Here is a 288,358-nt window from a genome sequence, read left to right on the forward strand (position 1 = left end):
AGAGAAGAATGTGTATTCTGTTGCTTTGGGATGAAATGTTCTGAATATATCTGTGATGTCCATCTGGTCCAGTGTGTCGTTTAAGGCCTTTATTTCCTTGCTGATCTTTTGCTTGGATGATCTGTCCATTTCAGTGAGGGGAGTGTTAAAGTCCCCTACTATTATTGTATTATTGTTGATGTGTTTCTTTGATTTTGTTATTAATTGGTTTATATAGTTGGCTGCTCCCACGTTGGGGCATAGATATTTAAAATTGTTAGATCTTCTTGTTGGACAGACCCTTTGAGTATGATATAGTGTCCTTCCTCATCTCTTATTATAGTCTTTGGCTTAAAATCTAATTGATCTGATATAAGGATTGCCACTCCTGCTTTCTTCTGTTGTCCATTAGCATGGTAAATTCTTTTCCACCCCCTCACTTTAAATCTGGAGGTGTCTTCGGGCTTAAAATGAGTTTCTTGGAGGCAACATATAGATGGGTTTTGTTTTTTTATATCCATTCTGATACCCTGTGTCTTTTGACAGGGGCATTTAGCCCATTAACATTCAGGGTAACTATTGAGAGATATGAATTTAGTGCCATTGTATTGCCTGTAAGGTGACTGTTACTGTATATGGTCTCTGTTCCTTTCTGATCTACCACTTGTAGGATCTCTCTTTGCTTAGAGGACCCCTTTCAATATTTCCTGTAGAGCTGGTTTGGTGTTTGCAAATTCTTTCAGTTTTTGTTTGTCCTGGAAGCTTTTAATCTCTCCTTCTATTTTCAATGATAGCTTAGCTGGATATAGTATTCTTGGCTGCATGTTTTTCTCGTTTAGTGCTCTGAAAATATCATGCCAGCTCTTTCTGGCCTGCCAGGTCTCTGTGGATAAGTCAGCTGCCAATCTAATATTTTTACCATTGTATGTTACAGACTTCTTTTCCCGGGCTGCTTTCAGGATTTTCTCTTTGTCACTGAGACTTGTAAATTTTACTATTAGGTGACGGGGTGTGGGCCTATTCTTATTGATTTTGAGGGGCATTCTCTGAACCCCCTGAATTTTGATGCTCGTTCCCTTTGCCATATTGGGGAAATTCTCCCCAATAATTCTCTCCAGTATACCTTCTGCTTCCCTCTCTCTTTCTTCTTCTTCTGGAATCCCAATTATTCTAATGTTGTTTCGTCTTATGGTGTCACTTATCTCTCGAATTCTCCCCTCGTGGTCCAGTAGCTGTTTGTCCCTCTTTTGCTCAGCTTCTTTATTCTCTGTCATTTGGTCTTCTATATCACTGATTCTTTCTTCTGCCTCATTTATCCTAGCAGTGAGAGCCTCCATTTTTGATTGAACCTCATTAATAGCTTTTTTGATTTCAACTTGGTTAGATTTTAGTTCTTTGTTTCTCCAGAAAGGGCTTTTATATCTCCTGAGAGGGTTTCTCTAATATCTTCCATGCCTTTTTCGTGCCCGGCTAGAACCTTGAGAATTGTCATTCTGAACTCTAGATCTGACATATTACCAATGTCTTTATTGATTAGGTCCCTAGTCTTCGGTACTGCCTCTTGTTCTTTTTTTTGTGGTGAATTTTTCCGTCTTGTCATTTTGTCCAGATAAGAGTATATGAAGGAGCAAGTAAAATACTAAAAGGGTGGCAACAACCCCAGGAAAATATGCTTTAACCAAATCAGAAGGGATCCCAAATCGTGAGGGGGGAGAAAGGGGATAAAAAGAGGTTCAAAAAGGAAGAAAGAAAAAAAAAGAAAAGAAAAAAGAAAAAGAAAAAGGAATTAAAAAAAAAGAAAATGAATAAAGAAAAATATAAAAAAGAAAAAATATATATATTAGATAAACTAGTTTAAAAAACGTTAAAAAAGAAAAGGGTAAAAGTTAAAAAAATTTTTTACCAGAAGGCGAGATTAAAAAAAACAAAAAATGAAAAAGAAAAAAATTAAATTAACTGCAAGACTAAAAAAACTCACAGGGAGAAAGCCGTGAGTTCCGTGCTTTGCTTTCTCCTCCTCTGGAATTCTGCTGCTCTCCTTGGTATTGAAACCGCACTCCTTGGTAGGTGAACTTGGTCTCAGCTGGATTTCTTGTTGATCTTCTGGGGGAGGGGCCTGGTGTAGTGATTCTCAAGTGTCTTTGCCCCAGGCGGAGTTGCACTGCCCTTACCAGGGGCCGGGCTGAGTAATCCGCTCAGGTTTGCTTTCAGGAGCTTTTATTCCCTGAGCGCTTTCCGTAGAGTTCCGGAGGACAGGAATACAAATGGTGGCCTCCTTGTCTCTGGCCCGGAGGAGCCGAGAGCCCAGGACCCCACTCCTCAGTGCACCCTCAGAGAACAGCGCCCAGTTACTCCCGTCTGCCTGACCTCCGGCCGCGCTCCGAGCTCACCGAGCCTGCGGCTGGTTCAAGGTAACCCCGAGCTGTGATCTTACTGTCGGCTCTGTCTCTGTAGCCGGCTTTCTCGTTCTAATACCCGCAAGCTCTGCGACACTCAGACACCCCCGATCCTTCTGTGACCCTGCAGGACCTGAGGCCACGCTGACCCTGCGTGGGCTTCGCCCCAGTTTAGCCTCTGGCGTGATGTCCCTCAGTGGAACAGACTTTTAAAAGTCCTGATTTTGTGCTCCGTTGCTCCGCCGCTTGCCGGGAGCCGGCCCCTCCCCCCGGGGTCTATCTTCCCGTCGCTTTGGATTCACGTCTCCACCAGTCCTACCTTTCAGAAAGTGGTTGTTTTTCTGTTTCCAGAATTGCTGTTCTTCTCTTCGATCTGCCGATGGATTTGCAGGTGTTTGCAATCTTTAGATGAGCTATCTAGCCGATCTCCTGCTAGCTGAAGTAGTCTCAGCCTGCTACTTCTCTGCCATCTTGACTCCTCCCCCAAAATTCTATAAGATTTTAAGCTGATTTTAAGATTAAGGGAAAGGAATCAAAGCATAGGAATATGGAAAACCATCAATTCACAAAGAAGGATAGTAAAATAAAAAAAAAGAACAAAGGAGCTTCAAAACAGCCAGCAAACAATAGTATAGTAATGCTATATAATACTATACTATATAGTAATATAGCCAATTGCAAGTCTTTACCTATCAATAATTACTTTAATATAAATGGATTAAATTTTCCAATCAAAAGTCATAGAGTTACTGAATGAATAAAAAAATAAACAAGCAAGACCAAACTCTATATTTGCCTACAAGAGACTCACTTCATCTATAAGAACAAATGTAGACTCATAGTGAAGGGATGGAAAAAGATATTCCACACGAATGAAAACCAAAAGAGAGTAGAGATAGCTATACTTAGACAAAACAGATTTTAAATCAAAAATTGTAACAAGAGAAAAAAAAAGGTCATAATAGTTAAATAGTAATAAAGATAGATTAGGATAAGGAGGTCAATTCATCAAGAGTATATAACTAAGGTAAATATATATGCACCCAATATTGGAAGACCTAACTATATTAAGCAAGTACTAACAGATCTGAAGGGAATAATAAACAAAAATATAATAACAGTAGGGACTTCAATACTCCAATTTCAATTGTGAATAGATCAACCAGAGAGAAAAACAATAAAAAAATTGGACTTAAACTATATTTTAGACCAAATAACAGACACACAAACAAACTCTTCTTTTCAACAACAATATAACATAAGTTCTTTCCAATCATGCATGGAACATTCTCCAAGATAGATCATATGTTAGGTAACAAAACAAATCTTAGAAAATTTAAAAAGATTGAAATCATACTAAGTATCTTTCCCAACCACAATGATACAAAAATATAAACCCATAAAAAGAGAAAAGGAAATTTCATAAATATGTGGAAATTAAAACACACATTCCTAAACAATCAATGGGTCAAAGATGAAATGAAGAGGTAAATTTTAAAAAATCTTGAAACGACTAACAATAGGAACATAATATATCAAAACTTATGGGATGCAGCAAAAGCAGTGTTAAGAGGAAAGTTTTTAGTGATAAATGCCTACATTGAAAAAAAAAGAAAGATCTCAAATAAAGAACCTCAAGGAACTAGAAAAACAGAAACAAACTAAATCCAAAGTTAGCAGAAGTAAGGAGATGACAAAGACTGGAGCAAAAATGAGTGAAATTAAGAACAGAAAAACAATAGAAAAGATAAACAAAACCAAGAATTATTTTTTAAATATAACTAATTAATTTATTAAAAAATATTTTACTTATTGATTTGACGGACAGAGATCACAAGTAGGCAGAGAGGCAGGTAGAGAGAGAGGAAGGGAAGCAGGCTCCCTGCCAAGCAGAGAGCCCAAAGTGGGGCTTGATCCCAGGACCCTGGGATCATGACCTCAGCTGAAGGCAGAGGCTTTAACCCACTGAGCCACCCAGGTGCCCATTTAATTTAATTTAATTTTTTTCAGTGTTCCAAAACTTAGTGTTCCTTGTAAGTTGCCTTTTAGTTTTGTTGACTGTTTCCTTTGCTGTGCAGAAGCTTCTTGTCTTGATGAGGTCCCAATAGTTCATTTTTCCTTTTGTTTCCCTTGCTTTTAGAGATGTGTCTCACATGAAGCTGCTGCAGCCAAGGTGAAAGAAGTTGCTGCCTGCATTCTCTAGGATTTTGATGGCTTCTTGTCTCATATTGATGTCTTTCATTCATTTTGAGTTTGTCTTTGTGCATAGTGTAAGAGAATGGTCCAGTTTCATTCTTCCACTTGTGGATGTCCAATTTTCCCAATGCAGTTTGTTGAAGATACTGTCTTTTTTCCTTTGGATATTCTTCCATGCTTTATCAAAGATTAGTTGACCATAGACAGAGTTGAGGGTCAATTTCTGGGATCTCTATTCTGTTCCATTGATCTATGTTTCTGTTTTTATGCCAGTACAATGCTGTCTTGATGATCACAACTTTGTAATAGAGTTTGAAAAGCATTGTGATGATCCCAGCTTTGGTTTTCTTCTTCTTTTTCTTTTTTAAAAAGATTTTATTTATTTATTTGACAGACAGAAATAACAAGTATGGTTAAGAAGGCAGGCAGAGAGAGAGGAAGGGAAACAGGCTCCCTGCTGAGCAGAAAGCCAGATGCGGGGCTCAATCCCAGGACCCTGGGGTCATGACCTGAAGCTGAAGGCAGAGGCTTTAACCCACTGAGTCACCCAGGAACCCCTGGTTTTCTTTTTCAACACTCCTCTGGCAATTCAGGGTCTTTTCTGGTTCCATACAAACTTTAGGATTGTTTGGTCCAGCTCTGTGAAAAATGTCAGTGTTAGATGACTGGGACTGTATATTGTCTCTATTCATTTCTGGTCTATGTTAATTTTAGGCTCTCTCTTTGCTTAGGGGACCTACTTTCAATATTTCCTGTAGGGCTGGTTTGGTGTTTGCAAATTCTTTTACTTTTTGTTTGTCCTGGTGCCTTTTTATTTCTCCTTCTGTTTTCAATGACAGTCTGGTTGGATATAGTAGTCTTGGTTGCATATTTTTCTCATTTAGAGCTCTGACTAAACCATGCCAGTCCTTTCTGGCCTGTCAGATCTCTGTTGATAGGTCTGTTGTCAATATAATACTCGTACCATTGTAAGTTACACACCTCTTGTCCTGAGCTGCTTTCAGGATTTTCTCTTTGTCTCTGAGACCTGTAAGTTTTACTATTAGATGACAGTTTGTGGACCTATTTTTTATTGCTTTTGAGGGGAGGGGTTCTCTGTGCCTCCTGGATTTTGATGCCTGTATCATTCCCCAAATTAGGGAAGTTCTCTGTTGCAATTTGCTCTGATATACCTTCCGTCCCCCTCTCCTCTTTTGGGATCCCAATTATTCTAATATTGTTGCAGTTTATGGTATCATTTATCTCTCAGATTCTCCCCTCATATTCCAGTAGTTGTTTATCTGTCTTTTTCTTAGCTTCTTTATTCTCCATCATTTGGTCTTCTATATCACTAATTCTCTCTTCTGCCTCATTTATGCTAACAGTAAAAGCTTCCATTTTTAATTGCACCTCACTAATAGCTTTTTTAAATTTCAACTTGGTTAGATTTTAGTTCTTTTACTTCTCTAGATTTTCTAGTATCTTCTATGGTTTTTTCAAGTGCAGCAAGATCTTTATAATCATCATTCTGAACTCTAGTTCTGACATCTTACTAAGGTCCATATTGATTAGGTCCCTAGCAGGTAGTACCACCTCTTGTGCCTGTTTTTTTTTTTTTTTTGAGGTGAGCTTTTCTCCTTTGTGATTTTGTCTAGAGAAGAATAGATGAATAAGAGAACAAAATTCTAAAAGGGTAACAATAACCCTAGAAAAATGTACACTAAACAAATCATAAGATACTGAAACTAGGGGGAAAAGAAAGGAAAAAAAATATGAGCAGGCTGGTGAATAGAACAGAGCCACACACTAGATTTTGAATGTATTTGCGTCTGTTAAAAGAAACTGCCTCCGGGTGCCTGGGTGGCTCAGTGGGTTAAGCCGCTGCCTTCGGCTCAGGTCATGATCTCAGGGTCCTGGGATCGAGTCCCGCATCGGGCTCTCTGCTCAGCAGGGAGCCTGCTTCCTCCTCTCTCTCTCTCTCTCTGCCTTCCTCTCTGCCTACTTGTGATCTCTCTCTGTCAAATAAGTAGATAAAATCTTTAAAAAAAAAAAAAAGAAACTGCCTCCCAAAATTTTAAAGAAAGAAAAAATACACACACACACACACACAAATAAGGGTAAATATGATGGGATGAAATATGACCGTAAAGATGAAAATTAAAAAAATATTTCAAAAAAGGAATTGATGAGATGTTGGTTGAAAAAAGAAAGAAAAAAAATTACAAAAATGAGGAGAGAATGTGATCAGGTGGGCGACTAGAACAAATCCATACACTAAATTTAGGGTATATTTTGGTCTGTTAGAAGAAATAATATGCCAAAATTTTAAAGAAAGAAATCATATATACAAAAAATAAGGTTAAATACAATGAAAGGATAGAATATGACTGTAAAAATGAAAATTAAAACTGGGGCGCCTGGGTGGCTCAGTGGGTTAAGCCTCTGCCTTCGGCTCAGGTCATGATCCAGGGTCCTGCGATCGAGCCCCGCATCGGGCTCTCTGCTCGGCGGGGAGCCTGCTTACCTTCCTCTCTCTCTGCCTTCCCCTCGGCCTACTTGTGATCTCTGTCTGTCAAATAGATAAAAATCTTTAAAAAAAAATGAAAATTAAAACAGATTTTTAAAAAGGTTATTAATAAGATGTTGGTTAAAATAGGAAAGAGGAAAAATTCAAAAAATTGAAAAAGAGAAAAGTAAAGAAAATTTAAAAAATAAAACTTTGGAAGACTAAAGAATCATGGGAAAAAAGCCGTGAAGTCTATGTGCTGTATTCCCTTAGCACTGGAGTTTTTGCAGTTCTCACTGATGGGTAAACTTGGTCTTGGGTGGCTGTTCTTGCTGATCTTCTGGGGGAGGGGCCTGTTGCAGTGATTCTCAAATGTCTTTGCCTGAGGCGGAATTGCACTGCCTTGCCAGGGGTCAGGCTGTGTAATCTGTTTGGGTTTTCTCTTTTTAGCTTTTGTTCCCTGAAATCTTTCCATACATCTTTGGAAGATGAGAATGAAAATGGCAGCCTCCCAATCTCCAGCCCCAGAGGAGCCAAGAGCTTGGTGGCCCCCCACTTCGGTGAAAAGCAGCCCTCAGAGAAAAGCAGTCAATCACTCCTGTCTCCCTGGTCTCCAGCCATACTCCATGCTCACCCAGCCTATGACTGAGCATTTTTATCTCTGGCACATGGCTCCGCTTAGGGTCTCCGAACCCAGCAGATTCCTGCACTGTGCTCCTGTACTGCTCTTCCTGGTGGAGGAAGGGTTGGTCTCCCTGGGTCTGCCACTTGTGGGGACCCTGTTTGAAGAGTAGTGGCCTGACTGTGCCTGGGATCATGAACAGAGAGTCCACTCCTTGGCTCCGTCTTTGCAGCCGGCTTCCCTGCTCTGCTACCTGGGAGCTCTGCCACACTCAGGCACCCCTGGTCTTTCTGTGACCCCGAGGGCCTGGAGACCACACTGTCCCAGCAAGGATTCTACCCTTCACTTTAGCCACTGGAGTGATGTCCCTCAATGGAGAAGACTTCTAAAAGTTCTGATTTTGTGTTCTGCTGCTCTATCACTTGCCAATAGATGGTTGATGGAGGCTCCCTTCCCTCTCGGTCTTTCTTCCTGTATATTGCCTTGGATTCACTTCTTCACACATCCTACCTTCCAGAAAGTGGTTGCTTTTCTGTTCATAGAATTGTTGCTATTCTTTTCTTCTGTTTCCTGTTGAGTATGTAGGTGGTCAGATGGTTTGGTAACTATCGAGCTGAATTCCTGGGACCAGATGAAATTTAGGTCTCCCACTCCTCTGCCATCTTGCTCCTCTCCTGCTTTACATTTATCAAAAATGTGGACAAATCAGGATACAAATTGTTATTTTTTTCCAGAACTTTAACTTATTCACATTTAACCTAATTCACATTTAACCTAACACTTTCAAGTGGAAAGATTTTTCACTCATGGCCTTTTCCCAAATTATTTCAATGGCACAAAATACAACCAATTCAGCACCTGAGAAAATGAGTTCCATTAATTACTCTTTTTTGATAGAAAATCAGTAGCTGGGAATAAAATGGGAATTCAAAACAATGAGTTTTACTCAGTTAACAACAGTGAGCAAATCCTGGGTGAAGGGTCATATTTAAGAAACTTAAACAGTTGACAAATAGAGCATGATCTGTTAGGGTATAAACTGCCCAATTAGAAGCTTTTGCCAGAGCTCTTTAGCCTGTGGTATGTTTGAACCAAAATGGGTAATATTTCTATGTTATATGAGTTGTTGTCATTATCAAGATGGAATTCAACCTTTATGTTTAAACTATCTTTAAATCCAACTTCCTTCAGTGACAGGGTTTTGCCGTCTTTTTGCTAATTAAAAAAATCCCATTACAAATTCCATTTAGTGAGAAAATAAGAATATGTCTGCTGGAAATTAATGTAAAAATATTTTAGTTATTGTGGTACCAAAAGTTACCCTATTGCTAATAGCTGTGGAATCAAGGGAAAATCTGTTTTGCCTTGATGCACTAGAGTATACAATGATTATATATGTGTGTATATTTTTATATATAAAATATTATGTATTTGTGTAAGTCTCTTTTATTAGAAGAGAAACTCCGTAAAGGTGGGCACTTTGCCTATTTTGTTTACTTCTGAATCTTTTGAGCATAAAACCGTACCTGAAATACTGGTAGAATAAATGAATGGATGGCATTATGCACTTATATCCCTTTTGTTTAGCTGACAAACAAAACTGTTGCTACATCAAGCCACAGAGGTATCGTAAAAATTAAATGAGAATTTTTTTTTAAAGATTTTATTTATTTATTTGACAGACAGAGATCACAAGTAGGCAGAGAGGCAGGCAGAGAGAGAGGGGGAAGCAGGCTCCCTGCTGAGCAGAGAGCCCGATGTGGGACTCGATCCCAGGACCCCGAGATCATGACCTGAGCCGAAGGCAGCGGCTTAACCCACTGAGCCACCCAGGCGCCCTAAATGAGAATTTTTGCTAAAAAATTGTATATTCAGACTTCGAAAAGAGTAAAAGTGAAGATATGTGAAAGGTAAGCAACTCAATAATACTTTAGTTGACTCCAAATCTAAAGAGGGGTTTGAGAAGAGGATTTCCTTAAACCATTCTCAAATTCAAGCCCAAGTATTTTACAGGTGAAATTGTTCTTTCCCTACTCTTATGAATGGGGTATTTTCTTAGGAATGTAGGTGGTCATCTTGCCAGCAGATAATAGATGATGCTGTTCCCATCAGATGGTAGTGTTGAGATTGCCAAAACTGTCTTCTAATCTGAAACATTTCCCCTGCAAGTCCAAAAAATCTTGACTTGGGGCACAGAAAGAATGGCTGAGGAAGGGAATCACCATTTATTGAGGACCAACAACACGTTCAGCTTTACTAAGGGTCTCATTTGTTTCCTATCTTAGCTTTATAATAATAGTTAATATTCATTGAGTACTTATTCTGTGTTAGGTACTTTACTTGGATTAACTCAATAATTCCTCACACCAGATCAAGGAGGTAAGTATTTTGTCACCTCCAATTGACAGTAGAGGACATTCAGGCACAGAGAAGTTATATATGCTTAGTCACACAATTTGTAAGTGGTGGAGCCAGTATTCAAACCCAAGTGGTGTGGATTCCAGTGTCCATTTTTAAAAACTGCCTCCCTAGAGGAAAATTATTACCTTTATTATTACAGAGGAGCTACAGCTTTATAAATGAAGTGACTTCCCAAGGTCATATTAACAGAGCTGTCTGACTCCAAACCTGAGGGCACTTTACTTTTCCTTGTATTGTTTTTGCTTTAATCTCACCTCAGTAAAAATAATAAATCTAGCATCTCACCTTTATTGAATATTTATTGTATGGCAGGCACTATCTTCAGTGTTTCACATGGACCATCTCATTGAATCTTCATAATAACACTTTAGATGGTACTTTTACTAGCCCCCTTTTACAGCAAAAGTTGAGAGGGTCAAGTAATTTATAAGGTGACATGGTAAGTTGATGGAATCAGGATTTAAAACCTTTTTATTTGCCTAAAGAGATGAAGTTTTTAACCTCTCTACCTGCCTAGAAAGATTGTTTCTCTTTTCCAATAGGGCCTATCCATCTTATTCTTGCTAAAGTCATGAGACAGAGCTAAGACTACTCTTACTCTTTGTCTTGCTTGGTCTGCCAGGCCTGAAAGGGAAGAATATGATGAAAAATTCCCTCCCAAATTCAAATGGTGTGAATATTGTACCCTTTGGGCTCAGGTATGAACTACATGCTTACCATCAATTCAGACTTTGTCAAGAAGAATGAGACTGAAAAATAAGCAAAAGTTATTTTTAACACCTTTATTGAGAAATCATATATCATACAGCTCACCCATTTAAAGTATACAGTTCAGTGGTTTATGGTACAATTACAGAGTTGGGCAATGATGATTACAATCTAGAATATGTCTATCACTCCAAAAAGAAACCCCATGCCCATTAGCAGCCACTGCTCATCCTCCCCAGCTCTCAAGCCCTTGGCAAGCATTAATCTGCTTTCTGTTTTTATAGATTTGCTTATTCTAGGCTTTACCTATCAATGGAATCAACAATATGTGGTCTTTTGTGATTTATTTCACTCAGCATAATGTTTTCAGGATTCAACCATGTTGCAGTATGTATCAGTACTTCATCCCTTTTTATGGCTGAATAATAATCTGTTGTATGGCTAGACCAAAGTTTATCCATTCTTCATTGATGGACATTTAGATTGTTTTCACTTTTCAGTTATTATAAGTAATGACTCTTTGAACATTTGTGTACGTGTGTTTTTTTTTCATGCTATGTTTTATCTTTTTTAAGTTTTTATTATAATTCCAGTTAGTTAACATACAGTGTTATATTAGTCTCCGGTGTACAATACAGTGATTCAACACTTCAGTACAATACCCAGTGATCATCCCAGCAAGTGCATTCTTTAATTCCCATCACCTATTTTACCCAACACCCCATCCACTTCCCCTCTGGTAACCATCTGTTTGTTCTCTATAGTTAAGAGTGTTTTTTGGTTTCCCCTCCCTCTCTCTTGTCCCACCCTTTTCTCATTTTTTTGTTTCTTAAATTCCACATATGAGTGAAATCACATGGCATTTGTCTTTCTCTGACTTTTTCACTTAGCATTATACTCTCTGGTTCTAGCAATGTCATTGCAAATGGCAAAATTTCATTCTTTTTATGGCAGAGTAATATTCCATTGTATATAGTAAGCACCACTTTACCCATTCATCAATCAAGGGACACCTGGGACATTTCCATATCTTGGCTATTATAAATTATGCTGCTATAAACATCAGGGGGCATGTATACCTTTGAACTAATGTTTTTGTATTCTTTGGATAAATACCTACTAGTTCAATTGCCAGATGGTAGGGTAGTTCTATTTTTAACTTTTTGAGGAGCCTCCATATGATTTTCCACAGTGGCTGCACCAGTTTTCCTTCCCACCAACAGTGCAAGAGGGTTCCCCTTTCTCCACATCCTTGCCAGCATCTGTTGTTTCTTGTGTTGTTGATTTTAGCCATTCTGACAGGGATGAGGTGATGTCTCACTGTAGATTTGATTTGTATTTCCCTGATGATCAGTGACATAGAACATCTTTTCATGTGTCTGTTGGCCATCTGTATGTCTTCTTTGGAGAAATGTCTATTCATGTCATTTTTTAATTGGATTATTTGTTTTTTGGGGTGTTGAGTTCTATCAAGTCCTTATAAATTTTGGATATTAACCCTTTATCAGATATGTCATGTGCAAATATCTTCTCTCATTCTGTAGGTTGCCTTTTAGTTTTTTGATTGTTTCCTTTGCTGAGCAGAAGTTTTTCATTTTGATGTAGTCCCAATAGTTTATTTTTGCTTTTGTTTCCCTTGTTTGAGGAGATATATCTAAAAAAAAAAAAGTTGCTATGGCTGGTATCAAAGAGGTTACTGCCTGTGTTGAATGCCTGTTTTTCAATGTGACCACACCATTTTACATTTCACCAGCAATGTATGAGTATTTCAATTTCTCTGTATTCTCACCAACTCTTGTTATTATCTTTTTGATCATTACCCATCATAGTGTGTGAAGTGGTATCTCACTGTTGTTTCATATTTCTTTAATGTTGAGTATCTTTGCCTGTGCTTATTATCCATTGCATATATTCTTTGGAGAAATGTCTATTCTGATTCTTTGCCTATTTTTTACTTCTTTTTATTATTGAGTTGTATCAGTTATTTATATATTATGGATAAAAGACTAATATTATATATATGATATGTGAATAGTTTTCTGATTATGCAGATTATTTTTTCACTTTCTTGGTGATATTGTTTGCAGCACAGAAGATTTTAACTTTGATAGACTCTAATTTATTCATATTTTCTTTTGCCACTTGTGCTTTTGGAGTTCTGAGTAATCTTGCCTAACACAATTTCAAGATGATTTACTCCTATGCTCTCTTTTAAGCATTTTGTAAGTTTTTTTATAAATGTAATTCTTACATTTAGGTTTATAGTCCCTTTTTAGTTAATTTTTGTGTGTGGTGAAGGGAAGGAGTCCAACTTCATTTTTTTCTGTGTGGATACCCATTTGTCCCCACATCATTAGTTGAAAAACTATTCTTTCTCTATTTTTATTGTCTTGGCACCTTTACCAAAAATTATCAGATCCTAAATATGAGGGCCTCTTTTTTTTCCCCAAATATTTTATTTATTTATTTGACAGTGAGAGAAAGAGCACAAGCAGGGGGAACAGCAGGTAGAGTGTGATGCAGGCTCCCTGCCAAGCAAGGAGCCTGATGTGGGACTCAGTCCTGGGACCCTGGTATCACGACCTAAGCTAAAGACAGACGCTTAAACACCTGAGCCACCCAGGTGCCCCTGAGGTCTTTTTTCTGTACTTTAAATAGTAATCTGTTTATTTACATGTCTGTCTTTGTATGTGTACCACACTGTCTTGATTACTGTAGCTTTGTAATAAGTTTTGAAATTGAGAAGTGTGAACTGTCCATCTTTTTTCTTTTTAAAGACTGTTATGACTATTTTGTGTTCCTTGCAATTTCATACGAATTTTAAGTTCGACTTTTCAATTTCTGCAGAAAAGACAGCCAGTATTCTTATAAAGATTAGGTTGAATGTGTAGATCAATTTGGGGAATACTGTCATCTAACTACTAGATTTAGATTTTAGTCTAAATAATCTTTTAGATTTTATTTAATTTCTTTCAACGTTTTATAGTTTCAGTATAAAATTCTTATATTTCTTTTGTTAAATGTATTCCTGAGTGTTATGTTCTTATTGATGCTATTGTAAATGGAATTGTTTTCTTAATTTTGTTTCCAGATAGTTGATTAATAGTGTGTAGAGATACAAATGATTTTATGTATCAACCTTATATCAGGCAGTCTTGTTGAACTCATTTGGGCAGGTAGTTGTGAGCAATATGAGAAGATCAGTAATATGCTTGGGATTACAAAATAAAGAATTAGATAAATCAGGACTAGACTAATAGGTTACTATGTACTGAGCATTTTTATGATAGGTTAATGCTTCTCAAACTTTAATATGCATATAAATTTTCTGGAAATCTAGTTAAAATGCAGACTGTTGTTAGTGGGTTTGGGGTAGAGGCAGGATCCTGCCTTTCTAACAGCTTCTCAGTAGACAGCTGGTAGCTTTCATTTATTAAGCCACAACTATGCAAGATATACATTATTATTCCCATTTTATACATAAGAAAATAAACTCTAAAATTGAGCATATAATATAGGTTCACAGAGTAAGTGGCAAAACCAGGACTTGCAAACTCTTCATGTTAATGCCAAAGCTGGACACTTCCCATTCTATCACACTGGCAATCTGGAATAGGAAGAGATCACTTGGGATAAAAATGATGTATATACTGAGGGAAATAGTTCAGGGTCAGAGGTGCTGCCTGAAGTGCATTTGGGTCTAAACCTTGAGGTTATCTTGGAGAGTGGATCAGTGAGAACTGTGCTCTTCAGGTTGCTGAGAGGCAAAGTGTGAGACTGGACTATAAGGTAGAAGATGATGCTAGTAAACAGAACACATAGCTGGAGGTGGTCTAGAAAGTGCCCCACCTCTCTGTTCAGGCTAGACTCCAGAACTGGACTCTGTACTGCTAAGGTCTACCTTAAGATTACACCTATTGTTGACTCTTCCTGAATTCTAAATTATTTTACTGGGGTTAACAAATAGTATATCATCAGTGCTATCCCTCAGGGACCAGGGTAAGAGTAGGGATGTGGGTAAGGCTCTGGTCAGATGGTTACATATGAAGGATTATAGATAGGTAACCAAATTCCTTTCCAATATTTTTCAGTAGAATATTAGAGAATTTCCATCACCTCAGTCAAAACACTTGAGATAATCTTATTTTTTTTTTTTTGTCCTTAGCACCCTTTATTGAAGTATAACCCTTGATGACAATCTGGCAGGCATATCAATGTCAGCCAAGACAGGAGTGGTGGAGGACACAATCGCAGAAACAATTAGATTCAGAAAAATAATAGCTTTACATGGCATAGGTGACACCCAACAGCTGTACAACAAACACTGGTTCTTAATCGATAGAAATTGCCCCTGCCCCACCCCCCTCTAAAGATCTACTAATCTTCAAACACTATAATACACTGTTACAGAACTGTTACTGGCATAGACAACTCCTTTGCCAAAGACAGTGGGAGTCACCAAGCTCCAAACAGAAGGAAGTAGCCAGAAATGTGCTCAGCTTCCTCCATCTGGGACTTGCTATGGGCAGAGCAGCACTTTCAGGGAGACTGGGGTTCAGGCTGTGGTTGTGGTTCCCCCAGGGAAGCTTTCTGACACAGGGGGCTAAATGGAAAACAGAGCCTGATCCTGGATTTGAAAAAGTCTTTTTCATCTTTTATCCTCTTAGTTCCTCTGCATTGTCTCTTCCTTTCTGGGGTCTTGTTTTTAGTGTGTCTGTCTCTCTTGGGTTCCCCTTGAGCATTTATCACTAAGCCCTGGCTGAGTCTGTAGCTGGTGGGACTCAAGGAGACTTAACTACCCAGAGCCCGGGGTTGGGGTAGGGGAGTAAGAAGGGACAAGCGATAGTAACCCTTGCATGGATTCCTCTCTATCAACCTATTACCCACTGGGGCCTGTGTGAGTATTTGAAGAGAGAGGATAGAAGTCAGGACCAATAACTCTCTTTGGGGAAATCCTCTGGCCCACCTTCCACACTGCTACACACCTCAGACCTTGCCAGAGGGCTGAGCCCAGGAAATGAGAACAGGGGAGCGGCACTGCATCTCAAATAATACTGGCAGCTTTGAAGTACCATAATTCACATCTGTAGCTTGGGGCATTAGTTCCTGTTTAGTAGCAGACTTTTGTCTGCCAAGCTTCACTGCTCAGTATAGGGGTTATTTTATTAAGTGCTTTAGAAACCATCCTTCTGGTGAAAATGAGCATCCTTTTGTTCTGATTCCAACTCTAATCTCAGGTGGGATGAGGGACAAAAATAACATAGTCAATAGTACTTCTAGAGTGATAAATTTAATATACAACCAATCTAATGCTGATTAGGAAAACCCAGAATGTGGTCTTTGTGTCCAGGTACTCTTCCCTGTGCCTGTGTTCCCAAAAAGCTGCTTTAGCACCACCCCAAATCTTAGAATGATGGATTATGTTGGCCTCAAGCCCCCCCCCCCATACAGGACATCTCAATTTACTCCTTATTTATCCTAGAGCCTGTTTAAGAAAAAAAAAAAAAGATGACAACAGCAGCCTCTATTCATAGCACTCCCCCACCTTCCTCAACCTTGGCTTGGGTAAGCCTAGCCCTTTACAAGCCATCAGCCTTCCTGAATAGCATAGATTCCTCCACTTGAGGGGAGAATGGCAGGTTGACATTTTAACAGTGGTTCTGATAGCAGCAGTTCACTAAGAGCATACCAAGGGACCCCCTCAGGACACACAGCTGGCCAATATTCTTCCATTGTTTCCAAATACAATGAAGAGGAAATGGAAGCTAGAGAGCAGTATTTGTAGCAGTAGCAAAGTTCTCTGGCAAATTCTTTGGCTGAATGAGGCATCCCTGCTGCTACAGTTCACCTCCAAGGACCCTGGGAAACTCAGCAGTAACTAGAAGAGATGTCAGGGCTTAACTGGGCAGGGCTGTGCAACATGAACCAGGGGCTCCAGTGAGCGAGGAAGAGGGAATGGAGCTGGATAATAGGCTAGAGTTTGGTCACAGCTCCTTTCCTGCTGTCGCCCACCTGAGGGATTTTCCAATTTTCTAGGACAGGACCTTGGCAACAATAGCAGCGTTCATTGTTTGTGTGCCTAAGATCCTGGCTGGGTTGTAAGTTGCTCTGGGCAGAGGTGGAGGGGTGGGTTGTGGGTTGGGGGGGTGGCTGATGAAGGGGTGGCCCTGACTGGAGCTTCTAGCTACCATGAATTTCAGTTCCCTGGGTCAGGCCAGAGGCTGGAAAAAGCAAATGTGAGATGGAAGATCTCCTGAACTCTCTGCTACCCAATTTCTTAGATGGGAGGTGGTAGAGAGATGGGTAAACCCTTAAAACTTAAACCTGTTGGGGAATGCTAAGCTCATGGTTATCCTGATGTCAAGGAAAGTATAGGGCCAGGTCAAAGTAAGCTGAGTTCAAGGTGAAAACTCCTTTCGTAGACCCTTGTAAACTTCAGGGAAAGAATTCAAGACTTTGGCTCTCGCGGGGTTGGCAGGGGCGAAGAATTTGAGGCTTTGGCTTTTGCTCATCTAACCTCAGTGAAATTCAGGCTGATCTACAAAAAACACCTTCCTTCTGGGATTACTTTTCCCTCTCCGATTCCCCTTTTCTCACCTTCTTAGTTAATAAAAATGAAAAAAAAAATCAAAACATAAAAATAAATAAAATCAAAAGGTCATTTAAAATACAACAAAGAACCCCTTCCTCAATAATGAAATGTTTATCCAGAAGTCAGCTTTAGTGGAGCTCTTAATGGCCCAGAGCGTGAAGACCTTAGGGTAGGCACCTATAACCCCCAGCAAGGAAAGGTAGGAAGGGACAGAATGTGGTAGGCCAAAAGTCTCAGGACAGGAGGAAGGCCACACTAGCCAGGGCAGAGAGTAGGCCTCCTTCCCCCTCAATCAGCTGCTGGGGAAGGTGGAAATGGAGCTGATTCGTGTAAGCCTAGCTTCTGCAGGGGCACCTAGGGGTTCCCAGTCTTTGCTTACATTCTGTTTCGTGTTATTTCTTCTTCTGTGCTTCCCACTGCAAAGCTTACATGAGGCCCTTAAATTGCTAGTGAGTGATACCTTCAAGACATTCAGATCTCTGTGGGAAATGGCTGGGCAACGAACCTTGGGCAGGATGGAGCTACACAGGCAGATTCTCTCTGAGCCTCGAGAGGCTGATTGTGGTGTGGATGGGTGGTGAGTGCATGATGTCTTTGGAGTCCTGGTACCAAGGAGAATGAAGACATTTTTTTGGTTCTGTGTGCAGTGAGTGCTTGCCTATGCAAACTGTGGGAAGGAGAGTGTGGTTGTATAATCACACCTTGCTGCAGGCACTTCTGCTTCTTGCTTCTCCCTAGGGTAGAAGTTTGGGGCCTCCTCAGGGACTCCTAGCTGGGTGGGGGCATTGCTAGGTGAGGGGCAGTGACAGATGTCCAAGGTAGAGGCTATGGAACAAACTGCTAACTAACTGCTATCTACTTGCTAACAAACTGCTAACAAAGGTTGAAAGCACTTCCCGTTGTGTCTGGGCAGGGATGGCATGTCAGTCTACTGGTGGATTAGAAATTGCTGGGCCCCAGGAGTAGGCTCTCCCTGAGACATTTGAGCTGCTCTTCCCCAAGCTTGATCTTCTCCTCCAGCTCTCGCTGTTCGATGATGAGAGCAGATTTCATCTTCACAAAGTGCTGGTAGTCTTGGAGCTGGTCCTGAGGCAGGTAGCGGGAGACCATGCCAAACACCAGCTTCTCCCGGCTGTCCACATGCTCCTTCAGCTCCTTGGCATCTGCCAACTGCCCTGTCAGCTGCTGCTTCTTCTCTATCAGCACCAACTGAGGAATCAGATAGACCAGTTAAGAGCCATGCCAGTTCCCAGTCAGCTGCCTAACCCATGGCTCCACCAGGAAAGCGGCTGCCAACAACTCCCCACTCTGCGCTAACTCACCATCCCTAGACTTCCTACATGAAGTCCACCTTCATGCAAAAGCCCTTCTTTCCTAGAGCAGCAGGGAGGATGAACACAACAGTGATTCTGGATGGGGTGATGTGCATTCACCCCTTTCCATCCCTAAACGGTCTTTCATCCATGGACCACCACCAGGGTTGGGTAGGGGAAGGCTCTGACAAAGCCATCTCATGCCCCTTCCATCCGGAAAACAAAGATCACTGTAACGGTGCTTTCAAAATGGTATGTGTCTCTGTGTTGGTGTACAGGTGTGAGTGTACATATCTGTGTGTGTACGCATGTGTATATGTGCCTTTTATTGTGGATTCCAATTTGTATCCCAAACCACTTCTGTGTGGAAAGGTAATATACTTTTGGGTCGGGGATATATGCAGAGTGGCCCAACCTGTGAAACTGATAGACTCCCAATCTCAGCTACTTGGTGAGACCTTGTCCTCTAACTCAGAGAGAAAACGAGGTGAACTTGCTGCTGCTGCTGCTACTACTACTACTATTACCAGCAGCACCACCAATACCACCACAACTATTCCTACTACTACTCTTACTACCACCATCAGTACCAATACTACTATTACTACTGTTATTACCACTAACGCCAATAATACCACCACTACCACCACTACCACTACTACTATTACTACCACTATCACTATCAATACCACTACCACTACTTCTACTACTACTACTACTATCACTGGCAGGTAGCCCTCATTCAGCTTTTACCCTGTTCCAGGCCCTGTTTTAAGTAATTCATATGTATTATGTTATATATTTATTTAAGATTTTATTTATTTGAGAGAGGGAGAGCACTGGGGGAGAGTGAGAGGAAAAAGCAGACTCCCCACAGATCAGGGAGCCCAATGCAGGACTCGATCCCAGGACCCTAGGATCATGACCTGGGCCAAAGGCAGATGCTTAAATGATTGAGCCGCCCACATACTCTGGATTATGTAATTTAATTTTTAGAACCCCATGAGATATAGGTAGTGTGTTTTTGAAGAGACTGAGATAGAATACAGTTAAGTTGCCCACAGTCACACAGTTAATTGTTGGTAGAGCCAGAATTTCCAGGCACTTAAAAGCCAGTGCCCATACTATGCTTTATTGTGTCCCAGATAAGCCAAACTTGAAAAAGGGAGCTCGAGAAGGAACAGACAGCATTTCCCCCATCTAACCCCCCAGAGACCCCAACTCTACCTTCTCCTGGTTGGCCTCTGAATCGATGCTGTTGAGAGCATTCTCCACCCGGGCCAGTCGTCCAGAGAGGGACAGCAACAGGTTGACCACTTTGTCTAGGTCCCCGATAAACAAACGGTATTTTTCAAACTCATTGGATTTACAGACTGCTTTTAGGTTGGCTTCCACCTCCTCTCCAAGGGCAGAATTGGCACTGATGTCCTCTAGCAGTCCTCGCTGGGCCTCCCGCAGGACAGAAAGTTTTCTACTGATGCTCTCAATAAGCTGTATCTAGGAGAAATCAATAGGAGAAGGCAAAGGATGAGAATGGGGACCACAGAAACTGATCTGTGCCTGTAACCTCTGTTTTGGGATCCCTGAAAGAGATGGTAGACTCTACGCGTCCTCAGAAACAAAGGAAACCCGAGCAAGTCATGAGAAATTCCAGTTTTCTGGACAGGAGTCCTCTATCTCACCTATTTCTTCAGATCTCGTAGGAATCTGCCACCACCAAATTTCTTGGCATCAGGTAAGTGGTACCCATGGGCTAATTCTCATTTGCCAGATGTAACTTAATAAATACTTACTGAGACCACTTAATAAATAGGAATTGGAATGCTTGTGAGAGCATGGGTTGGAAAAGCATTGTCATCAAGTGTTTGCCTTTGGTTTCATTGATTGTCCTTCAATCCACTCAAGTACCTCTTCTGTGCATGGCACTGTGCTGGCTCTTCACCCCCTCTCTGTTTGGCTTTTGAGGCCTTTTGGATAAGACTGTGGGTTCTGAAGTCCCCATAACTAGGTCTGACTTCTAGTTCTGCCCCCTTCCTGGCTGTGTGACCTTGGGCAAATTTCTTCATGGACTTTTACACTCTTGATCGGCAGAATGGGCATAACTGCAGTACCCACCTCATTGAATGTGCAACGAGCTTAGCAGGGACTAAGTGTTTAATAAAGGCTGGCTGCTATTGCTGTCATTCAGCCTGGCCCCACCCTACCGTTCCAATCTCAAGATTCAAGCTTTCAGGATTTGCCCCTCATTCCATCTGCATTTACAACAATCATCCATGCGTTCCTGATTTGCTTTATGCAGTTCTACCTACTCTCCATCTCTTCCTTCACTTTGACTAATCCCCTTCTTTCTTGAGAGCCCAGCTTTGCTCCCACCCTCCCTGCAGGAAGCTTCTGCCTCCATAGCCCTTCCTTTCAATGATCTCTTTTTCTGAACTCTCCTGTCTTTCAGAAATAGAACACTAGAGTGTAATTTGAAGTTGTTCATTCCCTGTTTCACATGGGTGCATCTGATCCCTCTTCTACTGATGATAAGTTTCTTTTTTTAAAAGATTTTATTTATTCATTTGAGAGAGAGGAAGAGCATGCATGCGTGCATGACAGCACAAGCACGGGTAGCAGAAGGCAGAGGCAGAGGGAGAGAGAGAAGCAGGCTCCCCGCTGAGCAGGGAACCTGATTCTGGGCTCGATCCCAGGACCCTGGGATCATGACCTGAGCCGAAGGCAGACCCTTAAACCGACTGAGCCACCCAGGCGCCCTGATAAGTTTCTTAAGAGAAGCACCTCCTGTGTCTTCTGATCTGTCTTGCCTCTGGGTGTAACCAGTTCTGGAACTCCACTCACAGGAAGGTAGTGTAGTAGAGCAGCCATTTGGAGTCGGAGATGCCTGGATTCCAATTCCACCCCCTCCAAAGTGTGTGACCTTGGGCAAGATACCCAATCTCATGAAGTCCTTTGTTTCCTCATCTGTAAACTGGAGAAGCTTCTCCTCTCCTCCCACTCCCCACTACCATTGTGAGGGTTAAGTTAGATCATAGAAGTAAAATGCTTCGTATTTTGCCTGGCACTTTAAGTGCTCAATATCTGTTTAGTATTGCTGCCGCCGCCGCTGCTGCTGCTGCTACTGTTGTTATTATTATTATTATTATTAATCACGCACTCTGAGCTAGTAGATGCTTGCCTGGTGCACAGTCCTAACAAGAACCGAGCTGCCTCAGGTTGCTCACAGTTTCTGCTCAGCATCGCACTATGGTTAAGGGCATGGACGCTAGTGCCAAACTACTTGGGTTTGAACCCCAGTTCTGCCACAAAGCACCAGTGTAGCCTTGAGCAAATCACTCAACCTTTCTGTGCTTCAATTTCCCCATCTAAAAAATGGGATAACAATAGCACTTACCTCATAGTACTGTTCTGAGAATAAAATGAGTTAATACAGGTTACACACTTAGAATAATATCTTGTATCTTGTGTATATATATTGAAGTACTCTTCAGTGTTTTTTCTTTATATATATATATATATGTATATATTATATATATATATGTATATATTATATATATACATATATATATATATAATTTTTTTTTAGGTAGAGAGAGGGAGAGACAGTGCACACGAGCGAGTGGGGAGGGGCAGAGAGAGAATCTTAAGCAGACTTCACACCCAGCATGTAGCCCAACACAGGGCTCTACCTTATTATGGCTCTGAGCTCATGACCTGAGCTGAAAGCAACAGCTGAATGCTTGACTGACTGAGCCACCCACACACCCTGCTTCAGGGTTTGTTTTATTATTACTCACACCCAGGCACTGTGGGACCACAGGCTTGTTGTTTTCTAGCATGGGTTCCTTTCTAGTAGTTTATTTAGAAATGTCCAAGGAGAAATGTCCAGGAAATGTCCCAAGAGAGTCTTCTCTGGGTCTAGGGCCTGGTATCTATTTCAGAACCAGTCAGAAGTCAGGAGATCACCATGATCTTAAGACTGAAGCATCATAGTTTTATATATAGGGAAAATTCTAAAACCCACTGGGAATTAGGAATCAATGCTACAAATGACACGACATAATTAATTAGATGCCAAGAGGGTCCCAGTTATACCTCTTCCTTTTTCTTTCCCAAACAAAACTCAATGCCAGGGACAAGGGAGGGCTGGGGGCCAAACGATTAACTTGGAAAATCACCTACCCACCATAGCTCTTGGGTTCCATCGTTCCATAGATCTGGAAGGATGCAAACGAAGACAGCCCTTTGTTCTTGGCACCTACTTTTGCAACCTGAACTTCAGTCCTGGGGAAAGTGTGCTGGATAGAGCTGAGGAATCATCACAGACCCAGCTAGAGCAGGAGTTGCTTTTCTAGGATATTGCAAATTGGTGACCTTCTTCACCTGTCTTCCTCAGACAAAAGCTGTCCTAGCTTCCCCACAATCACTTCAAATCACTACCTGCTATTCCGTGCCTTGCCATTTCTGGTAATTTTTCTCCTTTCCTGGTCAGACTCTTATTAGCTTTGCTCCTAATAAAGAGGTCCCAAGTAAGCCAGAAGCAGCCTTGCCATGCTCAGGGAACACAGAAGCCAAGGAGGCAGGCATCTGGATCAATACAACTCTGATACCACCATGCTTCCAATTCTTTCCCTGACATTTTGCTTCAGATTTGAAAGTGGTGGGGGGTCTCCTGCAAATGGCCTTGAGCTTTCCTACAGGTCATGTCTTGAATGAGAAGCATGGGCAGAGGAGCAATTTATATTGAGTTCAGATGTTCACAAACTGGTAAATTAGACCTTTGGGGTTACCATGGAAACCTTATTTGCCTACGAAATAAAATGGGTAAGTGCAGGGAGGGCAAAGTGATTCCAGGAATTTGATTAGAAAACTAGCCTAGTGATGCTTACAGGAAGAACAGGGAGGCTTTGCAGCAAAAACATCATTTCTATCACTTGTTCTACTATTTTTGAGAGATTATGGATTATTCTTGCAAATAAATACTAACGTTTACCAGCCTCCATTTTCTCCCTTTTTTTTTTTTTGGCTTAGTCAGTCTATTCCCTCACCCAGAAAGTGATACAGAGAATACAATCAATGCCTGCTATTGGTTTGAGCTTGCTGGCAAAACCTGATGTACCATGGGCAGCAAGTTACTTACAAGGCTGGCTAATTTCAGAGGGACTGCGTGGTCAAGTAGAAAGTGTAACAGTCTTGACTTCAAGTCCTGGATCTACCAGTAGGTCTATAACCCTGGGCAACCTAATCTTCTTAACTGGAAAAAAGGGGATCACTGTCTAGTTGTTTTAGGGATTCGAGAGACACAGTGATGATGATGATGATGATGATGATGATGATGATGATGATTTCTATTACTATCAGTACTCTTATTGGCTGGATCAAAAAGAGACCAAAGTTGCATTTGTGAGGAACCCAAAGAGACTAATTTGATGTCCATACTGAACGGGGACAACTTGGTACAGGGATGTACCAAGTTGTTCTGGACAACTTGGTACAGGGATGTATCAAGTTGTTCTGGAGAGTGTAGAGGGCAGGTCAACCTCCAATCACACAAATTAAATGCTAAAAACCTAAGTCATATTAGAAAACTTCACCTTTTTTTGAGCCAGTTCATGGTCAACTTCTTCCTCTTCCAGGCCAATCTCTGCCATTTCGGGTTGGTCTTTCAACTTGTTCAACAGTTCTGCCTTGGCCACAGAAATATTGTAATAGGCTGAGTAAGAGGTAGGCATCCCTGGGGCCCCCAGAGGAGGTGAGAAGTGCTGAAATTCTTGTCTGTGGAAACAAAGAATGACCATTTGAACACCTCTGTTGAGAGGCTCCTAAACTTTCTGCTTCTTAATTTCCCCATTTGTGAAAACAGGACCCTGCTTCACCAAGGAGCTATGGAATAAGGAAATGATGGACCAGGAATCACTGCTGAAATGTCAACTGGCCACATGAAGATTACCCAAAAGCCAAGGCAAGGCCAACTTTGAGAACTTAGAAGGCTATTTCTATGCCCCTGACTTCAACAGGTGGGGAAATTCTTTAGGGAGGATTTGGTTTGGTCAGCGCCCCACTAAGATCCAGAAAGACTAGAAGGCTACAAAGTTCTGAGCTTCTGATTTTCCATGATTCCCTTCAGTTCATGGCCCTGGCATATAAATCCCCAGGGAGGGAGGAGGTAGCAGGGATATATCTGAGACCTTAGCTATTCATCCTCCAAGACTGTTGGCTTCCCTCCTGCCCAGCCTGCATTGCTGCTCTCTCCAGCTCTATCTAGTCTACTTGCTTACAGAGGCATCCCACAGCTTTCCTGGACACTCTCATAATTTATTCTTTCCCGGTGGTGCCACTCCTGATTGATGTGGCCCCTCCGCTGCAGATCACCCACAGCAAAGAGGACACCTGTGACTTCAGCAGTGGTCACCATGCTGGAGGCTGGGGTTAGCACCCCTGCCAGGGACTGGTTACAGCCTACCACATGTCTCATGAGCTCTTCTGAGACTGCCTGTGAGGCAGGCCTTCAGCCTGGGAAGGGATAGCATCTCTCCACTTCGGGCATATCCCCAAAGGCCCCAGCCTCCTCCATGGTTGCAGAATGAAATGGGGAGAAATTGTAACCCGTGGCCCCCAGGGGCTTGACAAGTGTAGCGGCAGACCCTGTTGTCTTGGGTTCACTGAAGCCCGTGGGGCTGAGGTGCTGCTTCTCAGAGCCCCAGCCCACGAAAGAGAACTGCTCCTCAGGGAAGAAGTAGCTCTGGCTCCACCCTGGCTTGGGTTTGGACTCTTCTGCCATCGAGGCTTCTGGTCTGGTGTGAGGAAGGAAATAAAGAGAAATGCTTTAATATCAGGTTTCAGTGACAGAAGGGCAAATAATTCTACCCATGGCTTATGCAACAGGGAGGTCCACCCCCACTATATTCTTGGAGCCTACCAGCCACCCCAACCCTCCACCTGTCTGTGTCACTGACCCTTTGCTAACCTCTAGCTATTTGAAAGGAAAAATAGGAGAAACTCATTAGTCATTTTTGCAGCTACTTGCAGCTCTTAGATAAAGGTCAAAAATAATGGTTAAAAGGCTCCACAGCTATTTACTGATTCATGCTATGCTGCCTCCTAATTCACCACGCAAAAGAAACTTGGGCATGCCAATATTCCTCATCCAAGGTATTCATTTTACCTGTGGGTTTTTAAGATAATAACACTAATAAACGAACAACACTAGCTAATATTCAGACGTGGCTTACTATGTCTTAGAAGCTGTCCTATGATGTGTTTTTCTGTATGTGAGGGGTAGGGGTGTTTGTGTGTGTGTGTGTGTGTGTGTGTATACATAGAGATTAAAAATGTAATGCTCACAACAACCATTTTACAGATAAGGAATATGAGGCATTGAGAAAGTGGAAGAGGAAAAGTGACTTCCTCAAGGTCACCAAATAGTAAATGACAGACCCAAGATTTAGACCGAGGCAACCTAACTCCACTATGTCACTATGCTATCCTGCCAAAGTGACAACTTGACATCATATAAAACCTTGCATGTAAGGAATTTTCTGGCTGGACTAGATCTTTGTTAGCAGACAAGAGAGAACATTCTGGAAGGAATATGAATATATGAACTTAGGGAATTCTTACCTATAAGAAAAAATATATAGGACATGTGTGAGAGAGTTCAGAGTCAGAAAATGCTGAGAGAAAGTACAGAATTAAGGGGGAAAAAGGGATGTGGCTGCATGTCACTTATATTTCAGTAAAACTGGAAATATTTTTTAAGGGATATACTAATTATAGACTCAGATCGCAGCAGACACAGCCCTATACCATGTCACAGTGTATCATATTAGGCATTATGTCTTAGTGCCTCTGTCCTCGTAATCTCCACAGATAAGGCAGAAGTTATAGGAAATCTAAGAAACATAATCTGCATTTTATAAGGAACACTGAAGCAAAAATCAGATTCCTTCTGCAGAGCACTGAGAGGAAATGCATAGAGCTCAGAAACTAAACTATACCTGTACTCAAACCAGAGTTAGGAGACTTAACACTTGAAAATTCCACTAACCTGCTTTCATATGTATCCCAGCATTTTGTAACTGAATAGTATGTGGGTTATGGAGATGATCTGGTTTGACTTGGCCGAAATTAGCATGTCTTTTTTTTTTTTTTTTTTGCATTTTAGATTCAAAATACAATACACCTACCTATCCCTAAGACTTATTCCTTAAAAAATCTTAAAGCAACTTCCTTCTGGTTAGAACCCTATGCTCTCCCAGGGTCTGGAATATGATCTGGAGGAGTACAGAGATCTTGGGAGGATGTAATGGGCACAGTGAACCACATGACCTGGGTTCCGACACCCTGTGATCTTTAGTTCCCCTGTGCCACACTTTTCTCACCTACAAGATGTAGGACACTAATGGTATCTATTTCATAGGCTGGTTGTGAAGATTAAATCCATCAACACACAAAAGTGCTTAGAACAATGCTTGGCACATAGGAAGTAGGCAAAAAAATATAACAAGACAGGAAACAACATGTGTTGGAGAGGATGTGGAGAAAGGGGAACCCTCTTACACTGTTGGTAGGAATGCAAGTTGGTGCAGCCACTTTGGAAAACAGTGTGGAGATTCCTTAAAAAATTAAAAATAGACCTTCCCTATGACCCTGCCATTGCACTACTGGGTATTTGCCCCAAAGATACATATGTAGTGAAAAGAAGGGCCATCTGTACCCCAATGTTCATAGCAGCAATGGCCACAGTCGCCAAAGTGTGGAAAGAACCAAGATGCCCTTCAATGGATGAATGGATAAGGAAGATGTGGTCCATATACACTATGGAGTATTATGCCTCCATCAGAAAGGCTGAATACCCAACTTTTGTATCAACATGGACGGGACTGGAAGAGATTATGCTGAGTGAAATAAGTCAAGCAGAGAGAGTCAAATATCATGTGGTTTTGCTTACTTATGGAGCACAAGAAATAACACGGAGGACATGGGGAGATGGAGAGGAGAAGGGAGTTGAGGGAAATTGGAGGGGGAGATGAACCATGAGAGACTATGGACTCTGAAAAACAATCTGAGGGGTTTGAAGGGGCAGGGAGTGGGAGGTTGGGCCAGCCTGGTGGTGGGTATTATGGAGGGCACGGATTGCATGGATCACTGGGTGTGGTGCATAAACAATAAAATAAAAATAAAAAATAAAAAATTTTAAAAAATATTAGCTTTGTTGGGAATAATGCTGTTCCTTAAATCCACACCATTCAAAGAGGCATCTATAACTGGTTCTCTGCAACCACAGCTAGCTAGGGCTGTGTGCAAACAGATGTTTCCCCTTGCATCCTATAGTCATTAAACAAAATAAATCTCTGGAACGGATTACAAGATCTCTAGTAATAGCAGTTTCCTTCTCTCTGGCCAAGGCACCAAGGTGAATGGAGGTAAATAAAAGGAGGAAGGAGTAGGAGGCTGAAAGGGGCAAGTCTGGGGCCTGTAACTATGACCGCTGGGACCCTCTGCCCTACAGGGACCCAAAGGCCTCCTAAAGGCCTGGCTCGTTGCAAGAGAGCCAGAGAGAGGCTGCCTAGGATGGCAAATGAAGCATAGGTTTTAGAGCACGCAGGTCTAGCTTTGGGATCAGAGTCCGTTAGTCCCTTATTTTCCTCAGCTGTAATTTCTTCATCTGTCAAATGGGAATCATCTGTCAAACGGCCCACAAGGCTATTGGGGGTTAAAGGAAATCAGCGGGATAAAACGACTAGCTGTGTGTGGCCCACAGCAAATGCTTAATACCCGTTCAGCTATTTGTTTATCTGTTCTGTCTTCTTAAATGTTAAGTGCCTACTCTCTGCTAGGTCACCTTCCCTTCTCCCTGCCAGGACAGGATGCGACCACGGTCACTTTCCACAAAGCATGTTCTCATCACAGTAAGAACACTCTCCAGCTAGATGGACAGCTTGAGAAGCAGCCATGAGGACTCCAATGAGAGATTCTCATGGTGTCAGGAGCTAGTTGGGCCCTGTTGTGCTGTGCTTGTTGACCTGGTGCTGGAAAACTCAACTAGGTCCAGATTGCTGGGTAAAGGAGCTGTGGGTGGGTAAGAGCCAGGAAAACAAGGTACTTCTAATAGCAACAGTGTCTCAGGCCTGTTCCATCTCTAAGGGGATTTAAAGAAAGCACTTAAAGTATAGACACTTGCCCCCCAGCCGTTCCCCCAGCAGAGTGTGGGCTGAGCTCTCTGCAGGACGCCCGGCAGAGCTGAAGCCAGAGCTCTGCTGCTTTGGAGCTAAGACGACAACCACCAGGCACTGTATGCCATGCTGATGAGCACAGGCACAGGGAGGCAAACAGACACCAGCAGCCCCGTGGCCAGACTACCCTCCTGATTTGGTCTCCCTGTCCACTCCATCAACTGCTGCCTATGGCCCACCGAAGCTAATGCAAAGAGGCAGGGTAACAGGGCTGGGGGTGTTGGAGAAAGTGGAAGAGGCGGCTAAGAGTGACCCTAACTGTTGTAAGGAATGGGCAGGGCATAAAGCGCCCAGCCCCAGGAACAACTGGGGGAGGAGTTTCAAAGCCCAGACAGGTCCTGGAGCAGAGGCTGGTCAGGCTGTGAGCAGGCCTCTCCTTCTAGAGAGTGAGCAAAAGAAAAGGCAGGAAAGAGCCTGAGCCAGGCTTTGGGGAAATGCCAGGAGGCAACAACGGGTTTAATGTGTTCTGGCTCAGGGGCCTGACACTGATGCATATCTTAAAGGCAAACTGAGAAATAAGATAGTATTTGCACAGTGATATTTAAGAACCTCAACAACTACCATTTACCAATCAACTACTATGAGCTACACACAGGGCTCTCTACTTCATAGAGCTTGTCTTCGTCTTAATGACAATAATGTGGAATGGGTATCATCATGCCCGTTTTCCTGGTGAGAAAAATGTGAGGCTGGGAACAGTTTAATTACTCAGTTAAGCCAATGTCACACAGGTGGTAAATGGTGGAGGTGAAGTTCAAACTCAATCTGCAGCCATGTTGGGGACCTGTCTTTCATAAGCACTTACTTGGGGGAGTTGGCAATTTCCTTCTCTGATGTCCTCCAAAGCCCACCTGTACTGTAACAGCAAGGGGGCTGAGTCTTCTCAGGTTGAGATCCCAAGTGGCCCCTCACCGGAGGCAGGAAATCGCTGGGGTGGAGACCAGAGGGCTCTTGTTCTGTTGGGTGGTTCTGTGAGCTCTGCTTTGAAGCCTCTGAGTGGCCAAAGCCCAAGGGTTGTGGCTGCTCCAGGACCTCTTCAGGATGGAGGGCAGTGCTACCAGTGGTTTCTGAACTGAAATACTGGGGGGGCAGCTCCTCCTCTTCCCCTTCCTCCTCTCCCCCTTCTTCCTCTTCCTCCTCTTCTCCCTCTTCTTCCTCCTCTTCCTCCTCCTCTTGTTGCTGCTTCTGTTGCTGCTGCTGCTGGGTTGCCCGGAATAGCCTGTACTTCTCCCAGTTGGGAGGAGGAGGGCGAGGAGGAGGAAAGGCCTTCTTTCGGGCTCCCAGAGGATCCCGCTGGGTCTCATCAACTTTGGTAAAGAGCTCTCTCCTATGCTGCCCCCAGGCCCCAGAGCTCTGTGGCTCCAAGCTGATGTGACTCTCTGAGAAGGCACGACTCCGCAGCGGGCGGGGCATGGAGGCCATGGAGCTCCCCTCCTCATAAGCGGAAGTTTCCTCTGTTTCTTTCGAGGAGTGCTTGAAGTCTCCGAGAAGGTCAAGGGAAGAGATCGCTCGGTAGCTTGACAAGTCCAGTGCTGGGTTCTCAAGGCAAGGATGGAACGGTGTTGCCCAAGACAAGCTAGCCTTGGAATGAGCCATTTCCCTGCAAAACAGTAAGATGGAGAGTGTGTAAAACAAGCAAGATTCAGATGGCCCCATGTTTTGGATAACATCATTTCTGCAAACTTCAAGATGGCCATAGAACAATGCAAATATACATAGTAAATGCAATCATAAGAGTAGTAATACTAGCACTCAGTATTGATAGCTAACACTTAATCAAGTATGTACTAAATGCCAGGCACTATTTTAAGTGCTTTCTGTGTCCTAGTTAATATTCACAAATGACCCCAGAAGCTAGCTTTTATTAGCATCTCAATTTTATAGCCAGGAAAACTGAGGCATGGACAGGTTAAGTAACTTGCTCCGGGTCATAAAGCTGGTAAGTGGTAGAGCTAGGATTTGAAACTGGACAGTCTAGCTCTAAAGACTGGAAACACACAGTACCCCATGCTGTAGCACTCCAATTGAATGTGCTGTGTACTGGGGCTTACAAGTCTGGTTATTCTGTTATATTGTTTTTGTTTGCTTTGGTTTTAATCATGAAAAATGTTAAATATTTAGAAACATACAGAGATTGCTATAATAAATATTCATGTTCCCACCTACTGCCCAGGATTAGCACATTTTAATACTCTGCCATCTATACTTGATGATTTTTTAAAAAACAAATACATAATACCCTTTGTTTTCACTCCCCACTTCTATTCACCTGCTGTTTCTCCAGATGCACGCTGTACCGTGAATTTGAAATGCTTTCTGTCCATGTTTTTATATTTGTACCAAAAAATATCAAATAGGCAACTCACAAATATCTACAATTTTGGGTTTAAAATAGCTCTTCTAATGCAATTCTAGTCAGAATTCTCAACAGGAATTTTTAACTACAACCTTTTTTAATTAATTTGAAACTTAAAGTAAGATATAATATTGAAAAGTATTTTGCTACAGAAGAAATGGGGGTGAGGGATTAGGCATATTATAAAGCAATTATAATTAAAACAGTGTGTTACTGATTAATAGAACAGAATGAAAATCCCAGAAACACATCGATCTATAAAAACATCATATTTAATTCACCTTCTATAAGAAGGAGATAAAGGATGATTTTTTAAGAGAATTTTTTTGGAGGGGTGCTTGTGTGGCTCAGTCAGCTGAGATCTACCTACCTTTGAGTCAGGTCATGATCTCAGAGTCCGAGGATAGAGCCCTGCATCAAACTCCCTGCTCAGTGGAGAGCCTGCTTCTCCCTCTGCCTGCTGTTCCCCCTGCTTGTGCTCTCTCTCTCTCACTCTTGCTCTATCTTAAATAAATAAATAAAATCTTTAAAAGAAATACTGTCTTAAAAATCTTTTTTTTTTGAGATAACTGCAGAACAGCAATATTTGGAGACGCACCCTCTATTATGTACCAAAATAAATTCCAGATTCAAGACTTAAGGATGTGTGTGTGTGTGTGTGTATTTTAATGTATGTGTTATATGTGTATATATGTATATATATTCTATGTTTATAAGCAAAAAAGTATAAACAGATTAAAAAGACTGTCACTTGTGAGGCAAAATGAGATTCTCATCTTATAAGCAACTGAAAAAATATCCAAAGAAAGAAGTCCAGGCTGATTTAAATAGGTATAAAATATGCATAAAAAGTCAAGCTTCTGTATAATAAAGAGTGACCAAAGTCAAAGGACAGCTCTTTAGTCTCAGAGTATAAAGAGTTAAGCCTCTAAACCAGAAGCTCTGGTTTCCTGCTGTAGCCTGTGAGCAATCAGCATCATGCTAAGTACTGCCTAGTGACAGGAAATTCCAGAAGTTCAGTTAATTCATCAGAGAGAATACCCATTCAATAGTCATACTGAAGACTGAGAATATTTCTTTAAAAAATAATCATACACATAATGGTAGACAAGCTCAAAGAGAATGAAGAACCAAATCTCCTTCAGTGAACTCATCTCCAGTCCCCATTGTGGCTAGCTCGTCACTCACATGGATCAGAAATTCACCTTCACACGTCCATCCACTATCCCTTCTTATTTGAGTCTTTGCCCACCTATAGTTCTTTAAGAATTTAAGTTCCTCCTTGTGTGCAAAGTGTTCTACCTGGCATTTTCTCCAGCAGGAAACAAACAAGGTGATGAGTAGAGAGTAAAAGGTTGACAAATGCTATCAGGCAGAGGACTTTCCTGACATCCTTATCTAAAATAGAGATGGCTTATCCTTCTTTCTTTTGTGCTCTATCCTTTTTCTATCCTTTTTCTTTTGTGTTCTTTCTCAGAACACACATCCCCACTTAACATGATATCACATACCTACTTTTACCTGTTTATTTCATGCTCCACTCTCTAACTAAAATGTAAGCCCCATGAAGGCAAGGATCTTATGTGTCTCATTTATTTAGTACCTAGTGCCTGGCAACACAGTAGGCATTTAATAAATTTTGTTTAATAAATGAATTAATGAATAGAAATATCATATGATCCATAAATTCCACTGGGTACTTACCCAAAGAAAACAAAGACACTAATTTGAAAAGATATCTGCACCTCCATGTTCACTGCAGCTTTATTTAAAATAGCCAAGATATGGAAGCAACCGAAGTGTTGTCAACAGATGAATGGATAAAGAAGATGAATGGATAAAAGATGGTATACACACACACACACACACACACACACACACATACACACACACAGGGATATTACTCATCCATAAAAGAGGGTGAGATCTCGCCATTTGCAACAATACAGATGGACCTAGAGGGTATAATGCTAAGTGAAATAAGTCAGGTAGAGAAAGATAAATACCATATAATCTCACTCATATGTGGAATCTAAAAAACAAAATGAACAAATAAAAAGCGGGTACGGACCCATAAGTGCAGAAAACAGTCTGATGGTAGCCATACAGGTACACGTTGGGGGAGAGGGGATGGGCGAAATGGGCAAAGGGGAGTGGGAGATACAGGGCTCCAGTTACACTTGTGAGCACAGCATAATGTATAGACTTCTCAAATCACTATGTTGTATACCTGAAGCTAATGTAACTTTGTGTATCAAGTGTACTTCCATAAAATAAATGGATTCGTGCCAAAAATGAAAAAAACCCAGCAACCATGACTTTCATATCATAACAGAGTAGAATTATATTTTAAAGATTTTATTTGTCAGAGAGAGAGAACAAGTAGGGTGGAGGGAGAGGATCCCCACTGAGCAAGAAGCTGGATGTGGGATTTGATCCCAGGACCCCAAGATCATGACCTGAGCTGAAGGCAGACACTTAACCAACTGAGCCACCTACGAAGCAGAATTAAAGGCAAAAATCAAATAATAAGACAAAGAGGGGCACTATAAGTTAGTGGTTAGAACACATGATTAACATCTAACTACCCTAAATCTTTATGTGTCAACATAGCATCAAAATTCATAAAGCAAAGCCATAGGAAATGCAAAGGTAGAAAAAGGGAGCAATGGACTATGAGGCTGTTTCAGCTGATGACAGATATGACAGTCAAAACTAAGATAATGGGAACACTTAAATTTCTCTATTCTCAAGGGTCCATTGAACCATTCGTTCTTAAATTGACTCCATATTAAGCCAAAAATGAAAGAAGTACAAATAATGGTACCTAATAACAACATAACAACACAAGAAATTAGTAACAAAAATGAAAGACAAAAGCTTCTAGTACATAGAAAATAAAAGGGAAGAAAATATCCCCCAATATAGTCAAAGAAGGGATCTGATCTGAAATTGAAGAATACCTAAAAAATAATAATAAAGGGGCGCCTGGGTGGCTCAGTGGGTTAAGCCGCTGCCATCGGCTCAGGTCATGATCTCAGGGTCCTGGGATCGAGTCCCGCATCGGGCTCTCTGCTCGGCAGGGAGCCCGCTTCCCTCTCTCTCTCTCTGCCTGCCTCTCCATCTACTTGTGATTTCTCTCTGTCAAATAAATAAATAAAATCTTTAAAAAATAATAACAATGAAATATCAGAAGCTAGAAAATTTGAATGAATAAAGCAGTGGTCACAAGAAAATCTGTAGCCTTCAATGCTTACATTAATACATAAGAACAAATTAAGATCAATGAATTAAGCACTGAACAAAAGATGTCAAGAAAAGAGCCACAAAAATAGACGTAAGCAAAGCAGAAAGAAAACTAATGGCAGAAATTAATACACTGGAAAACAAATGATAGAATTAATAATTAAAGCCAAAAGCTACTACTTCAAAAGAAAATATAAAACAATAAAAAAGACAAACCACTTGCTAATCTAGTTAAAAACCCCAAATGCACAAAATTAGAAATGGAGAAATAACCACAGTTGCAGAGTAAATGAAAAGAGTAAGAGAATACTTTGTTCTACTCTATGAAAACAAGTTAGAAAGCTTAGGATGTTTTTCTAGGAAAATAAAAGTTACCAAAACCAATTGCAGAAGAATGGAAATATTTAAATGCACCTGTTATCATAGGAAACAATGTTGATAAATTTGGCAAAATAAAGATAGCACACTCACATGATCTTGTGTTAATTCTACCAACCTTCAAGGAACAGACAACCTCAATGCTATTTACACTTCCTAGACTCTGGAATCTATTGAGGGAAAAGAAAAGAATCCTGCATAATGTCAATACCAAAACCCAACAACTAGAATATACATAAAGACAAATGAGAAACCAGTCTCATCTAAGAACACTATTGCAAAAATGTCACCATTTTTTGCATTTAAAAATACAAATATTGGGAAATTAGTACATATAAGGGATTTATTAATAAACTACCAACATATACTGAAAGTGCATGCTCCAAATTCTTTCTGAAGAGGGTGCATGATCCAAAAAAGTTGGAAAACACTGGTCTGGGACAGTTGTTTCTAATCAAAATGGCTCTTGAGTGAAATTACCCAGAGTGGTTGTTGAAAATGCAAATTGGTGAGCCCCCCCCCCCCAGAAATTGGGATTTAGTACCTCTGTGGTGATGCCTGGGAATCTGAATTTTTAACAACTGCCCCCAAGGGATTCTAATACAAGTGGTTCTGGGACCATACTATGGAAACAAGCATCCAGGGTGAAAATGATGGGAGGGCTATGGTTTGGGTTGGAGATTGGGGGACAGAGTTCTTTGTTCCAGTTAGGTTTGCTTCCCATCTATTCAGCCTGTCTTCCACCCATCACCACACAGCTTCCCACCTTCTTTCCCTGCCTCTCTCCCTTCTCTGCCTTCATCTCCAGTCTAGCCGCATTATGAAATGCAGGTGGTGACAGCAAGGTCTCCAAAGACCCTCACTGGGCTGATGTCCTGCAACTGTGGTGACAAGAGTACTCAAATTTACCACCCTTTCCTCTTCCCTCACCAGAGCACAGGAAAGGCAAGGCAAGAGAGTAGAGTGGAAAGAACCCAGTGTCAGAAAGACTTGGGTCTGCATTCGAGTAAAAATGTAAAATTGGGCTCCATAACCCAAAAGCTGCATGACCTTGCAGGCAGCATTTAATTTATCTCAGTTTCAGGAAAATATTTATCTTACAACACCGTTGTGAGGATTACCTGTATAAAAAGGACTTAGCAGCAATGCTGGGTACATGGAAAGGTGATTAATAATGACAGATGACAGAACTATGTTTATTGTTAGAATAGAGTCTCTTACTCAGAGCCACTGCATATGGTTGTGTCAGTTGTGCAGTGTACAACCTTCACTGCTGTATTCTTCGGCCTTGCTCCTTGTTCTTACCAAAGGAGTTGGACTATACTGTCCCCTAGTTAATATTCAGCTCTGCTCAACACCCAAGAAACCGGGAAATCTCGGATCTCAACTCAGCCACATGGGTACCTAGCTAGGAGGCCCAAGCTAACCAAGGATTTTAACTCTGGGCTCATTTACTCACTCTGCTCATCTCCTTAAAAGGGACAGAAAATTAAAAAAAAAAAAAAAAAAAACCAAAGAAACCAAGTTGAGGTTTCAGAGCAGTGTAAAAATCAAAAGGATTCGATATTCTAAGTTGTCTTGTTCAGGTACTAACCACTTATGCCAGCCTTACAGGATTTGCCTATAGGTGGACAACTCTAGAATCAGTTGGAAGAAACAAACATGCCCTTCTAGATATTTGATGTCCTAATTCATGGCACTGTAACCTTACCTGGGGGCATTGGGCTCTGACAAGGCAACCTGGAAATTGCTGTTCTCTGCAACACTCTTAATTTTATTTTAGTTTTTATGATTTTTTTAAAGAAACCTTCTTTATTTTATTTTATTTTATTTATTTGACAGAGAGAAAGGGCATGAGCAGGGGGAAGGGCAGGCAGAGGGAGAAGGAGCTGGCTCCCTGCTGAGCAAGGAGTTTGATGTGGGGTTCGATCCCAGGACCCCAGGATCATGACCTGAGCCTAAGGCAGATGCTTAGCTGACTGAGCCACTCAGGCCCCCCCATCAATCCCAATTTTAAGTACTGCCCCTCCCCACTTACATGGCCTGTGTAGGGCCAGCCTGAGCCTTGCAGAATCACTTGTATCAGGGGAGAAGGAGTGGGCATGATCCCGCAAAGAGAAAGGAGAACCTTCAATGAGATCAGCTGGGTCAGTGTGTGTACAAGTCCTTCTACGCGGCAATTGAATATTCTACTGTGCAAGGTGGCCAGATCAAAGGGGGAGCAAAACTGACATAGTCCCTTCCTTGAGGCACTACAGCTGAAGCAACCTGAGGAATGGAAGGCTTTCACTGAAGTGTGTCAGGCTCAAATGAAGGTTACTGGCTTCCTAACAGTCCTGTTTTCCAAGGGTTCAAGCTGTCTATATGCACAGAAATTTACAACTCTACTTTGGGACAAGGATAAGGAGTTTCATTAAGGGAAATAAACTATGGTTTCTTACTTCCTAGTGTGTATTAGGCACTGCTTTATGCACTTTCATGTGTGTATTTCTATTAATCTTCACATCAACCCATCAAAGTTGGTGCCATCATTGCCAGTGGACATGTAAGAATCCTGAAACTTAAAAGGGGTAATTCAGGGGCGCCTGGGTGGCTCAGTCGGTAAAGTGTCTGCCTTCAGTTCAGGTCATGATTCTGGAGTCTTGGGAATCCAGCCCCATGTCTTTGGGCTCCCTGCTGAGCGGGAAGTCTGCTTCTCTCTCCCTCTGCTCCTCCCCACCGCTTGCACACACTCTCTCTCTCAAATAAATAAATAACATCTTTTAGAAAGGTGGGGGTGGTAAATCATTTTCCCCGCTAGTAAGAAGTCTTTGTATGTAGGCTGGAACTTGCCATATCTGACCCCAATGGGCAATCTCACTAGAGCAAGGGCTCCTAGGGTGAGGCAAAAGGTATTCACACTGCAGTCGTCCCCAGGTGTCCATGGAAACATTAGCTCTTTGCATGGAAGCATGAAAGCTAAGTGTAAGAAAGGGCTTTGTTGACACCAGTAAGAAGACTACATCTCAAAAACAAAAGCGAATTGCCTGCCAAGTCCTGGGCTGTTCTTCTCTTTTCCTCTTGGCACAGGTTACATTTTCTTCTGATGAATAGATTTTCCCCTTTTGTTAAAATATATATATTTTTGGCCTAATAGTGATTGAAAATGAAAACTAATATTTGCAGAGAATGGGAAAAAAAAATCTTCTCCTGCCTCTTCCTCCACTCTTCTGAAGTTTTCTTCTTTGGAAATTTTACTTTTAAACTCACCACAATAGCTTAGTATTCCAGGATCTCAGCAGCAAGGGTGCACATTTCCAGCCCCTCTCCCCTTTCCCTTTTCTCGGCAGCCAAAAGATAAGACTGTTCCAAGAGAAACAGCCACTCCCAGGTTATTGCTGAAGGAAATATTTGCAAGATCCAGGAAGTGAGACACAAGGAGGCTTACACTGGGAGGGGACAAGGGCCGAGAAGGATTGTTGTTGCCACCCTTCCCTGCCTCTGGGTCTACAGAACTTCAAGTAAGGAACAATTAGTCTGGCAATGAAAAATGCAAGTGGCAAGACTTGCCCCAGCAGGCTGGTGCCAAGTGTCCTTTGAAGAGATCAGAGAAATCCTTGCTTTATTGGGGCTGTCCTGGGTAAAGCCTTGCTTCCCCTCTCCAATGGCCCCAACTTGGAATTTCCAAGAAGCTCTTCCCATTACTCCCCTCGATTTTACATAGTGTCATGGACATGGCAGTAAGGGATGGTAACAGTCGGTGCTATGTTTACTGAGAGTCCATCAGGTACAGGGCTGGACAGTTGACAGGGCTTTGATTTAACTCTTGAGAGAATGTTCTGGAGTGGGTATTCTCTCAGCTGTATTAGAAATGAGGCTCAGGGAGGTTAAACAACTGGAGAACACAAAGGGAATAGTGACCAGAATTTCCATCTGACTCCAATGCCCACTTTTGCCCATGCAACATGCTGCCTCTTCAGTGTTTGAACACCCTTCTCAAGAGACTTAATAGAAGACATTTTAGGAGTAAATAATACACTGTTGGGGGACCTGGAGGGTCTGACACAAGAATAATTCAGCTGAGGATCGGGCTGGTCAAGGTTATTAAGGCTCTACTTGTTGCTATCCAGAGGTAATGAAACCTGGGCATGCATCAGAACCATATGGAGGGCTTATTAAAGCACAGGTTGCTGGGTCCTGTCGTCAGAATTTCTGATTTAGTAGGTCTGGAACAGAGTGGAGAATTTTTATTTCTAACAATTTCCCAGATGATAATGGTACTGCTCACCCAGGATCACGCTTTGGGCTCTACTGCTCTAATCAGTTGTTACCTACCAGGTTCCCAACTCATCGGGGTATCTTAAGAGGTATAAAGCCATTAAAAAATTCTCAAAACAAAATTCATTTAATTAAATATATACATACCATCCATGTGACAACTGGGATGAAGATTTACAAAATAAAATTATGGGAATACTGGAGTTCCAAAAAGTTCTGGGAATCCTAATGTTATTCAAGGAAATTTGGTGCCCCACCATGGTTAAGCAATGGATGGGTCAGGGAAAGAGAGGACGTGTTGTCTATTTGAGTCCTTATGTATACCAGATATTAATGTACTGACTTTCAAAGATCTAGCATACAATGGAAAGACTTAATACCAAAGTTATAAAGAACATGATTCTGTCTCAGATGATTTAAAAGGCATTCTTGTTGCTCAATTATCATTGTAGAGTAGTTCTCCTGGCCGAATGTATTTAACATTTAAGCTTTTAAACCTTTGAGAGTAACCCTAAAGATCCAAGAAGTGTAGTAACTGGTCTTTTTGCAAGGGGTATGTATTTCACTTCCAAAGCATCACAATACTGGTTGATAGGACAAGGCACCCAGCAAAGGAGGAAGCCTTGTCAAATGCTTGGTACTGCCTGCCATCTCTCAACATGGTTTGGCGGGTCTCTAGTTGCTGACAAGGTACACAGTCACCATGGCAGAGAGAAAATATGCTTCTTTATGAATAATGGCACCGAAGCACCAACTATCTACAAGCTAGTGTTGGTGATCGAAGTGATGGAACCGTCTTAAGAAAGTGATGATTCTGAGCTAGATAATACAGTGTTTATTGGTGGGGGTGGGGAGGTGCTATGTTGCAGTGGTAGCGAAAGATTTGGAAATTTGAAAAGGTCTAGTGATGTATACCCCTAGGAATGTCAAAATTCTCACAGACTTAAATACATAGATGTGCTGGTTGATTGAGAGTTCTAGCAAATAAATTCTAGTTAACAGTGAGATCAAACATGCCTGGTAAGTAACACTGTCTTACCAGTATGTAGATTTTTCCAAAGCCCTTGATCTCTAACTTCCTGGACCTAAATCAAACCAATCAATCCTCTTCCCTAGATTGTCTTTTTTTTTATTATTATCAATTCCAGCAACTTGACATGTGCCCCCAAAACACCTTGTGTATTCAACTCCAGCTATTTACAGCTTACTAGCTGCCTTTCTGAGTTTTCTTTGTATATGGCTACTATCAGATTCAACATTCAACATGTGATTTAGGATTTAGCCTTTCTGGGGTTAATATTATTACAAATACTTGTTTCTGTGCAAGACCCAATATTTTAATACCTGTCATTGTTAATAGCTGTATTCTGTTTCCATTATGATGATCTATCTATTTGATGGGTAAATCTTTTCCATGATCATAAATAGCACTACTAAGAACATCTTTAAACAAATCGGTTTTTTTCCTTTTGTAGGTTATTTCCTTCAGGGTCTTCTGGGTCAAAGGGTATGAACAGTTTTATAACTCTTGTCACATATTTCTAGGTTGTCCTCCAAGAAAACTGAGCCAATTTTATGTTGCTCCCAGGAACGGTTTCCTCACAACCTTGTCAAGATAGGGTTTTATAATTTGTTGATCATTTCCATTAATTGTTGATAGTTTAAAAAGCAGGTCATGATACGTGGGAGTTGTTTCTGCTTACATTTCTTTAATTGCTAGTGAGACTGTACTTTTCCATGCAGTGATTTTACCACCTTGAGTTTCTCACCTGTAAATTGCCTGCTCAGTTTCCTTGTCTTTTTTGAAGCCAAATCTGAAAGCTGACCTTCTATATCTATATCCATTCTTTATATCTTTTGGACAGTCAACTGTTATCAGTGATGCTGACCCCAGACATTTGCCTCATTCTGTTGTTCAGCTTTTTATTATATTTTGTTGTATAAAGGTTTTCCTCCCAACTTTTATATATTTAAAACCATCTATCTTGTCTCTGATGATATCTTCCATTTAACAGACACAAATTTATCTTCTATTCGTAGTTGGAACAAATCTGCTATTCCACTGTCTGCTTTCTGGAATTTACTACAGAGTATTCAATGTGCTATGGATCTAAGTTAATTATTCTCTATATTGATACCTAAGATTCCAACATTTATTAAAGAAAGAATGATTGCTTTCCCCAGTTCAGAGATGTTTCCAGTGTACTCTATATTCTTAGAATAGCTTAAATCTATTCCTAGAATCTCTCTCTTTTTTTTTTAAATTCACTGTTTGCCTTTTTTCAACCCCCTATCATACGGTTTTGATAATTGTCACCTTATGACAATCTGATAGGGTAAGTCTACCACCATTGCCTTTTTAAACAAATGTATTATGTGGTATTCTTACCCACTTATTCTTCCAGATAGATTTCACTAGAATTTTTACAAGTTCTATAAAGCATCCCACCGTGACTCTAATCAGTAGTACATCATGTCTATACATTAACTTAGGGAGTACTGTAATCATTGCTATATTTAGTCTCTCCAAATTGAATCAGAGTAGAGCTATGCATATATTCAGGCCTTTATTTCTCCCATTACAGTTTCATAATTTTCCTTATATAAGTTTTGTGAGCCCAGGAGTACATTAATACCTAAGTATTTAAATTCACTTTGTCACACTTTTGAAAAATCCTTCCATGCCTCAGAAGACTGCATTCTTCTTGGGTGCAAAGCCTTCCTGAAAAGTGTACTCTTCCTAATACAATGAAATTCAATTCTGAATTATCCATTTTCTTTCACTCAATCAGCAAATAAGAAATGTGTACTGGATATTCCACACTCTGCTCATGGTGTGGTTTGATAAAAGGAAACAAGAAAGCCCGAGGCAGAGAACTAAAAAACCTGGGTAGTAGTCTAGTTTTGTCACATACTTGCTTTATAATCCCAGAAGCAAAGGGCTCTGGAATCCAGTGCCTCTCGGACCTTGGGCAAATGACTTTCATCTATCTGTAAGTTCCCTCATCTGTAAAATTGGGTCAATAAATGGTAACTGTTTTGTGGGGTCATGATAAGTCATAAATAATTTATCTGAAATGCTTATAGCAGTGCCTGACACATAATAAACACTTCATAAATGTTAGGTATTATACCTTTTGTTGTTGTTATTAATAATAGTACAGCACTGCCTCTCCTGAGTCTCATCTTCCTTATCAGTGAAATGGGAAAAATAAAGCTCAACTGCATAGGGTTGTTGTGAGGATTAACTGTAGCCATGTATATAAAAGTGCTCTACACATTCTAAAGCTCTGTGCCAAGTAGAGAAATGGAAAGGATCACAGGAAGCAATCACAGGTACAGAAAACCAAAAGAGATAATCTAGAAAATACTTTCTTTCGGCTTTTAAATACATCACTTATGCATATAGATTTTCCTCCTGGCAGATCTACTCACCACTTTTTTTCCCTCCTGCTAATATTATAATGCATTTTGCATTCTCTGCACACAAACCAAATAACAGTGGAGGAGACAACCAAGGGTGTAACTACCTGGAATTACAATTCATTGCAGGCTTCCAGGCAAAAAGAGTGGCTCAAGAATGTACATTTGATTCTCCCACCTACACCCATCATTCCCGCTGTGACAGAAATGACATAAGAAATGTTTAAAGTGTGGGGGAGGATTGGAGGGGAAGGTGAGCAGAAACTCGTCAAGATTTCTCCTCTTAGGGACACCTGGGTGGCTCAGTGGGTTAAGTCTCAGCCTTCGGCTCAGGTCATGATCCCAGGGCACTGGGCTCGAGCCCCGCATCAGGCTCTCTGCTCAGCAGGGGGCCTGCTTCCCCCTTCTCTCTCTGCCTGCCTCTCTGTTCACTTCTGATCTCTCTCTCTCTCTCTCCATCAAATAAATAAAACCTTAAAAGAAAAAAAAGATTTCTCCTCTTAAATGTAATCTCTGCCCTTGACCTTTTCATCTTCCCTGAGGTCATAAAACTGTCATCCATCTTAAGCATCAATACTCTTTTTCTTTCCATTGACCTCTCTTTTCTGTTTCGTTTTTTTTTTAAGATTTTTGTTTATTTATTGGACAAAAAGATCACAAGTAGGCAGAGAGGCAGGCAGAGAGAGAGGAGGAAGCAGGCTCCCCGCTGAGCAGAGAGCCTGATGCGGGGCTCGAGCCCAGTGCCCTGGGATCATGACCTGAGCCGAAGGCAGAGGCCTAACCCACTGAGCCATCCAGGCGCCCCTCTTTTCTGTTTTTAAATTTAAACTGGTTTACTGAATCCTGACCAAACCTGCACTTAAACCCATGGTTCTCAAAATTAGCTTGCATCAGAATCACTTGGAGGGCTTGTTAAAAACACAGATTGTGAGCCCCATCCTGGGTTTCTGATTCAGTAGGTCTGAGTGGGGCCTGAGGATTTGCATCCCCAACAAGTTCAGAGGTGATACTGAGGTTGCAGGTCCTAGGACTACATTTGGAGAACCATCAACTTAAACATTACTGCTCCCTCTAATTACCACTCCATTTCTCTCCCTCTTGCCAGCCAATTTCTTCTTTTAAGATATTTTTAAATGTTCAATTATGTTTTTAAAGTTCTTCTTTTAAAATATTTTTCTAATGACACAGTAACACTAACACATAATCATTGTATTAAAATTAATGAAAGGAGGAATGCCTGGGTGGCTCAGTTGGTTAAGTGTCTGCCTTGGCTGAGGTCATGACCCAGGGATCCTGAATCCAAGCCCCACATTGGGTTCCCCGCTTGGTGGGGAGCCCACTTCTCCCTCTCCCTCAGCTTGCTCCCCCTGCTTGTGCTCTCTCCCTCTCCCAACTCTCTCTCTCTCACACACACAAATAAATAAATAAATCTTAAAAAATAAAATTAAACCAATGAAAGGAAACTGAAACCTCCCTATGTTGCTTGTGGAAATGTGAAATGGTACAGCCACTTTGAGAAACAGGCTGTTCCTCAGAAAGTTAATAGAATTTCCATATGTCCCCCAAATTCCACCTTTTAAGTATATACCCGAGAGAACTGAAAACATGTCCACACAGAAACTGTACACAAATGATCAAAACAGCATTATTCACAATAGTTAAAAAGTGAAAACAACCCAAATGTCCGCCAATAGATGGATGGATAAATAGAAAGTGGTATATCCATACAGTAGAATATTATTTGGCAAAGAAAAGACATGAAGTACTGATACATGTTATAACACAATGGATCACTAAAGCATGAGAAATGAAAGAGGCCAGACACAGAAGCCTTCATATTGTCTCATTCCACTTGTAGGAAATGTACCGAATAGGCAAATCCACAGGAACCAAAATATGGTTGGGCTGCTTGAGGTTGTGGGTGGGAATGGGGAGTGACTGCAAATGGGCACAAGGGATCTTTGTAGGGAGATGGATAGCTCTTAAAATTGGATTATGGTGATGATTTGTACAGCGCTGTAAATTTACCAAAACTCATTGAATTCCACACTTTAAAACAGGTGAATTAATGATGTGTAAAGCTCTGTATATTTTTTTTCTAGGAATCCCCCTTATGGAACATCATGCTATCTACTTTCCAGGCCCACCACTTTACTACACTTGCTTTCCTGAGGGTCACTTGCAATTCTAAATTTTCAAAGCCAAAAGCAGTCTTCTCCTTATCCTCTGTCATGTTGTACTGGTCACAGTGGCTACTTGCCCCTTCATTTTCCTTTGCTAGGTTTTCTTCCTCATCCTACCCCCTGACTGGCTGATCGACAAACCTCCTCCAAAGAATCTACTTGTCTTCCTCACTAACTTCAAATTCAGCATGTCCCAACTCAAATTTATCATCTTCACCAAGCTAGCTCCCCTTTCTCACCTGCCCCAGCTCTGTCAATGACTTCCTTTGGGTCATCTGGAGCTCAGAATTATGTTTGAATTATTTTCTTTCTGTCCCAAATTCCAGTCATCAGTTCTCTGTACTTTTCCCTCAGAAGGTGTCACTTACTTGTAAGCAAATCATTTGAACAGACAATTCACGTGAGAAGCAATGCAAATATTAAATAAACACATGAAGACATTTCAAACTAGAATAATCAAAGGAAGCCAGTGAAAATTATCCTAGGTGCCATTTATACCTATTGCATTAGAAATATTTTCCACAGATGGAAAGATTTTGGGGAAACTAGTACCCTTATATATTGTTAATGTCAGTGTAAAACGGCTCCGGAAAACAGTTCGGTGAAATTTATCATGAACACAAAGAATGCTCATATTGTTTCAACTAGTAATCCCAACTCTGGATAATTGTTTTTAATGAGATAATTCAAAATGAGAAAAAGATTATAACTACTCAAAATTTTTCTACAGCATTACTTTATAATAGCAAGAAATTGGAAACAACCTAATTATCCAACAATTTGAGAATGATTAAGTAAATTACAGCACATTAAGCTGGTGAAATATGCAGCCATTAAAATTTATAACTATTGAACAAGACTGTATATCAACATGAAAAATTGTTTACCAAGTGATGCTTAGTGGTGTAAAAAAAAGAAACAGGACACATAATCACATCTACATAGTTATTATAACTCTGACAGGAAAAGTCTCTATACCTATAGATAAAAGCTGGTAGGGAAATGAAAACAATCAGGGTGTTAGGGTGGTAGGACTAAGGCTACTTTTTCTTCTGTCTTTAATTTCCTGTAATATAGTTCTCATAATAAACATTTTCTCCCCAAAATATCACACATATTTATCTAGCTCTTCTGCTTTGTTCCTGTTGCACCTCCACCTTTCCCAGTCCTGAGCCATACTCATTCATGCCTGGATCACTGACCCTAGCTGTTCTTCTTCAACCTATCTAGGCTACAAAGGCAGCCCAGTTGCCTCAAGTGCCACATTTATCACATCACTTACCTGATTGATAACCTTCAATAGCTTCTGTATTTGTGATACTGTATAGTTTTTGAGGCCTACCTAGCCTGGTCCAAACCTCACTATTCACTCCTTTTCTCTGCTGTTGCTCCTGCTGCTGCTCCCCCTTCTTCATCTATATTGTCACAGCTACCATTTACTGATGTTTTGCTGCACTGGGTTTTATTCCAAATGCTTTATGCATATTTGTCATTTAATTCTAGCAACAATCAGAGGAGGTAGGTACTCTAACCCCATTTTACAAATAAGGAAACTGGGGTGCTTGGGTTGCTCAGTCAGTTAAGCATCTGTCTTCAGCTCAGGTCATGATCCTGGGGTCCTGGGATTGAGCCTGGCATCAGGCCCCTTACTTGGTGGAGAGCCTTCTTCTCCCTCTCCCTCTGCCTGCCATTCCCCTGCTTGTGCTCTCTCTTGTTATCTCTCTATGTCAAATAAATAAATAAAAATTTTAAAAAAATAAGGAAGCTGATGGGGCAGAGCCAGAGCATATATGTGTGAGAGACAGGGAGAAGAAAGGAGGACCAGCCACTTGCCAAGTTTTGTACAGCTAGAGAAAATAAGAATCTGGATTTGAACCCAGGCAGACTAATTCCAAGGCAAGAACTCTTAAGTGTATTTCTTCAACATACCCTGCTTAGCCCCTCTTGGCCTTTCCTCCTGTAGGTCCCAGTCTTCAGTTTTCTTACCCTCCAAAAAACTTAGAAAACAATTTATCATGTATTGGACCCATACCACGTGCCGGATGCTTCTTGTTTGAACCATGTATTTGACATTTTTCATCTTATGGCAACTCATCTGAGTTAAGCAAGAGCTGGGTTTCAATCCTGGTTTGTCCCTTTAGTAGCTGTGAGACCTTCACTAAATGACTATAACTTCTCTGAACCTCATGTCCTTTATCCGAGTCAGTGGTTCTGACCCCAGGACCAGCAGCGTCAGCATCACCTGGTGGAGCTTGTTAGAAATATAATTTTTTGTTGGCTCCTTTCAGAGTTTGGCCATGTGGACATTGCTGCTATGAACACTGGGGTGCATGTGCCCCCCCCTTTTTTTACTACATCTCTATCATTGGGGTGGGGAGCTGAGATGCCCTTCAACAGATGAATGGATAAAGATGTGGTCCCTATATACAAAGCAGTATTACTGAGCCATCAGAAAGGATGACTACCCACCATTTACATCAACATGGATGGAACTGGAGGGATTATGCTATGTGAAATAAGTCAAGCAGAGAAAGTGAATTATCATATGGTTTCACTCATATGTGGAACGTAAGGAATAGCATGGAGGACATTAGGAGATGGAAGCGAAAAATGAAAGGGATGATATCAGAGGGGGAGATGAACCATGAGAGACTATGGACTCCGGGAATCAAACTGAGGGTTTTAGAGGGGAGGGAGTTGGGGGGATGAGTGAGCCTGGTGGTGGGTATTAAGGAGGACACGTACTGCATGGAGCACTGGGTGTTATATGCAAACAATGAATCATGGAACAGTACCTCCAAAACTCATGATGTACTGTATGGTGACTAACATAACATAGTAAAATTTAAAAATGAAAATGAAAAATGAAAAAAAAAGCAAATTTTGAGCTTTACTCCATACCTACTGGCAGGGGTTGGGAGGGTAGGGGTGGAATCTACCTGTCTGTGTTTTAACAAGCCCTCCAGGTGTTTCCAAAGCACATTCAAGTTTGAAAACCACTGTAGTTAGAATAATACCACCCTGACAGATATAAAACACAACATAATATGTATAACTTAGCTGGCAGCACATAGGTCGTTTTGTAAATGGTAATTTATTATTACTGCTACTTAACTTTGTGTGGGTTAGTCTTCCTTTGCTCAAGCTGTGGGTGGACAGGCATTGTGCTTCCTGACGCTCTTTCTCTAACATTCCCCCTACTTGCCTAGAAAAAGGCAGTACATACACTAGATTTTGAATAAAGTCCTCTTCCTTCACTGGCTGATTGGTAAGAGAACCAGTCTGGAGAGGCACTGTAGGTTAGTCTAGTGTCTCTATAAATAGACTAACTGGGTCTAGTCAATTTATCAGACCTGTGGAACTTCAGGCAAATGAATTTACCTGTGTATGCTTCAGTCTCTTCTCTCTGTCAAACAGAGAGTCTAATAATAACTATCCCTTAGGGTTATGATGATAAATACAGTTGACTTTTGAACAATGGGGGGCAGGGTAGGGACACTACCCTTCCTCTCCCATGCAGTTGAAAATCCATGGGTAAATTCTGACTTGGCAAAAACTTAACTGTTAATGGCTTACTGTGGACTGGAAGCCTTACTGATAACATGGTTAATTAGCCCATATTTTGTATTCTCTAGGTATTATATGCTATATTCTTATGATAATGTAAGCTAGGGAAAAGAAGATGTTATTAAGAAACTCATAACAAAAATATATTCATAGTACCATATTGTATTCACTGAAAAAAACCCCGTGATAATGGCCTCATGCGATTCAAACCTGTGTCATTCAAGTGTCAACTGTAAATATTTGTGACGTGTTTTGAATGGTGCCTACAATACAGCACTGTGCTCAAGAAATGCTAGTTAGCATTATTATTTTTGTGTCATTTCACCCATTCAATGGTGGAGGAGGCTGTTTCTTCAGTTGGTAAGCCAATGACAAATACCTCTTGACCAAATTCTCTGGGTCAGGCACTATGTTAGGCACAGAGGAGAAGTCTGAGGAGAAGTCTACATGGGACGCCTGGGTGGCTCAGTTGGTTAAGCAGCTGCTTTCGGCTCAGGTCATGATCCCAGTGTCCTGGGATCGAGTCCCACATCGGGCTTCTTGCTCCGCAGGGAGCCTGCTTCTCCCTCTGACTCTGCCTGCCTCTCTGCCTGCCTGTGCTCACTCTCTCTCTCTCTGACAAATAAATAAATAAAATCTTTAAAAAAAAAAAAAGAAGAAGTCTACAGCCAAGACCAGGTCTCCTCTCTTGAAGGTTTCAGTCTAATATGGGAAACTCAGCAGACCTACCAGACTGAAATGATCTCTCCAAGGACATGTTACAAGTCAGATCAGATCAGGGGATCTGATCAGCCACAGAGTCTCCTAATATCCCCACACAGGCCTCAGACTTCTGAGACATGATGCTGAGGGATCCCTTTGAAAAGTTTCCTTAGGGATCCTACTTGATGTAGTTTTAAGGGGAAAAGCATAAACTTTGAGGCCAGACAAACCTGGGTCCCAATCCTGGCTCCATTGCTAACTAGATGTGGGACCTCAGGTAAGTTACATAAGCTCTCTGGACCTCATCTGTGAAATAGGTAATAAAATGAACTATTGTGGAGAATAAATGAGACTGTGAGTTAAAAAGGGTCCAGCCCAGTGACTGACACATTATTCATAAATGTTGGGTTCTTCCCTTTTTTTTTATCACCAACCAGAAAACTGACAGGTTTCTCAGTCTTTGGAGTCAACAGAGAGACCAAATTATTCCTGAATATCCCACCAAATCACAGGGGATAATGCAGACCCCCTCAGAAAGAACCCTGGGCTCTTCAGGGGTCAAGAGACCCATATTCTAGTCCTCTCCCTTAGTGTCCCCACATAGGCACGGCTAAGGGCCTTCTTCCCTATTCCCCCTTCATTTCTAGAGTTTCACTTAAAGAATCAATATTATTTAGGAATGTCTTGAATAATTTGGCCTGTAGAAGAACTGGCTAACTGAATATATTAAGGAGTTTCACAAAAAAGAGGGTCCTGCCAGGCTGATGGGGAGCAGCCCAGAGAAAGTAACTGTCTACTCCTTATAGCCACCTATGGCGGGCAGGCTCATCTCTGGGGAACATGAGTTTCAGGTGCCAGGTTTCCCACATTACAGGAGCAGACTCTACTCTGGGCATTTTTTTTTCTCTTAAAGGCTTTGCCCAAGAAACTCTTTTCCTTCTAGTATAAGCCATATGTGCCATTTGCAAAAATGTCCCTACCTTCTTCCAGGAATGTTAATCTATCATTAGCACTACCTGCCCCTGGACTTTCAGGAGCAAATCTTAATTAAGTTCCCAGCGAGTACTAGAAAAAGATGATAGCTGAGCCCAAGAAACAAGTGCCTCCCAACTGAGGCAAAGGCACAGTGGTAGCCGGACAGTCTTACCTTCTCTCTGTTCTCTCCAATTTGCCCAATGGCTGCTGGGAAGGTGGGGCATCATTTATGCCTTCTTATCTATATTTCAGCATAATATGCTCCCACACATCCATGTGCCTGGGCAGGCATGCTGCAGGCCTCTGAGCTGGTGGGCCCAATGTCCTACAATAATGCCTGACTACTCCATGTTCCAAAGTGTCCTAGTGGTCTGTAGCCCAGCTGCCTGGGGGGCAGGCAAGATTACATCTATGGTACCAAGTTCTTGGTATGGACACCAGGCCAGGTTCCTCAAAGGAAACTAAGCAAACACAGGATCTTAGCAATTTCTACAGAAGCCTCAGAGACACCAACTCGCCCCAACTCCCTGAGTGATCACTTACCTCCCTAACTGGCTGGTCTTCCTGTTTCCTGTTATTGGTTTCCATTTGTCCCCAGGAAATTCCTGCAAGGCAAAATTCCGGTAAGTGAGGGAGCTCCGAGCAGACAGGTATCCAGATGGCCTCAAAAATGTGAAGAGGGCAGGAGCCCGCCCCTGGCCATGCCCCACCCCCACTGGTTCCTTCTACTCTGGCACAGGGGCTAGAGAAACATGTACCTGGGGGGCTGCCTTTCTTGTAAGGAAGCCCGGTGAAGTGCTGGGGGCATGCAGAGACTAAAGAGAGCACTCGGGGACCTGGACAGTGTGCTCTAGAAACTGTGTTTCCCTCTCTTTCTCCACTCCCCTCCCAAACCACCTTATAAACCAGTTTAGCACGTTTGCTGTTTGTTCTGGCCCTTGTGAAGGAGGTCTTTTTGTTTGTTCTGCCGGGTGAACCTGCTCAAGCCTCTTGCCTCTTCTAACATAGAAAGCATCTTCTTGGAAGCCCTGGCCCTTGAGGGAGCTTTGAGGCCCAAGGCTCCTGCTGCAACCTTCTCCCAGGGTGAGGCAGATGGAGAGGACACGCGTACCCCCTGTATTGCACGGGCCCTTCCTCCCACCCCCCACCCCCGCTCCTCCCAGCACTGCTTGAAGGGCCCTAGGCGGGTTCATCTCTGGGAAGCATAATCGCCACGTACCACATTCTCCACATTATGGGAGTACACACTCTACCCTGGGCATTCTATCCTTAAGGGCTTTGCCAAAGCAATCCTTTACCCTGTAGCCAAGCTATAGGTGCCATTTGTAAAAAATGTCCTTTCCTTCCTACTCTAGCTCCAAACCTGATGCAAATTTGCCTCTGACATTCTCCCCAATTTTGCATTCAGCATCCCTCTATCTAGCAACTCAGAGCTTAGCTCATCAGGAATGCACAATTCTTCCTAAACCTCACTGATCTTCCAAATTCCCTCTTTTTCCAATGCTATTACTGGTCCTGTTCAAAGTTGTATTATCTTTGCCTTAGTAAAACAATAACAAAAATGAAAATTTACTCCATTTTGGGGGTAAGATATTTGGTGTCAGTCATACTGGCCGAGACACTTACTAGCTGTGTTATATGAGGGAAGTTATGTCACCTCTCTGAATCTCAGCTTCCTATCTGGCAAAGACTGTGCTATCAAGCTTTGCCAGCTTCCCAGGAGTGAGAACAAAGTGGGATGTGCACAGAGGATGCCTAACAGCACTCAGCATGTAGGAGGCTGTAGATGTTAGAAGCCATGGAAAAGATGAGGTTTACAGCTTTCCCAAGACCAGAGTGGTCCCTGCCTGTACCTGTCATGTTAGAGCAGCTCTGACAACTTGTTAGACTTCAGGCTCTGCCTCGATGCCCTTCTGAGATGTCCCTGCCCCCAAAGACACTATTACTCATTCAGTCACAGTGGGAGCCAGGATTTCCTGTCCATGCCCTGTGGAAAATGCTCAGTAAATAGCAGTGGCCAAACCAAAGTCTTGTCCCAATTGACAGCCTCCTTCTCAGCTCCTCAGCATATCACCTTCCTTTTTTTCCCTTGAGCTACTTAGGTTGCCATAAATTGCCTGCCCTCTTTGAACCAACAAGGGAGTTATCCCCATGGCTTGTTGCAGATGGGGATGGCCTGCCGCCCCCTTTGGAAGCCATATGGCCTGAAGACATCCCGCCATGCTGGAGAAGGCCTGGGTCTTTTCTTTCAGCTTATGGAGAGGCAGTATAGCCCAATGAGGAGCTTGGTTTCTGAAGCTAGAGGACATGGATTCAAATCCCACACCTGCCCTACACTAGCTGGGTGATGCCAAGTACCCAGCTGCTCTTTAGCCAACTTCCCCCAGCTATTTCACAGACAGATCATCATAATAACAGGACTTATTTCCTGACTGCTTTGAGGACTAACTTAGTACCTGGTGCACTGTGGCTACTCAAATGTTAGTTACTATGATGCTATCCAAGTTTGGGCTTTGCCACTTGCTAAATGGGTGACCTCTCTGAGCCTCAGCTTCCCTGGCTATAAAGTGGGGATCCTATTACAGCTTATCTCTTTCAACTGGTCATTTGAACTGGGGTGTCCTATCCCATACTGTCAGTTTTCCCTCTGTCTGGGGTTTGTATGTATTTGTGGTCAGGTGGCAGGGGTAGAAATGGGCAGGAAGTGGCTCCATGCATCTGAAAGCCTAGTGTCTAAGCAGACCTGCTGAGCTGGTCTAACAGGCACTGGGAGCCCAACGTGTCCCCCCTCCTTCAGAGTACAAAATGAGAGGCATGGTGTGGGCATACCTGCTGCTGCCAACCGCTGTAACCTGCAGCTTTCACCTCCTTCCCTTATGGAGTTACTAGCTCTGGGCTGCCACTTCCGCAAGCCATCATCTCCTCTCTCCCAGCTTCAGCGCCCTTTCTCCACTGTCTACCTGCAGGACCTTCTTTCAGCAAGCATTTCAAGCTAAGCGAAAATCTCCCTTGATTTTAGGAAAAAATAACTCACACTTCAAAGATGATTACTATCCAGTAGTCACTGTTCTAAGCGTTTTATACATTTCATCATTTAATCCTCATAACCAACTTATGAAGTAGGTATTGTTACCTGTGGGTTTCTTTTTTTTCAGGTGGAAAGCTGGGGGATTTGAACACAGGCAGTCTGATTCCCACATCAGTGCCCTTTAACGATTATTTTATATTTCCTCTCCTCTTTGCTTCAACATTTCATTATAAATATTTTCAGGCATACAAAAAAGTTGAACAAGTTTATACAATTACCCATAAATCTACCACTTAGATTTAATAATTAATACTTCACTTAAACTACCTCATCCCATCCCTATTCACTCCTCTATGCATCCACCAATCCATCTTACCTTCTTGATGTATTTTAAAGAAAGTGACAACTTTATCCCTGAAAATTTGAAAACATGAAGGAAATAGAAAGATTTCTTGACAAATTAGCAATGCTCACTCAAGAAGAAACAGGTGACCGAAATGACCTCTATCTAGTAAAGAAATGGAATTTGTAGTTTAAAATCTTTCCACAAAGAAAACTCCAGGTCCTGATGGCTTTGATGATACCTTCTATTAAATGCTTAAGGGAGAAATAATACCAATTATACGCAAACTCTTCTTGAAGATGGAAGAGGTGGGGCCACCTCCCAGTGTATTTGGTAAGGCTGGCATGTCATGAAAACCAGACAAGGGCAATATAAGAAAACTCCAGACTAAAATCTCTGATTAACATAAACACAAAAATCCTTAACAAAATATTTGCAAATCAGATCTAGTAACATATAAAAAGGGTACTATGTCATGACCAAGTAGGATTTAATCTGGCAATGCTATCTGGTTCTTAGTTCAAAAATCAATCAATTATCATTCACCGTATCAGTTAAGTAAAACAGAAAACTATAGGACCATTTCAGTAGATATAGAAAAAGTTTTTTTTAAAAAGATTTTATTTATTTATTTGACAGAGAGAGAGAGATCACAAGTAAGCAGAGAGGCAGGCAGAGAGAGAGAGAGGGAAGTAGGCTCCCTGCTGAGCAGAGAGCCCGATGTGGGTCTCAATCCCAGGACCCTGGGATCATGACCTGAGCCGAAGGGAGAGGCTTTAAACCACTGAGCCACCCAGGTGCCCTAGACGAAGTGTTTAAAAAAAAATGCAGGATCCACTCCTGATAAAGGTTCTCAGAAAACTAGATATGAAAAGGAACTTCCTCAACCTGCCAAAGGGCATCTAGGAAAAATGTATAGCTCACATCAAACTTAATAGAGCAAGATTAGGAACAAAGCAACACTAGCCACACTTACCACTTCTACGAAACAGTGTAATGGAGGTCCTAGATGGTGCAGTAAGGCCCCCCTCCCCTAGAAAAGGCATACACAATGGAAATGAAGGTAAAAACCAGCTTCATTTGCAGATGACATGATTGTCTATGTAGAAAATCTTTTAAAACCTACCACAAAGCTACCAGAACTAATAAGTGAGTTTTGCAAGGTTGCGGGGTACAAGGCCAACATACAGAATTAAATTGTATTTCCATATAGTATTAACAGTGAATTTGAACTTGCTGTTAAGAAAACAATACTATTTACAATAGCATCAAAAACATGAAGTCCTAAGGAGAAATAACAAAATACGTGCAACATTTGTATGCTGAACACTGTAAGTTGTATACATCAATATAGCTCAAAAATGTCAGCATACGTGTCATTAAATAAAGTTTGCTATTTGTTTATAATGTTTTTAGGCAAAATTTACCTCCAGTGAAATGCACAAGAATGCATACACCTATGTAACTCAAATGCTTACCAAAATACAGAACGTAATCACCATGTGAAAAAGTTCCTTCAGGCCTTTTCCCACTCAGTCTCTGTGGCACCTTCCATAGGCAGCCACTGTTTTGAACCTGTTTCCCACCGAAGAGTTGTTCTAGAATGTTACATAAAAGGAATAGTATATGCTCTTTTGGTAAGGTTTCTTTCATCCCTAAGGTTCCCTTTTTCAAAGAACATGTCTATAGAAATTTCATACACTGAGTCATTCATAAGTGTCTGCCTATGCAATAGCATTTCAACACAGGGAAGCCACAGGGCAGGAATGTGGTAGGGAGTCAGCAAGGACATAGAGGATCCTCTCAGAAATACCCTGGGGGATGGTGGTGGCCTGTGTTGGGGTGGTAGGCTGTAACCAGGGTATAGCAACAACTAGTCTAGCCCTGGGTCCCTGACAAAGATAGGCTGGAGAAGGGCAGAAGATTATTCTTTAGGAAACCAGAGTGATCAAATCTCTAAAAGCAGAACCCGGGGGACATGTGCAAAGTTTGCAGCTCCAGGGAGTTTGTGAGCAGGAAATGGAAGGGAGTAAGTGCTACTTTCTGTCAGGCACTGGGCCTGTTTTGATCCTTACAACTGATCTATGAGGCAGTCATTATATCTCCCCTCTTTAGAGATAATAGAGGTAATAAGGCTTTTCTCAGGATTGGCCATTTTGTGAAGCAAAAATTCCCCTTTATGCCCTTTCAAAATCATGCAATTGCAAGTTTGGGTGGTTGCACAACTTGCTCGAGGTCATTCAGATACCCATTTTGACAGTCCGGATATAAATCCCGGTTCTGTCCATTTTGTAAAGAAAAAATGTTTATTTTCACCTAACTCTCAAGATGGGTTCACTGCAGTTGTGGTGGCTGAGTGGCTTGCCCAGGGTTATGAAGCCACCCTCTGGCAAAGACAGGGTCTGTATGGTTTCCAGGGATGGTAAGGTGGTAAGTGTAAGGTCTCCCTCACTTTCTCCTCACCAAGAGAGTAAGGAAGCAAACCCATCCAAGAACCAAGGCCTCACCTGCACTGTGGGCTTCCTGGGTTTCCAGGTGGTGCCAGGCGCCAGGCTGCTATCCTCAGGGCCACCGTGCTGGGGGTTATGATAGCACGCTGCACACCGGATGCACTGGTGGTGGTGGCATCGACAGCTGTAGCAGTTGGGCATCATGTTTCTCTTCCGCAGAGCCGGGCAGAGCTCTCCAGGACAATAAATGCAAGGGTCATGGACTACAGCTCCCTGGATGCCGCAGGAGTAAGAGCAAGTTCTGCGGTACTCAAAATCACTGCAGTGCAGTGGCTTGCAGCACATGGATTGTTCTAGACCTTTGCTTGCAAAACATTCGGAGTAGGTGGGAGTTTCTGACTGAAGGGGTGACAGGGAATGATATGATTGCTCTGGAGCATGATATGGCTGGTCTGCGGAATGGTAGGACTGGTCCATTGGATGGCGCCTCAGTTCCCTGTAGCTGGAGCTCATTGGCTGGAAGTTTTGGTCTATAGGTTTTGGTCTCTGGGTAAAAGTCTTACTGCTGTGAGTAGTTAAACCTGGCAAATGAGATGCAGAGAAGGATTTGCTGCTCTCTTCAAAGAACTTTCTTCTGTCTGCAAAGGGCAAGAGGATGGCTTCCTCCCCAGCTTGGGTAGCAGAAGCCTTCAATTCCTTGCTGTCACCTGGGTTAGGAGGGCCTTCCATGGCTAGTGCCACATGTGGCTGCAGGTTGTGCTCTGGAGACCACCGCCAGTGACCTCCACGGACTCTGCGGTGAACACTTGTTTTCTCAGAGTCTGACAAGGAGGGCTCAGATGCTTTCCACCAGGTGTTCAGGCCCACAGAGGGCTGGCCAGGCCTCTGGGCAGGGCTTATTTTTCCCTCCAAGCCTGTTGATTCATGGCTCTCTGGGGCTTGGCTGAGGCACTCTGAAGACTGAGCCCTGAGGATCATGCTCTTGTTGAAGAGCTTATCTCTGGGGCTAGGTGGTTTTTTACATGAGGACAGAAGAGATGAGTTAGAGGCAGGAAGTGGAGTACTTTCTAGGGGCTCCTCAGTCTCCTCTACAGACTCCTTAGTGTCACACAACTGTGACAAGGTGTTCTTGCTTTTCTGGAGCTGGGCCTTCCTCCTCTGGATTTCATTACGCAGATTGGTAGCAAAACGCTCACTCTTCCTCCGGTTTTGGATTGAGCGGCCCCGGGGCCCTCCATTCCGTCTACCACCCACCCGGCCACACTCCCCTTCTTCAGTGGCCTCTGTGCTGCCAGCTCCTTTAGTGGTTGAAGAACAGTCCCTGGCTTGTTGAACAAGGGAGCCAGAGGCAGAGGGCTGCTGGCTGGTTAGGTCAATGCCTGCTCGGCATGCTCTGTTCGGGTCCTGGAAACCTTTCTCTGGAGGGTGTCCATCAGCCTCTTTGTGTGGTGAACTGCTTGGGCTCTGATGCCCTGAACCCAAGGGCCTATCATCCAGTTGCCTGGCCTTTCTTTCTTTGCTGAGCTGGTCCTGGGCTCCTCCTGGAGGGGGACATGGACTTATCTTCCCTGTGTGGCTGCTATGCAAAGGTGACAGAGTCCACTCATGGCCATCTTGCCCAGCTGGGAGCTCTGTGCCCTTGCTGCCCCTGGCATCAAGGTGCACGTGCTGTAAGTGGGATGCCAGCAGCTGTTCTGGGGCACTGTGGCGATGCCCGGTGAGTCCTGTGAGGTGTGGAGGGCTGCCAAAAGAAGAAGTCTTAGCTTGCTCTGCCGAAGCTTTGTTGAGCTGGCTGGAATCTATGCTGGAAGCTTTATCATACACTTTTGGGAATCCGACAGCTTTGGCTGAGGCCTCCATCAGTAGATGTTCAGAGTCCTGCTGGCTGGATTCAGAAACTTGGCTGAGCTCACAGTTCTGCTGGCCCTCATTTGCCACTTGGTCTTGCCCACTGAGGCAGCAGAACCTGCTAGGGTTCCTTGGGGATAGCATGGTGTCTAAGCTCACTTTCTCCTTCTGCTGCGAGGAGTCCCCAGGCTCAGATGCCCTGCGCTGCTCTCCATTGAGGAGCTGGGCTCTGGAGGCCTGCAGACTATCTCGCCTCACTGGAGGCTGTGGTGGGCCTCTGGCAGCCTTGGCAGGCCCTGAGTGGTGGGCCTCCTGCAGGCGGGATGACAGCTGGGAGCTGGGAGTCAGGGGGCCCCCGGTGGTTCGCCGGCTACCTCCTGAGGTCTCGGCCACACTGGGCCGGCCATTAGGGGCTTTTGTTGGCCCGGGGCCTTGCGTGAGGCAATCTGCAGAGCCCGGCTCCTCTGGCCTGAGGGAAAGGGCACAGTCAGAGGCATTCGAGCTGGCCGAGAAGGAGCTATAAGCTGAGTCGCGCTGGTTGGGGTACATGTTCTGATCTATGGGCAAGAGGTGGCCCTCGTAGGTAGCTTGGCCTGGTTGCTCCAGGCTCTCCATGCTGCCGATGGAGCTACTTTTCTCAGTGCTGCAGTGGCGGGAGAGTGGGCACCACTGCACACACACGTCACTGCAAGACACAGGGCACACTAGTTAGTCAGGCAAATGACCAGATCCCTTTCCCACCTTGGCCAGCCCTGCCAGGGGAAAAGGCAGAACAACCCAGAGGCACCAGGCCACAAATAAGAAGGGGATCAGGCCAGAAAGGAAGGAAGGGAAACAGGGAAAGATATGAACACAGGAGCACCACAGAGATGTGGTAAAAATGGGAGAAAAGACAGCATAAGGGAGCAAGAGAGGGCAAGACAAGATCCTGAAGACTAAAAGTGTAAGAACTCCACTGAGGCTTATGTTCCGTTTCCCTGCTGCCAGTGAGTCTAGAATGGCTTTTGGCCTCTCACTATCCTTAGGGAGTCAGCATGTGGCTCTCTGCCACGACAGAGAATCATAGAATATTAGTATCAGAGAGTGGGCTCTAAAGGGTTGATTCAATTTCAGCCAGCCCATTTTGTAAATCAGTGGCTGCTGAGTTTGGGTGCATGTCAGGGAGTACAGGGAGGGCTTGTCCAAACACAGGTTCCTAGGCCCCATCCCCACCTCCCCCCGCCAGTGCTACAACTGGGTGCATCCTGAGAATTTGTCCTTCTAACAAGTTCCCAGGTGAGGCTGGTACTCTTTGCTGGTCCATAGACCATACTACTGAGAATGGCTGGAGTGAAGCAAGCCCTTGCAAAAGGAAGTGATTCCGAGGAGGTGATTTTTCTCATGATCACCCAGTTGTGGCTCATGATCCAGACAGGGCCAGAATTTCGGCAACCCCCTGTTCTCTGCTCGATACTAATATGTCTGACCATTTACCAAGGGCCTACATTGTACCAGGCACTTTATAATGTCTCATATCAAAATGAAGGGGAGACATTATTATCCCCACCTTACAGTCAAGAAAATAAGCTTAGTGAGGTAAACTGACTGGCTCATGAAAGTGGTAAAGAGGCAGAGCTGGAATTTGAACCCAAGCCTCTGTGAGTCCAATGTCTTAGCTCTTCTGCTATACTATTTGTTAAATGGGACAAATAAGGGGCACCTGGGTGGCTCAGTCAGTTAAGCATCAGTCTTTGGCCCAGGTCATGATCACAGAGTCCTGGGATCAAGCCCTGTGTTGGGTTCCCTGCTCAGTGGGGAGTTTGCTTCTCCCTCTGCCCTTCTCCCTGCTCGTATTCTCTCTTTCTCTCTCTCTTTCTCTCTCTCTTTCTCAAATAAATAAAGTCTTTAAAAATGGGACTAATAATAATGTCTGTATCAGAAGATTGCTTTGTGGGTGAAATCAGTTAATAAATATAAAGCTCTTCCTATCCATTCGTCTATTGAAGGGCATCTTGGTTCTTTCCACAGTTTGGCGACCGTGGCCATTGCTGCTATAAACATGGGGGTACAGATGGCCCTTCTTTTCACTACATCTGTATCTTTGGGGTAAATACCCAGGAGTTCAATGGCAGGGTCATAGGGAAGCTCTATTTTTAATTTCTTGAGGAATCTCCACACTGTTCTCCAAAGTGGCTGCAACAACCTGCATTCCCACCAACAGTGTAAAAGATTTCCCCTTTCTCCACATCCCCTCCAACACATGTTGTTTCCTGTCTTGCTAATTTTGACCATTCTAACTGGTGTAAGGTGATATCTCAATGTGGTTTTAATTTGAATCTCCCTGATGGCTAGTGATAATGAACATTTTTTCATGTGTCTGATAGCCATTTGTATGTCTTCATTGGAGAAGTGTCTGTTCATATCTTCTGCCCATTTTTTGATATGATTATCTGTTTTGTGCGTGTTGAGTTTGAGAAGTTCTTTATAGATCCTGGAGATCAACCTTTTGTCTGTACTGTCATTTGCAAGTAAAGCTCTTGTCACAGCCCAGGCACCTAGAAAAGGTTCAGTACATGGTAGCTGCTGTTCTTTTGCTTTTTGTTTTAACTCCTATTGTTATCAGTGCCCTCTGTACCACTAGTGTTGAGATTTGCCACCTACCCATCCCTTCCTCATCCCCACAGCAAAGCCAAAGCAGGGAGACCTAGGAAGGGACTGGGGGCAGAGACAATCTTGAATTTTAAGTACCATTTCCCATAAACAAAGCCAAAGTGAGACAAGTCATGCCAGTAACTCCCTATGACTAGAACCCCAGAGGTCACAGACTGTTCTCAGAAAGGCCACAGTTCAGAAAGCAAGAACTGAGCAGTGGCAGGGGCCCACAAGACCCTCAGATCAGCCTTTCTTAATCCTTGCTCCCTTCTCACCCCTTAGCCACTCTGTTCACTTGACCTCTGGGCTAAGAATCCATCGATTCCTTGTTGGCAAGGGAATCTTCCACCCACCCGACCGCCTTTCCTGCTGCAAATAACCACACCCCTACTCAAACAGGAGTCAAGCTCAGAATATGCTTCAGTGTATTCTTCCAGAACAAAAGTGCCTCCACCTCTGCACGGAGCCCTTGTCTTCTGATGCCAAATAAAGTCACTGACTGGGGAAACTCAGTGCATGGCTTCTCTGAGCCTCAATACCAAAAATTCCTCCTGAGAGGGAAGATCTTACTGTGGAAGGGAAAGGTCAGCTTTGTTCACTCTGAGTTTTTGCAGAAAGAGTACTCTGTCTCTTCTGGGCTGTTGTTTTCACAACAGGCAATACCAGGACACTAAATTGAGAGATCCTCATGGCAAGTAGACTCTGTCATTCAGGGAGGTGCCCAGTCTGAAGGCTTTGGCTCTGTGACAGAGCTGATGAACTCTGGATGAGATCACCAGTGAGTCACTGTAGCTAGAGAAGAGGACCAGAACTGAGCTCCGGTTCCCTCCTGCATTTAGAGACCGGGGTGGGGGTTGGGGAGATGTGGAAGAATCAAGGGAAAATACATCAAAGGAGCAGCCATTGAAGTAGGATGAGAAGCAAGAGAGTGTGGTGTTTTGCAAGCCACATGAAGTAAGTATTTCAAGGAAATATTTTCTAGAAGGAAAGGGACTGTCCCAAAGTCAAAGAGATTCAGCAGTAAGTAGCCAAGACCTAGAACACGGGGACTACAGAATCCCACTCCATTTTCCATTATAGCACTCTGGACTCTGCCATCCAATAGGCGCTAGAGCAGAAAAGGGGGCATGGCCAGGTTGTCTACCCTCCAGCCCATCTTGAGGGGGAGGGTTCTAGACTCACCTCGTGTTGCAGCCGGAATGCCAGGACAAGCTGAAGGCTTCAGAAGGGAAATGCATGGTGGTGGCCGCTTCAGGGCATCCCTCCAGCAGCTTGGCCACATGCCATGAGTGCGGCCTACTGACAGGGGCGTTTCTCCTACAGCAAGAAAGGGACAGGAAGTCAGCTTAGGGAACCAGAGCTGAAATCACTTCCCATGCAGCTTCCGCCACCACCCCCTCTTTCCCTTAAATGAAGTAGAACATCTTGCAAGGAGCTGATATAGGAATCTTAGTGGCCCTCCTTAGCTCCCAGCTTTCAAATTCCCTTCATCATCAGGGTGAGGTGTGGCTATACAGAATGTTGGCTTCCCTGGGCTGTTTTGCTTGTGGGTGTATCCCAAGCACAAACAACAGTGCTAGACACCACAGTAGATGCTCAGTAAGTATCTGTGGAAGAAATGAGTATTACTTCCCAGTAAACACTGAGCTACCCCAAGTTTTCTTGGGGAAAAAATCAGTCTGGTCAGTATTCTCATTTCTCTCTAAGAAAAGAAGAGGCAAGTGATTAGGAAGTTCAAACAAGTCAACAAGAGGCTGCAAATCCTCCAATTTTCACTTGTTCATTTGATAAGCATTTGTTGTATGTACCAACTGTGCACAGCTCTGGGGACACCAAGATGAATGAAACATGGTCTCTGCCCTTGAGAGCTTACAGATGAGTGAGAGTGAGAGAGCTAATACAAATAAAACCTGACGAAGGCCCTGAAAGAGAAGGATAAGATGGGGACAGAGGTGAAATGCCTGCATTTGTCGGCAAAGGGGGGCTGGCAAGGAACCCCAGCTCCTGCCAGGGAATATAGCACAGAGTGGTGAAGGTGCAGGGCGAGGCTGACAGAGGAGACTGGCCGTTCAGCCCAGCAAGGGTACCTAAAGGGAAACAGGTTTGAGGCCAAGGCCCGGGATGTAATCACAGGGTCTGTCTGGTGCTGGAGGCTGCTGCCATACTCTTGCACTGACCAGCTTAGACAAGACCCATTCCTCTCCTCTGGTATATTCCCCATGAAGAGACGTCGCCCTTGCAAGTGGGGGCAGAATGACATGGGGGAAGAGCAGAGCACATGCGGGACATGGGTCGTGCCAGAAGATTAAGAGAAGACTGATGAGGTGGAGGAGGGAGGGGGAGAAAGCAAGGAAGCAAGCAAGAAAGAGACAGATGTCAGAAGGACCAGGTGGATGATAGAGATAAGAGTGAGAGAGGATTGGGGCGCCTGGGTGTCTCACTCGGTTAAGAGTCTGTCTTTGGCTCAGGTCATGATTCTAGGGTCCTGGGATCGAGTGCCACATCGGGCTCCCTGCTCAGCAGTGAGTCTGTCTCTCCTTCTTCGTCTGCCCTTCTGACTGCATGTGCTCTCTCTCAAAAAAATAAATAAAAATCTAAAAAAAAAAAAAAAAAGAGTGAGAGAGGATACCAAGACAAATGACAGAAAGGGAGAAATCTGAGATTATAGAGAAATACATAGTAAAGGAAAATGGGTGATAGAGAGAGAGATGAATGACAGAGTAAGAGAAAAGAATGACAAATAAGGAGATGAGAGAGGGGGAGAGAGATCGGACAGCTTTTTTACTGATTTATGCAGCCATTTACTGTGGCTCCATACTAGACACTGAGGGTACAGAGTTGACTAGGATAAGGGGCCCTGTTTTGAACAATCTTGTTATCTAGTGAGATAAATCAGCTCTCTACCTTCCAGGAGCAGTAGTGGATAGACTTAAACTAGATTCCATCCTAGCTGGGAATGCGCCTCCCTGCTGTGGAAACACAGAAAATCCCAGCAGTGCAAGGCTTTAGAGGCCCAAGGCCTAAAAAAGTAGTCCTGAGGAGAATGGCCTTGCTGGGGTAAACGTGGGTTGAGTGGTAACAGGGCAGACACAGACAAGGAGGTGTGAGAGGAAGGGCAAGGGAAGCTGTTTGTCAAAGGTCAGGAATCAGAGCCACAGGTCAGCAGCACTGGCTACGATTTATGGGCAGGAAAGCCAAACGAGGCCTCCACTATTAACTATAGTGTTCTATTATGGGTTTCAGAGTACTCATCAGGGAGGCTCGAGGCACAAGAAGACCTTGGCAGAGGAGGAGGTTGGGTGCCTGTTCCAGAGACTCATGCACAAAGCCATGACACTAGAAGTCTTTCCAGCTATTATTACCTGGTAGTCACTCATTAACAACTGTGTATAAAGCAGATCATGGAAGTAATATGAACCATGTGTGTGATTACTATGTATTATGCTTCTAGGCACCGAGGGAGGATACAGTAGAGAACAGGGTACCTTTCTTATTTGGGGACCTTCTTCTACATCCAGGATTTCTAAAGTTTTTCTGAGTCCAGGGTTTAACATTTGGGTGGTTAGCCTTGATACCACCTTCTCCCCAACCATCTAATCCCTCCCTGAGTTCTACTGAGTTTTTTTTTATATCTTTCTGGATTCTCTCTCTCTCTCTCTCTCTCTTTCTCTCTCTCATTTTCACTGAGACTATTTCACATAATCACACTTCTCCTCCAAAGAACCTGCCACCAACCCCTTCTGGTCTAGTCCAGGCCCTTAACACTTTATATCCATAATAGTGTGTCAGTCTGCCAGCCAGTCTCCCCTTATTCCACCGCCAGTCATTGCTTTTACTTTTTAAAGCTTTTATTTATTTATTTGAGAGGGAGAAAGAGAGAAAGCATGAGTGGGGGTGCAGAGAAGAAGGGCAGACTCCCAGCTGAGCAGGGAACCCAGTGTAGATCTCAATCCCAGGATCCCGGGATCATGACCTGAGCTGAAGGCAGACACTTAACCAACTGAGCCACGCAGTTGCCCCTCCAGTCATTGCTTTTAAGATTACACTGTGTCAAACACCAATTGAATTGTGGCATTCATCTATTCAAGAATCTTTACTGGCTCCCTATTTCTTACCCTGTTCCGCAGCAAATAGAAACTGGATCTGACTTTCAAGGTCGTCTCTAAGATAGCTTTACCCATCCAGCCCACTCTCCCATGGCTGTGCTCCAATCATGGCCTGAAAGCAATTTTGTGTCTTTGCTGTTGGTTTCCCAACAGAATCTAGCACAGGCTCTAGAGATGGAGCACCTTGGTTTGAATTCTAGCCCCGCCACTTAGGAGCTCTGTTGGTTACATAGTGACTTCACTTCTCAAGAGCTCTAGTTTCTACTGCAGTTAAATGGGAGATAAAATAACTAATTTGTGCAGTTGTAAAGAACAAATGAGACAATGCATGTGAGTTGCTTAGAACACAGTCTGGTAAGTCCTCAACCAATTGTAGATATTATTCTAACTGTCTCCTTTTCCTGGGATCCCCCTCTCATTTTGTCAATCTGAATCCCACCTGTTCTTCCAGGTGCTGCTCAAGTACTGTGTCCTCCCGGGTGCTTGTCCTTAGTAATTGAGTCCTCACAATTTACCAATAATAATATGATGCTTTTATATTGCTTATCATCATTTCATCCCACCAACTGTATTAGGTCAGTAAGCAAGAAGACAGACACAAGTAGACAGATCTTTGTTCATATCCTAACTCTATCACTTTGGATGTGTGATTCTACACAAGTCACTTAAGCCATTTGCGCTTTGATTTTATCTGAGAAAGGGAACAATAGTCCTTACCTGGCTAGGTTATTGTGAGGATTAAGGATAATATTCTCAAAGCATCTGAGACACAGCCTGATGCATAACAAGCAGTCAACAAATAATACATAGTCTCTAACAAGGGTTATCAGCTCAGATTTGTTCTTCTCGATGGTTCAAGAGTACTCCCAATGGGTTTGTCTAACCAATGTCAAGGTTCTGCTACAACACTCCCTTGCCACACTTTGAAACATAGCTTGCAAAGGTCCCTACTCTCTATAGTTTCTCCAAGAGTAGGAAACAATCCAAAAGGAGACAGAAGCAAGGCAGTAGGGACTTTGGGACCATGGGAACAAAACCCCAAACACGGGGAAGAAAAATCCTAGCAGAGTTACTACAGCTAGAGCTGGGGCCTTTTAGTGCTAGTTTGGGAAAGGAGAGGAAACTATCTACAGGGTCTGATACTTGGTCTAGTATTATTCCTAAACATCCATATACTTGGAGATAGTCCATACTTACATTCCACTGCTAGCTTTGTGACCTTGGGCAAGTCACTTCCCTGAGCTGTAGATTCTTTATCTGTAAAATGATGAAGATAACTATTCTTTACTCATGAGTTGTAGCCTGAATTCAATGTGATCACATGTGTGAAATCACTTGGAAGAGTGCCTGACATACCATGAACTTAAAAAGAAAAAAAGAACAGGTAACAGAAAGCTGAACTGCATTGCCAGCTTCAGAAAACTGAAATTGCTTTGGCATGAGGATGAGGCTTAGAACCTCCAGTCCTTTCTAGGATACCGCATGACCCCTCCTCCCCAAAGAGGGTCCTGTCTCAACGAGCTGGTATATCTGAGGCTCCTCTTGGCTCTTTCCACAAGAAGCAGTCAGAAAAGGAAAGTCCCAGTGGTCCTAGATTTAAACCATACCCCCTTTAGGCAGTGGGGAAGACGGATGAAGAGAAAAAAGCAGAGAGGCAAGAAAATGCCAACCACCAACCATGCAGCTCCAGGCCTAGGCATGGAAGGAATGACACCAGTGGCCTGCCCTTTCTCCCATGCTTGGCTCAGACATTGTCATTAGTACATACCCAACCATTCATTGTCCCAAAGTTCCTTCCTTAGGAAACAAAGAAAGGTATATTAAAGAAAGAAAGCTGAGGTGGGGAGAGGGGCAGCAGCCATGACTACCCGCAGTACCTACCATGGAACTTGTCCCTCGTGGGGAGATGGATTAGGAGAAAGATGGGTATCCAATCAGCTCAGGTGCCCAAGGACCCCTCCAGCCAGACCCCTGGGCTCCTTCCTGCAGGCTGGATCTTCCCTTAGCTGGGACCCGTCTGCCTTCCTTTTAAGACCTCCTGAGATCATGGGCCATCAGCCCCAGCTCCTGAGTGTGATCCAAGGGCCTCAGGCACAGTCAGGTCCCAGTTCCAAGAACAGAGAGGAGTAGCACTGAAGGCAAGGTATGGTCACCAACCGTTGGACCTAGATGTGGCCACAACTGTAGGGACCGAAAGCCAGTGTCAGAGAGCAGGACTGAAGGAGTGAAGACGCTGCTCCAGAAACCAGCCAGCACCCTGGTGGCAAAGGGAAGGATGAAAGGCAGTTCCAGCAGCATAAACAGCCCCCCTGTTCCCTACTCCAGCCTCCTCTGGGTCCTGGCCCACCCCCTTCCACAGCTCAGGGGCCAATAAGGAAGCTGGGCCCCCAGCCACTGCTAGAACTCAGGAAAGGAGCAAGGAAATGATGTTTGGGAAAGATAAAGCGAGTGTCTAAAAAGAATTTTTAAAAATACACGTAAGTGAGAGAGAAAAATACCCCAGACACATACACTTAAAAGAATTCCTGTGCTTCCTGAACCAAGCTGACCCCACCCAGCCATCTCTGTAGGTCTGCTGGGCCCCAGAAAAGGGAAGCCCAGATCAGCCAAGGCTAGCAGCCTCCAGGTCTAGAAGAGCAAGGAGGAAGGACTACTGCTTATTTTACATAGCTGGGAGCAAGTGACCTAGAGATTTTCCAAGGAGAAGGTTCTGTTGAGGCAGAAAGACTTATAAACCAGTCTGGGTCATATTTTACAGGGTCTGCACTTCCTATGGGCACCTGAGCCAATCCAGGGAAAACCTTATTTTGCGGCAGAGACCTCAACTCCAGAATAGTGGTGCTTGGAGTCAGCATCTCTGGCTCTGCTGTGAATTTGCTCGGACTTCTGACAACTTACTCCTCCTCTCTGAGCTTCTGTTTTCTCTCTGCAAAATAAAATGTTGACTCCATTGAAACAAATGACCCTTCCAGCTAAACATGCTGTGATGTAATAGTCCTGGGCCCCAGGCTGGGGCTTCAGATGACATCCTCACTGACATGTGTGATAGCCAGAAACCAGAGCAGCCACACATGAGTTTCTTATATCCCAAGCCCCAAGTCAGGCATCAGAGTTTAATTTCTCTCAGGGATTTAGAGTTGGGGGTTGCCCTTTGTAATATTCCTAATCCCCATTCCAGTTTCCCTTGGCCTCTGGTCCAAAGTCCAGCAATTTCTGGCCCAAGAGGGATTATATGGGTCCCCTCAGGACAAAAAGCATGCCCAGGCTATTCCTCTCTGGGGAAATTGTTCCTGGAGCCTCTTCCCCTCTCCTCCGTATGTACCATCTGGGGAAGTCTGGGTTGACTTTTGTCTACTCCCCAAAAGGCTGGTGCCATCCAAAGAAGCCCATAGGCCTCCCTTTGGTAGCTAGTACTGTATAGGGAAAGGCTGGGGATTTTATGGGCATATCAATCTGGCTTGGAGTCTCAGCTTCACTACTCACTCCTGGTTTGGACTTGGGCATGTCACAGGGCTTCCATTTTCTTACCCACTGGCATTCAATAATTGGCACCTGCTGTTAATGTTATCTTCTACCCCAAATAATAACAGGCAAAAGTACGGTTAATAGCAAGAAAAATAACTTTTTTAATCCAAATGAAGATGAAAGAGAAAGGACTAGTTAAAAGAAGGTCCAAAACCAATGGTTACCAGAGGGGAGGTGGGTGAAATAGGAGATCGGGATTCAGGAGTGCACTTGTTGGGATGAGCACCAGGAGTTATATGGAAGCATTGAATAGCTATATAGTACACCTGCAACTAATTTAACACTGTATCTACACTGGAATTGAATACAAAACTTAATAAAATATTTTTGGAAAAAAAAAAAAGATTCAAAAGCCAAACCTTGTACTTGGATACTCAGAGCTTCTCAAACTTTAGTGGGCGTACTAATAGCCTGGCCATCCTGTTAAAATGCAGATTCTGAGTCAGTAGGTCTAGAGTAGGCTCCAGATTTGATTTTCTCACAAGCTCTCCAGTAACGCTGCTGTCAGTGGTGTGATCACCATTCTTTGACAATGCACAATACGGTACCATTAATGGTACACTACAGGATAACCCCTGGTCTGAAAAAGCAGCAGGATAAACAATCTCTTCTCCTGTCATTACTCAGGCCTCAGTGCCAGGCCTCCCCAATCTTCTGGTCATCAAGTGCCTTCCTCCTTCCACTCAGCAACCCAGCAAAAACCAGTGTGATTCCCTGATGAGGCCTGCCGATCCTCACTTCCTAACAAAATAAAGAAGAAGGAGTTTGATGGCAGCCTGGCCTTTTCAGTACCCAGGTGAGGTTGAGGAAATTATAACGAGAGGTGCAATCATGTTTGTGAGACTTCCTGAGGTAGGGGAGGTGGGGAGGGCAGATGAGCTAGGGAGTGACCAGATGAGGTGAGAGGATGGGCAGGTAGGCACAGCTTATACTTGAAAAATCCATAGGCAAAGGAAGATAAAAGAGGAACACAAGCCATTTGGCCAATTTGAGATTTGGGAAAGAAGCTGGGGGAGGGGTTGGGGGTGAAAGGGGGATCCTCTCCCTTAGCAGGGCTGAGTTCCAGATTACATGGCCAAGTATAACCTCCTGTGTTTGGGGGAAGGTAAAAATGACTGCTTCCTTTTTTTTTTTTTTTAAGATTTCATTTATTTATGTGTCAGAGAGAGAGGGAGAGAGAGAGAGAAAGAGAGAGAGAGAGAGAGAGGCAGAGGAAGAGGCAGACTCCCTGCTGAGCAAGGAACCTGATGTGGGACTTGATCCCAGGACCCTGGGATCATGACCCTAGCTGAAGGCAGATGCTTAACCAACTGAGCCACCGAGGCATCCCAAGATGACTGCTTCTTTTCCAAGCACTCAGAAAATAAGAACTTGGCATAGCTGCAAGAGGAGGATGAGCACATGCAGGTGAAAGTGGCAGATAAGCCAGAAGCTAGCTCCCAGAAGAGCCCTCTGATAAAAACTTCTGAGAGATGAGGAGATGGAGGCAGAAGAATTCTGGAATGAGTGCCCTCGTGGGCTGTCACCCCAGTATCTTCTGACAGCACTACCTGTCTCGGAGCCTGGCTTCCAGCAGACCTGTCAAGCAATATGTAGAGGCAAATAGAGAAAGAGAACAATGACTCTGCCCCAACCCAGAGCAAGAAGGAAAATATGGTCTGTGTTGCCGGGGATTGTGTTAATCCAAGGTCTGGGCCATAATCTGTTGCAGGCTCTTTCCTCTTTTGAAAGTATTTAGATAAGGAGAAGTACAGAAGAGAGTCCTTGATTAGCTCTGTTTACTTTCTGTGGTTCTTCCAGCCTCCCCCTGAATATCACATTCCACCTGCCCCACACGAAGGAGGCCAAACCCATTCTGGCCAGCTCAGCAGGAAGGGAAGCCTGCACATGGACCGGCGGACAGAACAATGCACAGCTTGTTTATCTGACAAAATAGGGGAAAAGCTGCTTGATCATCATGGAGGGATACAGAGCTATGAAGGCCCACTCACATCCCACCGTTAGTGGCCGGGAGTGGGGGCTTGCAGCCTGGTGATCCAGAGATCATTTCTTATTACAGACCAAACCAACAGGAAACATGTATACGTGTGTGTGTATAATTTTAATGACAACTTTGACAACAGTGGCTTTCTTGTCAGTCTGGGGAAGTTATAAGTTGGATCACCTGAAATGTGGGTATTTTATGTAGAAGGGCTTTGGTATTGTTCTGCCTCCCCACCTTCCCCCACCTCCTGCAACTTCCCCTCCTTTCTCTGAATATTCAGGTCAAGTTCTTTCATATAAATCCACTGGATCACCCTCTCCACCCTCCATGCTGGGGTCCATCCATAGGCAAAAGGAAACCCAGGGTAGTGAATAAGAAAGGGGATGCTGTGGTGGAGAGACTCCCTCAAATGCTGTGGTGTGTGTCAGGGGGTGCCTTCTGGCTCTTCATGCAGACAGTGACATTTCATCTGATTTGAACTTTTGTCTTCATGTATCCATTTTTCACATTGAAATCTTTAAAACATGGGGACACCTCTTTTTCTAAAGGCTGGAAAGAGGCAAACTGTGAATGATGCAGGAGAGCCTTCCAAATACTAAGTGGCTAAAAAATGCTTAGTACTTGAGAAACATAGTACTTAGAATTCTCTTTCAGAGTGGGCTGGAGAACATATTTTAGTTTTTCTCTGTATAGTCTAATAAGACATACCCATCATAGACTGCTTATTGTCAGTGATCCTAAAGGCAAGGTGGTTAACAGTGCATATTACACAGCTTCTAAAAGCAAGGGAAGCAAGTCAGGAATCTGAATAATGAAAGAGAGTTTTTCTCACTTTCCTGTTACAAAAGCTGAGTGCCCCACCAGAGGCCTGAAAGAGACTTCTGGAGAGCACACAGAGAAAATGACAACAGGTTCATAGAGCACCATCTTCTGAGTCAGCTTCTGCTGTGTAAACCAACACCCCCAATGATAAAGAAGGTAGAGGATGCTTGTCCTTCAGCTCTGGTTTCTATTAGTAGTATTTGTAGTATCCTGTGGGAAGGAGGTTATGGGAATAATACAAAATTTCCGTTCTTCTCCCTTTAAGCCAAATATCTTCTTCCACTCAAACTCAGTATTAGAGATCCCTTTTCAGGGAGATGATGGAACCCACAGAGGTTTCCCCCAAAGTCAAGCCTCAAAGCCCTCAGAATTACTTCTGGCCACTCTTCAATTCACCCCCACTAGTAAGGCCATGAAGCCTTAGGATGATAGCCAACAATAGTGAATACCCCAGTAGAACAAAGAACACCCACTTACTCTGCTTTGAGCAAAGATGACAATAAGGAGGGGTCAATGTGCAGTGGACCTGGACTACAGTGAGCTAGGTGGACAGTAGTGGGAGAAGAGGTTGCAAAAGTGCCAAGGCCAGGTCATTTTCAAAGGCCAAGGTAAGAAGCATACATTTAAATCTCAGTGCAGTGGAAAGAGAGTGGACATTGCTAATGTCCAAATGATCAAAATTTTATAAAGATCTCACCTGGCTGATGGATTTAGGTAAGACAAGAGTAGGAGCCAGAGAACCAGTTAAAAAGGCTCTTATAGGTAAGAGATCATGGTGGTTTTTTCTAGGGAGGAAGCAGTAGGGTAGAGAAAAGAAGCTTGATTAGAGATGTCTCAAAGAGGTAGAGCTGGCAGGATTTGTTGATGGATTGAATGCGGAGAGTGAGGGAAAAGGAAGCCATGACATTTGGGTCATCTGGCATCTGTACCTTCTTAGCACAGAATTCATTCCCGAAACTAAGTCATTAGTAGTGCTAAAAAAAAAAAAATTGGCAGTCCTCACCATTCTTTTATTCAAACATTGATGGAGTTTCCATCTACATTTAAGGTGCATGGAAGGGTACCATGGCACATGCCAAAATGAAGACTCAGTTTAAACTGGAGGAGACTGGAGAAGTCATGCCAAGTTTTGCATAAACAAGAGGGGAGAAATCAGGAATATGCTGAATGAAGAACGTACAGTTTCTATAAGGCACACGGGAAGTAAAATTAAAATGACGGTGAGAATATGGCAGCCCATAAGTGTTAGGGTAAAGCATTTACTTTATATAACCCAAGAGACAAGAGAGAGGCTTTGGAGGCTCCAGGATAGGACAGCAACATGGTAAAAATCAGTGTGTGCGAAGGGTTATTCTGGTAGCCAAGTGTAGGACAAATTATGTGGATAAATAGTGAAAGCATAGAGAAGTAAGCAGGCTGGCACCACATATACAGTAAAAGGTAGAACTAGAGCAGGGCAGCGGAGGGGGGGCGGCGGAAGGGAAGGCTGGGAGGGAGGACATGAGAATCAGAATCAACAGGGTTGGACTACTAATTAAATATGAAGGAGAGAATGGGGGTAATGTGACCATGAAACATGTGGGAGAGCAGTGGTATCGCTCATCTAAATAGGGAAATTGGAGCAGGAGCTGGGTTTGGGAGAAGTATTTTATTTTTGACAAGAGTTTGTTCCATAGGCTGTCAAATTATGTAGATAGGCATGCCCAGCAAGAAGCTTAATGTCTGGGCTGCAGTGCTAGAAAGAGATTAGGGCAGGCTATGAACATGCAGTCGTTATCCCGAGACGAGGCAGCTGATGCTGCTGCATTAGATGTAACTGCCTGTGGTAAATGTGTACAAAGAGGGTAGGTGACAGGTCTCTACAGAACAGCTAGAGTTCAGGTGGGAGAAGAAGAAAAGCTGATCAAAGAGACACAACAATAAAGTCATTTTTCAAAGATATCGGCAATATGTATTTTTAAACTAAGTGTCCACCAAGTGACAGGACACAGGCATTCTTACGCATTGCTAGGTAGGAAGGGATATAGGTACACGCTTGCTGGAGGGAAATGTAGTGTAGCAAGAGACATCAAAATGTTCCCACTGTGCTTGTTTCAGCCAACATACACTAAAATTGGAATGATATAGAGATTAGCATGGCCCCTGCAAAGGATGACATGCAAATTTATGAAGTACTCCATTTTTCTCCCCTGGAATTAGAGAACATTGTGGTTGCATAACTTTGTGAATATACTGACAATCACTGAATGACACATTTGAAAGTAATGAATTTTATGGTATGTGAATTACATCTGTTTTAAAAAATGTTCCTACCCTTTGATCCAGTCTTTCCACTCCTGGGATTCTATCCTAAGAGAGCAATTAGAGATGCACACATTGATTTATGTACATGAAGTGTCATCTACTGCAGGGATATTTATGATGCTAAAAACAGGAATATTCTAAGTGTCTGACATTTAGGAAGAGTTAAGTGAAGTATCGTACATCTACACGAAGGAAAAATAATCTACCATTAAAAACCATATTTCTCCAGACTACTTAATGATCCTGGAAAAGGCTCAGAATACAATGGTAAGCCAAAGAAAAAGTATATAAACCTGTATGTAGTACCAGCCCAATTCAAAAAATATATATGCATGTACCTATATATTCATGTACAATCATACACATATTAAAAGACTGAAAACAAATATACTAATATCTTCCCAGTAGGCATTTATCTCTATGTGGTGGAATTAAGGGTCATTCTAACATTTCTTACACCTTCACAAAATTGCAAAGTTTTCTCTACACATGCATTATAGCTGAATGAGAAAAGGTTTTCAAAGAAAAAAGACACCATTCTACATGGAGATATCATTTACCCTGACAGTTGTCGGATATAACTGTCTGATACATTTAAGTTAGGAATCTGCAATTATACTTGTCATTTCACTTAACATTTCAAACATCTAGATTTCACCCTCAGGCAAATCAGCCTAGAGGCCACCAACTAGCAAAATGCTTTCCCAACAAATGCTTTGCTGCTTGGTAGTATATTCCTCTGTTTATTTTACTACTAAAACAAAAACAAAAACAAAACCCAACCCTACCCCCAAATCAAAACCCCCCCAAACTAAAAAAATCCCCAAGCCCCAGCATTTGGCAGTTTTTTATGCCAATATTAACACTGGAAACTGTTCTTTGCTGTGAGAGGTGGCCAGGGCTGGAAGAATAAGGAACAAGCTGAAGGGAGACCAGGCAAAGGAAAGGGGTCAAGTCAAGGTCAGCATCATGGCTGTGCCCAGTGGGTTGAAAAATATTACTACTCAAGGTCTTCTTCTTCTTCTTCTTCTTCTTTTTTAAAGATTTTATTTATTTTTTTCATGAGAGATGGAGAGAGAGAGAGAAGGAGGTAGAGGCTGAGGGAGAAGCAGGCTCCTTGTGAAGCAGGGAGCCCAATGTGGGACTTGATCCGAAGACCCTGGGATCATGACCTGAACTGAAGGCAGATGCTTAACTGATTGAGCCACCCAGGAGCCCTACTCAAGGCCTCCTTGGCTATAGTTTCTTCGCAGGTGCCTGATGAACTTGGTTGGACAAAATTTCATGGAGAGGGAACAAGGCACAGGAAAATCTGGTGTGGGGTGTGGCAGCAAGTACCATTAGTGAAGACATCTAATTTCTAATATTTGTATATAGTTCACAAGGAACTTTCATACATACCATTCCATTTAATCCTTACAACCACCTTATAAACTCTACTGCAGGAAAGATGAAACTCAGGCTCAGAGGCGAAATAAATCACACAAGGCCTGAACCCAAGTTCTTCACTTTCAAATTCCTTTGCTTTTTCCCTAAACAGTGGTTCTTGAAGTTTTTCTAGAGATCAGCATCAGCATCACTGAGAACTGGTTTAGAAATGAAATTCTGGGGTCCGACTCCAGATCTTCTGGATCAGAAACTCTAGGAATCGGGCCCAGAAATCTGAATTTTAACAACCTCTCCAAGTGATTCTACTGCACACCCGCATTTGAGAGCCATCACTCTAAAGAATGCTACCATGCATTTTAAAACAGATTTTCTAAGGAGGGCCTGTATTGCATGGAGCACTGGGTGTTATACGTAAACAGTGAATCTTGGAACACTACATTAAAAACTAATGATGTATTGTATGGTGGCTAACATAACACAATTAAAAAAAAAAACAGATTTTCAAGCAGCTTCTTTTATATACTGGCTGCTGGGCACCTGGGTGGCTCAGTCATTTAAGCATCTGCTGTCAGCTCAGGTCATGATTCCAGGGTCTGGGGACTGAGTTCCACATTGGGCTCCCAGCTCAGCAGGGAGTCTGCTTCTCCCTCTATCCTTCCCCACTCCTTTTGTTCTCTCTTTCTCTCAGTCAAATAAGTAAATAAATAAAATCTTTAAAAACAAACAAACAAACAAACAAACAAATAAATAAATAAAATACTGGCTGCTGGTGCTTTGACTTATGTGGGGTCTTGTCTTCCAAGGCAGCCTGGGAGCCTTTCTTCAACTGTCAGTGACTGTGTATATAGTCAAGGGGGCTGCCTGAATAGAATTTGGGCTCCAGGGGCAGGAGGGAACACATTACTTCATGTTGAGGAAGGTCTCAGAACCAAGAGGGCAATTCACTGCTCACATCTTCTCTGTTTGGAGGAGATATGAGCGGGTGAGCCGCTGCTATATATCTACCTCCCTTTCTGAAATTTCTCTCCGTGAAGGCTTTCATATGGTTCCACAACGTCCTGCATGAGCCCCTGGGAAATTTCCTGATCTGATGTATTTACATTTATAAACCTCTAGTTGCTCAAGATTTTCATGTCTTTGGTTTTCATTTTTTTAATAGAGGCTTTTCCAAACAGCAATTTAGAAAAAATGCAAGAATTGAAATAAAATTATTTTCCTTCTGAGGGATATGAATTCCCCTACTCATGCCTCTCAACTTACTCCCTACCCAGTTTCCTCACTGCAGGTAACTGCTTGCTCTCTCTCTCTCATGCATGCACTCCTGCACTCAATCATACACATTCCTTCCTCTTGGGATGGAGAATAAACAAATCAGTTATTTTTTTTAAAATTGGACTTGACTTAAATTGGATTTTAAATTTTGTCAAGGTAATGTTTGTAAAATTGAAACAAAACGCATACATAAATATAGATTTAAATTGAAAATACTAACACTAAAAGAATCACAGAAGGAAAATTTTAAAGTATTGTTCTTTGTTTTTTTGTCCCCAGCATCTTGAATAGTGCTTGCTTGGCTCTCAATAATTGAATGAGTGAATGAATGAATGAATGAATGAATTCGATGCTGGTACCAATGTAAACAGGAAATATGAAAATACAAAAAAAATTTCCCTTCCCACCTAGGCATTGAAAAATGTTGGGAGTCCACATGTTGGAATCCATGTTGGGAGTCCACAAGGATTATGAACACAGAGCATTCAGGCAAGAAGGCTTTCACACTGGAGATATATCCTGTGGAACACTGAGAGACAACAGAACTTTAGGGCATCTTGACCTGCCTAGTACAGAATACATAACGTCTACTAACCTGCAGGTACAAAATCTACATGAAGGAGGTCATGCTTGAGGTCTGACCTTGACAGAAGGGTAGGGATTGAATGAGATGAAATGTACTCCTGTAGAAGGAATAGCATGTGAGAATCATGGAAATGGGAGCCAAAAATGGTATCCTGAGAGTAGGATGTGAGAGGAGGAGTGGTGAGAGGTAAGGCTAGAGAAGCAGGCTGGGCCAGAACATGGAAGAACTAAGTCACCATGTTAATGAGTTTGGACATTCCCACAGGCACTGGGTAGTAAGTGCAAGATTTTAAGTATGACAGAGGCAGAACCAGATTTGCATTTTGGGAAGACGTTTCAGTTGACATTTGGTAGGGAGAAAAGAGGCAGGCAGGTGGACCACTTGGAAATAAAAGTTATAGTCCAAGCGATCTCTGATTCAGGGACAGAGTGGAGAGGTATATTTGAGAATTATCTTGTCTGGGAGGTAGGACCAATAAATCTTGGTGTCTGATTGGACAGATGTGAGGAGTAAAGAAGAGGAGGGAGTCCAGAATATCTGCCAGATTTTTCACTTCAGTAAATGATTCAGCCTGTCACCAATACAAGAAGAAGAATAGGGAGGAAATCAATCCAATTTTGGACAAGTTGATTTTTAAGTATTTTTTTTAAAGCAACACTTGCAGAAGGCAAACCATTCAAAGAGTACAAACAATACAAAAAAATGAGTCCCCCACACTACTAGGGAAACCACTGTTAACACTTTCCTATTTATCCCCCAATAGCAGTATGGTATAGTATTAAAAGCATAAGCTCTAGAACCAGACTGGATCTGAATTCATCACTGCTAGCTAATGGCCTTGAGCTAGTTATTTAACATCTTTGCCTCACTTACATCATCTGTAAAATGGAATAAAAATAGAACACCAAAAAAGCATACAAGAATACTGTTCAGAAACCTGATGTTTATGCTTAAACAGATAATTTCATATCTGTGTGTATTTTTTCACAACTTTTTAAGAACTGGATAGTATTACACCATGGAAATGTTGTTCAGTTTATTTAACCATTATCCAGTTAATGAATACTGAGGTTGTGTCTATTTTTTTGTTATTACAAATAATGCTGCAGTGAATATCTCTGTAATCTTTACATACAGATGATTATATCTATTAGATAAAGTGGAATTGTGGTTCACAAAATATGTAAATGTTTGTAATAAAGTCTCCTGAAATCCAAAGAGGTTATGGTAATTTGCACTTTCACCAACAATGTATTACAGCAGTGCTTTTCAAACTTTAATGTGCAAACAAATCACCTGGGGATCTCATTAAAATGCAGGTTATGATTTAGTAGTTCTGGGTTGGAAATGCATTTCTGACAATCTCTGGGTTGATACAGATACTGGTGGCCCAAGTATCACATTTTGAGTAGAAGGTATATAGCAAGGTGTAAGAGTGAGTTTCTCTGCATGCTTGACAAAAAATAATGAATACTGAATGCTCTGAGTTTTGCCATTCTCATAGGTTCATTCATAAGTTGTATCTTAAGGCATGAGTTGTTGCTTAAATAAATCTGTATTTCTTTAATTATGAGTTTTGGTGAGCATCTTTTCATTTGTTTTTATAGACCAACTTTATTTTTTCTCAGTTGCCTCTTTAGGTCCTTTTTTCTCTTTTACAATGATTTGTTGGTATTTTCTTTAGTGATTCTCAGTCTCAAGAGCTCTTTATATATAAAGACGCAAAATCTCCTTCCCAGGCTTATATCTTTAGATTTTGTTTATACACTTATGTTCTGCTGTACATTTTAACTTTGGTGTAGTTGAACTTAACAGTTTTCTCCTTGATGGCTTCCTTTGTGTCTTGTTTAGAAAGACCTTTAATTTCATGAAAAAAATCATATATTAAAGATCATATACGGGACGCCTGGGTGGCTCAGTTGGTTGGACGACTGCCTTTGGCTCAGGTCATGATCCCGGAGTCCCGGGATCGAGTCCCACATCAGGCTCCCAGCTCCATGGGGAGTCTGCTTCGCTCTCTGACCTTCTCCTCGCTCATGCTCTCTCTCACTGTCTCTCTCTCAAATAAATAAATAAAATCTTTAAAAAAAAAAAAAGATCATATACTAAACTATGTCTTTGGATCAATTTCTAGACCTAATTATGGTCCATTGATCTGACACATGAATATGTGCCAGTTTTAATTAAGCTGTTTTATTTATTGTAGTTTTATTATGTGTTAGAAAGGTACTGGTCCCTTTCTCCCTTATTACTCTTCTTTTTCAGACATTTCCTGACTAATCTTACAGATTTATATTTCCATATGTACTTTAGAATCACCTTGGGCATGCTAGTGTAATATGCAGTTGAATCCAGAATCTTGGAGTGTGGTCTTCCCTGGATACAGGAATCTGGGAGTTATCAGCAGTACCTGAAGCCTCTCAAGAAAAGTTCATAGAATGAGAAAGAGGGTCTGAGACCAAACTTTAGATTAGTAGTTCTCAAAGTTCAATACTTAGACCAGCAGCACCAGCACTATCTGAGAACTCCTTGGCCCCTGATTAGATCAAAAACTGTGGGGAGGAGGGAGCCAATATGTTCCTTAACAAATCCTCCAGAGAATTCTAGTGCACACTCAAGTTTGAGGACCACTGTTTTAGGGGATACCAGTAGTTAGGAGACAAATTACGGAAAAAGAACTGGAAATAAACAGTAGGAAGAAAACTAGGAGAAAGAGATGTTTAATAATCAAAGAAATTTCCAGAAAGAAGTATTCAACAAGGCTAGTGTTTATTAAGCAACAACTACTTCTAAAGGGCTTTATACATATCATCTCACTTACTCATGTGACTCCATAAGGTTATAGAAATATTTGTACAGATCAGGAAATTGTGATTAAGTAACTTGCTAAAGGTTGGCCAGTTGGTAAATGGTTTAACACCAGTGTTATTATATGTCAGTGGCTACCTTCCTTCCTCTGTAGTATACTGCTGAAAAACTCTATTAAAATTGCTCATTGGAAAAGGAGAAGGAAGATGCTCCTTCCCTGTTTTTTCAACCTGGAGGATACTAATGTACCTTGGAACTATACAGAGAAGAGTATTGTGACAGTGGAAGAAGCCAGACTGCAGGGGAAATGGGAAGGAAGAAAGGGAGACAAGGGATAGAAGAATACTTTTCAAGAGCCTAAGGAGCTGAGCTGTGAAGGGAAAGAGAATCATTGTTAGAGGAGGATGAAGGTCAAGGGCAGATGATGTTTTTAGGAGAAAATGACTACCTAAAGATACTTATGTGTAATTGAGACTAGTTTATTCTTTTTAAAAAGATTTTGTTTATTTATTTGACACAGAGAGAAAGAGAGCACAAGCGAGGGAAACAACTGGCAAAGGGAGAAGCAGACTCCCCACTAAGCAAGGAGTCCAATGTGGGACTCCATCCCAGGACCCCAGGATCATGACCTAAACCAAAGACAAGACACTTAACTGACTGAGCCACCCAGGCATCCCTTGAGACTAGTTTAGATTAGGAATAGCATTCTATGGGTCTAGAGCAATCTTTGGTACTGATCTCTCCCCTAAGCACCACACCAGTTCTACCTATGCCCTACAACTGCAGTTGAATCTCTACGTATCTTATCAGTCAACTCAAACTGAAGAGAAAACCAAGGAAAAGCCAAACAAACATTAACATCAAGCCTAACTCTTCCTACTTTAGTTTTTTAAAAATCTTATTTGTTTGCTTTACATCTTTAAAAGTTTGACTGGCTCAAACCTTGTAACTACTCCTCCTCCTTTTCTTTAGCCTGTGTACTGAATCAGTCACAAATTTTTGGCTTTGATATATCTCTCCCATTAACTCTTCCAGTCTACTCTGCATAAACAATCACACCACATGGCCACTTTACATTCAGTCCAACCCACACCAGTTTCCCACAAACACTAATTTCATTCTTATTCACCTACTCACAATCCTGCAGCAGCTCCCCACTGCCTACTGGATAAAGTTTGCTTTTTATGGACTTTCCATAGATTATTCAAATTTTCCTCTTACTGATTAAGTTGGATGGGCTTCCTTAATAGTCTCCAAACCTATGTTTCTCTCCATCCTCTTTTTATGCCTTCCCGCGTATCATTCAGGAATTCAGCCAACCTCCTCCTCTTTTTATTTCTTATTTTATTAAGTTTTGTATTATTTTTTTTTCAGTGTTCCAAAATTCATTGTTTATGCACCACACCCAGTGCTCTGTGCAATACATGCCTTCCTTAACACCCACCACCAGGCTTACCTAACCCCCACCCCCTCCCCTCCAAAACCCTCAGTTTGTTTCTCAGAGTCCACAGTCACTCCTGGTTTGTCTCCCCCTCCAATTTCCCCCTACTCATTTTTCCTCTCCATCTCCCAATGTCTTCCGTGTTATTCCTTATGCTTCACAAGTAAGTGAGACCATATGATAATTGACTCTCTCTGCTTGACTTATTTCACTCAGCATAATCTCCTCCAGTCCCGTCCATTTTGATACAAAAGAAGGGCCATCTGTACCCCAATGTTCATAGCAGCAATGGCCACAGTTGCCAAACTGTGGAAAGAACCAAGATGCCCTTCAATGGATGAATGGATAAAGAAGATATGGTCCATATATACAATGGAGTATTATGCCTCCATCAGAAAGGATGAATACCCTCCCCTTCTTTTTAAAATTTTTTTGCAAGCTTTTTGTGTTATTCTTCCAATTTTCATAATCACTTGTTGCTGGTGTCACTCATTTTGACAATCATGTATTTCCTTGCTCAACCATTTTACCTATGTATGTCTCATCTCCCTTCACTAGAGTTCAGAGCTAGAGCATACTTCTGCTATGACTGCCACCACAATGTTTAACATATTGCTACATACATGCTAAGCACTCACACTCAAAAATATTTATTAAATCAATGACATTGTATTACAGGAACTTGCTATTTAGAGATATTTGGTGAATTGATGTTTAGAAAATGCCTATTACTTTATAAATTTTCAAATGGCATATTAAAAACTGTACATTCACTGGTGATATACCTGGTATCATGTATTGTTCTAGGCATGTTCTCATGAGGTACCTATTTAATCTTTACCAGATCCCTGTCAGGTGGGAAGTACAGCCCTGAATCACCCGTAAGAATAAGACTATGAGATGGTTAGAGGCTTACATAGTATTTCCACGATATCCACTGACTACTGAGTTTACACTTAAAACCCCCAATACCATTGCTCTATTCTTCATAACAGATTCCTTTCTTTCCGTTTTTATTTTTAAAACAGGGTCCCATGGTTCTTAATTGAATTATAAACATTATTTTTCTAGAATCTTGGTGTAAGAAAAATTCTAATTAAGAAAATAGGTAAATAATAAGTATATTTATATCTTATATTTATATCTCAAGTTTAGTGTCTAATTACAGTTACTATGAATAATAAGAGAAAGTACCATTGTGTCTCTAAAGTAAATCCGTGCCATAATGCAAAGGGGGATGAGAAGCAGCAGGGTGCTGTATTAACATTCATAATTATGCATCTTATGTACCAAAAATGAATTGTTGTTTGACAGCAAGGGAAAATGACAATCATAAGAATTATGACAAAAACACATAAGGTTAATCAACATATAATTGACTCACAAATATGCACATTTTAGTTGTTTTCTTTTATTGGTATTTATGATTTATTATTTAGAAACACTGCAAACTAATCTACCAGAATATATTTCCCTATTAAAGATGCCTGAAATGAAAACATGCACACATAAAGTGAATTAATTTTTTATGACACACAGTAGCTATATCACTTAAGGGAGATTTTGTTCCACAAATGCAATAACCTACACATAATGAGGTGTTGACTTCTTCAGTGATATTTAGTCTAAAACACACATATACATATACAAACACATTTTGGGGGCAACTTAAACCTATTGGGAGAAAAACACTAGATTAAAAACTCTTTTCTCAGTATCTCCTAATGCATGCTTTATTAAAGATAGCACATCCCAAAGAAACAGGAGGAATGCAGAATACAAATGACAGTATTTTCCCAGTGACTGAGACTGACCTAGCTTCAGGTCAGAAAAGAAGATGCCTTCACCCACCAGATAGCTATTGGATGACTTAACGTAAGAAGCCAACAATCATCAGTTCAGTTGCACAGACCCACACCTAGAAACTTAACTCTCACCCTATCTAAGAGCTGATTAACTTACTTTATTCTTCCATTGAGACTAGCAAGCGTCCCAGGTCAAGGCAAAGCTAAAGCCTGGGTGACTAAGACTCAATTATCCTCTTAGACCAATTTATACTTGATTTTGCTCTGGGCTCTGTTGGGATGTGAGGTTACAACTGAAGATACTACAGGGTGAGGAAAGGGAGAAAGCATGCATGGCCTAAAGGTTTTTCAAGTAATACAAGGATTTCTTGACACTCTAAATTGAAATACTCAATTTAAAGCCTCTGAAGAGGGACGCCTGCGTGGCTCATTTGGTTAAGCAGCTGCCTTCGGCTCAGGTCATGATCCCAGTGTCCTGGGATCGAGTCCCACATTGGGCTCCTTGCTCAGCAGGGAGCCTGCTTCTCCCTCTGCCTCTGCCTCTGCCTGCCTGTCTGCCCGTGCTCGCTTGCTCTCTCTCCCTCTATCCCTGAAAAATAAATAAATAAAATCTTAAAAAAAATTTAAAGCCTCTGAAGATAGTACTGAGACAGAAGCAAAGAAAGGAGGTGGGCAGGAACCAACTGAGGTTTTTAGAGAGCAAACAATGTACAGTCAGACAGACCTCGTTATAAGATGGTAGATGTGCCAGTTACTTCATTTCTTTGTACTTCAATCTCTTCATCTGGAATATGGGGATATATTCATGCCAATACCTTATAAGAGAGCTGTCATGATTAGAGAACATGATGTACTTGAGAGCTGCTAGCACTGCATCTGACCCATAGTAAGTGCTGAGATAGAGGGACAGAACTGACATTTACAGAGTGTCTATTTCATCTGAAAGGAATCATGGTTCTGACTGAACCTCTTCAAATTTAGGTGCGAAGGGACTTTGGTGGAGCCTTTTCACCTGACTCCAAATTCCTAAGGAGAACTCCGTTCATTCCTTACTGGTATTAATATTTTCAAACCAACTATTGCGTAGAAGACTGATATAGCACTATCTCAGTAAACTATTGAACCATGCAAGTCCCAGTGAGTGGAATTCACCAAAACTCAGCAATGCTGAAACTAGGATAATAGGTGAGTTCTGGAGTCACACACGGAGGCAGGATTTGAGTTCCAGCTCTGATGTTTATTAGCTATTTGGCTTTAGACAACTGGCATGTTCATTCTAAGCCTTGGTTTCTTCAAATGATATCTACTTTGTAGAACTGTGGTGAGAATGTAAGGTGTTTTCACTATTATATTCTCATGATCACACAAGATCTCAGGCCAAGAAAGCTGTTCAGATCCTGGGATATAATACACAAGCAACACAGAGCAAATTTCCCTGTCCAGCTGTGGCAAACCAATGGCCACTGCAAGTGATTACATTGATAAGAAATTGGGAGGGGAGAAGAAATTCTTTTTACTGTGTCATGAAAAGGACTTTCTAGCAATTCTTCCTCTTTTGGGGTATTCATCATAATAGTGACCCTGAATCACATATAAGAGATCAGCCATACTCTCCACTCATCTTTAAACTTTCCTTTATTAAACACCATGCTTCTCCGAAGAAGTACAGAGTAGGAAAGAATCTCTCTCTCACACACACACAGTGAGAGAGAGAGAGAGAGAGAAGGAAGGATACCATAAGAGAAAAGTTTCCTAATCTCATATAAAACTCATGCACCAAAACTAGTTTTTAATTTTTATTCAAAATGTTCCTTTCTGTTGGAAGGGCCATGGGTACTTTAAGAAATCAATTCCTGAAGTGCAAAGAGGGACAAATTCAGGTAAGTAACTTCAACTGTGTGTAAATTAAAGTCAAACAAACTTTATGACTGGGAAAAGGAGAATGACAGGTGATGTTCTGCTCTTCCCTTACGGAGAAAACCAGCACTGTATAACTTCTCAAAGACTATTCAAAGGCATACATTAACTTTATACTTAACAAAATTGAAGGATATTCTGCACCCTCATTACAGAGGAAAAAAAGGAAGAATATATCTTTGCATGAGCCAAAGACATAATCATTTTTAGCTGAACAAGGATGCTAGAATGGCCAACCAATGCTTTCCCTTTGATTAGTTGGAAAGCAATCAATGCACTCTTGCTATATTGGAACTTTCACTCAAAATAGAAACTGGCCTCAAGTCCAGAAAGCTGGCAGTTCAGAGACAAATCCCCAGAAGGGATCCTGACACTTGCACTAAGATCCAGGTTTGGCATACTCATCAGGACCTAAGTTTAAGACTAGATCTTGAAGAAGCTGTTAAGAAATAAGAACTGGTAAAACATACCAACCATCTTTAGGATTCATACGTTTCTTTCATCAGCTAAAAGAAACACCTTTGGTGCTTAAGGTTTACTTAGTTTAGCTGTTTTTAATAAAGACATTAGATTTTTAAGAAGAATATTCTGGCAAGGCACAGTTTTAGGTTTATAGTAAAATTAGAAGGAAATTACAGATTTCCCATGTATCCCCTGACCCCACACATACTTAACCCCCCCATTATCTACATCCCCCACCAGAGTAGTACATTATTTACAACTGATGAACTTACATAGATACATCATAATCAACCAAAGCCCACAGTTTACGTTAGTAAATTAGTAATTTACCTTACTCTTGGTCGTGTACTTCCCATGGGTTTGGACAAATGTGTAATGCCATGTATCCACCATCAGAGTATCATACAGAATAGTTTCTCTTCCCTAAAAATCCTCCGTGCTCTGCCTTTTCATCCCTCCCTCCTTCCTCCCTAATGCCTGGCAACCATTGCTCTTTTCACTATCTCCATAATTTTGCCTTTTCCAGAAAGTCATATAGTTGAAATCATTGAGTATGTAGACTTTTAAGATCAGCTGCTTTCATTTAGTAATACACATTTATGGTTCATGGCTTGATAGCTCATTTCTATTTAATGCAGAATAATATTCTATTATCAGGATGCACCATGGTTTATCTACTCATTTACTTACTGAAGAACATCTTGGTTGCTTCCAGGTTTGGGAAAATACAAATAAAGCTGCTATAAACATTTCTGTACATGTTTTTGTATGGAAACTAGTTTTCACCTCCTTTGGGTAAATACCAAGGAGTGCAATTGCTGGATCACATAGCAAGAGTATATTTAGTTTTATAAGAAACTACCAAACTGTCTTGCAAAATGGCTGTACCATTTTGAATTCCCACCAGCAATGTATGAGTTCCTGTTGCTCCACATCTTTGCCAGCATTTGGTATTGTCAGTGGTCCAGATTTTGGCTGTTCTAATAAGTGTATAGTTAAATCTCGTTGTTTTAATTTGCATTTCCCTGATGACATATAACATGAAGTAACTTTTTTATTTTTAATTTCTAGATCTTTTCTATTAAAGATTTTATTTATTTATTTGACAGAGATCACAAGTAGGCAGAAAGGCAGGCAGAGAGAGAGGAGGAAGCAGGCTCCCTGCTGAGCAGAGAGCCTGATGAGGGGCTCGATCCCAGGACCCTGAGATTATGACCTGAGCCAAAGGCAGAGGCTTAACCCACTGAGCCACCCAGGTGCCCCTGAAGTATCTTTTCATATGCTTATTTGTCATCTGTATATTTTTTTGGTGAGTTGTCTGTTCAGGTCTTTGGCTCATTTTTTAATCAGGTTTTTTTTTTTAATTGTTGTGCTTTAAGAATTCTTTGTATATATAGTTTTAAATTTTTTTATAGTTTTAAATTCTTTATTTAAATTCAATTTAGTTAACACATAGTGTATTATTAGTTTCAGGGGCAGAATTCAGTGATTTATTGGTTACATATAACAACCGGTATATTCTGAATCACAGTCCTTTATCAGACATATCTTTCAGAAATATTTTCTTCTAGTCTATGTCTTGTCTTCTCATTGTTCTGGCAACGTCTTTTACAGAGCAGAATTTTTTAATTTAAATTAAGTCTAGCTTATCAATAATTTCTTTCGTGGATCATGACTTTAGTCCTGTATCTCAAAAGTTATCACCATACCCAAGGTCATCTAAGATTACTCTTATGTTTTCTTTTAGGAGTTATATAGTTTCACATTTTACATTTAGGTCTGCAATCCATTCTGAGTTAATTTTTATGTAAGTGTAAGATTTGTGTCTAGATTCATTTTTTGCCAAGACATTTGATTTTTAGTAAAGATATTTGTTTAAGTTAAGCATTTAATTTTGAATTTATTAAATATATAAGGAGATAAGGCTTATGAATCTCAAGATGAGGGATTATAAGATAATTGAGACTTATGCATCTGTGGAAATGAAGTAGATAAACTTTTCCTTATTCCTCTCACTAAGTACAACTAAAAACCTTGGATATTACCTGTAAAACAAGCATAAGAAGACTCTCATATGGTTGCCTTTAATACCACTCATTAGGAGAAAATATCTGCAAAACACATGTATGATAAAGGACTGATATCTAGAATATAAAGAAGATTTAAAACTCAAGAGTGAAAAATGAACAATCCAATTAGAAGAGTCTTAATGTAGTAAAGATTTCTATTACATTAAGAAGGTAGAATTGCTAGGGATGCAGTGATAAGGTCCTCCCCTCACTATTTGTTGTTGTTGTTGTTGTTGTTGCTGCTGCTTACATAGCACAGGTTTGGAGTTGAGAAGCAACAATCTGGAAATGTTAATGTACACAGACAAAACAAGTCCCAATGGAAGCTTGCTCTCTCTATCCCAAGAACCAGGAAAGGGGTAGCCTAGAAAGACAGAAAAATTTTCGGCAATAACTGCTTCACTCCAGTCAAACACCACAGAAGAACTATGAACCCATCTCCATTCATGTCAACAAAGGCTGAGGGGAGAGCCTAGACTTCTACCCTGGCCAGGCTACAATGAGGTCGTTTCTGACATCACCATGGATGGCCAAGATGATGGCAGAAAAGGCTGAATATGGAGACAAGACTTTCATCCATGATGGGTGGTAACAAGACCTCCCCTATTAACAATGTCGATAGAGGCCATGTGGGGAGCATGATCAAGTATCCCCACCTCGTGGTGACAAAGAACCACTCCCTCTCCATACTGAGGTGTTGTCAGAGGAAGCCTATGGAGAGTCAGAACTTTCATCACTGCCCAGAAATAGAGGCACAGGGCATACAGCAAGGAGGCATCCTACCTCTCCCAGCAAGGGAAGTATCAGTGGTGATTGACAGGACAAAGGAGTCTCCCTCCTCAGATATTAATAAATGCCAAACAAAGAACCTGGACTTCTACCTCCATGTGGCAGTACTGAGGCAGTAACCCCTTTCCCCTGCCAGAGTGGTGTTAGAGGAAGGTAGAAAATAGAAATTTTAAATATGATTCCAAGTTTCATAACATAATACTAAAAATTTCTATATTTCAATTGAAAATGACTTGACATATTAAGAACAAGGAAGATCTCAAACTCTAAGAAAAATAATCAATGGAGACCAATATCAAGATGATAGAAATGTTAGAATTAGATGACAAATGAGTCATCATAAGAAAACATTTCAATGAGCAACAGCAGACATATATGAAACAAATGAAAAAATACAAATTTTAAGAAAAGAAATAGCAAACATTGACAAAGAAAGAGAAGATATAAAGAAGAATAAAATGGAATTTTAGAGCTTAAAAATGCAATATAAAAAACCTAAATGAATAATCTCAACAGCAAAATGGAAGAGAATAAGAATCAGTGAACTTAAAGGTAGAACAATAAAAATACCTATAGTTACCACTAAAAAATCAATATGAAGAGATATACCTAAAAACTATAGATAAATAAAAATTGAATCCTAATCAATATTTAACTCACAGGCACACAAAAAAGAAAACAGAGAAATGAAACATAAAAAAGTACATAGAGAAAACAAAATAAAATGTTAGATTTAAGTCCTACCATATCTATAATTACATTAAATATAAATGGTCTAGATACATCAATTGAAAGAGACTGGCAAAATGCATAAAAACATATGACCCAACTATATATTGTGGAAAGAAATTCACTTCAAATAAAACAATAAAGGCAAGTTGAAAGTAAAAGGATGGGAAAACATACTATGTAAATACTAATCAAAACAAGGAAGGAATGGCTATTTAATAGCAGATAATGCTTGTTCCAGAATGAGGAAAACTACTGGAGAAAGAGCAACACTGCAAAAATGACAAAAGGGTCAATCCACCAAGATGACATAACAATCCTAAATTTGTAAGTATCAAGCAACAGAATTGCAAAATACATGAACAAAATCTGATAGAACTGGAAGAAGAAATACACAAGTCCACAATTATACTTGGAGACTAGAGCGCTTCTCTCTTAACAGTTAAAAGAATAACTAGACAGAAAACAAACACAGATATAGAAGAATTCAACACTACCATCAACCACAAGATCTAATCTACAATTACAGAATACCTCCCCAACTACAGTAAGATACATATTATTTTCAAGTTCTCATGGAACATATACCACGATAGACTGTATCCTGGTCCATTAAAAAAAAAAAAAACCTGAACAGATTTTAAAAGAACTGAAATCATGCAAAGTATATTCTCTGAACACAATGAAATCAAACTAGAATAACAGAAAATGAGTGGAAACTAAACAACATAGTTCTAATTAATCTATGGATCAAAGAGGCACTCTAGAGAAATTACAAACTACATTAATTAAATGAAAATGAAAACACAATATATCAAAATCTGTGAGACAGAACTAAAATGGTGTTGAGGAAAATTTATAGCACTAAGTGCTTCTATTTGAAAAGAAGAAAAGGCTCAAATCAATAATCTAAGTTCCCATGGCAAAAAGCAAGAAAAAGTAGTATGAAAGAAACCCAAAGCAAGAAGGCGGCAGGATACAGTAAAAATAAAAGCAAAAATCGTAAAATTGAAAAAATAATAGAAAAAAACAATGGGAAAAAAGCTGATTCTTAGAAAAAGCTAATAAAATCGAAAAACCTCTAGCAAGATGGACAAAGGAAAAAAGAGAGAAGGTATAAATTACCAATACCAGGAATGAAACAGGGGCTATCACTATAGAATTTTTGGATGTCAAAAAGATAATAAAGGAATCTTGTGAATAATTTTATATACATAAATTTGACAATTTAGATGATTTGGACCTACTCCTTGAAAACTACAAACTACCACAGCTTACTCAATATAAAATAGATTATTTGAGGGGCGCCTGGGTGGCTCAGTGGGTTAAAGCCTCTGCCTTCCGCTCAGGTCATGATCCCAGGGTCCTGGGATCGAGCCCCACATCAGGCTCTCTGCTCAGCAGGGAGCCTGCTTCCTCCTCTTTCTGCCTGCCTCTCTGCCTACTTGTAATCTCTGTCTGTCAAATAAATAAATTTAAAAAAATAGATCATTTGAATGCTCCTGGAATTATTAGGGAAATTTAATTCATAAACTGAAAGAAAAGAAACCCCACAAAAGAAACCCTAAGGCCAGATGGTTTTGCTGGAGAAATCTACCAAGTACTTAAAGAATTAGCACCCATTCTACACAATATCTTCCAGAAAATAAAAAAGGAACACTTCTCAATTAATTTTATGAAGCTAGTGTTACCTTGACGTAGAAATCAGACAAAGTGAGTATAAACTACAGACCTCATGCATAATGATACTTTCAGTTTAAAAATCCTTAACAAAATATCAGAAAATAGAATTTGGCAATATATAAAAAGGGTTATATAATGTGGCCAAGTGAGGTTTATTCCTGTGATGTAAAGCTGGTTCCTTCAAAAATTAGTCAATGTAATAGCATATCAATAGGCTAAAGAAGAAAACTCATACAATCATACAGTGATACAGAAAAAGAATTTAATAAAATCCAACATTTGTCATGATAACAACTCTTAGCATACATGGAATAAAGGGGAATTCCATCAACTTGATAAAGAGCATCTACAAAAATCCTACTACTAACATCATACTTAATGAAAAACTGAATGCTTTTCCCCTAAGATCAGAAACAAGTAAATGGTATCTCCTCTCATGCTCTTATTCAACACAACACTGGAATTTATAGCCAGCATTATAAGTAAGTAAAAGCAATAAAAACCATTCAGATTGGAAAGGAAGATATAAAATTGTCCCTATTTGCAGATGACATATGTAGAAAATCCCAAGGAATCTAAAAACAAAAACAAACAAAAGAAACTCCAGGAGCTCATAAATTCAGCAAATTTGAAGCATACAAGATCAAGACACAAAAAGCAATCACATTTCTATATACTAACAATGAACATATGGAAACAAATTTTTAAAAATAACATTTACAATTGTTACAAAGTAGATTAAGTACTTAGGTGTAAATCTTACAGAACATGTATTGGATGTATATGACGAAAACTACAAAACTGATTAAATAAATCAAAGATCTAAATAGAGAGACACACAGTGTTCACGGATTGGAAAACTCAACATAATAAAGATGTTAATTCTCCCCAAATTCATATTCAGATTTAATGCAATTCCTATTAAAATCTCATCAAGATTTTTTTGCATGTATTGACACAATTATTCTAGAAAGGTGGAGGAGGAACTAGGAACAAAATAGAACGTCCATAAATAGACCTAAACAGATATGCTCAATTTACTTCTGATAAAGTTGCAAAACCAATTCTATGGAGGAAAGATAGCCTTTTCAACAAATGGTGCTGTAACAATTGGATAACTACTGGCCTAAAATTGAACCTCAATGAAGGTCTCATACACAAAAAACTCAAAATGTATTATAGATCTATGTAAACATAAAACTACATATGTCTTAGAGAAAAAATAGGAGAAAATCTTTAGATTCTAGGATTAGGCAAATAACTCTTAAACTTGTTGCCAGAACATGATCCATTAAAAGAAAGATTGATAAATTGGATTTAGGGTGTATCATTCATTCTTTATTAACTGTTACCACAAACTATTACATACTAGGTGCTGTAACTTTTAAGATGATTACAATGCTCTCCCAGCCTTCAACAAGTTCAAAGTTCAGCAGGAAAAAAAAAGATACCTAAACTGATAGTTATGATGAAATATGGTAAGTTCACAGAGGAGAGACCCATGAGCTGTCATAGGGACTGAAGAATTGCTTGTAATATATAGTAAGACTCTTTATCGCTGAGTAGGGGCTTACCAGGTAAAGGAGGAGAGGGAAACAATTCAAACGAACAAGCATAGAGATCGGTGTGTGTAAGGCAAAGAATTGTAAAAGAATACTGTATGTTCAGGAAATGGTTAAGATGTTCAAGAAGGCTAAAAGTTCAAGGAAGCTAAAAGAAGACATATATTGAAGTAGATTCAAAAGGATTTGCTAACTGCTTAGATAAAAATTAAATGGGTAGCTAAGATAAAGGAAGGATCAGGTGCTTCTCTAAGTCCTACTTTAGGGAACTAGAACTACTCAATGAGATTGGGAACAAGAAAGAAAGGGAATTCTTATTTTTGGAATGGGGGACATATCAAGACATGCTGAGGTTGAGAAAGTGTGTTTCTAGACAAAGATGTCCTTCGAACAACTGGAAATATGAGGTTGGTATTCAGAAAACAGTTCTGGACTAGAGATTAATTGTGAGAGGCATCGGTATTCAGGTAGTTGAAGCCATGGCAATAAATTATGTTGCATATTGAAAGGACAGACTGAGAAGCTGGGTGTGTGTGTACATGTAAGGGACAAAAAGAAATTGATGGAGCAAAGTCTAATGTTCTTTTTTTTTTACTGCTTGCCATTCAGCCTTCACAAAAGTAGTTTAGATTCCCCTTAATGCATTAACATTTAGAGAACTCTGGCTTGAATAAAATAAAGGGATGAAAAGGTTGTAGGTTCATCCATTTCTCAGTGATTGCTGCCAACTCACTTCTCCTCTTCAGTCTCAGCATGGCACCTCTGGGTAGGTAAGGATCTGCTGAGGTCAGTAAAGAAAATTCCATAGCTTTCTTAGGTAAATTATCACTGACTGCAGAAAGTGATTTGGAGGTCTCTAGAAGACCTCACTAAAATACCCCCTGCTACAAGTGATGCCATTTCTTTTTGTGCTGTCCTTAATGGGGAGGGCGGGACAACAGACATCCTGAATGTGTTTAATACCACAGAATGTGTTTTTAGGTATGGACAACATAGGAAAGTAGATTTTTCAAAAAAATTAAAAATGAAGTGGCTGATAGGAAGTCTTAGGGTTGACAGTGAAAAATGGATGGATAGGGATGACCATAGGACTCAATTATGGTACTGTAGAAAAGCAAATCTTTTTTTCTAGAAAATTATTTCAGTACTTAAAAGCAGTTATTACGTCATTACTTCCTGTCTTATAAAACAAATATATAAGGAATCTAACACACAGCTTATTTACTTTGCAAGACGAAAATCCTCCATGAACATTACATTTGTTGTGAAATAAATTAAGTTGGCATTTTTGTTTTTATTTTTTAAACTATCCAGGGCAAGTGGCTATTTCTAAGGGGCTGAAAACTTTCTTCTCTGATTGAATAATCTTGATTCTTTTGCAAAACCTTCACTTGGATGACTTTTCTATCCATTAGTCATTTTATAACACTTTCTGGATTGCTCACCAAACTCTCTGTACCCATCTTTAGCCATTATGATAAGATCTCTTCAACTCTCTGATCAAAAACTGTGTTTAAATATTGTTAAAACAAAAAGCCCTTGGGGCACCTGGGTGGCTCAGTGGGTTGAGCCTCTGCCTTCAGCTCAGGTCATGATCTCAGGGTCCTGGGATCGAGCCCTGCATGGGGATCTCTGCTAGGCAGGGAGCCTGCTTCCCCCTTTCTCTCTGCCTGCCAAAAAGAAAAAAAAAGCCCTTGAGGAAAACATTTCAGAGAAAAAAAGTGTCAGTGTTGCTAGAGGTAAACTACCTTGGGATATTAATTAAGTCCAGTTATTGTGTTCAAATTAAACTGGTGTCTCCTAACTAGAGTTTAAAAAGCAGCAAAGTGGAAGGAAGGAAAGAAATATGAAAAGAGAAAAAGAGAAACTATCTCCTGCTTAAAGAAAGAGAGAAAAGAGATTTTTATTTCTTTAATGAATCTAATCTTTTCCCTGTAAATTCTGTCTGGTGTGGAAGGACAAAAAAAATGATAGAAGGAAATCTGGAAGCAAGGAGTTTGAAAAAGTAAATTTGGAGTTTCTCACTGGTTAGCTCCAATGACTGAGGCTGGGGAAACAGCTTATCTGTAGCCAACATAGTGTGAATTACAGTTAATCTCTGAGAGAGGCAGACTGGGTGTTTTGGAAACTGAGTGAATCCCCAGGATGAGAACATGTTGCCAAAGAGCTTTTTTATTTTGTTTGCATTAAGATTTGAGGTGAGTTGATAAAAAGCCAAGTGAAAGTGTATCATACCTGGTAACGTCTTAGCTGTTTGTTGTTTTTTAAAAATTGCTCTAAAATTGGCCTGTGGTGTTAGTTACTGTTAACCTCAACTGTTTTAACATTAATAGGTATTGTTATTTTAAGAGAAAAGGCATAATTTTTCTCTTCTCCCAATGTTGTTAAACATAAAGAGAAAGTCTGACTTGTCTGTAGAGATTAAGTCTAGAAAAATAAAGGGGAAAGACAGGTAATACTTCTTAAGATGTTAAATTTCAAGTATCTTATCTATATTCTCTCATTTCATCCCCAGAAGAACCTATGGAAAAGGTGAGAAAACTGACTCAGAGGTATTAAGGAACATGTTTAATCTGTCAGTCCACTGCTTGGATTATGTTGGTATTCTAAGTTTTCTTCCCAACATGTCATTCATTCATTAATCAGCTGTTTGTTCATCAAGTACTATATTCCAGGCTCTTGAGTCATGTCCTGAAATCAGTGGTGAACCACACAATGTCCTATCTTTAGGGAGCTTTACTTGTTTCTGACCAGTCCTTCAACTTTCAGGTTAGTTTGAGTCTTCTCCAAACTGTTGGATTCCCAGTCCACATTCTGCCATCTGCCTAATCAATGGCATTCTGAAATTTATATCCTTGTGGTCAATGTAAGTATGATTCACCCAACAGGAGGAAAACAAAATGTTCGACCAGACTTCTCTCTGACACAATCAACCAAATTAGTGTAGGAAAAAGCTATTAGGTCATATCCAGTCCAACCCTTTGGGAACTGAGCAAAACTGCTCCTTGTGTAATGTGACATTATTTCTCAACTACATTGTCCTGCCTAATTGTAAATAATTATAAATGACTCAGTGTCAGGGTTTCCACTATTTCCTCTCAAAGTTTAGCCCACACTTCAGTAATTTTCAGTGTCAAGATGGTTTCTCTGATAGTCAGCCTAAAAAGCCCTTGTCTTGATTTCTTCTAATTATGTTCTCATCTACCTTAATTCCCAGTCTATGAAATCTTCATTTGTTGTTGTATTTATACCCTTCAAATATAGCTACATGGGCATCATACCCAATTCCCTTCCATCTCTAAGAGTCAGTTGGGTGACTCAAGATAAATCTGGCAGAGGAAGTTCTGCAACCCCATTACAACATGAAGCCACCTCAGTATTTCCTTCTCTATGCAGAGAATGCCATCTGCAGATGGTTCCCAACTTACAATGGTTCAACTTATGATTTTTTTGAATTTATGATGGCGTGAACACCATACATACTCTGTATACTTTGAATTTTGAGTTTTCATCTTTTCCTGGGTTAGCGATGGACAGTACGATACTCTTCATGATGCTGGGCAGTGACAGTGAACAGCAGTTCCCAGTCAGCCATGAAATTATGATGGTATTAAACCAATACACTTACAACCATTCTGTACCCATACAACTACTTTGTTTTTTCCACAATTCAATAAATTATAAGCTATTCAATACTTTATTGTAAAATGGGCTTTGTGTTAGAAAATTTTGCCCACCTGTAGGCTAATGCAAGTGTTTTGAGCATGTTTAAGGTAGACTGGGCTAAACTATGATGTTTGGTAGGTTAGGTTTATTAAATGCATTTTCAACTCAGTATATTTTCAACTTATGATGGGTTTACCAAGACATAGCTCTATCATAAGCTGAGGAAAGTCAGTAATTTCTTACAGTTCTGGGGTCAAATTTTCCAGGTTTCTACCTATGCACTGGGCAGTGGTGTGAGTGTCCAGAGACCACAGACTACATTTGAACTACCTTCTTTGTCATTTCCATTCTTTTATTCCTCTAGGGTACAGAAGAACCTCTTCAGCTATTTTTTTTCTCCAACTATATGTTTTGAGGATAGAACAGATCTAATTTCTCAAAAGAACATCTTGTTGACTCTGAGTGCAGAATACATTTATTTACTCATATACCCAACTTTTATTAAAAACTAGCAGTGTCATACCCTGGACAAGTCGCTAGGTAAACCATGTGAATCTGACATATTCTTTCTCAAGGAATTTGCAGTCCAATAAAGGAGATGAATAAATCCTTCTCTTCAACTTATACCCCATCTCCTTTTCTAAAGATTATTGTGTTCATATGCAGTTCCTTACCTCCCATTTAACTTTCACTGAAATTGTTTTAATGAAGCCTCTCTGCCAACATCAACCAACAATGTAATTAGCAAACTGAATAGCCTCTTTTCAATATTCATACAACTTGAATGCAGGAACATTTAACAGTATTGATTAATGTCCTGCTCCTTCTTGACATCTTGCCCCTGCATTTGGTTTCATGACACCACTCTCTCATATGGCTCCCCCTACATCTCTTACTGCCTTTTTCCCCCTCTTTTATACCCTCTTTCTCCTCTCACTCTCAGCTGATGGCTTCCCTTACATTTGATTTAAAAAGATAAGCACTGAGAACACCCTTATCTTTCCATTGTACATCATAAACATACTTTGTCTTACCTCTTCTTAATATATATATAAAATATCCTTTTTTAAAAAAAAAATCAAAGTTCAATCTCCCACATTTGCTCTAACCTTCCCAAGGAAAGTGCTGGTAAAATTATCCCTTCTTTTCTAAACCATCATTTTTTCCCTCACTACTGGGTTATCCTATTAGCAGTCAGATAATTAATATACATTATTTAAAAGAAAATATCCCTTTCTTGATCCCAATTACCTTCCAGGTAATACTCCACTTTTCTTTATCCATTCACAGCTAAATGCCTAAAAAGACTTACTATCTTCACTTCTTCACTTCCCATTCTTTCACGAAACAATCCATTCAGACTTTTGTCTCCAACATTTTATTGTCAATGTCTTTTTTGTCTCCAACATTTTATTGTCAATGACCTCTATGTTGCTAAAATCAATCGTCAGTTCTCAGAATTACTGTCTTATCAACATGTGACACTGTTGACTACTCCCTTTTACTTGAATCAGTTTCTTAACTTGGGCTGTGGGTCACCACTCTCTTTTCATTTTCCTCCTGCCACACTGGTTACTTCTCAGTTTACTTTTCTGGCTGCTCTTTATCTGTACTCTCTCTAAATCCTGAGCTCAGTCCAAGAATTTCTCCTCTTAGCCATCTACATTCAACTCATTAGACATTTCATCTAGTCTCAAAGTTTTAATTCACAGAGGGTAACTCCAAAATTTATATATTTAATATTAAATTATTTTCTGAACTTTAGACTCAGCTATAATTTCTTTTTTCTTTTTTTATTTTTTGTAAGACTGGTGGGGGGGCAGAGGGAGAGGGAGAATCTTAAGCAGGCTCCTTGCTGAGCACAGAGTCTGACATGGGGCTTGATCTCACAACCCTGAGATCTGAGATCATGATCAGAGTCAAAAATTGAGTCAAATGCTTAACCAACCGAGCCACTCAGGCACCCCTCAGCTGTAATTTCTTACTAAACATTAGCATGCACCTGCTCAGTGAATGTCTCAAACTTTACATGTATAAAAGCAAGCTATGTATTTCTTACTTCTTCCCAACACTCATTAAACTTATTCCTCCTCCAGTCTTTCTCACCTCAGTAACTGGCCCCATCCAGTTATTCAGGCCCAAACCAAGGAACTTTTTATTCCTTGCCTACCCACAGCATACCATAACTCTTCCCAACTCACAACAAATCCATTAACAAGTCCTTCAAAACAAATCCCATATCCAAGTACTTCTCACTACCTCCACTACTAAAACCGAAGACCTAACCTATAACCACCTCTTGCTTGAATTATTGCAATTAGCCGTCTAACAAATTTCTCTGCTTTTCTGTATGCCCCCTATAGTCTATTTCCCATACAGCAACCAGGATGTTCATCTCAAAATCCAAAACAAATCATACCATTCTAAGCAGAATACCTTCCCTCTGCAATTAGAATAAATTTGAACTTCTTACCAGAGCTTATAAGGTCCTATATGACAAATAGCATATAATTTCACTCATATGTGGAATTTAAGAAACGAATAGATGAACATAAGGGAAGGGCAGGAAAAATAAAATAAGATAAAAACAGAGTGGCAAACCATAAGAGACTCTATAGTTAAGAGAAGAAACTGAGGGTTGCTGGAGGTGGATGGGAGAATGGGGAAACTGGGTGAGGCAACTGATGAATCACTAAATTCTACCCCTGATAACAGTGTGTGTTACCTAAATTGAGTTTAAATTTTAAAAAATGTTTAAAAAGAAACATGACATTATAGTTAGGAAAGTACATGGAGTTGAATATGGCTGTAGTGTACAGTGGGAGCTTGTGTGGTGATAAATAAGAATTATATTCTAGAGGGCCTTTTGTTCAACCAAATTAAAGAGTTTGGATTTTTATCCTGAACCCAATAGGGAAACTTGAAGGATTTGGTGAGTAAGGGTTTCATGACCAGATTTACATTTTAAAAAAGGACTCCAGGGGTGCTTGGGTGGCTCAATGGGTTAAAGCCTCTGGGGTCATCTGGGTGGCTCAGTGGGTTAAGCCTCTGCCTTCGGCTTAGGTCCTGGTCTCAGGGACCTGTGATCGAGCCCCACATCAGGCTCTCTTCTCAGTGGGGAGCCTGCTTTCCCATCTTTCTCTCTCTGCCTACTTGTGACTTCTGTCTGTCAAATAAATAAATAAATCTTTTAAAAAAATTCTTAAAAGCCTCTGCCTTCGGCTCAGGTCATGATCGTAGGGTCCTAGGATTGAGCCCCGCATCAGGCTCTCTGCTCAGCAGGGAGACTGCTTCCCCCTCTATCTCCACCTGCCTCTCTGCCTGCTTGTGATCTCTGTCAAATAAATAAAATCTTTTAAAAAAATAAAAAAAAATTAAAAAGGATTCTGTTTGCAGAGTGGAGAAAAAAATTCAAGAAGTAGGGAACGTGGCAAGACTGGAGGTAGATAAACTAGGTGGGAGGCTACTCTAGTGAACAAAAAAGAGAGAAGAAATTTGAGAAATGGTCAGTAGGTAAAAATTGCTAAGACTTGATCAATAGAAACAGAAGTGAGTAGTTTAAAAAACTGAGTTCATTGTGAACTATTTACTTATACAGATGTACCCAGGAGGAGAATCAGGTGTTGGAGGTAGAGGTTAATGAATTTAATATATATGTGTGGAGATCGTGAGGTAACTATAGGGGCATTTAAATGGGGAAGTTCAAACAGAAGTGGGATATATGGGAAAATAGTGTGGGATAACATGAGATTTGGAAATCTTACTTGCTAAATAAAATCATGATAATAAAATTACTCAAACTGTGTAGTATGAAAAGAGTAGAGAACATTCTGCTGAACTTTGGGTACATCTAATGAAGAGGTAAACTCTTTTAATAGATAACACCTCAGGTTTCAGAAAAATAAGGATAAAAAAAATCATTTACACCCATCTATAAAGAGTCTTCAATGTTGGAATGAAGTTTTTGGACTTAATTCTAGAGGCAATTGGGGCCTTTTCTTTTTTTTTTTTCTTTTTAATAAAGAGAATGATATGACCCAGGCTAAGTACAATCAAGATCTCAGAACTCATGAAGTTTACCCAGAGCACAATTACTGCTGATTGAAATGAATACAGAGATGTGCTTTAAGGAGATTCATTTGGCAGAATTGCAGAGAATGGAGTGGAGGGCATCCAGACAAGAGGTAATGGGTCCCTGGCAGTAGGGGGAAGAAGGCAAAGGAGCCAGATGAGATGGATAATAGAAACACTGCAGAAAGAGCTCAGAATGGTTTTGAAGACTGGGATATAAGAGGGAATTGAAGAGGATTCTACATTTGTGAGCTTGACTTATAGGGATGGGAAATATACCATGGGAAGAAACAGATACCAGGGAGGGTGTTTGGTTGAGGGGTAATGCACAGTTTGGAATGAAAGTTTGCTGCTTAGGAAGAAAATAAATCTAGACAGAGCGATCTCGCATTCTCTTGTATACAGGAGAGGTGAAACCTTGGAAGTGGATCAATTCATAAAGGAAGAGTTGGCAGAAGGAAAAGATAAGGTAAAGGATAGAATCATGAATGTACTTTGGGGTATAAGAAGAAGAAATTTCCCTCCAGTGCAGGAAGGCTTCCTAGAGGAGGTAGCAAATGTGAGATACCCCAGAAACAGAAGAATCCTTGACTGGTAAACAGAAGCTGCTGGTTTAGTCCTACCTCTATCTCTTCCAAGCTGTGTGGGCTTAGAAAAGTCCATTTTTGTCCTGGCCCTGAAGATTTTTCCACCTATAAAGTGGGGTCTCTGAGTACAACGACTATAGAGACCCCTCTAGTTCTGACATTACATTTTCTTTTGCAACTCGACTTCAATGTATGGCCAGTCTTTGGTTTGGCAGAGAGTGGTGGAAAACTTTCTACACCAAGGAAAACATAGAAAAGGCAAAGAGGCACATTCAAGAAATGAGAAGTAAACTAATTTGGAACTGGTTGTTTTTCACACCTTGAGATAGCCAACCTAACAATTATTCTGATTGCAATTATTAAGGTGCTAAATGATTGATAATAATATCTAATCTAGGTTGTCAAAAGTACTAGCCATTAAAAGGAAATTTGTGTAATTAAGTTTTAGCCAGTATTGTACTCCCTGCTAAACTAAGTACTGAAGAGTAAGTATTACCTTTCTTTTATTTATTCAGGAAAATGAAAAGAAGAGTTACCAAATGCCTACTTTTTATTTTGGGTACTTTCATATATTGGACTAAAAAGCAATTTCCATGAGGGCAAGATCTTCTTTTTTAAATCTGTTGTATTAACTGCTGTATCACCAATACCTGGAATAGTGCTTAACACGTAGTTGGAACTCAAATATTCTTTATATGACTTGGAAAAAATATATAAAATCTTACTTAATTCTTACAACAAACTTACAAAAGAGGCATTAGTATTCTCATAATAAAGTTGGGAAATTCTGCCTAGATGGAAAAAAATGTCAAAAAGAGGTTCTATAAACTCAAAGTCTCATAGCTAGTAGGGTAGTACTGGGTTAAATAAAATACACTATAAGCTTTATATGGGCAGGAATAGGTCAGTCTTATTCTCCACGGTATTCCCAGCAGCCAGTTAATTCAGCTATATAGTTTACAGTAGCACTCAACAAATATCTTTTAATGGGAAGCAGCAAATAAGCAAGCAAGAAAGCACATACTGATGTGAACACAACTACCACTCATTTTGCCTATACAAACCACACTGTCACCTGAATTCAAAGGAAAAGTACAGCATAGGGAATATAGTCAATAATATTTTATTAACATTGTATGGTGGCAGATGGTAACTACATTTATTGTAATGATAAGCACATTCTATACGTGATAATGTACAGAAGTGTTAATTCACTGTGTTGTACACTCCAAACTACCATAGTATGTCAACTACATTTCAATAAAGAAAACAATACTACAATCTCAAAAATTCACCAGTCTTCCTTGTGTGTTTGTTGGTTTAAACATTCTGTGATTTTTCATTCTTTCTCATTTATAGATTGTGATGGTTTTCTTTCAGTCTTTTTAGCCTTTATATACAGTCTCAAGGTCTTCTTTTTGGAGGATGTTTATACCAGGAGCCAGCAAACTTTCTGTAAAGGGCCAGGTAGTAAATATTTTAAGGTTTGAGGGCCATATTATCTGTGTTGCAACAACTCAACCTTGTTATAGTGGTAAAAAGCAGAAACAGACAACATGTAGAAGGATAAGCATGCCTGCGTTTCAATAAAACTTTATTTACAAAAACAGATAGAAGGCCGGATCTTGCTTTAGAATATTACTTTGAATCCTCCATCTCTTGCTTTTCCAGGACTTCTCTAAAACTTCAACTAAATCACACACACACACACACACACACACACACACACACACACACATGAATATGTCTCTCTCACAATGAACACAGAAATTAATTTTTTATAGAACATAAAACCGTGTCAACTATGAAACTCCTCCTATCCCTGAAATATACATATATTTTTAAATTTTTAATTTAATTTTTTAAATTATTTCTGTATTTTAATGATTTTAAATTTATAATAATTTCACTTGTATTACACATTTTTATTTGTACACACTGAGAAGTGATCATCACAATAACTCTAGTTACCATTTATCGCCATACAAATTTACAAAGGTTCTTTCTTCTCATGATGAGAACATTTAAGATTTATTCTCTTAGCAACTTTCAAATATGCAACACAATATTATTGACTGTGGTCACCATGCAAAGCATTATATCCTCATGACTTAGTGATTTTGTAACTAGAATATTGTACCTCTTGACCCTCTTTACTTATTTTTCCCAACCCCCAGGCACCACGATTTTGTTCTCTGTGCCTATGAGTTGTTGTTTATTCATTTATTTTGTTTTTTAGATTCCACATATAAGTACAATCATATGGTATTTGTCTTTCTCTGTCTAACTTATTTAACTTAGCAAAATACCCTCAGGGTCTCTCCATGTTGTTGCAGATGGCAAGATTTCATTATTTTTTATGGATGAGTAGTATTATATTATATATACATGTTCTTTTCCACTCATTCATTTATGGACACTTAAGTTGTTTCTGTATGTTGACTATTATAAATAATGCTGCAATAAGCAAAGGGGTGAATGTATATTTTCAAATTAGTGTTTTTGTTTTCCTTAGGTAAGCACCCAGAAGTGGAGTTCCTGAAACATACGGTAGTTATATTTTAAATTTTTTGAGAAACCTCTATGCTGTTTTCCATAGTGGCTGTACCAATTTACATTTTCATTAAAAAGGAACTGGAGTTCCTTTTCTCTACATCCTCACCAACACTTGGTATTTCTTGCCTCTTGATAATAGTCATTCTAACAGGTGTGAGGTGATATCTATTTGTGGCTTTCATTTGTATTTTCCTAATGATTAGTGATGTTGAGCAAATTTTCATGTGCCTGTCAGCCATCTGTATGTCTTCTTTGGAAAAATGTCTACTCAGATCCTCAATCCATTTTTTAAAAATCAGAATCTTGTTTTTCTATTTAGTTGTATGAGTTATTTGTATATGTTATATATAAATCCCTTATCAGATATATAACTTGCAAATATTTTCTCCCATTCGGTAAGTTACCTTTTCATTTTGTTGATGGTTTCCTCTGTTGTGCAAAATATTTTTAGTTTGATGTTATCCCACTTATTTATATTTGCTTTTGTTGCCTTTGCTTTTGGATTTAGACCTAAAAGATCAAGGCAAAGACTGATGTCAAGGAGATTACCCCCTATATTTTCTTCTAGGACTTTTATGGTTTACATTTGAGTCTTTAATCCATTTTGAGTTAATTTTTGCATATGGTGCAAGATAGTAGTCTAGTTTCATTCTTTTGCGTGTGGATGTCCAATTTTCCCAGCATCATTTATTAAAGAGACTATCTTTTCCCCATTGTATATTCTTGGCTCCTCTGTCAAAAGTTTATTTGCCATATATATGGGGGTTTATTTCTGGGCTCTCTGTTCTGTTCTACTGATCCATGTCTCTGTTTCTATGGTAGGATCATACTGTTCTGATTACTATAGCTTTGTAATATATTTTAAAATTGAGGCCTGTGATGCCTTCAGCTATGTTCTTGTTTCTCACTATTGTTTTGGCTATTCAGGGTCTTTTGTGTTTCCATGGACTTTTAGGATTTTTTTTTCTATTCATGGGAAAAATCATTAGAATTTTGATAGGATTACACTGCATTTATATACTTCCTTGGGTAAATGGACATCTTAACAATGTTAATTATTCCAATTTACAAGCATGGAATTTCTTTCCATTCATTTGGGTCTTCTTAGATTTCTTTCATCAATGTATTATCATTTTTAGTGTAGAGTTTATTCACCTCCTAGGTAAACTTTATTCCTAGGTATTTTTTTCTTTCTGGTGTAATTGTAAATGAGATGTTTTCTTTCTTCTTCTGATTGTTCAATGTCAGTGTATAGAAATGCAATCACTTTTTTAAGATTTTTATTTATTTATTTGACAGACAGAGATCACAAGTAGACAGAGAAGCAGGCAGACAGAGAGGGGAAAGCAGGCTCCCTGCTGAGAAAACAGCCCGATGTGGGGCTCGACCCCAGGACCCTGGGGTCATGACCTGAGCCAAAGGCAGAGGCTTTAACTCACTGAGCCACCCAGGCGCCCTGCAACCAATTTTTTATATGTTGGTTTTGTACCCTGTAACTTTACTGAATTCATTTAGTTCCAACAGTTTTTTGGTGTGTCTTTAGGGCTTTCTATACATTATTTTATGTTTTCCACAAATAGTGGCAGTTTTACTTTTTCCTTCCCAATTTAGATGCCTTTTATTTCCTTTTCTTGCCATATTGTTCTAGTTAAGACTTCCAAAACAGGCATGTCTCATTTTATTGTCCTTTGCTTTATTATGCTTCATGGATATTGTTTTTGTTTTTGTTTTTGTTTTTTACAAATTGAAGGTTTATGGTAACTCTGTGTTGAGCTGGATTATTGGTGTCATTTTTCCAATAACACTTGCTCACTTCATGTCTCTGGGTCACAATTTGGTAATTCTTACAATATTTCAAACATTTTCATTATTATTATATTTATTATAGTAATTGTGATCAGTGATCTTGGCTGCCGCTGTTCAGGAGGACCTCACAGAGAATTGAACTTTCTCTCTTCCTGTGTCCTGGGCTTTCATCACATCACTGCCCTTAACCTGTCTATGCACAGGCTGTTGGCACACCTGGCACCACAGTTCTCCTGTGTTTTGTCTCTGGCTGGTAATTTGGAATCAAAACTCCAAATTTTAAAGGACCCAGCAAGGCATTTACCCATTCCCCTTTCCTGGAGGAGGGCCTTACAGCACTACTCGCTATACTATTATGTCCCAGAAAAGCAGTTGCATGCCTTTGTAGGTGCCTGGAGTCTATGATGAAGCACAGCAAAAAGCTGCAACCAGGCTATCTGCACTCTGTCTCCTGCTGTTGATTGGCCTCTCAATTGTGCCCAGCAGGCCTTGTGTCCTTAGAAAGGCAAAATACCCTCTTCCAAATGTACTCCAAGAAGGGGACTATTCTCTCCTAGTATGACCCAGGGGATCCCACACCACAGTGTCTTCTGAAAACCATATGCACTGCTCTCTCTCCCACTCTCTCTTTCTCTCCCTGACTACTCTGTGGAAAGGGCTCCCTTCCCTTGGTGGCACCACGGCTTTTGTCTCTACTAATTCGTATCTCCAAACCTCATATCTGCCATGTTCTCTTCCCCTAATTGTGCAGATAGTTTTCTCAGTCCTCAGATCAATTTCCTAGTTGTTCAAGGTGATTTGATGTTGATCTAGCTATGTTTGAGAAATGAGACAAGCTGGGGATGAGAAAGTGGGGTAATGCCATTTTCTACCACCGCTACCACCACCACCCCCTCCCATCCACACACCAACACTACTGCCACCACCCCACACTCCCATCCACATACCAACAGAGAGAAACTGAGCACCTCCAGTGGAAGCTGGAGTCGCTTTCACCAAACCCATCCCCCCTGCACCAGTCAGGGGCATCTTTACCATGGCAGGACTGACTGAGCCAGTGCAATGGGCTTCTCCCTCAGAAGACCAACACAGGTCCCCTGCATGTATTAAATCTATTGATCACTGAGTGTTCCAAAGCATCAGCTTCAGTTCTGGTGGAAATAGGACCAGGCTCTTTTAATTTTTTTATTTTTATATTTTTAAAATTATTTTATTTTATTTTTTTGTTGTGAAGGAAGAGGAAGAAAGATAATATTAATCTCAAGCATGCTCCATACACAGCATGGAGCCTGACATGGAGCTTGTTCTCACAACCCTGAGATCATAACCTAAGCCAAAATCAAGAGTCAGGTGCTTAATTGATTGAACCATCCAGGCACCCCTTTTGTTTTATGTGTGTGTGTGTGTGTGTGTGTATCTGAATCAGGCATATAGTTTTTTGTTGGTTTGTTGGTTTATTTGTTTCCTTTTCTCATTTTTTGGATTAGCTTTCTTTCCTTCTTTTCTCTTTCTTTTTCTTTGGAATCAGGCTTTTACATTTTTGTTTGTCAATTTATTTGCTTTTTTTGATCTTTTTCCTTTTTTTATTTCTTGAATCAGACATTTTTTTTAAATCTATTTTATCTTAAGAAATGAATTAAAACACATCTAGTTAAAGGTCCAAGCACCCCACTGCAAGCAAGGAAGAACTCTACAGAGGACTGACCTGTGGGAAAAAACAGCCAGAACACAACAGCAGAGTGCACACAACACACACCAGAAACACTACCTGATGTGCCAGGCCCCGGACAGTTTATGGCCCTTTCTTAATATAGTACTTCTCTCAGGAGCAGGAAACATAATAAGCTTTTATAATACACAAAAGACAGAAACATAGACATAATGACAAGCTGGAGGAATTCTCACCAAAAGAAAGCTCAAGAAGAAATTACAGCCAGGGATTTGCTCAAAACAGATAAACAATATATCTGAACCACAGTTTAGAACAACATTCATAAGAATATAAGCTGGGCTTGAAAGAACCATAAAGAACACCAGAGAAACCCAGGCTACAGAGATAAAAGACCCCAAAACTAATCAGACCAAAATAAAAAATGTTGTAACTCAGATGTAAAACCTGTTGGATGTAATCACAACGAGGATGGAAGAAGCAGAGGATCAAATAAGTGATACGGAAGATAAAATTATGGAAAATAATGAAGCTGAAAAGAAGAGGGAAAGAAAATGATTAGATCATGAATATAGACTTAGGGAACTCAGCAATTTCACAAAGTGTAATAATATCCATACCACAGGAGTCCCAGAAGAAGAGATGGAAAAAGGGGTAGAAGGTTTATTTGAACAAATTATAGCTGAGAACTTCTCTAATCTGGGGAAGGAAACAGGCATTCAAGTCCAAGAGACACAAAGAACTCCCTTCAAAATCAACAGAAACAGGTCAACACCAAGACATATCATAGTGAAACTTGCAAAATACAAAGTCAGGAGAGAATTCTGAAAGCAGCTACAGACAAAATATCCTTAACCTACAAGGGTAGACACTTACGGTTAGCAGCAGACCTGTCCACAGAAACTTATCAGGCCAGAAAGCTGTGGCATGATATATTCAACATGCTGAACAGGAAAAATATGCATCCAAGAATACTTTATTCATCTACTCTGTCATTCAGAGTAGAAGAGGAGATAAAGTTTCCAAAACAAGCAAAAACTAAAGGAGCTAGTGAAAACTAAACCATATCTGTAAGAAATATTAAGGAGGACAATAGAGCAGGAAGAGCCCAAAAAAGCAACAGACTAGAAAGGAACAGAAGCAATCCATAGAAACAGCAACTTTACAGGTAATACGATGGCACTAAATTCCTATCTACAAATAATTACTCTGAATGTTAAAGGACTCAATGCTCCAGTCAAAATACATAGGGTATCAGAATGAATTAAAAAACAAAAACTAGAACCATTGATATGCTACTTACAGGAGAATCATTGTAGACTCAAACATACCTCCAGATTAAAAGTGAGGGCATGAAGAACCATATAACATATTAATTGACATCAAAAGACAGCTGGAGTAGCCATACTTATATCAGGCAAACTGATTTTAAACCAAAAACTGTAATAAGACTTGAAGATAGACACCATATCATAATAAAGGGGTCTATCCAACAAGAAGATTTAGCGATTATAAATATTTATGTTCCCAGCTTGGGAGCAGCCAAACATATAAACCAATTAATAACAATCTTAAAGAAGCTCATTGATATTCATCTAAGAATAGTAGGGGACTTTAATACCCTGCTCACAGCAATGGACAGATCATCAAAGCAGAAGATCAACAAGGAAGAAGAGCTTTGAATGACGTACTGGACCAGAAAGACTTAACAGATCTATTCAGAGTATTTTATTCTAAAGCAGGAGAATACACATTTTTTTGAGTACATATGGAAAACTCACCAGAATAGATGACATATTGGGTCACAAATCAGCCTTCAAAGTACAAAAAGATTGAGATCATACCATGCATATTTTCAGACCACAAGGCTATGAAACCTGAAGTCAACCACAAGGAAAAATTTGGAAAGACCACAAATATAAGAAGGTAAAAGAACATCCTACTAAAGAATGAATGGGTTAACCAGGAGCTTAAAGAAGAAATTAAAAAAAATACATGGAAGGAAATGAAAATGAAAGCACAACAGTCTAAAACCTTTGGGATGCAGCAAAGGTGGTTATAAGAGGGAAGTATATAGCAATACAGGCTTTTCTCAAGAAACAAGAAAAGTCTCAAAAATACAAACTAACCATACACCTAAAGGAGTGGAAAAAGAACAGTGAATAAGGCATAAAGCCAGAAAAGAAGGGAAATAATAAAGATTAGAGCAGAAATAAATGACACATTAAAAAAATAGAACATATCAATGAAATTAGGAGCTCGTTCTTCAAAAGAATTAACAAAATTGATAAATGCCTAGCCAGACTTATCAAAAAGAAAAGAAAAAAGACCCAAATAAATATAAATCATGAATGAAAGAGAAGAGATCACAACCAATACCAAGGAAATACATTTATAAGAGAATATTACGAGCAATCTTGTGCCCACAAATTCATCAATCTGGAAGAAATTGGTAAATTCCTAGAAACACAAACTACCAAAACTGAAACAGGAAGAAAGAGAGAGTGTGAACAGAACATGATTGCAAAAATTCTCAACAAGATACTAGCTAATTGTATCCAATAGTACATTAAAAAGATTTTTCATCATGATCAAGTGGGATTTATTCCTGGGATGCAGGTGTGGTTCAATATCCACAAATCAACCAATGTGATACACCACATTAATAAAAAAAGGATAAGAACCATATAATCCTCTGAATGGCTGTAGAAAAAGCATATGACAAAATACAGCATCCTTGCTTTATAAAGACCCTCAAGAACAAAGGGATAGAAGGAACACACCTCAACATCATAAAGGCCACATATAAAAGACATATAGCAAATATCATCCTCAATGGGGAAACTGAGAGCATTTCCCCTAAGGTTAGGAGCACAACAGTGATGTCCACTTTCACCACTATTGTCACCATAGTACTGGAAGTCCTAGCCTCAGCAATCAGACAACAAAAAGAAATAAAAGGTATCCAAATCGGCAAGGAAGAAGTCAAACTTTCACTCTTTGCAGACAACATTTCTATGTAGAAAACCTGGAAAAGTCCACCAAAAAGTTGCTGGAACTGATACATGAATTCAGCAAAGTCACAGGATATAAAATCAATGTATAGAAATCTGTTGCATTTCCATACACTAATAATGAATCACCAGAAAGAGAAATCAAGGTATCAGTCCCATTTATAATTGAACCCTCCCAAAAAAGATACATAGGAATAAACCTAACAAAAGAGGTAAAAGATCTGTATGCTGAAAAATATAGAACACTTATGAAAGAAATAGAAGAAGACACAAAAAATTAGAAAAACATTCCATGCTCATAGATTAGAAGAACAAACATTGTTCAAATGTCTATACTAACCAAAGCACATTCAATGCAATATCTATCAAAATACCACCACCATTTTTCACAGAGCTAGAAAAAACAATCTTAAAATTTGTATGGAACTAGAAAAGACTTCAAATAGCCAAAGTAATGTTGAAAAAGAAAAGCAAAGTGGGAGACATCACAATTCCAGATTCCAAACTTTATTAACAAAGCTGTAGTAATCAAGACAATATGGTATTGGCACAAAAATAGACACATAGATCAATGGAACAGAATAGAGAACCCAGAAATAGACCTACAACTATATGGTCAACTAATCTTAAACAAAACAGGAAAGAATATCCAATGGAAAACAGTCTTTTCAACAAATGATGTTGGGAAAGCTGGACAGTAACATGCACAAAAATGAAACTGGACTGCTTTCTTACACCATAAACAAAAGTAATATCAAACTGGGTGAAAGAACTAAATGTGAGAGAGGAAACCATCAAAATCCTAGAGGAGAAAACAGGCAACAAACTCTTTGTCCATGGCTGCAGCAAATTCTTACTAGACACATCTCTGGAGGCAAGGGAAAGAAAAGCAAAAATGAAATATTAGGGCTTCATCAAGATAAAAGGTTCTGCACAGTGAAGGAATTAATCAATAAAACTAAAAGGCAACTGATGGAATGAAAGATGATATTTGCAAATGACACATCAGATAAAGGGCTAGTATCCAGAATCCATAAGGAACTCAACAAAATCAACACCCCAAAAAATAAATAATCCAGTTAAGAATTGAGCAGAAAACATGGATAGACACTTTTCCAAAGAAGACATCCAAATGGCTAACAGACACATGAAAAGATGCTCAACGTCACTCATCATCAGGGAAATACCAATTAAAACCATAATGAGATACCACCTCATAGCTCAGTATAACTAAAATTAACAACTCAGAAAACAACAGATGTTTATGAGGATGCGTAGAAAGGGGAGAACTCTTGCACTGATGGTGGGAATGCAAACTTGTGCAGCTACTCTGGAAAACAGCATGGAGTTTCCTCCAAAAGTTAAAAATTCAATTACCCTATGATCCAGCAATTGCACTACTAGTATTTACCCAAAGTATACCTAAATGCTGATTTGAGGGGGCATATGCACCCCGATGTTTATAGTAGCAGTAACAACAATAGCCAAATTATGAAAAGAGACCAAATGTCCAGTAACAGATGAATGGATAAAGAAGATGTGGTGTGTATATAAAAGGGACTATTACTCAGCCATCAAAAATGAAATTTTGCCATTTGCAGTGACGTAGATGGATCTAGTATATTAGGTTAAATGAAGTAAGTCAGTCAGGAAAAGACAAATACCATATGATTTCACTCATATGTGGAATTTAAGAAACAAAACAGATGAACATAGGTGAAGGAATAGAAAAATAAGACAAAAACGGAGAGGGAAGCAAACCGTAAGAGACCCTTAGTTATAGAGAACAAAGTAGGGGTTGCTGGAGGAGAGAAGGGTGGAAGGATATGTTAAATGGGTGGTGGCCATTAAGGAGGGCACTTGTTGGGATGAACACTGGGTGTTATATGTAAGTGATAAACTACTAAATGTTATTCCTGAAACCAATACTTCACTGTATGTTAACTAGCTTGAATTTAAACAACAGAAAGAAAGATGACATCTAGGACTTTCATAGCTAGATAGATGTCACAGGTCCAAAGGACAGGCTAACTCTCTTGCTAGGCATTGCTGTTGACTTTATGTTAAAGCCAATGTTCATTTACCTTTCTGAAAATCCTAGGGCCCCCAAGAATTATGTTATATCTAGGCTGCCTGTGATCTATAAATGGAAAAATAAAGCCTGGATGACAGTACATCTGTTTACAATATGACTTAATGAATATTTTAAGCCCACTGTTTAGATGAGATGAGAAAAAAGAAGAAAAGATTCCTTTTAAAAATATTACTGCTTATTGACAATGCACCTGGTCACTGAAGAGCTCTGATAAACATGCACAATGAGATTGTTATCTTCATGCTTGCTCACACAATCCGTTTTATAGCCCATGAATTAAGGAGTGATTTCAACTTTCAAGTTTTATTATTTAGGAAATACATTTTGTAAGACTATAGCTGTCATAGATAGTGATTCCTCTAATGGATCTGGGCAAATAAATTGAAAGCTCTCTGGAAAGTATTCACCATTTTAGATATTATTAAGGACATTCATGATTGATGGGAAGAGGTCAGAATGTCAACATGAACAGGAGTTAGGAAAGTGTTGATTCCAACCCTCATGGATGACTTTGAGGGGGTCAAGACTTACGTGGAGGATGTAACAGCAGATGTGGTACAAATAACAAAAGAGTTAGAATTTGAAGTGGAGCTTGGAGATGTTGAGTGAATTGGTATGATCTCATGATAAAACTTGAATGGATAAGGATTTGCTTTTTATGGATGAACAAATAAAGTGGTTTCTTGAGATGAAATCTACTCCTGGTGAAGATACTATGAAGATTGTTGAAAAGACAAAAAATGTTTAGAATATTACATAAATCTAATTGATAATGCAGGAGCAGTTTGAGAGGATTGGTTCCAATTTTGAAAGAAATTTTGTGGGTAAAACATTATCAAACCCATCTCGTGCTACATATAGATCATTCCTGAGAAGAAGAGTCAATAGATATGGTATACTTCACTGTTATTTTATTTTAAAAAACTGTCACAGCCACCCCAGCCTTCAGCAACCAACACCCTAATCAGTCAGCAGGCATCAACATTGAGGCAAGACTCTACCAGCAAAAATATTTCAACTCATTGAAAGCTCAGGTGATAATTAACATTTTTAGCAATAATGTATTTTTAATTAAGGTATGTACATCATTTTAGACATAATGCTGTTGTACACCCCAGATAGACTACAGTGTAGTATAAACATAATTTTTATATGCACTGGAAAACCAAAAAAAAATTCATTTGACTTGACTTATTTGCATTGTTGCAGTGTCCTCAAAACTGCAATATTTCTGAGGGATACCTGTATTATGTTGAATATACTTTTCATCATTAAGTATGATGTTAGCTGTAGGCTTGTAGTATATAGTTTTCATTATGCTGAGGTATGTTCCCTTTAAACCCACTTTGTTGAGAGTTTTTATTATAAATGGATGTCAAATCTTATTAAATGCTTTTTCCGCATCTATTGAGATGATCATAGAATTTTTACCCTTCACTTTGTTAATGTGGTTTATTACATTGATTGATTTTCAGATTTGCTGAACTATCCTTGCATCCCTAGAATAAATCCCACTTGATCATGGTGTATGATCGTTTTAATGTATTGTTGAATTTGGTTTGCTAATATTTTGTTGTGAATTGAGGCATTGATCTTTATCAGGAATATTAGCCTGTAATCTTTATGTGTGTGTGTGCTGTCCTTGTCTGGTTTGGGTATCAAGGTAATGCTGCCTCATAAAATGAGTTTGAATGCATTCCCTCCTTTTAAAATTTTTCTAAGAGTCTGAGTAAGATAGGTATTAAATCTTCGTTAAATGTTTGGTATAATTCACCACCGAAGCCATCTGGTCCTGGAGTTTGTTGGTTGGGAGTTTTTTTTTGTTTTTTTTTTTTGTTTTGTTTTTATATATAACTGTTTCAATCTCTTTAGCCAGTCTCTTCAGATTTTGTATTTCTTCATGATTCAATCTTGGTAGATTGTGTTTCTAGGGACTTACCCATTTCTTCTAGTTTGTTCAGTTTGTTGATGTCTAATTGTTCATTGTAGTCTTTTATTAACCTTTGTATTTCTGTGGTATAAATTATAACTTAACCCTTTTTATTTCTGATTTTATTTATGTAAATCCTCCTTTTTTTCTTAGTCTAGCTAAAGGTTTGTCAATTTTGTCTTTTCAAAGAATGAACTCTGTTTCATTGATCTTCCTTAGTGTATTTTTAGTCTTTATTTCCCCTCTGATCTTTATTATTTCCTTCCTTCTCCTAACTTTAGCTTTTATTTGTTCTTCTTTTTTCTAGTTGCTTTAGATTATCTGAGATTTTTCTTGTTTCTTGAGGTAGGCCTATATCTCTATGAATTTCCCTTACAACTGCTTTTGTTGCATCCCATATATTTTTCTATGTTGCATTTCCATTTCATTTGTCTCAAGATTTTTTTTTTTAATTTCTCCTTTGATTCTTTCGTTGACCCATTGGTTGTTCAATAACATATTAATATACATATGCTTATGATTTTTCTACTTTTCTTCTTGTCATTGATTTCTGGTTTCATACTATTGTTATTAGAAAAGATGTTTGATAGGATTTCAATCTTAAATTTATTGAGACTTTTTTTTAATTTTTTTATTTTTTTTTTAATTTTTTTTTAAATTTTTTATTTTTTATAAACATATATTTTTATCCCCAGGGGTACTTGTCTGTGAATCGCCAGATTTACACATTTCACAGCACTCACCAAAGCACATACCCTCCCCAATGTCCATAAACCCATATTGAGACTTTTTAAAAAAGGTTTATTTATTTTAGAGAGAGAACACACATATAGGGGAGGGGCAGAGGAAAGAGAGAATCTCAAGCAGCACCCCCGATCCAGCCCAGAGCCTGATGTGGGTTTTACACTTACAAACCTAAGATCATGACCTGAACCAAAATCAAGGATTGGACAATTAACTGACTGAGACACCCAGGTACCCCAGACTAGTCTTGTTTAATGATTTTAGTTATTTATTTATTTTGAGAGAGAGAGTACAAATGTGCAAGCTAAGGGGGAGGTGGGAAGGGGAGAGGTAGAGAGAGAATCTCGAGCAAGTATATTTATCTTTATCAATGAGATTTTTACTTGCATACATTTTCTTGTTAATAATTATTAGTACCCTCTTTTTCAGCTTAAAGAAGTCCCTTTAACCTTTCTTATAAGGCCAGTTTAGTGGTGATGAACTCCCTAGCTTTTACTTGTCTGGAAAACTCTTTACCTGTCCTTCAATTCTCTATGATAAACTTACTGGATAGAATATTGGTGGTTGGAAGTTTTGTTATTTTTTTTCCCTTTCAGCACTTTGAATATATCATGCCACTGTCTTCTGATCTGCAAATTTTCTGCTAAAATATCTGTTGATGGTCTTATAGGGGTTCCATTGTGTGTTAAAGTTTTGTTTTTTTCTTGCTGCTTTTAAGATTCTCACTTTAATTCTTGAAATTTTCATTATAATGTGTCTTAGTATGGGTATTTTTGAGTTCATTTTATTTAAAACTCTCTGGGCTCTCTGTTTCTGGATGTTTACTTCCTTCTCTGAGTTGAGGTCTTAAGTCATTATTTGTTCAAATAAGTTTTCTGCCCTTTTCTCTCTCTCTCTTCTCCTTCCAGAACTCCTATAATGTAAATGTTATTCTGCCTGATATTGCCCTGTAAGTCCTTTAAACAGTCTTCGCTTTCTAAAATTCTTTTTCTTTTCACTGTTCTGTCTGGGTGAGTTCCACTGCCCTGTTTTCCAGATCACTGAAACTTTCTTCTGCTCCATCTAGTCTGCCATTTAACTCCTCTAGCATACTTTTCAATTCAGTTATTGTATTCTTCAGCTCTTTTCATATATTTTCTATCTCTTTGTTGATGGTCTCCCTGTATGCATCTATTCTTCTCCCAAGCTTGGTGAACATTTTTATGACCATTACTTTAAGTTCTTTATCAAGTAAATTATTTATCTCTGTTTTATTAAGGTTTCTTTTCGAGGTTTTTATCTTATTCTTTTATTGGGAACATATTTTCCTATTTCTTAATTTGTTCAACTCTCTGTTTATTTCTGTGTATTAGGTGAGAAAGCTACATCTCTCAGCCTTAGAAGAGTGGCCAGTATAGATGATGAACTTTATCATTTAACTTTGCCCTTGGTTTTGGTTGTCTCTGGAATATTTGTGATTATCTAAGTAGCCTGATTTATTTTTTATAGTTCCCAGATGTTGAGGGTATATCAAGACCTGTCATCTTAATCAGCACCCAGTTTTGGGCTGATTGGAGGCTAGCCCCTCAGGCAGCAGGTTTTAAAGTATGCAAATATATATACAGTCATGTGGGACTGTGGTCATAATCCCTGCTGACCTCCTGTGCCAGCACTGTGGAGGTCTTCCCTAGGTAAAAGATGCAAAAATCAAGGCTCTGAACAAGGTGTAAGTGCCTTTCTGGAGGGTACCAGCAAACTGGTACTGCCAAGTTTAGCCTGCCAAGAACTATGTCTCTGATTACTTCAGTCCTGTTGGGCCTACAGATGCAAGGCTCCTGCATAAGATCCAGGAGATCAAGTAGTATTTCCTGTGTGGACTACAAGTGCCCACAGTTTAGCAAAGCAGAGCAAGAATGCGGGGCCAGTCCATGCTCACTGGCTTTAGTGGAAGTGGGCAATCACAGAACTGGATCATGCCCACTGGCTTTTGTGGGGTAGCATATCCCTGGTATATTAATACATGACATAATACTTACAGTTTCATTGAGTTTTAACAGTTTTAGCCCCTTCTTTGTCCACCCTCATGCAAAGTCTCTTCACTTTTGAAATACAATTTAATTGTAGATGGCATGTGTATAATAGCAACAACAATATGAAGTCAACTAGGGAAGCTGGCAGATAGCCAAAATATGGTAGTTCCTTTTCATATTCATGTTGGTCTAAGATGCAAACATCAGGTTTGCAGGATAAAAATTAATTTTTTTTCTGATCAGTGTGCTTAGAGTTGATCAGTTACTGAAAAACAGAGTCACAAATGAGCATACTCATAAAAGACTAAATGCAATCTCATCTGCCAATCTAGGTAACCTGGAGTAATGTACTACCAAGTGAACCAGTTACTCATATTCTCTACTTTCCTGTATCAGATGTGTAAATAAAAAATTCTGAATCTTTCCAATAGGCCAAACATCTAGTAGGTGCTACGGATATCATGATGAACACAAAGCAGCCCCTTCCCTCATGCTTCTGGTCTAAGAGCTAGAAAAATAACTTTTGGGATTTTCAGGTCATACGGTTTCTGTCAGAACTATTGTACTGTTGTGTGAAAGCAGCCATAGACAGTACATAAATAGGCATAATTTCTTTCCAATAGAACTTTATGGACAGTGAAATTTGACTTGCATATAATTTTCACATGTCATGAAGTACTATTTTTCTTTTGCTTTTTCCCTTCCCAACCACTAAAAATATATATTTTAAAAAACATACATAGCTTGCAGGCCATTCATAAACCAGTTGTTGGCTAGATTTAGCCCATGAGCTAAAGTTTCCTAACCCCTGTCTAGTCTAATGCAGAAGATAAATACAGAAACAAATTATTTCTATACAGGGTGATAAAAGCTAGAGTTCTATGGTTCTGTGGGAACCAGAGGAAGACCATCTAACTTAACCCAAGGCATCAAAGAAAATATCTTTATAAACATCAATCCCAGAGCAGAGTCTTAAAGAATGTTAACATGAAGGCATTAACTAAGCAAAGAAAGGGGAAACTATGCTCCAAGTAGAAAGCATAGAATGAACAGTCACAGAATTGATAAACAGCATGAAATTCTTGGGCAATGGTATTATTCTAGCACAAAATATAAGGAATGCCAGATGAAGTTGTAGGTAAGGGTAGGGATGAAGATATAATATGTCTTATTTACCATACCTCTGGGCAATGAAGGCCACTGACAAGTTTTCAGCAGGGGAGTGATATAATTGAATCTGTATTTTTGATTTATCTCTGTGGCAACACTTTGGCAGATAGATCTGAGAGAGCTGAAAGGCTACTGAAATAGTCCAGGGGTGAGATGATGAGGGCCTGAACCAGGCAAAAGCAGTGGAAATGGAGAGAAGAGGATAAATTCTAAAAGTGTCTAAAAGGTAAAATTAACATGGCTTAACAAGGAGAGCAAGAACTAAAAAATGACTCAGGTTTCTCACTTGAATGGCTAGGTGGATGAAAGTACCACCCAGTGCTACTGGAAAGTGAGAGAGTTTTATAAGCTAGATAATGAATTCAGATTTATATACATTGCTTGCATTTACTGTTGAGTTTTCCTGTGGAGGTTTTTACCAGGCCACTGTACATAAGAATTTTGGGGACAGATTAGAACTAGAGATAAAGTTAGGAGCACAGATGTGGTAATTAAAACTATGAATGAGTATAGTTGCTCAGATTCAGCACATAGAGTAAGGAGAGTCATAGGCCATGGTGATTAAAAGAGACTGAAAGAATAGGAGAAAATACTTAAGGCCTTGATGATATTAAACAGTAGCTATAAAGAGAATGGAGTATGAGAAAGTTAAAAGAAGAGGTTGCCATAAGAGAGGTGAATTTAGTCTTTCACAACGGATTCCTAAAAATTAATCCATAATGCCTCCAGGAAGTCTGTCAGATATTGGTATCAGAATGATGCTAGTTTCAAAATCAATGTGAATAATTCTACAGGATTTTCAATTCTATAACAACGTGGATATTCCTAGAAAATTTGAAGGAACTCACTGATAAAAAACATCTGGTCCTAAAGTATTTTTGGAAGTTCTCTTTGATAATTGTTTTCAATGTTTCTACGGTTACAGGCCCATTTTGTTTTAAACTTCTTACTAATGCACGGCGTTTAACATTTTATTAGATATTTAAAATTTGTTGAGGTTTTCAAATTTATTAAGGTACAATTATAGTAGTTTCCCATAATTTAAAAAAGTTCTCTTTGTATTTGTTGTTCTATTCTATTTATCATTTAAATTTTATTTATAATTTATCTTTGTTTTCTTAATTAAATTTGCTAGAGGCTTATCTACTTAATTTATCTCCCTATAAAAACAACATACCCCTTGGCTTCATATTATATTGGATTCTTAATCATGTAATTTCATTCTTCATTTTTAATAATGAAATATTTAAGGTTATGAATTTACTTCTGAATATTGCTCTCAAAGTTTTGAGAAATTGTGATCTCATTTTTGTTATTTTTTATTAGTCTGCTAGTGTTTCTTTTGGTTAATACTTGCATACAAATGTGTTTTGAAATATTAAAGCAGTGGAAGACTTTTGTTTAAATTTGTTTCTAATTTGTAGAAGTTTTACATTATCATCAGAGAACAGGGCAAGCCTGATTTCTACTTCTAACAGTATGCAAAGATTTTCTTTGTGGCATACCATATGATCATTTTAAAAATGTTCTCTGAATATTTGAAAGAGGGTGTATTCACTGTCAATCAAATATAATTTTTGTTATTAATTAAATCTGATGAATTGTGTTTTTTAAATATTCTAAGTACTTATTTTCTTGCTCTACTTTATCTGTCATATTTAAATTGTATGAGCCTTCCATATAGACATTTCTATAGTTGTTCTTCTTTGTATTACAGTCTTTTCTTCAAATATTTGCATGTAAAAAATGTTTCATGAATATAATATCCTTAAAATAATTTGTATGTTCTAGCAATATAAAATAAATCTTGTGGGACCAACAAGACTGTATGGTTATCGTTCCTGTTTCGTTTTGTTTCCAAATAGATAAATGACATGACCAGATGCCTTATCTAGAGAATAGATTGATCAGAAGGAGGTGAGATGAGAAGATGAGAATCCAGTGAAAAGACTCTTCCAATAGCCCAGGTAAGAAATCATGAGCAATTGGATGAAGACAAAGGCTGCAGAGAGGTGTATAGCAAGTAGAATGACTAAGACTTGGAATTACTTAGATTGAAGAGGGTTGGGGCAAGTGAGAAGAATTGAGAGTTAAAACCTAGATTTCTGACTTGGTTGACCATGATCTAAAAGGCAATATAGGAGAAAGAGCTGGCATGGCTTTTCAGACTAGGCCATTTTCTAAAGTTCTTCTTTCTCATTATATTCATCCCGAAGGACTGGAGTCCAGACCTAAACCTCAGTGCTGAAACCCAAGTCTATCTTAGTATAAAACACTATTAAACTTCAGGGGATCACATTTCATTTATGTGCTAAGAGCTCCTTCATAAATTTGAGGAACCATTTGGACTAAGAAAGAGGCAATAAATGCTTGATAATACCATTCCTGGGGTAATCCATACACGAAGGTTAACTTTTCCACAAGAGGGCAGCATCACCTAATAAATTATGTCATTGAGGGCCTCCACCAATAGGCGCTGGGGGTAGGTTGAAAGAGTAGACAGGGAGCCATAGGACCTGCCACACCATGAAAACCAAAGGGCCCTACTATCTCCAAAGCCATAATTACAGCTACTCCTAAGTGACTGGTAAGGGCAGATGTTGCTACAGCAGGAACAAAGAGAACATGGTGCTCACCAAGGGAGGATGAGTAGGTGACAGCCTGATGACACTCATTCTTATGACTGGCTCAGAAGCCACCAGAGATGGTGTCTACATTCCCTCCAAGTGCTGCTATTTCTGTATAACTGGTAACTCCCAGGGACCTGTATTTCATGTTGAAAGCTTTGTCACCCCTAATGGTTTCTCTGCAAATCCGGTGCTGTGAAGATTAGGCTGGAAAGTACACTACAGTTCTGATGGTCTCCTTGTTTAATAATGTTTGGTTACTCCAATTGTGCTTCTCTTATACCCCAGGGAAAGGAATAGGAATGAAATTCCTTGAGACCTCATAAGTAAAAGGCATTTTATATACATTGCCTCATTTAATCATCCCAACAATGCCATTATATAGGAATAGAAATCTGAATCTAAAGCAAAAACTACCAAGCTACCTCTCCAAGAAGCCTTATTTAAAACCTAAATTATGACTGATTCAAGATTGAGTCAGTGGAAATGTATATATTGTATAAGGAATTACTTAACATGTTACTTCCTATTCAGGTTCATGAGCAGGGATGGCTTAATCTTAGGTGCCAACAGGTAATCCAATAAATTAATGGGATCCTATGTAAGCTCACCCTTACTAACTTAAAACTCCTTCCCCCTTATATATGCTCTGAAGATAAATCATTTGGATATAGAGCATGAGAATGGCAGAAGAATTAAAGATGGCTTCTGTATTTTTGGTTTGGTTGACTAAATGCATGGTGGTCCCAGGCACTGAGATGAGGAGCTTGGGAGAAAAAGCTGACATGTTAGGTTTTGAGCACATTGTGCTTGAAATGGTTCTGAGACATCTAAGTATAAATGTCCAGTGGGAAGTTGACTATAGGAGACTGGGGCTCAAGAGATATAGTCATAGATACATGTAAATAATTGAAACTCTGGAACTGAATGAGGTTTTCCATGGTATATTAATGAAATTAGAAAGAGTGGAACAAGGGAAAACACCAACACATAGGGGATGATCAGAAAAAGAGCAGGTAGTAAAGGAACATGGTTTTAAAAAATGAACAGAGAGGTAGGAAAGTAACAAGAAAATGGGGTATCTTGGAAGCAAGAAAGGAGAGTTTCACAAAGGAAAACATAATCCAGAGCAACAATGGCAAATGCCATATACTAGTCACACATGATAAAGACTGAAAACAACCCACTGACTTCAACAATTAAGAAGTAATAGTAGCTTTTGACAGAATAGTTTCAGTGGGGTTCTGAAGGTCAAATTCAGACTGTAGTGGGTGGAAAGCTAAATTGAGGATGAAGACAGTGATTATAGACTCTACTTTTGAGAGACTGAGTATGAACAAAAGGAGAAAGATGGGGCAGTAGCCAGAGGGGGAGGGAAATAGGATTATGAGAAGATGCTTTAAAAATATTTTTTTCTAGTAAAAATTAATTAAGATGGTGAAGCTCGGGTTCAAGTATAGGATAAAGGAAACAAATAGAAGGGTGAAGTATGAGCTCCAGTAAGACAGAGCAAAGATACAGCAGCAAAATGGAAGAAGCCATAAGGAAAGCTCACCAATAAGCAAATGTGTAATGGCAGCAGAGCAACTGTGCCCAAACATGTCCTTACCTTCCTTCTGCTTTGGCCACTCCACTTATTTGGAATGCCTTTCTCCTCCTGATGGCTTATTTGTCAAATTCTACCCACCCTTTAGCTCAAATTCCACTTCCTCTATGAACTCTTACCTAACAATCTCTTCTGATGTACTCTCTCTTTCTCTTGAATTCTAATAGCAATTTCTGTCTGAACAATACATTGAACAAGCCTTCAGCCTGTGAAATCCCCTATATTGGTTTTTTTTTTTCAAAAAGGTATTACTAATTTGTCACACGTGTGTCTTTTCTCCCCCATTTGGCTGTATTCTCCTTAAGGGTAGGGTTTTTATCTTAGAGTTTGCCAGTTTCCAGAATGCCTACTATGGCTGGTAGTAAGGTCTCTTTAAATCTTGTGGTTGATTTAAATAAAAACTTGAAAAAAATAAATCTGTGGTGGAACAGAGGCAGCCTGTTATGAAGGAGACAGAAAAACACCAGGTTAAGTATGCCCTTGGTGTATATGGAATCATTTACTTCTCTCGGTAGCAAATAAGGAGACTGAGTCTTGCAGACATAAAATAAATTTAACCAGGGTGCAGAGGTACTAGGGAGCAGTGGTAGGATTTGAACCAAGGATATTTTCTCTTACGCCATTCTGCTTCAGTTGTCTGCAAAATTCTGTTCATGTGAGACACCTCTTTCTTTGATGATGTTTAGATAGAGACATACCTCTGTTGAGGTTTTAGTACCAACCAAGCAGTTTCAGTGGCCACTATTCCTTATAGCAACAAATCTCCCTGTACCTTACTTACCTCCTGACAATCAGCTTGAGGATCCGGAAGGAGCCTTTGATGAGGATGAGGGCCTCCTGGCGGGAGCCATACAATGGAGTGCCATTGATATTCACCAGCTCATCACCAGTTCTCATCTTCTGGGACAAGGCTGCCTTGCCCCCATCTTCAATCTGTGTTGCAGAGAACAAAACAAAAAGCAGGTGGTGAGATGACTCCTTACCCAAAATTCTACTTCCTGGTTCCTCCCAATATCAGAGCCATAAGTAGTACTGGGGGATGGTTCCAGGAGGCTCCAGGAAACTGCTAAGAAGCTGATCACAGGCTAGTATTTACCTTGGGCAAAACCTTAAGGAAGGAAACAATACCAAAATAATGGAATCTCTGCTCTGGAGAAATCCATATCCATCTGGGGAGACAAGAACTTCTAAATGAGAATGATGTTTGGAAGGAACATGACAGTGTCAGCTGTGGCATAGCAAACTGTGAACACAAATTAGAGCCAGAAGAGCTAGGCTCCAGAAAAATGATCTTTAGCAAGTCCTTTCCCATCTTTGGGCAGCCTTTGAAGCCTGGTAAAGTTGAGTTTGAATCGTGGTTCTAGTACTTCCTAGCTGAGTGACCTTGAGCAAGTTACCTAACATTTTTGTGTCTCAGTTACCTGATGGGGAAGAGTACGTACCTCACAGAGTTGTCAGTATAGGGAATATCTGAAAACATTTAAGTCCTCAATTAATGTAAGCTCTGATGATTATAGCAAGGGAGGGGACTCTGAAGACCTTGAGCATCCAGCTCAATATTCTGTAAGTGGAATTGCAAATTCAAAAGATACAAAGGATGTACAACAATGTAACTGATCACATATCTATGTCTCTTCAACAAGTGCCTAGTACAGTGCTTCTAGGATATGGAACACAGAGGGCATTCACCAAAATTTGGAAACATAGGTGTTCACGGTACCATCACAGCATACAGAATTTCCACTGACCAGGGCAATCTTGGCAAGAAGGTAGTCAGGCTGGAGGGCGTAGAAGCAAAGGCAGAAATAATAGCAGAAATAAAAGGCAGAAATAAAAGCAAAGCAGAATGTCCCCCATGGGTCCTTGATTATGCCTACTTTTATATATAACATTCATTGTACCACAAAGGTGAGTTCTACCTAATAGGACATCAACTCCATCCATGGTGGCTGGAGTCATCTCATTAATCTCATCTCATCTCATCTCATCTCCATTAATCATTCCTCAAAATTTTAGTGAATTTCTAGTATGCACAGGACAGCATGCTAAAAGGTAGAGATAAAGAAATGAACAAAGCCTGCACAGCTATCAGCCTCAAGGTTAGGTTACTGTCTGAAGTTCATATGTCCACAGAGATGGTTATCTTTAAAAAAAGGTCCAACCCACTGGTGGAATCAAGAAGAGATGTTTGTTTTTCTCCTAGGGGCAAGGAAGGTGAGGATGATTAAACCATAGAATCTTTAGGGAAAGATAGATTCTAAGTGATGCAACCAAAGGCTGGTCTTTGCGGTGGGTGTTTTTATATTTCTACTCTTCTTCTAATTTTTTTCTCAGTCTTTCATAGAATCCCTCCAATCTATCCCTCACTATGAAAGTTAGAATATTGCTGAACTTTAGGTTGGCTAGTTCATATGCAATTTGGCAGTTGAGACCTCCTGAATGCAGAGAAAAATGTTAATTCAGGATTTTAAAAATCCCATCAAATAAATTGAAATTCTAAGTTAAATCACAGACTATTATTAAATTTATTGCTGCTAACCCAACAGTTTTTTTTAATTAACCTTTGTCTGACAGATCATAGGTTAGCCAAGTGACATTGAATATATATACCTTTGTTCCAGTACCTGGGCCACCACTCAAGATAAGACAAGCCAATATTAGTAAATGGGGAAAAACTCTCAGCAAATAAATTAAGATCACATCCTAATTTCAATTGTTATTATCATTATTACTTCACAGTCACTGCTGCCTGCTGCCAAAAAACAAAAAAGGCAAAGTGCTGTGCTTGAATTTCAGAAGTTCTATTTGAATGACTCATTGCTTTGGCAGCCACAGAGGGCCCTCAGCATCAGGCAGGACTTTCAACAGGGATCAGCCATCTAAAAGGGCTTCCTTAGACTAACAAAGAGCCACAAATAGGAGCCCAACTAATGAATGCTAATATAGTTTTCCTGTTGATGTACATTAGTCTTACCCATTTTTTATTCATACAACTCAATTATCCATATTACTGTTACCAATAGCAAGTCTCCCCTTGAACATGTGTTGATATTAAGTACCATCTCAAGTTAATTAAGCACTTTGTTACATCGACTAGATCTCTGTTTATTCTAGGCCAGAAGATGAAAGAGGGGAACCTTTAAAAAAAAATGATTATTACTGCGGCAAAAGCTTACGCATTTTGCATTCCAAACTGCCATCTGGGCTGTCACGGAGTCCTTGCAGGGACTCTTTCCTGGACTACAGCCTCAGGCTGACTATGAATGCCCCTTTTCTTTCTTTCTTCCTTTTTTTTTTTTAAAGATTTTATTTATTTATTGAGAGAGAGAGAGAGAGAGAGCACATGTGCACAGGGAAGGGCAGAGGTGGAGGGAGACTCTCCAACAGACTCCCGGCCGAAATGGAGCTGGATACTGGGAGTCTGATCCCACAATCATGAGATCATGACCTGAGCCAAAACCAAGAGTCAGACACTTAACTGACTGAGCCACCCAGGCACCCCACATGTCCCTTTTCTGTTTCCTGCCCCCTCTCAGTCATTAGCAGCCTCCTCCTCAGGACAGATGTGTTGAATGTAATAATACCATTTTAGCACAAGTACCAGAATTTGCAGACAACAAAGAAGTAAATTATGGGCACCTGGCACAGTCCCAGAGTCCAGATGGGTCCAGATCAGGAAATGAAACTCCATTTGATTGAAGGTCCCTTGGACTATACTCCAAACTAGTCCTTTCCCAGACCCAGGGCATTTACAGAGCTATGCAACTGATTCCTTATTCCTTCTCCTGACTTTTCAATGTTTTTAAAAATTACTGTTCACTAGTCTTTCTGGCATTCCACCTCTAGATTCCAGCATGTCCTCATTTATTGTTTTGTTTCCTGATTGCCAGTTCTCCAGGTCAGTGGCTCAACCACACATTTGTTTATATAGAAGATATCCTATCCAGGCAAAGGAATGGAAAGGAAAGGAAGGAAGAAAGGAAGGACAGAGGGAGTGAGGGAGGGAAGAAGATGTATGTATTCTTTTACAAAATGTTTTCTTTCCCCTTTCCACTGCCCCATGTACAAGTCTGGCTGAGGCCCAGGAAAGGTGTCAGTCAACAAACTTGTTGAGAATAACATGCCCTGCTTGATGGGCTGTGTATCATCTTTTGATGCTGTCCATTCAGAAAGGCTGATCAACTCCCCAGCTCTTCCTGAATCAGACTTTTAGGGTGGCTTTCTTGTTTCATTTCAAGTGTTGTGAATTCTCAGATTGTACCCAGACACACTGGAATGTCAGTATAAACACACATCCCAAAACCCAATGTAAACAATGGTTAACTTATGTGTCATTTTATTTTATCCAAGTGATTGCTGAGCTTAGCAGTGAGTGGCCCAAGTAATTGAAAATGGATTGCAGAAAGGTCATATAATCAAAAGACAGCTGGTGTCTGGAAAATTGGGAAGAGCTGATTGACCCTGGGTAAGTCCCTTTCCCTTCTTGTGGCTTCTTTTACCCTTACTGGTTAAAGGCAGGGGGTCAGACTACATGATCTCGGAGGGCCTTGGAGCTCTGACATTCAGTGACCTGTGAACAGTTAACAAAATCATGCATTATCCTTCTGCTGACACAGGTAATCCTGGCTTTTGCCACATTATACTTTGTCTTCAGCCATTTTTCACTCCTTGAAAACTGACTAATTAACATCCATCTCTCATTTCCCTGTGGCCTTTATCCATTGTTTTGGAGTGGTCTGTCAAGCCTGGAACACTTAAAAAAGCACAGTTGGGACGCGGAGAGAAAGAGATTCCTGAAGCCCCATTTTGTGCTAATGAGCTAGCAATTTGGAAATTTCTGATGGATCTCCAATGAAGCATGAAGTACTCTGATAGCTGTCAACAAAGTGACAAGCTGGCCCCTTGAGAGTAAAGGCAAAGAAAAATGGACTTAACAACACTTACTGGCTTTTTAGTAGTAGCTTTTATTTAGTCCAATATTAGCAGATACTTGCTTGGGGCTTTTGAATAAACTTGGAAGATATGAGAGAGTGAGGGAAAGAAAAGTTAAATAAGGTTTAGCCTGAAAAATAATGTAGTCAGCAGGAGAAACAGCAACTGCAGCAATAACCAACAGGTATCGAAAGCTTATTATAGTAGTGTAAGAGCCGCATTAAAAATCAATGGCATGATTGTGAATACCTCAGCTTGCTACAAGACATTTATTGGAAAAACAGGCATTGACTGAAACTTTCCTGGCCGGTTCTAAGAGCCTCTGGCCAAATTACCAGCCCAAACACCTACCTTGACCAGCTTGTCTATATAGACTAAGAAGGCAAACAACAGCGTTGTATAAATTGACTTATTTTTTTGCAAATATATAGAAAAGGCCCACCTGGAATAGTAGTTGTATTGCTTAGAAAACAGAACATACTCTGAATGTCTTCTTAACACCCTTTAAAAGATTTTCAAGTCTTGGGGCACCTGGGTGGCTCAGTGGGTTAAGCCTTGCCTTCGGCTTAGGTCATGATCTCAGGGTCCTGGGATCGAGCCCTGCATTGGGCTCTATGCTCAGCAGGGAGCCTGCTTCCCCCCCTCTCTGCCTGCCTGCTTGTGATCTTTCACTTTTTCTCTGTCAAAAATAAATAAAATCTAAAAAAAAAAAAAGATTTTCAAGTTTTTAGTAATATTACAGATACCTGTTCAGCAATTCGGTCTTTCTGGGGAATCAACTGAGAGAACATGTAGAGAGGGAGATAAACTGGATTTAAGAAGTCTAACTCTAAGGAAGGAGGATCACCAAATAGTAGATAAAGTCTCTGCTTATTCTGAAACTTAGTTTGAAATCTTCAGCAGACCACAGGTTGGGGACTGTCAGTTTCTGACCTGCCCTCTCTCTCATATTGGTATGCCTTAGAATCTGATGCTAGAAGAGATTAATCAGAGTGCCCTGGACAGGGAAGACTGAGGCTTTGAAATTTCTGTAGTCTCTTCACTGTGACCCTGAACAGTCTGATGATAGGCTGTAGACACACTGCCTGCCCTAACTTCTCTGTTTGAGCAACTCTCTCCCTTCAAAATCCCTCTCAAATTTCCAAAGTCATCTAGATTAGAAAAACAAGAAACTCTGCTATTCCTCATCTTCCTTACATTACCCAAAGCAAATCAGAAAACAAAACCTGACTCTTAAACAAGACTCCAAAAACAGCCGCTAGTTAAAAAGATGTAAGTGGGCCTGGTTCTATGTGCTAATCCCTGTATGTAGATAGTTTGAGAAGGTGGACACCAAGGGAAGAGGTACTCTTTCCTCTACCAGCTAAGAAACAGATGCCCTGATCCTACATAGGGCTGCCCCAGAGTGTCAAGTTCTGTGGATCAGGCTCATGGTTTCCCCTGATCTTGGACCGGTGGAACTATATTATGCTCCAAAGCATGACCTATCCCTACAGGCAGCGCCTTCCTCCTTAATCACCTATCCCTATAGACAGCTGCTTAATCACCATGTAATTAACTAATCTTCACAACAAAGGTCCTCTAAGCACCAAATCATTAAATTTCCTTACGGATTAGCCCAAGTCAAATGTTAAGCATCTTTGCCAAAAACTCAGTCCAGAGTCAAGCTCAGTTCTAGGAATTTGGTGACAAGTAAAGGAGTAGAGTCAAAAGCACTGTATCTTACATCAGCAACCGAAAGCAAGTTAGCATCAGTGACCCCTACCAAGTCAGATCACCCTGTTTTCTCCTTAAATCAGGTAACAGGGAACAAACATCACTATGCAAGAGTAAGCTCAGGCTTACTGGGGTCTTATTCACACTTTCTCGACTCCAGCCATTTATTTACACTGAAGTCTTTTGCTGATATTAATATTATCAGCGTTCATCAAAAATGTCAGCTTTTGGGGGCACCTGGGTGGCTCAGTGGGTTACGCTTCTGCCTTCGGCTCGGGTCATGGTCTCAGGGTCCTGGGATCGAGTCCCATGTCGGGCTCTCTGCTCAGCAGGGAGCCTGTTTCCCCCCTTCTCTCTCTCTGCCTCTCTGCCTACTTGTGATTTCTCTCTCTGTTAGGTGAATAAATAAAGTCTTTTTAAAAAAAAAGTTTTTTAAAAAAAATGTCAGCTTTTGGTGTTTTAGAACAATGGTCTCCAGAGAAGTATATATATATATATCCCAGGCTATACACAAGATGATCCACTGGAAGGGGAGATATTTGAACTTCTGTTTATATTTACATTTATCTAAAATAATTTAAAAGTCGAGCATTATTAATATTTAATATTGGTAGTAGTAAATTATAGCATTCAGAAATAAAATTATGTGTACTGGGGACACATACTCAGAACATTTTTGCTGGTGTAAATTTTTACTAAAACATTTATCCAAATCATAGACTTAATTGGGAGGGCTAAAACCAAAAGACCTTTGAGGAAAACATGAGAATATCTTTGTGACCTTGAGGTGGGCAAAGATTTCTTTTTTAAAATTTTTTAATTTTTTATTTAAATTCAATTAATTAATATATAATGTATTACTAGTTTTAGAAGTAGAGGTCAGTGATTCATCAGTCTTATAACTGGTGTTAACCAATACCCATCACATTATATGCCCTCCTTAATGTCCAGTTACCCCATCCTCTGACCCCCCTCCCCTCCAGCAACCCCCAGTTTGTTTCCTATGATTAAGAGTCTCTTATGGTTTTTCTCCCTCTCTGATTTTGTCTTGTTTTATTTTTTCTTCTCTTCCCCTATGATCCTCTGTTTTGTTTCTTAAATTCCACACACAAGTGAGATCATATGATAATTGTCTTTTTGTGATTGACTTATTTCACATAGCATAATACCTTCTAGTTCCAACCACATTGCTGCAAATGGCAAGATTTCAGTTTTTTGATGGCTGAGTAGTATTCCATTGTGCGTGCGTGCATGCGTGTGTGTGTATAGACACACACATGTTTTATATATATGTGTATACACACACACTATATTACCACATAGAACCAGGCATATTATATATAGATAGATAGATAGATAGATAGATAGATATAGATATGCACCACATCTTCTTTATCCATTCAACTGTCAATGGACATCTGGGCTCTTTCCACAGTTTGGCTATTTGGCTATTGTGGACAATGCTGCTATAAACACTGGGGTGCAGTTGCCCCTTCAGATCACTACATTTTATCTTTGGGGGAAATACCTAGTAGAGCAATTGTTGAGTTATAGGGTAGCTCTATTTTCAACTTCTTGAGGAACCTCCATGCTGTTTTCCAAGTGGCTATATCAGCTTGCATTCCCTCCAGCGGTGTAAGAGAGGTCCCCTTTCTACGTATCCTTGCCAAATTCCGTCATTTCCTAACTTGTTAATTTTAGCCATTCTGACCAGTGTGAGGTGGTATCTCATTGTGTGGGCAAAAATTTCTCGGACAGGATGCAAAAAAACAATAACCATAAAAGAAAGAGTGCTATATTGGAGTTCATCAAAATAAAGAATTTATTATATTCATCAAATGTCACTGGAAGTGAAAAGGCAAGTCACAGACTAGGAAAAAAATATTCATTATACATATACCTGACAAAGGATTTGTATTGAGAATATAAAAAGAACTACAAATCAATAAGAAAAACACAACCAATTAACAATTAACAAAAGACTTGAACAGGCACTTCACTACAGATAGCCAAATGCCCAGTAGACACATGAAAAGGTGCTCAATATCCTTTTTCATCAGAAAAATGGAATTTAAACTCACAGCAGAATATCAGTACACATCCACTAGAACACCTAAAAAGACTGAAAATACCATGTTACTGGCAGGAACAGATAACATTTGAACTCTACATTGCTGGTGGGAGTATAAAATTGTACAGCTACTATAGAACTTTGCATAGCCTCTGTCAAACCCAGAAATTCCACATTTAGGAGAAAGAAGTATAGTTGTCCACAAGAAGATGTGATAGGATATTTTTTGGATTTATTTTTTATATTGTTTATATATTTATATTCTTTTTTTTTATTTTTAGCTTTTTTCATTATAGGCAAAGAAAAAAAAATAGGAACAACCCCAATGTCCATCAATACACACAGATTACAAGAGCGGTGGAGTAGGAAGACGGTGGAGTAGGAAGACGGTGGAGTAGGAAGACCCCAGGCTGATCTCATCTCACATTTACAACAAGATATCATATGCATCCAAGTCAATAATCAGGAGAGTGAGCTGAAGACTAGGAGAACTAACTCCACAATGAAATATAGAGAAGCAGCAGCATCTGAAAAATTAGGGAGGTCAGAAAGGCAGAGAAGGCTGTCTGCAGGAAGGAGGGAGCTGTGTGAAAGGAGAAGGAGAGAAATGGGCACCTGCACCAGGGAGCTCACATGGGGAAGACTAATCCCCATAACATTTGGCTTTAAAAACCAGAGGGGCTGAATTCTGTGAGTTTGCAAAACCAGGGGAACTTGGAGCCTGGAGCTTTAATGGTCAACTGACTCAGCACTGGGCTAGCCAGGCGGCCCAATGATAGCTGGGTTGCCAACCTAAAGACACAGCAGCCTATGTGGAAATGCAACAGAAAAACAGCAGTTTACAAAAGTGTTGGGGGCAAATGGGAGACAGATTTCTTCCTATTGATTTTAGGGCATGTTGGGAACTTCTTTGAAAATGGGTAAGTTGGCAGGTGGGATTTTCTTCCCCCACTCCCCAGCCTAAATACAGAACCAGATGTAGGAGGGAGGGTTGCACAGATACTTGTAGCCTGGGCTCATGGCAATTTTTTTAAAAGCTGTGCACAAGCCACACCCAGCTGTTGGGTATACAGTGGCCACTGCATGCCCTGCCAAGCCCTTGCACCATGCCCAGCCATGTGCCCCCAGCCACTATCACACACTGTACCCTCCTTCAGTCCCCAGGCACAACAGTACTTCAGGGGATCTGGCATAGGACTAGAGGACCAACATAAATTTTACTAAGAAGGCTGCCCCACTCCCAAGTTCCCTGGACCGCATGCTCCCCCCACCAAGAGCTGGCCTGCCTGGATCCCACTAACACCAAGGAGAGCAAACAAAGCCCACAACAGGCAGAGTTAGTGCAACAGATTGCACTGAAATGAAAAATGACTCACACACAAGAGCAGGGTGTAAGCAACATACATAAGATATTCTCCTGAAGTGCCAGGTTCTGGTAGACAAGGGACACTGCAATGCATGGCACTCCAAGACCCTTCCTCATAAAGTCACCACTTTCAAAAGCAGGAGAGTGGGCTGATGTTCTTAACACAGAGAAAGAGACATAGAGAGGCAGACAAAATGAGAAGACAGAAAAATTTATCCCAAATAAAAGAACAGAAAAGGGCAACAGCCAGAGATCTGCGCAAAACAAATATAAGTAACATGCCTGCCTGATAGAGACTTTAAAACAACAATCATAAGGATACTCACTGCACTTGAGAAGGGAGTGGAAGATGTGAGAGAAACCCTTAACACAGAGATAAGGAATAATATAGCAGAGATAATCGGCTCAAAAAACAAAATGAGAAACAGGCTTGATAGAATGAATGGCAAGATGAAAGAAGCAGAAGAAGGGATTGGTGACCTAGAATATAGTAATGGGAAAGAAATCAAGTTGAACAAAAGTGAGAAAAAAAGAACTACACAAACTAAGAATAGACTCAGGGAACTCAATGACTCCATCAAACATAATAGCATCTATATTATAGGAGTAGAAGAAAGAAGAAAGAAGAAGAAGAAGGGGAAGAAGAGAGAAGGAAGCAGAAAATTTATTTGAAGAAATAATAGTTGAAAACTTCTGTAATCTGGGGAAGGAAGCAGATATCCAGACCCAGGAGGCACAGAAAACTCCCTTCAAAATCATCTAAGCAGAGGATCAACAAGGAAACAAGGTTTTGAATGACACATGGGAACAGATGAACTTAACAGATATATTCAGAACATTTCATCCTAAAGCAGCAGAATACACATTCTTTTTAAGCGTACATGCAATACTCTCCAGAAGAGATGACATATTAGTCCATAATCCAGCCTCAACAAATTCAAGAAGACTGAACCTTTTCTGACCACAATGCTATAAAACTAGAAGTCAACCACAAGAAAAAATCTGGAAATACCACAAATACATGGAGGTTAAGTAATATGCTACAAAACAATGACTAGGTCAACCAGGAAATCAGAAAAAATTAAAAAGTACATAGAAAATAATGAAAACACACAGTCTAAAACCTCTGGGATAAAGCAAAAGCAGTTCTAAAATGGAAGTTTATAGCAATACAGGCTTATCTCAAGAAGCAAGAAAAATCTCAAACAACAACTTAACCTTACACCTAAAGGATCTAGAAAAAGAACAACAAACAAAACCTATAACCAGCAGAATGTAGGAAATAACAAAGATTAGAGCAGCAATAAATGGTACAGAATCTAAAAGAACCTCAATAGAGCAGATCAATGAAACCAGGGGCTGATTCTTTGAAAAAAATTGATAAAATTGATAAACCCTTATCCAGACTTACCAAGAAATAAACAGAAAGACTCAAATAGATCAAATCACAAATGAGAAAGGAGAAATAACAACCCAAACCATGGAAATATAGTTAATCATAAGAGAATGTTATGAAAAACATATGCCAACAAATTGGACAACCTAGAGAAAATTTATAAATACCAAGAAACATATAAACTACCAAAATGAATCAGGAAGAAATAGAAAATTTGAACAGATTGATAACCAGCAAAGAAATTGAATCAGTAATCAAAAATCTCCCAAAAAACAGAAATCTTGGACCAGATGGCAAATTCTACCAAACATTTAAAGAAGATTTAATACCTATTCTTCTTGAACTATTCAAAAAAATAGAAAAGGAAAGGTAAACTTCCAAATTCATTCTATGAGATCAAGTAGTACCCTGATACCAATACCAGATAAAGACACCACTACCAAAGAAAACTACAGGCCAATATCCCTGATAAATACAGATGCAAAAAATCCCAACAAAATAGTAGCAAACCAAATTAAACAATAAACTACAAAAATCACTCATCAAAATCAAGTGGGTTTTGTTTCTTGGTTGCAAGTGTAGTTCAATATTCACAAATCACTCAACATGATAAATCACACTAAAAAGAGAAATGATGAAGACCCCATATGATTATTTCAATAGACACAGAAAAAGGATTTGACAAAGTACAACATCCATTCATGATAAAAAACCCTCAAAAAGAAGTAGATTTAGAGGGAACTTATCTCAACATAATGAAGTTCATATACGAAAACCCCACAGCTAACATTATCCTCAACGGGGAAATACTGAGAGCTTTTCCCTTAATGTCAGGAATAAGGCAAGAATGTCCACTCTAACTACTTTTATTCAACATAGTTCTGGAAGTCCTAGCCACAGCAATCAGACAACAAAAAGAAATAAAAGGAATAAAAATTGGTAAGATTATAGAAACCCCAAAAGATTCCACCAAAAAACTGCTAGAACTGATAAATCAATTCAGTAAAGTAACAGGATATAAAATGAATATATAGAAATCTATTGTGTTTCTAAACACTACTAGTAAATAAGTAGATAGACAAGAAAGCAATCCCATTGACAACTGTGCCAAAAATAATAAGACACCTAGGAATAAACCTAATCAAAGAAGTGAAACTCTGAAAACTATAAAACACTAATGAAAGAAATTGAAGAAGACACAAAGAAATGGAAAGACATTCCATGTTCACGGATTGGAAGAACAAATATTGTTCAAATGTCTATACTACTGAAAGCAATCTACACATTCAATGTAATCCCAATCAAAATACTAAAAGCATTTTTCACAGAACTAGAACAAACAATCTTAAAATTTGTGTGGAACCACACAGAACCTGAAAAGTCAAAAAACCTTGAAAAAGAAAAGCAAACTTGGAGGCATCACAATTCCAGACTCTAAGTTATACTACAAAGCTGTATTAATTAAAACAGTGTGGTATTGGCACAAAAACAGACACATAGATCAATGGAACAAAATAGCCCAGAAAAGAACCCACAACTACATGGCCAATTAATCTTCAACAAAGCAGGAAATAATATCCAGTGGGAAAAACAGTCTTTTCAACAAATGGTCTTAGGAAAACTGGACAGCAACATGCAAAAGAATAAAACTGAAACCCTTTCTTAGACCATCCACAAAAATAAATTCAAAATGAATTAAAGACCTTCATGTGAGACCTGAAAACATAAAAATCCTAAAAGAGAACAGAGGCAGTAACTTCTTTCACATTGGCCCCAGCAACTTCTTTTTAGATAGGTCTCCTGAGACAAGGCAAACAAAAGCAATAATAAATTATTGTGACTCATCAATATAAAAAGCTTCTTCACAGTGAAGGAAACAATCAAGAAAACTAAAAGACAACCTAGAGAATGGGAGCAGATATTTGCAAATGACATATCTGATAAAGGGTTAGTATCCAAAGTATCCAAAGTACTTAATGAAACTCGACACCTAAAAAACAAATAATCCAAATGTAAAATAGGCAGAAGAAATGAACAGACATTTTCCCAAAGAAGACATACATATGACTAAGAGAAACATGTAAAGTTGTTCTTTGTCACTTATATTGAAGGAAATAGAAATCACAACTACAATGAGATATCACTTTACACCTGTCATAATAGCTAAAATCAATAATGCAAGAAACAACGGGTGTTGGCAAGGATGTGGCAAGAAAAGAATATTCATGCACTGTTGGTTGGAGTGCAAACTGGTGCAGCCACTCTGGAAAGCAGTGTGGAGTTTCCTGAAAACATTAAAATTAGAACTACCTTATGCTTCAGCAATTGCACTACTGGGCATTTACCCAAAGACTACAAGAACACTAATTCAGAGGGTATGTGCACCCCTACATTTACAGCCATATTATTTATAATAGCCAAGAAATGGAAGTAGCTCCTGTGTCCATAGATGGATGAATGGATAAAGAAGATGTGATACATATATATATATATATATATATATATATATACATACATACATATACATATATATATGAATATTACTCAGCCATGAAAAAGAATGAAATCTTGCCACTTGAAATGACATGGTTGGAGCTAGACAGTATAATGCTACATGAAGTAAATCAGTCAAAGACAAATGCCATGTGATTTCACTCATACATGGAATTTAAGAAACAAAACAAATGAGAAAAGGGAAAAACAGAAGTGATAGAGAGACAAGTCAAGAAACAGACTCTTGGGCGCCTGGGTGGCTCAGTGGGTTAAGCTGCTGCCTTCGGCTCAGGTCATGATCTCAGGGTCCTGGGATCGAGTCCCGCATGGGGCTCTCTGCTCAGCAGGGAGCCTGCTTCTTCCTCTCTCTCTCTCTGCCTGCCTCTCCAACTACTTGTGATTTCTCTCTGTCAAATAAATAAATAAAATCTTTTAAAAAAAAAAAAGAAACAGACTCTTAATTATAGAAAATAAACTGATGTCACCTGAGGAGAAGAGGGTGGGGTGATGGGTGAAATAGGTGGTGGGGATTAAGGACACACCTGTATTAATGAACCCAAGGTGATGTATGGGACTGTAGAATCACTATATTGTACACCTGAAACTAATATAACACTCTATGTTAACTAAATGGAATGAAAATAAAAACTTTAAAAAAACCACACATATACAGAATGGCACACTACACAGCAATTAAGAAGAACAAGGTATTCATATATGCAGGAGATTGGATGAATCTCAAAAATATTATGCTGAGTGAAAGAGAGCAGACTACAATACATACTGTGTGGTTCCAATTTACATGTAGGTCAAGAACAGATAAAGCTAATCTATATTGATGAAACTCAACATATTGGTGCTCTCTGGAGTGGGTATACTAAATATGAAGGCACATAAATGTTATTGTCAGCAGTGCTGGAAATGTATTACATATTGATCTTGGTGCTGATTACCTGAAACTACACGTATCTAAAAATTAATTGAGATTTGTGCATTTCACTGTGTGTGTATGTGTGTGTGTGTGTGTGTGCATGTGTGTATGTTAGTCCTTAAGACTTTCAAAGATAAGGACCACTAGATTACAGATTATATTTCTGAGGTACAGACAAACAACCAGGCACTGTTTTCACATACTCATAGCTTTAATCAAGGCAGAGCATTTCACTTCGAAGGGTAATCCTTCACAATAGGGCTATAATTTATCAATGTCCCCATTGTTCCTCTCTGCTTTGAGACACTGTTCATCAAGTGAATGATTTCAATAGGAAATGAAAATGAAGACAAAGATTTCACTCTTTTTATCTGCCAACTGGTTAAGGTGAAGAGTTTTTTTTTTTTTTTAATCACCAACTAATTTCTATCTTGACATATCATAAAAAAGGAGCCAATATCTTATCTAATCTTGGAGCCATCTACTTCTGCTCTGCCTGTGTATCCCTGATATGCCTCTTGCTTGTGCTCCTCAGAGTTCCTAATACCCACTCTGAGAAGCAGAACTTCTGATCAGGCCACGGCCACACCAGGTATTTCCTCTTCTGGCATCAATCATCACTGCCTCCTACTGGATTGCCTATGCTTCTTGGCTGTCTACTAAACTATGAATTCCAGTGGCATAAGTGAGCAAAGAACCTTGCAAAGCTGATGTAGTTGAGAGTTTAGGGAGAAGTGGGTGCAAGAAAGTAGAGGAAAGGGTATGGTAGTACATTAAAGATTTTGTTCCTGACTTCTGGAAGCAGTTGCCAGTGATGGGATTCACTGTATACAACCATGATATAAGCTTCCTTGTATAGGGTTAAAACAGTCTAAGACAAACCAGAAAGCCCAGAGGATGCCCCCAGCATTAAGACAGCATGGCGTGCAAATCTAGTGTGTGAGCTTACAGGGCTGGACAGATCAAGAGTCTTTTTCATACCACCTAATATAAAACTGCTGGAAATAGGATATATGAACTTATTGGCATTTATGAACTGTGCTTGAATGCATGTAAGAAATGCCCCAATTAAAAGAAAAATGGGCATTAAACTCCACCAGATTACTAGAGAGAGATGGAAATAATTCTACTTGGATTAACATAATCTTTATTTCTCCAGCATCAACCATTGTTGATGTTAAAACTATTCAAGTTGATCCAAAGCATCTTTTTCACTTTACAGCTGAATGTGAATAAGTTACATACAGCCTTTCAGCCCAAGAGGATGTGATTAACTATCTGGAATCTGAACCGTCCCAAAGCCAGGTTCACTCAATAACTCATTGCTGGTTCCCTGAAGCCATTTATTTATAACCCATTATGCAAAAAGCCAAAGACAGTTTCTAAAGAGTGCACATATCCAACATTAGTCATTTCTGACTGGAAAACGACCAAAGGACTAACACCCTTCAGGAATGGGACAAAAGGCTGCCTCTGGAAAATACTCAGCCTGCTCTACTGTCTGGAAACCCCTTGTCCAGCTTACCCGCATGCCCTCTACCAGATGTGGACAAAGGGAAAAGGAACTTGCTTTCTATTTTTCACTGCCCCTGCATTCTGTTCCCAGACATTGTTTGCCTCTGCCCAGGCCTCCTTTCTCCAGCAGTGATTTTAATCTTTGGTCTTCGCTTAGCCTTCTGAACAGTGTTAGATGAAGAAGGGGGAAGAGGGGCATTTAATTTCCTCCCATGCTTCTGCATAACTGCTATTAAAGCAACCTATTCCCACAAAAAGAATCTACCAAGGTATATATGTATGTTGCAAAGGCAATAACAATAATATGCTTTACTGACCCTAGGACAGATCCAATTTTAAATTAAACTGGCACACTTGCTGCTGCTTTCACATAGTGCTGCAAATCTGGGAACAAGTAAGTCATCACACTGTTTTGTTCCAAGCTACTGTCCTGTTCACATGGTGACTGAGAAGTGACACATACCTATCTCTTTCCTGCTCAGCAAGATGTGTCAAATAACACAGAGCAAAACCACGTTTCCACCATTGAAAAAAAGGGGGGGGAGAGAAAATACATTCAATTGTTTGTGTGCTCCTGTTGGGTAGAGACTTGCCCATCAGAGTGCGTTTCCCTTTGCAACAGCAGGATTAGTTGGAGAAGCAAATGAAGCAGGAAATGGTGGGCATTTGGGTTCAAGATCTGGGAAATCAATAAGGGTAGAGCAGTATAGAAGCCCTTCTCCTGGGAGCAGGCTTGCTTTTCAGGTTGAGGCTGGATGAAAAGAAAGAACCTAAGTTTTAAATTATTATTTGAGTACATCTGACATCCACTGTTACATAGTTTTGGGTGTACAACATGGTGTATTTGACAACTCTGTATGGTGTGCTGTGCTCACAAGTGTAGCTATCATCTGTCACCAAACAATGCTATTAAAATAGCACTATGTTCCCTGTGCTGTGCCTTTTATTCCTGTCACTTATTCATTCCATAGCTAGAAGACTATACCTCCCATTCCTCTTCATCCATTTTGCCCAACTCCCCACCCCCTCCTCTCTGGCAGATCTTTGGCTCCTGTCCCTGCTCATTCCCACTTCCTAATCTTAAACACAAGGATAGAGCCCTGCACCTTCTCCTGTAATGGTTGACACCTTCTGACAGCAGACTCCACAGACCTTGGCACTGAGAACTTTCCTCATAGCCAAGGTCATTCTGGTGCCTTCCCTCCTCCCTCCAGACTTCCTGCCTCTCTCCCTAACTGCCTCTCCTGTGTACACACTCTCTTCCATCCACACTTCTTTCTCCCCCAGGCATCTGAACTTGTTTTGTCTGTCTTAGCCTCTCCTCTACCCCCCATCAGTGCCTCTTCCTGGGTTTCTTATGGGCAAACCTCAAACACCCCTATCATTAACATCTGGCACTTATGTTCACTAATTAAATCAGACAAGGAGACCAAGGAATGATTCTTACAACGTAAATAGCAGAAGATTAGAAGCGCTACACAATTTGGCCATGTCTGCCTTTTTGGCCTCATTTCCTACACACTGCAGTAATACTGAACTTTCTGTTCTTCAGAGAGGTCAAACCCATCCTCATCTAGGACCTTTGTTTGCCCTTGCTGTTCTCTCTGCTGAGAACATTTTTTGTCTAGGTCCTTATGGAGCTCCTTTCATCATGCAAGTGTCAGCTCAAATGCTACCTCCTCAGAGACACTTTCCCTGAGATAGAGTAGACTCCTCTCTTTCCCCAACCCTGATCCCCATCATTCTCCACCACATTATTTTATTTTCTTCATAGAAGTTATCATTTTGTATTATCACATTTGTTTCTGTATATATTTACTTTCTGTCAGGATGCTTACATTATAGTAGTAAAGACAATCACACTATCTTTTTAAAATATTCTTCTTTTTAAATTATTTTTATGCACATATAATGTATTATTTGCCCCAGGGGTACAGGTCTGTGAATCACCAGGCTTATACACTTCACAGCATTCACCATATCTTTTTATAGCTCTGTTGCTGACACCTTAGAAAACAAATGTCTGTATTGAACACATAGTAGTTGCTCAAGAAATATTTGTTAAAAGGACAATTAAAAGACTTTTAGGCTATCATCCTACTCATTTGCTGGATGCTGGACAAGGAACATTTTCACTTCACCGATCATACAGCTTTGGTTCATGGATTTGTGACTCGCCCAAGATAAAGAATGTATTAGGTTTAAGATATTTTCTTCTGTGTGGATGTGACAAAACATTTTTGTTTTCCATGGGTATACTGCTACTCATGAACCTTAAGTAGCAATGCACAGTTCTGGTTAAAGAGGCACTTTTTTTTTTTTTTTTAAGAGAAGAGAGAGAAAGAGAAAGCATGAGAGTGCAAGCGAGTTGGGTGGGAGGAGAGGCAGAGGGAGAGGGAGAGAGAGAATCTTAAGCAAAATCCACACCTAGCACAGAGCCTGACACAGGGCTCGATCTCACGACCATGAGATCATGACCTGAGCCGAAATCAAAAGTCTGACGCTTAATAAACTGAGCCACTCAGGCACCCCAAGTCTCCAAGCTTTTTTAAAAAGCATTATTATTATTGGCTCAGAATATTCCAAATTAATTATGCTTTGTGCTAACTATCTCCTGTTTGTGGTGAATGCCCAGAGGTGATTGTTAGACTCTTAATGCAGTGGGAGGAATGAAGCTTTTAAGTAAACTTAAGGGCATGGTAACAATACGTTGTATCCATCCATATATGATTCTTCTTTTTAACATTCTCAGCCTGAGGACGTTAATTTGAAACACGCACACAAGCCCTCACAAACAGACCATGAACACTGGGAGATTTAACTGCTCCCAGCATCTGGGAATTCAAAGTAACATCTACTCCACCTTCCTGTGTACAGACATTACAACAGGCCCTTTCAGTCCACCATCCCCGAAAATTTTAAGAGCAAATCCAGACGATGGGTTTAAACCAGATTCTAATTTGATTTAGTGCTTAGTTAACCAATTCCCTCAGACCCCTAAGAAGGTGTATGGCGGCAGGGGGTGGGGGGCGCTCAACAACGTCTGAGTGAGAGTTTGCCCTAACCCGACTTCATGTGTCTATAGTTCCTTAAAGGCCATTTGTTCAGTGTAGTTTAGTGTTTATCCCTTAGCAAGGCTTTTCATATAAACAAATTCACAAGTCAGGAAAGAAAAAACCCTTTGTCAAAGCACGTTTTCAGATTTGGGGCTTGGAAAATACGGCCACCATGATAATGACTAAAAAAGTTTAAGTAACTGTAGAGTATGCATTTGGCACTAATGGACAATAAGTGATAGGGAAGTTCTGTCAGGTTTGATTCAGATTACGTGTGGCTGCTGTGAATTATATGGAATTACACTGAGTTTAATGGTTCTCTGGCAATTTGCCTTGGCTCAGTACCAAGGCAGCTAATGCTTCAATCAAACTGCTTTCCCCACCCCCACCCCAAGACAATTTCTGTTCCTGTCTCTGTCTTGAGTGTATTTATGATGAAGCCTTCAATGACATCCTCACACAAATGCCAACTTTTTTTTTCTTCTTCTCTGTCACTTTCTCTTCCTTCTTTATGGCCGGGTACATTAACTGCTCCTGTAGCTTTGCTGAGACAAGCTGCCTGGCTAGACTTTGTGAAGAGCTTTTATGGTTTGATTAAAAAGGAGGAGCCAACAGTAAGAAGATGAGGACAAGACAAATAGGAGTTGGCCCTATCCCTTTCCTCTGCAGTGCCATTAGCTAGATCTATTTCACCCTGATTGGACTGGATCTTAGACCCACCCAGCAGCATGACGTAATATAGCAGCTCTCCCACGCCATGCAAACGGTTCAGGAATACATCCCACCAAAGGCAGGTAACCCACCTGATGAAGAGAATCCCATCACATGGCAAGTGACCTCCTCTCTTTAGGAACCCAAATGGCACCAAGCCTGGGATTCTGCCACAGATCGCTGGCATCCCTTTCACAGAGTTGGTACAGTGGACAAAGGCCGAGTGTACAAACAAAAGCCAGACAAGTCCTCGGCAAACTTGCAAAACTGGCATGTACAACTCCAAGGTGCAATCATCCTGTAGATGGCAAATATTCTGGGTCCAGTTCCTCTCATGGATCCCTGGTCACCCCTGTACCCCGCCCTCTAAAGTTCACCAGAAGCTTCAGCCCTGGCACCTCCTGCTTTTCAGCTAAGGTGATTCCTCGCCTCCGTGTCCAGCTGATTCTAAAGTCACATTTACCAGCCTTACTAAGGAGAAAGCTCATTTTAAAGAGACTAGCTGCCTTAGAACCAGCAGGAGGGAAGGGCAGAAACCACAGGATTCCTACTCTGCACTGATTGTCGCTAACTCATTTCAGCTGCTAAGGGGAGGCCCTGTTGGGGGAGCCGGGAGAGGAAATGGGTTCCATGTACAGTCCACTTGAAATTGTTCACAATTATGTGCTCAAAAATAGTCTCTACTAAACATCTAGCACGTCCATTAGCACAAGTCATAAAGCTTTAGGCTTTGCTGCACTGTTGGCCCAAACTGCCTAAGTTGCTTCCCTATGGCAAAGATCATTAAATGGTTGGCAAGTCAGATACACGCAGGAAGGAAAAAGGAGCTCCAGGATGGTTAAACCTGGGCCCAGGAAGGATGGTTTAATAGGACTTTTATGCACATAAAGAACATAGAGGGTAAGGACCAGCTGTTCTTAATTTTAACTGAAAGCAGAGTAAGAGGGAAAGAAACTGAAATTGCAATGTGAGAGACTGATGTTAGCAAGAAGGAAGAACTTCCTGCCAGAGAAGGTAGGTAAATACTAGACTGAGTGGCTGGTCAGTAATAGTTGTGGAATTTCCTTCTTTGGAGTGGCTCTTCTGTCTGGGCTATTTCTGTGTGGTCCTTCCAGAGCATGAGAGTGGGGGTAGGGAGGGGGAGGAAGAGAGAAAGGCAGCCAGAGGTCCAATTCAGTCCTTCCCAGAACTTAGACTCTCGTATTTGTAATGTTCAAGGATCTATAGCTGGCATCACTAAGGCTTTAGAAAAAAAAGAAGAAAAGGAACAGGCAGCTTGTTGCTCATCTCAAATGTTTAGATTTACTCCAACTCTCTAGCCCTCCCCAAGAGCCAAGCTTTTGCCCTGGTCCACACAATCTCAAGAAAGAAAGTGAAGACTTGTGTTGGGCTCCCTAGGGCCATGCATATGGGAACAATATTTTCTGAATCCAAACGCAGAACATGGTCTGACAATCCTATTTATGGGGACAAAAGGACAGAATATGTGAAATTAGAGCTGTCCCAGGAAATATGGGACGTATGGTCTCCATAGCTACATATTATCTCTTTCTAAGGGTCCTGACACAGGAGGGAGTTAATTAAAACTGTGTCATGTGGTTTGGGGCCTGGGTTCTTTCCTTGTCTGTGGCAAGATCAGTTAGAACTATGAGAAAACCAGGGTCATAATAAACCCAGCACAAATTCTTGCTGTGCAGGCTGGAGAAAAAGGTTGTGTATTTAGCCTCCCTAGTATCCGCCAACTCTAACACTTAGCAGCAGCAGGCACATGTTACACAGGGGTGTCTATTCTCACTCACTCAACTATAAATAATGCCATAGGGTTATAGAGGGGAAGCAATGTGGTCTTGGGCAAGGGATCCTATTCATTCATTCATTTGTTCAAGCAGTGGTTCTCAAAAGTGTGGTCCCTAAACCAGCAACATCTCCAGGGAGCTTGTTAGAAATGCAAATTTCCAGGACCCACTCTAGGTCTAATGAGTCACAAACTCTGGGGGTGCGCCCCAGCAATCTGTGTTTTAATCCACTGGGAGTTGTTGTGATAAATTTCTTTTTTATATTTATTTATTTATTTATGTGTGTGAGAGAGAGAGTGAAAGACAGAGATAGCAAGAGAAAGCACAAACAGGGAGGAGAGGAAGAAGCAGACTCCATGCTGAGAAGGGAGACCGATGTGGGGCTCCATCTCAGGACCCTGGGATCATGACCTGAGCCGAAGACAGACATTTAACTGACTGAGTCACCCAGGCGCCCCGTGATAAACTTTAAATTGTGAAAATCCCTAGATAAGAAGTCCAAGTGGCAATGCTCACACTACGAACCAGCAGCGGTACCATCAACCAAAAGGACCAAGGTCTTAGGCATTTGGTAGGCCCATCAGTATCTCTGCCAATTCAACCTATAATGCCTCTCACATTACCCAAATCATGGAATAGCCAAATTCTTATTACATAACAAATTACTCAAAACCTGGGTTTCCGGAAGGTAACATAGCTTATCTGGTCCAATACGCCCTTTTCAAATAGGCTGAAGGCCCTTTGGGTTATCCATATCCTACTCAAGCACACACACACTCCTTTAAATGTTCTGTGTATATTTTAGCCCTTAGCCACAATCTGGGTTTCAGTGAACTGTCTGGAGCTCACTTTGAGGACCAAGCTGGAAATATTTTGTGTTTAGCAGCAATATTTTTATTTTTAGGCAAACACAGATGAAAGAGTCCCTGCTGAAAAACGCAGCCATTAATGCTAGCATTTATTCATTTACTGACATTAAATTACAATAAAATAAAACAAATTCATGGTTTCACCTCAGTTTAAACTGATAAAGTTAATTGCTGTAATCAACAGGCAACCCTTCACAAATGTTTGCTTGAAAGGAGAAGAAATGCTTCCAGGTGAAATTGATCAAAGTGAAGGGCCCTAAGGACCAGATCTTGTTAAGTGCCACCTGGTTCTCCTCCCCGCCCCCAGAGCATCAGTCTATGAAGGAAAAGCTATCTCAACACAGCTTCCCAGTTAGAATCATTGACATCTAGCTGCCAAAAGAGCTGCTGGTTAAATTAGGGAAGTGGCACAGCGTTTAAGAACAACATACATGGGGCACCTGGGTGGCTCAGTGGGTTAAGCCTCTGCCTTCGGCTCAGGTCATGATCTCGGGGCTCTCGGATCGAGCCCCCCATCGGGCTCTCTGCTCAGCGGCGAGCCTGCTTCCCTCTCTCTCTGCCTCTCTGCCTACTTGTGATCTTTGTCAAGTAAATAAAGAAAATCTTTTAAAAAAAAAGAACAAAATACATGAGCGAAATTTCTGGGTTGATGGTCATGTTCTATATATTGATAGCGGCTTCAAATATACAGGTGTGGGGTGTGTCAGAATTCACCCTAAGAAATACACTGAAGATCTGTAAAATTCGTTGTATGTACATTTTACCTCAAAAGAAAAGAATCATAAAACACAGTAGTGGTATGCATGCTGGGATATTTATAGGGACCTGTATGATGTCAGTTTGCTTTGAAATATATTAGAAAACAATAGGGACTGATGGATAGAGAGAGGGAATCAGTAAAGGAATAGATAATGTGATAAAGCAAATATAGTAAAGTGTTAATAGTAGAGTCTAAATGATGGGTATATGAGTGTTTAATGTAAAATTCTTTAAATGTTCTTGTATGTTTGAAAGCTTTTGTTACAAAATATCAGAAACACAAACAGGCAAGAAAAATGCTACTGGATTTAACTGTCTGAAAGATCTCTCATTAATTTATTCATTCCATACACAATATACATGAACTGAGACCCTTATGTGCTAGGCACTAGTTCAAATCCTGACTATGCCATTTAGTGGTATTAACCTCGGACATGTCACTCTGCCACTCTGAAACTTGCTTCCTTATCTGTTAAATGGGGAGAATAATAACACCTTCCTCAGAGTGGTGAATTGTTGGAATTACCTTTAAATTGCTGAGCTCTTAATGAGAGCTATATTGAGGAGGGAGCTCTCAATGAAGTGTGTCTTATTCCTCACTCCCTTGGAAATCCTTTCATGGCAACTTCAACTTAATTGCTGAGCACTTTTTTTCCTTGGAAATTGTTTGCAGCTTGGGCCAAGACCTTAGATTATGGTGTTTGTATAGGACTCAAATGTTTTTAACTGATTTGCCTGACATTCAATCATGTTTTGGTTTGTAAACTCCCTTTTGCAAACAAATAAACAAAAAAGCTGGAAAGCAACTTTTTCCTTTGAAGGGAGTATAAAGCAAAATTTAAGAAAAAAATAGTGAAGTTGGAATAGTGGTCTAAGGTAGTTCTGCCACACCCATTTGAACCCGTGGTCAAAATGCCTGATGGTTAGCTCACTTGCCCATCATCTCCCACAGCTCTGGCTTCTTTTGCAGTCACTGGATGAGTCCCAAAAGAAAAGGAGCCCTACCATTTTGGAGAATATGCACACCCCTTGTTGGTTTCCATTTATTTTCTGGGAGGATTCTCTCAGCACTCTTCCAATTAATGCATATCACATTATTCACTAATTGGTATGCAAGAGGGGAAGCATTCCATTTTTCAAGGCCAGGTCCATGCAAGTGGTTGCCTCTGGCCTTTTTAAGTCCCCTAGCTGGTTTGGGGCAACAGGGAGGATGGCTGTGTCCTCCAGGAAAACACTCTCAAACTTTGGACCCAGGGATGCAACCTGAGAACAGGCAAGTGTTTGGGTACCTCTGGAGGTAATAAAGCCCAGAGTCTGCCAAAGAGCAGAAATCTGGGCCTGAGAAGCTGTCCAGGATGGTGCTTTATGAGGCTGCTGAACAGCAGTGCTCTTCACAGCCCAGGAAACCATGAACCAAAGGTGCAGCAGACTTTCTAGTGGTCAAATCTGATCAGACTCTAATTAAGACATTTTAAGAGGCAGCTCTGGGCAGCAACGATCTCCACAGAAGAGTGATCAGAAAGCCCTTTCATTAATTCATTCATTCCACCAACAATATACGTGAGCTGTGACTCCACTACATGCTAGGCACTAGTTCAAATTCTAGTTACACCACGTAGTAGCAGTATGACTTTGGGCAAAGCGCTGTCACTGGGACTCAACATCTAACCCTGAGGTTTGGTTCAAGGGTCAGATCCTATAGACTTGATGTACCCCATCATCACAGCACCACCAGCAGGAATTACACAGTTCAGGGAACTGATGAGGTCAATGAAAACAGCACTTGAAGAAACTACAAGGTTGCTTTATATTTGAAGTATATTTTGTTGTTTTAAAAATGCACACAAACCCTTTATAAATATAGTTTTAAAGTATGTTCAGATGGCAGGTATGATGGGGGACTGTAATTTTTAATTGTAGGATATGTGAAACTCTATAGTCCTAAGTAATCTTTTTCTTTTAAGATTTTATTTATTTATTTGACAGAGATCACAAGTAGGCAGAGAGGCAGGCAGAGAGAGGGGGAAGCTGGCTCCCCACTGAGCAAGGAGCCTATGTGAGGGCTCAATCTCAGGACCCTGAGATCATGACCTGAGCTGAAGGCAGAGGCTTAACCCACTGAGCCACACAGGTGTCCCATGGTCCTAAGTAATCTTTTCTGCAAAAGTGATAAACATGCCCCAACCAGTTATCAGGAGCTTATTCTTCTGCAGTTGCCAGAGTATGTGCTAAGAAAGATCATGAAGGCCCTAGAAGATACTGTTCTGCTAGCAAGGGTCAATGTTCAGTGACCATTTAAGACCCAATTATGTATGGAGATGCTCAGATTTCAGACTTTAGATGTGGACTGGAAGCTCTGGGGAGTGTGTGTGGGTTAACCACAACATATGGAGAGGAAGGAGAAAAGAATTCATCACTCCATTGTTTACTCATTGTTTCTTACAGACTCTATTCCATCATTTTTTTCTAAAGTACAAGGTGAAAAGGTTGTTTGGAGGTCCTGTTATCCATGTATCTATGGCATATGGTACACTTCTTATCTTCTTATTGCTTTATAAGTTCCTGACACTACTGTGTCCCTTCCTAATATAGCCTGGATAGGTAAGTAACTCCTGTGTACTCCCAAAGTACTCTGTACACACCTCTACTGTTCCATGCACTTACCACATTGTACTGAAGCTGTGTGTTCACAGCCCTGTCTCCTGCTCTCCTGGTGGCTCCCTGAGGGCAGAGACTAGGTCTTTTCTCATATCTGTATCTCCGGCACCTATCAGTGCATAATAGATGTTTGTTGAACTGTTTAGTGGAACTTGAGGTTATTTTTAAATTTTCATTCCAGTTAGTTTACAGTGTTATATCAGTTTTAGGTGTACAAGACAGTGATTCAACAATTCCACACATCACTGAGTACTCATCACGACAAGTGTCTTCCTCAATCCCCATCACCTAGCTCACCCATCCCCCCACACACCTCCGCTCTGATAACCATGAGTGTGTTCTCTATGGTTAAGAGTCCATTTCTTGGTTTGTCCCTCTCTTTTCCCCCTCCCTTTGTTCATTTGTTTTGTCTCTTAAATTCTATGTATGAGTGAAATCATATGTATTTCTTTGACTGACTTATTTCACTTAGCATTTTACTCTCCAGCTCCATCCATATCATTCCAAATGGCAAGATTTCATTCTTTTTAATGACTGAGTAATATTCTAATATATATGTGTTAGATTATCTATATCTATATCTATATCTATATCTATAATCTTCCTTATCCATTCATCCATCGGTGGATACTTGAGCTGCTTTCATATGTTCAATGTTGTAAATAACACTACTATAAGCACAGGGATATGTATGTATCCCTTTGAATTGGTGTTTTTGTATTTTGGGGTACATGTCAATAGTACAATTGCTAGATCATAGGGTTGTTCTGTTTTTAACTTTTTGAGGAACCTTCATACTGTTTTCCGGAGTGCCTGCCCCAGTTTGCATTTCCACCCATATGTAAGAGGAGGAACTTGAGGTCCTTAACTAGGTTTGATTTTAACCTCGTAATCTAAGTGCCTTGCATACAGTAGGTGTTCCATATACATCTTCTCTGATGATAATAATTTTAAAAGGTCTCAAAGGTAGATGGCACTTTATATAGCTTATCAAATGCTTTCTCATTGAGTCATATGATCCCCACTGCAAGCCTGTTAGGAAGCAAGTCAGATACTATAACGATTGTCATTTGACACATGAGAGAACTGACTCAAAGCAGTTAACGGAGTTGTATAAGGCCACACTGTTAATAAGAACTCAGTGGGTACTATGAATTTACCCTATTGTTCTACAATGCCCATGTTTCTCTATTATCTATAGAGATAGAATTGGGCATACTTGACACCAATGTGGTTTCCTGGACTTACTAGTTATTAGATTCTTCTCCCTCCTGCTAGATGAGAACGAGGTAACTATTTGTCCTGGTATCTGCTGACAGTCATGAGCAGCTGAATCTACCAACCTCTCCCTGGACTACCTTTCATGTGAGATAATTTCCGTTTAGAGTCAGACTTTCATTTACTTGCAGCCTAAGTCATGCCTGATGTATGAAGCCTGCTTCCCAAGGAAAACTGAGTTCTTTGAAGCCAGAGCTTAGCCATTCTTCCAGTCTGGCCTTCTTGACAGAACTCACAACTTGGCTGGCTATTGTTGACTCTTCTCATGGGGATAGGAAAGATGGAAATGTTGTCAGAGAGGTTCCTGAAACAAAAGTTAGATTGTTGCTCAAGGGACCACCAGTTATGAGCCATGTTAATGAGGCAGAAGCTGGCAACCAAATGAAGAGAGATGTAACGTATATTCCCCACCCCAGCTCCACAAGCCAGTGTCTCTCCTGGCAGTGCTGGAGAAGAAGGGGCAAGAACATTTACATTACTTCCAACAGATAGATAGTCCTCATGTCCCCTTAGAGAGACACGAAGCCAACATCTCCCCAGAAGGCAGCTGTCTACAATTACTCACATTAGGGCAACAGTTTTCACCCCAAATCCCAAAGGGTTTTATAGCACTGTGGGTAAGGAAAAGTTCCATAGACATGACTTTATGTCTCAGTTCTATTAAGCATTCACTGTGTGGTTGAGACACACTCTTGAAATATTTCCATCTCCCCAGTAATATAATGGAAATAGTACTTTCTTTCTCTTTTAAGGATACTGGAAATGTGACTGGCATTCATGGGGTATATATGAAGACCAGAAAAGTGCCTTGAACCAACTTCAGGTCTGGACCCTAGAATAGTTTATAAGATTACAAACAGAATGGTCCCATCTACTAGTATTCTCTGTGTTAAGAAACAAACATTGATATTTTTGTTCACTTACATGTTGGGTCCTGAGCTGGGCTTTGGGACTACAATGAGAAGGGAGCCCACATTCTCTGCCCTCAAGGAGTTTCCAGTATAGTGAGAGAGACAGGTATATAAATTCAGACATGAAATATGAGAATTTCAGTGTTCTTGACATCTATAGGGAGAACTTGTTAAAGATGAGACCAGAATGGTGAGCTGGGATAAGATGAACAATGAATGCAGAGGCAATCCTCAAAATATCTACAAAACCCAAACAGCAGGAGCATTCTAACCAAGCAGAATGGATGCAGGTCAACCCATGGAATAGTGTCCTCCAGGTTACCTGCTGTGCTGGGCACTATTGCTTTAGTTTCTGGGTCCTGAGGAGATCAAAAAAGGTCTAGAAATGGGGAACAGGGCAGCAGAAGGAGTCTTGAAGGGACTCAGAGGAGCACCTGGTATCAAAGTATTCTGCAATTTTAACAAGATGTGTGGCTGCTTCAATGTCACGTGAATGAGCATGAATATTACCCGTGGCGTCCAGGAGCTCAGGAATCCCATGTGTGTTGGAAAGAACACATTAGCAGCAGTGTGGTAGATGGACTGGATGGGAATAGCATGAAGTCAGGGAGATAAGTAGAAAGGCTTTGCAGTACACCAAGGAAGATAGATAATAGGGCTTAATGCAGTGGCAACAGGGCATGTCATTTGTATAAGAGGCCCAAAGATGCTTCCACAAATCCCCATCTCTACTTACCACCTTTGTTCCTAATACTCCTCTAGTCTTCTTGCTGTCATGGTTCCACTATCCTAGCCCCATGCAACCTTACACACACACACATACACACACACACTGATCCTATTTTAAGTATGTACACTGAACTAGTGGCTGGCAGGCTATAATTACGGCAGGCAAGAATCCTGCCAAGAAAAATTCATTCAAATACTGAGGTCATCCTATTTCCAGCTGTACGAGAGTGGCTACAGTATAAACACCTGCCTTCAGAATAACAACCTATGTTGTGGATAGTTCTCCCTACTTTTCCAATCAGTCATACAATTATCTCATTTGTTTTCTTAACAATGGTCCTAGGAGGTGGGTAAGATTGGTATTATTTAGTTACAATGTATAGCTAGGGAAACTGCGGTTCAGAGAGAAGGACTTGCCCAATGTCACTCTCAATTAGTCAGTGGCAGCACTAGAACTAAGATGCTTTCTGCCTCTTAGTCTCGTGTTCCTCTCAGACTTCCATATGGTCTCCTTCAGAATAATTCCAGATCATTCTTATTTCCACCTCCTGCACATGAATACTCATTCAATCCATTCTTTTAAAAGAAGCTTTTAGTTTTAAATGATCTCTACACCTGATGTGGGACTCGAACTCACAACCCTGAGATCAAGAGTTGCATGTCCACCAATTGAGCCAGCCAAGCACCCCTCATTCAATCCATTCTAATGGACATTTCTAAGAAAATACTGCAGATGACTCCAATCCTATCCTTCAAAGCCTTGCTCTGGTCCCAGCATCCCCTTCAGGAAATTTACCTTGGGACTCCAGTTCAGTTACCTCAACCACTTCTCCTATAATATTTAGTCTGTATTATTGCCTTAGTGCTTTCTTTATTCTCTCCTGTTGTGTTCTGATTACTCCATCTGTGACTTCTGCTTCCCTGGCTTCTTTTCTTCTTTCTGCCTAGCACAACACTTGGCACACAAGGGAACACTCAGCAAAGTGTTGTTAATGGTCGACTTGATCCAATAAAGCCTTACTCTGGCATCAGAATGCCTGAAATTCCCAGCTCACAAGAAAGCATTCTCAATGTGTGTGTGTGTTTGTGTGTGTGTGTCCATGTATACAACTCATCCAGTGACCCTGAGGGTAACTAAATCAGTGCTGTCAAAGTGCAGCATCAGCACATTGTTATTTTACATTCCAGTAGGAACTGAAGCAAGGAAACTTTTTCCCTTAATTTTTAAGAAATAAATACTGCTCTGGTTCCAAATAGTGTATTTTTGACATCTTGTGTACATTTCTGAAATAGAGTCCAGATGAGAAACCAGCTCATGTGCATGTCCATCCCAATCTGAGAATGGTAAATTCCTACTCATGGATATTTTCATTTCTGAAATCCCAATTGCAGGAAAAAAAAAAAAAAGACTAGGGAGCCTGTTGTAAGAAGGATCCAGGCCAACTTGAGAGTGACTTCCTAGACAATCTCTCTGAGGCCGGGGGCAAGACTAGGGCATGAGGAAGAGAAGAGGTGCTAAAATTTCATCCCACCTCCCTCCTACCTGCCCATACAGATTTCTAAGGAATATGAATGGGAAGGCAGCTGATAGCTGGTCCCAGGAAGGCAGTATACTAGCAGAAGACCCTTTAGGCATGGGTGTGGCCAAAGGCAGGGCAAGCCCAAGAACACAAATAGATAAAGCACGTCCCAGAGAATACCACCCACTGGATTGCTAGGTGAGAAAAACCTCCTTAGAGTCCCAACTAGGGATAAAGGAATCATTTTTCTATTTCTTTTACAACATGCAACATGACTTAAGTACCTAACATGTACCAGGCACTGTGCTTGGCACTTATCAACGTGACCTCTTTTGCCCTGTTGCGAATCATATTCCCATTTTACAGATGAGGAAACTGAAGCTCAGAGAGAGATTAAGTCATTTCCCTGTTATCACATAGTCTGGCTGACTCCCTCATCTGGGCTCTTTCCATTGTACCTCTCTGCCTTTTGGAGGTATGTTCATAGAGCTCTGGCAATAAGAAGTCAGCAGCCTAAGTCACGAAAACCCTCCCCAGCAAGCCTAAGGTTTCAAAGAAGTACTTGCTCTTAAATGATACATGGGACATACCTTACAGGAGAAAAAGAGGAAACATTATTCATTACTGGCTGAAGGAATAGCAGATCCAAAGGGGCTGATGCAGACAAGAAAAAAGCAGTTCAGGATTATGGTAAGTAGTTTGGGGGAGGTTACTTTAGGATGAAGACAGGTGATGGAACATGAGGCCAGTTTATATGGGGTCTCGTATATCATATTAAGAATTAGGGGTTTTCTCCTGAAGAAGATGAGAGACTAGATGGGAGCAGAGATCGGATCTCTGGTTTGGAAAGAGCACGGTGGCAGCCACATGGGCAGACAGTTCAGGAAAGGCACTCCTGGCTGCAGGGAGACCGAGTTAGACAAGTATGGCAATAGTGGAGGCCAGGGTCAGGGTGGTGAAGCAAATGGAGGCCCAGCTCAGGAAATGTTGCTCCAGAGCAGTCATGGCAAGTCATCCTCAGTTTAACTTCAAAGCTAAGAATCCAGGCTTCACCACATCTACCCCCATAGCCCTTAAACACTGCCTGTGTTGCTCTGGCCTCAAGGCTAGTAACAAGTTTTGCTTTGTCCTTTGGGGTCTTCCCATTTGTCTCCATCTTTTAAGCTATCAGCTTTGTAGCTCCGCTGGGCCCAGCGTAGCCCAGCTGGCTGGGGAGGGGGAAGAGAAGTCAGGTAGGCTCCAAGCAGAAAGGACCCTGATTAGCACATGTTTCACATTCCCCACATTGCATGGCAATTCAAAGCCAAATCCTATAGGATTGTTTTCTTACAGACTGGGGATGGGTTTGGGGCTTCTTCTCTCTTTTTCTTCTTCCTCTTCTTTTTTTTCCCCCCTTATTAAGTGTGTTTCTGGACTGCAGCTATTTCCTCTGTCCTTGAGTTAAGCAATAGCAGAGGGGGAGAGAAAATGAAGGTTTACAGCAATGCAGAAAAGATGTTTCTATAATAGGCCAGAGGAGGAAGGGAAATCCAGGGTTGGGGCCCACAGCAGTGTTCCAGGAAGGCCAGGGAATGTGGCTGTTGTGGAGGCAGGGCTACAGCTAGGGCATGTGTATAGAAGTCAGGCAAAAGCCTACTTAAATAAGTGGCCCCTGACACCGTGGCCAGCTCCAGCCCTTGGCTCTACTGCAATCAGCACTCAGATTGACTTTGCTCTGGTCATCAGCAGGGGCCATAGTGTCAGCAAAACCGTAAGGTATGGGCTCTCCCCAGTGACTGAGGAAATTAAAGGCCTGAAATATACCAAAAGCACTTCACAGGTAAAGGCAGCCAACAATGCACTCCTGGGAAGCCCAGATTCCCAATGAATAGGAAGGTCTTACAACCACCCCCACCCAGGGTTCCCTCATTATATATCTGTACAATTCTGGAATAGAGCCCAAATGAGAAACCTGGTCATGTATATGTCTATCCCAGTCTGAGAACAGGAGATTCCTACTCACAGTTTCAGTTTTGAAATCCCAATTATAGAAAAAGACTAGGAGAGCAAGTCTATTTCCTATCTTTCTCCCTTTCCATCATTTCCTATGTACATATACATATAGGTACACACATATAAGTCTTGTGACAATGTGTAGCATTTAGGGAAACATTTATAATCTTTTAATTAGCAGCTTTATTGAGATATAATTTATATACCATACAATTATACCATAAAATTCATCAACTTTAAGTGCAATTCCATGGTTTTTGGTGCATTTATAGAATTGTGCAGCCATCACCACATCAATTTTAGAACATGTCCGTCACTCTCCTAAAACTTTGAGCTCATATAACATCTGTGTTCCCACTCCCAGCCATAGGCAACCACTAATCACTTTCTATTGGTATAGATTTGCCTTTCTTATAAATGGAATCATAAAACATATGGTCTTTTATGTCTTGTTTCTTTCCCTTGGCATAATATTTTCAAGGTTTATCCACATTGAGGCATGTATCAGCACTTAAATTTGCTTTATGGACAAATAGTTCACCATTTTATGGATATATCATATTGTGTTTATCCATTCACTAACTGATGGATGTTTGGGACATTTCTGCATTTGTGCTATTAGGAATAATACTGTTATGAACATTCATGTACAAGTTTTTGTGTGGACAGTGTTCTCATTTCTTTTTGGGTAGATATCTAACAGGAGACTTGCTGGATCATATGGTAATAATCCATAGATGTAAGGGTTTATTGCTGGACTCTCAGTTCTACTGCATTTATCTATAGATGCCTTTCCTTATGCCAATACTACATTGTCTTGATTATTGTGCCTTTGTATTAAATTTGAATTTAAGAGGAGTGAGTCTTCCAACTTAGTTCTTTTTCAAGATTGCTTTGGCTAAAGAAAGTACATGTAATTTAGTATGGATTTCAGAATTAACATTAAAGGCATATGAATGAATGAAATGAATTTTTTCATATCTATCTATCCATCTATCATCTATCAATCATCTATTTAAAGGAAGTCGTATACCCAGGGTGAGGCTTGAACTCACAACCTTGAGATCAAGAGTCACATGCTCTACTGAACAAGCCAGCCAGGTGCCCACTTTCATTGATATTTGAATGCTAAACCAGCCTTGCATTCCTGTATATTTATATATTAAAACATAATTTTTTTAATGTTGCAAACCCAAGAATTTAGAATTAAAATGATTGCTTTGTAATCCATTGTCTTTTGAAGAATCTAAGACAAAGAAGGAGAAAATATATGCAATGATTTCTGTATTAACATTCTTATTTACCATTTCCATTATTTTTCATTTCTTCCTGTGCATGAAGTTACTCTCTGGTGTCATTTCCTTGCTCTAATCTAACTTCTTTCCCTTTTTCTGCCTTGTGCTGTTATTGTCATACTATAGATATATTATGTTATTGCTTTTTAAAAATATTTTAATTTTTAGAGAAACTTTAGGATCACAGCAAAATTGATAGAAAATTATAACTTCCCATATATTCCTTGCCTGCACATTCATAGCCTCCCCATTATTTGCATCCCCCCAGAGTGGTACATTTGTTACAACTGATGAAACCACACTGAAATATCACAATCACCCAAAGTCCATAGTATACATTAGGGTTCAATCTTAGTGTTGAGTTCTATGAGTTGGACAAATGTATAATAGCATTTATCCATCATTATAATATCACAAAGAATATTTTCACTGCCCCCAAATCCTCTATGCTCTGATTATTCATCCCAACCTCACTCACCACAAGCCCCTGGCAACCACAGATCTTTTTACTGTGTCTGTAGTTTTGCCTTTCATATAGTTGGCCTCATATAGCATGTAGCCTTTTCAGATTGGCTACTTTCACTTATTAATATGCATGTAAGGTTCCTCCATGTCTTTTCATGGATGAATAGCTCCTTTCTTTTTAGTGCTGAATGATAATCCATTATCTAGATATACCACAGTTTATTTACCCATTGACCTACTGGAGGACATCTTGGTTGCTTCCAAGTTTTGGTAATTATGAGTAAGGCTACTATAAAGATCTGTATGCATGCTTTTATGTGGACATAAGTTTTCAGCACCTTTGGGTAGATACCAATGAGTACAACTGCTGGATCATATGGTTAAGAGTATATTTACTTTTATAAGGAAGTGCCAAACTATGTTGCAAAATATCTATACCATTTTGCATTCCCACAAACAATAAATAAGAGCTCCTGTTGCTCCACATCCTTGACAACATTTGTTGTTGTTAGTGTTCTGGATTTGGATCATTCTAATAGGTGTGCTGTGGTATCTCATTGTTGTTTTACTTTGCGTTTCTCTGATGACATATGGTGTAGAGCATCTTTTCATATGTTTCTATGTCATCTGTATATCTTCTTTGGTGAGATGTCAAGATCCTTGGCCCATTTTTAAGCTGAGTTGTTTTCTTATTGTTGAGTTTTAAGACTCTTTGTGTATTTTGGATAGCAGTCCTTTATCAGATATACCCTTGCAAGTATTTTCTCCTAGTCTGTGGCTTGTCTTCTCATTGTCTTGATAATGTCTCACAGAGCAGAAGTTTTTAACTTTAAAGGAGTCCAGCTTGTCAACTATTTCTTTCATGAATCATGCCTTTGGTGCTATATCTAAAAACTCACTGCCTTACCCAAAGTCATCTAGGTTTTCTCCTATGTTATTTCTCAGAAGTTTTATAGCTTTACATCTTACATTTAGGTTTATGATATATTTTGAGTCAATTTTTGCAGAATTTAAATTCTGTTTAAGGTCTAGATTCATTTTATTATTATTATTATTATTATTATTATTATTATTATTTTGCATGTGGCTGTCCAGTTGTTCCAACACCATTTGCTGAAAAGATTATCTTTTTTCCATTGTATTGTCTTTACTTCAGTTTCAAAAATCTATTTCTAGGCTCTCCATTCCTGTTTCATTGATCTAATTGTCCACTCTTGTGCCCTTACCACACTGTTTTGATTAGTAGCTTTATAGTAAGTCTTAAAGTTAGATTGTGTCAGACCTCCCAACTTTGTTCTTCCTCAACATTGTATTGGCTATTTCAGGGTCTTTGGCCTCTTCACATAATCTTTTAAATTAGTTTGTCAATATCCACAGAATATTTCCTGGGATTTTGATTAGGATTGCTCTGAATCTATAAATTAGATAGGAACAAACTGACATCTTCACAACATTGAGTTTTTCTATGAACCCAGAATGTCTATCCATTTATTTAACTCTTCTTTGATTTCTTTCATCAGAGGTTTTGCCGTTTTCCTCTATGGCTCTTACACATATTTTGTTTTGATTTATACCTAAGTATTTCATTTTGAGAGGTGCTAACATAAGTGGTATTGTGTTTTTAATTTCAAGTCCCATTTGTTCATTACTGATATTCAGTAAAGTAATTGACTTTTCTATATTCACATTGTATCCCGCAACTTTGCTATAATCATTTATTATAGTTTTGTCAATTCTTTCAAATTTTCTACATAGATCATGTCCTTTACTGACAAAGATGTTTTTTCTTTCTCCCACCCCAAAATGTATACTTTCATTGTCTTAAGGCATCATCAGGACTTCCAATGAAATTTTGAAAAGAAGTGGTGAAAGGGAACATCCTTGCATTGTTCCTGATCTCAGTGGAAAAGTTTCTACCATTAAATATGTTGTTAGTACTATTGCTTTTTAAATAAACTTTTATTTTAGAAATAGTTTTAGATTTATAGACAAATTGAAAACAGAGTACAGAGATTTCCCATATACTCCCACATAATGTCTTCTATTATTAACATACTACATTAATATGACACAATTAACCAATACTGATGCATTATTATTAAGTGAAGTCTATAACTATTCAGATTTCTCTAGATTTTACTGAATGTCCTTTTTCTGTCCGAGGATGCCATTCAGGATATGACATTACATTTAACTGGTACACACCTTTAAGCTCTTCTTTCCTTTGATCCTTTCCCTGTTTTTGATAACCTTCACAGTTTTGAGGAGTACTTTTTAGTCATTTTGTAGAATGTCCCTTTGTGGGTATTTGTCTAATGTTTTTCTCATGATTAGACCAGGGTTATAGGTTTTTGAGAGAAAAATCAAGAAGTGAAATTACCTTTCATCACATCATATCAGGGGACATACTGTCAACGTGACTTATCACTGTTGATGTTAACCTTCATCACCTGGCTAAGGTAGTGTGTGTCAACTTTCCTCACTGCAAATTATTATTTTTTCCCCTTTCCAAACTGTATTTTCTCAAAGAAGCCACTATGCACAGATCTTACTTAAAGAGTTGGAGATTATATTCCATGTACCTGAAGGAAGAGTAGCAACATAAATTATTTGGAATTCTTCTGCATGAAAGAATTGTCTATTCTCCCTGTTTATGTTTATCTCAATCATTTATTTCTACCAGTATAAACTCATGGATATTCATTTTATACCTAGGGATACAGTTCATTACTACTTAATTATTACTGTTTTATGCTTAAGTTATTCTAGCTTTGGCCATTAGGACCTCTTTCAGTTGACTACAGTATCCCTTTGACATATCTCCTTCATTGTGAGTGGGGTTTTTTGTTTGTTTTGTTTTTGTTTTTGTTTTTGTTTTTTAGCCAGTGCTTCCTTACTTTCTGGAACTACAAGATTTTCCAGGTTCATCTTATATATTTTTTTGCCATGTTCTAGGATCAGCCATTTCTCCAAGGATACTCCAGTTCCTTTTATTGGAGAATAGCATAAGCTCCGGGGATAGGTATGTACACCACTGTTTAAGTATGCTATTGTTTTTAAAAATCAGCGAAGAGGGAAAAGGAATATTTAATTATACTGCCTTTTATAGTTATTATTACTTTAGCAGGACTTTTTTTTTCTGCATGGATTCAAATTACTGCCCAATGTTGGTTACTTTTAGCCTGAAGGATTTCTTCTACTTTTTCTTATAAAGCAAATCTGCAATATACAAATTCTCCCTATCTTGGTTAACAAGTAACATCTTTATTTCTCCTACATTTTTGAAAGTTATTTTTTTTCCAGAGATAGCATTATTGGTTAATTTTTATCAATTTGAATATGTCATCTCCCAGTCTCAGGACATCCATGGTTTCTGATGACATGTCAGTTTTCTTTTTTTTCTTTCTTTTTTTTTAAGATAAGGCTTATTTATTGTATAAACAATTTTCAAACTTACTGGGGTTGCTTTTTATGATGAGTCATTTTTTTCTTGCTGCTTACAAGAATTTCTCTTTGGCTTTACATTCAACATTTTGACTATATCTCTAGGTGTGGATCTGTTTAGTTTATCCTACTTGGAGCTCACTGAACTTCTTGGATGTTTAGATAAATGTATTTTATAATAATTGGGACCGTTTAAGCCATCATTTCTTTGAATAATATTTCTGTCCCTTTCTCTGCTCTTCTTCTGATATTTCCATTACACATATGTTGGTCACCTTAATTGTGTTCCACGTGTGTCTGTTTATTTTTCTTCACTTTTTTTACTTTCTCTTCTAGAATATATACTTCCTATCAATTTGTCTTCCAGTTCAGTAATTCTATCTTCTACCATATCAAGTATATTGTTGACCCTCCCTTATTAATTTTTCATTTAGGTTATTATACTTTTCAAATCTAGAATTTCCATGTGTTTTTTAAAATATGTCCTATTTTTTCATTTGATATTCTTTATCATTGTCATCATACTTTTCTTTAAATCATAAAACATGATTTTCTTTAGTTCTTTGAATATCTTTATAATAACTGCTTATAAATCCTTATCTGACAAGTACAACATCTGGGCTCCCTCAAAAATAATTTCTATTGCCTGATTTATTTCTTTTCCATGGTCACACTTTCCTGTTCTTTGTCTTTTTAAGTTTTTGTTTGTTTGTTTGTTTGTTTGACAAGGCTCATCATTGTTGCAAACTAGATATTTTAAATATACTGTAGAATCCCTGGATTCTGTTTACCCACCTGGAGGTCCTGTTGCTGTGTGTTCTGCTTTATTTTGCTTCATTTGTTTAGGGACTTTCCTGGACTAATTCTCTCTGAAGTCTAGTTTCTCTGCAGTGCAGTCTGACTTCATGCTCATTTTCCCCCTAGTTTTATTTCTAAGTTTGGCTTTCTAGGAATCACCTCTGGTTCAGCATAGTTAGTGTTTATCCTGTAATTAAACAGGGGTTTTTCTTAAGCTCCTAGGTCTAGTAAGGTTTCTACCCTTTCCCAGTATATCTTAGTATGGCTTGGGGGAATGCCTTCACAGTTAAAGGAGTTTTTGATTCTACCCTGCATTTAAACAGACTTTAGCAGTTCACAAATAACATTTTTAATGCATGTGTATAGCCTCCTCAATCTACTAGGGATGAATTTGATCTTAGCAGGGCTCCTCTTGATGGTCTCTTTCCCTAGTTCTCTCAGAAATATCTTGCTGGTCTGCTCTTTTCTGTCTGCTATTGATATCTAACTACTTTTATGATTTCCACTATAATGATCTCTATGGTTTTCAACAACACCTTTAGGTATGAGTTCCTTCATACTCTGTTCTATTAAAAAACAAACAAACAAACAAACAAACAAACCCTATAGGCTGTGCCACTATCCTGGAGCTAGATGGGGAGAGAGTGATATGGCAACCTGCTTCTTCTGGAGTGGCACCACTGTCCTCTGAACCCTTGAAATCCTTGTCTGACAATTACATCTGGGCCCTGGACCTGGGAGAGAGAAATTGGGAGTCCCCAGTCTTCTCTAAATACCACTCACCTTTCTAGGATATAGACTTCATCTTAGGAGTAGGAGCTTGACAAAGGATGGGAGCCTTCAATCTACTTGGCCACGCCTACCCAGAATAAATCTACAACACAAACTAGAGGGTAGAATAAGAGTCACCAGCAGTCTTCCCATCTTGAAGTGTAACTATAGCCCTACAACCTGGAGCTAGTAAAAAGGAGAACCTCTGTTGTTTTGGGGTTTTATGGGGGGGTTGCTCCCACCTGAAATAAATCTGCAGTATAAAGCTAGGTGAGGAGTAGGAGCAAGTAATGGCTTAAATGCCACTGATGCCAATTGTTCTGACTCCATAAATTTTCTTGAATGAGTGAGTTTCAATTTGTTGCATGCTCTTAAACCAATTTCCAGATATTTTAAATCATGGTTTTTGATAACTTTTTTATGGTTATTTAATTGAGGAGAGGGTCTGGTAAGCTCCTCTCACAACCATTCCAGAAATCGGTCACAATTATCTATCTTAATTCAACACATATTTAGCAAGCACCTACTGGGTATCAGGTATTATGTGCACTGGGTTTGTTTTAAGTAATACCTTTATTAAAGTACTGTTGGCATACATTAAACTGTGTATATTTAAAGTGTACAATTTGATGAGCTTTGACACATGTATGAACCAATACCATAATCAAGATAGTGTACATATACATTAACCCCCAAAGCTTATTTCTGCCCTTTGTACTGCCACCTACCTTTCCCTCTCTCACTTCCTCAGGCAACCATTGATCATCTTTCTATCACTACAGGTTAGCTTTTGTGCCTATTTTTAATTTACAAAGATAGTTGGTGATAAAGTTTATCCTTCACTAAGGAAACCATCTCAGTCAGATTGCTCTTTTCTTGTGAACAGAATATTTTAGGGATTTTCTTTTTGTTTCTAGGTCAAGATTCCTCAACAGGAAACAAATATTCCAGTTACCTCCTTCCCCTCAAAAGGGAGCCTTGGTGACTAGCTCACCAGATTCATGAATATATATTTATAGATATCTTAAAAAGGCAGCATCATTTCACTCTTGTTTGCATTGGTAAGTCCAAGTTTTTGAACATAAAAAATTGTGGGCCAGAGCATAAGAGGTACCTAAACTCCCCAGGGTTCTAATCTCACTCTCTTTGTTCATATTCAACCAAGGGTTATTAAGCAATCTAGTGTATATTCATTGCCCTTCAGGAAAATGATTATTAACTTCTAGCAGAATCCTAAGGACCCATAGTGATTCAGTTTCTACATGAATCCAGGAATTAAATCCGCAAATCATGGACATGATATTACTTCTTTCACTCTCCAACAAGTAAATGATACTGTAGCTCCAAGTGCTTAGCTGCTATTAACTGGAATTGACTGTAAGAGCAATGATTTATTGCTTGCCTACCATGTGCCAAGCACTGTGTTAAGTAGTACAGGATTGTTAACAAGTAGTACAGGATTGTTAACCTCATACTAACAATAAGTCCTAAGATTGATAGGATTGTTTCCCATTTTACATAAAGAAAGCTGAGGTAATGTGAGGTCAGGGGACTTGTCTTAGATCATACAACTAGGGAACGGCAGAAATGACATCCAAACTTAGATCTAACACCAAAATTACCCTCTGTTAATTCTACTGTAATGTCTGATTGCCAAGCTTCAGGACTTCCAGCCACATCCCAAAATCCTGTCATAGAAGAGAATTCCAGTAACATGGCCTTTTATCAGTGAGGCACTGAGATCCATTTTGGTCTCTGTATTTTTATTGATTTTATACAAACCTTCATCATCCTTTCAGAGGATTAAAAACATCAATTCAAATAAATTTTCCTCCTCAGAAAAAGAAAAGAAAAGAAAAGAAGACGACCAGACCAGACCACAGGAATCATATCTAGAAAACCTGTGAACAAATTCAGATTCAGGCTGTGATTTTGACTGTTCTTCATGACAGTGAACAACACATACTTGATTATATCCCAAGCATTGATGATTAGCACCCTGAGATCTTATGATACTAAAAAGTTCTTAACAATAACTATCCATGGGATATGAACTCTAACTCAGCTGTGCTGTCAGAAATTGGCAAAGATACTTACCACAATATTTTCACAAGGTCTACTTTACAAAACTGGAGACAGTCTGCCAGTTTGTGTAATATCTCACACAAGATTGCCATTCTCTAAAGGGCTAAGAAGAAATTAATTGGAACACAGCTACTTGGCTAAATCCAGAAATTTGAGTTCAAAGCATTTACTGATTCTTCCAGTAGAGGGCAGTGGTGGGCAAGGCAAGGATGGAAGAAAGTGAAGAAAGGGACATTAAATTCTGTTACACACCCACTAAGTGCTCAGGCCCAGGGCTTAATGCCTTATAGACAGTATCTAATGAATCCTGACAATGATCCTATGAAGAAAGGATATGTATCACTATTTTAGTCTCAAAGAGGTTAAATGAATTGAACACAGATCTGGCACCCTCCAATTCAACCACACCATGCTGTTTCATGAGAAGTATTTTTTCTAGAGTCACAAAACTTGAGAACCTATACTGATTAACTAAAAGAGCAAGTCCACCCAAGACATAGTAGGTCCCACATATGATAAGATACTAAATATATGGACTGGCTGAAACAATGGGAAGCATTTAACAAAGATAACATGTAATACATTATAAACTTTGAAGCCAGTGACAATATAGAAATTATCTAGAAGTGGTTTAAAGGACTGGAAAACTGACATATGGGAAACTGTTAAGGGACCTGAAGAAGTTTAGAGGTGCCTGACACTAGGAAGGTGCTCATAAATTTAAACAAAAATAAAAACAAAAACCAAAAGAACTACCCTGAATATAAAAAATGCCATTAAGAATCCAAAGGGCAGTTGGCTATTAAGAAGGTACAGGCTATTTTGTATGGATGGCTCCAAAGGCTGGGCTTTGGACCAGTTAGAGGCAGATTTTAGTTCCTTAAAAGCAATAATCTTCTAAAATACAGAAAAAGTTCTCTAGAAGGCAGCAACTCAAAGCTGGCATGAGTCTTTGTGAAATTAGGTTATGAAGATAACCTCCAGGAACGCTTTCAACTCTAGGATATTCAGATTTTGAGCTGGTCAGGATTCCTAGAATGGCTCTTTGACCCTTGTCAAGTCAAGGCCTTAACATTTCCCCAGAAGGAACTAGTTGGTTCACAACCCTTAGGAGCCAAAGCATTCAGACTCTTAGAAGAACTCTACTAAGAGAACTTGTCCATGGATCTCCTTAAAAATTAATTACAGGAGAAATTCTGAGACTGCCTCACAAGAGGGAACCAGTGATGTTCCCTTGCAATCTGGGCATTGGACCAATTCACTTTAGCCTACAAATGTGTATTTTTCTCAAAGAAACAAACAAAAAAAGGTCAAAATGTTAATCATTTCAATAAACAAGAGGTCACCGAAATACATATACAAGGATATGATACCAAATCAAGCCTAATGATGATGCAATCTAGAAAAATGTATCCCCAGATGAATCTAAATAAATAATTCAATTACTCAATTAGAATTTACCTGGTTCAGCCTGCTGTATGCCAGTCTCTGTTCTGGCTAATGGAGATAATAGGGATAAGATATAATTTCCACCTCTGAAAGGGTCACAGCCTAACAGAAACGTGTCCTCATAGGTAATTTACTCCCTTGTATGAGCAATGCTAGAATAGAGATCTATACAAAAGGCTGTGGGACCACAGAAAGGTGGGAATGTGGGAAAGATATACAGATGATATATTATCATTTGAGCAAGACCTTGAAGAAGGTTAAAGAAGGGATCTTGAGGAATGGACATTCTAACAAAGGGTACAACATATGCAAAGACAAAAAATGGGAAAGATCTTGGCATATTCGAAGAAGATAGGTTTTCAGATATGAACTGGTTAGGTTATGGGATATGTAAGGATGTGGTGAATCAACTTCTCGGTATACTTGCTACCGGGAGATTCTCTCTAAAATTAGCCTTTCAGCCAGCTTACTAATTGCTGATACAATGACCTGCCTTCCATTCCTGATCCCAGACTGGCCCACCAGAAATCTGGTTGTTAGAAGACAGACCTCTATCATCTATCTCTTGAAGGTTATCAAAGCCAGTGCATTAATACTGGACAACAGAGAAACTTCTGGAGAACTCTAAGTTGGTCATAAGTTAACAAAGAAAGGACTTGGCAAGCCATTAAAACATCATTTCATATGATATTCCATATTTAACAGACTGTTTTTTTGAAAATTGAATTTTTTTACTGAAGTATAGTTGACATACAATGTTACATTAGTTTCAGGAAGTATAGTTGACATACAATGTTACATTAGTTTCAGGTGCGTGACACAGTGATTCAACAACTCTATATATTGTGCTATGTTTATCACAAGTGTGGCTGTCTTGCTCCGTAAAAGTGGGATGAAATTTTAAGACCTGCCTTCACTATCTTCACCCAAGTTTTCATAAAATCATACATACAGAAGAATGTATTTTTGGAAGCATGAAAATTAAACATATCTTTATTCATTTCTAACAAGATGGTAGTTTTTAATAAGACTTATGAGGCGATAGTAGAATCCTGTCTCTCCATCTGAAATCAAGGACTCCAGGTTAAACACAGTTGAGGATACATATGGACCCATGTGGTTCCACCACTCTGATCAGCTGTGAAATTGTTGCTCCTAGGGTGATGTGACAGTAGAACAAAAGAATAATGGAGCTTTTATATTCTAGAACTATCAGGCATTGAATCTTCAGTTATAGCTCCTGAGGGAACAACAGAGAACTACTATTTCTCCACCCACCAGCAGAAATCAGACCTAGTCTTACCCAAAGGTTGTCTATCACTATGGCAAAATAATATCAGCTAAGGAGATAATCATACTCTGTATATCAAGAAAAGTTCGGATTCATTGTTAGATTCTCATACAGGTTTGTTTCTGCAGTAATTTGAGGGAAAGTTACCATAGTCATTTTCTTTAGCAACACTGGGCTAACCTTGTTTATAGATCCCTATCCACTCTTCCTACTACCCAAGATATTAACCAACATCATCAGGGAAATATGAAGTCTTCCCTGAATGACCTAAGCACTGTTCCTAATCATGTCAACTATATGTTGTTTCTACTTCAGTTAGTGGAGTTCAATTATAATTAACATGGTACCTTCTTTCCTCTGATTTTTTCTTGAAAATAGAAGTCATGTCTCACTGGCTAAATAGTAAGATTTAAGACAGGAGTGCAGGGCAGTGGGAAGAATGGACCTTGGAATAAGGCATATCTGGGTTTGAGTACTGTCCTTACTAGCTATAAATCATATATGTTCTGTGGGTCTTAGTCCCCTCATCTATAAAGTGTAAAATATCCCATCTACCCCACAAGATGGCCTTAAGAGTATGTAAAATGCTTGGCACATCTCTGTAAATGAAAGTTACCTTCTTCTTCCCTCTCTACAATCCCTACATCTGGTAAGATAATACAGAATGCTCAGTAAATCTTGACTGAACACAGAGGATAAACATTTTATTTCATGCTTTTTGTGCCCAATATTACAAGGATTCCTTGTCCTGATCTCCCTCCAGCTTTAAACCCAGGTTTAGTTACTGCTGGCTGCACATGGTTCTTCAAGAAGCAAACTAAACCCTCTGGGAAATGTGGTTTATAAGCACTTCCTATGCTGATAGAGCAGACAGGGTAAGTCTTACTCACACCTAAATCCTAAGGAATGTGCCTTTTTTCTTCTATTTTGATGTGCTGGCTGAGAGCCGCATCTTCTCCCTGGGGAAAGCAGACAACAATCTGTGATTGTGTCTGTTTTAGGGCAGCAAGATGGCCACCTGTCTTACTTTTCAGGTGATTAACCCCATTAGCCAGAGTGCCTTTACAAGCAGTCTGAGAAAATGCCTAATGTAGCTTAAGGGCTGCTGCAAAGAATCCCTCCTAAAAGGTACTGCTTTCCCATCACTCCTTCACTTTCTACACCAAAGGTTTAAAAAAAAAGAAACCTGCTGGGGCACCTGGGTGCCTCAATGGGCTGAGCATCTGACTCTATTCTGGATCAGGTCTTGATCTCATGGTTGTGAGTTCCAGTCTTGTGCTGGGCTCCATGCTGGGCATGGAGCTTACTTAAAGGAAAAAGAAAAGAAAAGAAAAAAAAAAAAGAAATTTGCTTTCTCCAAGAGTCCTCTTTAAAAACCCATTTCTAAATCTCTAATTAAGGAAGGCTTAAGAAAACTCTAACAGTCTGTTATATGAGAAAATAGATTTAAAACACTGTCTTTCAAAGAAGAACCCAATTTCAGTTTTGAATCCTCCTTTGTGATAGATAGCTCCTGCAACTAGAGGGAGAGTCCGTCACTGGAAATTGTCAGGTAAGCTCAGGGTCCCAATTCAGGCTCCATTAACTTCTTTCTCCTTAGAGGACACAAACTAGGAAGAATTTTTCTTCCCTAGCTCATTTCTAGATAATACTTTTGGGGCTGTGAACTCATCCATCTATCCGTTACTTAGAAATTTGAGCCATGATAGCACACACATAGCCCCCCACACAGTCATACATCCTCAAACAGTCACTGTGTGACTTCTTACCCTCACACATGCAGTTACACACCCCTACAGAGCATAGAAGAAAGCCAGGGAGCCTCTGGGGGATGGAATGTCCTGGGAGAAGAGATTCAACAATGGAAGGGTAGAGAGAAAAAAGAGAATTCTCAGGCCAGTAGTTAGTTCTTTGCTGGTCTTTTCCCTTGATCACTCGAAAGACTTGAGGGACAGGTACCTTTCCTTTGATGACCCTGAAGTCCCTACCTTAAATCACTTCCTACCTCTCAGTTCATGGCCACCTTGCAGACGTCTGTGACTTCCCTGCCTTGGAAAATGTTTGCAGAATCAAAATGATGTTCTGATTTAAAAGAATTACTCTCCCAGAAGCAGTGGAAGAGACTTTGAAGGCACTTAAAAGATAGTTAATGTTACATGGTGTTTTAACCTCCTGATTTGCAGCCCATGTAGGTAATAATTGAAAGAACAGATTTCTGCAAAATAAATTACCAAACACATTCCAGCTGATGTGCCTTTCCTCATCACTTCACAGAAAGGTCTTAATACATTTCAGTATCCATGAGAGCAAGGCCTAGCACTGAGCTGTCCAGTAGCTACCCACTAGCCATGTGTGACTATTGAGCACTTAAGTTACTAGTTCAAATTGAGATATGTTTGTAAGTTCAGTATATACACCAGATTTCAAAGACTTACTATGAAAGAAAAGAGGTAAAATATCACATTAGTAATTTTTAAATGATTACATGTTGAAAAAAATGTTAACATTTTTGATATATTGGGTTAAATAAAATATATTATTAAAATTTATCTCACCTGTTTATTTTTACCTTTTTAATATGATTACTTGAACATTTACAATGGCATATATTGTCATCATATCTCTCATCATATTTCTTTTGGATAGCACTAGCCTAGCACCTTTCCTGCCACATAGTTGACATTCTACAAATGTTTGTGAAGGTACAAAAGAATAACAACAACAATTAAAGGACAAGAACCTTAACGGAGGTATCAAGAATGACTGCTTCAGCCCTGGGTTTAACCTGATCCCTTTCCACCCCTTTCTGGGTCTCCAAGTCAAAGATGGAGAATCTGTGCTTCTGGACTCCTTCTATGACACCTGAAAACCCCTTTTACTAGCATTAAGTATATTTGGCATATTTGAAAGAACATTCTTGAAAGGAAAGGCTGTATTCATTTGGCCTTGACTCACCTGACAGAAGGGAAGCATTTTGGGGGGGGGGGTAGCATTTCAAGTACTGAAAGCAAAATAAAAACCTTCGGTAATTGGGTATAATAAAGTTTATAAAACCATTGCTTGAGATTCCATTAATCTTCTGGGGCTAAATAAGACACTCTCACCCCAGAGAACTTGCTGGAGCATTTGAGAAGAAGGATGGTTATTTTATGACCCCTGGTAGCTCCAAATCACCATGCAATCATAGTTATGGGAAGAGGGGAAATGGTGTTAGAAAATAGAAATGTTTTTCAAGGCATTTCAACAAAGCAAGATTCCCCTTTCCCTTAAGAAGATCTAAGTGTCTGGCATACACTTGAGCTTGGGACTTAATAAATGCTCCCTGAAACAATGAATAAGTAGTAACACAGAAAAGGAAACAATGCAATATAGTGGAACAAGTGCAAGATTAATAGTTGGGGAAAACTGGGCTTGATTACTGGGTCTTTCTAATACTAGCTGTGCAGCCTTGGGCAACCTACTTAACTCTTCAGGTCTCACTTTCCTCATCTGTGAAAGGGACCAAATTCAATGTCTATTTCATAAGGTCATTATGAGGTTGGGTTAATGGATGTGAAGCACTTCTCTCTCTACCTGGCGCACAGTAACCCTCAATAATTGGTAGCTATTCCACTCAAAGACAGTGAATAGGGCTTACCAAAGCAATGCTACACATCTCATAACCCAAATGACATCATTTGTCTTTACATAATTGCTAATGGGATCCTTAGCTGGAAAAAATGTGAGAAGCTTCAGTGTTGGTCTCTTAGGGATCTGTGACAAAACTTGGTTTCAAGCAGTAACCAAGTCAGGAAAAGAGCTACAGGCCTAGAGGCAAATCACCTCTTCATCCATCTATTCATCCATCCAACATATTGAGTGCCAAAGCACTAGTCTAGACAACAGGGATATAGCAATGAACAAAACAAAGATTCCTGCCATTATGGAGTTTTATTCCTAGTAAAAAATAGGCATAGACCTCTCTCTCTTCAGAGACTTGCTTCAATCATTTACACCCCTTGACTTGGTTTGGAAACAAGGCTTCCAAGGACAGCACTGACCTCTCAAATGGACAGTCCTAGGTTTTGCTTGAGGCCCAAAAGGAATGTGCTGCTTCAGCAGCTCTTCCACATCCCCAGAAATGTCTGGAATTCCTAGCCATTCAATTCAGTCCCTCCTTAGACTCAAATAAATTAAAGAGTCTAGAAGTTCTCTGCCCAACATCATGCATTCACTGCTTTCCTTGCCTGATGCTCACAGAGAGATTACCTCAACATCCTCTAGCAAGCCCAGTGCACTATCAGTGATGTACTTATACCGAATACTCAGAAGGTGAACAATATCCAGAGCACTGCCCTAGGAAATATGGTTCAATGAAAGTAGCATCAGATTTGACATCCCAACAATCAGGATTCAAATCCTAGCTCCCGGGAAATGGTTATCTTCCACACGGGTTTATGAAAAAGACTAAAGAGCATGGTGCCTAGCACAGAGTTGTTACTATAAAAGCATTTGTTCTCTTCTTCCTAAAGTCCCTCCAACCAAGGTGGGTTGTATCTCAGGGATAGTATGAAAACTATTCTGAGGGGGATTAGGACTAAACAACTGCCTCTTAGTAAAGGGTTCAAACTGGATAGCTTCCCAACTCTGCATTCAGAAATATCACATTAGTAACTTGAAACTGGCTATGGTGGGAGTATAGCCACTATGGAAATCACAAATACTACAAATCAGGTTTTATTTATATAATCTTCCATGCAGAGCAGGGGCCTGCATGCCAGTGCCTTAAACCCAAAGACACAAAGACAACTCAGGGACAAAGAGAAAGCAATTATGCATTTGTTACTTTTTTTTTAGACTTATTTATTGGAGAGAGAGAGAGTACACAGGGAGGGATGGGGGAGAGGGAGAGAGAGAGAATCTCAAGCAGATTCCCACTGAATGCATAGACCAATGTGGGGCTTGATCCCAAGACCCTGAGGTCATGACCTGAGCCAAAATCAAGAATCAGACGCTTAAGTGACTGAGCCACCCAGGGACCCCATTTGTCACTTTTAAATAGACACCTATTAGTTGAGCAAAAATTACCATGAAATATATAGCTATTGTACTGACTTCTATACAGAATATTTTATGTGACACAGTAAAAATTCTTATTGCTCCCCAAGTGTAAGGATCAGCAACATAAGCTACCACAAGTACCACTATGGGGTCAAGTACACAGCAGGTGCTCTGTAAATGTCTCTCAAATGCACAAACCCAAGAGAAAATATTTGCCACATTTACCAAAGAGATAGAACCAGTAGTTTGAGAAAAACACTCAGGATTTGGAAATGAAATAAATCTCAGGAGAAAAAGGTTTTAGGAAAGAAGTGAGAGCACAAACCAGAATGCTGGGGGACAAAAAAGTTTTTGAAGGGTAAATCGGTTCAAGGCAAGTGAAAAGATGGAGCACAAAATCCAAAGGAAGAGGTCTATGGTAGGGTACAGAAAGAATACATGGGGGAAATTAAAAAATAGAACAAGATCCTGAAAAGGTAACAGGAATTTGGGAGTTATACTTTATCTGGGAATAGACATTATAATTTAATTTGTTTTGGGGATCTTATTCTTTATTTTTTAAATTTTTTTAAAAAGATTTTATTTATTTATTTGACAGAGAGAGACACAGTGAGAGAGGGACCACAAGCAGGAGTAGTGGGAGAGGGAGAAGCAGGCTTCCCACAGAGCAGGGAGCCCGATGCGGGACTCAATCCCAGGATCCTGGGATCATGATCTGACCCAAAGGCACACGCTTAACAACTGAGCCACCCAGGCGTGCCAATCTTATACTCTATAAAACCATCCAAATTATTATCTTTACCCACTGCATATTAACAGCTTTGTTGGTATGTAATTTACATATTACAAATTTACCCATTTAAAATGTACAATTTAATGAATGTTAGCATATTTACAGAGTTGTGCACGACCCCAATCTAATTTTAGAACACGTCTATCACCCTAAAACATCTTTATGGCATTTACAGTCGGTCTGCATTCCTATACCTAGCCCCAGGCAACCACCATTCACTTTGTCTCTATAGACGTGCTTTAAAAAAAAAATTCCATTTCATAAAAACAGAATCATCCAGCATGTGGCCTTTTGTCTGGTTTCTTTCATTCAGCATAATGTGTTGGATGTTTATTCTCATAGTAACATATAATGGTGCTTCATTTCTTTCCATTGCTGAATAACATTCCATTGTGTAGATATACCACATTTTATATATGTATTCATCATCAGATGGACATTTGGGATATTTGTTTGGGGGATAGTATGAATAATGATGTATGGTCATTTGTGTACAAGTAAAGATGTTATGATCATTTGTGTACAAGTTTATGATCATTTGGGAGCTAGTATGAATAATAATATTATGAACATTCATGTACAAGGATATATTTTCATTTCTCTTGGGTGGATAGATACATAGAAGTGGAATTGCTAAGTTACATGGTAATTCCATATTTAACATCTTGTGGAACTGCCAAACTATTTTCCAAAAATTGCACCACTTGTACCCCCAGTATATGAAAGTATTCCAATTTCTCCACATCCTCACCAACACTTGTTATTGTCTTTTTAAAGATTAATATAGCTATTCTAGTGAGTGAAAAAATGTTATCCCATTGTGGTTTTGATTTTCATTGTCCTAATGACTAATGATTTTGAGTATCCATGTGCTTATTAAGCTATTTGTATATATTCTTCAGAAAAATATTTGTTCAAATTCTTATCCTATTTTTTAATGGGTAATTCTTTTTAGTATTGTTTGGGAGAGGTCTTTATATATTCTGAATCCAAATACTTTATAAGATAAATGATTTATAGGTATATTCTCCCAGAGTTGGGGTGACATTTCACTTTCAGGGTAGTATCATTTGAAGTAAAAAATTTAATTCTGATTAAATCCAGTTTATCATTTTTTTATCACTTGTGCTTTTGGTATCATGTGTAAAAACCTTTGTGTAACCTAAGATCATGAAAATTTACTCCTATGTTTTCTTCAAATAGTTTTATAGTTTAAGCTCTTATACTTAGGCCTATTATACATTTTGAATTAATTATTTGTGTATGGTATGTCAAGGACCAAATTTATTATTTTTGCATGTGATATCTTATTAACTAAACACTATTTGGCTCAACACCAATCTTAGTCAATCCTATTAACTAAGCTCTGTTATTTAAACCCAATTTCTTTCCCTTTGAACTTTCTTGGTAATTTGGTCAAAAATCAATTGATCATAAATGTAAAGGCTTAATTCTGGCATCTCGGCTGGTTTCCATTTATCTATATGTTTACCATTATGCCAGTACAATGTTGAAAAAAAAAAAACTGGTGACAACAAATATCCTTGTCTTGTTCCCACTTTTAAAAAAAAATCAGTATTTCCCTATTAAATATGATGTTACCTGTAGGTGTTCACAGATTCCCTTTACTAGCTTGAAGAGTTCCTTTCTTTTCCAAATTTGTTAAGATTTTTTTTTTTAATTACAAATGGGTGTTGGATTTTGTCAAATGCTTTTCCTGCATCTATTGAGTTGATCGTGCTCTTTTTGTACTTTATTCTACTAACACAATGTTCACATTGATTTTTTATGTTAATTCAGCCTTGTATTTCTAGGGTGATTCCCACCTGATCGTGAGTGTAATCCTTTTAATGCAGTTAGATTCAGTTTGCAAATATCTTGTTCTGGATTTTTACATCTATGTTCATAAAGAATACTGGTCTCTATTTTCTTGTGGTAACTTTGGCTTTGGTATCAATGCAAAACTTGTAGAATATACTGAAATTTGTTCCTTCCTCTATTTTCTAGAAGAGTTCATGAAGGATTGGTACTCTTTTTTAAGTAGAGCTGGTAAAATTGACTGGTAGAATTCACCAGTGAAGCTCTCTAGATTGAGGCTTTTCTTTTTGAAAAGATTTTTAAATACTAATCTAATCTCTTTACTTGTTAAGAATCTCTTCAAATTTTCTATTTCTTTTAAGTTATCTAATTGGTTGGCATACAGATGTTCATAGTTTTCCCTTCTGATTTTTTAGTCAGTTTTAGTCAGTTCTTTTCTGTAAGTTCAATAGTGATATTGCCTGTAGTGATATTCCCTCAACAGTTTTGATACAAGTAATGTAGGTCTTCTTTTTCTCAATCAGTAAAGGTTTTGTCAATTGTTACTGGGCTGAATTATGTCCACCCACAATTCATTCACTGGAACTCTAATTTGCAGTACTTCACAATGTGACTGAATTTAGAGGAAAGGTCTTTAAAGAGGTGATTAAGTTAAAATAATGCCATTAGAGTGAACTGGTGAGCAAGCTAATCCAATCTGACTGGTGTCCTTATAAGAGTACGAAATTTGAACACAAAAAGAGACACTAGATACATACATGTGCACCAAGGAAAGACCATGTGAGGACATAGTAAGAAGACCATCTGAAAGCCAAAGAGAGAAGTCTCAGTGAAAACCAAACCTATCAACACCTTGATCTTTAACTTCTAGCCTTCAGAACTGTGACATAATAAATTTCTGTTGTTTATGCCACCTAGTGTATGGTATTTCATTATGACAACCCTAGCAAACTAAAATACCATTTTAAAAAATATTTTCAAAGAACCAACTATTGGTCTTGTTGATTCTCCATGTCATTTTCCTGTTTTCTATTTCACTTTATTTCCACCCTAATCTTTATTATTTCTTTCCTTCTGCTTTCTTTGCATTTACTTTGTTCTTAATTTCCTAATTTCTAAAGGTGGAAGGTTAGGTTATTGATTTTTAGCTTTTTCTTCTTTTTAATATAGGTATTTATAACTCTAAATTTCCATCTAAGTATGATTTTAGCCACATCCCATAAGTTTTGATATGCTATCTTCATTTTTATTCATTTCATTGTCTTATCTATTTTCCTCTGTGATTTATTCTATGACCTGTTGGTTATATAAAAGTGTGCTGTTTAATTTACACATATTTTTTAATTTCCCAAATTTCATGTGTTGTTGGTTTCTAAATTGTGGTCTGTGAATGTACTTTGTATTATTCCTATTAAGTATTTTGAGGCTTTTAAGTGTTTTATGACCTAGCATATGATCTACCTTCTGGAAATGTTCCATATGCACTTGATAAGAATGTACATTCTGCTCTTGTGTGGAGTGGCCTGCAAATGTCTGTTAAGTCTAGTTGGTTTGCATAGTTATTCAAGTCCTATATTTATTGATTTCTAAGTATTTCATGCATTATTGAAAGTAAGATTTGGAAACCCCCAACTATTATTAACTGGGGGCTATTTTTCTATTTCTGTCTTCAATTCTGTTTTTGCTTCATGTATTCTTGGGCCTTGTCATTAAGTGCATTTGTCTTTTATAGTTGTTATATCTTCCTGATGAATTGACCCTTTAATCATTATAAAATATCCCTTTTTATCTGTAGTCATTTTTTTGTTTAATATGTATTTTGTCTGATATTTAGTATAACAACTCCTGCTGTCTTCTTTTTTCTCTTCTATCATCTGATTGCAGCTTACATGATTTATATTTTTTCATCATTTTACTCATAACCTATTTGGATTTTGAATATGGGCAGCATACAGTTAGATTTAAGTTTTTTTTTTTAATCCAGTCTGTGAAATTCTGCCTTTTCATTGGATTTAGTTCATTCACATCTCAGGACCCTATGATCATGACCTGAGCCAAAACCAAGAGTTGGATGCTCAACTGACTGAATCACCCAGGCATTCCAGAAATTATATTATTTTATAGTTACTACATAATTACCTTTATCAGCACTGTTTTTTTTTTTCATGTAAATTTGAATTGCTGTGTGGTGACATTTCCTTTCTGCCTGAAGAACGTCCTTTAATATTTTTTGTAAGGCCAGTCTGTTATTAATGAATTATCTTCATCTTTGTTTATCAGAGAATGTCAAATAAAATTTTATCTACATTTTTTCCATTTTATTTTATTTCTTTTCAGTGTTCTAAAATTCATTGTTTAAAGAAAGTTTTGTTGGATATAGGATTCTTATTTGATTTTTTTGCCCCTTAAGAATTTTGAACGTCATCCCTCTACCTCTGGTCTCCATTTTTTTTCTGATGAGAAGTCAGCTATTGCTCTTATTAGGGTTCACTAGTGAGTCATTTTTTCTCTTGTTGCTCCTATTATTTTCCCTTTGGCTTTCAACATTTTAACTGATATGCCTACATGTAGCTCTTGAAGGTTTTTGTAGGTATAGATTAATGTTTTTCATCATGTTTTGGAAGTTCTCACCCATTATATCTTTTTTCCTGCTCCACTGACTTCTTCTGGTACTTTCATCATGTATATGTTGGTGTGCTCATTTTCTTCATTTTTTTCTTCAGTTCTTCAAAGTGTATAATCTCTAATTACTTATCATCAAATTCACTGACTCTTTCTTTTTCCAGCCTAATTCTGGTGCTGAGCCCTTCTAGAGAATTTTTCGTAAGTTATTATACTTTTAAACTCCAGGATTTTCATTTCATTTCTCCTTAAATATAATTTCTATCCTTTCCCGGATAGTCTCTCTTTGATGACTCACTGTAACGTCTTCCTTTCATCATTTTTAAAAATGGAAAAATATTTGTAATAGCTATTTTGAAGTGTTTGTCTGCTAAGTGTATCATGTGCCCCACCAAAAGTAGTCTGTATTGCCTGTTTTTTTCCTATACAATGGTCACATTCTTTGCATCTGTTGTAATTTTTTGTTGAAAACTGGACATTTTAGATAATATTTTTTAAAGATTTTATTTATTTATTTGACAGAGATCACAAGTAGGTAGAGAGGCAGGCAGAGAGAGAGAGAGGAGGAAGCAGGCTCCCTGCTGAGCAGAGAGCCCGATGTGGGACTCGATCCCAGGACTCTGAGATCATGACCTGAGCTGAAGGCAGAGGCTTAACCCTGTGAGCCACCCAGGCGCCCCTTAGGTAATATTTTGTAGCAGCTCTAGACTCTGATTAGTTCCACTACCACCATGGACCTTGTTGTCTGGTGGCCTGCCTGAATTAAGTTTCTCAAGACCAATTCCTCTGCCTTGTACCTATGGTGTTACTACTCAGTTTTTCTGTTAACTATGTCAGAGTGGCTCCTAGGTTAGTATAACAATAATATTCAGCTAGTGATTGGTCAGAGATTCTGCTTATGCCCCTTCAGTTGGTAAAGCCTCAAAACTTGATGCTGAATCTCTGTGTGGCTTGGGGAATTCTTTGAAGTGAGCTCTATGTTCAAGCAATGACTAGTAGCTCTGAAACGCCCACTCTGCTTTCTTTTGAGTGAATGCTGTGTAGTACACATTCCCAGCCTTCCTGATCTCCAGGTATAAGTATGATCTTAACAGGGCTCTTTTTATCTCTCTTTCTTTCTCTGATTTTGTTAAGCTTCTGACTGGTCTGCCATTTCATTTGTTGCTCCTAGTTTCATGGAACTATTAGCCTTCTACGAGTTGCTCAACATCAAGATCTCTACTGTTTTTGACAATGCCTTCAGGAATGAGTTCCTCTGTGCTCTGTTCCAAATAAGGTCAGCTCCCTCATCAAAGATGCTGAGTTGCCAATCCTCCCATCTTGCCTAAACTCCTAAGCAGAACCTCTGTACTACTTCACTGGAATGAGGTTGTGGTGGTGGCCTGAATTTCCCTGCATGATACCTTCACTCTATAAGCAAGAACTAGAAGGTGAGAATGGTAGCCCCTATCTTCTTGGTAGGTCTCTCTTGGTATGTAACTTCTACCCTACAAACAGGACCTGGGGGAGGCTGGTAGCCTGGTCTTCCAACTTGTTTCTTTTGGCGTGGAACCTCTCACTTAACACATGGAAACTGGAAGGGAACCCCAGTCTTCTTGTCCATGTCAGCCCAGCCCAAAATAAAGTTACTATAGCCTGAAGCTAAGAGTGTGGGAAGAGAGATGCTGATAGACTGTTCACTCTCCACACCCCGTGGGGTGAAACCACAGCACTGTAACTGGGAGCTAGAGGTAAAGAGAGTTCCATGTTCCTAGCTATACCTGCCCAGAGTAAAGCATCCATAGCATGGGGCCAGGCAGAAGTGACAACCAGACTCCCATTGTTCTTTCTGAGACTTAGTAGATTTCTTTGAATAAGTGCTTTACAATATACTGAATTCCCCAGGTCAATTTCCAGAGGCTTTAACTGGTTATTTTTGGTAATTATCACAAGTTAAGTAGTTATTTCACTGGGAAGAGGGTCTGTCAAGCTCCTCACACAGTCTCTCTGGAAGTCCTGCTCTTAAACTATTAATTTTTTAAAACCTCTGATTAAGATTTTCTTGGCCTCTGAGAGACAATCCATTTTAAAATTTGCAGATGGCGTGTGTCCACTTACCAATGTTTTAATTTCTACACTGTAGTCCTCATGCCCACAACAAGAAAGAAAACATTTCACAAATTCACTAAGTATATGTTCATGTGAACAAGCCGCATTCAAATTAATTTTGTGTCTCATGCCTCCTGGCCCTTCATTTTTCCAGAAGGTGGGGATGAGCTATTATCCCATAAATGAATCTTCTTTATAGCTGGATTTTAATTCTTCAACAACTAGAATCATTTTATCCATTGTGATGTATTCACATGAAAATGTCTCCTAAATAACTTAGGCAAAAGGCAGACACTACCAGAAACTACCCCTGACACAGAATGAAAAATTGCAGAAAAAGAACTAGCTGTAATATATGAAAGATATCACAAACCCTGTCAATTATAGAGAGGAATCAGACATACTGGTAGACACTATAAAGAGTAGACTTGATACTGCCAAGGAACCCAAATATCAAAAATGGTACACACAGTGACCTTACTCACATTTCAGAAAATAGTCTGGCAAACAAATAACAACCTTCCAGATGAAATGGACTGACCTAGAAAAACACTCTGATTATGGCACTCTCATATTCCTAAACCTTCTCCATACCAAACAGAGGAAGAATCAATACCTCCTCTTGACATTTCAGATCTACCCAAAACTGTCCCCTCCTTTCCTTTCCTGCTCGTGCTAGTGAGAGCTCCCCGAGGTCAGGGTTAGGTCTTGTTACTCTTTATCCCCAGCACACAGGGCAAGGCAGAATAGATACTCAGTAGTTGCTTTTTCTTTTTTTTTTCTCTCTCTCTCTCTTCTTCTTCTACTTCTTCTTTTTGAATGAATGAAATACTACTATCTGAGCCCTTCTTAAAAGTTAACTATATTGGGGAGCCTGGGTGGCTCAGCAGGTTAAGCCTCTGCCTTTGGCTCAGGTCGTGATCTCAGGGTCCTGGGATCAAGTCCCACATCGGGCTCTCTGCTCAGCAGGGAGCCTGCTTCCCCCTCTCTCTCTGCCTGCCTCTCTGCCTATTTGTGACCTCTCTCTGTCAAATAAATAAATAAAAAAAAATCTTTAAAAAAAAAAAAAAAGTTAACTATCTTGAGGGCCTTTCCGTATCTCAGGTAGAATCTCTCACTCTTTTGAATTCTTACACTTCTTCCCCTTTTTTAAAATATTTTATTTATTTATATATTTGAGAGAGAGTGAGGAGGTGTGTGTGTGCAAGCAGTGAGGAGAAGCAGCGGGAAAGAAAGAAGAGAATCTTAAGCAGACTGTGTGTTGAGTGCAGAGCCTGATAGAGGACTTGATCCCACGACCCTGAGGTCATGATCTGAGCCAAAATCAAGGGTCAGGTGCTTAATCAAGTGAGCCACCCTTCTTATTTTTAAACTCTGTAACAATACCAATCATAGTTTTCCTTGTACTTTTTTTTTAAAGATTTTATTTTTTTATTTGTCAGAGAGAGTGAGCACAGGCAGACAGAGTGGCAGGCAGAGGCAGAGAGAGAAGCAGGCTCCCCGCTGAGCAAGGAGCCTGATGTGGGACTCGATCCCAGGATGCTGGGATCATGACCTGAGCTGAAGGCAGATGCTTAACCAATTGAGCCACCCAGGCGTCCCTGTACTTTGTTATAATTATTTAAATATCTTCTTTATTACTACCACTACCACCCTTCCCATCCTCAGGGAAAAAGGAAAAGCAAGAAACAGACACAGGATCATACACTTGGAGAGCATGGGCTTTGCCTCATTAAAACAACAACAACAACAACAACAACTTTCTTGTGGTACTTAGCACAATGTTTAGCACAAAAAGGAGTTCAAAAAATATTTTGCCAAATTGAATTGCTAAAACATTTGGATATCAGTGTGGAGACTGTACTTTAGATCCATACCTCATACCATACACTTCAATAAATTCCAGATGGGTCCAAGAATTAAACACAAAAATGAAAAAACACCCTGGGGGAGTGGAGAGGACAGAATCACATATTTGTCCCAGCTGTGGAGGAGTGGTAAATTTCTGAATATTGAAAAATAAAAGAAACATCACAGACAGGATAGATGGATCTGAATACATAAATGTGAAAAAGAACAATTTTGCATAGTGAAATGTAATAAAGCACACATAAAAATGAAAGCAATAAAATTAGAAAAATATGTGACAAATACAGAGGACAAAGTTGGACTATCCAAAGTATAAGGAATGGATAAAAATATAAAAGTTCAATGGATTTTACTTGATAAGTGCTCAAAGTAAGTGAAGAAGGAAATGGAGAGTAAATTAGGACATCAAGAAATGTAAAGCCTCATCAAATAAAAACTAAAACAAATGACTAGCATACTTACATACCCATTAAACTAGCAAAATATTAGAAATGACAACATTTAGTGCTGTAGGACTGTGAGAAAATAGACGTACTTACACAGTTTAATCTTCTGGGAGTACAATCTGGCAACATATAACAACAGCTATAAATCAGCTCATACATTTTGACCTGGTTATAATACTTTTGGTAAAATACCAGAAAGCAATAACCCTAAACAGAATAAAGGCAATTTGTACAGAAACCATTCACCACATCACTTTTTATAAGAGTGAAAATTTTTAAATAACTTAAATCTCCAATAGTAACAGGATGGCTACGCAAAATCTGGCATAATAATACTACAGAAAACCACAATCTTTTATTTTTGTGTGAAAGGCTATCTACCTATTCCATCCTGCCAGGTCTTTCTTTTTATGGTCTCTCCATCTCAAGTGTATAGTATACAACTGTCACTATGCCTATTTCTAGGGTAAACTACCTCTTTGAAACCCATGCAACTTGCCACTCCCAATTCTAATTTACCACTTGTATTCTGCTGTAACTGAAGGAATACAGGTTTCCTGTTATCTGAAAGTAGACCATTCCTTTGAAACCTTCCATAAGCCAAAATGGTGTAAAGGAAAGAACCACTTATTATTAATTTATAGTTGACCCTTGAACAACATGGGTTTGAACTGTGTGGATCCCATTATAGGCAGATTTTTTTCAGTAAATATAGCATAGTACTGTAAATACACTTTCTCTTCCTTATGATTTTAACATTCCTTTCCTCTAGTTTACTTTATTACAAGAATACAATACAGAATATATGTAACCTGAAAAATACGTGTTGATTATTTATGTTACCAGTTAGGCTTCCACTCAATAGTGGGCTGTTAAGAAGTTTTCAGGCAGTCCAAGTTATACACATATTTTTAACTGTGTGGGGATTGGCGCCCCAACCCCCACATTGTTCAAGGGGCAGATGTATATGGAAAACTGTTTTAGTGTTCCTAGACCCAAAACATAACCTCTTTTAGGCTTTTCTGATACCTTAGGACATGTTTTGCTAATGGATGCACAAAACAAGTTGAGATAAAGCACAGATGCTCAGAGACACAGTTCAACACTGTGAAGCTGATGCTGAAATGCTGAGTGTATGTAGTTCCTGGAAGAGGAGCTGAGTTGGGCCACTGTTGCTGCCTCTGTAATAACTTGCTGCAAAACAAACACTGAACACTATTTTCACTTTTCACCTTTTTTGTAAAAGCAGAAATCCTCTTCAGATTTGACTAGTGAAAATGGGTATTAACATAGATCTTTCATAAAACCATGGTGGCATAGTGTGAGCTTTTGAAAAGTGAGGGAATGCTTACAACAGGTTTGTACAACAGGCAGCAGTTTCAAAATCTTAAAGCCCTAGTTTTTAAACTTATTCCTGGAATCCAGGATGTGTTCTGAGTTTCTGAATAAGTGAAGCATTACTGAAAATGATTTTGCCTTAATTATAGGCCCTTAGTAAAACTACATTTCACGAACATTTTTTTTGAACAAAGCTCTACTAGCTCAAACTAGAAGTGTTTTCATATGAAAACACCTCTCATCTGCAAAGATAGCCTTAAACTCTGTAGATTAAAAGTCTTCACCTGTCAGAATGGCTAAGATCAAAAACACAAGAAACAAGAAGTGTTGGAGAGAATGTGCAGAAAAAGAACCGTCATGCACTGTGGATGGGAATGCAAAGTGGTGCAGCCACTGTGGAAGACAGTATGGAGTTTCCTCAAAAGGTTAAAAACAGAACCACACTGTGAGCCAGTAATTGCACTACTGGGTATTTACCCATAGGATACAAAAACATTAATTCAAAGGGATACATGCACCCCTGTGTTTACTGCAGCATTATTTACAATAGCCAATGTATTAAAGCAGTCCCCATGTCCACTGATAGATGAATGGATAAAGAGAATAAAGAGAATGGATAAAGATAGATAGATATATATAGATATATCTCTAAAGAGATATATCTATATATATATATATGTATTCCATTGTGCATGTATATATGTGCAATGGATTATTATTCATCTATAAAAAGAAGAAATGTTGTCATTTGCATCGATATGGTTGGAGCTAGATAGTATAATGCTAAGCAAAATAAGTTAGAGAAAGAAAAATACCATATGATTTCATTCATATGTGGAATTTAAGAAACAAAACAAATGAGGAAAGGAGAAAAACAGAGAGACAAAGACAAACCAAGAAACCGGCTCTTAACGATAGAGAACAAACTGCTAGTTATCAGAGGGGAAGGGGACAAGGGAGATGGGTCAAACAGGTGATAGGGATCAAGAAGTGCACTTGTCATGATGAGTAACGGGTGATGTATGGAAGTGCTGAATCACTATATTGTACACCTGAAACTAACATAATGCTATGTTAACTATACTGGAATGAAAATAAAAAAGTAAGTCTTAAGAATATATATGGTCATGCTATGATTAAAGAGAAACTTGGGGACTAGTAATAGCAAATTCAATCATTAGAGTAATGCACATACGCCCAATATCAACTAAAATACATTTATTTAAGCTTAGGCTTCTTTGGTTTATTACAGCTTACTACTACCTTGAAATAATAGAAATGAATTTCACAAATATGTAAAACTTAGGGGTGCTTTTCAAGCACCTAATCTCAAATATTTCTCATCAAGAACCCAATCTCAAATTTTTTTTTTAAATGTCACTACTCTGTAAGTTAAAGGTTTTTGTTAAAGTCATAAATGATTAGCCTTCAAATCTGAAATCAAGGCATGGCCCAAATACAGACCCTAACATGAACATATTAGAGCCTTTTTGTGAAAGATGTGGATGCCAGCTTTATCAAAGAACTCAGTAGACACATTAAAAGCAATTCTACATAAACAGAAATAAGAATACTTTTGAGTGGGAAAAGGGATTGCTGGCAATGTTAAAAGAGAATGATTTCTTTGTTTTGAGCAGCATAACCAATAAAACAAGACACTTAGAAGAAATTCAAGGTATGAAAACCTGGCTGTGATGATATGAAGATTTAAAAAAATGAAGTATTTCCCACCTTGGGTCTGTTCCCTGGTTGGGACTAGAGATGTTAATTCTGTTTGTATAACGTTGGAAACAGTAATCCTATTAGTTCTGAGAGGAATCCCTGAATGAGCCATTCTTTGATCTCAGTCATTCTGCAGATTGCTTTATTTCTGTGAAAACAGGGTTAGTGAATCTGTAAATCTTTTTCTCTACCTAGGAACATGAACTGCTTAGTACTTTGGTCAGCTGCAAATACTGTGTACACTCTTAATTCAGCTTTAATGGTGTCCAAAGAGTCCCATATGTTGAGCATCTGAAATAAAAACTGTAATTCAGGTTGATGGACAGGAAAGGAAGGAAGAGCTCAAAGAACCACAATCTCAAAGCCCACTTTCAGAATCCAAATCTATTGATGTCTATCACCAACACTCTGATGCACATTTAGGTGACTTAGGTTGGCAGGTTGATAGATTTCATTACGAAAGTTCAATTTCTTGAACTCTTAGGACACTGGAAGAGAGTATGTGGACAGCAATCATAATGGTAGTAGGCCAGGAAGGTGAGACCTGCAGGAGATATTGGCTGAGCCTTTTCCTAAGTGTATCAGAAGGGAATGATTTCAATTATCATCACACAATGAGCCAAATGATCTGTCTTACCCAAGCCCACTATGCTCCCCCTTCCAAGACAAAGAGGAAGGAAGGAAAGAAGTGAGAGAGGAAAGCAGGGAGGCATAGTGAGGAACATTACAATGAAGTCAAAACGAGGATTAACAATTGTAAGAAATAAAGGTTACTTTTGCATAACATGAAAATATAAAAGGTCAGTGTTCAGGAAATGTTAACACACTAGCTCAGTTACTCTCAGTTCATAGGCCTGAGTCATTAGGCTGAAGCAGGCCCGGGGAATAGCACCATAGCTTTGTCGCTTGCACTTTTATGAGGCATATCTGTGCTGGTGGCAGCTAGCAGACTGGCAGGGCTGCAAACTGGCATGCCCTCAGATCATAAACTAATTATGGCACAATTATTCACTTGTTCTAGCCATTCTGCCAATTACTTCATGAGTGCAGAGGGCGGGACCCTTGTCTAAGGCCAGCTCTGGAAACAAGACCTCCCGGGCTTAAGCCTTCCTTCCTAGGGAGTTCTGTGGGACTCTGTAGGGCCATCAATAGACAGTCTCACTAAGCCTAGTAGTCTATCCTTCTGCCTTAATAGTCCATTCACTGTTTGTTAGGCATCTGTGTTGTATGAGATCCCGAGAGGAAATGCAAAAATATGAAAGAATGTACCTTCAAAGAGCTTAGAGTCTAGAGAGGATGGGGAACATCAGAAGCATTCAAAACCTTTGTTGTCTTAAGCCTACCTGCCCATCTCAAACCCCACATTTTCCTGAACAGAAGAGGTTTTTGGAATCTAGACCCTCCACTTGTCATTTGGGTCCACTCCATAAACTCTAGGGGAAAAATAAAAGAAGATAGTTTCTTCCAGAATCAGTGTAATCTTCCAACTTCTCCCCAACAATGGGGAATAAGCTTCTCTGTTCTCTAGCCCTGCAATTCAGTTAAGGGCTCACCAAGGTCTGCTCATCTAAAGAAGGCCAGTAACTCCCGTCCAGCACAATACCTCTCTTGCATACCCATAAATGCATGTGAACACATGAAAAGGTATTGTACATAGGTCCGCTTACTGAGTCCGAAGAGAAAGCAAACAGATTAGGGAGGGGTAGTGAAAGTTCACAGCTCAGTGAGCTGGAGACCTGGGGTGAAAGGAAGAGGATGGAGTCCAAAATGCCCACAGGATCAGCTTTTTCAAAAGAGCAGCATCCACAGAGCCAGCAGGGACAAGCGATTAGCTGGGATCGGAGAGCACGGATTTGCAAAGAGAACTCAGGAAACGGTTTGAGGATCAATAGGCCCCATCAGTATGCCAGTGATTTAATAGCGCTATAGTCAAGGCCCCAGAATAAATCATTTCCATCCTCATTACTGCTCATGGCAAACATCAACCCAAATCAGACTTAGACATACAAAGAACCCAAGCTCTTTGAAAGGTATCATGGAAAACATTCCTATGAGGAGCACCCTTTATAAGATGGAGCCTGGCCAAGCAAATAGGTGTCTGCTCCCCTCCATGGTCACATATTCTCCTGCTGCCTTTCACCCTGGTACCAGCCCCCACAGTCTGTGTGCATTCCCACACCTGGCCCTACCTTCTAGCAGGGGCCAAAAGCATCATTCCTGGACAAGTGCCTAGCCTTTGAAGTCAGAGAGAATTCAGGCTGTTGGATGAGGAGATCCAGATTCAAGACTTCTCAACACACACTTCCCCTACTCAACAATGCTTATAATATAGCTACACTCAAGAGGTACTCTGGCTGCGTAGAAAAACAGGATGCCACAGGAGTGGGTGGGTAAGTTGGGCTCTCTAGGCTGGTCTGAGCTCTGTGGAATGTCAGGCTCGCTGAACGGTTGAGGTGTGACCAAGGTACCCTTAGGCTGGGTACTGACATACCAGTTTTGCCATAGAAAAGTATTTCTCCTCAACACCTGCCCCCCCCGACACCCACACATATACACGAAGTAGCTAGGCCCTCAGGCTTGGTTCTCAAGAGCATAGCATAACAACTCAGGGCAGAAGCAGCTTCGGAGAACTTATGCTTCTCTAATCAAGTGTTTTCCTAGAATTTGAGGCTGGCTAAGAATAGGTCTTAATATATGGCTGGAAGCAGCCATATTTAAAAGCAATGGTTTCTCTTCAAGATGACAAGAGCCCTTCTTCATTTTGCCAGTTTGGGGAGGGAGTGAAGCCATAGCTCCTTTAGAATAGATAGCAACTACCCACTTATGGGTGCATGTTGATACAGGTATATTTCATGTTCATAGAGGTATATTTCATGAGGAGAAATCAAGCCTTCTCCCTTCTTCTAGTCCCTAAGTTGGCCATGCCTCTAACAATTAACAACCACAGTGCAATAACTCATACTTACACAGCACTTGACAGTGGCAAAGCTTCTTCTCATTCAATAAAGGTTAATTCAGTGTGTGCTATAATTAATGAGTGGCATGATTTTAAAGTGTATTCCCTCGAGGTGCCTGGGAGGCTCAGTGAAACGAATGACTCTTGGTTTCAGCTCAGGTCCTGATCTCAGGGTCATGAGATCAAGCCCCACATCAGACTCTGTGCTTAGCACAGAGGGACTCTCTCTCCTTCTCAGTCTTCGCCTTCCTCCTGCTCTCTAATAAACAAATCTTTTAAAAAGTTAAAAAATAAAGTATAATTCCCTTTGACCTAGTAATTCTTTTATAAATAGCTCTTAATAAAATTAGACAAGTGTGTGAAGATGTATGTATATAAATGGCTACTGTAGCACTGTTTATAATAGCAAATCTTTAGAAGCAAATTAAATTAATACAGTACTAGTTAAAATATTTATAGTATTCATATAGTCATAAAGTGTGATACTATGAGGACATTAAAATGGTTATGTAGATCTGAAAAGATTTCTACCTTGTATTGTTAGGTATAAAAAAGTGGACTATGAAACAATACATATCATAAGACCATATTTTTTTAATTTTAAAAAATTTATTTTTATGAATGTGAGTGAGTATGAATGGGGGGAGGGGCAGAAGGCATAGCAGATCCCCACTGAGCTGGGAGTCCAATGCAGGACGCGAACTCAGGACACTGGGTTCATGGCCTGAGCCAAAGGCAGATGCTTAACCAACTGAGCCACCCAGGAAGCCTCATATGACCTCATTTTTTTTAAAGATTTTATTTATTTATTTGACAAACAGAGATCACAAGCAGGCAGAGAGGCAGGCAGAGAGAGAGGCGGAAGCAGGCTCTCTACTGAGCAGAGAGCCCGATGTGGGGCTGGATCCCAGGACCCTGGGATCATGACCTGAGCCAAAGGCAGAGGCTTTAACCCACTGAGCCACCCAGGCGCCCCATATGACCTCATTTCTAATATGTGGGTATAAACATGGGAAAATAAAGTGTGAGATATGCATGCATCTAATTATTAATGCTGGTTATCTCTAGGTAGTAGGCATGCAGGAAGTTATCATTTCCTTCTCTAAACTTTTAGGTATTGTCTAAGTTGATATTAAAACAACAAACAGTATTGCTTTTGAGGACATGAAAAGCAGTAAAACTATGTTCATTTTGAAAAGGAAAGGAGATATGGTATATAACAACAACAGTAACTAACATTTATTGAGCAATTATTATATACCATGGCTTTAAGCACACTTATCATATTTTAGCCCTCATAACAACACCAAGAGGTATTCAATATTGTCCCCCATCTTATAGATGAGAGGAGACTGAGGCTCAGAGAGTTTAAGGGACTTCCCAAAGACACATAGCTAGGAGTGACAAAACTAGGGTTTGAACTAACGCTTCTCTTGACTAAATCTCATGCTCTTATTTGCTGCCCTAGCACCTTCCTTCTCAAAGGCCATTCTCCCTTGAAGTGCTCAATGTGCCAAAGCCAGCTGTTACACTTCTGAGTACTTATGCCAGAGAGACCCCATTAAGAGTACAACCGTTTCCAACTCAGAGCAAAATTTCAAAGGATATGCAGAACCATCAAAACCTAATACCAAAAGCCCAGGGCAAACAGCAATAGCCCAAACTGGAGCCTGGTCCCTAAAATTTCACAAAGGAGAAGAGTCCTTGTTTGATGGCAGCCCTTGCTGCCTCCATCCATGTATTCCTTCACAGCGTACCTATCATTTTCCAGGAGCTGTTGGGGTACAATATGAATAAGGCAGACTCCCAGCCTTCAGAATTACTTGAGGACAAGTTCCAGGTTGAAATGCGACCAGTGACCAAGGGGCCACAGCAGGAAACTTGGAAAGACAGGAAGCAGGTGGCCAAATCCTTCTTTACTACACTTTAAAAGAATAGTATGTATATGGATTCAATTATCCAAACCCAGCAAGTGTTATTGAGCAATGACTACGCACCAGGTCCCGTGTTAGGTGTTGTCAAATTTCTTATTAGCAGTACTATTATTACTACTAGAAAAATAGCAGCTAACATTTTATTAAGTCCCTACTGGAAAGTGGCAGGAACTGAGCTAAGTGCTTTATTTACAATACAAACTTTCACAGCCATGATTCTATTAACTTGGATTAAGGCAGAAGTTTATATGAAAACAAAATGGAACGAATCCAACAAACAAAGCTTCTAGAATTCTCCACAGATCTTTTATTCATCACTAGAAATTTGTTGGTCGTCTTAGAGTGCTATGAATATCGAGACAACTGAACAAAACACTTTCCATTTATTCCTTTCTTATTTTTAATTTTGGCTGGACACAACACATATTTATTATCTCTCAGTTTCTGTGGGTCAAGAATCCAGATATGGCTTAGCTGGAATCTTTGCAAGGCTGTAATCAAGGTTTTAGTCAGGGCTGGAGTCTCATCTCACGCTCAACTGGAGAAGGAGCTGCTTCCAAGCTCACAGGACTGCTGACATTTTTACTTACTCATGTTAAGAAACTAACATCTGACTTGGGGAGAAGTAAAAGGAGATATATTGGTAGCAGCCAAAGTCTCTTCAAGGTGCAAGAAATGAGGAGAGTGCCCTAGTCCAGGCTAGGAGAGGCAGTGGAGGATGTGGTATTGCAAAGGCCAGGCAGAAATTCCAGTCAGAAAACAAAGGCACTATAAAGCACTTAATTTGCACTTAACCATGGACCCAATACAATCATATTGGCTTTATTATTTAAAGCTTCTTACAATAGCCCTGAGACCTAAATATGATGGTCATTTAACAAAGAAGGGAATGGAGACACAGGGAATTTTTTCACAGGAATTGCTCGGGGGCACCTGGCTAGGAGAGAAATCTTCCAGTCTTTGAACCCAGATGTCCACAGCTCCACAACTTGTAGTCTTTCAACTCAGACTGCTGCTGACCAGGGCCAGCCCCATACAGCTAAAGGACCAAGCCCGCAAGATCAGTGATGGGAGGAGAGAGAGGCAGCAGCAACTTTCCCTTGGAAGCCAAGTATCAGAAAGAAAATCTTCTTTTCTGAAGTAGGGCCAATAAAAATTGAATTCCTAGGCTTCTTTAAAGTCCTACCTATTCTGTTGTTTCTAAACACAACTATAAATAACATATGTGTGTCTGTGTATGTAACCATGTGTGTAACATATGGTTATCTTTAGAAACAGAATAGGGTAGAGGTATAGAAAGATATATATATACATCATACATATTTAGTTACATGTGTTTATTTTCACATTTTATTTAAATAATGTTCAATAATATTAATAATAATAATAGGTAATACTTATTACCTAGTAATAAGCATTACTGTGTGCCAGGCACAGGATTAAGCACTTAGTGGCTTAGATCATTTCTTTGCATCAGAAAATCTACATATAAATATTGTCATTGATTCACAGGTGAAAAATTAGGCTCAGATACAGTAACTTGCCTGAAGTCACACAAGAAATGAAGGACAGAGTTTCAGTTCATCTCTGCCTCTGCATTTATACTGCATTGCCTTTCTACTTCTTCTCTATAGATACCACAGAAAATATAGATCGGCAAAAAGAGTGGGGTGGGGGCACCTGGGTGGCTCAGTGGGTTGAGCCTCTGCCTTCGGCTCAGGTCATGATCTCAGGGTCCTGGGATCGAGTCTCGCATCGGGCTCTCTGCTCAGTAGGAAGCCTGCTTCCTCCTCTCTCTCTCTCTCTCTCTCTCTGCCTACTTGTGATCTCTCTCTGTGTCAAACAAATAAATTAAAAAAAAAGAGTGGGGTGGAATCACTCACAAATCAGTAACATATCTTCCTTCTCTACAGACTTTTTTAAAAATATTTTATTTATTCATTTGAGAGAGAGTGAGAGAGAGCATGAGAGGGGAAGAGGTCAGAGGGAGAAGCAGACTCCCCATGGGGCTGGGAGCCTGATGCGGGACCCAATCCCTGAACTCCAGGATCGTGACCTGAGCCGAAGGCAGTCGCTTAACCAACTGAGCCACCCAGGCGCCCCTCTACAGACTTTTCAGCTACATAAGGGGCTGTTTTGATTCACTCGGTTCATTAATTATCCCACGTGTGTCTGGCCTCTCTTCCCAAAGAGCTGATAAGGCCCTTGCAGGCAGGAAGTTGGCCTTCTCTTTTGTTCTCCCCACCGTCTCACCCCAACTTCCATCCAGAGCCCAATGGATAGTTGTACCTGTTGCTGATGAACCAGCATGAGGAGAACCAAGATCAAGGATGATAACAGAATGCTGCAGAATTTTCCAAAATATGACTTCCTGAACCTGGGGGCCCAGCAAGAGTTCACTGTGTAATCTAAGACAATTAGAGATACTTGGGTAACATCTTCAAACCCCAGACCAACCTAATCTTTTATCAAACATTCAATCAACAGGTTGTAAATTTGTAAGGAGATTTCTAAAAGAGATGGTACATCTTTAGGTAAATTATCAGTTGCCTGGACAAAGATGTATGTACAAAGATGCTTTCTACAATGTTATTTACAATAGCAAAAACCTGAAAACATAAATGGCCAGTTACATGGAAGTAGTAAATTAAATTGCCATGCATCCACGTGGGGGCTATTATTATATGGTAATTTAAAATGAACTTTTCAAAACATATCTAATGACAAGGACAAAGAAACATAATAAGTGAAAGAATCTGAGGGAAGGATACAGACAATATGGCCATGTAGTAGGATTTCAAATATGTATTACTTGTATAATCAAAATATATTACTCTGTTAATGAGAAAAAAATCAATTTATAAAAACAAGATAATTGCAACCCTTTTCACAGTGCCTTTTCTCTTGCAATTAGCTTTGCCTTTTCTCAGACATGGTTTAAGCTGCTGCCACATTATCTCAGTTTCATTTGTAAAGTGGGGGTGAAAGTAACTGCTAATCTTCCAAAGTTGCTGTGTTGATAAAATGAGCTAATGGATGTGGAAGTGACTTTTTTTCAAACATTAGAGTACTATTAACTTCTGAGCTATTATTGAGGAGATCATAAGTGTGTTGAATTTTTGGTGATTTGCAAAAGCCAATCTCTTTCGGAGACAGGCCTTCCTGTCCATTTCCACTGGCATAATCACACTCCAGGCATTTACCACCTCATTGCCTGAATTTCCACACCAGTCTCAGAGCTGGACCTCCTCCAGTCTCTGCCCCGCTCTGCCCACTCTCCACAAGGCAATAGGAACCACCTTTCTGAACACATCAATCCTTTCCTCAGGCTCCCACAGAGATTCCCAAGTACTCTTCACCTATTACAGTTGTCTTTAAACCAATTCTTCTAGGCCATTCTCCAACTATTATCCCAGTTCCCATACAGTCAGTCAGCTTTAAAGTCTTCAATATGTCTTTGGTTAACTAGCAAGCACTGTATTACATGGTAGACCTTCAAAGGGCCATACCCTTCTACTCAAAGTGTGGACTCTCGACCAGAATCATCAGCCTTTCCTGGGATTTTGTTAGACAGGCAGAACCTCTGGCTCCAGCCAGACCTATTTAATTAAAGTCTGCATTGATTAAAGATATCAAGAGTATTCCCAGGTGATTTGTATCCACAGTAATGTTTAAGAAACCCTGGTCTCGATGGCGTTAAATCTATCAAGGTAAATCAAAGTGTTGACAACTGTAACTGACAGATTTATTTACTTTTTTTAAGCTGTTCTTATGCCTCTCTAATTTCTAATCTCCTCCCCCAGATGGTAAGAGCATTAAAAAGTTGTAACTTACATTTTTCTCTTCCTTTGCCTCAACTTCTACCATCCAGAAGTCCCCCAGTAAGTGTTCATAAACTAAAAATAGTTTTAAAAGCCAAACTTTGAAGTCACCATGATCAAATTTATTTCATGTAACAGAGGGGTTAAGAATATGGACAGCCTGCAATTACAAACCAGGATTTGCCACTTCCCAGCTGAGTAACCTTGGCCACTTTTCTCAACCTCTATATGCCTCAAATTCCTCATCTGTGAAATGGAGATACCAATAGATATTTAAAGGTTTTTTGCAGGGCACCTGGGTGGCTCAGTAGGTTGAGCATCTGACTTGATTTCAGCTCAGGTCATGATCTCAGGGTTGTGAGATCGAGCCCCACCTTGGGCGCCATGCTGAGTATGGAGCCTACTTAATATTCTCTCTCTGCACTCATTGGACAGTAGCACAACCCCAAGAAAAGGAGAGCTGTGAACTGTGTAAGACTGATGAATCACAGACCTGTACCCCTGAAGCAAATAATACATTATATGTTAGTAAAATAAAAATTCTCTCTCTGCCTCCCCCACCTCTCTCCCTCTCTGAAAAATTAAATAAAGTAAAAGGTTTCACAATAATTAAATGAGCAACGTGATAGGAAGCTTTAAACATCTGGCACAGTTACCCCTATATAAATTTTAGGTATTATATATATATTTCCTTAGAAGATCATCATGGTAACTATTTCAAAATTTAGGCCTTTAATAATCATGACTAGTGAATTATTTCCGAGGGACTATGTGCTGGGAATTTAACAGGCATAGTCTGACTGACTTCTCACAAGACTTCAGTGAGATTGATAGTAGTCTTATTTTAGAGAAGGCAAAGCTTGCAGCTACACTTGAAATCAGGTCCAAAGGATTTCACAGCTCATGTTCTCCAGTGTTTATAAGCAGGAGGCTTTATAGGCAATAGAGAAAAGAAACAGTTGATGGTTTAAAAAAAAAACAATACAGAATGAGATTAAAGTTGGTGGATTGACTATTTTGGTTACGCTGATTTTGGAAAAGGAGGATCTAGCTTTGTAAGAGTTCATAATCTCACTGATCCAAACAATTAGTGTTGTAGATATTGCATTCAGTGACCTAAACATGAAGCACAGTTTTGTGGAAGCTAAAGGTAATAATCTGGGCCTCTGGGATGTTTCCTTTGGTATTCCAGGCCAAGAAATGGTTTAATGGCAACTTCTCTGTACGCCCAACTACCTAGACCGACCCTGGACAGGAATTTGGTACAGACATTTCTATGCTGGAATCAGGGAGTCTGGAACATACAGGAAGAAGAGAGGCCCACAATATACTCCCAGCACTACTCTCCTGCACGTTGCTACCCCTGGTTCTTCTTTCTTGCTCTAGGGATTCTCCCAGTCATCATCATCATTACCACTGACAACACCACCCATTAAAGCAAACCACACACTGCTCTTAAGAGATGTCATAGGGAGGGGTGCCTGGGGGACTTAGTCAGTTAAACATCTGCCTTTGGCTCAGGTCGGATCCCAGGGTCCTGGGACCAAGCCCCACATCATTGGGCTCCCCGCTCAGCAGAAAATCTGCTTCTCCCTCTCCTGTGCCCCCCACCAGCTCCTGCTTTTTGTCTCTTATTCAAATAAATAAATAAAATCTTTAAATAAAAAGAGAGAGAGACATCCCAGGGAGATAATGTCTGGGATTGGGGGCAGAGCTAGGAAAGGAATATAATGTTCCCTCCCTGCTGAGAAGACTGAAAAGGAGACGGGGTAAATGGTGGCCTTTGGGAATCTTCCAAACTCATAGCAAGCAGTAGCAGCAACACCCTGTGAAGAGAAAAGGCCCTGGAGCTGGAGGCATAGCTCTGGGGCTCCCGGTATGGTGTCCAGCACATGGGGGAGGACCTCTTCGCATGGCTGTTACATAATAAATCCCTTGGATAAGAAAGTATACAAAAGAGTCCTGAGGCAACTCTATGTATAGCAAAGGCAGGAAAACAGACACTGAATTCTGTACATGGAGATGAGAGACTATTTGGCCATCTAAATGAATAAGACAATTTTAAAAAGCCAACCAGAAAGTAGTCAGAGACCCAGAATCAATCATATGGTATACCAAACAAAGGGTAAGACAGGAAGAAGAAACAATGATTGAATTGCAACCTTAAAGAATGCTGCAGTTGAAAATGAGTCGGTGACGGCAGTGGTAAGATCCAATTGGAAAACTCAAAGATAAAGAGTCAGAAAAACAAACAAAATTGAGTTCTCTCTCTAAAGGACATTATGAAAAGAGCTATTAATGAAATCACATAACATCTAAGCACTGCATAAGATCCCCACTCTGAGGGGAAGAGGGAAGAAATGGGAACCTGGGCTCTACTTACCAAGCCTGGTGCCTCTCTGCAGGGCTGGATGCACCTGAAGAAAGGAGAGTCTCTTTGTTAATGGCATAAAGCACCATCTGGGCTAGCGGAAGCTCAGAAGTCTGTGTCCGTGGGGGCTTTCTTATTGATAAATATCATGATTATACAGACATATTAATATGTTAACTCCAAATAGATCCAGCAATTTCACTCTAACTCTCTGATGTCTTTAAAAGCATAAAGCCAACAAATGAGCATAGGGGGGAAAACAGAGAGAAGAAAACCGAGAAACAGACTCCTAACCACAGAGAACAAATTGCTGGTTACCAGAGGGAAGGTGGTGGAGGTGGAGTGGGGGTGGGGAGGAATGGGCAAAACAGGTGATGGGGATTAGGAGTGCACTTGTCCTGATGAGCACGGGTGTGTATGGAGGTGTTGAATCACTATATTGTGCACCCGAAATTAATATCACACTGTGTTAACTAAGTGAAATTTAGGTAAAAACTTTAAAAAATAAAAATCAACAAAAACATAAAGCTGGATAAGAGTTTTACTTAATTGCCTGAAAAGCAAAAATCCTAACACAGTTAGGATTCATATAGGTAGTTAAAATTATTTTTTAATCTAAAAGGAAACCACCACCATCACAACTTAAAAATATTTTGTCATGCCCCCTATTGTACTCTCAGAAGAAAAAGAAAGGTTGGGATCAGAATTTTGAAGACTGAAAGTGGTCCTTAATGTTCTTAGTGTCTTCACTTTACAGACAGTGGAAATGAGACCCAGAGAATGATAGCAAATTGTCCAAATTAACAGAGCCTGGAAGGAATAATCTCAACTGAACACTATAGAGAATCTTGTTTTACATGACCTAAAAATCTGGTGAGGGTGGGGTGGGATGGGATAAAGTTTCCTGAAGTCCTGGCCATGCATGTTCTCCGTTTCCAGTTCTCCACTTGAGATTAATTGAATAAACCTCTCAAATAGTCACTTTGCCAAACCAAGCAGCCCCCAAACAAATAAACAAACGGGCCGAGGAGGAAATAACCTAGATTTCAAAAATGGAAGCCTTACACATAACAGCTGGCAAACCATGTTTAGTGAATGCATATGTAGTTTGGGGGAAAGTTAGGAGACAGACGGGGCTTACCCATGTAGGTGAAAAGCACTGGGGGCAATTTAAATAGCCAGGCTACTTGGATTCCCCTTGTCTCCGCACAATAAATTCTCAAATCAAATCAAACTTATGCCTGGACACATTCCTCCTTCCCTCATTTCCACACCCACCCTACCCCCTCCAACTATCGAGTTAATTTGAAATGACCTATGTACGTTCTCTACTCTGGCACAAGAGTTATCAAACTATACCAAGTTAAGCTGCAAAGATTTCCTTCATTTTACATCTTTAGATTCTAAATCAGACCAGAATTATAAGAGAAGGTAAACTTGAAAAGACAGTTTGGTATAGGCGTCTTATCTTCATTTTTCCAAACCAAAATCCTTATTTTGCTCCACCCCTGGCCATGTAAATAGAGCTGAAGCCCCCTGCAGGTTGGGAGTAAGCAGGGAATCCTGGCAGGCACCTCTATAAATATGCATGTATTTCCAGTGAGTGCTCTTGGTTAGAAGAGCAGAGATGGGAGTGCAACGGGGGATGGGGAGTTTGGACACTCTCAAGAAGGCTTTTTTCTGACACTGGCTACACATACTTGCATGCCAGGAGACCAAGAGACCTCCCAGCTACTCCAGATACAGACTCAACAAGGACAAGATAATTTTTTTTTCTTTAGTATCAGGTTCAGCCTCGGGAATGTGCATGCCAAGCTATCATCTCTGAACAAGGAAAGGGAACTGGAAATCACTGTAGACTGTCTCCTAAAGACACCAGTTTAGTTTGCAGTTTTAGTGAAAATAATAATTGATGTAGGTCTGTCAGGAGCAGAATAAAAAAGAAGATGCTCCCTTCCCTCACTCCCTCACCTCACCTCACCCTGTCCCCAATTCATTCTTCTTTGTTTGCCTTCGCGTGGAATACTGTGTGCGGGTCTGGTCACTACATCTCAGGGACAATAGCATCAAGCTAGAGTAGGTCCAGAAAAATGCTTAACAATGGTAAATTTACAACAAATAAAATGTGGTCTTATTCATACATCATACAATTCAAACTTCATACAATTAATATACCGATAAAACACATCGCTCCTCAAAGTTTAGAACAGCTGACAATATAAATGTGTTTTTTTTAGGTTTGGATCAATTCATTGATGACAGATATTAAAAAGGAAATTAATATTTGGAGGCTGTCCCTTACTATGGATGTTGACTTTGTGAAATAGGAGGAGGACCTAAAAGATGAGCACTTAGGGGCCATATAAACTATCAAGTCCTATACTAGTAACGTCATTTACATTACCTTACTGAGTCCTCACAATAACCCGATGAGCATGTACTCTTGTGATCCTCTAATCTATTAGTGATGAGGAAATGCAGTTTAAGAGAAGTTACATAACACATCTGAACCTACACACTGCTGGTTAAAACCAGGTTTGGATATGAATTGGAAAGGAAGTGAAGTCATCTTTATTCATAGACTGTATGATCAGCTAGGTGAAAAATTCTAAGGAAGCTACAATAGAGGCTACTAGAACTACTAAGTGAGATTAGTATGGTTGCAAGACCCAAAAACCAATAGACATAAATCAATCATATTTTTATATACTAGTGATCAACAATCAGAAAGTGAAATTTTAAAATATAAGCCACTTATGAAAGCATCAAAAATATGAAATGCTTAGGGATAAAGTTGACCAGAGATGACTAAGAAGCTGTAGAGTAAAAGTACAAAACATGGCTGAGATAAACTAAAGAAGATCTAAATAAATAGAGATATATACTTTCTTCCTAGATAAGAGTCAGTACTGTTAAGGTGTTAACGCTCCCCAAATTGATCTACAGACACAGCATAACCTCAATCAAAATCCCAGCAGGCTTTTTAAATAGAAATTGACAAGTTGATTCTAGACTTTATATGAAAATTCAGACAACTAAGAATAGCCAAAACGTTTTAGAAAAAGAACAAAGTTGGAGGCCTCACACTACTTGATCTCAAGACATTATAAAGATACAGTAATCACAACAATGAGCTTTTGGCATAAAGATCAACATATAGGTCAATGATACATAACAGAGTGTTCAAAAATAGACCCATGTGTATAGGGTCAATTGAATTTTGACAAAGGTGTCAAAGCAATTAAATGAAAACAGGATAGTCTTTTCAACAAACAGTGCTGGGACAATTGAATGTTCATATGCAAAACAGACAAATAAGAAAAAAAATAAAGGTAAACAAACAAACAAAAAAACCCTTGGCCCTTACCTCACACAACATACAAAAATTGACCCAAAATGGATCCTAGACCCAAATGCAAGGCTTAAAACTATATAACTTCCAGAAGAATAAATAGGTGAAAAATCATAGGCAAAGACTTCTTTAAAAGGACCCCAAAAGATGAAACTATAAAATCAAAGAAATCATTACATTGGGTTTCATAAAAACTAAAAGCTTTTACTTTTCAAAAGAGATTGCTTAGAAATGGAAAGACAAGCCCAGACTGGGAGAAAATATTTGCAAATCACATATCCAACGAGGGACTTATATCTAGAATATACAGGGGCGCCTGGGTGGCTCAGTGGGTTAAGCCGCTGCCTTCGGCTCAGGTCATGATCTCAGGGTCCTGGGATCGAGTCCCACATCGGGCTCTCTGCTCAGCAGGGAGCCTGCTTCCTTCTCTCCCTCTCTTTCCCTGCCTCTCAGTGTACTTGTAATTTCTCTCTGTCAAATAAATAAATAAAATCTTTAGAATATACAAAGAACTCTTATACCTCAATATTAAAAGAGAAAAACAAGTAAAAATGGACAAAATATTTAAGTATACACTTCACTAAAGAAGATAATATGTATGGCAAATAAGCACATGAAAAGGTACTCTACATCACTAGTCATTAGAAAAATATAAACTAAATAGCACAAAAATTACCAATACAGACCTACTAGAATGGCTGAAATTTTTAAAAAACTGACCATACTAAGTATTGGTTAGGATGAGGAGGAAAGAAATCTGTTAAACTGCTGGTGTAAGATATTTACAACCACTTCAGAAAATAATTTGGCAGCTTTTAAAAATGATCAAGATATACCTACCATAGAACCCAGTCATTTCACTTGTAGATTTAACCAAGAAAAATGAAAGTATATGTTCACACACAGACTTATACATGAATGTTTATAGCAGTTTTATTCATAATAGCCAAGACTGTTCATAATAACCAGAAACAATCCAAATGTTAAACAATAACTGAATAGATAAGCAAACTTGGTACATCCATGCAATGGAATATCATTCAGCAATAAAAAAGAACAAACTGTTGGTACATGAAGAGCATGAACAAATGTAAAAATATATATGTTGAATGAAAGGTATAATGATACTATATTGTTATATACGTAATATCATGTTATTCTGTTGTTATAAAATTCTAGAAAATGCAAACTAATCTATAGCAATAGCAGATATATCAGTGGTTTACCTGGGGATGGTAGGGGTGAATTATAAAGAGGTACAAAGAAGCTTTTGGGAGTGATGGATATATTTATTATCTTTATTGTGATGATGGTTTCACAGGCATCATCAAAACTCATCAAATTGCATTTGCAGCTATATGTGTATAATTTGTGTATAATTTATTATATACATCAATTATACTTCAGTAAAACTATAAAGTATCAAATTAATTCAACTTTGCCTCAACACCATAGTGAATATGCCTGTAAAACAGGGACTGATTTCCCAAGCAAATAAAAATCAGCATTCCTATTTTGTAGTCAAACTTTACACCATATGCACAGTTCATTCTGGAAAAAGAGACTAGGTAATGACTCCCAGACCCTTCTAATCCAAAAGATTGTTAGTAAAAACAATAAGGGGTCATGAAGGCTGCACACTAATGTATATTGCAGTAACTGGTATCCACCTCCTGTAGAACAGATTTCAGGTGTTAGCTGAAAGAAAAAAGAGGGGCTATTAACTCTGCCTTTATGAGATGATGAAATTAAGGCAGGGCTACTTGGTAATAAGATTTTCAATAGTTAAAAAGTAGCCTACTAGGCTTGGTTTTTTAAAAATTCATTTAAGAAGACATAACCATTATTCAAGAACATAGAAGAAAAAAAAAATAGGACGTGTGGTTCCCATATGGTTCAGTAATAATCACAACCAGTCTATAATTCCCTTAGAGTCTGATGAAATATATTAAGGGAGAAAAAAGGGGGCCCAGTGAAAGGTGTATGGGATGGAGGGGGGGTTGACAAAGGTATTATGGGGCCAGAGAGAGATCAAGAGCACATTTTTACTCCACAAAACCAACTTAGAGACCCTTAGGTAGGTGGCTTATACTCATGTAAAATACCAGCCAATCCATCAACAGATCTTTTTCAAGTACCCACTAGTGATTTATAGTTAATGCTTAGTGAACTGGAACACTGCAACTGGAACTACTTAAATTTTTCTGACTTCTGAAATGTAATTAAATTGGTACACACAGGGAATTAGCAACAGTATCATGATCCTTTGGAGAACAATGTGTTACCCATTGAATTAGTCTGTCTGGGTAGTAAATCATGTTCTTGTCTAACATGCTAAGATAAGCATATCTCACTCAACCAGAGAGCTTGGAAACTTCAGATGGAAATCATTTACAAAATACAAATGGGAAACCACAGTCACTACCAAAAGAAGGAGGAAATAGAGGAGAGAAAGGAGAGAGAAAGGAAGGGGGAAAATTTCTGTAGGGTGTAGCATTTTAAAAGGTCTTTCTTAGCACAGAAGACTAGGAATACTTCTACTCCAAAAGAACCACCCCCAACCACCACCACCACCACCTGTCTTTCTCTCTCTCTCTCTCTCTCTCTCACAAACACACACACACACACACAAGCACACACACACATTCACAATATCTAGGTCAAGTGGTGAGGTATTTATCCATCTATCTATGTAAGTAAGCAAAATTCATATTCATAAAAACTATAAATATTAAGGGCAAGGGTGAGGCAAAATGAGAAGTAATAAGCATTAAGCTAAAAGCTTTTCCTGTAAGATCAGGAACATAATGAGGAAGCCTACTCTTGAGAATTTTATTCAACATACCACTGGAACTCCTAGCCAGAGTTAGTGAACAAGAAAAAGAAATAAAAGGCATCCAAATTGGAAATGAAGTAAAATTGTCTCTATTGCAGATGACATGGTCATATATACATATATATATGATCATATATACATGATCATATATGGTCATATATGAAATCATACATATATATATGTGGAGAGAGAGAGCTATCACAGATATAATATGTGATATATATACCACACAGATTTTATACATACACACACACAGGATTATTATTAAGCCATAAAAAGAAGGAAATCTTGCCATCTGTGACAACATGGATGACCCTGGAGAACATTATGTTAAATGAAATAAGCCAGACACAGAAAGACAAATACTGTGTGGTATTAATTATATGTGGAATCTAAAAAAATAAAAAAAGGAAAGAAAGTTGAATTCATAAAAACAAAGAATAGAATGATGGTCATTGATGGAGCAGGGAAAATGGGGAGATGGTGGTCAAAGGTTCAAATTTTTCAGTCACACGATGACTAAATTCTGAGGAACTAATATACAGCATAGTGACTATAGTTAATAATACTATATTATACATTTGAAATTTGCCAAGTAGATCTTAAGGTTTCTCACCAGAAAAGTATACATATATCGAATCAACACACTGTACAAGGTAAATATGTACAATTTTACTTGCCAATCATATCTCAGTAAAGCTGGGGGAAAGCATAAAAAGGTTTTTCTTAGCATAGAAGATGAGGAATCTTTCCATTCGCAAAGAACCACCTAGCTCCAAACATCCAATCACTCCCGCAACTACTACCACCAACTTCCCCCACCCTCACACACACCCTCACACACACAATCTTTAAATTAAATGGTGAAATATCTATCCATCCATCCATCCATTGATATAAGAAAACAAAATTTATACCAGTTTTTAGAGAGCATAGTAATACATGCTAAGGGCAAGAGAAAGGGAAGATGAGAAGTAATAAATATTAAGGCAGTCAGACTGGGAATAGAGGCTCTAATAAAATATCTCCTTCATTTTTTTGTTGTTTCTCATTCGCTCCTGATTTAAGTATATACATATATTTGTATATTCAAAATATATTTATACATACATAAATATTATTTATTATAGATATAATTACACTTAAATATATAACTATACATAATTATAATATATCATAAATATAAAAGTAATAAGTATATAATGCTTATATAATGTATACAATATATAAATTATACTGTATGGATAGCAATGGTTGAACTGTTTGGTTTTTGTCCCTGTCAACTGATGGTACCCAGATACACAAGGGAAAACCAAAGGGCAATGGTAGATATTAATTTTAGAGCCTAGGAGAGAAGCCAGATTCAGAAAGAAAAGATTCGTGCAAACTCAAAATATGAAAAGAAATCTACTTTGTGAAGAGGTCTAAAAACAAGTTCACAGTAGTCATTAGAAAGAGCATGACAAGCTCTAGAGGAGAGGTGGAGAAAGCTGTCAGGATTCTGTAAAATAAGGGGAAAAGGAAGGACAGAAGACAGGGTAGGATCGAAGCAGAAAGAAGTACAATTTGTGATAGGCCTCAATGAATAGGCAGGATTTAGTCAGGTAGATAGGACTACAAGGTGTTAAGGGAAGATGATAAAGCTAGGAAACTGAATTGTCACATTTGGGGCTGATAGTATATGGCAGGGATCATGGACATAGGCCCTTGAGACATCTTTTCTGGATTAAAATCCTAGCACTACACTGTACCAGCTATAAGACTTTGGGTAAATCATTTGGATTTCTGTATGCCTCATTTTCTTCCTCTGTAAAATGGGGAAGAACAATAGAAACTTATATGGTTCCTGTGTGGATTAAATAAGGGAATACCAATGTCCACAACAGCCAAACTATGGAAAGAGCCTAGATGTCCATCAACAGATGAATGGATAAAGAATATGTAATACACACACACACACACTCGCGCGTGCGCGCGTGATTACAATGCAGCCATCAAAAAGATGAAATAGTGCTATTAACAACAACATAGATGGAACTAGAGGGTATTATAACTAAGCGAAATAAGTCTATCAGGGAAACACAATTATCATATGATCTCTCCGATATGAAGAATTTGAGAGGCAGGGAGGAAGTTCATGGGTGGAAGGGAGGGAAAAAATGAAACAAAATTAAACTAGAGAGGGAAACAAACCATAAGAGACTCTTAATCTCAGGAAAGAAACTAAGGGTTGCTGGGGGGTGGGTGGGAGGGATAGAGAGGCTAGGTAATAGATGTTGGGGAAGGTATGTGCTATGGTGAGTGCTGTGAATTGTGTAAGACTGATGATTCACAGACCTGTACCCCTGAAACAAATAATACATTATATGTTAATAAAAATAAATAAATTTTAAAAATAAGGGAATACCATATAAAATGCCTTAGAACAGTGTCTGACAGCCATTAAGTGCTCAATAAATGTTAGACATTTTTTATTTGGACAACATGCAAAGAAAATATCCAGGATTTAAGGCTGGAAGAGAAAGTAGGAACCGCATTAGGAACTTGAGGGGTTGGTACTTAAATCGACATGAAGGAAGTTTTGAATAACAGAGTGTCACAAAGGCAGACGAATTGGTGTTAGTTTCTGGGAGATTTATAACTCTAGCTACCTGGCAAGGCAAAGGGCTGGCTTGTGAGAGAGTTACTACCATTGATGGAAGGGTCCAAGCACAGCTTGTTCAACCAAATTCAAGGGTGTCATAAATGGCAGTCAGGCAATAGGTCAGTGTTGACCAAACTTAATGGCCTCTGAGATTCCTTTCAACTATAAGTTGATTTAGGAGAAAGGAACTAGGGAAGACTTGTACAAGGCACTACTAGGAGCATGGAGCCATAGCAACTATTCAAATAAGGGAGGGCAGTGCAGAGTGGCAATGGCAGGAGGCGGGAAAACACTATTTAGGAAGATTGTTGCTCTAGAATGTCAGAGCTGGAAAGGACTGTAGAAATCAACTAGTTGGTCCAGCTTCCTCATTGTACAGACAGGGAAACTGAAATTCTCAGAGTGGGGAAATGACTTATAGGGTAAATTTTAAAAGGGTTAGCCCGGAGGCAGGGAAGCTAGCCAGGAATCCAAAATTACAGAAATAAAGTAATATGAGATTTGAGAACGGTGGAAGTAGCAGGAATTGAAAGGAAGGGGGTGGACACGAGAGCTATTCTGAAGAAACGCTACAGGGGTGGTAATTGATTGGATATAGGGGATGAATAAGCAGTGACTCCAAGATTTCAATGCTAGTTTAGTGGGAGGCAGAAGGCTAAGAGCAGAGCCTGTTTGTCAGAGGGAAGGTAACAAGTTCCATTTTAGATATATTGGGGTTTGAGATTTAAAAGTAAGGAAAAATAATTCAAGTAGACACTGTCCATCAGACGGATGAAGAGCCTAGAGCTCTGGTGGAAATGTTAAGGCAATAGATTTGGCAGTGATGAGATCTCATCAGTGCTCTTTTTTGAGGGAAACAGAAGAGAGAGGCAGAGAGAGGGAGACTGGAGAAAGGCAAAGAGAGCAAACAGGGGGCTGTCCTCTGAGCCTTGAGGGATAGCCAGTAGATGGGGATGGGAGAGGCAGTTGAGTCACAAAGAAGAACAGAGAAACAGTGACAGAGGGTAGAGAAACAAGAGAGTTCAGCACCACAGAAGACATGCTGGCCACAGGGCTTGGAGAACACCAGAATGGTACCTTGGAAAAAATGCTGATGACTAGCAATACTGAAGATTGGTTAAATAAACCAACAATATCACTGTTAAAAAATGAAGCAGCCTTGTACATACTGACAAAGAAAGATCTCCAGTATATGTAAGCAAAAAAAAGTGACGAGCAGAAGATTGTTTTAATATGTGCCAAAACCAAGATAAAGAATCCATATCAGATTTATTTGTGTGTATTAGAGATACTCTGTAAAGATGCATTTAAAAAATAATCTAAGCACAGTAGGGGGTGGTGAATCCTGGGCCTATGAAGGACAATGAAGAGCAGGACACTGTTCTCCACCTTTTCACACTAACTGGCTTTTGAATCATAGGACTAGGCTATCTATTTAACATACAATGTGAAATATAGAACATCTGTGTAAAGAAGACAAGGAGGATGACAACAATGAAGAGGCCAGTAAATGTGGCCCTCACGAAGATCTCAGTGGAAGCCAGATTGGAGAGGATCAAGGAATACACAGCCCGTGAGGAAACAGAAACACTGAGTGTACGTGTATACAAGCATATGCTACACACTTCTATATATAATGCACGAGCTAACCTTGGGAGGGTAAACAAGGAGTTGGTATCGGTGGTTGCCTCCAGGGGAGAGAAATTTGGGATTAAAAAACACTTGCCCACCTATGTAATTTTAATTTTGTTCCATGAACATTTATCACCTATCCCCCAAAATAACAATTTAAACAAATAAACTGTGTTAGGAAGAGGGAAGGAGGGAAGGGAGGGAGGGAAGAAGGAAGGAAAGAAAGACGAAAGGCCCGCCACTCCTCACTTCACAAAATTTAGTGACAATGAGGGCCCTCTTGTAGGGGCCAAGAGGATCAAGTTGGATTTTTTGTTTATCACTTCCCCCCATTCCAGTCTAAGATTCAACAGGGGACATTGGGAAGAACAAGCGCTCTAAAATGTGATAAACCAGGGGTGCCTGGGTGGCTCAGTTGGTTTAGCATCTGCCTTCAGCTCAGGTCATGATCCCAGGGTCCTGGGATTGAGCCCTACAGGGGTCCTTGCTCAGCAGAGAGCCTGCTTCACCCTCTCCCTGCTTGTGCTCTCTCTGTCAAATAAACAAAATCTTCAAAAAATAATAAAATGGATAAACTGAATTTTGAATAGCAGCTCTATTACCTACTGGTCCCATGAATTTTAGAAAGTTATTTAACCCTCAGCCTCGATTTCTGCATCTTAGAATAGGGACACTACTAAGTACAGCTCATACATTAAATTATGTAATCCTGAGTCTAATCCAACATGAGGATTAAGGGCACTGAACCCCTGTACAATCAAAAATCTATGTATAACTTTTGACACCCTCAAAACTACTAACAGCCTACTGTTGACTGGAAGCCTTCCAATAACATAAACAGAAAATGAACGTATATTTTGTATATTATGTATATTATATATTGTATTCTTACAATAAAGTAAGCTAGAGAAAAGAATATGTCATTAAGAAAATCATAGGTAAGAGAAAAATACATTTACAGTACTATATATATATTTATTGGAAAAAAATCCTCGTATAAGTGGTCCCACACAGTTCAAGCACATTTTGTTCAAGGGTCAGCTATATTAACCAGCTTCCTAGGAAAGCTTGGGAATGAGTGGGATTTTCTCTAACGCTCTGGCACAAAGAACATGGTCACAGGAACAGTCAATATTGGTATAAAAAAGAGAACATGAGAGGTGCCTGGGTGGCTCAGTCAGTTGAACATCTGACTCTTGATTTTAGCTCAGGTCATTATCTCAGGGTGGTGAGATCAAACCCCGTGTTGGGCTCTGTGCTCAGCACCGAGTCTGCTTGAGATTCTCTCTTTCTCCCTCTCCTTCTGCCCCTCCCTCCGTGTGCTCTCTGCTCTCTCTCTCTCTCTCTCTCTCTCTCTCTCAAAAATAGTAAATAAGACTATGGACTCTGAAAAACAATCTGAGGGTTTTGAAGGGGCGGGGGGGTGGGAGGTTGGGGGATCCAGGTGTTGGGTATTGGAGAGGGCACGGATTGCATGGAGCACTGGGTGTGGTGCAAAAATAATGAATACTATTACGCTGAAAAAATAAAAATTTTTTTTAAAAAGTAAGTTTTTAAAAGAAAAAAGAAAGAAACATGAGGCACAAAAAGAGGATTTTGAAATAAAATTCCAAAGTATAATGAGACAAGCTTGGGATCTGGGGTCATATAGAACTGGCGTCAAATCACAGATCTACCATTTACTAGCTCTGTTACTTTGAGAATGTCTTTTGGCCCTTCAGAGACTCTTTTTTTTTTTTTTTTTTTTTAGTCTCCTGTAAAATAGGAATACTGTCACATTAGTAATGAAAAGATTAGAAATTATGCATCTAAAACTCCCAGAACATAATTGGCACTTAGTTATGGTGACTTTGATGGTCCCCAGTCCAGAGCTGAGTCTCCCAAGCACACAAAAACAGCAATGCCAATTTCCTACTGTGCACTTCCATTCCCTTGTCCCTTCCAACCAGCACTCAAAAAAATAAAAGCACTTCAGTTATCCCTTTGATTTTTCAAGTACCTATGAGGTCCCCCAAAGAATTCCCTCCTGCCCTTTGAACTTTTAATTCATTCTCAAATGATTTACTGGCTGCCTGGCCTCCAAATGACCATACTAGCAGTCATGTCCTTCCTCTCTGAAGCTCTGTCCCCTTGATAACAAGAGTGCCCCTGATGGGGTTTACTATTCCCACATTCTAGGAGCATGCTTCCAAAACAAAACTTTCAGCTTTGGAAGGATCTTAACGGAAAGAGCAATAAGGAGCAAGCTAACATTCTCTGCTTCTTCCACCAATGCCTGTGAAGGCTGAATCATCGCCTCTAAGACTTTCTCAGACTGTGTGTATTCCCTTCAGGCTTACTACGTTCCTGATAAGGACAAACACTTCCTGGGATCCCCTTGAGCACTGTTCCTCGAGTTGGTTCCAGTGATTCAAACTCTGCAGCAGTAGTCTGGGCTGGAACGAACTAAGAGAAGGCCCCATAGTGTGTATTTTAAACTGTCACAGTATTGCCACTATGAGTTTCAGTCTGTTCCCTTTAGTGCCCTGACATGACCTAATTGACTTCCACAGAGACAGTCAGCCACCAATTAGATTAGACCCCATTAAGAAGGAGAACAGAGATGGTTCTTCTGGGCCCTTTTCAGCTTTCTCAGCATTGAATAAAATAGTGAGAAAAGGAATGTCATGGTCAAATAATGAGGACACTTAAGGCACTGGGTATAAATACCAGACGATGACTCACATCCAAGGCCAGTCAGACAGAACACGTTAGGGCTTGCTTAAGCAAAAGTGGAAAGACACACACACACACACACACACACACACACACACAGAGTATGTTCACATAAAGCTACCTCCTTCGGGATGAAGCAGTGAAACATCTGAGACAGAAGACTCACACTCTGCTTTCCCCAAACACATAGCAACAGGAGGGGTGGCTGCTGTTCTCAGAGTTTCAAAACAACAGTTCTCAACAGCAAGGGGAATGCTGTGATCATCAGTCAGCAGGCCTCTCTCACATGCAAGCCTCAGGAACATAGCTCACACTCAAGACCTGCAGCAGCAAGAAATCCAACTGTTGCAAACCAAACTCTAAGCAGCTCAGAGACCAGCAGGTAACCACCCCCAACCCCCACTGTCATCAGCATCCCTCACATCCAATGCTGTATCACGGATCTCTCTCAACTCCCACCTGTACTACCACTTCCTTCTGTGTGTTCCTTCTATCCCTAACTCACATACAATGTGTGTGTGTCATTCAAGTCTCACCCCGTTTAGTAGGTGTCACCAAAGTCATCTCCTCTTTTGAATTTGGAATTGGAAGGGGAAAGATGAAAATGACCAATTACTGAATACAAAATTCTTGCTTGACTCTTCCAGCGAAACCACTAAGGAAAGACTATTTTGTGCTCTGTGCTGAGGATGATGATGAAGATACAGAAGATATAACCTTTGTCCTCTAGAAGATTTTGGTCCAGCAAGCCAGACACAAGGCAGCCAAAGTACCCATAGATTTCTACTGGAAAATCAGAACTCCAGCATTCCAAAGAGGGAGAGATGACTTCCACCAGGAGCAGACTGAGATGATGCCCTTGTAGTTGAGAGCTAGGGCTTGAAGGTTAAGCCCAACTGGAAGGGGCAGAGATGAGGACAGAAAAGCCAAGGCACTCAAGAAACATCAGGATGGGGAATTTGGAAGCCAGAGTTTCCCCAGTGTGTCGGGGGACAGAGAGGAAACTATCCTGCCTGAAAACCTGGGTCCTAGAAGGAATGCTACAAGTAAGACTAAAGCCAGATGGAGAATGGTCCATACACGAAGCTAAAGCAGTTCGGGCTCTATTTTACAGGTAGCAGGGAACCATTAAATAACTTTAAGAGGGGGAGGGGAATGATCAAAGGGAGGGAAACCACTAGGGAGGTCACTACAGTAGTACAGTTGTTCCAGAAGGAGGATTCTTCCTGCCTGTCCCAGCTCTTGCAAGATCCTCCTTCAAAGCTGCCCTCTGTCTGAGTTCACTGTTTCAGAGCTCATTACTATGCATCTCTTTCAAGCTGGGTGAGATATGAATGACATTTCTTATTCTGAATGAGATTCCTAATGTTGTACTGAAGTTGGGTCAGGGATTGGAGTAGAAGTAAAAAGTCGAAGCTTTATTCACCCAGATCTTCCAGTTTAGAAGGAAGGGACTATGATACATCATTTCCATTCCTGTAATAGCATTGGGTGGCTTGGCCCCTGGGGTCACTGGTCTCTTGTAAGATCCCAACAGCAAAGTGGGGGCAGAGAGAGAGGGAGAGGGAGACAGAGAGAAAGGCAGGAAAGAACTGCCAACATAGGGCAAAACCTGATTGTCAAGTGCTTTTCTGGGGCCTGTTCCAGATCACTGTCACTTACAGGCTTAGACTAGAGCTCAGCCCTAAATTAGGACTGTAGCCTAGAAGCCTGGATGGGAGGTGGAAGGGCCCCACCTGGGTCTTAGCAGTGGGAATTAACTCTCCCTGATCCTTAATTCTTTTGGCTTTTATTAGTGGCTGGAAGGGGAGAGGGATGTAACCTGAACCCTAATGCAGCTGAGAAGGGCTAAGAGCCAAAAAAACCCTCCTAAAGCAGATATAGTATGTGCAGGGCCTGGGCAGGTTTCAGAACACTGCACATTTCTCCAGCCAAAGGCACAGGAAAATATGAAAAATTACATATTTAACCCTTTACATCCAGAGGGGGAGAGTATCATCTTCCTACTAGGACTCATGCCACAGAAAGAAGTTAGCAAGCTGGCTCCTGTAAAAGCCAGAGCACTCAGATAGCCTTTTTCAGAAAAATACCTCCAGCAGCTAGATACTCAAGTCAACTTCAAATATAAATTATAAGCTATTTCACCTAGACAGAAGAGTTAGGTAAAGGAACCCAGGTGCCCATTGGCCCTTAGCCGGAAGTGAGTTCCTTCTACAAGGAAGGAGGGAGGGAGGGAGTGAACAGACCAGGTTCTGCAGCACAGGCATCTTTACAACATTCTGACTTTTAGTTCTTCACCATGCAGAAAAGTGGGTAACACTACACAAAAGTAATGGATCTAGAAAGAACATCTCAGAAAGATGGGGGCAGAAGACAGATGGGTAGGCCCATCTGCACACAAAATTAACCTTTCCTGATAACTTCATTAAAGTATAACATGGCATCAGCGCTAAGGTTTGGGTCAGATAATCACTCCAAATTTGCAGAAGTCTCTTAATAATAAAGTGGCATTTTCTAGCCAGATTTGCAGTGAATGAGTTTTTGAAGCAACACTCCATTTCCTCCTTATTTTTTAAAAGATTTTATTTATTTATTTGTCAGAGAGAGAGAGCCAGCAAACACATAATCAGTGGGAGCAGCAGGCAGAGGGAGAAGCAGACTCCCTGCAGAGCAGGGATCCTGATGAAGGACTCAGTCTGAGGACCCTGGGATCATGACCTGAGCCAAAGGCAGACCCTTAACCAACTGAGCCACTCAGGTATCCCTGTCTTCCTTATTTTAACATAAGAATCAGGATGAAATATGGTAAGGATGCCACTGAAGGCAGTCTAATCATACTTGCAAGCCTAACAATGCTTTTTCAAAGGTCACATTTAAAGATCAATACACTGTAGAGATATTAAGAATGATAATATTCATAGGTTAATAATACTACTCTATGCAGAATATAAAACTGCTAACAACAAAAATGCAATCCAGACTTGAAACTCTAGCGGTCTGAGGTTTGCTTTACTCTGCCTCCATGTTCTGTTTTTCATATAGAGAAAACAATCCTTAAACATCTTGGCAAAAGTCAACTGATGTTTTTTAACTGCCTCAAACCTTTTAACATTTCAAGCTTCATGTCTGAAGTTTGGCGTTTTGACAGTTTCATCTATTTTTTGTCTGTTTGATTTGTGGACATTCCCATCACCTGAAAAGTCCAAAGTTAGACGGAACTTCGGCCAGTAACACCTCAGGTGACCAAGCATCCTGGCAGATTGGAGGAGATAAGACAAAGCCACCACCAGAAAAGCCCATCAAATAACAATGCAGGCCTGTTCCAATGTCTGTTGGAGCAGGGGCTTGTCTGGCAATTAACTAATTTCCAGAACAATCAGCAGATTGGTAAATTGTCTATGTTAACCATCATGTTCCTAAAATAATGATTTGCTGTTTCAAATGATCAGGGGCCTTAAATAAACAAATCCTTTTTTTTTCTCCAAACAGTCCATGGAACTTCTTAACTGGCCAGGCCTATAGATGCCTGAGTCTCAGAAGACCCAAAAATGAATGAAAACTGGTTGGCCTTCCTAATCCCCATCACCACTTTGAAACTTTTAGCTTAGTTATACTGGATTCATCTCTGACCCCCACCTCTCTTTCATTTCTTCAGATCCAAGTGGTGTGTATTACCACTAACCTCTGGCAACTTGCTAGTGTGTAACAACAGCACATTACTAAGACGGCTGATGGCCTTGAAATGCCCCTCTGTATGGTTCAGTTTTGATTTCTTCAAGTGAGTGCTTGGGTGGCTGGTCCTCTGCCAGGTACTTTACCTTTAAGACATTAACTCTGATCCTCCAAAAACAAAAAATCTATTCTATAACCCAGTTTTCTGGGTTCTTCAGCAGAGTTGGCTCAAGTCCATTCATCTTTACATTCCACCAATCTGCAACAGTCAAGCAGATCCCCACTGACTCATTTATCTCACCACACAAACAGTATGACATTGGGCAAGTTAACTAACCTGACTATGCCTCATTTTTCTCATCTCTAGAATGGTATTGATAAGAGTTCCTAAGTGTTAAATTGGAAAGCCACTGTCTGGCCCGGGGTATGCACCATGAAAGTATTTGTTAGAAAACAAATAAAAATGACCTTTATGGAGCTCTGTGCTGGTTTCATAGGCTGCAGGAAGACTAGTCTAGTTCCTAGAACAAACACTCAATAAATTTAATGAATGAATGAACAGGCAAATAAATGACCAAACACATACCCTGTACTTGGGTAGCTCACGCTGTTAGTTCACCGTGGGGTGAGAAAACTGACCTCAGTCTCCTGTGTCTTTAGGACATGCAGCAGTGTCTTTAGCATACTAACTTGGATGAATGCCTTTCTTTCTTCCTAACCTACCTAAATTCTACCTATCTCTCAAGGCCTAGCCCCAATTCTTCTTCCTTCTTCCGTAAAGCTCCTTGACCACATCAGTTCCCAGTGAAATCTCTTTCCAATAAATAAATTTTGTTCTTAGATCCTATCCCATTCACCACTTAAAGGTTTTTGTTTCCTGAGCTTGCAATAATGGTTCTCCTCAACAAAACTGTCACTTCCAGGGAACAGGTCTTCTGTGGTGGCTATCTCTTGTATTCTCTAGTTTAGAGTTAGGCACTTTACAAAGTACTAACAAATATGTGTTGATTGGTTAGCTGATTGATTGATTGATTGATTGATTGGAGGCTTAGCTGAGAGCTCTTAGGTAGGAGCCAAACAAGGTTTAGCATAGACTTTCAAATTGTTGGCTGTTTAGACATTAGCCAGAAATCAGGTCTGGTCTTCCATCTTCTGGCAGCAGAAGACATCCCATTAAAGGTGTCCTGCCACTTTGCATCGTCCCAAAGATTCCACAGCTGCATACAATTCTTTTTTTAAGTTCAAAATTCTCTTAAGAGAATTTTTGTTTAATATGAGACACCTGTGGAATGCTTTTTTTCTTCTTAAATCACATACACATCTAGTGTTTATATGAGATAAAGGATAAAATCCATCTCTCTCCCTCTTGGAAAGAAAAAGTGTGCGTATTATCATTTTCATTTTGCAAAAGAGGAAATTGAGACGCAGGGGGAAATGACTCACCCAAGAACACAGCAAGTGAGTGACAAAGCGAAGGCTGAACTCCAGGGCTTCTGAATACAAGACTGTACCCCTTACCCTGATTTGAGATTTAAAACAAAACAAAACAGAATCCTTCCTTTCAGACTGATCCCTGAGGGGCATGTACTGGTAATGTTGGTTTTGGTACAAAATTATATTTCTCTCATTTCTTTCTCCCTCTCTTTCTCTCCACCTCTCTCCTCCACCCCCAGTCATTTTTCTCTTTCTTTTCTATTTAATTTCTCTATTTCATTTCTTTCCCCAACCCCCAGCCTCATATTCTTATCCAGTTCTTTTTTTTTTCTTTCTCTTTCATTCATTCATCTATGTAAACATGGTATTATGGAAAGAATCTGGGATTTGGAGTCAGACAGATATAAATTTCAATGCCAGCTTTTCTACTTCTGGTATATCTTAGACTCTATTATTTCACTTCCCCGAGCCTCAGTCCCCTCATCTGCACAGTGAAGACATCAGTATCTACCCCAAAGAGTTACTGCAGAAATTAAATGGGAAAACATGTAAAACACCTAGACGCAGCAGGATTTGTGACACAGCGCATCTATTACCTCTCCCAGTACTCCATGTCTAGGCCTTGACTTCCCTTTCAGTTTAAGAGGCATATGTATGCCAGTGGAGTTTCCAGGGTCTCACCTTGTCCACGTTGCAGCCTGTTGTCTTGATACTCCTTGACTGCAAACTCAAACTCATGCAGAGCTCCAAACTCTCAGTAAAGCCCTCCAAAGAACATGAGAATCAAGACCTTGTTACTCACCCCTGAGGCTCCAACATGTCATCACTCACCCTCTCAGTCAGAGAAGATGCCATCAAATGCTGCCTACCTGCAGTAGTTTTCATGGGAGCTTTTACTTAACATCAAACACAAGCAAAAAGAAATGGAAAACAGCAAGGCAGCTCAACAAAGACAAGGCTTTAGCTTGTCATCTTCTCATAAGCAAAGATGGGGCTGCAGCCATGAGATTCTAACCCCTTTCCAGAATAACTAGTTGAACCAGCTTTACTCCCAGGTCTACCTTGTATCACCCCCAACCCCCAACCCCAAAAGAAAAAAAAAATCCATTTCTGATGGACCGTGAAAGGCAGTATAGAAGAACCATTCAAAAGTTTCCTGCCAGAGGCTCAGGAAGAGAGCCGAGCATACAGCTGGGATTCTGCTGAGTGGCACGAGGTTGGGGGCCAGAAGACACCACAAAGGGTCTGTCCATCACTGGGCTTAACCCTTGATCTTGTCAAATGAGTCCCACTTCTCACATTCCTCACAGATGTAACATTAAAAGACTTGAGTGAAAGTTAACAGACCATGCCTCATGCCATCCCTAAAAACATACCAGGAAACAGCCACTTCTGGGAAGATAGGAAGTAGTAGTGTGGAGAAATGCCATGCACTGTAACGATTGCCTGCTGTCAGTTGCCATGCACACTTCCACAGCCCAGACCAGGCAAGGATCCTGGAGCCCTTCACAATCCTTCAACAAAGCAGAGGCTTGCCCCACAGAGAGTCTGAGAAGAAACAGGAGGGTACGGAGAGGTGAAACAGCAGAGCAAGATTACTCTGCAAGTGGATGAAAAAGTATCAGGAAAGCAGCAAAGGGCCCGTCCTCTTCTGCAACAGGATAGAGAGAGACACAGGGTGAGAATCTATCCCTCTGATCCAGCTATCAATTTGCTAAGTGTCTTCAAACTTTATCAACCTTAACTCTATGAGCTTCTCTTACCCCCATTCATCCCCCACCAGAAGCATGGCTGAGCCAAGAGGGACAAAGTTGGTGCAGCAGACTAGAAGGGCCCTCTGTGACCAAAGGAGAAAAAAGGTTGGGTTTTGGAGAGGGGGCAGAGCAGCCAATGAATAAACAAAGAGGCAATGGCACTTGAAAGAGTCTCATGCTCTTCTGACTGAGCTAGCCGGGCAGCAATGGCACTTGAATGAGCCAGTCCAAAATGTAGGCCTCAAGCAACTGGTGCTGATGGGCGGGGACTGGGAAGCAAAGACTGGACAGGAAAGAAGGGCAGCCTGGATGCCCGGAAAATGTGTCTGCTGCTACTATGCAGTGCTCATTCTGTGACCCAGTACAGTCATAGACTTGTGCTGAATGAGGAGGGAGTGGAGGTGAAGTCAAAGGGGAGGGGCTAGTCACTTTGAGAAACCAAGTCATCTTGATCTTTGCAAGTTTGGTGCCCAACCAGTATGGCTATGAGCCCAAGTAAACATGCCAGTGTGATGTGAGGAAGAACGGATCATCCCTTGCAAAATTAATGCCCAAGACAATCTTTCCACTTGGCCTGTTTACACTGGATGTGGCAAAGGGGTGTAAGGAGATGAAACTCTACCCCATCCCAGTCACTGGAATACAATCTTTAGCCAGGAAAAGGAAAGATCTCAACTTATTCATTAGTGACTTAGTTGAAGTCTGTCTGAAGAGAATTTTTCAGGAGAGCACCAGGAGACAAAAATCTGGCTGCATGGAAATTGAGTGAAAGTGACCTAGGTATCAACATAAGCAATCACTGTTTGAAAGGTAACCGGTAAGCCTGGGGCTCAATTTTGGAGAAAAACTGAACCATATATACACTGTGCACATACACCGCATCTGAGCATCAGGAATAGGAACACACTGATAGGAGTAGAAACCCCCAACCCACCCAGGTCTGTGTAACAGAGATTGTGGAGCACTTGCCCCTAACTTATGAATAAATTGTTCTCCAAGAAAACCCTTTTTGTGAATAAACAGCTTGGAGCTTTGGATAGTTTCCTATAGTCAGGATATTGGAAAAGAGCTTAATCCTCATTATTATGGAAGGATGAGAGGCCTGGAGAAGAGACAGTGGAAGGCTAGGAAACGTGCCTTTCTGACACAGTGTTTTTGACAGTGGCTAAATTCACAGCAGTTCTGGAGAGGCCAATTTAAAGATTTTATTTATTTATTTGTCAGAGGACAGAGAGAGAGAGAGAAGGGAGAAGCAAGGGGAATGGCAGGCAGAGGGGAAAGCAGGCTCCCCACTGAGCAAGGAGCCCAATGCGGGGCTCGATCCCAGGACCCTGGGATCATGACCTGAGCTGAAGGCAGAGGCTTAACCCACTGAGCCACCCTGGTGCCCCTGGAGAGGCTTGTTTAATCCATGGGGTATGACTTATGAAATTATACTGATAATACAGTCCCAGATCAGGGCTTTAGGAGCAATAAAAAAATATTTGCCCAACTTAGGTGTCAAACTGGTAGATGTGAGGGGCTTGCAGAGACAAGGCTGTGGGTGCAAGGCCTCCAGCAGCAGTGACTCTTATGGGTATTCCAGGTATAGACAGAAGATCTCAGAACCCAGGGCTGGCAGCAACAGCAGGAGTTTTGCACCCCATGCCAGTGGTGATGTGCAGGGAGATGAATATCTGTCAAGGGGTTGGGACATAGACCGTTGTATCTAAATTCCTCCATAAGGGCTCTGTAAGTTGGAGACTATGTCACACAGTCAGCATCTTCAATCTTGGAGACACCGATTTTTCTCAGAAGGAGAAAATTCAGGGCAGAGAGGTTACTCCTACAAATTCCAAGCCAAAAGCTGATAAAAAATAAAATAAATCTGATCTTCTAAAGTTCTGATTTTGACACTCTTCATTAAACTCTACTTCTTCTATGATACAACTTCCTTCTCTGTAACTTTTTATATAAACATGTATGTTCCTTGAGGTCAGAGCTTGTATCTTCTCTCATCTTGCTTAGAACACTTCTCTCAACACTATCCTGGGCTAGGCATGGGGCTGGGGCAACTCTAAAGAAACAATAAGAGATGAAATATGTCCCTCCCAAATCTATTACGTGGCTGTCTCAGATGTCTAGGTAAAGGTCTTTGGCAGGTAAGGCTTAGCAGCAACAAAGTACTCCCACTAAAAGGTTCTGCTTGACACAGGGTCTTTGTATGGCATGGATATACCAGAAAGAGCCACAGTGATCTTCAGCTTTATTGTTTTTTCTTTGTTTTTTGTTTGTTTGTTTGTTTGTTTGTTTTTTTAAGGATCCAACTCAACCTTGGTCAGACTCTTCTAACTTACTGTATTCAGCTGCAGGCTCCATAACTCAAGAGGAACAGGGACAGGCTGGAGTGCATCCAGAGTGGGAGGAGGAAACAGGAGAGGAGGCTGGATCTCAGATGCCAGTAAGGAATAGCTGAAATTGCTAGGGCTCTTCAGCCTAAAAAGGTGAGACAAGCGGACATAGTCTTGTGTCTTTGGACCCAAGACAAAGAGAAAGCATTCTTGTTTTGTGTGGTCCCAGAAGGTAGGGCTAGGACCCCCTGGATAGAAGGTAGAGGGATGATGATTGCCACTCAGCATATGAAAAATTGCCTATAGTCAACTGGCTAAGAAGAGAGTGAACTCCCCACATGAGCATAAGACAACAAACTCAGAGCTACTAGACTGAAGGCTAATGGACTGGTTAAGATTAAGTCCTGGAAACCCCCCAAAGGCCCTCTTGACTCTGAGAATCTGTGATTCTAGACCTCCTCCAAGAATAGCATTAGATTAGCAGCCCTGAGTCAAGGCTGTCCTTTGGTACTTGATGGGGGTGGGAAAATTATTCACTTTCCTCAGATGGGTTAGCATCTTTTCCACCGTGGTTATGAAGAAGCCTAACTATAAAAACTGTGATGGTCCTTCTAGATAAACCACTCCACAAACTCCAGTCTCAAGCCTGAGTCTCTTTTTTCTCTTAAAAAAGAAATTCCTGGGAAGGGGTTGGGGAGAGCAAAAGGGGAAATCATTTAAAAAAATTTTTTCAAGGGACAACGCTCAAATGTCTTCCAGCTGGAGTTGAATTATTTTCTTTGTCTGAGGTTTTGGAATGGGAAAATCCTCTAACAGGCTTGGCCTTTTTCACTTTAGGGAGCACATGTGTGGATCTCAATAGGGTACCAGGTATATTATGACAGCCAGCAGGCCCCGAAATAGTGTGCCCCCAAAGCTCAGCCAAGGGTTACCAGATATACCACCTGTCCTTCTTGCTCTACCTCCCTCCAAACTTCTTTGTATCTTCCTGGAGGGATTCCTCCTCCAGGTCTCCAAATGCCTGCTACTCTCTGGGACAGTTGAGGTAATGAGACCCTAGATACCTTTGCTGATTCTAGAGGCAGATGAGGGGGGCACTAATGTAAGTACCTAGGCTGGACTAAGCTCCCAAGAAGCACACCCCATGAAGGTCCCTTTGTGAATGTCAAGCTCTGGTCTGGGGTGGGCCTTGCCTGTAACACAACTATGAAGGCTTCATAGGAACTACTGGTTCTCATATACCATTACCTCTGCAGCCAGCAAGAACTCTAACTCGCAAATTTACTGCCAGCCACAAGATGGCCTCAATCTGACTTAACCCACGTCCTCTTGAAATTTCAACTGCCTCTTTGTGTGCTTCTTCTAGAAATAAGGTCATGGTGGGGATGGGGAGGAGGATGGGAGGGAACTAAAAACAATGTAAAGAGCATTTCCTGCCATCTTCCTAGGCTAAAGATGGCAAACAGTATGAGAGTTTTCCCAATTCATTCTCACGTCATCTTTAATAATAAAGATGGGACAGGTATGCCCACACCCATTTAGCAAATAGGCATTTAGGTCTAGAGAGGGTAAAATGACATAGCAACAGCAATGCACAGCAAGTGGAGGAGGTGACGTTTCCTTCTCCTCCAAGCTACTCTCTCATCCCACTCTACTTTGTTCTGGAGCAGTCTGGAACAAAGCCTCCACTTGCTTCACTGTGCCTGAGGGAGAATGCTGCTGAAAAATGGGCCAGGAATAAGGCAAATATGTAGGATAAGCCTGTCTTCTCCTCCCCAATTTTTCTCCTTCTCCTGGATCCCCACTGATCTCCACCCCCATTTTCCCCCCATCCTCAGCCAACCTCAGACACATTTCCAAGGACTCACAATGAGTATAGAAACTTCATGCTATGGTCAGTAACTCTCTCTGTCTCTGTCCATCTGTCTCTCTTTCTCTCTACCTTTCTCTCTCTCTCTCTCTCTCTCTCACACACACACACACACACGCATCACAGAAGGATAAAATTTGAATATCTGAGTCCTTTGAGAAGCTCTATTTGATGCAGAATCATTGCTGCCAGAACCTTGGAAAGGTCACCCATCCCCATAGAATATATTTTCCAGTACAGGGAGCCAACTTCATGGATGACTGTCTACACTGTAGAGGGGGACCCCTAGGTAACAAACCAGATAAATATGATTAGAAGAGAATCTCTACTTTATCCAAACAGGATTCCTGGGCCAATGAGGTAGTATAAGATGCTAACCTAAGGAATTAATAACACCAAGTTCATGGGCCCAAGTCCCTTGTGGGTTATGTTTCTTTGGAAACATCACAATGTACAGGGAAATCATAAGCCATCCCTTAACACTTGGGATAATCAATAGCAGGTTTTTTTAAAAAAAAAATTTCCTCTTTCTTTCTCACCGAATTGTGAGAAGACTACACCAGTCTCCTAAAACTTGGGCAGCTGAATTTCCTACATTTGAGGAACTCACAGGGGCCAGTAGGAATCAACCATTTCCCAACCTGATCATTTCCTGGTCCAAAGTTCTCCCATGACAAATACGAGGTAGCCTTTTACATTCTCTGTGATCTTTCCCCACTAATCACCCTTTCTCAAATCCATCCACTCCTGAGAGTGGCAAGCTATCTCTAAGCATGTATTCCACACCAGACTCCAACTGTTTTTTTCCATGACACCAAAGGAGGTCCTCCAGCATTTCCCACCATGATTCTTGCACCTTACCTCTTTCTCTGCCTGACCTGAGATCCTCACAGTGATTTGGAAGCACTAAAATAGTCCTCTCCTCCTCCTTGACTTCAGCAAGGAGTGTCTGTAATCCAGTTCCTCACCTACTGTGGAACCACAGGCTGGTGTGGAAAGAGTCACTGGGAGAGCTGTCAAGACTAGATACACCCCTGAATGGTACTGCCCCATGGCCCTTCACAAACTGCAGTACTACCAGAAGAATCAAGAAACTCTCCAAGTGGTAGAAAATATGACGGACTTGGACCCTAGCCCTGATTCACTGTATGGCAGACCTAGACAAGCCACTCAGGGCATCATGGCCTCCGTTTTTCCATCCATTTCTCCACAACCTTCCCTGACTGTCTCCCAGGGTGATTGGAAGAGGCTTATGAAATAAGGGATATGGAAACACCATATAAATAGTAACACTGTATGCAAATGGAACAAAGCCTCATCTTCATTCCACAACCCTTCTGAGAAGAAAAGGGCCAGAGCTAGCATCAAAGATTGCCAGCTGGGCTGTCAGTCTTATTTAAAGACCACCCACTTGAACCTTGTAATAGACATGAGGACACCTAAGCCCACGGAGGGCAAGTGATGCACTCAGGATCTCAAAGCTAATGAGTGGCAGAGCAGGGGCTAGAACCCAAGGTTCCAATCTGCCATTACAATTCTCTTTCTACGGCCTTCCATCCCATCTGCATGTGTGTGCAGACTGATGTTATTTTCGAGAAGAAAACTGTATTGTTCTGAAGCAAGAGGAAACAAAACTAAGTCAGAAAAATGAAAAAAGGACTAATGAAATATGCCACACAGTGCCTTAGCAAGAAAAAAATACAGGCAATCACTGCACTTAAAAAAAAATAGTATGGCCCCTTTACACAATGTTGGGGCTAACTAGGTTATATACAACTGGCTTTTACTGCAAGGTGCCAGGCTGTTTGAGAGGAATAGGATAAATGATTTTACCCCCTGCATACCTAAATGTGTGTAATAATGAGTTTTCATATAATAGGGGTCAACTGTATGTTCAGCAGAAAGGGAATCATTAAAAGGCACCCTGCCTCTCAACACACGAGTCACTTCCTCAACAGCTTGGCCAAGGAATCCCTCATCTACCCTCAAATAATCCCCCAGCCAGACCACAAATTGCTGGCTGCCCCATACTTAGTAACACCCCCTGCTATGCTCAGCACGGGCTCACAAAACAATCCAGGGCCATAGCAGTAAGCACTCTCTGGGGCGCTTCTCAGGATGGCTCAGCCCCAGAGAGAGGTGAAAAATGACCTCTCCAAGATAGGCTGTCCAAGCAGACTGGAAATTCTGTGGATGGTGTAAGGAGAAAAAGAAATTGAGGAACTGCCAGACCATGGACGAGTGCATAGCCCATTCTGACCTTGGTGGAAAGAGGGGAGAGAGGAGACTGATTAGAAGAAATTCCTGAAGGTCAGGATTCTCGCCTCCCCAAAATGGTCGTTTGAGAGTGTTGCTGTTTTCTTTGCTTTTTTTTTTTTTTTTTGGAAAAAAAAAAAAAAAAAGCTTATTAACTCCCTCCAGAGAATATTGAAGGGAGAGTGCCTTAAGAGGGGACGTGACAATGGGTGACAAAGGCATCTCAGGGTGCTTCCAAATACATGACCACTGTGGGGAAGGGAGAGCCGGATGAAGATAGGGGTTGGTTATTGATGTTTCGGGAGGCCAAAGACCCCAGGTTTCCCCGACAGCTCCTCAAAGTTTTCCCTCAGGTACCTGAGACTGCTCAAGCTGACTGGTACACCCCGTGGCAATACTCCAGGGTTCCTAAGAGGGTGGGCCCCAAGGCCTGAAGGACCTCTCCACTACAAGTTAACTAGTACGTCCAGTACAAGGGGAGATGGCAGCACAGGTTACTGGGGCGTGTGGTTGGGCACTGGCCACCCCCTGCTGAGATGTGACCTCCCTTACAAAGCCCAAAAAATAGTGACATTTGTTCCCTGCTGAGAAGCCACATATTTCTATCTCCAGCCCAAACCCACGTCTACAACCTCAACTGCAATTTGAGTGGGTTGGAAGGGGAAGAGTTTTTCAGATTTGAGCACTTAAGAGAAACAAAAACAAAACACACACACAAAAACCGGGATGAAGTTCGACGAGTTCCTTCCCTTGGCAATCTGGCGTCTCAAGGTGAATGGCCCTACAAATCTCTCTTCCCGGTAACAGCCCCCGCGGCCCCCACAGCCCCACACCTCTACCGCGGATGGCTCCTTCGCGGGGAGGTGAGGGGGAGGTTCCTGGAGCACTCAGGAGAGCTCCTCTCCCCTGTCCTCCGCTGCAACTTGGCTTCCAGCAGATCACAACCTCCTAAAACAAACAAACCCTGGCGGCGGCGGCGGCGGCGGCGGCGGCTCCAGCACAGCTGCGCTCCATGGCGCAAAAGTTTCCTCCACACTTCTCAACGTGCAGGAAATCTCGCCGGCGCTGAGGCAGGACTCCGGAGGGAGGGAAAGGCCGAGCCGAACCGGCAGGAGCAACGTCCGGCTGCTGAATGGATGTGCGCGCGTCCGGCCGTGGGAAGTGAGGCTGACGAAAGCCACCAGTGCCTCATCTCCGTTCCCACACCAGACCCTCGCCCTGCAACCTGCCCGGTTGGGACGACCCGCTGGTTGGCGGAGGCGCCAACGCTGCTAAGAGAGCTGCCAAGTGCCGCTGCCCGTCCCCCAGGGGCGCGGGAACTTCCAAGGAGAAACCCCCACCAGCCACCACTTCCTCCAGCTCAAACTGAGGGGAGCAACCGCCCCGATGTGGAGGAGCAAAAAGCTGCCCCCAGAGCCTCCCGAGTGTGTGCGCACAGGGCTCTTAGCCCCGGGCCAGCAATGCTCCCACCCATGCTCCGCCACCCGTCAGGGGTGTCTGCGCCTGGGCTGGCGGCAAGACCCCTCGGTTCTGCTAATGCTCCACAGGAGGGCTTTCACTCCCAGCCCCACCGAGTTTCGAAGTTGATTTGAGGGCCGCGTCCCGCGGCAGCCTGCGCACCCGCTAGTCCATTCAAAGTTGGGCACCGCTGGAACAGAGGCGCCAGTTCTTACCTTAGACACCGTGAGCGGTTCGCAGTGTTCCAGACCCCCCTTAAGGGTGAAGCCCCAGGGCGCCCCCCCTTGCAGCTGCACAGGGACGTACTGGAAGGACCCAGGCCGGTTCTCCATCCTCGGCTCGACTCAGGCGCCGCGGGGCTCCTTTTCCGCGGGGGCTACGTTGCCTCCGCCCCCAGCAGCTCCGCCACCATCGCCCTCCAGCGCTACGCCACCCCGCACCGCCCTGCTCCGCCTACTCTGCCGGCTGGAGACGCTCGGGCAGCGGGCGAGCGCGAGGAGGAAATGACACGGAGCTGGAGAAAGGGGGAGAGAGGGAGGGGGGAAAGGAGAAGGAAAAAAAAAGAAAAGAAAAGAAAGAAGGAGAGGCGGAGGGATAGCGCGTAATGGACAAGAAAACGGAGCAATGGGGAGGAGCAGTCAGTGGGACCTCGCCTATAGGATCGCTGGGGAGCGGGCGCGAGGCAAGGCCTCACATCAATTGTTACATTGTTTCATTCAAGCTGCTCCCCCCACTTTGGTCCTCCTCCTTACGGCTGGGTTCTCCGCCCCTCCAGCCAGCGGAGGAGGGAGGTGAAAGTCGTTAGTGTGGATAGCCCGCGTGGCCAAGTGGGCTGAAACGCTGGCTTCCCGATTAGCGCGTTCATGTTTCTCTGACTGCCTTTTTCTTCTGAAGGTCCCCAAACCGGGTCCTGGGAGGGTTATAAGGCTGCTAATTTGTGGACTTTGCCTAGAGGGATGGAAAGTGGAGTAAGCAGGCCAGCGAACACAGTGGGGCTGTGTGTGTAGGCTGCTCAGTGTGTATGCACTAGGTGTGTGGGGTCATTATGAAACATTGCCCCGGAGCATAGTTTAAATAAAGAAACACTTTGAGGATGCCCCCTGCCCGGGCTTAGCCACACCCTGGCTCAGCGCTGGCGTCTGTGGGTAGCACTGTGCTTGTGTATGTTCCAATCTGGAGTTTCTGGCACGGCCTTGCACTTGCCCCACTGAGATGACCAAGCCAGAAATCAGCAAACTGCTAGCAGATTAGTAGTATTGTTTCCACTTCTAAACAAACCTATAGGAAAGAGCATCCATTGATAAGCTGGCCAATTAACAGTGTTGTGCCTTTTGGAAGAATCAGCTTTTAGACAGGATCCAGACATCTCTGCTCATCTGTTCATGCTCCAGGCTGTAGTTTTTGAGCTGGGCATTTAGAACAGACCACACACACACACACACAGTAATAGTCTCAAAAAGTGAACCTGTTATTAAATCTTATGCTGATTTCTCAGTCTTGACCCAGACAAGTTCCCTACTCTCCCTGGGGTATTGTCTCTAGAGCCACGTGCAGGCAGTACGTTTTTCAAAGGGCCTCACTCTAGCAGGGAAAGTTTTGACAACTCCGTTGTGACTCAAGGGGCTCTTCACTGCCTCTTGCCTGTTCTGTCTCTTGCCCTCTTCCTGTAGAGCTTGTTCCTCATCACCAAAGGACACACTGTGGCTCCCTGCCTTCTACAGTCGGCTTTCTGTGGACAAGGTTCCCACTCTTTACTACTCTTCCCTCACCTGTCAGACTCTTCCCCTTGCCTGCTGTGTACCCTGGCAGGCCAATGAAACTTCTCTCATGGGCCTCCTTCCCTCCCTCCCCCAATCTTTCCTTCTCAGCCTTCTAAACTGTCTGCATGATATGATGCTGACTTGACTTTTCTTTAATAAAACTGCAATTTGGGTGTTTATAGCCTCCCTTTTTAAAGTCCTTAGAGATGATTCACAGAGGAAACCACCTTCAATCTTTTAGACTTCTAGCCTACAAAAACCATTTCGATCATGGTCACTGTGTTTTGCATTTCCCCTCCTAGAAAGCAGAAAACTTGAGAAAATGGCATCTCAATTTCTTGACTCTTAGTTTTGTGTCAAACTATGACATTCATTTACTCGATCCCATCTTGAAACTGAATTGAAACTGATTTTTTTTCCTTTTTGTGATAAGACTCTAATCTTCATGATTATTGCTTGGTGGAACTCAGCATGTTTCAGTCTTAACATATTGAAATCTGCAAATCTCAGTTCACAGAATAGGTAGTCATCACTCAAGGTCTACTAGAATTATGTGTCTAGACTAGAGGAAGAAGTGTGGAAGAAGGAGACACATATATGAGTCCTGGCCTTGTCACTAACTAGATGGGTGACCTTGGGCAAATCACTGAACTATTTTTAGTTTCATTTTCTTCTTTTGTAAACTTCAGCTAGTAAACCCTAAACTATCCACCTCCCGGGCCTGTTGAAGGCTAAAATGAAATAATACATATGAAAACACTATGTCTTCTTGCACTCTTCATTTTATCCTTTTTACTAATTACTGCATAAGTTACCTAGCCCCTGGTGCAAAGAGCACATAAATAGACATTCTGAACATCAGATGGCTAGATAATGTTGCTTCTTTACTGATAAAAATCACTGCTAGTAGCAGGGATCTTATTCTTCCTTCCAGTTAGTGGGAGCATGATTATGTGGTAGAAAGGGTACTGGGTAGAATTTGAGATGCCTAGTTTCTAAGCTGGTTCTGCTGTTAAATTGCTGTGTGAAAGTAAAAGGATCACACCCCATCTCTGTAAATTGAAGGGATTGAGCTACTTGATTTCTTAAGTTTCTCTACAGTTGGCAAATTCTGTGACTACGTCCCAGCAAAGGGTTAAAAAGAGCATATGTGCAAACAAAGACTTGATGGTGGAGATGAAACAAGTGAAAATAAGTCGATGGAGAAGAATCCAGAGATGTTTTTCTGTGTGTGAGTGTGTGTGCGCACATGGTGTGCCCAACTAACAGATAATGAATGCACTCTAACGTATGTTAAATTGCCTGTGGAAAAAAAGGTGGAAAGTCCAGTAGGCAGGCAAAAATAGGAAACTGCATTATAAAAGAAGGGTGGTGATTGATAATACACATTTGGATTATAGCTGAAGCTATTTGGAGTGGATAATCTCACCCAGGGGTAGCACAGTGATAAGAAAAGGGGGATTTAGATGGAATCTTGGATTATGCTAATATTTAAAAGTCAAGAAGGATCACAAAGGATCTATAAAGGAGCAGACAGAAGAGGTGGGCAAAAAGCCAATCAGCAGAAACAGGGAGAGAAATTAAAAACAAGTTGTTTACTTCCTCCTTATTAAAAAAAATCCTCACAAGTCTTTTCTTCATTAGAAATCTATTGACCAGTTTATCTTTTTGGAAGGAAAAAGACTAAAATAGCAGTCCTTCACTGAACTTTTTTTTTTTTAACTTCCTTAGCTCCATCTTTTGTAAACTCAAATTTGAATACAATTTCCCTCATAATAAGTGCCTCTAAATCCTTTCTGAACTAAGGATTCTTTTGAGCTTCTGGTGAAATCTATGCATTCCCTCCCTTAGAGAGCTACACATCATCATGCAATGTTATATTCAGTTTGGGCTGAGACTTATAGACCATAGCTTCAGAAACCTTGCTCTAATAAAATATAAATTTTTTTATTGTGGTAAAAAAAAAACCCACATTACACGAAATCTACCCTCTTAACAAATTTTATTTATTTATTTATTTTCTCTTAACAAATTTGTAAAGTGTTCAGTATGGTATTGCTAAGTAAACTGCACAATGTTGTACAGTGAATCTCTAGAACATTTTCATCTTGCATGATTGAAACTTTATACCCACTGATCAGCAACACCCATTTCCATCTCTCCCCAAGCCCCTAGCAACCACCATTCCACTTTCTTTTTCTTTCTTTCTTTTTTTTTTTTTTTTTTTTTACTTTTACAAACTGTTTATTTTCCGTCAACCTTATTTCCATTTTGTTTGCCTTTGTGGAAGAGCAGCTTAAGACCACTCAGTGGTTGTTCCAACCCATTCAGTGGCTCGAGCAGTGGGGGCTGCAAACCAGTCTTCAGTGGCTGGCTGGGCGCTCCAGTCTTCAGAGGGAACTGCTGAGCAGACACAGAGCGCACCTGCGGGACTTCAGACCAGTCTGCAACTGCAGGTTGAGTAGCCGTGAACTGAGGAGCTGGAGCCATCCATTCACCCTGGAGTTCTTCCTTGGTCACTGCCTTTTCAGCATGGGCCTGCTCTTCCTTTTCAGTCTCTTCAGGATCTCTGCAGAAGTAGAGATCAGGCACGACCTCCCACAGGTGTTCATGGGAAATGGTGCCACGCAGGCGCAGAACTTTCCTGGCCAGCATCCACCACAACAGACCCACAAAGCGAGCTCCCCTGTTGTTGCAAGGGATGACAATGTCCACATAGCGCAGAAGAGAGTCTGTGTTACACAGAGCAATGGTCGGCAGGTTAACATAAGACGCCTCTGTGAGAGGCTGGTGGTCAGCCGTGGGATCAGTAACCACCAGAAGTCTGGGCTCTCGGAAGGCTGCATGGATCTGGTTAGTGAATGTTCCAGGAGGGAAGCGGCCAGCAATAGGAGCGGCTCCAGTAGCAGCAGCAAATTTCAGCACAGCTCACCGGCCAGTATTCCTGGGCGATATGACACTAACATAAGCTGGGTTTTTCAATGGCAACAATGGCACGAGCTGCCAGCAGAAGCTTCTCCCAGGTTCTCCTCAGATTTATGGTGTAGATACCATCACTTTTCCTTCTGTAGATATCCTCTTCCATCTGGAAGTCAAGGTTGGTGCCACCTAAATGGGTTCATGCTGCAAGGAATTTGAGGACATCCTCCTCCTTCTTTTGCAGGACATCAAGTGCTCCGGACATTGTGAAAGTTTCCTGTTAAGTTACGATGGGAACGCAAAACAACGCTGTATGGACCCTTCCCTAGGTAGCATGGAAAGCCCGTTCTACTTTCTACTTCTATGAATTTGACTACTTTAGATACCTCATATAAATGGAATCTTGCAGTATTTGTCCTTTTGTGATTAGCTTATTTCACTTAGCCTAATGTCCTCAAGGTTTCTCCATATTGTAGCTTATGACAGTATCTCCTTTCCTTTAAAAGGTTGAATAATATTCTATTGTATGTACAAACCACATTTTCTTTAGGCATTTATCAGTCAGTGGGCATTTAGGTTGTTTCCACTTTTTGGCTATTGTGACTAATGATTCAGTGAACACAGTAGTGCAAATATCTCAACATCCTCTCTTAAATTCTTTTGAATAAATACCCACATGTGGGATTGCTGGCTCATTTGGTAGTTCTGTTATTAATTTTTTCAAGACTGTTTTCCATAGTGGCTACCCATTTTTACATTCTCACCAGCAGTACACAAAGATTACAATTTCGTCACTTCTTTACCAACATTCATTGATAGAGACTTCTTTTTTTCAATAGTGTCCGTCATAACAGGTGTGATGTGATATGCATTTCATTTCCCTGATGATTAGTGATATTGAACTTCTTTTCATATACTTGTTAGATATTGGTATGTGTTCTTTGGATAACCATCTATTCAAATCCTTTGCCCATTTTTAGTCAAGTTTGTTGTTGTTGTTTTCTCTTGAGTTGCAGAAGTTCTTTATATATTTGGGATATTAAGCCCTTATAAGACATATGCATTGCAAATATTTTCTCTCATTCTGTAGGATGCTTATCGTTTTGTTCTTTTTATCTGTTTATTTTGCAGTGCAGAAGCTTTTTATTTGATGTAGTCTTCAATTGTTTACTTTTGCTTTCCTTTCCTATGTTTTTGGTGTCACATCCAAGAAATCATTACCAAGACCAATGTCATGAAGATTTTCCCCATGTTTTCTTCCAAGAATGTTTTGGTTTCAAGTCATACATTTAAGTCTTTCATTCATTTTGAGGTGATTTTTGTGGGTGGTATAAGATAGGGGTCCAAGTTTCATCCTTTTGCATGTGGATATCCAATTTTCCCAACAGCATTTATTAAAGAGACTATCTTTTCCGCATTGTGCATTCTTGGTGCCCTTGTTAAAGATTAGTTGACCACATATGCTTGGATTTATTTTCTGGGGTTTCTATTCTATTCTGTTGATTTATGTGTCTATTTTTATGCCAGTATTATACTGTTTTGATTACTATAGCTTTGTAATACAGTTTGAAATTAGGAAATGTAATGCCTCCAGCTTTGCCCTTCTTTCTTAAGATTGTGTGAGCTATTCAAGGTCTTTTGTAGTTCCATACAAATTTTAGGGTTTTTTTTCTCTTTCTGTGAAAAAATGTCATTGGAATTTTAATAGAGATTGTATTGAATCTATAGATTGGGTTATATAGACATGACATGTATTTATTTAAAGAGCTCACATATATAATTGAAATAATGTTTCAACAGAAAATGTAACAATATTCAGTCAGTGAGTTTAATTTGCCCTAGATTGGGAGAACAACTGCTAAATGCTAGGCATTCTACAAGGCACTTTCCATACAGTATTGGCAATGATTATAAAGACCCTGCAAAGTAGGTATTTTTAACTGTTTTCCAAATGAGAGTTGAGTGAGTTTCCAGCTAAGCCAGGAAGTGGTAAAACCAGGATTACAAGGCAAGGAGGCCAAAGAAGCATACTGTGATAAGTTGATTAATCATGTCTCTGTTGTATTTTCCTCTTTTGCAAGGGAGGCAAGTGATTGAAGTCTTCCATTCTGTTCTCTTCATGTTCCTACTTGGGAGTACTTCGGCTGGAATAACTCATTTGGTCTGTTTCTTCACCTCTGGGGGAGTTAGAAATTCTGTCTAGCCAAGTGAGAAGAGTATGAAGAAGTTTATTATTACTGCCTATATATTCCCTGTCCACCAATCCAGCTTTTAACAGTAAAAAACAGATATTTTTCATCTGTGCCTCTCTGTTTCCTGTGTTTCTGTTTGCTCTGAACTTGTTCTGAGTAGATGAAATAGGTGTTACTTCAACATAGTTTGTGTGTCCTCTGTCCGCTTATATATGCCATACTGTCTCTTGAATATCTATACGGGCCTATTTCTGTCTTTTTAAAGAATTTATTTATTTATTTATTTATTTTTAATATTATTTTATTTATTTTCAGCATAACAGTATTCATTACTTTTTCACCACACCCAGTGCTCCATGCAATCTGTGCCCTCTATAATACCCACCACCTGGTACCCCAACCTCCCACCCCCCCGCCACTTCAAACCCCTCAGATTGTTTTTCAGAGTCCATAGTCTCTCATGGTTCACCTCCCCTTCCAATTTACCCCAACTCCCTTCTCCTCTCTAACTCCCCATGTCTTCCATGCTATTTGTTATGCTCAACAAATAAGTGAAACCATATGATAATTGACTCTCTCTGCTTGACTTATTTGTGGAGCATAACAAATAGCATGGAAGAATTTATTTATTTATTTATTTAGATGGAGCACGAACAGGGGGAGGGGCAAAAGGAGAGGGACAAGCGGACTCCCCACCGAGTGGGGTTCCCTGCTGACATGAGGCTCAATCCCAGGAACCTAAGATCATGACCTGAGGTGGAATCAGATGCTTAACCAACTAGGCCGCACAGGCACCCCTATATGGACCTACTAACACAGCACTGACTGAATAGGAATCTCTCTGTGTGCACATCTGTCTCCAAAGAAGACATCCAGCTGGTCAACAGACAGATAAAAAGTCATTCGACATCACTCATCATCAGAGAAATGCAAATTAAAACCACAATGAAATAACACTTGACACTTGTCAGATTGGCTAAAATAAAAAACTCAAGAAACAAGTGTTTGCAAGGTTGTTGAGAAAAAGGAACTCCCCCTCATAGTTGGTGGGAATGCAAACTGGTGCAGCCACTGTGGAAAACAGTATGGAGTTTTCTCAAGAATTTAAAAATAGAACTACCTTATGTTCCAGTAATTCCACTACTGGGTTAACTCAAAAAATATATGCACTCCCACATTTATTGCAGCATTATTTACAACAGCCAACTTACGGAAGCAGCCCTAGTGGTGTCCACTGATAGATGAATGGATAAAGAAGATGTGATGCATAGACACACATGGACTGGAATATTACTCAGCCATAAAAAGAATGAAATCTTGCCATTTGTAACAACATGAATGGAGCTAAAGAGTATAATGTTAAGTGAAATAAGTCAGAGAAAGATAACTACCACATGATTTCACTCAGATGTGGAATTTAAGGGGGAAAAATAAACAAAAGAAAAAAAGAGAGAGAGAAACCAAGAAACAGGTTCTTAACTCTGGAGAACAAACAGATGGTTACCAGAGGGGAGGTGGGTGAGGGGGATGGGTAAAATAGGTGATGGGCATTAAGGAGTGCACTGGCCATGATGAGCACTGGATAATGTATAGAAGTATTGAAGTACTATCTTGTACACCTGAAACGAATATAACATTGTATGTTAACTAAATGGAATTAAAATAAGAAAAATAAAATAAAATAAAACAAGGTGGGAAAAAATTTTTTAAAGGAAGTATGTGTGGATATTAGGCCCAAGCTTTGTATGATCCTAAAGGGAGTTTGACCTGAGCTTCTTTAGGAAAGAGAGGGAGAGAGAATGAAGAACACTGCTTGAATTTGACTTTGAGGCCATCTTTCCATAGTTATCACAATGAGTGTTGCCCTTCTCCCCTTGAAGCAGGTTCTACCTGGAAAGGCTGCTATAATCCCATTTCTTTACCTTTTCTTCCATCTGGAGCCACAGACTTCCCTCTTCCTGTATGTATACTAGAAGTCACCATTTAAGAAACCATTTTTGTTCTGGCTCAAGATTGTTTACAGATTATTTACTGACTAGGGAAGTTCTCATTTGTCATAGGCAAATTATCACATTAGAGAAATCTAACCTGTGTTTTGTAATTGTTACCTAGTGTTTCATGACATGTACTCAATCAGTTTTTATCAAGTCATCTTCTTTATTTCATCACAGCTTTGGGAAGAGTAAGGTAAGAGAATAAAAGTCATCATTTTATAGGTGAAACCAAAGACAAAATAGATTCATTGCTTTACTAATCATTCATCCATGCTTCCCTGGAAAATCAAATGTTGGTGGGCCCTGGACCAGGTGACCCACAGGCAAAAGGGGACCCAGAGCATTTTTTTTAATGAAACAGATTTTGTCATAAATAATATCAAGAGTTGTCCATTTTTCATCTCATCAATTACATATGCTAGACTATTCTTGAATTTCTATGGCTCCTCTCCCTTTCTTCCTCCATTTCTATCCACCCTGAACAACAATTACCCTGGCTTTTCTGAATGTTTCTCACAGAGGAGAGATCTGGGGCAATGATAATTATCAGTGGAGAGGGAAACAAAGTCTAACGTTTCAGGTATTATTCATATACAGATTACATGAAAACAACAGCAATCTCCTCCCTCCAGTTTAGCTATATATCTAAGGGTATGTTGTGGGAGTACAACAAAGGATGATTTCAAGTAGACTATCTTACTAAAGAGTCTGATTCCTGCAGAATTTTGCCTAGGGCTAGGGAAAGACTTTATGGCTAAGGCCTGCTTCTTTTGTGTTAAAGCCACTATAGCATTCATATACAAAATGCTATAGCTGTAAACTATTTTAGTTAAATAAATCCTTCTAATACATGATACTAAAGAAATATGGGATTTTAGTTTCTCCTTGGGTAGCTTTATAAAGATTCCTCCTTATTTCCAAGGCATCCCAATTGGATCATGCTATGCTTTTATCCACTAAGAAAAAATATCAGATGTCTCATGGAATCTCAGAATCCTGGCTTGGTCTTTTGTTTGAGAATATAGAGTAGAACCTCTTCATCCTCAAGCTGACAAATCTGGACAGCTTCTGTGTGTGTGTGTGTGTGTGTGTGTGCAAAACAGGCTGCCATCTGTGGTGGTTGGTGCTCTCTGGGAAGACTTGTTGGAGCAGGAGTTGGTTTGTTTGTGTTCTAAGTTCACATTAATGTCAGCCTAATTGGAAAACCTCAATTTTCCATTGGCAAAATCAGTCATGTGGTACAGGTTCAGCTGGGCTGTAATGAATGTTTGCCATTGCTCTAGAGGAGTTTCAGCTAGGGACTGATTCCTTCTTATCAAAAATGTGAAAGTCAGGTGAACTACTGAGACCTAATATGTGGGCTTGAATGTGGCCCTTTCTTGGGACCCAACTTGGACAGGAGCCACTCCTTGCTTTGAGTTGTGAGTTAGCCAATCTGTTGTACTTCTCAAATGCTATTTTCTGTGAGCCACATTGCTCCTTGGTCTTTAATAAAATAATATTTTTGGTACATATTAAGCTCTTACCTCACTCCTCCATCTGTGGAAGTAAAAAAATCATATGCCAGCCCTTTTGCTTTCAGAAAGATTCCATCATTTTGCTCTCCTATAGTGGCAGAGGCAGTACATCAATTCAGTGTGCATTTGAGCAAAACAAAGGTCTCACTACACTTTTTTTTAAAAAGATTTTATTTATTTATTTGACAGAGAGAGATCACAAGTAGGCAGAGAGGCAGGCAGAGAGAGGAGGAAGCAGGCTCCCTGCTGAGCAGAGAGCCCAATGCGGGACTCGATCCCAGGACCCTGAGATCATGACCTGAGCTGAAGGCAGCGGCTTAACCCACTGAGCCACCCAGGCGCCCCTCACTACACTTTTGATTAAGCTCTGGAGAAGTACACAGCAGACAGTGAAAATACAGATTTAGATATGTTTATTTTCTTTCTTTAATACTTTATTTTTATTTCAGAATAAGTAGCAATGAGCCCCATTTATGAAATATTAGCTAAAGAGGAAGCCATCTTGCTTTGGCTTAAATGTAAAATGATCTAGCCCAAAGAGGAAAGAACCACCTTTGTCCAGGAGTATCAGATGGGCTTTGAAAAAGGATTCATTTCTACAGCTACGTTGTTTGGGGGAGATAGTCTCAGGTAGGTGTACAGGTGCCTAGATGTGTACACACACAACCCCCCACTCATATAGATACATGAACAAAGCCACACAAAAGAATCAATGTTCAAATTTGGGAATGCTCAGCTCCTTTCTCTGAGGGTCCGGAAGCTCAGATTGCTGAAGAAAGAGTATTCTGGAACAACTATTAGGAACCTGACAGTTACTTGATGTTCTAATGCATAGGGCACTTAGAGTGTTTTGTCTTTCACTGGTTTAGATTAAACTCCGGAAACCTAGGCATCAAACTTAACTCCCTCTTTCTTCTCACATCACTGACATCCACTCAGTCACGAAGACCTGTCATTTCTAGTCCTAAAATAGCTCTCTAATCCATCCACTCTCTCCATGTTTACTGCCACTCCACCATCATCCCACACCTAGACCACTAGAGCAGCTTCGTAACTGCGCTCTCTGTTGCCTGCCATTCTGCCCAGATGCCTCCAATTCATTCTCTGCTTTGCAGCACTTTGCAGCCAGGGCACTCTTTCTAAAGCCCAAACTCAATGTCACTCCTCTAATTTAATTTTTGTCAATAGTTTACTGAATAAAATCTAAGTCCCTTGACTAAGATCCTTATGTGGCTCTAGCCTACATAGCTGGCTCTCTTCTCCTATGCCACCCCAACCCTGTCCCAACCTCCCCCACAACACACACTTACATCTCTAGAGATACCAAATCGTGGACAGTTATTCCAAGTGAAACTTATTCTCTTGTACTTCTATGCTTTTCCATAAACTTTTCTTCCTACCTGGAAGACCCTCCATTTCATCCTTGTCCATTTGGCAAATCCCTGTTCCTTATTCAAGTCAGTTCAAAAGTTTTACTTATAGAAGAAATGTTCCTTGATACCCCAAGCTATTATTTCTTGATGTTCCCACAGCCCCCTTTACATCATACCATTATGGCCCTGATCATATGTGATCATGATTATCTCCTCTCCTGGGCTAGATATTCCTTGAAGGCATAAACCATGTCTGATTCTTCAATTTTCTCCCCAGTGTTTAGCATGGGGCATGGACAAAGTTGATGTTCAGTCATCACTGACATATGATCGTGGGCCTGAAGGACCAAAGACATTTTTGGTCCTATGAGAAGGAATTTTCTGGTTGGTCCCTTGATATCTCTCCTTTTAAATTGAGGCATAACTGACATGTAACATTGTATTCATTTCAGGTGTACAATATAATGATTGAGACTCTTTATATCAGTGAGAAATGATTGCCACAATAAGTCTAGTTACCATCCACCACCATACATAGTTACAGAATTTTTTTTCTTATAATAAGAACTTTAAGGATTTTACTCTTAGTATATACTCAATACAGTATTAACAGCTATAGTCACCATGCTGTACATTACATCCTCGTGACTTATTTATTTTATAACTAGAGATTTGTATCTTTGATTTCTTCCACCCATTTCATTCAACCCACCTCACCACTTCTCTGGAAAGCACCTGGATATATCTTTCAGTCATGGAATGGATGATAAGGATTGCATTCCCTAGAACAGCCAGCAAATAGGACACCATGAAGAGGCTCCTTGAGTAATTCAGAACCAAAAGGAACACTGAGATTGACCAAATTCCAAGCCCAGAAAGCTTGACATTGATGCTGTTTATTGGTACATGTTACTGAAGAACTAATAAAAAGAAGAGGAAAAAAATGTAAAAATGTGGCTGCACTATAGAAAAGGAATATATGGAATACCAATTGCCATCTTCTTCTTTTTTTTTTTTTAAAGATTTTATTTATTTATTTGACAGAGAGAAATCACAAGTAGATGGAGAGGCAGGCAGAGAGAGAGAGAGAGAGGGAAGCAGGCTCCCTGCTGAGCAGAGAGCCCGATGCGGGCCTCGATCCCAGGACCCTGAGATCATGACCTGAGCCGAAGGCAGCGGCTTAACCCACTGAGCCACCCAGGCACCCCAATTGCCATCTTCTTAACATAGTATTCCAGATGTGCCAAAACTGACCCCTGTCCTGCTCTCCAACTTTGCTTCTCCCCACTCTACCCTCTGGTCATACCAAACCTTATCTCCATGACCCTCATTTTGTGGTATATCCCACTTCCTCCATAATTTTACTCATACCATCTCTCTACCTAGCTTAGGCAACTTCTACCAACACTTTAAGACTTAGCTGAGGACTGACTTCTTGAGGAAGCCTTCCTCAACTAACCAACATTCACTTACACAACACACACACACACACACACACACACACACACACACATCTAGATATATCTCTGTACACATCAGGACTCTTGCTCTCAAGTAACAGAAATACAACACAAATAAACTTAAGCCAAAAAAAGGTTACTGATACTAATTGAAAAGCACAGCAGTAATTTTAGGCATAGCTAGATCAGGTGCTCAAATAATGTCATCAGCAATCTGTTTCTGTCTCTTAGTTCTGATCTTCTTTATGTTGACTTGGTTCTCCAGCAGGCTTTCCCTACACAGTGGCCAAGATAGCCGTAAAGAGCTACAGATTTGCATTTTGCCACTTAGCAACTCCAGTGGAAACACAGACCCACTTTCTCAATAGTCCCAGCAAAACCTAGAGAATTAAGTCCATTCCTGAATGAGTAACAATGACCAGAGAAAGAGAATTTTCCAGTTATCCAGGTGTATTAGGGTTCCCCAGAGAAACAGAGAGGTGAGAAGTCCCATGTTCTATCTGCTGCCTGCAAGCTGGAGAACCAGGAAACTGGTGGTATAATTCAGTCTAAACCAGAAGGTCTGAGAACCAGGAGCACTGATGTCTAAAGACAGGAGTAAATAGTGATATCCCAGCTCAGGTCAAAAGCAAATTTGCCCTTCCTATGCTTTTTTGTTTTATTCAAACCCTCAACAGGTTGGTTGATAACCACAGGCACTGGTGAGGGTGATCTTTTTTATTCAGTCTATTGATAAAAATGCTAATCTCTCCCAGAGACACCCTCACAGACACACACAGATATAATGTTTTACCAGGTATTTGGGCATCAAGTTGATATGTAAAATGTGTGATGTACCCATCTACGTGGGATAAGATCTGTTACCTGAAGAAGACATTTGGGGCAGCAAAAGCACTATATGTTCATACTTAGTTTTCCTCTTATGTTCTTCCATGTTTCTCTCCCTTTCAATGCTTCTGGTCAGATAGTATCATTTGTATTTGTTTATATGTATCTCTTCCTCTAGCCTATGAGTTCTCATGTCTATCTCTGTATTGCTAAAGACTTCTGGGGGCTTAGTTTCTAGGAAGTATTCTCAATCAATGAAGGATAAATGAATGGCCTTGTTGTGCATTTTGAAAAGATTACATGGAGCTATACTGAAGGCTAATCCAGGCAAATAGTTTAATTTGATAATTAGACAAAATAATAACAAAAGTCTAATTTATTTGATTAAATGCACAATTATTACTGGGTTGTGGTAAAGAGGCATAGTGAACAATTCATTCACACTTCCAAAATTATATAATAAATGCTTTTCTAAGGCACTGTGCTAGAGGCTAAGATTAGCCTCTCCCTATTAATTAGCCCTTAACATTAATGAGAGTCAGTAGTGTGTAGTGATCATATATGTGGGCTCTAGGGCCCTGAATTAAATAAAATCATAGTGCTTGCATTTACTAGTTAAGTGCTCTTAGCTAGTTATTTAACCATTGTGCCTAGTTTCTTCTTCTATCAAATAGGAATAGAACCTACCATAGAGGGTTATTGTGAAGATTAAATGTAGAAATAAATGTAAAGAGTTGAGAAGAGTACCTGGAACGTTTTTAAGTGCTTAATAAGTGTTAGTTCATAATTAGGTATTAACAGAATCTTCTCTCTACCTAAATATTGCTTTACTCATTATGCTTGACCTGAGGTAAGACTCTAGGTTAGGGATTTAAAATTGAGCCTAAATACAACTTCTGGGCTTCAAGAAAGGAAAATAGGACAGAGTAGAAGCTTCTCTCAGCCCTGGCAGAATTATATTTGGACATAGAAAAGAGGACGTTGGCTTTCTTAGTGTGAAATTACTATTTCCCAGTGAGCCACTAGTCCAAGCTTAATGGATATAGAGAAGGAAGAAGTGGTCTTTTTGTTGGGGAAAAGGTGGTGTTCCACCAGGTTGTTCCTGGTGTACCACAAGGGCTGGGAGATAAGTCTTAAATCCCAACATTGCCACTGTATGTGGCTCTCTAGGAGAAATCAGAGTATAAGCAAACAGTTTGGGTGGCTCAACAGGGTTTGCTAGCAACATACACAAGTTTAAGTGGGCTCTTTGACTTAATGAAGAGAGAATGTTTTGTGGCCAGCAAACCTGGGTTAAAAATCCAAGTTCTCCTCTTTATTGACTATGGCATGTTGGGAAATAATAATGATCACACCTCAGACCTTTGAGTGCTCGCTATGTGTCAGTAACTATGCAAAGCACCTTGAATATATTGTTTTCTTCAATCCTTGCAAACAACCTTATGAGGTAGATTCTTCTATTACTTTCTTCTTCTTTTTGACTATTTTGGAAATACTTATTTTTTAAAAGAATAATAGAAAATCCTTGTAAAAGAAATATAAACTGTACAGAAATCTTTATATTCCCACACAACCCCACCCCAAAGTAAATGTGAAAACTTTTTGTTCTATATCACTTCCAGACCTGTTTCTATGAATATATATATATATATATATATCTACTTAGATATAGATACATATATATCTACCTAGATATAGATACATATATATATAGATGTATATACATCTATATCGATATAGATAGATATATATGTATCTATATCTAGGTATATATATATATATACCTAGGTATATATATATATAGAGAGAGATATAGATATCTATCTTGAGAAAAAAAAGAAACAGTCCATAAATACTCTTCTACAATTTGCTTTTTTGATTTTGTGATATATCATGGACATCTTCTCATGTCAGTACATTTGGATCTATCTTATACTTTTTTTTAAATTTATTTTCAGCATAACAGTATTAATTGTTTTTGCACCACACCCAGTGCTCCATGCAATCCGTGCCCTCTCTAATTATCTTATACTTTTTAATAGGTATGGAGTATTCCATTATTTGGTTGTACAATAATTTAATAACTATCCCAATATTGATGGACATTTAGGTTTCCAATTATTTATACTGCAAACTATGCTGCAACACTTTTAAACTTACATTTTAGGATAATTTTATGTGTATTACTTTAAGATAGGATAAATTTATAAAGATATATAATGCTGGGTCACAGATGCACACACTTAATATTTTGATCAAGGCTGTCAAATTGCTTTCCAAAAGTCCATCACTCTTTTTATGTTTTTGAGTAACATTTAGTTAAAATATAATGAAATGTTGAAGAGCTATTTAAATATGACAACTTTCCTATGTTGTTCAGGATAGCTACCTAGTTTTCCAGTGGACCTTAAATAATTATTAATAAAGTAACATTACTATCACCTTGATTAAGCTTTCAAAGGAATGAATGGAAAAGTAAAGTTTTGAATTTTTAAGGTTATTTTATTTTTATTTTTAATGATTCAACAATTCTTTATGTTACTCATAGTTCATCATGATAAGGATACTATTAATCCCCTTTATATATATTACCTGTTCCCCCTACTGATCTGCCCTCTGGTAACCAGTACTACTTCTTGATTTTAATTAATCTGACTACAAATTAGTTACTTTATGAGGGAGGTACCACCGGGTTAATTACAGAATAAAGGAAACTCTGGTGCCAATGGTCTTTTCAGTTCATCCTCAAACTGTGATTCTGTCTTCTATGTCCTGATTACATGTACCACGTACCAGGTCTCCCAACACTGCTGATGTTTTTCCCCACTATCCATTTTATCTTCCCAATTGGACCTACCAGGCTGGCCATATTTCCACTTATCATCTCATTATGGAAAAATGGATCTGAAATGGACTGAAAAGCCAGCCTGTTGGGAAACCTTCATGTACACGAATACCCCTAAAGAGATTTTATTTTATTTTTTGTTATTGTAAGTACTATTTTTATTGAGGTTCAGTTGACATACAATGTTATATTAGTTTCAGATGTACAACATTGTGATTTGACATTCATATACATTGTGAAATGATCATTGCAATAAATCTAGTTATTATCTGTCAACATAAAAAGTTAATACAATATTATTGAGTGTATTCCCCATGTTGTACATTACATCCCCATGACATTTATTTTGTAACTGGAAGTTTGTATTTCTTGATTCCTTTCACTCAACCCCCTACTCTCTGGCAACCACCAACCTGTTCTCTGTATTTGTGAGTCTGGATTTTGTTTTGTTTTGTTTGTTTGTTTCATTTTCTGGATTTCAGGTATAGGTGAAAGCACATGGTATTTGTCTTTCTTTGTCTGACATTTCACTTAGCATGATGCTGTCAAGGTCCATCCATGTTGTTGCAAATGACAACATTTTATTCTTTTTTTTTGGATGTGTAGTATTCCACTGTGTATGTGTGTGTATATATATATCTTTATTCTGTGTGTGTGTGTGTATATATATATACATATATATATATATAATTTCTTTAATCATTTATCCACTGATGGACACAGAGGTTGCTTCCATATCTTGGCTATTGTAAATAATGGCACAATGAACACAGGGGAGCATATATCTTTCAAATTAGTGTTTTCCTTTTCTTCAGATAGATATTGAGTAGTAGAGTCAGTGGATCATATGGTAGTTCTATTTTTTTCATTTTTTAGATTGAAGTATAATTGAAATACAATGTTATATTAGTTTCAGGTGTATAGCATATTGATTTGACAATTCTATATGCTATTTTTAAAAGATTTTATTTATTAGAGAGAGAGAGTGCACATACAAGTTGGGGGGAAGGGTAGAGGGAGAGGGAGAATCAGACTCCCCACTGAGCAGGGACTCCCCAGGCTCAATCCCAGGACCCTAGAAATATGACCTGAACTGAAGAAAGATGTTTAACTGACTGAGCCACCCAGGCACTCCTATAAATTATTTTTAATTAATTAAAAATTTTTTATTTTTTATAAACATATAAACATATACCGGGGTACAGGTATGTGAATCACCAGGTTTACACACTTCACAACACTCACCATAGCACATACCCTCCCCAATGTCCATAACCCCACCACCAATTACTCCCGTCTTCCTGACCTCCAGTCACGCTCCGAGCTCACCGAGCCTGCGACCGATTCAAGGTAACCCCGAGTTGTGAGCTCACTCCTCAGCTCTGTCTCTGTAGCTGGCTGCCCCGTTCTAATATCTGTAAGCTCTGCAACACTCAGACACCCCCGATCCTTCTGTGACCCTGCGGGACCTGAGGCCACGCTGACCCCACGTGGGCTTCACCCCAGTTTAACCTCTGGAGCGATGTCCCTCAGTGGAACAGACTTTTAAAAGTCCTGATTTTGTGCTCCGTTGCTCCACCGCTTGTTGGGAGCCGGCCCCTCCCCCCAGGGTCTATCTTCCCGTCGCTTTGTATTCACTCCTCCGCCAGTCCTACCTTTCAGAAAGTGGTCGATTTTCTGTTTCTAGAATTGCTGTTCTTCTTCTCTTCAATCTGCCGTTGGATTTTTAGGTGTTTTCAATCTTTAGATAAGCTATCTAGGTGATCTCCTGATAGCTGAAGTAGTCTCAGCCTGCTACTTCTCTGCCATCTTGACTCCTCCCCCTATATTTAATTTTTTGAAGAACTTCCATACTTTTAACTATTTTATTTGTAAATATAAATATATTCACCAATTTACATTCCCACAAACAGTGTGCATGAAGATTTCTTTTTCCTCACATCCTCACCCAACATTTGTTATTTCTTGTGTTTTTATTTTAGCCATTCTGCAGGTGTAAAGTGATACCTCATTGTGGTTTTAACCTACATTTCTCTGATTATGAGTGATGTTGAGCATCTTTTCATATACTTGCTGGCCATCTGTTTCTCTTCTTTGGAAAAATATCTATTTAGATCCTCTGCCCACTTTTTAATCAAATAGTTTTTTTAATTTTTTCTATTGTTATTAAGTTACATGAGATCTTTATATATTTTGGATACTAAGCCCTGAAAGGGATTTTAAACTGTGGCCAGTAATTTCGTTCCTTTTTGTAACTTTTATTTTACCGCCATCTTCACAAAATCTTGAGTATGTATCTAATCATAGAAAAATAAAGATTAAGACTGGGCGCCTGGGTGGCTCAGTGGGTTAAGCCCCTGCCTTTGGCTCAGGTCATGATCTCAGGGTCCTAGGATCGAGTCCCGCATCGGGTTCTCTGCTCGGCAGGGAGCCTGCTTCTTCCTCTCTCTCTCTCTGCCTGCCTCTCTGCCTACTTGTGATCTCTCTCTGTCAAATAAATAAATAAAATCTTTAAAAAAAAGAAAAAGAAAGATTAAGACTAAATTTAAAACATGGAAAAAAAATAACAACTAAAAAATTCTGTCTGCTAGTGATGAGCTTGCACTCTTACAACTGCAATGCAAATAGGTCTGATCCCTTGAGAAAACAGTTTGGTAATTTGCATCAAGAGCCTTAATTATGTTCCTGCCCTTTGACACTACAATGCCTCTCCGGGAATTCTATCCTAAAGACAGACTTCAGCAGAAGGAAAACAAAAGTCTATAGACACAGAGATTGTCAGTTCAGTATTATTTTAACTAATGAGAAACTGGAAATAATTTTAATGCCGAACAACTTGATGTATGCTAGGGTCCACCAATAAATGAAACAGGAATGATAAAAGGTTCAATTCATCATGTTAAGTGAGCAAAGCAAAATACAAAATAGTTACAAACAGGTAAAATTGTCTTAATATGAACACAACCTAAAAAGGACTATAGAAAATGAAAATTCTTGCATTAGGATAGTAGGCCATATTATAGTTTCTTCCTTCCCACTTCAATGTGATTATTGATTTCAGAAGTTTTAACATGTGTTTGGTCTGGGGGTGAGAAGTAGGAAGGAGTTGAGGAAAGAATTTTAAATGCCAGCCCTCTTAACTGTATTTCCTAGTCATTACCTTACAAGTAAAGCCGGCCAAGAAAACAAATTAGTTTTGTCTTTAAATAAAAAGATATAGAGCACGCACACCTACTCATCCTATCCAATATGTGCACTCATATGCTTCCACTCCTCAGCCTTTCCTTTCCTTGTCTACTATGGCACACAGCAGGGCATAAAAGTAAACACACTCAAAAAAGAAAGAAAAAAACAGCAAACACACTAGTATTTCCATCCCAAATTGGCCACTATCAGCTGTGTGACCTTAAGCATCTTACTTTAACTTGTCCAGAGCTTGGTTTGTTCATTTGAATAATGGGGCTAAGAATGATATTTAAATTTTCAGATGGTATGAGAATTAAATTAAGGTATACAAAGTGCTTAACACAATACCTGGTATGATGTAAATGCTCAATAAACACTAGCTTCTGGCAACAAAATTGGGACAATACTAGCACCTACCTCATAAGGTTTATAGCGATGAAATGGAAAGATAAATATCAAGCCCCTTGCCTAACAGATGCTAAATGTCATCATCAAAAATTGTTGCAGTGGGCAGTCTCATCCGGTAACGAATTACTAGATGACAGAGAGGGTATTTAATGCTCATTGTGATCCCAAGTAGACTTTTCCCTGGAGAGAAATACCTGTTAAAATTCCTTCTAAGCAAGCAGTATGCATCTTGGTAATCTGAAGGTCAAGGGGAGCCTGAGATGGTGACTCAGCAGGAAAATATGAGCAGAATAAAGATGAAGCTTTTTCAAAACCATGAAGAAACCAGAAAGTAAACAGGATGATTAATGCAGATTGTACAAATTCATGGGGCAGTTCTCAAAGGAGTATGCCAAGAGATCAGAAATGAGTCAGATAGAAAACCTTAAAAGCAAACTTCGGGGAGTTGAGTAGAAGTGGAGGGTGTGATATGAGCTGAGATAAAAGGCTAATAATAATAGCTAATCTATACTTAGAATATATAGTGTTAGGGACTGTGTTAAGCAATTCATGTGCATTAGATTATTTTTATCTTCCTTATCATCTTATGAGATAAATTTTTATTATTACCCCCATGTTATAGTCTGGATCCAGGTATGCTCGACTAAAAACTTTTAAGTATACTAAACCTCAAAAAAGTATCTTCTGGAAGTAAGCCATTGAATCATGTTTAGAGTGTCCAAAATTTAATTCATGATCTTTTTCCAGGGAATCCATTCTTTGTTCTATACTTCTCATTATAGCACTACCATTAACCCAAGACAGAAACTTGGAGGCCACTCTTGAGTTTTCATTCTTGACTGAATTAGTCATTAAGGCCTTCCAGTTTTACTTTTTAAATACTTTGTTTTGTTTTGTTTGTTTGTTTGTTTTTACTTCCTAAACACGTTTAAATCCATCTTTTCCTCTCTATTTCCTACAATCCATGCTTTCACCTCCTCTCCTACATGGACTTTTCTAGTATTGTCCTATCTGGATTCCCTGCATCTAGGTTTGACTTCCTTGTAATCAATCCTACAAACTGCAGCCAACATGATCTCTTTTCTTTTACTTTCCCTTTTGTACAAAGTAATCCTTCAAAAAATGCAAATCAGACCATGTAATTTCCCTACCCCAAACTTCCAGTTGTTCCATTGTCTGCCTCAGTTGTCCTCTGAGTGATATTTATGACCTGACTCTCCATGTCCTCCTTAATCATGCCTACTTCCCTGGCTTCCTCTCCTGCCACTCTATACCCACTGAACTTCATATAGTTCCTTCTTTTTTTTTTTTTAAGATTTTATTTATTATTTATTTGACAGAGAGAGATCACAAGTAGACAGAGAGGCAGGCAGAGAGAGAGAGAGAGAGAGAGAGAGAGGAGGAAGCAGGCTCCCTGCTGAGCAGAGAGCCCGATGTGGGACTCGATCCCAGGACCCTGAGATCATGACCTGAGCCGAAGGCAGCGGCTTAACCCACTGAGCCAGCCAGGCGCCCCATATAGTTCTTTCTTAATTCACCTCACTAGACAATGTCCTCATGACTTTGCTTCAATAATTCCTTTTGCCAAGTTCACCCTTTTCAACTCCTTTCCTCTGAGACTTTGAGTCTCAGGTTAGACATCAGTACCTTCATAAAGGCTTTTCTGACCATTAACTGTACTAAGTCTTGTCTACCCTCCGCCCTGCTCACCCTATGTCTGACCACTTACTACAAATATTGAAATACCAGTTAATAAATGAATCTCTGACAATTTAAACTAAATAGAAAGACTATATACTCTCTCCTTGGTAAAGACTATATATTCCCACTTTCTACAAATAAAGTCAGTTTTGCAACTTGAATAGCTAATTTTATATCTGCTGTTCTAAAAGAATCTGGGGGCTTGTGAGGACTTCCAGAGGAAAATTATGAGTCAAGGCCATTAAAACAATGGCACAATTTTTGCAGACAAGCCACTAAGGACTTGCAGAGAAAAGTTTGTGGTACAGAGAATTAGAGTGCCTGCTATATGACCTGGGTTCTGACACCCTGTAATCTTTATTTCCCCTGTGCCACACTTTTCTCACCTACGAGATGTAGGACACTAATGGTATCTATTTCATAGGCTGGTTGTGAAGATTAAATCCATCAACACACAAAAGTGCTTAGAACAATGCTTGGCACATAGGAAGTAGGCAAAAAAATTATTATAACAAGACAGGAAACAATGTGTGTTGGAGAGGATGTGGAGAAAGGGGAACCCTCTTACACTGTTGGTGGGAATGCGAGTTGGTACAACCACTTTGGAAAACAGTGTGGAGATTCCTTAAGAAATTAAAAATAGAGCCACCCTATGACCCTGCCATTGCACTACTGGGTATTTACCCCAAAGATACAGATGTAGTGAAAAGAAGGTCCATCTCTATCCCAATGTTCAGCAGCAATGGCCACAGTCACCAAAGTGTAGAAAGAGCCAAGATGCCCTTCAACAGATGAATGGATAAAGAAGATATGGTCCATATATACAATGGAGTATTATGCCTCCCTCAGAAAGGATGAATACCCAACTTTTGTATCAGCATGGACAAGACTGGAAGAGATTATGCTGAGTGAAATAAATTAAGCACAGAGGGTCAATTATCATACAGTTTCACTTACTTGTGGAGCATAAAGAATAACACAGAGGACATTGGGAGATGGAGGGGAGAAGTGAGTTGGGGGAAATTGGTGGGGGAGAAAAACCATGAGAGACTGTGGACTCTGAGAAACAAACTGAGGGTTTTGGAGGGGAGTGGGGTAGGAGGATGGGTGAGCCTGGTAGTGGGTATTAAGGAGGGCACATATTGCATGGAGCACTGGGTGAGGTGCATAGGCAATGAATTTTGGAACACCGAAAAAAAATAAATTAAAAAAAAAAGGGGTGGGCGGAGATGAGAACCAAGCACTTTGCAAAAGGTCTTGCAAGGCTACCTCTAGCCAGGGTCTGAGATTTAACCATTGTGTCAGAAATTGCCCAGATCTCAATACAGATGACATACTTCTAGAATTTTTAAATTCTACCTCAAAATTTGGTTTCTGTAGTCCAAGCTTAAGCTTCAGCTCCCTCCAGCCCGTTGAAGACTTACTTTCAAGTTTCTTACCTATTTTTAGTCTAGATAAATTAGGAAGAGAGAAAAACACATTTAGGAGAGGCAGCATTGTTCTTGTGTATACTTGAAACTTTTTATTGCCTCAGAGGGGAAGAATTTCCTGAAGTTTACCAAGAGATGATCTAAAGGTAAGATTTTTGTGTCATCCCTCCCCAGAAGAAAAATGCTTGACATTAGTAACATACTTTATACCTTATTGAGTGATATTCACTTATACTACGGCATTTTAACTATTAAAATCATCTTATACAAGGAAATGGTGGCTCAGCAAAGACATGTAGACAGTTGAAGGTCACACAGGTATAAAATGGTAGAATTTGCTTTGTGAGTCTTAAATAATAGCAAATCCCAACCTTCCACATCCTATGTTCTTTTAAAAATCTTTTTAGTTTTTAAATTATTTTAAAGATTTCTATTTATTTCTTTGGGACAGGACAGAGGGATAGTGGAAACAGACTCCCTGCTGAGTGCAGAACCCCACGTGGTACTCAATCTCACAACCCTAAAATCATGACCTGAGCAAATACCCAGAGTCAGAAGCTTAACTAACTGAGTCACCTAGGCATCCATACACCCTATCTTTTATTAGACATCTCCACTTGGATGTCCTACAGGCTCTTCAAACTCACCATGGTGAAAACTCAACCCATCATTTCCATCCCCTACCATCTAAATCTTGCTCTTTATTCATTCCTTATCTCAGAGGCTGGAGCCTTTATCCATTCTGGTGTTCACTTCAGGCATCTCAGAGTTAACCTCAACTTCTACTCCCATGATGACTCTTGAATATGTTCCCTTCTCAATAACACTCTGCCTCACTACCCTATCCCAGATTCTAATCTCCTCTCATCTGAACTGATGCAATGAACTCTTCATTGGTTTTCTCACCTCTATTCTTACCCTGCTTCATTCTCCAAGCCAGAAAGACCTTTCTAAAACAAACAAACAAATCAAGTCATTAAAACTTCCTAGTAACTTCCCATTACCTTTAGGTTAAAGTATGAATTCCTTAGCTTGGCATCACATCCTCTCTCCTTTCTCCCTACATTCCTTGAGATAAACCCTGTATTCTATTGACAGAAACTTTTAATTTCCTGAAAGGTGTATGAACTGGGCTCATATTTATTTGACACCAATTATGTGTCAGGTCATAGCTAGCCTAAACGTACCATCTCTTACAATTTAATCATCAGTAACTAACCTATGTGGTAGATAATGTCATCATTCCCATGTAACAGATGAGGAAACTGATACAGGGAGAGGCTAATGAACTTACACAAGGTCATGCAATTAATAAGTGGCAGATTTGAGATTTGAGCCTATGAAGTCTGGTTCCAGAGTCTGTTCTTGACTATTATCTCACCTCTTTTATTTCTTTCTGTCTGCCAAGAATATCCTTACCCCCTTCTTATTGTCCATTAGGCTAACCGCTTTAAGGCTTCACTCAAGAATCTTCCCTCGGAAATGTTCCCTGACCTCTCCACATTCCTTTGCTACCTCTTATCCCCACTCCTGGCTGAATAAGATATGTCTCTTCTGGCTTCTCCTAGAACCTGTGCATTTCCATAATTATAGCATTTGGCACATACTTTACATGTCTATTCATGAACTTTTTGAGGGCAAGAGCTTGCTTTAGTCACCTTTTATCACCTTTTATACATCCCAGCATGTATAAAACACAGTGCTTGGCACACAGTAAATATTTGTTGAGAAATTCTTCTCCTCTTGGAAGATCTCCCACAAATAATTTGGATGAGTTCACATTTGCCAAAACATGCAAACCCACAGGTGACATCCTTCACTATTCTGAAGCCCTGAGAACCTCCACAAAACTAAGCAAAGAAGGCTTCTTAAGGATGGGATGGATCATAAGCTATATTTTAATTTTATTTTTTTTTCAGTGTTCCAAAATTCATTGTTTATGCACTACACCCAGTGCTCCATGAAATACATGCTCTCCTTAACACCCACCACCAGGGTCACCCAACCCCCACCCGCCTCCCCTCCCAAACCCTCAAGTTTGTTTCTCAGAGTCCACAGTCTCTCATAGTTTGTTTCCACCTCCAATTTCCCCCAACTCACTTCTCCTCTCCATCTCCCAATGTCCTCCATGTTATTCCTTATGTTATATTTTAAAAAATTGTTTTATTTGGATATATTTTTGAAATTATAGAAAAGTTGTAAGAATAAGAACAGTACAAAGAATACTCATTCACCCTTTACTCAGATTCATCTATTGCTGTTTTTACCATTTGCTCTATCATTTGCTTACTCGTTCATTCTATCTATATGTATTATGTATGTGTATGTCTGTTTATCTACCATCTATTTAACTATCTATACAGTTGACCTTTGAACAACCTGGATTTGAACTGCATGGGTCCACTTACATATGGATTTTTTTAAGGTAAATACAGTACAGTACTGTAAATGTAGTTTCTCTTCCTTACTATTTTCTTAATAAAGTTTTCTTCTCACTAGCTTACTGTATTGTAATAAAGGAATTCATTATGTAATATGTATAATGTATTAAATAGGGATTAATTGACTATGTTATTGGTGAGACTTCCAGTCAACTGTAGGCTACTAGTAATTATAGCTTTGGGGGAATCAAAAGTTGTACTCGGACTTTCCACGGTGCAGGGGGTTGGGGGTTGATGTCCTAGCCCTGTGTTGTTCAAATGTCAACTGTACATGTATCATAGTTGACTTTCCTGAACCATTTGAGAATATGCATATATCATGGTCCCTTTCCTCATAAATACTTCAGTATTCTCTTACATATCCACAGTACAGTTATCAACATCATTAAATTTAACATATCCTCTACTTTCCATATTTTATATATGGAACATTCCATATTTCAACTATGACAATTGACCATCCTTTTTAGCATGTTTGTTTGCTTCTGCCAGTAGAGAATCCAGTCCAGGATCAGGTATTATATATCAATTATATCAATTATATGTATCAATTATATCAATTATATGTATCAATTACAGTTGATATGTATTTTTATTTTCTTTTGATCTAGAACATTTCCATGGCATTTTTAAAAATTTTTTGACATTGGCATTTTTGAAGAATACAGTCTTCTCTTCTCCATTTTATGCTTTAAAAAAAGTATAATGTCTCTCCCTGTATTTGCCTGATTTTCCCTCATGGATATTCAGGATATATATATTCCAGGCTAGAACACCACAGAGATGATACTATGTCCTTCTTAGGGAATCACATAGGAAGGCAGATAATATCCATCTGCCCCTTCATTGGTCATACCAATTTTAGTCACCCAGTTAAGATGTTGCCCAATATTTTCACTGTACAGTTACTATTTTATCTCTTGAAATCTGTGGAAAGACACACTAAAAGCCTACAAATAACCTGCTTTTCATTAAAAATATCCATAGATTTAGTATCCATTGATCCCTGCCTGAACCAATCTTTACCATGATAATTGCAAAATGATGATTTTTCCAACTCTAGTACATTCTCCGCATATACCAGTCAGTCCTCAGTATTCTACTATAAACATGAGCTCTTCCTTCTCCTTTATTTATATATCTGTTATTACTATTAGCTCATGGATTCCTATTTTTAATATATTTTTATTTAAATTAATTAACATGTAACATATTATTGATTTCAGAGGTACAGGTCAGTGATTCATCAGCCTTATATAATACCCAGTGTTCATTAAATCCCATGCTCTCCTAAATGTCAATCACCCAGTTACCCCACCCTGCTAACTCTCTTCCCTTCCAGCAACCTTCAATTTGTTTCCTATGATTGCAGTTTCTTATGGTTTGTCTTCCTCTCTGGTTTCATCTTGTTTTATTTTTCCCTCTCTTGTCCTATAATCCTGTTTTGTTTCTTAAAATCCCCATATCAGTGAGATCATATGATACTATTCTTTCTCTGAGTTATTTTGCTTAGCATAATACCCTCTATTTCCATTCATGTTGTTATGAATGGCAAGATTTCATTTTCTGTGGCTGTGTAATATTTCTCTCTCTCTCTCTCTCTCTCTCTCTCTCTCTCTCTGTGTGTGTGTGTGTGTGTGTGTGTGTGTGTGTGTGTGTGTGTATTTCTTTATCTTCTTTATCAATTCTTCTGTTGATGGACATCTGGGCTCTTTCCATAGTTTGGCTGTTGTGGACGTTGATGCTATAAACATTGGGATGCAGGTGCCCCTTCAGATCACTACATTTGTATCTTTGGGGTAAATGCCTAGTAGTATAATTGCTGGGTCATAGCATAGGTCTATTTTCAACTTTTAGAGGAACCTCCATACTGTTTTCCAGAGTGGCTGCATTGCATTGCCACCAACAGTGTAGGAGGGGTCCCCTTTCTCCACATCCTCACCAACATCTGTAATTTTCTGACTTGTTAATTTTAGCCATTCTGACCAGTGTGAGGTGGTATCTCATTGTGGTTTTATTTCCCTGATGCCAAGTTATGCTGAGCATTTTTCATGTGTCTATTGGTCATTTGGATGTCTTCCTTGGAGAAATGTCTGTTCATGTTATTTGCCCATTTCTTGACTGGATTATTTGTTCTTTGAGTGTTGAGTTTGATAGATTTTTTTATAGATTTTGGATACTAGCCCTTTGTTATGTAATTTGCAAGTAAACTCTCCCATTCTGTCAGTTTGTCTTTTGGTTTTGTTGACTATTTCCTTTGCTGTGCAGAAGCTTTTGATCTTGATGAAGTCCCAGTATTTCATTTTTGGCTTTGTTTCCCTTGCCTTTGGAGATGTTTCTAGGGAGAAGTTGTTATGGTCGAGGTTGAAGAGGTTGCTGCCTGTGTTCTTCTCTAGGATTTTGGTGGATTCCTGTACAACATTTAGGTCTTTCATCCATGTTAAGTTTATCTTTCTGCATGGTGTAAGGAAATGGTCCAATTTCATCGTTCTACATGTGGCTGTCCAATTTTTTCCACAATATTTGTTGAAAAAACTGTCCTTTTTACATTAGATATTCTTTCCTACTTTGTCAAAGATTAGTTGACCATAGAGTTGAGGTCCATTTCTGGGTTGTCTGTTTTTGTGCCAGTTACATACTGTCTTGGTGACTATAGCTTTGTTTTTGTGGGTTTTTAAAATTTTTTTTTTCTGTGTTCCAAAATTCATTGTTTGCAATGACTATAGCTTTGTAATAGAGCTTGAAGTCTGGAATTGTGATGTCCCCAGTTTTGGTTTTCTTTTTCAACATTCCTTTGGCTATTTGGGGTCTTTCTTGGTTCCATAAAAATTTTAAGATTATTTGTTTCAACTCTGTGAAAAAAACGTTGATGGTATTTTGATAGGTGTTACATTAAATGTGTAGATTGCTCTAGGTAGCGTAGACATTTTAACAATTATTTTTTCTTCCAATCTGTGAGCGTGGATGTCTTTATATTTCTTTGTGTCTTCCTCATTTTCTCACATTAGTGTTTTATATTTTTTTTGAATACATATCTTTGCCTCTTTGGTTAGATTTACTCCTAGGTATCTTATGGTTTGGGGTGCAATTGTAAATGGAATCAACCCCTTAATGTCTCTTTCTACTATCTCATTGTTAATGTATAGAAATGCAACTGGTTTTTTGTGCATTGCTTTTATATCCTGTGACTCTTGAATTCTTGTGTATGAGTTCTAGCAATTGTGGGGTGGAGTCTATTGGGTTTTTCACATTGAGTATCATGTCATCTGCAAAGAGTGAGAGTTTGACTTCTTTGTTGATTTGGAGGCCTTTTGTTTTCTGGCAATGTTACAGACCTTAGGGGAAAAGCTCTCAGCTTTTCTCCATTGAGCATGATATTCACTGTTGGCTTTTCATATATGACTTTTATGATATTGAGGTATGTTCCCTCTATCCCTACACTGTGAAGAGTTTTAATCAAGAAAGAATGCTGTACTTTATCAAATGCTTTTTCTGCATCTAATTAGAGGATCATATGGTTCTTGTCCATTCTTTTATTTATGTAGTGTATGACATTGATTGATTTGTGGATGTTGAACCACTCTAACAGTCCAGGAATATATCCCACTTGGTCATGGTGAATAATCCTTTTAATGTACTGTTGGATCCTGTTAGCTAGTATTTCGGTGAGAATTTGTGCATCTGTGTTCCTCAGGGATATTGGCCTGTAATTCTCCTTTTTGGTGGGGTCTTTGGTTTTGCAATCAAGGTAATGCTGGCCTCATAAAAAGAGTTTGGAAGTTTTTCCCTCCATTTCAATTTTTTGAAACAGATTCAGAAGAATAGATATTAGTTCTTCTTTAAATGTTTGGTAGAATTCCCCTGGGAAGCCATCTGGCCATGGGTTCTTGTATGTTGGGAGATTTTTGATTACTGTTTCAATTTCCTTGCTGGTTATGGTTCTGTTCAGGTTTTCTATTTCTTCCTGGTTCAGTTCGGTAGTTTATAAGTCTCTAGGAATGCATCTATTTCTTCCAGATTGCTTAATTTGTTGGCACACTGCTGCTTATAATATGTTTTTAATTTTTTCAGTGTTGGTTGTGATCTCTCCTCTTTCATTCATGATTTTATTTATTTAGGTCCTTTCTCTTTTCTTTTTGATAAGTATGGCCATGGTTTTATCAACTTATTAATTATTTCAAAGAACCAATTCCTAGTTTTGTTGATTCTTTCTACTATTCTTTTGGTTTCTATATCATTGATTTCTGCTCTAATCTTTATTATTTCTCTTCTCCCCATGGGTTTAGGCTTTATTTGCCATTCTTTCTCCAGCTCCTTTAGATGTAAGGTTAAGTTGTTTATTTGAGAACTTTCTTGTTTCTCGAGAAAGGCTTGTATTGCTATATAGTTCCCTCTTAGGACCACCTTTGCTGCATCCTATAGATTTTGAACAGTTGTATTTTCATTTGTTTCCATGATCTTTTTAAATTCTTCTTTAATTTCCTGTTTGACTTTAATGAATGTAAATGGGTTAAATGCTCCAATCAAATGACACTATGTGCTTTGGTGAGTGCTGTGAAGTGTGTAAACCTGGTGATTCACAGACCTGTACCCCTGGGGATAAAAATACATGTTTATAAAAAATAAAAAAAAATTAAAAAAAAGACACATGGTATCAGATTGGATAAAAAGCAAGACACACTGATATGCTGTCTGCAAGAGATTCATTTTAGACCCAAAGACACCTCCAGACTTAAAGTGAGGGGTGGAGACCCATTTGCCATGTTAATGGACATCAAAAGAAAGCTGGGATGGCAATTATTGTAAAAGACAAATTAGATTTTAAACCAAAGACTGTAAAAAGAGATGAGGAAGGACATTTTAAGTCTGGAGGTGTCTTTGCATTTAAAATGAATCTCTTGCAGACAGCATATCAATGGGTTTTGCTTTTTATCCATTCTGATACTATGTGTCTTTTGAGTGGAGCATTTAGTCCATTTATATTCACTTCTTCTGGGATCCCAATTATTCTAATATTGTTCTACTTTATGGTATCACTTATTTCTCAAAATCTCCCCTCATGATCCAGTAGTTGTTTATCTCTCTTTTTCTCAGCTTTTTTATACTCCATCATTTGGTCCTTTCCATCACTAATCCTCTCTTCTGCCTCTTTTATCTTAGCAAATAGGGCCTCCATTTTTTATTGCATCTCATTAAGTCACCTTTTTGAGTTTGACTTGGTTAGATTTTAGTTCTTTTATTTCTCCAGAAAAGGATTCTCTAGCATCTTCTATGCTTTTTTCAAGTGCAGCTAGTACCTTTATAATTGTTATTCTGAACTCTGGTTCTGACATCTTATTGATTAGGTCCATGGCCATCAGTACTGCCTCTTGTTCTTTTTTGAGGTGAGTTTTTTTGTATTTTCTGTCCAGAAAAGAATATATGAATATGAGAACAAAATACTAAAATGGCAACAATGACACCAGAGAAATATACCTTAAGTAAATCAGAAGAGACCTGAAACCAGGGAAAAAAAGAAGAGAATATAACCAAACAGGTGAGCAGAATAGAGCAATAAACTGGATTCTGTGTGTATTTTGGTCTGTTTTTTAGAGAACTAGATCCCAAAATGATAAAGAAAGAAAAACTTATATATGTATAAAAATGAAATTAAATGGAAGGAGAGATGAACCATGAGAGACTATAGACTCTGAAAAGTAACCTGAGGGTTTTGAAGGGGAGGGAGGTGGGAGTTTGGGGGAGCCAGGTGGTGGGTATTATGGAGGGCACGTATTGCATGGAACACTGGGTGTGGTGCATAAACAATGAATTCTGTCACGCTGAAAATAAATAAATAAATAAATAAGAAAAATGAATGAATGAACGAATAAATAAATAAATAAATAAGCAAGCTTTGAATTAAATTAAATACAATGAAAGGGTAGAATATAACTGTAAAAATGGAAATTAAAAGACAAGAAACAAAAACAAAAAAGAAAAGGAAAGAAACTAACATCAACAATAAAAAAAGGAAGAGCTAGAAACAGACGGGTGAACAGAATAGAGCAATACACTCTCTCCTGAGTGTATTTTGGTCTGTTTGTTAAAATAAAATACATATGAAAATTGCAATTAAAGAAATACTTATATATACAAAAATAAAAGTAAATACATTGAAAGGATAGAATGGAACTGTAGAGATGAAAATTTAAAAAGCTTTTAAAAAAACAAACAAACAAAACAAAAAAAGGAAGAAGAAGAAAAAAACCCAAACCAACAAAAAAGAGAATATGATCAGACAGGTGAATAGGACATAGCCATACACTGGATTTTAGGTGTATTTTGGTCTGTTAGAAGAAACTGCATCTCAAAATTGTAAGGAAAGAAAACATATATATACAAAGATAAGATTAAATACAATGAAGGGATAAAATGTAACTGTGAAAAAGAAAAAAGATTGAAAAAGAGAGTTGATAAAATAAGAAATTGACACGACCCCTGGGTGGCTCAGTGGGTTAAGCCTCTGCCTTCAGAGCAGGTCATGATCTCGGGGTCCTGGGATCGAGCTGCATATCAGGATCTCTGCTCAGCAGGCAGCCTGCTTTCCCCTCTCTCCCTGCCTCTCTGCCTGCTTATGATTTCTCTCTCTCTGCCAAATAAATAAAATATTTTAAGAAGATAAGAAATGGGCTGAAAAAGAAGAAAGAAAAATTAAAAAAAAATCTCAGGTCTCTGGTCTGAGCCAAAAACTTAGGGCCCCATTCCTCAGTGAGCCCTTAGAGAGAAACAGTCAATCACTCCTGTCTCCCTGGTCTCAGCTGCACTCCATGCTCACCCAGCCTGTGACCTAGCATTTCTAGTTCAGACACATGACCCCTTTCGAGTCACCAAACCTTGCAGACTCCTGTGATGCTTTCCCACCCCATTCCTCCCAGGGGAGGAAGGGACAAATGTCTCGTGTTTCTTGCTTTTGGGCCCCTGCTAGGAGAGCAGTTGCCTGCCTGTAGTGTATTGCAACCCTGAGATGAGAACCCACTTCTGGGTTCACTTTTTTCAGCCAGCTTCCCTGCTCCAATGCCTGGGACCTCTGTCACACTGAAGCACTCCCAGTCTTCCTGTGACCCCAAGGATCCTGAGACCACACTGTCCCAGCTAGGGTTCTGCTCTTGATTAGCCATCTGGTGATGTCCCTTACCAGAGCAGACTTTTAAAAGTTTTGATTTTGTGCTTCACTGCTATATCACTTGCTGGTAGCTGGCTTATGGAGACTCCCTCTCCCTGAGGTTTATCTTCCCACATATCACCTTGTCATATTCATTCACCATTCCCATATGTCACCTATATCATTTTCACTTCTCCACACCTCATACCTTGCAGAAAGTGGTTGCTTTTCTGTTTCTTTTTTTTTCTATAAGATTTTATTTTTATTTATTTGACACAGAGCTAGAGAAAGAGAGAAAGCATACATAAACAGGAAGAGTGGCAGGCAGAGGGAGAGGGAGAACAGACACTCTCGCTGAGCTGGGAGCCTGATGTGAGGCTCAATCCCAGGACCCTGGGACCATGACCTGAACTGAAGGCAGAAGATTAACCAACTGAGTTAGCCAAGCACCCTAGTGGCTGCTTCTATTTATAGAGTTGCAGCTATTCTTTTATTAGATCTCTGGTTGAGTTCACAGGTGTTCAGAATGATTTGATAGTTATCTAGCTGAAATCCTGGAATCAGATCTTGGACTTCAAAACCCTCATGGATTCCTATTTTTCATCAATGGTTTATAATTCATTACAGTCCTTAATTATATAGATGCTTAAATTGTTTTATATTTGGACAATGGGACCCCCCCCCGATCTAGTTCCTGTGTTCCTGTGATATATTCTATCTTTTTTTTTTTTTAGCATTTTCTTACTTTCTGGAATAATAAGATGTTTCAGGCTCATCTTGTACTTACATTCTTCTATCTGTATAATTGTCCATTTCCCCCAAAGAGCTCTGGCTCCTTGTAGTGGGAAATGATATTAGAGATGAAATTTTGGGCACTAGGTTGAGTTGAATGAAACTGTTGAAAGAACCATGGATGCTGACCACATGGACAAGGGTTTTTCTAGCCATGAGGAAAAGAGGATAACAGAAAATGTTCTCAAGGATATGTTAGGCTACCATGGCAAACATTGTAGGTTGCTCACATGACAGCCCCATATGCTCACCCTTTATGTTAAAGAAAATATTAGAGTTGTTCTTTGCCTGACCTTGGGAGATGAATCTTTCTTGGTTTAAGCTAATCATGGCAGTCCCATTCTCATTTGCCTAGTGAGGTTAATCGGTGAGTATGTGACTAGTTCTGGTTAATGAGACCTTAGGGAAAATCTGTTATGGTATTTCTGAAAAAGATCACACATTCTGATAAAAGCTGCAGGCCTGGGGAGCAAACAGCCTCTTTGTCCCATTCCTCTTTTTTGCTGCCTAGAATGTCATTGTTTGAAGATGTGATGTTTAGTGCAGTAGCAGTCATTAGTTCAAAAAATATTTATGGAGTGCATTCTGTGTGCCAGGCAATGTCCTAGTATTGGGGATACAAGAGTAAACAAAACAGATTAAAGTTTCTGCCTTCATGGAGTTTACATTCTAATGTGGGAGAGAGGAAACAAAGTATATCATATGCCAGATGGTGATAAATGATAGGGAAAAAATGAAGTAGAGAAAGAAGAGAGGGAATGTCAGAGGTGAGTTTGTAATTTTTAACAGGGTTATCAGGGACAGTCCAATTAAAAAAGAGCTATTTGAGAAAAATGGCATGCTTCATGAATTAAATTATTTTTATACAAGGGCAATGGTAATTTTCTCTATTTTGTTTCAGTTTTTTTTTTTAAGGAGGACATGGGGACTTAGAGATTTTATTTATTTTTATTTGACAGAGAGAGATCACAAGTAGTCAGAGAGGCAGGCAGAGAGAGAGAGGAGGAAGCAGGCTCCCCGCCGAGCACAGAGCCCAATGCGGGACTCGATCCCAGGACCCTGAGATCATGACCCGAGCTGAAGGCAGCGGCCTAACCCACTGAGCCACCCAGGCGCCCTATTTTGTTTCAGTTTTAAGGAATATGTGCTGTTGAAGAAAAGAGGGACATTGCTAAACACCTAAGATGAGAGAGTATAAAGATGGAGAGAGCTCGGGTCTTTGATGACATCATTGAACTGTTGAATTAAGCAACTTTGGAACTGACTTGCTTCCATACTTCTTATTATTTGAGATCATGAAATCTCTTTATTGTCTAAGTGACAATTAATGAAACTTCTGTAGTCACAGCCTAAAGCACTGTGACCAACACAGTGGTCATTAAGTAAGTTTGCTTGACTGGCTCAGAAAGCAGATAAAGGGCAAGTTTTGTGATTTCAGGTGTGCAAGATTTGGAAGATGGCAGTACTAGAGTTGTAAAAAAATAATCATTTTGCAACCATCATGGTTAATATTTATTCAGACAGAGATCAATGGACACAAATCTGGGGGACATTTTAATGGAAAAGTTTATAGATTGGTTAGAAGGTCAATGTTAAAGACTGAATGTTACCAGGGGTCCCAGGATGGGACTTACCGATCTGGAAAGTTGAAGATGACCATAAGAACATAAAATTGGGAAGAATAATGGTACTAGAAGAAGGAAAATTATTTGGGAGGCGGGGAAAGCACATTAAGCAAGAAAGAACAGCCTTTGGCATGAAAGTCCTGGGTTGCAGCTCTAGTTCTGATGGTTGTTGACTGGGGGACCTATAATGAGTGGTTTCATCTCTGAGCTTCAGTCCGCTTGTCTATAAAATGTGGGTGATGATGCCTGCCTTAAGGTAAATGTTGGAGGATTAAATCAGGTAATTTATATGAAAGTTTCCTGGCATATATTAGGTTTTTAATAAGTATTAGGGCTTGGTAAACCATATCAGTATAGCATAGTGGTTATACATGTGGGCTCTGAAGTTGGTCTGCCTCAGTTCAAAACTGTATTCAGCCACTTCCCAGCCAGGTGGCTTGGACAAGTTAAAGAATCCCTGGGTTTCAGTTTCTTCAACATTAAATAGTGATCATAGTGATGTCTGTCTTAGTAGTTACATTAAATTAGATTCTACACCTAAATGTGAGACCTGAAACCATAAAACAGAAGTAGAAAACGTAGATAATTTCTTTGACATCAGCTGTAGAAACATTTTTATAGCTATCCCCTCAAGAAAGGGAAACTAAACCAAAATTAAACTATTGGGTCTACACCAAAATAAAAAGCTTTTAGGGGCACCAGAGTGGCTCAGTGGGTTAAAGCCTCTGCCTTCGGCTTAGGCCCTGATCTCAGAGTCCTGGGATGGAGCTCCACATTGGGCTCTCTGCTCAGCGGGGAGCCTGTGTCCTTCTCTCTCTCTGCCTGCCTCTCTGCCTACTTGTGATCTCTCTCTGTCAAATAAATAAATAAAATCTTAAAAAAAAAAGTTTTTACACACCAAAGGAAAACATCAACAAAAGAAAAAGGCAGCCTACTTTCAGGAAGAAGATATATACAAATGATAGATCCAACAAGAGATTAATATCCCAAATATATTTATATAAATTTATATTTATATTTATATATATAATTTATATTTATATTTATATAACATATTAAGTTACTTATGTAACTCAACACCAAAACAAAAAGAAAAACAAGAACAAAACAATAAATAGTCCAATTATAAAATGAGCAGAAAACCTGAATAGACATTTTTCCAAAGAGGACATGCAGATGGCCAACAGACACATGAAAAGATGTTCAACATCACTAATCATCAGGGAAATGCAAATTAAAACCACAATGAGATATCACTTTATACCTGCAAAGCAGCTGAAATCAGAAACACAAGGTGTAACATGTGCTGGTGACGATGTAGAGAAAAAGGAACTTATGCATTGTTGGTGGGAATTCAAGCTGGTACAACTGCTATGGAAAATAGTATGGTGATTCCTCAAAAAAATTTAAAATAGAATTACCATATAGTCCAATAATTCCACTACTGAACATTTATCCAAAAAACCATTAATTTGAAAAAATATATATATATCCTTATGTTATTTGCATTAACCAAGATGGGGAAGCAACATAAGTGTCCATCCACAGATGAATAAATAATGAAGATGTGAAATATATATACAATGAAATTTCATTCAGCCATAAAAAGAATGAGATCTTGCCATTTGCAACAACATGGATGGACCTAAAGGGTATAGTGCTAAGAGAAATAAGTCAGTCAGAAAAGGAAAAATACCACATGATTTCAAATATATGTGGAATTTAAGAAACAAACAAACAGTGGGAGGCAGGGAAGACAAACAAACAAAAAAAGACCATTAAATACAGAGAACAAAATGGTGGTTGCCAGAAGGTAGGTCAGTGGAGCAATGAGTGAAATAGATAAAGGGGATTAGGATTGCACTTATCTTGATAAGCACTGAGAAGTGTATAGAATTGTTGAATTGTATACCTGAAACTAATGTAACACTGTATTTTTATATTTTATATATATTTTATATATTTTGGATAAAATATATTTCTTTTAATTTTAAAATAAATAAATACTTCCAGTACTATGTTGAATAAAAATGATGATTGACACCCTTGTCTTGTTCCTGACCTTAAGGGAAAAGCTCTCAATTTGCAAATGACATATCCGATAAAGGGTTATTGTTCAAAATATACAAAGAAATTATTAAAACTCAACACCCCCAAAACAAATAATCCAATTAAAAATGGGCAGAAGTTATGAATAGGCATTTCTCCAAAGAAGACATCCAGATTGCCAACAGACACATGAAAAGATGCTCATCATCACTTATCATCAGGGAAATGCAAATCAAAAGTATAATGGGATATCAACTCATACCTGTCAGAATGGCTAAAATCAACATCACAGGAAACAACATGTGTTGGCAAGGATGTGAAGGAGGAGGAACCCTCTCACACTGTGGGTGGGTGTCGCTCTCGCCAGCAAGATCGACCCGCAAACGTGATGAGGAGCAAACTTCTTTATTAGGGTTTCTATTAGCGTCTGACGTCTCAAGCAAGTTCTGGCAATATATACATGTAGGCGGTCCAGCCCAGTTATCTAGTCACTGCCCTGTGCACTCGGTCTCCTCGTGAACCCTTATGTAACCACAGAGGGCTCTATTGTTCTCAAGCAGTAATCATGCATTTCTCTCTTGGCTCCTGGTGCTGTTCATGCATCAGCCACGAGCGCACCCATACCCTACCTAGCCAATCATTCTCACTTCCTTAATCTCAGGCATTTTCGTCTACGTGACTCCTTGCATCTGCTGGATGGCTCTCCACAGCTCCCCCTTTTTTATTTGTTTATATGGCAGGGATCGTGCCTGTCTTAGGTTGCCAATTCTCAGCATACATGCTTACCCGTCATCGGGTACTCCCCCTGGTCGAGGAGCCCCTGTCTTAGGTTGCTATGGTGAGGGATCAGTCTTACCCGTCTCTGGCTACCGATCCAGCATACTAAGCCATATTTGGGGGGAGGTACCAGCCTCCAGAGCCATCATGGCTTAGACCAAAGCCCGTTGCTATAGCCGCTGTTGTTGCGCAATTCCACAGATGCATTTTAGAAGGAGTACTTGAGCCAGAATCATCAACATGATCAGGGCTCTTATGCCTGCCCAGTATTTGAGGAATGAGACTGATTGTTATGACATACTAACCCAATCGCTGACGGAGCCAAGAGATACTTGAGTGGCATTCAAGGTGGTACTTTGAGCCTATTGCGAGTGATTAACTGGTGGTTACGTACGATAGCTTTTACCTTATAAACTTTTGCGAGTATAATTTTAAGTGCACAAGGCAGGAGGCACATGAAAAGAACAATTACCATTAGTACTCCTACAATTGTTACTACAACATACCATGCGTGCGTCAGGGAAGGGAAGTGAGAGAATAAAGAGCTCACAAAGCTTTAAGCGTCAGTAACAAACATGAGTTAGGGTGAGAAGATTGCACTCTATGCTGAGCCATTTGAAGAAGGGCTTGAAGCTGGGCAGTCTCTTGTCTCGGCCACAGTTGAATTGACTCCGCCTTCACGGGGACAGGTTGCAGGACGGTCGTCGTTGCTATCATCATCATTAGCAGCATCCTCCACAGGTTCCACTCCGGCACCCAGAGTGGAGCAGGCGCATCCTGTGGGAAAACACAAAGGGAACCTCGGTGCCATCTAAGCACCGGGTCGGGTTTGGATAATTGGCCTTGCAAGTCTCCTGCCCCTCTCAGAGTCTTCCAAGCCCTGAGGGTCGCCGTGGCTATCTGTTGATACACCGCAGGGGGGTATGTACTCTGCACTTGGGCCCCGAGATATGGCCCTGTGCCCGTCAGCATTTCCAAATTCCACTGCGGGTTACCTGCGGCTGCATTTCTCCGTGCCGTGTCCAGACAATTGTCCTGATTTTGGATTTTCCATTCTAGATATTGTCCTCCACTTAATACCGCCCTGGTCAGGTTGGCCCAATCCTCGGGAGCGAGGTAGAGTGCTCCCAGCGACTCCACAAGGGAGACCGTAAAGGCTGCTTGGGGCCCATAGCTGCTAACTGCCTCCTTCAGTTGCTTCACCAACTTAAAATCTAGTGGCTGGTGGTACCTCTGATGATTCTGATCTTCTAACACTGGAAAAAAACCTTTCCCCGGGCCAAGGACCTCTCTCCAATTCTCCGCGGCACAGCCCGAACAATAGCACGTCTTGGTGCAGCTGGGCTTATAAGGTGGGGGCCACTCATGGGGTGGCGCTGTGGGGCTAGAATGCGGAAGCGGCGTAACTTTCGTTTTTAATTTCGATTGTGCCACAACTGCGGCTTCCGCCCCTGCTCTCAGCTGCGCCATTACTTCTCCCTGCACCCTTAACTCTCCTAATACCTTTTGCAATTCCGCCTCTTTATCCTTAAGTCGTTGCCTCATGGCTTCCAAATCTGTCTGGAGACCGGGAGATTCCTCCTTCTTGTTGTTTGCCTCTATCTTTCCTAGCTCCTGCAACTCGCTTTCTGACATCCCTTCTGAGCTTTCGCTTTCAAGGTCAGAGTCTCGGGAGGAGCCCTTACGGGATTCTTCTTTCACTTGCTCAAAAACTTCCCCTCCCTGTAGTACTGCTTGCTGCAGGGGCTCTCGGGGGGAATGCAAACATACTTTCACCAGGGACCACACGGCGAGAGTCCCCGGGGATGTAGAGGGACAGAGTTTTAAGTCCTCGCCCAGGTGTTCCCATTGTGGCACATTTAGGAGCCCTTCTTCTATAAACCAGGGGGCAATCTCTGCTACTTCTTTTAAAAAGGCCCTGGCTGTTTTTGCCTTTAAGGGGGTACCGTTCATCTTGAGAACGTCTTTTAGGGGATCTTCCATTCTACGTCTACTAAACTCGTTCCCCATCCTGAGGAAACTTTCACTTGTATTGTCCTAATCCTAGGAACTTTCCCTGTCACTCACTAGACAGAAATAGGTGCACTCCTTACCTTATCGTTGCTCTATCTCAATCTCCGTTTTGCGATGCCGACAGTTTCCCGGGTTTCGGCACCAGTTGTCGCTCTCGCCAGCAAGAACGACCCGCAAACGTGATGAGGAGCAAACTTCTTTATTAGGGTTTCTATTAGCGTCTGACATCTCAAGCAAGTTCTGGCAATATATACATGTAGGCGGTCCAGCCCAGTTATCTAGTCACTGCCCTGTGCACTCGGTCTCCTCGTGAACCCTTATGTAACCACAGAGGGCTCTATTGTTCTCAAGCAGTAATCATGCATTTCTCTCTTGGCTCCTGGTGCTGTTCATGCATCAGCCACGAGCGCACCCATACCCTACCTAGCCAATCATTCTCACTTCCTTAATCTCAGGCATTTTCGTCTACGTGACTCCTTGCATCTGCTGGATGGCTCTCCACAGGTGGGAATGCAAACTGGTGCAAACTCCACTTTGGAAACAATATAGAATTTCCTCAGAAGTTAAAAATAGAAATACCCTAAGATCCAGTAATCACCCTCTGAGTATTTACTCAAAGAATACAGGAACACTAATTCAAAGGAGCACTTTTACTCCTATGTTTATAGTAGCATTGTTTATGATAGCTAAAATATGAAAGCAGCTCAAGCAGCCATCCATTGATGAATAGATAAAGAAAAGTGACATATAAATGGAATACTATGCACCCGTGAAAAACAAAATATTGCCATTTGCAACGACGTGGATGGAACTAGAGGGTATTATGTTAAGCAAGATAAATGAACCAGAGAAAGACAATTATCATATGGTCTCTCTGATATGAGGAATTTGAGACGCAGGGTGGGGGGTTGTGGGGGGAAGGGAGGGAAAAATGAAACAAGATGGGACTGGTGAGGGAGAAAAACCATAAGAGACTCTTAATCTCAGAAAACAAGCTGAGGGATTCTGGGGGTGGGGGGGAATGATAGGTTTAGCAGGGTTATAGACATTGGGAAGGGTATGTGCTATGGTGAGTGCTATGAATTGTGTAAGACTGATGATTCACAGAGCTATACCCCTGAAGCAAATAATACATTATATATTAATAAAAAATAAAAAGAGAAGTGGCATATACACAATGGAATATTATTCAACCATAAAAAGAATGAAATATTCCCATTTGCATTGACATGGATAGAGCCAGAGTATAATGTTAAGTGAAATAAGTCAGGCAGAGAAAGAAAAACACCATATGATTTCACTCATATGTGGAATTTAAGAAAAAAACCTAAATGAGCAAAGGAATGAGAGAGAGAGATCAAGAAATAGACTTTTGGGGCACCTGGGTGGCTCAGTCATTAAGTGTCTGCCTAAGGCTCAGGTCATGATCCCAGAGTCCTGGCATCGAGCCCTGCATCATTCTCTCTGCTCAGCAGGAAGCCTGCTTCTCCCTCTCCCACTTCCCCTGCCTGTGTTCCCTCTTTTGCTGCCTCTCTCTCTCTCTCTGTCAAATGAATAAATAAAATATTTTTTTAAAAAGATTAGAAAAAAAGAAATAGACTCTTAATAATAGAGAACAAACTGATGGTTACCAGAGGGGAGGTAGGTAGGGGTGATATAGGTGATGGGGATTAAGGAGGGCACTTGTGATGAGCACTGGGTATTGTATGGAAGTGTTGAGTCAATATATTGGACACCTACAAGTAATATAACACTGTATGTTAACTAATTGAAATTAAAATAAAAAAAGAAAGAAATTAAAATAAGTAAGATAAATAAGACTACATGTAAAGTGCTTAGAATAGTGTCAGGTTGAGTAAGTGCTCAGAAAATGTTAACTGGTATTATTAAATGTGACAGATATTTCAAGGAGGATTACTTCTTTATGAAAAAAAGGTGTAATCTACTGTACTAAGAACTGTCAGAGGAACAATAACAGTAATTAACGAATCCCAATTTATATATTTTTAAAAAGTCTTTTCTGTCCTTCATCAGGAGCTCTTAGAATATATTATTAGTCTTTATGACACTAACTCCACTTTGTTACAAAAAGCTTAAGTGTCTACCTCAGGTTATGATGTTGAGAATTAAAACCAGCCCTTAACCGACTCTTCTTCCTAAGCTAAAATTCTCTGTATTTCTTCTTTACATATAGAGCACTAAAATTCTTCCAAATACGGCTTCTCACCATTTAAGTGCTTTACCACAGGTCTCATTTCCTCTCACTCAAACAAAAGACTTGAGATTTAATTAAGGGTAATATTAAAAAATATTTAACCATCTTTTGTCTCAGCAGGAAGTGGGTCTGGAATATTCCTTGCATGCCAGACTTCCCTGTAGTTGCTGGATCTTAAGGAGGTGTGGCAGGAGTCTTGCGGAGAGGGAGGTTGGAGTGGCCAGGACCAAAGCTTACTTGAGAGGCTTTGGGGAAGTGGCTATTTACAAACCAGTACAAAGGTATGTTAGTATTTTAACTGCAGAATTGTAATCATAAGTGCATACCAGCTGTATATCAGTCCTGGGCTTAGAAGAGCTCTTAGCCAACTACTTGGTGTTTACCCCTACACTGCCATAGAGAATTCTTAAATTCCTTGAGATCTTCCTGTCAGCTGTAATTAGGCCTAGAGCCAATACTATAGCATTGCAAAGAGGTGATTTAAGTAAGTCTTTAAAATCTTCCACCATCAACCTTGAAGATGGGTGCTGATAACACCAGCAATATTGGAATCTTTACCAAATTGCAAATCAGGTGATACCTGTCTCGTTGGTTTTGTCCTGAGACATGCTCTTCCTTTGCTACTGTATTTATACTTAAAACCAAGATAGGGTTTAGTGGAAAAAGGAATACAACTTAACTAGTGTGGTGGTGCTAAGCTAGAGGCTCTTCAACTATATTTTTCAAATGGTATGTACCCTGTAGTTTGAGAATGGCCAAGGAGTAAGGTGAATCCTCTCAGCTGCTCACATTTCTCCAGTGTTGGCTGCCAAGGGCAGACAGTGCCGAGTCCCCCCTGTTCTTCCACTTTAAAGGTTCCACTTTAAAGATTCAGGGAGCTTGACAGAGAACCCAGTGTGAACTTGGGATCTTGACTACTGCAGGAGAAACAGCCCATGTGTCCTTGGGAAGCAGAAGTTCCAGTCTCCCATTCTGAACTTCTAAGGTTCCCCTTTGCCACCCAGGAAACAGGTGGGGCTAAAGCTCAGCTGCCCAAGGTGCCTGGAGTCCACCTGTCCTACTTCACTAGCCTTTCTCCAGCCAGGCTCTCACCAGACTCAGGCTAGAAACGCTTTCAGATCACTTGCTCCCACCTTCTCTACCTGGTGCAAGACTCCCCTCCTCAGCCTTCCTGCCAAGGGCTCTTCACCCAACGCCCCAGTGAACTGGGAGAGACCTGGAAGCTCTCTGCCTCAGCAGGCTCAGGATTCCACTTGGCAACATGTTCTTCCTGCTGGTGAGCCAGACCTGCTCCTCTGTAACTTCCTCCTGCACACCCACGTTCTGCCCTCAGGACAAGCAGCCAGACAAAACTCCTCCTTATTTTTGGGAATGTCCTGCACATATTTGAACACAGCTATCTCTGCCATTCTGGCTAGAAGCCTAGGCAGTCTTCTCTTTCCCAAGATACCCTCATTTATTTCAGTCACTCTTCACCAATGCCAAGGAGACCATACACACACGCACGCCTGTGAGTGGGCGTGTGTGTGTGTATGTATATATATAGTTTCTACTTGTTTTTTTTTTTATTTCAATTCTCTCTCTCTCACCCAGAGCCCAGTTACGATCAAGTCCTTTCCCTGAGTCTGCCACACTAAAAGCTAGAATTGGCAATTCAAACTGTAAAGGTTTTTGTTTGTTTGTTTGCCTGCTTTTTAATGCTTATCTTGGTGCCTGAGTGAGGCAGCTAATTATCTAGCTTTGGCAACTTGGATGTGATTTACACTTGTAAAATTTTGGCCAAATCACTGTGACTCTCTAAGTCTCAGTTTCCCCATGTGTATAATGGTTTTCTTTCTGGTACTGAATATTTTACATTCTATGCCAGAGCTTGTAGAACATAATGACAGAATTAAACCTTACTAATCATGATTCTTTTCTAGAAATCTCAATGTGATGTTAATAGGTAAGGCTGTGCATATACCACAAGGAATGAATTGGTTTATCCTTGCTAACACTTAGCTAACAAGTTGTTTGTGTCATGTTATGTCATTTGCTTTTGTCATTATATTTATTCTTAATTTTGGACATTTCATGGCTATCATTTTTTGCATTTTAACTCTAATTCCCAAAAATGTATTAATGGCTCAAATTGGTTTGTTCAAGTACAAAAGCAATGGTGAAAAATCATAGCAACTCAAGGTAACATTAAAAACGTAGTGAACTTGACTTTAGAATAAACTTAGAATGTGAAGATATGTGCATTAGGACAAGTAAATCTGGAAAATATGATGATTTAATGTAGCAGATAAAATATCTTTTAATTTACAATGCTACTTTCTCATGATTAGAAGGATTATTATATGGCTTTAAAAAAATTTTAAAAAATATATAGAATTTATTTCTATATATTTATTTATATTTATATATAAATAAGAAATATATATTTATTTACTAATAAATATATAAATATATATTTATGTATAAATATATATTTATTTTTAGAATTTATTTATTTATTTGACAGAGAGATCACAAGTAGGCAGAGAGAGAGGAGGAAGCAGGCTCCCTGCTGAGCAGAGAGAGCCCGATGTGGGGCTTGATCCCAGGCTTTAACCCACTGAGTCACCCAGGCACACCCCATATGTGGCTTTTTTAAAAATAAAAATATTTTATTTATTTATTTGACAGAGAAAGATACAGTGAGAGAGGTAACACAAGCAGGGGGAGTGGGAGAGGGAGAAGCAGGCTTCCCACTGAGCAGGGAGCCTGATTGTGGAGCTCGATCCCAGGACCCTGGGATCATGACCTGAGCTGAAAGCAGCCACTTAATGACTGAGCCACCCAGGTGGCCTAATGTGTGGCTTTTTTATGACCAAAAATATTTTCTGCTAATATAGCAGCAGGAATTAGTAAAGAGTACTTAAAATGATGAATACTTGAACACTGACTTTTATTGTGTGGATATCATAGCCTGCTATGAAACTTTATCCAATGATGCTACCATAGCTTTCATGTCAATTTATTGGAAAACACAGCCCTCCCAGCAACCAGTCAGATGTGTTCATAAAAAGCAGAAAATAATGTTTTCCAATACTAAATCGATGAGTATTATTACTATTAAGAGATAGGAAACCCAAACCACAATGGCATTAACAAAATCGCATGTATTCTAACATATGCACCACTTATTTTTAAAAACTTATAATGCTAACCACAAAGTTTATGGTGACTGTTATATTCATAAAACTTTAGAATGAATGTTTGGCACTATTCCTTTATCCTTATCATATGTTCATTGTATCATTGGATTGCACAGTGGAAGAACATATTCTAATATGTGAACATGCTGTGGGGTATTTTCATTGGCATTACTGATAAGTATATTCAAGAAAACTGCTAGTGAAATTGTTTCATTTATCACTGAGAAGCCATTCTTCAAGAAATGATAATATTCATTTACTTAAAGATCAGTTTCTGATGTGTGATAAAGACTGAAAAGAATAAGGTTAAAATTAGTGTTAACAAAGCAGAAGCTATGCATGCAACAAGAAAGGATGCTGCAACCACATGAATGAAAGAAGCTGTACCTGAATGTCAAGATATATTAAAAGGAACATTAGTGGTAAAAATTTGCCCTTGATTTTGATTCAGTGTTGAAGAGTTAAGCTTGGGAGTAGATAACATATCTTCCATTGAGTGTTCATCTTTTCATGATGTTAAAGAAATGGGCAGTAAGTACAAGCCCATTTTTCCATACTGGTTTATGAAGCCTCTCAACAGGAAATATATTTTCCCAAGTGTTTTGAGGGATGAAGTATAAAGCATCTCTTCATGACTCTGGTAACAGCAAAGACTGAATTATTTCAACTGAATTGTTCAAGTGGTATATCTCAGCAATGTATTTCATATTTTGAAAAGGCTGAACATATCAATTCAGGGCTTAAATACTACCATTTTATGATATCAGGATTTCTTTATATGACTTAAATGTGATACAAATGGTTCAGTCACTGAGTTTGATGTAGTGATTTTCTTCACTCATCGGAGAAAAACATCTGGCATATTTTAAAACCACATCCAAATGCTGTAATGAAATGTGAAAAAATACCTTTCAGAACTGAAAGCAACCAAAGAAAGGATTTGATCCATTTGCTAGTATCTTCCAAGTTGAAATAGTCACACTTTCAGCTTGCAAGTGTGAAATGCTTATCAACTTCATCCATCAGACATGATGGATGAAGTTTAATGTAGTTTTTAGTGAGAAATAATTTCATGATTTTTAGGTTAGTATTTATTCTAATATGAATATTCAAAACTATCTGCTAGAACCACCAAATACTTGCTGTCATTCCCAACAAATTTAATTTGTGAATCAGATTTTTTTCTTTTGGTAAAAATAGAAGCATGAAAAGAAACCAAAGGGATATCAGACCTGACGTACAAATCCAGCATTATTTAGCTAGATATAAGTGTCTTGGTGAAATATTGCAAATAAATTATTGTTGTTCTCACTATAATGAAATGATTATTACTGATTTTTGAGATCTGGTTTCCCTGTTTTAAAGTTCGTAATGGATGTGTGTGTGTGTGTGTGTGTGTGTGTGTGTATAAAACACTAACCTATGTGAATTGGAACCTGAGAAAATTTTCCAACCTAAACATCTCTCCTATGAATGAATTTCTATCATCAGAGTTTTTGTTTTTTCATCAAGTGAAAAATCCCATTGATAGCTAGCACATTAAGCATCTATCAGTTATTAATGCCTATGGCAGATAAATATAGTAGATCTTTTCCATGTAATTTATAGATGAGAACAAATTTTTCTAGATAAAAACGTAGTGGGGAAGACAGACACCTGAGAATAGAATTAGAACCATCATCTAAGAAGCTGTGAAAAAATACTAATACTTAGACAATCGATTGGGGAAAAAAAAACCTCCCCACATAATTCCATCATTCAACCAGGGTTGAGAACCCCTGGTTTATAGACCTCAGGCCATTTTTTTTAAATTGGTGGTTGTGGGGGGGGGGGCTGATCCTGTGCTCCTGACAAGGCTGTAAAGGGGAGGGACACTGGGCAGCAGAGAAGGGAGGATGCTGGAAAAAGATGGCACTAATAAAAGAGAATAGGAAAAGACTCCACTCCAAATCTGCTAGAACTTGCACAGGAATTCAGTAAAGTGTCAGGATATAAAATCAATGCACAGGCATCAGTTACATTTCTATACACCAACAACAAGACAGAAGAAAGAGAAATTAAGGAGTTGATCCCATTTACAATTGCACCCCAAACCATAAGATACCTAGGAATAAACCCAACCGAAGGGGCAAAAAATCTGTACTCAGAAAACTATAAAGGACTCATGAAAGAAATTGAGGAAGACACAAAGAAATGGAAAAATGTTCCATGCTTATGGATTGGAAGAACAAATATTGTGAAAATGTCTATGCTACCTAAAGCAATCTACACATTTAATGCAATCCATCAAAATCCCATCCATTTTTTTCAAAGAAATGGAACAAATAATCCTAAAATTTGTATGGAACCAGAAAAGACCTCAAACAGACAGAGGAATGTTGAAAAAGAAAGCCAAAGTTGGTGGCATCACAATTCCAGACTTCAAGCTCTATTACAAAGCTGTCATCATCAAGACAGTATGGTACTGGCACAAAAATAGACACATAGATCAATGGAACAGAATGGAGCGCCTCAACTCTATGGTCAGCTTCTTTGACAAAGCAGGAAAGAATGTCCAATGGAAAAAAGACAGTCTCCTCAACAAATGGTGTTGGGAAAATTGGACAGCCAGATGCAGAAAAATGAAACCGGACCATTTCCTTACACCACACACGAAAATAGACTCAAAATGGATGAAGGACCTCAATGTGAGAAAGGAATCCATCAAAATCCTTGAGGAGAACACAGGCAGCAACCTCTTCAACCTCAGCCATAGCAACTTCTTCCTAGAAAGAACGCCAAAGGCAAGGGAAGCAAGGGCAAAAATGAACTATTGAGACTTCATCAAGATCAAATGCTTTTGCACAGCAAAGGAAACAGTCAACAAAACCAAAAAACAACTGACAGAATGGGAGAAGATATTTGCAAACGACATATCAGATAAAGGGCTAGTATCCAAAATCTATAAAGAACTTACCAAACTCAACCCCCAAAGAACAAATAATCCAATCAAGAAATAGGCAGAGGTTATTGAAATAAGTCAAGCAGAGAGAGTCAATTATCATATGGTTTCACTTATTTGTGGAGCATAACAAATAGCATGGAAGACATGGGGAGATAGAGAGGAGAAGGGAGTTGGGGTAAATTGGAAGGGGAAGTGAACCATGAGAGACTATGGACTCTGAAAAACAATCTGAGGGTTTTGAAGGAGCGGGGGATGGGAGGTTGGGGTACTAGGTGGTGGGTATTATAGAGGGCACGGATTGCATGGAGCACTGGGTGTGGTAAAAAAAATAATGAATACTATTATGCTGAAAATAAAAAATAAATTTAAAAAAATAAAAAATAAAGAAATAGGCAGAGGACATGAACAGACATTTCTGCAAACAAGACATCCAGATGGCCAACAGACACATGAAAAAGTGTTCCACATCACTCGGCATCAGGGAAATACAAATCAAAACCACAATGAGATACCACCTCACAGCAGTCAGAATGGCTAAAATTCACAAGTCAGGAAATGACAGATGCTGGCAAGGATGTGGAGAAAGGGGAACCCTTCTACACTGTTGGTGGAAATGCAAGCTGGTGTAACCACTCTGGAAAACAGCATGGAGGTTCCTCAAAAAGTTGAAAATAGAGCTACCCTATGACCTGGCAATTGCAATACTGGGTATTTACGCTAAAGATACAAATGTAGTAATCCGAAGGGGCACGTGCACCCGAATGTTTATAGCAGCAATGTCTACAATAGCCAAACTATGGACAGAACCTAGATGTCCATCAACAGATGAATGGATAAAGAAGTGGTATATATATACAATGGAATACTATGCAGCTCAAAAGAAATGAAATCTTGCCATTTGCGATGATGTGGTTGGAACTAGAGGGTATTATGCTTAGCGAAATAAGTCAATCGGAGAAAGACAACTGTCATATGATCTCCCTGATATGAGGAAGTTTAGAGGCAACATGGGGGGTTTGGGTAGTAGGAAAAGAATAAATGAAACAAGATGGGATCAGGAGGGAGACAAACCATAAGAGACTCTTTTTTTTTTTAATTTTTAAATTTTTCAGCGTAACAGTATTCATTATTTTTGCACTACACCCAGTGCTCCATGCAATCCGTGCCCTCTCCAATACCCACCACCTGGATCCCCCAACCTCCCACCCCCCGCCCCTTCAAAACCCTCAGATTGTTTTTCAGAGTCCATAGTCTCTCATGATTCACCTCCCCTTCCAATTTCCCTCAACTCCCTTCTCCTCTCCATCTCTGTAAGAGACTCTTAATCTCACAAAACAAACTGAGGGTTGCCTGGGGTGGGAGGGGGTAGGGACAGGGTGGTGGAGTTATGGACATTGGGGAGGGAATGTGCTATGGTGAGTGCTGTGAAGTGTGTAAACCTCATGATTCACAGACCCGTACCCCTGGGGCTAATAATACTTTATATGTTAATAAAAAAATTTTAAAAAGAGAGAATAGGAAAGGCCTTTTATATAACTAATTTAATTATCAGATTTTTTTCAGATTTTATTCAGATTAGTTAAGATGGAACACATATGGTCTCTTTCCATTTTCTGGAGCACTTTGTATGTTTGTCCATTGTTAAAGGGTTTCTAGGAGGAACTAGCTAAGAATCTTAGTACTAACCTTAGCAATGTATGTAAGCAACTCTTCTAGAGGCACTCCTGTGGAAGTGTGGTATGCAGGATGAAATCTAATAAGGAAGAAGGGAAAAATGACAAACCAGAAAAAACTGCTCAGGCAAAATAGCTATAAAACTGTATAACTGGGCTAAGCCTAGCAAGTGGGGCATTTGATCTTGCTCAAGGAATGGAAGAAAGAAGAAATGTTAGGGGACAGAGATCACCACTAGTCTTTCTCCTGCCCCCTTGCCTCCACTTAACGTGTTTTTTCAGGCTGAGAGAGGGACAGATGAAATAGGAAGACAAGTTGACCTGACTGGTGAAATGAAGGCTGAAAAGACTTTTATCTTGAATAAGAGGTACAGGCCAAACTGCCAGGAAAAGCTTTCCATTCCAAAGTATTGTAAGAAAAAGGAATTAAGAACAAGAGAAAGGGGAGCATCAGGGTGGCTCAGTTGGTTAAAGGCTGTCTTTGGCTCAGGTCATGATCCCTGTGTCCTGTGAACCAGGGTCTTGGGATGGAGCCCTGCATTGAGCTCCCTGCCTTGGCGGGGAGCCTGCTTCTCTCTCTCCTGCTCCTCCTGCTTGTGCACTCTCTCCCCCTCTTTCTCTCCCTCAAATATATAAATAAAATCTCTCAAAAAAAAAACAAACCCAGAAGAGAAAGGAAACATATATGTCTAATTTTATCTAATAATTTTGTTTAAAACAGCCCTAAATCATTAGCTCTTAAAAGGAAATATCTATTTGAAGTTCTTTTAAGATTGGTCATATGTTTGATATAAGGTGGTGGCGGTGGGGTAATTAATTGTGCTTTGAAATCTTAAGAACCTGAGTTCAAAACCCTGTGGAAGACACATGCCTTTCTACTTATCCTTGGATAGTGTATATAGACCATCTTCTCTCCCAGACTAGCCTCTCCAGGTGGAGAGAGAGTTTTTAAAGCAGCATGGTGCAGCAGAAAGCCTATGAGATACGGGCATCACACATGCCTGGCTTCAAACTCCAGGTCTACTATCGTGATCTTGGACAAGGAACTTTGCTTTTTATTGATTCACAATTTCCTCATTTGTAAAATGGGAAAATAACTGTGTCCATTTGTCAGGCTTTTTTGGAGGATAACATGAAATGATTTATGTTGTATGTTAAGCATGTTGTAGATGCACATATAATTACAATACCAGGTTGAGCTGTATTGCCTCTTTTTTTTTTTTTTTTTTTGAAGATTGTATTTATTTCTGTCAGAGAAAGAAAGCACAATCAAGGAGAGCGGCAGTCAGAGCAGACAGAGGAGGCAGAACAGGCAGAGGGAGAAACAGTCTCCCTGCTGAGCAAGGAGTCTAATGTGGAACTCAATCCCAGGACCCTGAGATTATGACCTGAGCTGAAGGTAGACACCCAACCGACTTAGCCACCCAGGTGTCCCTGTATTGCTTCTTTGTTCTCAGTACTGAAAATTACCTGTGAAGGTGGAACCCAAGATTAAGGAAGACCAAAAATATTATGTTAAAATGGGGAACCACAAATATGTCCAATTCACTGCAGAAGACAACTTGAGTTTGCAAAGGTGAAACTTCCTTGGCAGACTATAATTGATACCACTCTTTTCTTGCATGCATAAAATCTGAATCAGTGTCTAGGCACTCCAAATACATTTTCCATATTTGAGTGAAAGGAGAGTCTTTATGGACGGGAACTTTACAAAGAAGACCAAACTGTTGATAGACCAAATTTCTGAGAGCCCAAATTTCTCAGCATGGTTCTATAAGTATTACCTCAGTCCCGAGATAGTCAGTGGATGGTCTCAACGGAATGAGGTGTTTTCTCATAGGCTCAATGTCAATTATAAAGACAATTTTTGTGGCTGAATAATACATATATATATATATATATATATATATATATATATATATATATATATATATATACCTTTCTCATTGGAGACCCTGCTTCTCCGAGGTGTTTTCTCATAGGCTCAATGTCAATTATAAAGACAATTTTTGTGGCTGAATAATACTCATATATATACATATATATATGTATATATATATACTCCTTTCTCATTGGAGACCCTGCTTCTCCCTCTGCCTCTGCCTGCCGCTCCCCCTGCTTGTGTGTGCTAACTCTTGGTTTCCCTCTCTGATAAATAAATAAAATCTTAAATAAAATAAAACTTTCTTTCTTATATATATGTATATATAACACACACACACATAGATAGATATAGATAGATAGATCACATCTGCTCACATCTTCTTTATTATTCAGCCTAAAAAAGAGTCAAACCTTGCCATTTGCAATGTGGTTGGAACTATAGAGTATAATGCTAAGTGAAATAAGTCAGTCTGAGAAAGACAAATACCATATGATTTCATTCATGTGGAATTTAAGAAATAAAGCAAATAAGCAAAGGAAAAAAATGAGACAGAGAGAGACAAAACAAGAAAGCCTTTTAATTATAGAGAATAATCTGATAATTACCAGAAGGGCTGTGGGTAGGGGTGAAGAGTGAAATGGGTGATAGGGATTAAGCAGTGCACTTGTTATAAGCACCAGGTGTTGTATGGAAGTGTTGAATCGCTATAGTGTACACCTGAAACTAATATAACACTGTACGTCAACTAACTAGAATTTAAATAAAAAATAAAATAATTTTCAGCAAGAAGCAGATTTATGAAATTAATTGGAGATATTCTGTTTTGAAGCTATCCACTATTTAAAACTACAAAGTGTAGGGGCACCTGGGTGGCTCAGTCAGTTAAACATCTGCCTTCAGCTCAGGTCATGATCCCAAGGGTCTGGGATCCAGTCTCACATCAGGCTCCTTTCTCATTGGAGACCCTGCTTCTCCCTCTGCCTCTGCCTGCCGCTCCCCCTGCTTGTGTGTGCTAACTCTTGGTTTCCCTCTCTGATAAATAAATAAAATCTTAAATAAAATAAAACTTTCTTTCTTCTCTGGGTACCCCAGGAAACTACAGTGTTTATTTACTGTCCTAGTGTCCGGCACTCATCCTTTTAGACCTAAAAGACTAGATTCTCTTGTTCACACTACGACAGTTGGCCAACAATCCTCATCTCACTTTGGCTTCTCTCTGGCTATTCAGGTTTCTCTGAGTCCTCAAGCATCTCAGGGTTACCTACTGTGGTGTGCTACTGACTGGTAGCTGTCCATGAGAGCTGATAGTTAAGTTTTAGTTAAATTTTCAAGAAGTTTTCAAGGAATTTGTTAAACACAACTGTCATTAAAAATTAAATATATAAACCTACATTTAAATAAAGGCAATAGATACTCATCACTTATTATTTTATTATATTTATTATATTTCGCTATTATCTGTGATTTTGATGTTAATTATATCTGTTGTATCTATGTAATGAAAATACTATATAATGGTGTGCTATAGAGCATTTTTGTCTCAACTCTGCGTTCAATGATACCACACTGATAGCTTGAAATTGGCCATGATAGGAGAATTTACAAGAAGAAAATTGACAAATGTCACAAATTAAGATCTCCCACCACCCAGAGAGCAAGTTATTAATTAGATACTTAGCTGCATACCATTGGACTTATCTTCCTTAAGTCTCTAGGGAATCTAATGGTCATCGTCTTAAGTGGAACGCCAAGACCTCTCAGTATCTCTGAGCCCTAAACAGTATTTCCTTGTACAGACTTGTAATTGCCTGTTACTCCTCACCACCCTCTTCTTATTCACATTCATTCATTCATTCATTTTCTCCCCTCTCCTCACCTTTTTCTCTCTCTCTCCTTATTGGGAGCAAATACTGGATAAATCTCTCCCTTTTAAGTCCTTAAAGGCATGAGCTATAAACCCTTCTAAATGAAAAAAGGAAAAGACTTTTGTTTCCACTCTAACCAAGGAGATCTATGCTGGTACTTTTATGCATTCACTTATTCATACACTCAGGAAGCTTTTATCAAGCATGTACACTGTGCCAGGTGTCTAGGTGCTGAGAATCCCAAGATAAAATAAGATGTGGCTCTGCCCTCAAAAGCCTCACAATCTAGAAGGAAGACAGACAAGTAAACACAAAAGAATGAGACAGCATAGTAAGTGCTGAAACAGAGGTATGTATGAAGTGTTTAAGGGAAACTGGGGGAGTAAGCAAATAAAGTTTTCTAGAGGGAGTGGGGACTGGAGAAGTTTTCACAGAAGTAGCATTTGGATTGGATATTAAAGGATGAGTAGACATACTTTTAAAAAAAATTTTAATTTAAATTCAATTTAGTTAACATGTAGTGTATTATTAGTTTCAGTGGAAGAATTTAGTGATTCATCAATTACATAGAACACCCAGTGCTAGTTACATCAAGTGCCCTCCCTAATGCCCATCACCCAATTACCCCATCCACCTCCCCTCCAGCAACCCTCAGTTTGTTTCCCAAGGTTAAGAATCTCTTATGGTTTGTCTTCCTCTCTGATTTCATCTTTTTCTATTTTTTTCTCTGGCTGCAGCTGGTTCTTCTACATTCTGGTTTCTGCTAAGGGGCCTTCCCTCAAATTGTTAAAACTTCTACCTGGAAACGTCTACAATAAACAAGGCACCTGGGCCATAGGAATACTACTTCTTTCCGGTATTCTTGCAGTCCTAGGGATTGTAGGCAGGTTTCTACTATTTCTAATCTTTAGGTTGCCTCACTTTCTTCTGTTTGGTCTCTCAGCTCTCCTAATTTGCTACCCCTATCACATTTCATCTATTAGACACTTAATGCAAACTCTGCTTTCCTGACTATATTCTAGCTGATGGATTCCCTACTCCTTTTGCTAGGGTAAAACAAACAAAAATCAACACAGGGAGCTGCTGGGCTCAGAAGAACCCACATATCAAAGCTGCAAATGGAGCTATTTTACTCACATACCTGGACTTTAATCTTTGAATCACTAGTGCTGAGCAAGATTGGCAAAGGAAGCTGAAAAACCACAGCAGTGTATCAAGGGCAAAGAAATAGCTATAAACTGTAACCAAACATTCACTAAGCTGTTGTTTTGTCCTAAACCTCCATGGGGGGTATTTAAAAAATGAGTTTTCCATTGACTTAGTTAATTATTATAGGCTTTTTCTTGTGACCTTGTCCCTTTTGTGGAAATAAATGCTTTGCTGTTGTTGTTTTAGAGTAGAATCATGCTGTGTCTCGGATCATAGCGTGTGTGTGGGGTGTGGTATGTGGACTCTTAGGGGAACACGTGAGTGCAGGGGACACGGTGTGCATGCCTTTAAGTCTGGTGACCAGTTTAGCATTTTTATCTCTAATCTTATGTAGAAGGACCCTGACCCTGGACAGTCAAGCTAGAGATTTCTGCTATATCACCTGACTGGTCTTTTCCTCTACTCTTTCAAGTCCATTTCTGCAGATGATTAGTCATTACTTGTCAGGAGAACTTAGGGCCATCCAAGGGAGAGACACATGGCTTGGCAACAAGAAAAAGGTAGAACTTTAGACTCCTTATAACCTCCACTAGTCACTCCTAAAACCCCCAGAAAAATACACAGTCTAATTCAAAATAGTATGCAAATGTAGTTTCAAAACAAATTCCCTAGTTTGCCCTCACTATGATCATTTACAAACAGAACAATTATTCAAGCTTCTCCTTCACTGAAATTTAGAAAGCCTCCACTGCCCCCACAGCATCAATTATTTGAGATTTACTTGGATTTCCTTCAGTCTCTGGATTTGCGGTATATGATTTTTTGTATGGCTATTAAGAACAATAGTAACCCTGCTTCTGTAGAGTGGAATTAAGCCAAGATCAAGTCCTCGATCTCATGTGTCCAGTCATAGCTGGTCCGGTTTTACTTAGACTTTGATTCACCTGGATAAAACTCACTAGTATAAGGGCTATAGAGCTAATGTTGAATGGCCATGACTGTTTGCCTTGTTTAGGAGCAGTAGGAAAGGGAGACTTGAGTACAACTCACCACTGGACTCCAATTCTGGATTTCTCAAAGAATTCTGACATAGAGATGACAGGGAGTGTCACAAGCCTCCAGTTTTGCCTCCATGAAATTAAGTCACAATTTGACAATAAATTGTCAAATTTGAGTTTGCATCAGAATCACCTACAAGGTTTGTAGGAGCTCTGTGCTACCACAAAAGCATCAAAAAGCAAGGGGAAAAAGTCAGAACCAACTTTGCCAGAACTGTGGAAAATAGTCAATGATTTATAGCAACCAACTGAATGCTTCATCAAGAAAAATGCAACTTCAAAATGGCAGGAAATCCTTGTGGCACTTTAACTTGCTTTTCTCAGATCTCCTTCCCAGAGCAGAAATAAACAGTTTTAGCCCATATTCCCAGTGTGGGATGCTGGTCCCTGGTTCCAGAGGAAGAGGAGACCTTATTTATACATTATTTGCTATGTCTATTCTAACCTGTCTGGGGCAACCTGAAAGACTGACACACGATTCTCATTTCTGTTTCACCTAACTTGAAACTCAGGCTGGAAAAGCATCAGGCATTGCTTGAAAACACTGCAAGCTGAACTAACAACCCGCAGATGCCTGGGGCAAAACATTACTTTCAAAATATACAATAGTCTGGTCTAAAGTCTGGGAACTTAAGCTGGGAAGAGTTTCTTTGGGAAATTAGGACATTCAAAAGCACCACGCATACAGGAGAATTTAGACGACCACATGCATGCCTAGGGCAAAACATGCTAAGAAAATACTTGAGAGAACCCTAAGTTTTCACCTCAGGCTGATCTCTAGACTCTGTGCAAGCTTGGCTAAGAGACAATATGCGCAGACTGAAAGAGGTGTTTGTTTTAAGCTTTGGGCATTTGAGAAAATGTGCCAAAATACTAGCTGAACACAAGCTAAGGAACAGGTATTTCAGTGAACACACACAATATACCAAAACTTTTGGAATACAGCAAAGGCAGTGCTCAGTGGGAAATGTATAAGTATAAATGCCTATATTTAAAAAAAGAAGAGGAGCTCTGGCTAGCTTAGTCAGTAGAGCATGTGATTCTTGATTTTGGGGTTGTGAGTTCGAGCCCTACATTGGATATAGAGATTATTTTAAAATAATACCTTTAAAAACAATAAAATAAATTTTAAAAAGAACTGTTTTAAATCAATACCCCAGCCTTACAACTTGAGGAACTAGGAAAAAAAAAAGAGCAAACTAAGCACAAAACTAACATAATGAAGGAACTAATAAAGACGAGAGTAGAAAAAAATAAAACAGATAACAGAAGAACAATAGAATCTACAAAACCAAAAGTTGGTTCTTTAAAAAGATCAACAAAAGTAACAAATCTTTAGCTATTATGTCAATGAAAAAAAGAGAAATCACTAAAATAAAAACTGAAAGTGGGGATATTACTACCAAAACTACAGAAATTAAAAAGAACCATAAAAGAATACTATATATAATTGTATGCCAGAATATTTGATAACCTAAATGAAATAAGAAATTCCTCAAAATACACAAACTATGTAAATTGACTCAAGAAGTGGAAAATCTCAACAGACCTCTAAAAAGTAAAGAGATTGAATCAGTAATCAAAAACCTCCCAAGAAAGAAAAGTCCAGGAACAGATGGCTTCAATTGTGAATTCTAGCAAATATTTAAAGGAGAATAAACATCAATCTTTCTCAAACTTTTCATAAATAGAAGCAGAGGAAATACTTTCTAACTCATTCTATGAGGCCAGTATTACCCTGATACCAAAGTCAGAGAAGACATGACAAGAAAATAAAAGATAAATATCCCTTATGAATATAGACACAAAATTCTCAGCAAATTTTAACAAACTCCAACAGTATAGTGAAAGGATTATGCAGTATGACTAGGTCAGAATACAAGAGTGGTTCAACATAAGAAAATCAATCAATGTAATATGCTATATAAATAGATGGAAAGAAAAATCCAAATGACTATCTCTATTGATGCAGAAAAGGCATTTTCCAAAAATCCAACACCATTTCATGATAAAATGACTCAGAAAACCAGCAATAGAAGAAAACGTCCTCAATATGATTCAGGGCATTTATGAAAAACCCACAACAAATACCATACTCAATGGTGAAAAACTGAAAGCTTTCCCCTTCAGATCAGGGACAAGACAAGGATGTCCACTCTTACCACTGTTATCCAACGTTGTACTGAAAGTTTTCATCAGAGAAATTAGATAAGAAAAAAGCTAAAGTCACCAAATTTAAAAGTCAAACTCTCTCAACTTACAGATGACATAATCCTGCACATACAGCATGCCAAAGAATCCACAAAAAAAGCTACTAGAACTAACAAAAGAATTCAGTTAAGTTTTTTGGGTACAAGAGCAACACAAAAATAAGTTGTGTTTCTATATAACTGCAATAAACATTTGAAAAAGAAATTAAGAAAACAATCCCATTTACAATAGCATCTAAAAGAACAAAATACTTAGGAATGCATTTAATAAGGAAATGAAAGACTTGTACTCTGAAAACTACAAAACATAGCTGAAGGAAATTAAAGAAGCCCTACATAAATAGAAAGTCATCCTATATTCATGGGCTGGAAGACAACATTGCTAAGGTGTGACTATTACTCAAAATGATCTATAAATTTAACACAATGCCTATCAAAATTCCAAAAGCCTTTTTTTTCTTTCAGAAATGGAAAAGCAGATCATTAAATTCATATGGAATTTCCAGGGACCCAAATAGCTAAAACAATCTTTAAAAAGAAGAGAATATAGTTGGAGGACTTGCACTTACAGATTTCAATCTTACCAAAGGCTACAGTAATCAAAACAGTGTGGTAGTGGCATAGGGATAGACATACAGACCAATGGAATAGAACTGAAAGTTCACAAATAAACCCATAATCAGTGCCTAACTAATTTTTGACAGCAGTGCCAAGCCCATTCAGTAGTGAAAGAATAAACTCTTCAATAAATAATGCTAGGACAACTGGATTTCTACACATAAAATAATGAATTTGAACCCCTACCTCATACCATACACAAACATTAACTCTAAATTCATCAATGATTGGGGTGCCTGGGTGTCTCAGTCAGTTAAGCATCTGAGTCTTGAATGGCTCAGGTCATGATCTCAGAGTCATAAGATCAAGCCCCACATCAGGCTCTGTGCTGGGTGCAGAGCCTGCTTAAGATTCTCTCTCTCCTTCTACTCAGGCCCTGTTCTTGCTCTCTCTCTGAAAAAAAAAATCATCAATATAAAAGTTATATATATGTACATAGCGGTACATCTTCATGACCTTGAATTTGGGAATAGATTCTTAGATCCATGACACCAAAAGTATAAGTAATAATGGAAAAATTGTTAAATTGGACTTTACAAAAATTTAATTTTTGTGCATTAAAGGATATCACTTAAAAATTAGAGAATTTACAGAATGGGAGAAAATATTTAAAAATCTTATACACAATAAGGGTTTAATATCTAGAATATATTAAAAACTCTTACAACTCAACAACATATAAAGACAAAAAGACCCCACTGAAAAATTTGAAAAGGATTTGTGTAGACGTTTCTTCAAAGAAGATATAAAAATGGCAATCAACACATGAACTGACACTCAACATCATTAGTTGTTAGAGAAATATAAAAGCAAACAATGAGATACCTCTTCATACTTACTATGATAAGTATAACTTTTAAAAGTAAAAAACATCAAGCGTTGACAAAGATATGGTGAAATTGGAGCCCACATACTTTGCTGATGGGAATGTAAAAACAGTTTAGATGCTGTGAAAAACAGTTTGGCAGTTCCTTAAAAAGTTAAGCATTAAATTATTATATGATTCAGTAATTCTATTCCTAGATATATAACCAAAAAATTCGAAACATGTTTCAACAGATACTTGTATGCCAATGTTTATTGCAGCATTATTCACAAAGATTAAAAGGTGGAAGCAAGTGTGGAGATTCCTCAAGAAATTAAAAATAGAGCTTCCCTATGACCCTGCAATTGCACTCCTGGATATTTACCCCAAAGATACAGATGTCATGAAAAGAAGGGCCATCTGTACCCCAATGTTTATAGCAGCAATGGCCACGGTCGCCAAACTGTGGAAAGAACCAAGATGCCCTTCAACAGATGAATGGATAAGGAAGATGTGGTCCATATACACTATGGAGTATGATGCCTCCATCAGAAAGGATGAATACTGGAGACAAACCATAAGTGACTCTTAATCTCACAAAACAAACTGAGGGTTGCTGGGGGGAGGGGGGTTGGGAGAAGAGGGGTGGGGTTATGGACATTGGGGAGGGTATGTGCTTTGGTGAGTGCTGTGAAGTGTGTAAACCTGGTGATTCACAGACCTGTACCCCTGGGGATAAAAATATATGTTTATAAAAAATAAAAATTAAATAAAAAAATAAAAAAAAAAGAAAGGACGAATACCCAACTTTTGTAGCAACATGAACGGGACTGGAAGAGATTATGCTGAGTGAAATAAGTCAAGCAGAGAGAGTCAATTATCATATCGTTTCACGTATTTGTGGAGCATAACAAATAGCATGGAGGACATGGGGAATTAGAGAGGAGAAGGGAGTTGGGGGAAATTGGAAGGGGAGGTGAATCATGAGAGACTATGGACTCTGAAAAACAATTTGAGGGTTTTGAAGTGGCGGGGGGGGTGGTGGGAGGTTGGGGTACCAGGTGGTGGGTATTATAGAGGGCACGGATTGCATGGAGCACTGGGTGTGGTGCAAAAATAATGAATACTGTTATGCTGAAAAAAAAAAAAGGTGGAAGCAAGGGGCACCTGAGTGGCTCAGTGGGTTAAGCCTCTGCCTTCAGCTCAGGTCATGGTCTCCTAAGATTGAGCCCCACATCGGGCTCTCTGCTCAGCGGGGAGCCTGCTTTCCCCTCCCTCTATGCCTGCCTACCTCTCTGCCTACTTGTGATCTCTCTGTCAAATAAACAAATAAAAATCTTAAAAAAAAAAGGTGAAAGCAACCCTAATGTCCATCAATAGGCTAAGGTATAAACTAAATTAGTGTATCCATCCAACAGAATACTATTTGGCTGTGGAAAGAGATGAAGTTTTATTTTTTTATTTTTTATTTTTTTTTAAAGATTTTGTTTATTTATTTGACAGACAGAGATCACAAGTAGGCAGAGAGGCAGGCAAAGAGAGAGGAGGAAACAGGCTTCCTGCTGAGCAGAGAGCCCGATGCGGGGCTTGATACCAGGACCCTGGGATCATGACCTGGGCCAAAGGCAGAGGCTTTAACCCACTGAGCCACCCAGGCGCCCAAGAGATGAAGTTCTGATGCATGCTACAACATGGATACACATTGAAAACATTATGCTAAATGAAATAAACCAGACACAAAGGACAAATATTTTATGATTCCACTTATGCGAAATATCTAGAACAGGCAAATTAATAGGGACAGAAAATAGATTGACAGTTATCAGAGTCTGGGGAGAAGAGGAAGTGTGGGTTATTGCTTAATGTTTATAGAATCTCTGGACTGATGAAAAATGTTGGAAATAGAGGATAATGATGGTTGTATAACATTATGAATATAATTAATGCCACTGAATTGTACACTTAGCAATGATAAAAATGGCAATTTTATGCTATATGTATATTCTACTACAATAATAAAGAGGGGAGAAGAGATGAGAAAAAATGTCAACTGTAAACATAACTTTGCAGCTGCAAAAAATTAAAAAAAATTGAAAATGCAAACCAATCTCTTGTGTCAGAAATCAGGTCATTGATCACCTGGGGAGAAAAGAGATTACAAAGGGACAGGAGGAAATTTCGGAGGTGGTAAATATAAGTATTATATTAATTGCTTCATGATGGCTTCATGATATATACATACATCAGGATTCATCAATTTTACATATTTAATATGCTCAGGTTATCATATGCCATGCATACCTCAACAAAGTAGTTTTTTTAAAAAAATGAACACTTGTTAAGTAAGCAATTGTGTTAAAGACAGTGTCTGTATTATTGACAAGACACATCTAGCCCCTGCTCCATGGAATTTACACCCTAGTTAGGGGAATAGGCTTTAATAAAATAGGCCCAGAAACCATTGCTTAGTTCAAAACAGGTATATGTTCTAGGAAGGAATAATATGGGGAGTCCTAAAAGCATTTTTTTTCATTTTCTTTTATTTTAATTCCAGTATAGTTAATGTACGGTGTTATACTGGTTTCAGATGTAAAATAAAGTGATTCAACACTTCCATACAACACCCAGTCCTCATCACAAAAAGTACACTCCTTAACCCCCATCACCTGTTTAACCCATCCTCCCATCCACTTCTCCTCTGGTAACCATCAGTTTGTTCTCCATAGCTAAATCTGTTTCTTGGTTTTCCTTGCTCCTCCTGCCCCATTCATTTGTTTTGTTTCTTAAATTCCACATATGAACAAAATCATATGGTATTTGTCTTTCTCTAACTAGCTTAATTCACTTAGCATAACACTCTCTAGCTCCATCTACATCATGGCAAATGACAAGATTTCATCCTTTTTTATGGCTAAATGATATTCCAGTGTGTGTGTGTGTGTGTGTGTCGCATTTTAAAAAACCCATTCATCTATAAGTGAACACTTGGGCTACTTCCATAATTTGTCTGTTGTAAATAATGCTGCTATAAGCATAGCATTTAAATGTGGGGTCTATTCTAGTCAGGGAATGATTAGGTAAAGAATTCCAAAGCAAATAACCTTAGAGTCGAGGGTTATGGATGAAGAAGCATTATTTATGCATGTTTTAATGAAGATGGAAGGATGGGAAGGAGGCAGATTTTTGGTATAGGGAAAAGCTTATGCAAAGGCCCTGATGTATAAAGCATCTTGGCATGTTTGAAGAAATAAAAGAAGGCCAGTATGCCTAAGGCATGGTGACTAGGGAGAGAGTGTTAGGGAAAAACCTGAAAAGATATAGTCAAATCATGTAGCATGTTATAAGCCACATTAAGGATTTGGATCTTTATCTTAAGAAAAGTGTAAAACCATTGAATGATTTTAAATAGAAGGATAACATGGTCAGATGTGAATTTTGAAAGGAACGCTCTGGCTACTATGTGAGAAATGAACTGTAGGAGGACAAGAGTAGAATCAGGAAGCCAATCAGGTATTTCTTATAATGAATGGTTCGGCAAGAAATGATAGTGGTTTGGCGCAGGGTGAAGGTAGCAGAGTTGGCAAGAAGCAAACAGATTTTAGATATTTTTATGAACTGGATAAGAGTTCATAGGTTTTGAGGAAAAAGGTTTGCTCTACAATAATTTTTATTGAAATACAGCTTTCAGGCCAAATCCAGCCCGCTGCCTGTGTTTGTAAATAAAGTTTTATTGGAACACAGCCATGGCTTATGTATTGTTTATGACTGTTTTTATATTCAATGACAGAGTTGAATAGCTGTTACAGATCTATATTAGGCACTCAAATCCTAAAATATTCATTATCTTTTTCTTTATAGAAAAAGTTTGCTGATTCATGATCTAGTATGATGAGGACCAGAAACTCACTTGCTGTCTTCATTCCAGGATAATATTTCTATTCATCTTCCCCTTCTCAGATTTCCTGGAGTGTCTCTAACTTGTCCTGAGATTTTTTTCTCCCTGCACTTCTGAAGCTTCCTTCCTGGCTGCTCTTCCTAGATCAGCCTTCACCTGGAGAACTGCCTGGAACTAGAAGTGGTCTGGTTCAGATTGGAGGTTTGTCCCCTTTTAAAGTCTATCTCCTTCTTTTTCTTGAGGCCATCTCATTTTCTCTCAATGTGTAGTCTATTCTAATTTTGCGATTGAGGGGAAGGCTGAATAGAGCCCCTTCCAATTCTGAGGAGCCAAAGAATAAATATGGGGTCTAGGTGTCATTGTTGCCATTGCCAAACTTGCCTGCTAGGTAGCCTCAAAGCCCTTTTAGAAAGTCTGGTATGAAGCACACATCCTAATTCAAGGAACTTAACAATTAACATGAATCACCTTTGTAAATGTAGGATTGTAAACATAGGTCTAGGTCCCTAACACAACCTAGTGCAGCTTATTAAGAGAGGATGGAGCTGAACAGCAGTAAATAGAAAAGGCTTAAGTGTTCATTCTCAGTTCTCAGTGCAGTGTTGTGTGGTTACCAAAACCACTGAAAATATAGTCTGCATAACCAGAAATGTGTTGTCTATATCAAGGAAGATTATATTCCTTCTCGGGCCCAACCTCTAGCCAGTATAAAATGATATAGAGTGGTTATTAAAATATTGAAATTCTTTTATGTTTAAGTTTTTATTTTAACTCCAGTCAATTAATATACAATATTATATGGTTTCAGGTGTGCAATATAGTGTTTCAAGAATTTCATACACATCCCTGTGCTCATCACAAGTGCCCTCCTTAATCCCCATCACATATTTCACCCATCCCCTCACCCCTCTCCCTTCTGGTAACTATCAGTTTGTTCTCTATAGTTAAGAGTCTGTTTATTTTTGCCTATGTTTTTAAGTTTTTATTTTAATTCCAGTTAGTTAACATGCAGTGATATATTAGCTTCATGTGTATAATATAGTAATTCAACAATTCCATACATCGCTGGTTCTCATCATAAAGAAGTGCCTTGCTTAATCCCCATCACTTATTTAACCCATCCCCGCCTTTGCCCCCTTCTGGTAACCATCATTTTGTTCTTTATAGTTAAGAATCTGTTTCCTGGTTTGTCTCTTTCTTCTTTTTCCCCTTTCCCCATTTGTTTTGTTTCTTAAATTCCACATATGAATGAAATCATATGGTATTTCTATTTCTCTTATTTTGCTTACATTACACTCCCTAGCTCCATCCATGTCATTGCAATGGCAAGATTTCTTTCATTCTTTTTTAAATTTTTAATTTTTTATTAACATATAATGTATTATTAGCCCCAGGGGTACAGGTCTGTGAATTGCCAGGTTTACACACTTCACAGCACTCACTATAGCACATACCCTCCCCAATGTCCATAACCCAACCACCCTCTCCTGACTCCCCTCCCCCCAGCAACCCTCAGTTTGTTTTGTGAGATTAAGAGTCACTTATGGTTTGTCTCCCTCCCAATCCCATCTTGTTTCATTTATTCTTCTCCTACCCCCTTAAACCCCCCCATGTTGCATCTCCACTTCCTCATATAAGGGAGATCATATGACAGTTGTCTTTCTCCGATTGACTTATTTCGCTAAGCATGATACCCTCTAATTCCATCCATGTCATTGGAAAAGGCAAGATTTCATTTCTTTTCAGCTGCATAGTATTCCATTGTATATATATATATACCACATCTTCTGTATCCATTTATCTGTTGATAGATATCTAGGTTCTTTCCATTGTTTGGCTATTGTGGGCATTGCTGCTATAAACATTTGGGTGCACGTGCCCCTTCGGATCACTACGTTTGTATCTTTAGGGTAAATATCCAGTATTGCGATTGCTGGGTCGTAGGGTAGCTCTATTTTCAACTTTTTGAGGAACCTCCATGCTGTTTTCCAGAGTGGTTACACCAGCTTGCATTCCCACCAACAGTGTAGGAGGGTTCCCCTTTCTCCACATCCTTGCCAGCATCTGTCATTTCCTGACTTGTTGATTTTAGCCATTCTGACTGGTGTGAGGTAGTATCTCATTGTGGTTTTGATTTGTATTTCCCTGATGCTGAGTGATGTGGAGCACTTTTTCATGTGTCTGTTGATTTTATTCTTTCTTA

At 39.8% G+C, this 288,358-nt stretch overlaps 1 protein-coding gene and 2 pseudogenes across 3 annotated transcripts; 1 reads left to right on the forward strand and 2 right to left on the reverse strand.

The window, feature by feature from the left end:
• Positions 1-14,951: 14,951 nt before the first annotated feature.
• On the reverse strand, positions 14,952-222,914 carry SHROOM4 (shroom family member 4). Of its 3 annotated transcripts, XM_032331862.1 has the most exons (11): positions 222,421-222,914; positions 121,919-122,070; positions 61,517-61,651; positions 55,913-58,388; positions 54,382-54,438; positions 50,578-50,639; positions 29,753-30,547; positions 25,357-25,506; positions 24,307-24,487; positions 19,940-20,209; positions 14,952-18,608 (listed from the first exon to the last, which is right to left on the reverse strand). In XM_032331862.1, exons 1-11 carry the CDS (start codon positions 222,535-222,537, stop codon positions 18,339-18,341), a joined length of 4,665 nt encoding a protein of 1,554 aa, XP_032187753.1. In that variant the 5' UTR covers positions 222,538-222,914; the 3' UTR covers positions 14,952-18,338. The 3 variants fall into 3 exon arrangements, with proteins under 3 accessions (XP_032187753.1, XP_032187754.1, XP_032187755.1); XM_032331863.1 differs by lacking the exon at positions 54,382-54,438 and having other exon boundaries at positions 222,421-222,913; XM_032331864.1 differs by lacking the exons at positions 121,919-122,070; positions 222,421-222,914 and adding an exon at positions 66,322-66,765.
• Positions 72,858-72,957, forward strand: LOC116583773 (annotated as a pseudogene).
• A 3,259-nt stretch (positions 222,915-226,173) lies between the features above and the next one.
• LOC116582788 lies at positions 226,174-227,208 on the reverse strand (annotated as a pseudogene).
• Between the last annotated feature and the right edge of the window lie 61,150 nt (positions 227,209-288,358).

This window comes from Mustela erminea, chromosome X, assembly GCF_009829155.1.
Source record: "Mustela erminea isolate mMusErm1 chromosome X, mMusErm1.Pri, whole genome shotgun sequence".
NCBI lineage: Eukaryota > Metazoa > Chordata > Mammalia > Carnivora > Mustelidae > Mustela > Mustela erminea.

Coding starts and splice junctions, on each gene's coding strand:
- SHROOM4 (XM_032331862.1), bottom strand. CDS start 222,537: ATGGAGAACCGGCCTGGGTCCTTCCAGTACGTCCCTGTGCAGCTGCAA. Junction 30,548..50,577: donor AAGACCAGCCAGTTAGGGAG/GTAAGTGATCAC, acceptor ACTGTTTTGCAG/GGAAATGGCTCATTCCAAGG. Junction 25,507..29,752: donor GAAATTGCCAACTCCCCCAA/GTAAGTGCTTAT, acceptor TCCTCACACCAG/ACCAGAAGCCTCGATGGCAG.